Source organism: Hesperophylax consimilis, chromosome 16, assembly GCF_061612785.1.
Source record: "Hesperophylax consimilis isolate HC1 chromosome 16, BYU_Hcon_1.0, whole genome shotgun sequence".
Classification (NCBI taxonomy): Eukaryota; Metazoa; Arthropoda; class Insecta; order Trichoptera; family Limnephilidae; genus Hesperophylax; species Hesperophylax consimilis.
In genome coordinates this window covers 18,225,230-18,513,587 of record NC_142851.1, presented here as the reverse complement: position 1 = coordinate 18,513,587, position 288,358 = coordinate 18,225,230, and the positions used below count along the sequence as shown (strand labels likewise).

General features: G+C 33.7%; 1 protein-coding gene and 1 long non-coding RNA gene across 2 annotated transcripts; one reads left to right on the top strand and one right to left on the bottom strand.

Annotated features, from left to right (window-relative positions):
• Positions 1-89,561: 89,561 nt before the first annotated feature.
• Positions 89,562-90,839, top strand: LOC149416822 (uncharacterized). Its single transcript, XR_016303385.1, has 3 exons — positions 89,562-89,653; positions 90,191-90,370; positions 90,518-90,839. It is a non-coding gene; the product is annotated as an uncharacterized LOC149416822 (long non-coding RNA).
• A 58,631-nt stretch (positions 90,840-149,470) lies between these two features.
• Positions 149,471-285,931, bottom strand: dsx (transcription factor doublesex). The gene is made up of 5 exons (XM_089640995.1): positions 284,263-285,931; positions 284,128-284,178; positions 254,254-254,263; positions 153,832-153,972; positions 149,471-149,562 (listed from the first exon to the last, which is right to left on the bottom strand). The coding sequence occupies exons 1-5, from the start codon at positions 284,668-284,670 to the stop codon at positions 149,471-149,473; spliced, it is 702 nt and encodes a 233-aa protein (XP_089497121.1). The 5' UTR covers positions 284,671-285,931.
• Positions 285,932-288,358: the final 2,427 nt, after the last annotated feature.

Sequence of the window (288,358 nt, the reverse complement as noted above, 5' to 3'; positions counted from 1 at the left end):
CACCTATGCACCGACAGCCTGTTTCATATAGGTGTACATTTGAATTCTTCCATATTTAATTTAATATAAAGCGAGGTGTTTTCTCTTTCTAACACCGTTGAGATTATGGTTCTCACCATGACAGTGAGGGAGACACAACGAATTCTGAGATCATACGAGCTGTTCCGAAAAGCGATCAATTTTGCCTGAGAGGTTAAATATTATGAATGAGTAAATAAAAAAAAAGCATTAACTGACTTTACTGCTGCAATTTTAGTCGTTTGCTAATAAACTGGACCATGGAACACTGGGAGAAAGAATTCAAAAGAGCAATAGTAATTATTTAGAACACGCCAAGATAAATGCCCTTGTCGAATCTTCAAGAGGTACAGAGGAAGCATGTAATTTACTCGGAAATTACCGTTTATTGCCATTTTTCACAAATCAGTAATTTATCCGGCACAGAGCCCTCACTTTAAGAGAATAAACACAGGGATAAATTGACACTGGCTACTGATGATTACAGAAAACTGCAGGCAAAATTGATCGAACAACTTAATCATAAAATTTAAGAATTTTTATCCAGATTTTAGTCACCCGCTTTTGTAAAAAAAGCCTGCAAAAACATAGTTTTTATTACTGTCAACTGCGCTCAAAGCTGAACAAAATCCTCATTGGGTAGGACCGAAATTTATTTCGTATATTAACTGCCGTGAAGTCATTCAATTTGAGAGAAATGCGTGTATGTCTGCTTGCGCATGTGCAATTGCCACCAAATGCAATGCATTGTTATCGATAACGAGTCTATCTGCCGAGTAACAGCTCGATAGGATGTTGCGAAGTGGATTAGTTTCCACTTTCAAGACTTGCGTTCGTTCAGTACCGAAAACTAAAGTGAAATTCAAATAGATTTACTTAAAAAAAAATTTAAAAAACTTACCATGCATAAATCTTAACTTCTTTTCAATATTTTATAATAAGAAATATTCTAAAACTTCCGGTAATTGTTTGGTTTCGGTTGCCTCCTTATTGTACATTTTTAAAATGTCTTCTCAGAAGATTTTCATTTCTGAGCACAAACTGCCCTCTGTTTTATATTATGTTTTAATTTTAATATTCTTGTTTTGTCCTGCTGTTATTGTTATTCTAAGTTTTGTCATCATTTTGTATAAACAGTATATTTGGTGTTTGTAATATTAGATCTGTATTGGGTAAGGCACACTGTAGGAATAATTTTAAGAACATGACCACTAATACTAAATTACCGTTTTTAAGTTTGTTATAGTAAAGCGCACTTGAAGTGAAATAACACTAAACTGCGTTATATAAATGCCATTTTTTATTTATTTTTATTATTAATAAGGAAACGATCTACTTGCAATGGTTGTAGCTCTGGGCAAAAACATAGTTTTAAAAACACACACAGTCCTATCATACACAACAACGCATGCATATTTTTTTTTGCATTTGCATATTGTTGGTTGATTCTCTCTTGGTAAAATTTTTGATTTGAAATAGATAAATATACATTTAATTAAATAATTATTTTTTACGGCTTTTCGGTTGAGACTAATCAAATTCATTTAAATAGTTTTGGTTTTTTATCTATGCTAATGTCAAGGAAACTTGACACCGAAGAAAGGGACAGGTAGGTACCTAGGCGACGTGTAATTATCTCAGAGACAGTTTAAGATACGATTGTACCAGCCTGGAGCACTCTTATCCCGGTGCGACCGGTACACAGAGGGGACTGATTTGTTAGGACTTGGAATAAGGGCTCCGTGGATGGGAACGAGATTGGATCATCAGATGTTATTGATTCAGAAAGGCACATTATCCCCTTTATTATTTTTAATTATTATAAATACGATCTATTTCGTTCCGGTGATTGACAAATTCTGAGAAACCATTTGTTAAGTGCTTTAGAAAAGATGGAAATCTAATTCAACATATATTTTTATTATAATAAATGAGTAAATAAAGCAAATTCAACATCAGTACAATCCACAGGATTTTATAAGGGACATTTTAATGGTTTGAATGTTAGAGCAGAAAGGACAGTCTCAACAGACAAAACCAGTTAAAACCATATATGACCTAGTAAAAGGTTACTCAAAATGGCTTTCGCCGTATGATGGCCAGGTCTGTAAATCATCTGCTTCCAAACCTTCCTATTTCCCATTTCATTTCCAACCCCACTCTCACGCCTCACAACAAACCCCACTAATTGTAGATTCTATGGTAATTGAGTAAGGAGCTTGTCAAGGCAGAGTTGAGTGGTGTTCCATCCAATATCAATTATAAATGCCCATTGAAAATGATGTCAGCATATTCGTGTAAGTGACCTAGTGAATATGTTTTTAATTTGAACTTTAATAGTTTGATTTCATCAGAAGTTTTGTTTTGTTGTAATTTATTTTAATTATTGTCATGTATACATAATACAGGGTTTTCCAATAAGAAATGTTATTTTGAATAGCCCGCTATTTCGGTAGATGTTACTTTTGAAGCTGTCATTTTTTAACATTTGACAAGTAGAAACTACGCCATTAATAAAAATGGAACGATACACGCTTCAACGACGCATTGAAATTATTAAAATTCACTTGAGTGAATCAAATGCAAATCATCTTGAGTGATGAGGCCCATTTCCACCTCGGTGGCTTCGTCAACAAGCAAAATTGTCGCATCTGGGGATCGGAAAACCCTCGAAATTATTGTTAAAAAACGTCTCTCTTCTCAACGTGTGACTGTTTGGTGCGGTTTGTTGTCCGGCGGAGTCATTGGACCTTACTTTTTTGAAAATGAGGCTGGAGTAACAGTTACGGTGAATGGATCGCTATCGAGAGATGATTAATGATTTTTTATGGTCGGAATTGGATGGTATTGATCTGGACAACGTTTATTTTCAACAAGAAGGCGCTACGTGCCACACAAGCAACGAAACCATTGATATTTTACGATTGAATATCAAAACAGCACCTCTTATTGGAAAACCCGTACATATAAACTTATATGTTAGATGCGCGCTGCTGAAAACCAACTGGATTCCAGGGCCGGAATGCACAGCTGAGCGGTGACTTTTTTGACAGCATTGTCAAGTTAAATATTATGATTTGTATGGAACAAGCTTCTGCTGAGAAAATGAAGTTTTTTATTATTATTATTTTACAGGGTGTCAGGGGTTAAAGTGTGCTAATTTGGGGGGGGGGGGTGATTATATATGATGGCACAAGTAAAAAAAAAAAAAAAAATAATCTTTTCGAAATTCCAATGTTTATTTTCCTATAAATTTCAACTATTTTTTACCTAAAAACGTTGAAATTTCGAAAAAAGGTTTTTATCTTGTTTACTTCTAAAATCCTATAGAATCACCCACAGTTTGCGCACTTTACATCCTGTATGTCTACCACAGCGTTGAAATGGCTTGATGGCCAGTTAGTCAGTTTCAATTGCACCAAGCAATGCATGTATTGCGAAACTCTTTCTTCTTGTACAATACCAACCAGGAGTGTGTAAACAAACACGTGAATATACAAACTCTGTCTTCTCGTACAATACCAACCAGGAGTGGGTTAACAAACACGTGAATATACAAACTCTGTCTTGTCGTACAATACCAATCAGGAGTGGGTTAACAAACACGTGAATATACAAACTCTGTCTTCTCGTACAATACCAACCAGGAGTGGGTTAACAAACACGTGAATAAACAAACTCTGTCTTCTCGCACAATACCAACCAGAAGTGGGTAAACAAATATGTTAATATACAAACTCTGTCTTCTCGCACAATACCAACCAGAAGTGGGTAAACAAATATGTTAAGGCGATCCAATACCAAGTAATGCAAAATCGGATGTTTTTGGTTTGAAAATTTGATTGCTTAGAAATACTACAGATGCTTTAATTAAATACTGCAAGTAGAACACATCTTGGGCTTGTCAGCAATCGATCATTTTTTTGATAAGACCTTTTATAAGCCTAGAAAAAAATAAAGTATCAGGCCTAAAAAAAACTGTCTAGTGCAAAATATCCCATTTACAAACCCATTTTCGGATATATTTTTTATTGTATAATGTGGTAAATTCATTTTTTTATTTGATAATCGAAGGAAATTTTCATATTTGTACCAGAACTTCACAAAATAAAACAAAATATGCATTTTCGCGTTGTTCATTTTTACACGAATATTGATCGATTTTCGGGGAGGTAACCATTGAATTTGCCATTGTGAAATAAACTCTATGCCGTCTACGTAAGGGTTACACGCTTTTGTATTTAGTTACCGCCCGGCGCTGACGGGGTAAAGACGTTCTTTATCTTAGTGCCGCTCTGTTCTGTGAAATTATTTCAACTAAAATCAGTTTACGTGTAATCGTTTTTTTTTAAATTCCTAGTTTTATACAATGGGGAGGAAAGATAATAAAAAAACTGGGTACGTTCAGTGGCCTAAAACAAAATACAAAAATATGCTTGAATATTTGGGGTTAGTTCAAATAATTTTTTTCATAATTAGGTACCTAAAAACAATAACGCAAGAAATATTTGTTTATTTTATGTTATTATGTTTAGAAATCAAACAGAAAGGTATATATAATGAATAATAACAAATATACATTGCAAAATAACCGCACAATAAAATAAATTACAATCATTATTTAAATATACAAAAAAATTATTATAAATCGGTCATCATCGATTATAATTATCGAACACGATTAGACTATTAGGTAAAATATACTCATGGAGTAGGAATTAATTTTTAATTTTCGATGCATGCAATGTCTTTTGTAATATACTTATCTAAATGTTTTTTACAGGCCTCTACGCAATCTTTCCTTAAAAAAAGATTAAAAAATACTGCTGTTTCAATAATTCCTAAATATAATTAGGTATTGTAATTTATTTAATTTAGTCGATTTATATGATACTATTTAAAAAACAACCATACAATAATTTATTATTACTTCTTTCTGCCAAAAATATGTAAATAACGCACCTGAACAAAACAAAGAGTAAAGAGTGTAGAGTGTAAAACCAATTTCAAATTTCGCGCGCTTCTGCGTACCGAAGCGACGCACAGTGGTAAAATTTAACGAAATTTGGGACGTATTTAGTCTTAAAAGGTTCCAAGGGTTAAGTTTATTTTTCGAGTGAATTCATTTATAAGGCTTAAAAAAGACCATGAGAGTCCTTAGATACTTTTTTAGGGATCACAATTATCCAGAATAATGATGTAAATCTCCAATAAGACAAACTTTTGATCGATAGATTGATACCATAGTTGATTGCTTTCCAAATAAAATTTTGAGACAATTGGCATTTATTATTGTGATTTACTTCACATCGGCTTTTATTTCATTTTTATGTTTATAATTTGTCTTTGCGTAGCATTTGGTTTATTTTAAATTAAATTTGAGTAAGTATTTCATCCAACAAATTTCCAGGCTTGGAGATTTTTAGTTTATTCCATACGTAGTAATGCAAAATCATGTGTTTTTTGTTTGAAAATTTGGTCGCCTAGAAATGTTTCAGATGCTTTAATTAAATACTGCGAGTAGAATACATCTTGAATTTTGAAATAATTGAGTATTTTTTAGATCAATCTTTTTATAAGCCCAGAAAAAAATAATGTATGAGGCCTATAAAAACTGCTTTAAAGATCAAAATCTCCTACTTACGAACTTATTTTTGTAGATGATTTTATTGTATAATGTGGCAAATGAAGTTATTTATAAAATGATTAAAAAAAATCAAATATTTATGCCTGAACATCCACAAAATAAAATAAAAGGCAAATTTTGGCAATGTTTTTTTCTTGCATAAATCAAAACAGGCAGATGGTGTTAAGCGGGAATTTAAACCTTATCGCCATCTAAGTAAGGGTTGTTATTGGTAGCGGCTCAATTTAAAATATGACACGACGTAGTGCATCTCCTTATATGATAAATGGAAGAGTTATGCATTATGCCGATATTATATTATACCGGATTTTTGACAAATTTTACCAGTGTGCGTTTATGGGCGTAGTTTTTTTTTTTTTTTTTTTTTATTATTGATACATTTTTTTTACAATATTTTATATTTCAATTTAGTAATGTTGGCCTCACTGGGTTGTTTACCCGTGCTGAGGCCCCCATGTTATAATTTAAGAATTTATACATTTAAAAAAAATAAAAGAAAAGAAAAACAACATTAAAATAAAGATAAATTTAAAATAAAAAATAAAGATTAAAAATTAAAATATAATTATAACACTAAAAGAAAAATATCAAAAGAGAATGTAAATCGGCATTTATAATGATATATGTGTTTGTGTGTGTTGTGTGTTTTATATTTTTTTTTGTGTTGCGTGTATATGTTTTATTCTTTTATGTTATAGTATTTTGGTAATAATGTCTTTTTGTTCTTTAATCCATTTTTTTATTTTGTGTTTGAATTTATTTTTATTTTCCTCAATTTTTGTTTCAAGTGGAAGACTGTTGAATGCTTTAATAGCGTGGTATTTATGGTGTCTTTGTCCAAAGGTAGTGTTTACCGTCGGAGTTTTTATGTTTTCTTTGTACGCTTGTCTGACCGGTCTATTAGTGATATTTTGTGTTTGTTGGGGTTTGTTTTTTTGGTCAAAAATGTAGTTTAGTAGTGTTTTAACATATAATTGGCGTATATCAAGTACGTCACAGCTTTTAAATATTTGGTCTGTGTCGGTTAGTTTATGTTTTTTGAGTATTACCTTTAATATCGTTTTCTGTGCAATTTCTATTTGAGCGATAGCTGCGTTTGTCGCTCCTCCCCAAGCAATTATTCCATATTCTATTATTGATTGGCATAGTGCATAATATATTGTTTTCAATTGTTTTATTTTATATATGTTTCTTATGTTTAGGAAAATGTGTATTGTTCTGAGGAGTCTATTTGTGATTTGTTTGATGTGATGTGTCCATCTAAGATTATGGTCAATTAGGATTCCTAGATACTTTATTTGTTCTGTTTTTTCTAGAGGGGGGCAATCGCAGATGTTGGTGTTTATGCATTCATGTATTTTTATGGTGTTTGTATTGTTTTTTGGCTGTCCTGTGTTAGTTATGCTGTACGTTGTGAATTTTGTTTTCGATATGTTTAGTGTGAGTGTATTTGAGTCCAACCATTTTTTCACTTGCGTGATTCCTAGATTCGCTATGTTATAAACCTTATTCCAATCCTTAGATTTAAATAATAAAACTGTGTCGTCTGCGTAACTAATTATTTCTCCATCTATTTCCATGCTGCAAAGTTCATTTATGTAAATTATGAAAAGAACGGGCCCTAGTATGCTTCCTTGTGGAACTCCGTGTGTAATCGGCAGTGGTTTGCTAGTATAGTTATTAATTTTGACTTGTTGTGTTCTGTCGCTCATGTAGCTTTTTAATAGTTGTAGTTCTTTGTCTTTGATACCCATATTTTCTAATTTTTTAAAAAGTGTTTTGTGGGATATTGAATCAAAGGCTTTAGCCAGATCTAAATATATCGCTATGCATTTAAACCCTTGATCTAAGTTGCTATGTATATAATCTATTGTACTTGCTAAAGCTTCTTTTGTGCTTCTTTTTTCTCTAAATCCATATTGTTTGTCCGAGATTAATTTGTTTTCTTCCAGGTATTTTATTATTTGGTTTTTTAATAGTCTTTCGAAAATCTTTGATAGAGAGTTTAACAAAGTAATTGGTCTATAGTTAGTTATTTCCATTTTATCTCCGGATTTATACATAGGGATTACCAGTCCTTTTTTAAGAGTATTAGGAAAGCAGGCATGTGTTATGCTAAGGTTGATTAGGTGTGTTATAGGTTTTAATATTTCATTTTTTATTATTTTAATGCAATCCGTTGTTATCTCATCTAATCCAGGAGCAATCTGGTTTTTTAATGTATTTATTATTTTGTTAATTTCCATTTCCGAACTTGTTTTTAATATAAATCTGTGTTGTGTTGGTTGGGTATCGATGTTTGATCTGTTTGTTTGTGTTAGTGTGTTTGTGCTGTGTTTTTTACGATTCGCTAAAACTTTCCCTATAGTTGCAAAAAAGTTATTTGCGTGGTTTGCCATCATTTCTATATTTGTTTTGGCATCTATTTTTTTCGAGTTAATATTTAGATGTTCGATAGTATTTTTTTGTTTGTATTTTTGTGTGTATGTAACTTCCTTTAATATTTCCTTTAATATTTAATACTTCCTTTAATGTTTCAGTTGGTTAAATATAAGTCTGGGGTTCGGCTTTCTTTTATTGGTTCTCAAGTTTTTTATAACCCATGCCAATAGGCCGCGCCCCTTCCGAATTCGAAGGACATCTGGAATATGAGATCGTCTTAATATACAAACTCTGTCTTCTCGCACAATACCAATCAGAAGTGGGTAAACAAACACGTGAATAAACAAAACTCCATTAAATAACCGAAACACGACGAATCACTGAAAAAAACTTAAACGAAGTTTTTATAACTCGGTAATGGTCTCCTGCGCGTGTAGCCAAATGCACCCATAAACTGCAACTCGTTCCCGTATTTTTAACGACCGCGGCCGACGGAAACTTAAATCCGCGAGAACACGTTTCCACGACAATATAATTCGCTTGTGGAAAAAGCGGAAACACTGTCAAATGAGGACTGTTCAAATGTTTTGTTACCCAGAGATTCAGGTTATTGAGATAATTTTATGCAACTCAACTAATTCCTTTTGAAAACGGGACTGCAGGCCTTTAACAAATACATTGACAGATTTCTTAACAAACTATCAGTAAAACGCGAATGTGTTATGAGGATGTCAGGACACGTATTCTTAAAAATTATAATATTGTCGCATTTCGTCATTATATTTATAAGGAAAAACGCAGCTGCATGAATACGTGTTCCGATATATTCCGAATGGAGTAATTTTTTACTAGAAAATAATTTGAAATCAAGTTTTTATTAAGATTTTAATAAATCAGTCATAATCGTTTTTCTCCGTGTACACTCTTTTTATTTTCAAACACATTTTTGAATTTAATTTTTGTTTTTGGTAATGAATGAACGCAAATCTTGGAAGCGGAAATAACCCACTTCCCGACATCCGATCGAGCTAAAACTCAGATACAATCGATGACAATTAATTCTATCAATTTTGGTGGTGTCACACATATACACGCGGCATACGCGCTTTTCTCTGAAATCGGATGGCATTGCAGCAATTAAGGCGAAGCTTAGTGCCAAATCACTATTTTGGTTAATCTTTACAACGAATTGGTGTACATTATGAATACAAAAAATATGATTTAGATAAATTGAAGGTTTTCCTATCGTTTCGCTTGAATAGAATACAAATAAAAAATAAATTACTCAATAAAAGTCAAACTACTAAAAATTTTTTTTTTTAATAGAAATATATGAATGCATAAAGGAAACAACTTTAAAAAATACAGTATTATAGCTAAGATTATCTGTGACAGTTTCACTTGATTAGCTTTTTGCTTTCTTATAAAATTATTTACAAAATAAATAAAAACAATTTTTGCTTGAAATCGAATGTTTCTAGACTCTGTTTGTCATGCGATTTTAATGCCTACCTATGATATAAGGTACACCAAGAATATACACATTTTTGGCATGTGTAGCTTCCTCTTAATTTACGAAATAAACGTCGGTCCTACACAATCGGCATTTGGCGAGGTTGGTAGAGTTTTTGACTCTAGTTCCTGGGTAGGAGGGTGCAATCCTCAGTCACACATTTTTTAATCGGGTTGAATTTTCATTGAAACTGTTCTCACAAGTATAACCACTTTTCAGCCCGCCACATCTGCAAATATGTAAATACTATTTTTTTCTGTGTTTAATTGTTACATTATTTTGTATGTGTTATTTGCATGATACTTACAGAGTTCTTTTGTTCAAATTTAAAAATAATCTTAAGATTTTATGTCTTATATTTTAAAATATATGAAAAATAATTGCATACGTATTAAGGTTAATTTTTAAGCATCATTCAATAAACTCCGTAGGTGAATTTTAAGTTTCTTGGCCATTCACAAACAGGAAAATGATTTAAAATTTTAAATATGTTTTTGGAATCGCCCTGGTGAGCGACCACCATGCAGAATCGACTTTCTTGTTAAAATGGCTCAAACCTTGTTTACTGACCGGATCTGAAAATCAAGTATCTTGGAATTTTCTCAAGATTCCACCCACCACCCCCACCTTCGTCGCCAACTTGCACTGTAGGTTGTGACTCTTGTACGGAAAGGTATAAAAAAAAGCATTCTTTCCAAGGCTGTAGTTTATTTAACAAAAATTCAGAGAGATTTTCAATTTAAAAAGACATTAACGAGGTCGTTATTTTTATATTACGACGTAATAAATTTCAAATTATGGACCATCTACAAAATTGCTTCTGAACAGATAAAAAGGAAACAATAAAAGGTTAACCAGCAAATTTAAAGATTTGTTTGCGATTTCGCCCGCAGAAACGATATACCCGAAGTACCTACTTCTGTCCATTTATTGAGATGCAGAGGAGGTACCGGGAACAATCAACATTACCAACCTGTACCAGTACATTGCTGAATTCTAAAATTATTGTAGCGTAGGGAATGCAGTTTTAGTGAGTTGCTGTCATAATATATTTGTAGTTTCCATTATATTTTACGTTATTCTTACATGTTTTAATAATATTGAAAGTACACGGAGAAAAATGATTATTGCTGATTTATTCAAATCCGGTTAAAAAACTTTCAATTTTTCGGGTCTCCCGAAACGCACCAAATCTCAGTGTGGTTACCAGTCTAAGTGAGGTCTCAAAAAACCGTTTTTTTTTTCAACCGGTGGCGCTAAATTTTGTATTGAAGTCTAGACAAACAAACGATTTAAAGTTTATTTTCTTGATTATGTTTATCGTATTCAAAATATATAATATTAATATATTCATTCATAATTATTGATTTAAAAACTAATCTAAAACCGCAGATTCCGAAAGTGTTCCAACTGGCCACAACGTCATTATGAAATAGAGAACGCCAATAGCTGGTAAGACGGCGGTTACCAACGTCACCCGGCGTGACGTCAACGTCGCCAAATCCACCATGTCGTTTTGGCGGCAAATCGAAAATGACACATTCAATTTATTCGTCATCAAAAATACCCTCAATATCGATTTTTTTTTTCCTTCATTTTTTCGAGAGTAATAACAGTGTCAATATCCCCATATTCTCGATAAGAGATAATATATTTTAAAAAAATACAGTGTGTGGCAAGCCTACGCACGACGGAAGTGAAACTTTTATTATTCTTCTCTCTCTCTTTTCATTTCATTCTCTCTTTTTTTCTGTCTATTGACATATTTATAAGTAGCAAATGATAAAAAAAAAATTAAAAGTTATAAAAATATGGGATTCGAACCCGGGTCCTGCATAACGAGTGTCGAACGCTCTGCCTCTAGACCACGTGGAGAGATATTTCGCGCGACGCGGCGTTATCGGTAATAGAATGTAATATAATTAGTAATTTTAATGATTCAAAATAAAAATAATTAATCAAAATACCGAGCGACTCTACCGGCTCGATTTGCAAGCTATATTTCGACCAAAATATCATATAGGTACCGTAAATTAAAGTAAAAGTAAATAAACAAATTTATGTAATTTTTTACTACATTATTACAAATCTTTGATAAAAAAATAATTAATCAAAATACCGAGCGACTCTACCGGCTCGATTTGTAAGCTATATTTCGACCACAATATCATATAGGTATCGTAAATTAAAGTAAAGGTAAATTAACAAATTTATGTAATTTTTTAGTACATTATTACAAATCGTTGATAAATAAAAATAATTAATCAAAATACCGAGCGACTCTATCGGCTCCATTTTGTAAGCTATATTTCGACCAAAATATCATATAGGTACCGTAAAGTAAATTAAATTTAAATTAACAAATTTAGCTTATTTTTTACTACATTATTACAAATCGTTAATAAAAAAAAATTAAAAGTTATAAAAATATGGGATTCGAACCCGGGTCTTGCATAACGAGTGTCGAACGCTCTGCCTCTAGACCGCGGTTATTACGTATTCGACCAAAATATCATATAGTCAAAATATCTAAAAGACGCAGCACGAGAGCATTAATTTTATCACTTTAAAAAAAATTATTATTAAAAAAATCACAAAAAGAAAAAAGTTAGAGCGGGGATCGAACCTCGGTTCTTCACGATTACAATCGGGCGCTCTGCCTCTAGACCGCGAAGCTGAGTTTGGAAAGTGACCTAAAGTAGGTATATAATGTTGGCTAGGCTCCTGTAGCGAAATGATCACGGTTTTTCATGACGGTCATGAGTTGGTTTTACTCCGGTCCTCGAAATTGCATAACGCGCGTAAAGAAGTTTCACTATAGTTTCACAATAAATCCAGACAGAAAATCCGTGAAAATTTTCTGACTTCAAAACATAACTGTTCGATGGTTCTTACTGTGTTTTGCAAACACCTTTTTTGCTACTCATAACTTTTTAACCCATCAGTCAATAGTGGAAAATAATGAAGTGTAATGTAGTTGATTAATGAATTAAATAGAATATCTTGACACATTATGATATCTTATTTATTTTAACACACGAGAATTACGCATAGTTTCATATTTCATACTATGAAACAAGCATAAAAAAATTATTTGTCAAAGCTTTTCGACAGTAAATAATGTTAGTCAGAAATTTTCTACGATATTTTTTTCCAACATTTTTAGGAGATGTAGCTCCAGTCGCAAAAATGGATTGCAAAATATTTCTTTACACCTTTCAAGATAACTTTCAAGAGATGTGGAAGAACAACAGGGTATTAAAAATAATGAACCTCAAATGGTTTAGATAAACTTTTGCTTCAAACTATTCTTCCTTGTTTCATCTTAAAAATGAAGAGTTTTTTTATTCGAGAAGTTGCGCGAAGTACCCACAGAAGGCTTAGCTATTTTTTATCGTGACAGACATTCGTGCGATATTTTATAACTCGATGTTCTGTAAAAAAGTTTTTATTATCTTATCTTTAGAAAAATAACTAATAAGTATTATTTTTTATAATAATAATTTACATATCCCTGATTTTGGGTTCACGTAGATGATTTTTGTTTTATTTCAGAAATAAATCTTGGAAAAATTTAAATCAAATCAATTACGATTTTTTAGGAGCTGTAATATTTAAAAAAAAACGTGAATCAACCCCCAACGAAGCGGAGCCAGTGGGACTATGGCATCCCCAATTGTGGGTATGATGTAAGGCTGAAAGGAGTTGGGAAGAAAATGAGATAGGGAAGAATAGTAATAAAAAGTAAAATTTCAATTTGATAAACTCACATGTCAATAATTTTTTACTATATTGCTATTTTTGAATAATCATATTTGAATATTCTTTTAGTCTATTCTCTACGTTTATATTATTTAAAATATATAGTTAGCAACTTCTTGTATCAACCAAGAAAACTTTTCAAATTATTTATAAAGTGCAATAATTAAGTAAAAGTCAATACACTAGACAAAACAAGAATCGCATTTAATAAATCTGCCTATTTCTGACTGTCCTAAAACAGGTTAATCTCCTAGTTGGACAGCCAAAGATCACTGTAATATGTAAAAAAAAATAATAATAAATAAATAAAATTTAATAAAGAAGCTTGGGAAGTACCTTGCTATTCAATTTTCAAACATTGAAATTCTATCATGTAAAGAAAATCATTTAATTGGCCCGAGAGACGAAAGGTCGAAACGTAAGTTTTTGTAATGAATAAGTGTTGATCGTAACGTAATTTTTGGTTGTAACGCAAGTTTTGGTGGTGACGTAAGTTCTGTTCGTAACGTAAGTTTTGGTCGTAAGTTTTCTTACAAATCGGTAGATATAGATCGTACATCGAGGGATTTTCTGTTTGTTCTCAACTGTCACGTTATAACTTGCTTGCCACCACGAGACTAGATAATTATTATGGATGAATTATTCACACCAGACAAATAGCTCATACCACTCAAATGACAGACGGTGATTCAAAGCCACTTTGTTGCTACGTATTTGCAATCGATGCCAACATGTAAAAGTCACAGTACATACCTTCAGGCATACCGCGGACAGCTCCGTTGTTATCTTTTAATAGACAGACATGTTATGCTACGTATACATACGCGAGCCGAACTGCCGAACTGAACCTCAACTTATTGGAAAGGAACGAAGCAACCCCAAATGGCGCGAAACGTCGCTTGCAGTGGCTTTGTTCCTTTCTCGTAATTCGTGGCTCGGTTCGCGGTTTCGGTTCGGAAATTTATACGTACCATTAGGTTAGAAGGTTTAAGCGGCGCGACTCAAACTTGACTATGTCAAACTTTTGTAGCTGTTTTTTTCACATAGGTATAATTTACTATTTTATTATATGCTACTTGAATTTAATTTATTTTTAATTAAATTTATCAAATTGATTAACTATACAATTGTAAATGTTCTCCAAAATGCCCTGGAAAGAATCTCAGAGTTGTGATGTCTCGAAAGAAAACAATCATCTATTCTGAATGCAATTACTATTGTATCCGAATTGACACTGGTAATAAATTACATCTTTGCGATTCTTTCAAGGATAAATAAACCATCCTGTCACTTCGAATGCAATCAACAATGTTCCCAAAATTTGTTTTGACAGCATCGCCATTCCATTGTAAGAATATTATGTACTAAATACACAATTTGGTTGTCCTGAAACGGGAATCCTTCCCAGTTGGACAGCCAAAGGTTCATTTTGTTATGAATTGTTTGTAATTTATATGTTTATAATATAAATAAATAAAAAAATAAAGATTTCTGATTTTTTTAAATAATTTCAATCAAATTTAATTGGTCGTTTTTTCGAAACGTTTTGTCCGGTGGAACATTTAAAAAAAATATCTTATGAACAATAAAGCTTTATTATTGGTGTCATTTTAGTGTCGTTCATAATGGATGTTTATACAGCTTCATTGCTCAAGATTGAAAAAAGACAATGCTTAAAATATCTGACATAGAAATTCCAAAATGAAAGAGTTGTGCAAACTGCATGACTCCAGAACAAACCCAAAACCCTCTAAACCGCTTCCGATTTGAGGGAATCTTATTGGATTAAATAATTTAACTCTGCATACGCCGAAACACATGATATATGTATTAAATATAATGAGAAAGATGTCTGCACGGGCTTGGCCCCGAGCCAAAAGACGGGAGGAGGTCGCAATTTTTCAAGGTTGGATCTGGGTAGGTATACGATCATTAACAGCAGGGTCGGATTAATCATTAGAAGGCCCTCTCTTTTAGGAGAAAACGTATCAAAGTTTTTCTTCTTTCTGTCATACATACCTACCTTTCTTCCACTTCCTTTTAAAATCTAAAGTAATCCTCCGCAAGGAGTGAAATCCTGTCCCAAGTTGCAGTATAGTATATATATATATATATATCATCATATATCATTATAAATGCCGATTTACATTCTCTTTTGATATTTTTCTTTTAGTGTTATAATTATATTTTAATTTTTAATCTTTATTTTTTATTTTAAATTTATCTTTATTTTAATGTTGTTTTTCTTTTATTTTTTTTTAAATGTATAAATTCTTAAATTATAAAATGGGGGCCTCAGCACGGGTAAACAACCCAGTGAGGCCAACATTACTAAATTGAAATATGAAATACTGTAAAAAAATGTATCAACAATAAAAAAAAAAAAGTATTTTAATTTTAAATTTACAAAAAAACACCCCTCAAAAAAATTATTTTCCATGTAAAGCATCTTTAGATAATCCATTTCGTCATTACGTTAGAGTCAGTAAACTTACGTTTAGGAACTCTGAATATAAATAATATCAAAATCTAAATCCACTTCCTTTTCTCTCATCTGCTATTTACTTTTACCTTTGTTTTTTTGTACTTTTTTAGTATTAGGTACTACTCTATAACTTCCTATCTATATTATGTAACTTTTTTTGTTTTATGTATATATTTATGTTTAACAATGCCTATACTAGAGACGAGGTGGCACTCATTTTTTTAGATATAAAGTTTAACATTCACATGCCTTTTTTATCAAGATACTGTTAAAAATGTTACTGCATGACCATTTCTTAATAACGTATTAATCATAAAAAATATATCTGAATATGTGTTCCCGCAGGTGTCCTTTTATAAATACATATATAGGAGGAGATGCGAAAATATTATTGTTTTGAAGAATACGTGTTCCGACTTCCTCTTAACATATCGCTTTACTGATAGTTTGTTGTGAAATTTGTCAAATCATTCGTTATAGGCCTCCAGTCCCGTTTTTAACAGGAAACTCAATAAATTCATAATATTTCATATCAGAAAATTTTCTCCGTGCAACATTCAGTAAATAATTTATCATTGAAGTAACTGAACAAACAAGTCATTATTAAACAAAAAAAAATCCCCTGCGGCACTTTTTCCTATGTATTTAATATGATAACAATTCAGAAAATGAGACAGTTTGCGAGAAGGGCCCTGCAATTTTGTCTGCTTGTGGGCCCCAAACGTACATATTTGTCTTAATATGGCACTGGCAAATCTATCTATAGATCTAGACAGGTCAAAAGCTATTAATACTACTAAATTAATTGTTTCTCGTATTAAGTACCAATCGTTGTGAGTACGAGTATTTTAAGAGGGAATTAGTCGAAAGGTGTAACATCAACGGACGTCTAACACAAGACTGTCTGTGAATTAGTTAAGTACCTGTTCTTTCTCGAAGGAACAGGTACTTAATACAGGTGGCCATTTAAACGGATTTATTACATGTTTATGTTTAAGAAGAGTTTTTTTAACGGGTGATTTTTTTTAATAACGTACAATTAAATTGTTTAATAATAACCCATCATACATTTATTGCATTGTTATATATAAGTGTTAATAATTATTAATAATTGTACACCATTAAACATCATAATAAATAACTTTCTTGGAATTGGCATTAATTGACTTTTATAGTTACAAGTTATTCCTTAAATACCCATTTAAAAATAAATGAGCCTAGGAAATGTGTAGGTGGATAAAATAATATATTATTAAGTCGAGAAAAATAAACAGTTAAAATATATGAATTAAAATTGTTTTACTATTTTCAAATAAAAAGCCTGAACATAAAGTATTAATAGAAAAAAAAAGAAAACAATATTTTTAAATTGATTTTACTTCTAACGCTCACAAAACATGGTTTTATGAGTATAAAAGAAAAATAATTGCTGATTCAAATGCTTTCATTTAAAAATAATAATTATGCTCTAAATAAAACATGGTTTAACCTCTTGTGCGCCAATGTATAATTAACGATATTTTCAAAAAATTGTTTCATGAATATATCTAGCTACTCTGGGGAAATTACTTGTGGTAGGTCATTTACTATATACATATATACTATAAATATATTAACACATTATCTGGTAAGCCGGTACAATTAACAAACATATTATTTTCGAAAACAATAAAGTTATTACGAAAATAGAATCCGCTAGCGCCCTCTTAATAATTAATTACAACACAAAATAAAAACGACTCACGTATACAGGATTTTCCAATAAGAGGTGTTATGTTGATAATCTATCGTAAAAGATAAATGGTTTTGTTGCTTCTGTGGCACGTAGCGCCGTTTTGTTGAAAGTAAATGTTGTCCAGATCAATACCATCCAATTTCGGCCATAAAAAATCATTAATCATCTCTCGATAGCACAATCCATTCACCGTAACTGTTGCTCTAGCCTCATTTTAGAAAAACTAAGGTCCAATGACTCGCCGGACCATAAACCGCACCAAACAGTCACACGTTGAGGATAGAGAGGCTTTTAAACAATAACCCTTAGGTTTTCCGAGCCCCAGATGCGACAATTTTGCTTGTTGACGAAGCCACCACCGAGGTGGAAATGGGACTTATCACTCAAGATGATTTGCATTCGATTCACTCAAGTGAATTTTAATAATTTCAATGCGTTGTTGAAGCGTGTATCGTTCCATTTTTATTAATGGCGTAGTTTCTACTTATCAAATGTCAAAAATTGACAGCTTCAAAAATAACATCTACCGAAATAGCGGGCTATTCAAAATAACACCTCTTATTGGAAAACTCTGTATAACGAATTTAATCATCCGTCTTGTTGTAATTCACAAAAAATCTTGAATGTAAATTTTGATATTGCGCCTTTAGTACTCCTTTTAAAAATGATATAAATGTATTTAATAAAAGATGTACTGGATAATATGAACGGTCCAGGGTGTCCCCAGTCCTGGAGGTGACGCAGCATCCGGAGAACGCATCAAGTCATAAAATACATCTCGGCAATAAACGAGCATTTGCTTTACCTGAAGTGCACACCACATCAATAAATTTTATCACTTCGCTATTCACCGGATTAATGGGAAAATACGATATCGATGCTAATTCTGAATGATATATATATAGATTTACAACGACAACTGAAAATAAGGATTTGGCAACTAAGCAGTTGAGGTTCAAATATTTATGGTCCCATAAGATGAGATTGAGAGAGAATGGAAATGGTGGATAGATTGCTTATCGCATTTAAAAGACAATCTTAACTAATAAAATTTACCTGACAATTATAAATGATAACAGCACGTGCCTTCTGAACGGCCATATCTGTATTCTTGATGTAATACGAAAATTAAAGTTGGCCCGACAATTTTACAAGGGCGCGCAGGCAGGGGACTTTTGTTATTCCGAGAAGCAGAACCAACTTACCATTGGTAATGCCGCTCGGAAAAATGGTTCAACAATTAAATAACTTTGACCCCTGATGTAGAAATATTTTTTTAATTGAATTATTTATCGATGTAGCGACCGGTCAGTAACTAAGTTGACATCGCGTTTGAGTTCCACCCAGACGTCGGGCGTTCAAATCCTTGGCTGGCTAAGTTCTCCTTCACGACACAACCAACATTTTCCGCTTAACTTGGTGGTAGTAGGATATTTTCAAATACAAGATTATTTGTAACCTGAGAATGTTTCATTCTTTTAAAAAAAAAATCATTTGTTATAGTTACTGTAAATGTACACATAAAAATTTTCAATTTTTCAATTAAGTCCTAAATCCTGTATCTAAGTTTCGCCAATAAACAATTAGATAATGTTAATTAAGTGTTAATCTCAAGTGACCTATCAGGTAAGTATTGAACTGTATATTTTCTCCATAAATAGTTAAGTAATAACATAGACCACTGTACAAATGTATTATCAGTTTGTACAGCGCCCTTGAGGTGTTTTTGCACAAAAACGGCGCTATACAAGTTATCCAAGTATTATTATTATTTATTATTATAAAATAAATACAAAACAATGTTGCATTACCGTTTTTGTTATAATGTGGTTCTACTCCGGAATTACACACAACATTATTAAAGGATCAGTGTGGACGAAATAGTGAACAAATTCTTGTATGAAGACAAATTCTTGTATGAACACAAATATTAGGATTCAATCGAAGATCTGAGCTGTAAAACGTTAAAAAATCTAAAATTCACGTCTGTTATCCTAACAATAAATGAATACATTTTTCTGTCGACTTCCATGATTTAATTTCAAATTTTTATTTGTTAAATACGTAAGTCAACAATAATAAGTCACGCAGTGCGCATGTTTTTATGACTCTCTCTAATAATCTCTTTCGCTTTACCATATAAATCTAAAAAGCTAGAAAAATAACATTTATCCTCAATTCTATTGATACTGTTTTTAACGTTTAAAAGAGCACCACTCTTTTAGTGCTTTGGTAAAAAAAACTCAGAGTTTCCAACACGGTTTCGAAATAAAATACCAGAGTTTTCAGTTTGTAATTAACGAGAAGCTTTTCCCGAAGGCTGTTGTGTGGAGGTTTTATTGCCTCAAGTTTTACAGCCGGTCAACTGAACAGAACCCTAGAGGAGAGATGTGATTATATTACTGAATGAATTGTATAAAAAATAGGGGCTGTCATCAATCTATTGCTGATATTTTATAAATTGTGAAACGTAGACTGATTAAATTTTCCTTCGTAATGAGTAAAATTAATCACGTTCAATGAAATTTTAATTATTCAAATTAAGAAAATTCAAGCGTTAAATTAGGTACCTAAATTATTACATTGTAACAATAATTCTGCATTTGAATGGTGCATTTTAGTGTTTATATTTTTGACAGATATCGTTACTTTTACTAAGTTTACTAACATTGTTCATTCGAAGGGTAAATTTATGACGTATCTTTAATTTGTGAAAAATATGAATGCATTTGTTTTTGAAAGGCAATGGTCCCGAGTCCAATATTTTATAAATACTTCAAGCTTCACAAATCCTACAATTAAAATATCCATTTGTCTTCATATCCATATCTACATATTTAAAAGTACAACATTTTACAATAACTATACATGCTTTACTCTGTATAGAGTTATCTATTTTTATAGGTAAATAATTAAACGAGAGAGTAAAGATTTTATACTACTTATAGATGCATTTAACTATCTAACAAAAAAGGTAGATATTCTTTGTATGGCCAAGATCACACTCGATGGGTGAAAGCCAAAACAATATTTAAAAAAGAATTGGGTAACATTAAAATTCAATTTAGAACAGATACGATATGATTGTACCTCCCAGCCAGGGAACTCCTGTTCCTTTTTTCACTTTTTTTATTTCTACGAAAAATTAGTTTTTTTTTCTGAAAATCGGTGCAGTGCACTGCCAAACTGAAATTTCCTGAAAATCTTCATACAAAAAATCAGATTTTCGAAAAAAAACCCAAAACGTTTTGGGTCAAAAGTCACGAGGTACCACTGCTAGGTACCTACCAACTATTCAAAGAATTTTCATAAATCATTAAAAAAAATCCCAATTATTAAAGTATGTACCGGACTTGTTACAGTAGTTATTTATTAATACGCGCAACTCAAAGTTACATCGATGTCCTATTTTTACTGTGTTGCTTTGTAGTTGCTGGTGGAAGCAGTGAATGTTTTATTGAAAATAAAATATTTGTCACCCTGTATATCTTCAATGGCGCCGAATGCACGCCCTCCGATAAAAATCCCTGATATCCGTCCGGGAGATTGGATTAAATTTTATTCAAGTGCGGGTCAGTTTCTATAGCGGCGGGTGGAAAAAACGCTTGCTTATTCATGAGGTATTTATTCTCTGTTTAAATATCTAACCACTTCTTGCGATAGAAAAAATCTAGGTTGAGGCCGCACTTTGGAAATATATTTAATATAATATTATTATAGGAGTTAAACGACCGCAAGGGTAAATGACTAGTTTAGTGGATGTAAATTACAAAATATACACTTGTGATAAAATATGTGTGCTGAATAAATAAATAATACCGAATTTTAATCCAGCAACAACTCTAGAATGGTAAGCTATTGCATTATGAAATCTGGACAACTTTGTCCATTTGGAATGCCAATATCGGCGCGATTTTATATTCCTTTGTAAAGATGTTGAAATTTTAAAGAAGCAGTACATTAAAACTACTATTTTAACATATGGCAGAAATTTGGTGAAATGACATAATATATGTGTAAGAATTTTTGAGATCAACTTTACTATTTTTAGCTCTCAACCTTCTTTCTGTGACTAGAGGAGGCTGACGATATTGTCTGTAATATACAACTGTCAAAAAATATCACTGCACGCAATGTTATTTTATAAGAAGAAAAGGTGTTCAAATATTTAAAACTATTCAACAAAATAAAAATAATTAAGACTACCTGACCAGCTGTAGGACTATACTAGCCCAAATTAGAGATAGTTCTTGCATGTCGTTTTTGCATGTCGTTATTGCATGTCATTCTTCTGTCTTTTTGGTTTTCCAACAAGAAGCGTTAAAAGGAAGAGGACAGACGTCGATGACATCCGCTGGAACTCTCCGGGGACTAGTTTGCTGGGCTTATCAATTTCTATACTAGTCCCAGCGAGAGATCGTTCGTGACGTCATCGTTCTAGTATCTTCTGTCTTTATCGTTTTCATACAAAACGCGTGAGAAGTAAGAGGTCGAACGTACGAGCCCTCACTGGGAGTAATTTACCCTGCTTACTTAACGTTCGAACAACTTGAAACAAACCTGTCTTTACTTTAACACTATCTTTCTTATATAATAGACTAATAGACGATGCCGAAGTAAATGACATTATAAAAATACAAGACACATAATAATAATATTTGGATGATTTATGTAAAATGAAGGGCGCTGTTCAAATATATAATACACTTCTTTAATGATCTACTAACTATTTATTGACATAATATACAGTACCATACTTACCTGGTAGGTCACTTGAGATTAACACTTAATTAACATTAACAAATTGTTTATTAGCAAAATTTAGATACAGGATTTAGAACATAATTGGAAAATTTGATATAATTGGACTTTCTCTCAGAAATGGTATATTTAATTTAAGAGTACGACAGCTTAAAAAGGTAAGTTTTTAGTGTAGACCTGAATTCTGTTGGACTTGTTATGGATCTTAGTTCCGGAGGGAGTTTATTCCAAGCCTTCGGCCTAGATGCTCCGAAAACGCGATCACCAAACATAGTATTTGGCTTGCGCTTAGGTTCTATCAGTCTGCCTACAGCTGATGATGTTGCTGATCTAAGAGTTGACTGCCTCAGACCAGTGTTTTCCAGGAAGCATAGTTCAGAGATGTAGGGTGGGGCCATTTCATTGATGGATTTAAACACCATCCAGCACAATATGTATTAGATTCTTTCAGGGCGATTGAGCCAGTGAAGGTTACGAAGGTGTTCTGAAACGTGCGAATATTTAGAGACCCCGGTTATGTTGAGTACACCCCGAGTCGTGCTGCTGCATTAAACACTGATTGAAGTTTGTCAATTTGATATTTTGGCTGGCATAAATGCCGTTGCAGTAATCAAGACGTGAAACTTCGCAAGAGTTGATAAGTTGTTTTGTTGCTTTAGTAGTAAGGTTTCTTCGGACAGACTTGAGTTGTCTTAGGTAAAAAAACCAGTGCTAACAGTCTTATTTATTTGACTTTTATACGAAAAGTCTGAATCTAAATTGACTTCGAGAAGTTCGACTGTTGTTTTTGGGATGATATCGCTGCCGGAAATAAAAATGGTGAGAGAAAAGGTGAATCGTCTATGAAATGTTAACGATTGTTTGTGGCCGCCCAGAGAAACAAATCTAACAAAAAATGTAGCAACCACTTATGAAAATGATTGAAATGAGCCCTTCAAAGATTATGTGTTTACGAATGACATAGTTTTAAGAACGGCCCGCAAAAGCATGTCAATTGGACCTAGATGCCCGTTGTCTCAGTAATTTATCATCACTCTATTAATTTATTAATCTAAAGCTGAAGTAGACATTTTTATCGATAATTTATACAGATTTAAAAAAATCCTGTTGTTGCTAAAAAATATGAGGCAATAATTTTTAAGCTAATTATACTTATTTCTTTCTGTTCTCCTTAAGGCGATGCACTACGTCGTGTAATATTTTAAATTGAGCCGCTATCAATAACAACCCTTACGGAGATGGCGATAAGGTTTAAATTCCCGCCACCATCCGCCTGTTTTGATTTATGCAAGAAAAAAACATGGCCAAAAAGTGCCTTTTATTTTATTTTTTGGATGTTCAGGCATAAATATTCAAAAATTTTTTGATCATTTTATAAATAACTTAATTTGCCACATTATACAATAAAATTATAACCGAAAATGGGTTCGTAAGTAGGAGATTTTGAACTTTAAACCAGTTTTCATGGGCCTTATACATAATTTTTTTCTCGGCTTATAAAAAGACTTATCTAAAAAATACTCGATTATTTCAAAGGCCAGAATGTATTCTACTCGCAGTATTTAATTAAAGCATCTGAAAATTTTCTAGCCGACAAAATTTTCAAACCAAAAACACATGATTTTGCATTACTACGTATGGCATCGCCTTAAGAAACAACTCAACGACTACATAAAAGACAAAAAAGATAATGAGTCCACATCAATTTGGCTTTAAGGACAATCTCAGCACACAAGACGCAATTGCTAAACTAACATCGACACTACCGCAAAAGTTAGATAATGGCGAAAAGTGTCTTGGTATCTTCATTGACCTCTGCAAGGCATTCGATAGCATATCACATTCCAAACTCATAGAAAAACTAAAGCAAATTAGAATACATATTTGTAATAAGCATTTACTTTGTGGCTCGTCATAATTTACAATAAAAGATATAAATTTGTTTTAGACCACTTTAATTTTAATTGCACTCTACCAATTTCGGAAGCACCCTTCCTTCGTCAGGAGAATATTAAAAATTTGAATATTCTCCTGACGAAGGAAGGGTGCTTCCGAAACCGGTAAAGTACAATTAAAATTAAAGTGGTCTAAAACAAATTTATATCTTTTATTGCAAATTAGAATAGATGGAATAGCGCTATCATAGTTACAAAGTTATTTAAAAGAGAGACTCCAATATGTCAAAATAAATAATACCTTAAGCGAACCCGAAACCGCATCTTTTGGCATACCGCAAGGAACTGTCATCGGTCCAATTATTTTTACTATCTATGTAAATAATATGTTCACACTCCCAATAGTTGGAGATATGTAGAGAAGACTACAAATGTGAGGTACATTTAAGTATAAAAAGGTCATGGGGGGCAGTTTTACCATTTTGTTACGTGTGTCAAAAGACAGATGCTGAACTATCTGTCACTGGAAGTGACGTTGAAATATCAATGGTCAATGCTTTCTTGTTAAGCAGTTGATTGGAGGTGTTCATTGGCAGGTTCTGATAGGCAGAAGTCCTCACTTTCACAACATAACAACGTGAATGGGATCTTCCACGAGTGTAATCGTTAGGCACATATAAGATAACCTCTTTCAAACTAGGTAGATTAAAAACAATTACAGAAATTACAAAAATTTATCTGCAAAAAAATATTTTTCTGCGGGCTTACATACAAATGCGTCTTGAAATCAAGCACTGTTAAGCGAAGCTTAATAATAATGTTTATTTCAGCTGGACAGAGCGGTGTGTGCAATGCTCTGCCTGCCGTAAAAGTTTACATTTAAGTTAATACATAAAAAGAAAATCAATAACGAAATAAATAAAAATAATAAAAAATGAATACATTGATGAGCACATTAGGACTTTACGGCTTGAGTGAAATTCTCCATCTCTGGTGTAGAGGCGCTCCCTGCCACTGGGCAACGGCCTGGACACGAGTTTTGTCCGATCTCTGGTAGCGCTGACTCGTCCCGGCTATTCTGTCGCGCATCAAAGCAGCGAACCCATGCACCCTTCCTTCGGTGAACATCTGTGAGGCGCTGCATCGCCAGGGGAGGCCAAATAGGGCTCTGTATGCGTGGTTGTACTGTACTCGGAGTGTGTTCATGACGCCTTGTGTGTATGTCGTCCATAGCTTGCTAGTGTAGAAGCTCATACAATATGTTTGGAAAAGTTGCTTCTTCACCGGAGGACTGCATTTGTTGAATCTTCTGGCAAGCATGATAGCTCGCACACTCAGTACTCTTCTTTTGCGTTCTATGTCATTTTTATCATTTAGGTTATCGGTGATGACATGCCCCAAATATTTGATTTCGCTGCATATTTTCAGGTTGGCCCCGCCGAGACGTAGATATGGGTGGAATGACAGTGGGACCAGTATTTGCTTTAAATGTCAGCAGGGATGATTAATGCCAAATCACTATTTTGTTTAATCTATATAACGAATTGGTGTACATTATGAACACCAAAAAATATTCTTTAGATAAATTGAAGGTTTTCCTATCGTTTCGCGTAGAATACAAATAAAAAAATAAGTTACTCATAACAATATGAACGCATAAAGGAAACAACTTTGAAAAATACAGTTTCACTTGATTAACTTTTTGGGTTTCTTATAAAATTATTAACAAAATAAATAAAAACCACTTTTATGCTTGAAATTTGTCTCCGTTTGTCAAGCGATTTTAATGCCTATTATACAATAAAAAGAATACCAAGAATATACACATTTTGGGGTTGTAGCTTCCTCTTAAGAAGAAGAACGGATAGTATGTACATTCTCTCATATACAGGTAACGCATTAAGCCCCATTTTCTCCGTATTCCAATTTCAACTGATGTTTCTCTTTAACTATTTAAGTTCCAAAAAAAAAGTTATTTTTTAAGATAATATCGATACATTTGTAATGCCGATATAGTAATTATATGGAATTCCGTCGATAGAAAAAAAATCGCAAAGTAAGATCCGAAAATTATTAAAAAAAACGCTTTGATCTGTTATTCAATATGTTATAGGTATGAAAAAAATCACAGTGCATGTTTGAATGCAACTAAAGCATTTGTCGAGAGATATTTGCTCTATTTCAAACGAGACGTGTTTTATTAAATATTTGCAACATTTTTGCTTAATTGTTATCTTTTTTAATATTAGCGCGTTCCCTCTAACATTCGTATTTGTGTTCTAAGTGCACTCTCAAAAATTGTTGAAGGACTACTAAGAGATCAACTGACTACTTACCTTGACTCTAGTAAAATATTATCAGCAAACCAGTTTGGTTTTCGCAAAAACTTATCAACCTCAGATGCCATCGCCAACGTCACAGACTTCATAATAAGTAATGTAGATAAATGTTTAACAATTTTCCTAGATTTTGCAAAGGCGTTTGACACTGTGAATCATAAAATTTTAGATAAACTTAAGAGGATAGGATTATCAGACTCAGTCCTGCAATTATTCTGTAGTTATCTAACAGATCGAACGCAATGCGTTAAAATAAACAGTACCTATAATAGTCGTCCTCAAAAAACGGTTTGTGGCGTCCAACAAGGTAGCATCTTAGGACCTTTATTATTCTTAATATATATTAATGATCTATGCAACCTACTAATTTGTGGACAAATCACAACTTTTGCCGATGATACTGTTTTGCTATTTTACGTTAAATCTTGGGATGAAGTCTGTAAAATGGCAGAAAATGGCATTCGTACTGTTGAAAATTGACTTGATGCTCACATATTAACCCTGAATACAGAAAAAACAAAAATATTAAAATTTCGAATATCAAATAAGCTCTTACCGTCTCAACAAAGCCTCAAACTGCACAGCTGCAACCCCGTAATAACCCCCATGTACTTGTCCTTATATAAATAGAGTTGATACTATTAAATATCTTGGTACTCAAATGTATATTCTTGAATGATCTTCTTAAATGGAATGTACATGTCACAAACCTAACGACAAAACTGAGGAAACTTATCTATTTCTTTAAAAATGTTAGGGATATTTTAAATAGAAAACAACTGAAACAAGTTTACTGTGCTCTTGTTCAATCGTCTCTTAAATATGGTATTATCAGTTGGGGTAGTGCCACACATACTTGCCTGGAGCCATTAGCAAAGATTCAAAAAATAATTCTGAAGGTTATTCTAAAAGTCCCATTAAGAACAAATACTGATTTTATTTTTAAGACACTATGTTCCAAACCTGAAAAAATTATATTCATAAAATATCCTGCTTCATCAATTTAAAAATACCCACACGTATGAAGAACGAATAAGCACTATAGCCTTGTAAAATCTTTTAACATCCCAGTTTGTCAAACCTCCTATGGACAAAAAAGCTTTAAATACCATGCTATTAAGCTATTCAATTCTCTACCTATTGACATTAGAAACACACGAACCAAAACTTTCTTTAAAAATGAAATCATTGATTACCTCCAGTAAAAATATACATTAGAAGTATTTCTTAACATACTAAAAATTGTGCCTACTGTGTTTGTATGTATAATATGCCTCTTGGTCAAACTGAAACTTTATTAATTAATTACTTAAAATTATTATCGCTTCGCCTTCATCTTCTACATTCATTCTTGAATAGTATAATTTAAAAATAAACAAACAATACTGATTTGATTACTGATACTGATTGTATAATCTAAAACCGGGTTAACAACCACTCTGTAAATTACCATCTCAACACAGGCGTTACACACCTAGTGAGATGGGCAATACGTCACTATTGTAACTAAATGTACCTAATATTAAAATAAAATAAAATAAATAAATTTACATATCTACCTTTCAAACCATCTTTGAAACCTTAATCCGGGGCCTTTACCTCTTTTGTACTTTTTTTATTACTAGGATACGGTTTTGTTTACAAAGAGCCCAAATAATTGAGCTATTTCCCAGGAAACTGCGAAGAAGTGCTTTATAGATTTTCCGTCTTGCGATTCTATTAGTAAATTATCTCGCATTACAGAGAACAAAACTAAGCATTTTGTTGTTTATATTTTGTAACCTTTGTGTTTCTTTTTGCGTCTTTCTATGTGTCTCTATTCTCTATCTCTAATATCTATTTGAAATATATGACTGAGCTTTTATGTAATGTTATAACTTTATGTAATGTATCTTTTGACTTAATAAATTGTAATTTTATGGAGGTACCCATTTGTATAATTACTCACGTGATTTTTCTCACATAAGTGAAAATATCTGTAAGAACTCAGTGTAAACAAATACTTCTCATAAAATGCCTTTCAAATTATGTTTTACATTTTGACGCGTCAAGTTTGTGGGTACTCCTTTTGAAAAGCTTCTTGCAGGGTATAATATTCATAGAGCAATGTCTTAACATCTATCTCATCAGCTGTAAAGCACCGTCAAGGGCGATGCAGTTTGCATGCATCATGTGAAATATGCGCTATGTGATAATATGTGACATGGGTAAATTGCACGTTTCCGAGATTACCAATTTACCACCCTGAAGTCATTTTATCACAATTGGTGAACGGATCACACCTTATTATTTTATTATGCATTTTTATTAGTACGAGAATAAAAATTATATTAAAACGACGTGGAGATTTTTTTTTTACCCTTGTATTAAAAATTTACGTAAAATAAAAGACGAAATGAACTGTTCTTTCACATGGCAACTTTTATTGAAGGACTGGCATGCATTTGATATTTAAATTTGGCAAAATAGTTATAATATTATGGTTCCATGATAACACAACACAGTGAAAATTCAACACACTTTTAAAAAGTGATTTTTTTTTAACCTAACCTAACCTACTTAACCCAGTTTTTGTTTCATCACTTTCCATGACTTTATATAACTTTTTAAAGATGTGATGAATTATCATTGTGATGATTTATCCGGTCACCAATATTATATACTGCTAATGATGTGTGGAGGGTATTTGCGAGGAGAGGAAGGAGTGAACATGTATCTTGAAGAGATCCATGTTGTAGAAGGAAGGAAATAGGATGTAAGATATAAGTACTTTACTCTACCCTTTGTAGTATTTTTGTGCAATAAATATTTTTTTGAATTTTGAATTTGAATTTTGAAACACAGAAGGCAAATCGCTCCACACTCGAGCTGATGAACTCTAGAACGACCCGTTCTCATGTATTAATGTAAACTTCCTGAAAAATATATTTAAATTAAAAATATTTTACAGAGCGTTTTATGCTATCTACACATAGGTGCTTCAGATAAAAGGTGACCATAAAATTCCACAAACTTTCCGAAAAATCGCAAATTTTGTTCAGTTTTGTTCACAACCATAGTCGATCAAGTCGCTATCCCACGGGTCATCGCGGGACACTTTACCTACCCCTACCCACCCTTTAAATAATCCCACCCTATTTGCCTCCCACCGCCCCCGGCATGTATTAGTTTAATAGATTGAAAGATTTTTATCACCGGATCAAAACTTCCGAAGACCGAGCTTCCGAATTGAATTTTCGAAATTGACTACTGGCGCTTTTTTGCTCGTAGAGAGAGAGAGAGAGAGCCATAAAACTACATTTAGTACAGGGGCTAATGTTGGCTATACCGAAAAGTAGAACGGATGTGTTGAATATGGAATAATAAAATCGAGTAACTGGCCAAGCAGTAAGTAGCAAGCATTGTAAGTATCTTTAGGTACTTTGCACAGTACATGCGATAGTGATAGAATGTTGAGAGGCATTAGGTCGTTGTTTATACACAAAGCTTGTTGCTTGAGCAACGGTTTTAATGGAACAATGCATCGCTGCGAAAAAAACGGTGGCAGTGACGGGTCCTTAGTAGTTACTGAGTTACTGGTCCGCCGAGCATTTAGGGAATGTTTTTCTTATTCAAAATTACGTTTTATTTATTAATGCTTATTAAATATAGTTGGGCGCAAAATAACAAAGTTACTTACTGCATATAGTACACATTAATGCAAAGAAAAATGAGTAGTATGACTTTTTTTTACAAAATACTGTTAAAAATGTGACTGCACGACCATTTTCTAGTAAAATATTAGTCATTCAGAATATATTTATGAACACTTGTTTATGCAGGTGGCCTTGTCCGAATGAATATAATGGACGAGATGCGAAAGTATTATTATTTTTAAGAACACGTGATCCAATTCCTCATAACATATTCGTGCTTTACTGATAGTTTGTTATGAAATTTGTCAATTCATTTGTTATAGGCCCCCAGTCCCGTTTTTAACATGAAAAATAATAATTTTATCAGATATTTAATTAATTATAGTGTTCTCATTGTAGATTCCGGCCATTTTTCGTTTTCTATCAGGATACCGTTTTTTGAAGTGAATATCAGTCTCTTTAGATATGTCTAGGAAAGACATGACACTGAGAGCCATGAAAGAACTAATGACAAGTAAGAAACTAGTAACAAGATGAGAGAAAAAGTCAAGTTACTAACAAAGTGGACTTACACGGGGAGTCAGGGAACAACTGATAACACATTGAAATGTGACAACGAAAATCGTGTCTCAGACTGCCAAGAAAGAACAAATGACGTATTTGAATGAAAGGACAGAGAGAAAATTTGTTCTCATTTGCCAGGAAAACAGGAAAGAACTAAAAATACTTTCTTATTTTAAAAGAAATACAAACCTTTCCGGGTTACGATAGTACTGTCATCAAGTGGAAAATGTTGCTTTTGCAATGATGGAGATCTAGCCTGTAGAAGAATTGAAATCAACTCAGCTGCTAACAAGGATTGAAAAGGAATACAGGATAAAAAGACAGGAATGAATATAGCCAGGAGAGAACAAGTATTGAAGTCAACTCAGCTGCTACCAAGGATTGACAAGGAAATAGCACGATAGGATAAAGAAAGACAGGAATGAATAATGCCAAGAAAGAGCTAGTAGTAAAGTTAACTTGGCTGCTAAAAAGATAAGGAAATATAGGAATACATATAGCCAGGAAAGAACTAGTAACGCTTTGCGATAGGACAAAAAATACATGTCCCACATTGCAAGGAAAGAACTAATAACTGATTTACATAGTTGAGATCGACTAAAAGGTGACAAAAAATTCACGATGTTAATGATAACTTCAGAAAATGACATATATAACGGTATATTAACTTAGTGGCGGTCTGCTATATAAAAATCAATATATTAATAGAAGAAACACAATTACGAAAAAGCAATCAATATGACTGCTTGCTTTTATGTGGATGTTTGAATGTATTAGATAAATACAACAGTGCTGAATGCCCTCAAACAAAAACTCTTTTACGATCAAAGACAACATAATAACCGTATAAATAATCCCATGTCAGCAACTTTTCACCTATGACTGATGAAATGAAGGATGAAAAGTAAGAAACCTGTAATAGCACTTACAAACCAATGTAAAATGTGCAATAAATGTTAAGTACCTATTCAACTAACTCTGTTATTAGGGACAATATATATCGTTTCAGTCGTGTAATTACAACGAAGGGATAAAGGTGAAGGCGGGATAGATAATAATAATTGTAATAATGTAGAAATGTGAATAATTTGAATTAACATTCTTGGGACATTTTGGGGTCAGGGGTGTTATTGTTTTATCGCCCATTCATTTTACTAAAGTTTGGATAATAACCTATAATATACCAATAATGACGTTTCGCAAAGTGCGTAATGATAAGCACCTTCGATTTGATGTTTATATTTACAAACAGTAAAAAATTAATCGCAAGGCGCTTTTTGAAAACCACACTTTTGAGAGTGTTCCCATACATACAGTCCGTACAGTTATTCAGTACGGTTTCTAGTAAATAGAAGCGCCTCGTGTGTATTTGCTCTAAACTATGTTATTTTTTTTGTTGCTAAATGTTTCGAGTTTAAGTTTGTTTTAAATTTTTCGGTGACCAAAACTAATTTATATTATAAGATTAATGTTTTATTTTTGCATTTATTTCAATTTAATTTGGTTTTCGCGATCTGATGAATAAATTAAGCGGAAATTAACCCACTTCCCGACAACCGATCTAGCCAAAACTCTGCAGATAGACTCGTTGTTGAGACAATGTCAAGACAATGCATTCTATCAACTTTGGCAATTAATAAACGAAATAAATGTCGGTCAGACCTGATCGGCATTTGGCGAGATTGACAGAGTTATCGACTCCAGTTCGTGGGCAGGAAGGTTTAATCCCGAGTCAAGCCAATTTTTAAAAGACATTTTAAAAAAGGTGTATTGTAGTGAAGAAAACTTTGTTTTTTACGGGTTGATTTTTTTACATCAGCTAAAGCAGTTAATGTTATTTTGTTAAGTTCAATGCAATTTTAAAATGTCATTGTTATTAGATAATAACACTAGTTATTAGATTTTTACATTAAATGCAGTAAATTATGGAAATATTGACAGAAAGCAATTATAACCCGTTATATTATGAGATAGGTAATTGCTTAAGGAATAGTTATTTTTCTTGGCATTGTAAATATAGAAATAGTATTCTAGATAAAATACTACGAGCATTAAACGCTACTCATTATTATTACATATTTAGGATTTCCATCAAAACGATTTTAGAAACTTTTATTCATTCGCTGTGGCTTATTTTCAAACGGCTCAATTTTGCATAAAGCTTATTTTGAAACACGTATTATAGATATTGGCAATTAAAAAAGCATTACGAAAGAGCTTAAGGAAACTGCACTGCAATAATAATTTTAATGCAACATAAACGCTTGCAAAATGCCTGCTGTGTGCGGCCATTTTATTATTTTTTAGCTAAAGCATGCGTTTTCACAGCTTGTATTTGCAATCTACCGCGCCGTTTAGTCGGGTAATATCATATTGTTTTCAGGTATTTATGTTTCTTTAACTGTTGCACTCTGGGAGCGAATGGAATAAACTAATAAACTTTAACGCTAAGCTTCAGTCAAGGATTTAGGAAAAATAACGGACGAAACGGTGACAATCCTGTCACTATATTTCATTGTTTAGAAATAACGGCACAAGTCCCCACCTTACTCTTCCTCGTTACCTTCTCCTCCCCATTACCTTCGGCCTCACAACATACCCCGATTGGGGTTGCCATAGTCTCACTGGCTCCAGACGGTTGAGAGCAGATGGGATGCGGTTTCACATTAAAAAATAACATAAAAAGCAAGTGCCATTTTATTTACATAAATGAAAGATATTGACAGTCTTAGTACAATTGTATTGTATCTTCACCTTTAAATTATTTTAACACTTTTTAATATATTTTTTTTCACATTGTATAATTTGTATGACTACCATAACACGGACATTAGCCTAGTATGGTAGTTAAAAATTGTAATATTTAAAAATCTATAAAAAAAAGAAAAGAAAAAAAATATATATATATGGAAAGAAAGGAAAAAAATATAACATTAAATAAGTTAACAAGAAAAACGAATACAATAATATTATTAAATGAAATAAAGAAGAAACAAAAACAAAAAAACGTGTTATGCAGTGATCTCATTAATATAAGCACTGGTAAAATGTCAATGTAAAGCAAATGTAAACATCAGTACAGATTTATATTTCGATAGAGGCAAATGAAAAACATCAGCTAGCATTGCGTACGAGTTACTAGTGGTATGTAACAGAATTGTACTATGAAACCGTAGTACGATTGTTACAATAATACATACCAGGGACCTTCTTCTAATGGTAGGAACATGAACAGGAAAATCTGCAAAAGCATCAAATATCATACATATTATGATATTATAAAAGCCCGTTTGGCAGTTTTTTACAAAGATATATTGGTTATTAACAACTATCGTGATAATAACATTAATGGATTACGAATTACGACTTTTCATATACGGGCATATGTGCATAGGTTTTTAGTCAATTCAATGAATTAAAAAATGGTTTTATCACTCTCCTAAATATTAAAATGCGATAACTATGTAAGAAGAATGAACTCTGGGTGTGTTTCTGACGAAATTTTGCTAAGAATTTTTAAATTTTTAAAAATCAAAGTGGATGGCAAAATCTAGAATGCCGAAAAGCAATTTTATTTATTGATGTTTTTTAATAAAATAAGCGGTACGAAACATGTAGATTTTTCTTTATTTAATATCAACTTCGGGAATTCGACAATAATTAATTGTGTCAACTACTAAAGGAAATAAAGTCGCCTTTTATTTTTCGTTTATTCAACGTAATGCATTTTAGCAATAGTGATACCGCATAAATAAATAAATATTTAATTATTTTTTGAAGTGAAGCTTCTTTACGCGCGTTATGCATTTTCAAGGACCGGATTAAAACCGACTCATGACCGTCACGAAAAACGGGGATTATTTCGTTATAGGAGCCTAGCTAATATTATATACCTAGTTTAGGTCACTCTCCAAACTCAGCTTTGTGGTCTAGAGGCAGAGCGCCCGATTGTCGTCGTGAAGAACCGAGGTTCGATCCCCGCTTTAACTAATTTTTTCTTCTTTTTATGATTTTTTTAATACGAGGAAAAGTGATAAAATGCTCTCGTGCTGCGACTTTGCCAGGCATACATATAAGAAAATATCTACATTTTTTTAAATAATTTTTTTTTAAATTACATAAATTTGTTAATTTTAACCGATAGTCTCCCGAAACGTCTAAATCCATTTAGTGAGACTCTAGACCGGCAGGTGTTCACTCGAGTAATTGGCTAGAATTAACAGTCGGTACCTATATGATATTTTTATCGAAATATAGCTCAAAAATCGAGCCGGTAGAGTCGCTCGGTATTTTGATTAATTATTTTTATTTTGAATCATTAAAATTACTAATCAAGGCCGATAACGCGATAAATTACTCTCACAGACGTGCGCGACAAGTTTTTTTAGTAAAAAACACATCCATTATTAATTAATATACGGAAAAATATACGGAAATATTTTTAAAAACGACAGATATGACTTTACACTGCCGATATATCTTTTATTCGACCCTATATAAAGCGTTAACGAGAAGTTATGTGATATTATTCATTTTCCGTGTTTGGAAACGAAAATTTACACGTTAAAAGTCAATTGAGGAGTACACGTTATACGCGGTTCTCGTCGCGCGAAATACCTCTCCACGTGGTCTAGAGGCAGAGCGTTCGATACTCGTTATGCAGGACCCGGCTTCGAATCCCATATTTTTATAACTTTTAATTTTTTTTTATCACATGCTACCTATAAATATGTCAATATTAGGAATCTAGTTAAACGTTCATTTGTTAACAGCACGCCTATAAATAAATTTATGCTTTTTAAAACTATAATGTACAGCATTCTGAATAATAATAATATGAAATGAAAAGAGAGAGAGGAGAATACTAAAAGTTTCACTTCCGTCGTGCGTAGGCTTGCCACACACTGTATTTTTTTATATTACTTAATGCTGTGTGAGGAGAGGTTGAGCCTGCGATGGATTGATTCCCCTAAAGTAGCACTCGAAGGGGGCACCTTATCCTAGACTCGAATAATACAAGGGAAAGAAAATTGTGATAATGTAGATATTCACATCAACGCCGACAATTAGAGGAAGTAAGAAGTTAAATATAGCTAAAACGATTGATGTAGGTAATAACAATTATTACATTACATTAAAGAACGAGGAAATATTTTGGTTAACTTTAATTAATCCAGTAAAGATTTTTCCCAAAAAAACTATACACGACATAAATTTCCACTATTAGTGACTTCCTCCGCATTCTGAACTCCATGCGTTGACTGGTATTTATTTAAAGCAAACAATGCAGACTGCGGTCACGATCCCGTGTATGCCATCGACTTAGCTAAGTAGGTACCCAGTGGTACTGGCAGAAGATGTCCACCCTGACCAGTGGCCAGTGGTCATAGGGGTCACCCTGTTTATGTTCCATTATAGATTAAATCAATGCTACCATTGCATTTATCCAATACATCCTTCATTATGCAATTCGAGTTGAATGCTAAAGTAAATATTTGAAAAAGTAAAACCAGTGCTATTCAGAGATACAGAGTTGATGAAAATTATTATTATTATGAACAAATAAATAATTACGCTCAAGAGACGAATATTTTATTTGAATGTGATCGCTTATTAAGTGGCAAGTATAAATTTATTCACAGGGGACAAGGAACAGAATGTTGGAAATTTCAAAGCAAATACCTAGCGAAGATTTCAACGTAAGTTGTAAATCATTATTTTTCACAACTTTATGAGAATTAAAATTCAACAAAGGGATTTATGCAGAGACAACTTCATCTGTCAACATAAAAGTTTATATGACCAATTCAGCTTTTTTGATGACTATTTACTAGAGGAATAAAAATAACAAAGAATGAGTGATAGATTAGGTTAGCTTATTTACCAGTTATCATAATTTTCTACGTAATTGACATAGAAATAGGTAGAGGATGGAAGATATTATAGCTTGCAGGACGAACGTTTATTTGAGGGCATACAATTAGATGGTGGTACAGTGAGGGGGCCAATACCGAAAAGAGAGCCGGAAGTAAAAGCATTTCAAAGAGGCAGTCAGGACTATCGAGGATTGTAGCCCCGATGGTAATGACGATTACTGTTTTCCTAGTTAATTTTTCGACCATTGAAAGATGAATTCAATAAAAAGTGGTGATAAAATAATTAATTTACAGACGACACGCCGCTTGCTGTTTCTGATATAAAATAAATTGTCCAAAGAAGCGAAGTTAGCAGTCCACAATGGAGTGCTGGTACCTACCTTGATGTATGGAAGTGAGGCATGGAACTGGCAAAGAAAGGATGAAAGTAGATTGAATGCTGTTGAAATGAGATCCCTGAGGTAAAATCCCATGTGTGGTAAAACCATGTATGATCGTGTGAGAAATGTGGAGATCCGCAAAGAGTGCAAGCCTGATGTAAGCGTAATGAGTAAGATCAAGAAAGGGACGCTTAGATGGTTTGGGCATGTAGAGCGAATGAGCGAAGAAAGGAGTGTAAGGAGAATATACGATGCAAATGTGAATGGTATCAGAAGTCGGGGACGCCCGAGGAAGACATGGCACGACCAAGTGAATCAGATACTTGAGTCGGGCCGTGTCAAGAGTCAGAACAATAGAACAGTATGTATGAATGTGAATGAGGCAAGGAGTGTGTGCCAAGACCGAGTTGTTTAGCGGTCCGTCCTCTCTGCCCATCCCTGCGGGGAAATGGCGTGATGGTTAGTTAGTTAGTTAATTGAACGAAAGTGGACTATTTTATAAAACAAAAATCAACTCAGTTGTTATAGATACAAAATTTACTTATTTACAATTAGTCCAGTCAGTGGGTAGTTTTACCTTGCAAAAGGTTAGGTAGTAGCGATTTTGATATATGTTGTTAAGATTGGGACTCTAAGGAAAAAAAAAAGTTTTCGACCTTGGGAGGGTCGAGCTCGACCCGCCATCTTGGATTGAAGGTGCCAAAATTTGTTTTTTTCAAAATAATTGTGAAGTGGTCGTTTTTACAACCAAATTGTCGAAAGCAAACTTAAAGACAACTAAATTACCTACATTTTTTGTTGAAAGTTTTTTTTTGTAAGTCTAATAGGTAACGAGTTACAGTGGCGGAAATGTGAATATTTTTCTGAAAAATGATGAAATTCTTAACTTGTAAATTTTTTCGGGTTATTCATTACATAATTATAATAATTTTGTTAATTCATTTCCACACCACCATGAGGTGGGGAACATGGTGCATTTTTTTATTGTGGTATCCCCAGTAGGTCTACTCCACAGATATACCAGCGATGGTAGATTTCGAAATTATATTACATTACTATGAATTATGTTACTATAAATTATGTTACTTAATTACAGTCTTCGTCATCAATGTCATCATCTAACTCATTGCCTGTGATACTGAGATTCTGGGCTTCCATTGACAAAATCTCTTCTTCTTCGTCCTCGACATCGATGTGAACCTCTGGCGAATTTCGGCATGTATGACCATTACAGCACCCACATACAATAGAACACTTCAATCCAGCTTTCATGTAGCTACATGCAACGCCGCATCCTTTTTTACAATAATTGCATGAAATAAATTTTAATAAAGTCTCGGGTGCTGGTTTCTTTGTCATTCGTACTGGAACAAGCCCGTTGGTGTCACGTTTCCAGCCCCAGTTTCTGGATTTTTTTGGATTCCATACCATTTTTGGACTTGATGGTACGTTCTAAATGCATGGTACCGTGCAGCGTCGTTCGTTGGTGGCAAAGAGGCAAGATTGAATTTGCTTTTTGCTGTCGACTTTGCGAAACGTTTGTAGCGGACTTCTTCCAAGGTTTCCTTATCCATGTCACCCCCGTACAAGCAACAAGAAAGCGTGTTCCTGCAACTGCTATGTCTTCTGGTGTTGCATCATGTTGTTTGAAGATTCCTATCATAGCATTGAGTCTTGTGTCGTTTTGCACAAGCGAACAAAATTTTGTTTTTCCTTGGTTGAAGAAGGACGATGTTGTATCGCAGCCGCTAAAGGCATGAAGAAACAGAATATTCTCAGCCGCCTCTTTGTATTTCACACTATTCGCAGAATACAGTCTTTCAAAAGTTTTGCCTCTCCCGGGTTTGCGAAGATATATACTACTTTTAGGTGGTGCTAATGCTGTCAGCAGAACTAGGAGATCAACGTCTTCGCCAATAATGAAAACAGCGTCATATAATGAACACAAGGAAATCGCAGTATTGACAATCAACTCATCAGCATCTTCTTCAGCCTGCTTAACTGTAAAATCATCCTGTATAAATTGCTTTGTAAGCATCGAAATCAGACGGAGTTTTTTATTTTCATTGGCTAAAAATCGTTCTTGTGAAACTTGAACTGGCATTGTTTCACCGAAAAGAACATTTGCAGACATGAGCATCCAGGCAACGTCCTGTAACCAGGACTCAATCAGTGTTGCCAAGTCAGCTGTAGACTAGGATCCCACTATAACAAATCAACGTCATCGAGCACACGGATGATGCTATATAAGTATATTGTAACGTAGAAATACGTTACAATGATATTGTGTAATATGTTCGTACAAAATTTATAAAGAAAACTGGGGTTTTACAATTTTTTGTAAAAATTTTCTTCTTTCAACCGCTGTAACTCGTTATCTATTAGATTTACAAAAAAAAACTCTCCACAAAAAATGTAGGTAATTTAGTTGTCTTTAAGTTTGCCTTCGACAATTTGATTGTAAAATCAACCACTTCATAATTATTTTGAAAAAATCAAATTTTGGCCCCTTCAATCCAAGATGGTGGATCGAGCTCGACCCCCCCAAGGTCGAAAACTTTTTTTTTTCTTTGGAGTCCCAATCTTAACAACATATGTGAAAATCGCTACTACCTAACCTTTTGCAAGGTGGAGCCCTTTTTTATCCCCCACTGACTGGACTAAATTAAATGTTGTCTTTTATTTTGAATGTGAATCTAGTCTCAATAGATAAGATCTTCATGTGCCATTTGTATTTATTCCAAAGCTTCTTCGCGACTTCCAATGATCCTTAACTTGAAAATAATGATCGGGCGAAGTGGAGTTGCACACGTTTTGTTGGTAGCACATATGCCGCAGATAATAGAAACACTATGTTCTTAGATTGGTTGGTAGCTTGGAGCATAGACGTAGTGCAGGACAATGGTGCATTCATACATTGAGATAAATAGTTGGCACAGTGACAATGCAACGGAAGGACATATGGACTTCACGAGCATTATCCACTTAGTTATACCTGAATGACGCTTTCAAACAATTATTAACAATTGACGTAATGATCTACGGTCTAGTATAACAAGTACAAAATATTTATTTTCCAGTATTGAATTAATTCTACTCAAATACTTGAAAAATATGCACTTTCATTCCTAACCAAAACTCTAAACCTTATAACATAACACGACTGAAAGACATGGATACAGCATATTCTAAGTTGAAATTCATGATTTATTCGTGTTTAAATAACCCTATTAATTTTTTTTATGAAACCCTTTTGAATCTTCAGGGTGAAGCGAAACCGGTTGGTTTTATAGTTTAAAAATATATACAATAAAGTGGTATTAAAAGCTTAAACTTAAAAAAATATTATAATAATGTATATCCCACAAAGGGTTCAACTACATGAGAAAATTATTAATAATTTATTCCATAATAGTGACTTAGTGGAGTCCTTTTCTTTTAAAACTTTGGTACTCATAGTATTGCTAAAAGTAATAATTAGTTAACCTAACTATCTTACTCTATCTATGGAATATTATCTTACACCATGGCATCTGGTAAGCTCCTTGACTCTAGAATCTGTCGTTCAAAACCAGGTGTGGCGCAAAAAATATGTATAGTATTTCATTCTTATAGTATATAATGTATTTTTGTATCTATGATTTCCCGAGTCTCTAGAAAAGCTGTGCTTTTGTACAGGTAGGGGTGAATCTGAGCTTTTATATTTAGTGTGACCGCATGTTTGCAGCCTGGTATTGTCTAAGCACTGGTAGAGAATTGATACATTGGCTGTGGGTCTAATAATATGGTTGTGGTATAAATAGTGCAGAACTGGCGACACGCACGTATAGAATTACGTATAGACTCGTACGTATAGAATTAATGACTTATTGTAACTATTTGATTCAATTTCCAAGATTTGTTTTCCAATGGGTAACGAGATATCTTATCTCATCTATAAAATCTGTTTGTCTACTTGCTTGAAACCCAAAACACTCGAATTATAAGTTATCGCGGTTTGGAATTTGCACTTCGTTTTCTTTCTTATATTTCGAGGTTAGATCAACTCTCTTCTCGAAACATCATCTCGATTATCAGATATGGCGCTATGAAATATCAAATATATAACCGTAAATCAGATAACACTCTTTCATTATTAATGATATGTATTTTTTTTAAAATTACGTCTTGTCTTAATTCTTGGAAGCCGGAAAATTTCAAATTAAATTCGCAAGCTGAAAACAGTTGCATGGAGTAAAAGAGATCCTATATTTGTAGTAATAAGTACATGTTTCATGACGCCAGAGGTCATCGTTCGTGAGTTGTTTGTTTGTGAGACATATTAAACAAACAAAAGAAGTTAAATGTTTATAGTTCAGATTATTATTTTATTATTACACCCTTTCATTAATGTTCGCCCGATGTCATATTATAGGATAAATTACACTTTGGCTTTCCTTTCGACCGATATGGTTAAAAGTGGCACTAAGATTGAATTACCGATTTGCAAGTTATAGACCCTGTTACATAAAAAGTGTTTATAATCCGTGAATAATAAACTATTTGATTTACACCACGTCTCAGAGCTGGCAAGTCGTACTTGATAATATTACACTAAACAAAACGTATTAAATTATATCTGTAAAGTAATATTATCAAAATCTATGAATATTCCATAAAATGTGAGTCTTTCGATTAGTTCACTGTGTTATCAATTTTCATGCAAATACTTTCAATTTTAATGCAAATACTTTCAATTTTAGTGCAAATACTTTCAATTTTAGTGCAAATACTCAGCAAGTCGTCTTTAAGAGGTATTCAAATAAATGTTTAACAACTTCTTAATTCATGTTATAAAATATTAAAACCCGTTAAAAAAATATTGTAATTTCCATAGAAAATTATGTACGTAGTAATATAAAGTTCCATATAAAATAATGTATTCAACTTTAAAGGCTGAAAATGCAGACAAAAAGATATGTGCGAAATTTCATGATTGCAGAGCTCACCAAGCATTTTTGCTGTTTAAACGACCAAACAAATTTCTGCTTCTTATTATCTGATTCAAGATGTTCTTCACAGCTTCAGCAGTTGAAATAGTAGGATTAGTCGTATTAGATTAGGTACCTATATGTAAAATTAATGTGTATAATCGTGTATGCTTGATTTATCTTTTATACAAGTAAAATTGTAAACCGATGAAATGCATCGATTCACATTGTTTTCTTTTTGGTGAAAGGTGTAATTTAAGACGAGAAATAAGTATAATTAATAACACATCTGCCCTGATGATGGACACTGCAATGCTGTCCGAAACGTTGGCTAAAGAAGGAGTTAGCGCAACACGGCATAACACCCCAAAAACAAATAACAAAAATAATTAATGTAATGTTGCTAGCAATTTCAAAACATCTTAACCCCTTAGAGTTATTAGAAGAATGATGTGCTATTTTAATATGCTAATAAACCAAAACATTTTAACCCCCTAGAGTTATTAGAATAATGATGTGCTATTTTATTGCTAGAAAACCAAAAAATCAAAAAATCTTAAAGAGTTATTATCCATTTGATAATAATTTTCTTTCACAGTTTTCTCCAAAAAACTAAAGCGTTAAGATGTTTATCATTAATAATTATTATAATATTGCTTGGTCATAAATTACATCTTAAATATACCCTTTCCACGCACTATGCTTACATAATGTGCAAATTATACCTGACTAAAGAAATTTAAAGAAGGCATCTTAAAATACAGTTTATTAATTTCATAAGGTTTTCGTATATATTGGGACTGCGTAATGTGCATGATGAGGGTTTAGGCTGGTATTTATTATTCCTTAAATAGGTGGGTACAAGATACCCAAGCTAAATACAGTGAAAAGGTATACGTTAAAGGTATACGGAAATTAACCCGATCTTTACATTAATGCGTTTGCGTATTCTTCAACCAAAATTATGTTTTAAAAATATTATAAGTTTTACGCGATGTGTGTTTTTAAAAATTACACGCTTTCACTCAAACTGCCGCAGGATTTTAAATTTTAAAATGCCACAACACCAAATAATGATTATAGATTATACCTACAACTATTGAAATATGATATAACTAAAGACTTCGCTTTTCATATTATCGTTTTAATCTAGAATAATGACAGAATTTTTCAGTAGTATTTCATTACTCCGCCTAAGGCCTAAGGGAATTACTCAGATCGATTTATCTTTCTCTTTGACTACCCAATTTAATGTAATAACAATTTATTTTGTGTCAACTATTTATATTATTTTTTTATATATTACTACTGACAGCACTAGACTAGTTTTAAGCCAAAGTTGTAAAATGTCATATTATAGCAGTATTTTGAACGAAGAAAGAAACCTAACAATTCATTCGTTAAGGTCCTGCAATCTCGTTTTTAACCGGATAACGAAAATTTGGAAGAGATTGTTAATAAATATGCAATATTTTTTATCAGTATTTTTTGTCTGTTTGCAAATACTCACTCGATCATAAAAATATTCATAGTTTTAAGTCCCTATTTAACACTTAGTTTTAAATCACCAGCTACTGATATTAGCTATAAGTCACAATAAATCGAAGTTATATGTTAAGTTATTAATTGTTGAGCGTCCTTGAGGTAATTTTCTCACGAAAACGACGATGTAGAAATGATCCAAATATTATAATTACAACCACGTGTCACGAAAATACAGAAGTAAATTATTGTTGGCGCCAACGTTGAAGCGAGATTTAAATTATTGTTGGCACCAACGTTGAAGCGAGATTTAAATAATTATTGTTGGCACCAACGTTGAAGAGAGGTTTAAATCATACCTATCTGTAGATGTATTTAATCAACAGTGTTGATCCTAAATCGTAGATGGCAATTCTAATAAAATAATTTAGAAACGTATTTGCGTGGATTTTAAGACATACGTAAATGCTCTATGACTAGAGACACCCATTCATAGCATTTACGATATTTTCGCGAATTAAAGCAATAAATGGTGTTTTTAGCGATTATAAAAAAGATTTTTTAGTCGCTATAATCTTGTATTGACAGATCGTAGAACTAACATGACACACTCTACTGTAGAAACATGTGCCATGTTGAGTTTCAATCAATAATACAATAAACATGTTTCAAGTGATTTTGCTAATTTAATTGTTTTTCCCCTCTTGCCGACTCCCATTCCTTGACGTTATCCTATTTAGCTATAAAAACGCAAAATTAAAGCTATAAAAGTTAATTTTTCAATAATTAATGCTACATTTCTTAAAAATTTTACTGTTTTTTGTCATTTGTTCAAGTTCGTGTATGAATTATTTACTATGCATGAAATATTTAAAAATAAATATTTCAGTATAATGTGATTGTTGTGGTCCTTAAAAAAATAGAAGAGGGCATAAGTTCCTTACCAAAATCATTAAAAATTAGTTTTGAAATTTCTATATCAGTACAAGATAATATACATTTTTAAAATGTTCTTACTGTCCAACTAGAAGTAATTCCCGTTTTAAAAAAGTCAAACTTTCGATGATTTAGGTATAATTGGTAGGTACATATACTTGTAACTACCTTTGATCCCTATTATTATACTAATAAGGGATCAAAGGTAGGTTAACTTGTCTGTATTTTGCACATTAATTAATTAATTTTTCCCACACAAATATTTTGTAAAAAATAAAATTGTAAAAAGTATCTATTTTGATTTTGTTTCGGTTTTTTTTTGTTTTTTTTATTTTTTCGCTATAGTTTTGTATTTTTACAAATGAGCAAACTATTAGAAAATTCAAAAAACTACCCGACTAGAATTTTTTTGAAATTAAAAAAGTATTTTTTATTAATTCAGGTCGCTTACAGTGGACCTACCCCAACTGCGAGAAAAATCCAGGCGGAATAAAATTTGACAACCGCACTCGCTCGTAAAGATTAACCTACCTCAATAAATTTCGTTAAGGCCGGTCCACACTGGTAAAGATTTATATTTATAGATATTTTATTGAGGATTTTAAAATGTTATATTTAGCACTTACTCCTTTTAAAGTTCCACTCGACTGGCAAATAATAAAATGCGAAAAGGATGTGTTTAAAAAAATATATATATGTTCTTAATTTTTTTATCAGTGGCTAGTTTAAAATTCGTAAAGTGACAGACAAAAAATTGTGTGTAAATGTTTTTTCAATGAAATATTGATTTTTTAGTAAAATGTAAAGTTATTGATCAATCGGATTGAAGATTCTTGGGGTCAATATCTTTCTACAATGTGCTTCGATAATAGAACCTTCACTCTGACGAGATTCCATGATAATATTGATCCTTTCCCTCATTCCTGCCACCCTGGTTCTTATTATTTAGGGCTGTAAATCTGGATCAGAGATCAGAGAACGGAGATCAAATCAAAATGAGAATTACGTTATAATCCATTATTTTATGAGTTTTGTTTATTAGGCAATTTCAGTAAAGTTTTAAAACATTTTGTTTAATTATATTTTTCAAGCCCCGTTTTGTTTTATTTATTTATCATTTTTTCAAACAAATTAATTATATTTAATAGAAAAATGGGAATGATCGAATCAAGCCACGTTTATGATAAGATTGTTATAAGTTTTAATACAGCATTGGAATAGTTATAAAAAAATACATTGCAGTACCTACGTAGTAAATAATACCACAAAGGCAAAGCCTGTGGGTATTATAGTAGATTATAACATCTATATGGTTTAAGTATAAAAATTTAAAAAGAGGTTTTCAAAAATAGAACGATACGCGAAATTTAAACATAAAATATGACATTTTTAAACTAGACATAAAAATATATATAGTACCTACGATTGTTTTAGAAAGAAGAAGTTTTATAAAAATTTTGCAATCAAAAACAAACACAAAACAAAAATAAAAAATATTGTGAAATCAAAAACAAAATTGTTTCATAGATATGAATAAGTAACCAAGTTTGAACATAAATAAATATTAGACAGCGTTTCTTAAACTAACAAAAGGTTGATCGAAAGATACTTTATCAGCGTATCCGTGAAGGTAAACACATTTTATGGGTTTTGCTAGAGACTTAATTCTCCTATCAGGGTCAACTCAATTAATCACTACTTCTTACAAGGTTTTCTTAAAAAGTACATACTTTTTAAAAAAACGGCTGTAAAGTTTAAAAGTATTAATAAACTAAACATATTTTAATATGTTTTCGCGTAGGTAGGTAAGTACATCAGAAGCTTATAAAAATTGTTTTATTTCACGATAAACGATTACATTTTAAAAGCGATGATAAGTGACAACTAATTATGTACGAGCATAAATACTCGTTCATTATTGCTAATGATTTTAATAAAACTAACTTCGGGAAAGACAACATTATGCAATTAAAAGGATTTTTTTACATAAGATTACGATTTTAAATGAGAGTTCAATGAAGAGTTTACATATATTTAAAAATAGACACAGTCAATTGAATAAATATTTTATAAATGCATTAAAAAAAGATATACAAAAGTTACATAGTTCCTAAAAATATTGTTTTACTGGTTAATAAAACTGCCGAGGAAATGTTTTTTAAGAGCTTTTGCCATTTTTTTTGTTACTGGAAGTTTTAGGTTGAGTATTGCGTATCTGCGATGTATATTCTAAGGTGTTAATTAAAAGTGTTTTTGATTTTGTGGTTTCATTACAAAATAACACTTATACTAGCAAGCTCTAATTTATTATTAGGTAAAAAGGTATAAAGGTGCGTTTAAACACGCAAGCCCAACCAAGGCCTCCTAGATCACAAGGCCTCCTAACTTGTATGGGAGCCTTAAATAAATGTTTTTTTTTTTAATGAACTAAAACATTTTAAGATGTTTTAATAAAAAAATAATAAATTTAAAACAATAATTTTTGTAAAATCCCGACGGCCGAGCTTAACCACGACTTTGGGAAAGGCACGAAGAAACTGTAATGGTGCAAAACTCGGCTTGCGGTTGCTTTGCCCCTTTCCCGTAATTCGTGGCTCGGCTCGCGCAATTTTTATTACGTCTGTACGAAACATAATACCACACATAACACAGATGCGGTGCAAAAACCTCGTAAATATAATAAATATATTCTGAAAATAAGCTAACCAAGCAAATGTGCCGGGAATCAACATTTACCAACCGAGTTCTTATATGATAGGGGGCATCCGTCTGTATTTTGGAAAGTTTTCCATCTGGAAATCAATGATTTCTGGGTCATGAATATGACCTAGAAATCTTTATTTTTGTTTGTTAGTGTTTTTATGTATCATTATTTGAATGTTGTGTTCTCCATTAGGTGTAGTGCTAACTGATAATACCTACCTACGGTGAATGAAGTGCGTAGTTTTTGTTGCCACTGGCATGCGAATAAAACGTTCATAATTCAACAAGACATCATTTTGGCAACACATTTGAATTGGTTTTGTTCTTTACATCAGTTTCGGTTTGAGGGTTAAGGAAAAGTGGAAAGGCACTAACAATATTTTTTAAGTAAGTACTATGTATACCTACAAGTAACTATACCTAGAAAAAACTACGTACTGTACGTAGGTACTGCCATGTACTATCACAAATAATCACAAAACTAAACAAAACTTGGTTGCTAGACCGCTAGAGCTAATCGTACATTTAAGTACCTATTCGTTTTTTGAGGCGTGCCTCATACTAAACTACGCACGACCATGTCGGCTATCGTTCGTTTCGATTTTATGTGACTTCTCCTCTCTCCTCCGCCGGCATAAAATCGACGGCTCACTGAGGCGGAACGTATATCTGCGTCACTAGCGCACTATTTTACTGCATTGTGTAGTAACTCGGCGCGGCCAGCGGAAAACCAGATGTGGTCGTCCGCAATACACTGGTGTGATGAGTTAAATAAAATAATACCATTCCTGGTGAAATTCGCAAATATTAATAATTAAATATTTAAATTGAAGCACCTTTAAGGCACACGGAGAAAACTTACAGATATATTTATTATTATAATTTACTAAAAATTTCTTTAAATTATCCGTATTTAACGGGTCTGCATAGACCTTTAACGAATGAATTGAAAGATTTCTTAATAAACTATCAGTAAAACACGAATGTGTTATGGCGATGTCGGAACGGTCGTATGTGTTCAAAATAATGATATTATTTTCGCATTTTGTCATTATATACTAGCAAGATAAACGCAGCTACATGAACGCGTGTTCCAATATATTATAAAAGAACTATTAGTTTATTAGGAAACGGCCTGTTACCAACCTTTGAAAAGGATTTTAATAAATCAGCAATACTCATTTTTCTTCGTGAATATAAAATGAAATGATTTAAATTAAAATTTATACTATATTTTGGATGCATGTATATATTTTCCCCCTATTTTAGAGGATAATGGGAAAAAGAGAAAGAGGAGAAAGGCTGCGCCTTCCCTGCCAAATCGCACGAACCGCCACTGATTTACAGTGTTACCTGCTTATAGGATACCCTTTGTCAATCTTAAAACAGTTTCCCAGTGAACAATTTTGATTCGCAGTGAAATTAATGTCCATATTGGTCATGTTGCAAAACGTTTTCTATTATTAAATGCCACTCCAGCTGGGAGTAAAGTCACTAAACCATTAAATGGCTTCGCTTATTAGCGGACACGGAGGATAGGAATTGCGATTCCTTGAAAATTATGTACAAGTGAAGAGAATGCACAATAATGATTAAATTAATTTCGAAAACAGAAGTAGATGATGATTCAAATACGGCCTTCTTTAAATAAAAAAAATGATTGTTTTTACAATGAAGAATAACATTTTTTTACAACGATTTAAATTGTGTGAATTTTGATTTGCCACAGCGTTATTAAAATCAATAACTTTGTTTATATGAATACCCGTGAGACGCACAGAAATAGAAAAAAATTCTTTAAATATTTCACACGTTTTTTACTTATCCCTCAGTTGTGCAAACACCCCTTAAATAAAACGTATTTTCACCCAGTTTTCTGATGCCACCATTGATAAAAGGGTTCCATGATAACTCAACACACTGAAAATTCAACACACCTTTAAAAAGTGATATAAAGTCATTAGAAACGATGAAAAATTTAAACCTAACATAACCTAACCTACTTAATCCAGTTAATAAAGTTTTTGTTTCATCACTTTCTATGACTTTATATAACTTTTTAAAAATGTGATGATTTATCCGGTCACCGATAAAAGCTACATAATATAATTACTGACCAATGGTAAACAAATAGGCAACGTCTAAGTTTAAAAATTTAAATAAAGACAAAGAGGTAGTTACCTATTTTATTTTTATTTTGATGAAAATGTGTTATATTTAAATGTATTATTTTCGATATCTCCAAAAATGATTATAAGTTAAAAGCTTTATCATTGCTAAAACGTGTGCAATTCATAATTCGAATGTCAGTGATGCAGTACCTACCGTCGCGCATGTCCCGTGACGTCAAAAGCTTTTTGTCCGGGTGCTATTGAGTATTTTTATAATATCTAAAAGTTCTGTCATCAGCATGCTAAACTAAAGAAATCGCGAACCGAGCCACGAATTATGGGATAGGAACGAAGCAACCCCAGGCTCGCGAAACGTGAAACGGAACGCATGCGGTTGCTTCGTTCCTTTCCTATAAAAAATGCGGTAAATTTTTCTAGTTTATACGCTACATTTATAAAAAAATTAAATTGCGTTGTAGGAGACGACCTCTTTCACCATCTTTTGATGCAACACACCTCCTCTTTCTTTTCCCTCGTTAAAAGATATTTATTGTGATCCTTTATACGCAAAGGGTAGTTATGGATTATGCCGAAGAATAGTTAACGGGCGGATTTTAGTAGCGGCAATGGCTGCTGTCGATACAAGCTTCGGTTAAGTTTACGATTAAATAACTTGAAATGAGATACTGCACAATAAAAGCGACTACTAAACCATTTTATGCGCTTTCTAACAGTGTGGGTTTCAGAATATAAATTACTCTGAAGTTTCATATGTAGGTATAATAAAAATAATAATACCTTGAGCTTGACCAACCTTTCGACTACAAATCGTTCAGGTTCAACAACAAACCGAAATAAAGGGAGATATGGCATAGAAGCGCGCCGACTGTTGCTGAACTACGACCAAACTGCGAGGAAAATAAAAGTGGCGCAGCCGGTTTTATAATTCCTACGGCTACGGAACGGCGACCACCACAATTGTGAGGGAGATATATGATAATGATTGCATTTTGTCTTTGGGAGAAACAGAGACAGGTACCTAGATCGTTTGTCTCATTTTCAACAGCTATTTCTTACACAGTATTTATTATTTAGTAGGTATGTAAGAAAGTGATGTAACATTATTGTGATAAAGAACGTAAGTTTTACGCTTTATATGTGCCGTTGCTGTCACGTAACCGTAAGCATTCTAGAAATGCCCATTGAAAATTATTCGTCTGGTATTGATTTTATTTTTTAATGATAAACTAATGAGTCATGTTTTTTATGCATAGTAAAAAGAAAAACAAATTATTATTAACAATAATTTGTTATATATTTTCTCGTGTTCTCCATAAAACGGTTATATACTAATTTATTACGGAGAGGATTACAAATTTGAGGTGCTTGTAAATATAAAAAGGTCATGGGGCAGTTTTACTAATTTGTGACTTACGTCAAAAGATAAATGCGTTCTGATAGGCAAAAGTTCTCACTTAAGAACATAAAAGAGTGCGTGGGATCTCACGCGAGTATTGTATAAACTAACCTCTTTCAAAATAGGTGGATTAAGTGTAGTTCCAGTAATTAACTTTAAAAAAAATGTTTGCCTGAAAATCGTTTTCGGCGGGCTTCAAGGTGTTGAACTCAAGCAGAACGAGAACGGATACAGAAATGGATAGAATGTAAATTCCCTCATATACAAATAAAACATAAAACGCTTTTGTTTTCTTCTTATTTCTAGGAAATGGTTGTGTTCAGAAGGGGCCGAAGGGCGTGGAATGGGCGTGGGCGTGTGGAAACAAAGACAGGACGCCACTGTGCGTTGATGCGTGCAGTAACATAAATGGTTGAGCGGTGTTGTGCGCAAGTTTTCATACTAATGGACCATCTTCCTTATTCGTATCTATGGGTACAATAGTGTAATCTAATCAGGGAATGTTGAATACAAATAAAATATATGTACTATCGGGAATAAAATGAAAACAAAACAAACTATCCAAGGAATACCCCGTTTCACTTGTAAATATAAAATAACCGCCATTAAAATTTTAGAATATTTAAAGAGGTTTTTCAATTTAAAAACGCATTAACAAGCGTGTTTTCAAAAGCTTTTTACGTTACGACCGACGCAATAAAATATAAGTAATTTTCGAAAATTGCTTCCGAACAGATAAAAGCGAAACAATAAAGAGCTAACCATAAGTCGGTGTGTATTTTAGAAGTTGTTTGAGGTTTCGCCCGCAGAACTGAACACAGACAACAGACCAGAAATTGGTCAAATAAGTAGTAATAATAATACCGTGTTCTTCAGGTGCTCCATTACTTGTTGTCGACTAATTCTCTATCTGTCTACGACATAAATGTCAAAGCACAATTATATTTAACGCAGTTTGAATAAATTATGGCTCATCCACATTATGACATTACTTTTGCCCCACCTTGAAGTAAATCAATACTTCACTACCTTGCTATAAATATACTCCATAAAATTTGGTTCTGTGATGGCCGAAGGATATACTTAATATTATCTGCCAGTGACACAATTTTATAGGCGAACAAAACAAACGTTTAAATAGCTCAGGGAAGTTATTATTAGGAATTGTTCAATTTGTTCAAGGAAACGTCACCATCGCAATGACAAATATTTTGTAAAATATTACTCAGGGAGGTAATACCCACTACCCACCATAATATTGAAAAAATGCGAATAAGAAAGTCCAAATAAACATGGCGATTTTAATTTTGAACAAATAATCTTTAATGAACCATTAAAAGGGTCACCATCTTGAACTGGAAACTAAAAGTAAAAACAAATTTACAGACAGACAAAATGCAAAATGGTCTAGTTAAAACAGAATTTCGCTATGCTCAGTCAACTAGTAATTTTCTGACCAGTAGACTTTCTTTAAAATTTCTTCCAAAATCATAACACAAAACATTTTTTAAATGTCAAATAAGGAATTATACGATTTGTCCAAAGAAACGTAATTTTCTCAATGACAGTTAATATTTTTTCAAACTTTCTTCAGATCAGTAAGATATAAATATTATACCTATTATTGAAAAAATGCGAATAAGAAAGTTCAAACAAACACGGCGATTTCACATTTGAAATAAAAACTTTAACCTCTCCAGCATTTTAGGGTCATATATGACCGGGCACCATATTTTATAAAAGTATTTTTATCTTTTTTTCTATCATGCGGAAATACTTAATTTTTTTGACGTTAGAAAGAGAAATGATAAATCTTTCCAGTTTGACTCAAATATTAATACTGTAATCCATTAATAAAATTCTAAAAATAGCCAAAATGAATAATTCATATTTCGCGCCACTATCGCAACAATCGGCTTAACCTTAAAACATATTGTTAATTATATAAACCCGATAAAAGTGAAGATACAGTTTTCTTAAAAATTCCCCAAACAAAATGAATGTGTTTTCGAAATATTGAGTTCTCTTAATTTTTTTATGATTCGAGTAAAAAATTAAGTAAAAATGTGGTTAGCGTTTTTGACAACATTTTTCAAGTTTGCTATTAAAATTTTATTATTTAGAAATAGTAATATTTATTTTAAATGCGTACACCGGAAAGATAATGTTATCTAGTTTCTAAAACTGTATTTATTTGAACGGAAAATTAAAAAATAAGATGTATATAGCGTATCTGAAATACGCAGAAAACATTGCAAACTGTACAAAAGTGATGAAAGTACTACCATTAAAACGGTCACCATCTTGAGATACGGAAACGTAAAGTATTACAAAACCGTCGAGTTAAAACTTCGCTACGCCAGAGGCGGATTTGCAGTCTTGGCCGCCCTAGGCCCCAGACCATGTAGCCGCCCCTTTCTCAGTACCCATCATAGGTGTGGCGAGGGCGGCTGCGGGGCGTGGGGGCGCGCTGTGCGCTGTGTGTGAACACGCTCTTGCATATCGCCATTTAATATTTTGGTACTTAGGAAGTAATTTCTTGTTATCATCTGTGACTTTTATGTCACGATTGGCCGCCCCTAATATCTGGCCGCCCTAGGCCCGGGCCTACATAGGCCTAAGGGCAAATCTGCCTCTGCGCTACGCTCAGTGAATTAAAAACCGATTGTGTAGTTTGTTGAATAAAAGAAATAGGTTCGTACCTCTCTTGCTAGGAGGGCGCTCTGGGCGGGGTGGGCGGGGGCGGGCGGTGAGCGGCCAGAAGGTCCGCGGGCGCGCACAACCCCAGCGTGGGCACGTACGTGTAGCTGTAGCACCGCGAGTAGCACAGCAGATCCTGTCGCTGTGCCTCCAGTTCTAGCGCGCGCAGCCGGGCACGGTACGCGAGATCCTTCACCTGGTCACTGAACTGCCGCCCTGTGGAAAACAAACTATTTATATACAAATATAAACTTTAAAAAAATTATTCTTTAAATCCCATGGAAGTTGAAAATATGTAGGTACGACAAGGTAGGGAACTGCACGGAGAAAAATGAAAATTCCTAATTTATTAAAAATCTCTTCAAATTATTGGCAATTCGGTTACAAACGGGATTGCAGGCCGTTTCCTGATAAACTTTTAGTAAATTCCCAACGTGCTAATACACCTGCTTGATAATATAAAAAAGCGGAAATATTATGGTTTTTATGAACACGTGTTCCGACATCGTTATAAAACTTTTGTATTTTACTAAAAGTTTATTAGGAATTATATATATATATTTTATTTTTTTATTTATTCTTAAATATATTTGTATTACAAATGTATAGTATATTGTCCTCCACGCTAGGAGTTCACCTGTGTTGTGGAGGACTTTTTCAATTGGAAAGTTATATAATACTAAAGCAATACAGTGGAGTTAGTTACACAGAGTAACAATAAAAATTAAAATTAAATTAAATTATTAATTCTTTAACTATAAATTCATTTGTTAAGGATCTGAAATCCCGTTTTTAACCGGATTACGAATAATTTAGGGAAATTCTTAATAAATTAGCAATATTTTTTATCAGTAATTTTTCTCCCTCATTTTTTCGTTTTTCATGAAACATACATCTTTTACGTAATTACTACAACTTTTTCCTTTTCAGTAAAAAGGGGCAGTTTTACATGGCAAATGGACAAATTCACAGTTTAAAAAAAAATTGTAAAAGCTTCAACGCGCATTCATTTTTACAAAGCCAAATTTCCAAATCTTTAGTTACATGGCTTAAAACAGCTATATTTATGAAGAAATTGAAAGTGTAAGACATCACACTTGACTCGAAAGATTCTTTAAAAAATACAGAGCTATAGAAAGATTTTCTTTAAATTTATAAAATCAAATTATTCTGTTGTCCACAACAAAATATTAGTTTTTTAAAGTACCTTAATCTGTAAGGCAGTAATGGAGTAGAAGCATAATGATCGCTTGAGTCCCGATGTAATTTCATGGGGATGATCAGATTCAAAAAAAGCATCGCAAGGATGGTAGGTTTTAAATCGATTTGTAAACACTTTAGTACAATGATCTGAATCAGAAAAGTAAACTTTAAATCTTCCAAACTTTTTTCATTGTATCCATAGTTTGTGAAAATAATCCATTTTTTGATTAGAATGAGATTTCCAGATGAGAGTGACAAAACTCAGACAAAGCTGCTGATAAAGCGAGTATCTTCAATTGTTTCAAATTCAGTACGTGAATGTAGACAAACCGGGCACAAAACAACCCCCTAAGTGGTTGTGACAAAAGTTGTGACCAAAACGCATTCAATATCATAACACTATCGTGAAACTATACCATACACGTGATAAATTGGTGAACCCCCCAATGCACATACTGTCCAATTTGAGCAACAAATAAGCGGTCGACCGCACGACAAGACAGCGTCGTGCGAAGGGCCATGGAGTTCGGCCCGCCACTGACCGCTGGTCGTTGGACAGTTTCAGAGGGAAACTGGAATAAAGTCCTGGTTCTGTGTTTTGTAGTTGTTAACAGACACGTCATGTACGTGACTGACCGCACGAAGTAATCACTGACCGTAAACCGCCTTGTTAAACTTTATTTGTTTATTTGAAGGTGCTACTGTGGAGGATATGTTGTTATTTGGTTCTAGTTGGTTTATTGAATCAATTTAATTTAAAATTTTATCCAAATATGGACGCGAGAAATTAGCGTAAAAGAGTAAGAACATGACAAAACGAACAATGAAGATTTTTTTGAAATAATTATATTGGAATTGTGTTGTATGTACTTCGGACTGAGGTAAAATGGCCGTAAAAAATAACTCTAATGTCATTACTTAAAACTTATATAAAGTGTTTTTGAAGTTGTTGGTGCTAACCGCCTTTTTTAAATTCATTTTGGTGACAGTATTTAATTTCAAGTTTTCTTTAGTATTCCCTCAACCGTATACAACAGCAAAAATATAAATAGAATTCCGAATTATTTGTCCAGGTAAGTGATTAGTATAATCATCAAAATGCATTTCCAGGTCATTGATCCCTTCGGCACCGGTGCGTAGTCGGGATACACGCCAAACGCGCGCCCAACATTTGTACACAGTTGAAACTTGTCACATGAGAACGGGTCGCTTCTACGATTCGTTCTTAAGTTCAACAGCTCGGCTGTGGAACGAACTGCCGGCCTCTGTGTTTCCTCCCTCCTACAACATGGGACTCTTCAAGACCCATGTTCACTCCTTCCTCTCCACAAAAAGACCCTCCACACAGCATCCCCAAAGAGGACATAGGCCCTGAGGGAAATTATTTTCCTCAGGACCTCCTGTGTGGAGTTAATATATAAAAAAAAGGTTTAGCTTACGAGCGAGCATGTCCCAGTCGCGAAAATTCAATTTACACGACATGCTCGCCCGTAAGGGGCTTTTGTTACGGACTCGTCCATTAGAAGTATGTACATCGTTTCTGTTATATATTTTACTTAGAATTTTATCCTCAAATCAAATCAACCGCTTTTGGTAATGATTTTTTTATAAAAGAAATAATTAAACATATACAAACGGAATCCAATTCAAGGTGCAACGAGTTCCTCCTGTATTGTTATATGTGCATGTATAATGATTTTATGTATCTGTACTCTTTTTATAGCCGCTCTTTCAAGAGCTCCTTTATTTTTATTTTCTATATTTGCGATTGCTTGCGTTTATGGACAAGGAGAAAAATGAATATTGCTAATTTATTACGAATCGCTTAAAATTATTGGTAATTCCGGTTAAAACAGGATTGCAGTCCATTCGAATGAATTAACAGGTTTCCTGATAAACTTTTAGTAAATTAAGATTATGTTACCATGAAAATTCAACTATTTTTGCATTACAACGATTTTTTTTATTATATAGTAACGATAAATTATCAAGGCAAATCGATAAAAACATTCTTAAATTGATATATTTTAATTAGGCCTGTTAATTTATCGTGAGGGCGAAAATTTCTCTAAACCTGAACAGACTATGCAATAATTACAATAGCGTATTATTCAAGGGTGATATTTTCAGTTGCGAACTTACCAAATACAAGAAGTCCATAAAAGAATATTTCTCTGATGGTTTGAGAATAATGTTTATGTCTCTATTGTTTATATCTCTATTATGATTTGAGTTATATCTACAACTTCTCTCCATGGCTATAAATGTACTGTTTTGTAAATTTTGCGTTTATTTTTCTCACATATTTAATTTACTTATTCCATATTATGCTGTCTCAGTAGAGGTAAAGTCACAAGGAGGAAATTCATAATTGGTTTTATTTTAGCTATACAATACTTATGTACAAACTGATTAAATGTAAACTGTCGATTTTCCGAAAATGAATAATTGAATATTTTCTTGTAAATGGTGCTGCCTTCTCGAACGCCCTACAATCTAAGTTGGTCAGTTGCAAGACTCAGTTTGGGATTTGTTGAAATGCAAATCGGTAACTACTGGAAACCACAGGTGATAAAAACTTCGCATTCAATAAAAAATCTCATTTAAATCGTGGGTAATAAAAATATGTCTAACAACAAACGCCCTTTTATACATCGTCGACAAAACTTTAGCTAGAAATTAACGAGGCATATCAAGAAAGTAAGTGTACTGAGGCTCTCACGACCGAATGATTTATATTTTCGATATGTTGGCTAAACTTACGTGTAGCCTGACTTTTCCCCTCCGCAACGAGACCTGTTCAAGGTCAGTACGTTGAGAAGTGTCAACGCGACAACACATTTCGTGAAAAATGTCGATCCGATCTCCCGCCAAATGCGAAATACGCGGCTCATTATGGTGATAAAGCTATGAATTGTACGAGTGTGTACAAGTGGTATCGCGAGTTTAAAAACGGTTCTCACCTCTTCACTTCACCCTCCACCAAAAAGTTCAAAACCACAACTTCAGCCAAGAAAATCGTGGCATCCGTGTTTTGGGACTGTCAAGGCATAATTTTGATTGAATATTTGCCTCAAGTGGAGACCATCAACTCTGCAAGATACTGTGAGACCCTAAAAAAATTGCGGAAGGCGATTCATAACAAGAGGAGAGGCATGCTGACAAAGGGAGTCAGCCTGCTGCACGACAATGCCAGACCACACACGGCCAACGCCACGAAGGAACTGCTTGCTTCGTTTAAATGGGATATCCTGAACCACTCCGCGCATTCCCTTAACCTAGCACCTTCAGATTATTATATCTTTACCTCCCTGAAGCTGTACATGGGTGGAAAAAGGTTTTTAACCGACGAGGAGGTAAAGGAGGAGGTGGAAAAGTGGACGAAGGTGTTGGCGGGAAACTACTTCGAGGAAGGCATCAAAAAGTTGATCCCCCGCTTCACCACCTGCATTGAGAGGAATGGCGACTATGTCGAAAAATAGCTTACATATGTACTACGGTAACCATGTAATTTTTTTGTTTCAATAAAAAGATTTGTAACCTACAAAAATTCAGTACACTTACTTTCTGGATACGCCTCGTAGAATGTGATGACCATAATGAGAACTCAATTAATATAATTATTATGCTAAAATACCGGTTGAATTACAGTTCTGAATTTGTCTATTTGTCCCTAAAATGAATTAATATTATCTAGAATCCATCGGTTGAAGTAGGATAGGTCTGAATGCGTCGATAGTTCCAGTCAATGTTAACATACTCATTTGAATATATAGATTGAAGTATAGGTCAGTACATGCCTACAGGTTCCTGAGAGATCAATGTTAATAAGATACAAATACTGTAATATATTGGATGAAGTATATATAGGTCCGTACATCTCTACGAGTCCCTGATATGTCATTGCTAACATACCAATACTACGTAGAATCTATAGGGCTGAAGTATGTGCCTACAGATTCCTGTTAGGTCAATGTTAAGATACCAATACTACGTAGAATCTATAGATTGAAGTATAGGTCTGTATGTGTACATACTTCCCCAGGTAGGTCTGTATTAACGTACTTATTAGAATATAGAGGTTGAAGTATAGGTGCGTACATGTCTACATGCAATGATAGATCTATGTCAATATACCAATACTAGAATCTACAGGTTGACGAATAGGTCCGTTCATGTCTACGGGTTCCTGACAGGTCATATCAATACTTGATCAAATTATCAGTGATCTGGATAGTTTAAAGTTTAAACACTCGCGGAAAAGGCGTTTCCAAAACGAAGTTTTCCGAAATGGCTTATCTGTTGAAACCAGAACCATAAAACCGGTGCATTTCCTTGCCTTGCGATTGAACGGCGATCGGATTGCATTAGAATGCAGCTTGATTATACACGTGCAGATATTTGTGTACTGAGTGCAAACAAATATTTCGCCTATGTACCTACTATGCGTTTCATTACAATCGACACGTAATCAAAATAGAAAAAAAACCCCTCACGAAGAAATCTTTGGTTTTTATACTACAATGCGGAACTATGAATAAATGATAGTAATTATTTTAAGAATGCTTAATCAATTAAATAATGTTTTCTTCATATGAAGCGGTTACTTTGTGATGTGACATTATAATTTAAAATTAAACAATAACTTTGTAAACATCACTTATAGGTAAATACTTAATGCCGACCGGGTTTCGCTACAACCGTAGCTTCATCAGGGCAGTATAATACGGCAGTGTTTTATACTGCCCTGATGAAGCTACGGTTGTAGCGAAACCCGGTTGGCATTAAGTATTTACCTATAAGTGATGTTTACAAAGTTATTGTTTAATTTTAAATTAAAATAAATAATTCCTAAAAAAAAAAAAAACTTGGTTAGCAAAACTTCGAATTAAGTATAATTTTTATTTATTTATTTTATTTTAAATGCACATTTACAGTTATACATAACCAATAATAAATATACATTTTATTTTATTAAGTAATAATCGCGTTTTTGAACTGTTGAATATTTAATTGGAAAATATCTATATCAGTGGACAGGTAATTTAGTAATAGAATATTTTTTCCGAGCGGCATTACTAATGGTAAGTTAGTTCTGCATTTTGGAACGACAAAAGGTTCTGTGCCTGCGCGCTCTTGTGTAATTGTCGGGGACATAAAACTCAATTTTTTCTATTATATAGGGAATACAGATGTTACCGTTTAGAAGTTGCTGTTGTCAGCAAAGCAGTTTTCCTGCTATCGGTGAGGCTATTTATACCCAGCATGCCGGACAAAAGGGCTGATGGAAATAAAAACGGATAATATACGACGTCTCTAAGAATTAAATATCTCAGAAACTTCTTTTTTACTTTCTCTATATTAATTATTGAAGACAATATTTGCGATTCCTAAACGAGAATTTGAAACAATAAAATCAGAAAAAAGAACCCAGACTCTTGCGTTTGCCGGGGCACAGCTCTACCAACTGAGCTAATAGGACCCTATCATACATGAAATATGTAAAAATAAAAAAAAATCTCAAAAGACCAGAAAGAAATATTAACACATTCTTTGCGGGAAACGAGAAAACTCGTCATACGCCTTTTTACAGTAAGACGCGGGAGACGAGTTTACTTATTTTGTTGCGCAAAGCGGTAAGGAGAGGGAAACTGGTAAACAAGGAGTTCTAAATGGGTGCGGGGTCATGTGTTTTCTACTGTTGGCGATCTATCTACCTGTCAATACAATGAGTTTGAAACACAACAAAAAAACAAAAATAATAAAATCGTTGTCGCGTATGTTCCGCTCACAAACTACGCCGTGAAACGCGGTACATGTGCAAGTTTTGCAATATGCCCCTGCATAAAGGAAAGTGTTTCGAACGCTATCACATATTGAAGCACTATTGGGTTATAGTTTTTTTTATATGTATTGAAAATTTCTAAATAATCTTGTGATTTCGATTGCGAAATACTGTTTTTTCTATGATTCCCAAGAAAGTAGAAATTGTTTGTTAATAATAAAAGGAATTACACATACATTGCTAAGTAAATAAATAGAGACATCTTTTAAAGTAAAAATCTGAAAGTTTCATCGAAAAATATCAAATAGATCATAAGATATTAATATTTTGCGGAAAGTCTAATTTTGGCGCTAAAATTAAAAAAAAAAACCCGCGCTTCGCCCCCAATTTGGCGGTAAAATGCCCGACCATATAGTGTTAAGTAGCAGTAGTAAGTTATGATAAATTGTTATTATGCCATTAACGTATATTTTTAAATTTTATTCTTGAATTAAGGCCCCGTAGTAAATTTTCAAAGATGGTTTAAAAGGGAGATATGTAAGTACGAATGTTAGAGCGAACGCGCTAATATTAAAAAAAACTATAATAATTAAGTGAAAATTGTGAAAATATTTAATAAAACACGATTCGTTTGAAATAGATCAAACATCTCTCGACAAATGCTTAGCTGCAGTTAAAGATACACTGTGAATTTTTTCACGCGCATAACATATTAAATAACAGAACAAAACGTGCTTTAAAAAATTTAGGAGCATACTTTGCGATTTTTTTCTATAGAGGGAATTTCATATAATTAACGTTTCGTCATAACAAATGTACAGATATTATCTTCACAAACAACATTTTTTTTAAAACTGATAACTTAAAGAGTTAGAGAAACATCGGTTGAAATTGGAAATGCGGGGCTAAGTGCGTTACCTGTATATGAGGGAATGTACATACTATCCATTGCTATATCTTTTCTTCTACATACATCGGTAGAAATTAGGTATACGGGGGCTTAAAGGGACTGGGACACGGTCAAGCGGCTTGATCGCAAGCACGTAGTTTTTTTGTCTATTGTTGTCTATTGTTGTCTATTATTGTCTATGCTTAGCGGCTTGCCAGCCCGCATCAAGCCTCTCCGTCAAGCATGGCCACGCCTTCCTGTGATTTCGTGGTGGTCAAAATTTTATTGGTTTATTTATGCATCTATGTATATGTACTTCTATGCCTTCCTGTCATTTCGCGACTCCCGACCACTCGCGACTGTCAAAAGTCAATTTTGTGCAAAATGGAATCTGTCAAAGACATAGCGTTCTTGGCTCTTACGTTAGCTTTATGTTTGAATAAAAATAAAAAAAAAGAAACGAATTTGGTGTCAAGAATGGTACAAGTTAAGGTACCGCTTTACCCATGAGCATTTGCAAAGTGTATTACAGGCTACAACACCAAATGATTTCAAACATTTTCTCCGAATGGATGACCATATTTACGAATCATTATTACAGATGGTTGGACCTCTTATTAAAAAAAAAACAGATAAAACACAGGGAAACAAACCAGTCTGGTCTTGTCGCTCTATTCTATTCATGTGTTTTAATAATAAGTATCAATATTTTAGAATGTCAATAGTTTATCAATATTTTAGAATGTCATAGTCTCACTGGCTCCAGATGGGAGCAGTTGATACTCTTGTGCGGTATTCATACAAAAAATATGTTTTCTCCATTGAAAATTCAGAAAATTATTTATTCTACAGTTTGGTTATTAATGACCTTGAAAACCGCTGTCATAATTATTAAAAAATACTAAAACACTTCCAGAATTTTTAAATTAGATGGATTTCTACAAATTGAACACAAAAACAATAACTAAGTACCTATTTTATAATAATTTTATTCAATTTATATCATTGTTTATGATACGTGATATTTATTTGTCTATTTTCGTTTGTCTATTCCCACTAAAATATAAATTCGCATCAAGCCCCGCCGCCAGCACGTAGTATTGCGCAATGCTTGCAAGCCAGCTTTTGTACACGGTCAAAATGCTTGTCACAAAGTGCCATAGACAAAAAACTACGTGCTTGCGATCAAGCCGCTTGACCGTGTCCCAGTCCCTTAAGAAGTATGCGCAGTTGGGACACAGGATTGCATTAGTTTTATCACGGGTACGCACGGTTTAGTAATAAAATAGCTACAAGGCAGCGTGTTATTAAATGGAATGTCGATACGGTACGTGTTAATTTTTCAACCTTTATTGGTTTCACCGGAAAGTAGACAGGAAGATTAGTCACTGCTGCCTTTTAGTGGAAAGGATGTATCGTAGAATATAAAAATAATCACTTAAAAAGTATCGAACCCTTCCGGACCGTACGTCATTTAAAAATTCAAAGATTTTAAGAATTTTCCTCCCCATCTTCAACTAAGTTTTTTTACTACAATACAACTATTTTTAATTAATAGATATATTTAAAATTAAAATTCTAGGTCCCATTTTGTTTATAGTATTGATAAACGAAATTGTTGATGTATTTACTGACATAAACGTTCTTATGTTCGCCGATGACATGAAAGTAAATATAAAAAGATTAACCACATTAATGATTGTATTACACTTCAAACTATCTTGAGATATCTTTTTGAATGGTGCTCAATCAACAAATTGTATGTCATATTAATAATATTATAAACAAGGCCCTAAAGACTCTTGGCTTTGTTTTGAGAGCTGCAAAAGATTTCAATAATTTAGGAACATTTATTATGTTATATAAAGCCCTTGTCAGGTACCAATTTGAGTATAACTCTACGTTATGGTCTCCATTTTTCAATATTCATTCAGATAACATTGAAAAGATTCAACGGAAGTTTCTAAGGTTTATAAACTATAAATTGTATATTTCTATACAAAAAATTGATAACAATTACCTCTTGGAAAAAATGTCTCTACTGAAACTTTCAGAAAGAAGAATAAGCACAGATTTAATACTGTTACAAAGAATACTACATTTTAAAATTGACTGTCCCAAATTACTTCAATTTATCAATTTCCATGTTCCCAAAAAATCATGCAGACATTTCTTACCTTTTTACTTCAATAACACCATGACGGAAGCTTACCAAAATTCTCCGATTACCTAGCCTGATCTGGGTGATATATTTCATCTTAAAACTAATCAGTATAAATATTGTATATTTTATCACTTTTCTTCTAGACACAAATAGACTTATGTACCCATATAACTTCTTTGCTTCTACTATTTTGTTTTGTTGGATCTTTTAAATCAATTATATGCGTAAGGATTCTTAGTTCCTGTTCAGATTTTTAAATATTAATTTTGTTCTGTGTTTTTTTTTGCAACCTTTTTTGTCATTATCTTTAGATTTTTTTTTATTGTATTAATTTTAAAGTGTTTACTTTGATACAAATTGCTTGTAATTTTTTTAAAGAAAAGCCCACCAGGGCGTGTAATAAATAAATAAATAAAATATAATGTAAAAAAAAAACATAAACACATATAAATACATTTTTTTGTTTGACTGAGGACCTGTTGTGAACTTTTAAAAAGTCTTTTAAAATTTTTTTTTTAAACATTTTGATTTGACTGAGGATTGAACATTCCTCCCCAGTAACTGACTAAAATGAGTGAACCGCTTTATCGCTAAAGCCAAAACCTAATTGGATGGCACCGATATTTAATTCGTATTTATCTCCTGTAAATTTTCAACCAATCTCAAAGAAACACATGATCACCATCAAGATGATATAATGCATTGTCACCGACAACGAGTCCATCTGCCGAGTGTCACCTCGATCGAATGTTGGGAAGTGGGTTAGTTTAAATTTCCAAGATTCATTCATTTATTTAGTCATTCGTTCAAGAAAACAAATATCGAAATAGATGCATTTAAAAAATGACGATTTTTACTGCCCAATTTAGTTAGCATCAGGTACTGATTTTGCATGCTACTTTTATCGGATTCTAGTTACTCGTTCAGGAGGAAGCAATGTTTCCATTTTGACAGGTGAACTTTGTGTCAAAGCAGATTAATTTTTTCACTTGAATTTTTATTTTATTTATTTGGGAAAATCAACAGATTATTTACATATATAAGAATAAACTAAATAATAAAGATAAAATCCAATAACAGATTTTCACTTAAAATTATAATAATAAAAAAGAATATTTTATGGATAAAGAGTATATTTAGAGTGAATCACACTTTGAATTTATGGTATATGGAGAGTACTTTGTCATATTAAGTGAAATTTACACCTTCTGGGGTGAAAATGCATTTTCAAATGAACATTGAAAAAAAATAGTTTTCAAATTGGATTATCAAGCATCGATAAATTATCAATTTTAATTCAGATCTTAAAGGGTTAAATTAAATACAATTTAGCTTATCGCAGAAAAGTAACACAAAACAATTAATTAATTATGTTTTATAATAGGAAATTGCTCGAACACCGGTTTATTTCAAATCCTTTTCTCGCAGAGCTAACTAATCTAGATATTTCCAGTTTATCGCAACTTAGTGAGAACTGGTTATTGAGATTAATTAGATGCATGTACGATTTGTGATAAAGATAACAATTGTTTACTGTCAGTACGCCATTGAGTTACACATTGTATTACATTTATTTGATTGATACACCGGTAATCCGGAAAATAATTACCGAAGGTAATTTTTAGAATGGTTGGACGCTTAATGCGCAATTAAAAAAAATAATACTTTGTTTCAGCTCTATTAGTACAAGAAACGACAACTTATGTCGGGGAGATGAAAAAATATACATAAATTAGATGAATAGGTTCTTAGTTTGGATTATTTAAATAATTTTTACAATATGACGGCGTTCGTGGTCGAAGGGTACGACTCCCGAAAATTTGTGTTATTCCACAAGGTATTTATTTAAAATAGTATATAGTATACTTGCGGCACGTTCCAGAGTGGAAAATACTCTCAGTATCGCCCTGGTGTATGACCACCATTCATAATAAAAAAAGTTGCTTGAAATGGCTTTAGCCGTAACAGGTCTGAATAGCGAGGTGCTCCCCCACCTTCCTCTTACATACCCCTATTGGGGATGCCGTTGTCTCACTGGCTCCAGACGGGTGGGAGCAGTTGGGACTCTTGCGCGGTATTCACATAAATTCTTGTAAGATTTCACATACACGAATGCCGGTTACATTTGTTAAATGTGAATACCGCATAAGAGTCCCAGCAGCGGATCTGTAGGATCCAAAGAGAGGTATGTTATATGCAGGTAGTAAGTAATCACCAGGGCGATACTAAGAATATATACTACTCTGAACAATATCTATTAATGACCCAAACATCTAAAAGTATTTTAAAAACTTTATAATGTCATTGTTAAAAAAATGGTTTAAAAAATATGTTGCTCACAATCATTGATAACACATTTTGGGGGGCGGAAAAGGGTACCGCCGCTCCGGGAGCCATTTATTGGATAACCAACACCTCTGCCATAGGTCGCCCCAAGTGAATCGCTACGTTTGGTGACTTAGCAGGGTGCTGAGGTTCACGGCGTGAGGTTTTTCCAGCTCTTGATGGCGAATGCATCTTCCCATCAATTGCATGACAAAACAGCTTTTTAATGATGGAAACATATTTGTTACCTTTTTTAGTGTGGAAAATCACAAAATAATTGGGGAGCTTATTACGATATTTAAATGTGAATAAAGGTTTACATAAAAAATATATTTTTTAAAACCTGCAGTTCGCACTACAGTACTATAATCACAGTTCAATATGTAAAAACATTTAAATTGATAATATTATGGAAGAGTTTACAAACTGACATTGTTGGGTTGCGTGGGGATCGAACATCCACTCCATACTCTTGAGTGAAAAACTTGAACTACTTAGCTAGGGAGGTTACTAAAAAGGTGAAGAAGAAGTAAAAAAAAACATCATTTACAATTTATATTTGGCCCCAAATGCAATTCTTGGGGAACGCCATTAAAATTTTTGTAGTCAATATGTTACAATGCATCTACCTTTAGACCTTCATTAGAACCTTAAAACCTTAAAAAAGTACCCTTTGTTACATTATTAAATCACAAAAAATAATAATTATTAACAGATTGCCAAGCGAGTACACTGGCCTCACAAAATGGGATTTATACAAAATATTGATCAATATTAAAATTTTGTTTACGACACCTTTACGGCCGTAAGTGCCCGGCTATGGTCATAAATTCTGAGAAGCAAACAATTTACATAATCGATACTTCTCGATCCAAATTTCCTACAAAATTATTCAGCGAGATGGAAACATATTATTAAATCACTAGTCTAAAGGTCATATCTGCCGCTGGCGTCCTGTCATTCATGGATTTTTGCATGTACGTTTTGATTAGACATTTTGATTTGTATGTTAAATGATAGACTCTCATCCTTAACTGATATTTTGCTCTATACTTGTTCATACTGTTTGATTGTATTATACTTTTTAATATCACTAAAATTACATTATGTTAAAAAAATGTACGAATAATTTTCATTTACCAAACTTTTTTAAAGTTCTTTGTTGATGACATAATATACAATTAAAGCCTGTGTCGAAATAACTTTATGAAATATTTATTTGTAGAGAGATACTTCATAACAACGTGTCGCATCCGACATGCTCTGATATCGAGCTGTTGACCAGGTGGTAGATTGATTCCCGTTTCCACTCCACTCCCCCAATATTTAAGGCGGTGTCTAGTAATTTATCAATTCGAAATAATGAAAATATTATTACGCAATACGGTAAATATGATGTTCTTAGCCGGAAAAAAAAATATTATTTATTTTTATTATTAATACAGACTTAGCATTTATCAAAATTAAATCAGAAATATGACCTTTTTATGGCCGTCCTTTCGTATTGTTCAAAAAATATTTTAAATTTTGAATATCCTCAAAAAATACCTTGAAGGTTTTTCTTCAAGACTTCGTTCAGAAATAAAAAAAAATAAAAAAAATAAGGTTGTGGTATAATTATTTCCTAGGCACTATCTTTAATGTTTTTGTAAATGCGGTTTACTAAACTTTGGTAAAATTTATTCTAAAAAAAGGAACGAGGAATAGTTTCTATTATTTTTGTCCACTTTTTAAAATTATTTTCACATTTTTAAATTACCATTCAGAAATAAAAAAAAATAAAAAAAATAAGGTTGTGGTATAATTATTTCCTAGGCACTATCTTTAATGTTTTTGTAAATGCGGTTTACTAAACTTTGGTAAAATTTATTCTAAAAAAAGGAACGAGGAATAGTTTCTATTATTTTTGTCCACTTTTTAAAATTATTTTCACATTTTTAAATTACCATTTGTTTAAGAGTTTCGAGTTTATTAAAATAATAAATTATTTTGCCGTAAAGTGGCGACATTAATTCAGCTACCACGGCAGAAATCAGAACTGAAGGCTTATTTTTAAATATGCCAACAGATGGCGTTAATCACGGAACGACCCTTGGAATTTTCAACAAAATCTTGCGTGTCATCAGTCAGCGAAGATAATACCTACTTGTATATACGAAGAAGTTTGCCAGTATTTTTTTATAAATTGACGAACGGTCTTGCTGTGCACGTGTTTATACATGTGTTAGTTTTCAACGTGGACATGCGCACACACACTTGTGTATATTATGTAAATATGTTTTGTCATTGATTTTGAGGACAGGCATCAGAGATGTTCATCGAGTTAGGTTGATACGATTCGTCTTCACATTTTTTTATTGTATAAGTAAAATAATATTACATTTATTGTGAGGTGTGCTTAGCTGATTCTTATTTGGTACATGCTATATACGTTCATAATTTTTATTTCAAATTTAATGTACTTTACATACGATTTTTATATATTGAAGTGAAACTTCTTTACGCGCGTTATGCATTTTCGAGGACCGGAGTAAAACCGACTCATGACCGTCAAGTGACTCAAGGCCGATAACGCGACTAATTACCCTCGCAGACGTGCGTGACAAGTTTTTTTAGTAAAAAACACAGCCGTAAGTGTTCGACACTCGTTATGCAGGACCCGGGTTCGAATCCCATATTTTTATAATTTTTAATTTTTTTATCACATGCTACTTATAAATATGTGAATTTATAAGTAGCAATTTAGTAGTAATTTATTTTTACTTGTGTCATGAAATTGTTTTTAATAAAGCATTACATATTATTTACTTGGGCACCGTTGTTTTCTTCTATGATCCTAACAAAAAGCTAACAAAAAGCATTTTTTTGTTATCCTTCAAAACATGCATTTTTTACTCTTGAATAGTCTTCAAGCACGTTTTTTTTATTACGGTCAGAGCCCATTGATGTACCTACCTATTGTATTTTTTGTATCAGCGCGGAGCCTTCTGCAGTGGGAAAGTGTTTTAAAAAATCAAATAACAACATACAATATAAGTCACTTATAATTAGTGACATCTTACGAATTTCAACAGAACTTTTTTAGTACAGAACTGTCTTTAAATGGCTAGTGAAACCGAGTTCCTCCGCTGGGGGGCATTGTTGTAGTTTCGTTCTGAACAGGGTACCTATTATACTTGGCCTTAATTGAAAATAATATTATTGTTGCTGTTGCTAAGATTTAATGCTGAGTATTTAATCTTTTTGTGAAGGTTATAAATAATGTAATCCAATTTCACAAGGGACAACATCATCGTACTTAAGACACATACACTCTACAAAAGAGTTTTGCAAACATATTTGATTCACCGCTCCATATTCAAAGATACCCCCCCCACCCCTCAAGAACTTGACTTTCTGGAACACTTTTGCCAAAAAATAATTTGGAACTGATTGAGGAGTCTTTATGCCCTGTAGAGGGCGGGCGGGGTGGAAAACACTGATTGGAATACAAATCTACAGTTTTATTCCGCATATTATAACTAACAAAATTAAAGACACTTGATCATCAAAACAAGAGAAAACAGGAAAAAAATTACGAAAATTTTCAAATACTTTGCTAAACGTTTATTGAAAATAATTTCATTAGAATTATTATTCTCGCCACATTGCAGGTCTGTCCGGAAACTCGTAGTGAAAGCTGGAAACTTGTGAATCTACATCAGATTTGAAATTGATTTTGAGGTATAACGTTTTTTGATTTGAACTTAAGTTTTCGAGTAAATCGAATCCAAAGATAGAATTTTTATGTCAAATTTGAAAACAAAATATCGCTAGGGGGCTAATATCAGCTGTAATATTTTTTATCGTGTGTCGAAGCTTAGATCCAGTTCAACAAGTAGTTTTTAACCCTCTAGTTTCCGAAAATAGTGCAGAAAAAGTAAAAAATTATAGCAGCATTTTTACCCTTGATGCCTACTAAATTACTTGTTTTGCCCGTCTGTTCCTCCTGAGAACATAACATATATCTCCTGGACATTTGTAAGAAATATATAACTATATTTCTTACAAACCTCTGTACAATTATATTATATGCATTCAATCATTCTCGCTCCAACGCTATGATACGATTATTTTGAGAAGCGTCACAATACACAATTGACCTCATATTTCACGTAGTGCTAGTGCAGTGGATCAGTGGGGTAGGTCCCGTATATTTAACACCCCTAAACACTGCCTGCACTGTCTGGTTCGCGTCGCTTCTGGGTAATAAAATGTTTACGGCGTGGGGAGGCCCCGCTGCTACCGTCTGCGAGCCTTCACCACCCAACCCCAAACCACCCCCTGTCGACACCCGCACTACCCACATTCCATTTTCTAAAACTACGTTCTCTTTTAAGCTACTGCTTCATTTTAGTCAATTCTTTCAGGAGTGGTAAATGCAGTATTTATTTCTTTTACAATATTCGAGCGAGGATTTTTTTTTAAATATATAAATATTCCCGGGTTACGAATAAACTGACAATATTTGAAAATCTCCTACTACCACCAGTGGAAAATATTGCTTGTGTTGTGATGGAGGAGTCACCCGATGAATTGAACACACTACGCCTAGGTGGGACCCAAATGCGGTGCCAACTCAAATTTATTACTTGATATGGTAATTTTTTGTACTACATGATGCATTTTATTTAAGATCTTGGTAAATTTATTTTAATAGTATTTTTGCATACTATAATGTAAATAAAAATGAATACTGTATAATATCAGTCAAACTCAACTCACACTATTTACACTGATTTGATATTTTCACCGGTGTTCCACAGGGGTCACATTTAGGTCCAGTATTGTTTTCCTTGTTTATCAACGACAAAACTACTGTTTTTGATGGTATTATGATACTCCTATTTGCAGACGATCTTAAAATTTAGAAAACTACTACTAATCTAAAGGCTACAAGAGTGATGCACTCATAATGAACTGTTTCTTAACATCGAAAAATGTCAAACAATAACTTTTGCCCCAATCAAAAATCCCATATTGCATCAATATGGCATTAATAAAATTTTCCTAAAAAGATTAGAGCAAATTAAGGACCTTGGTATTATTTTTGACAGTACATTATCTTTTATTCCTCATATAAATGAAATAACTAACAAGGACATGAAATGTTTAGGGTTTATTTTGAGAACGGTGAAACTCATTTAAATTGCTATTCACTGGTTTGGTGAGAAGTAATCTAGAGTATAATTCAACAATCTGGGCTCAATTTTATAAGATTCACCAACTAAAAATTGATAGAGTACAGCATAAGTTCCCGAGATTCATTAATTTTAAATTAGGAATTCTAACCGAAAATCTTAATTATACTTTTTTAATGAACTTGCTAAACTTAACCGACTTATCATCAAGGCGCACAGTGACTGATATGGTATGTATAAGTATATTCAGACTGGACGCCATAGATTTTTAACAAGCGTTATTTCGTATGCATTGTTAAATCTTATATTATATATAATCTGTATATTCTTATATATTGTGTGAACTCTTTATTTTTATCATTTAAAAAAATAATAATAATTGCATTGTATGTAAAAGCCCTATGGGCGTTTAAATGAAATAAATATTATAAGACATAAGTTTCATTGCGTAAAATCTATAAACACCATTTAAAAAAAAATGGTGTAAAACAGATCACTGTTACTTATTAATGACTGCAATGAGTTTTCGGTCTAAAAAAGTAGTAGATTGTTATAAGTAAGGCATATTCGAAACTTATTTGAACCTACAATAAAAATATAAAAATAAAGAATTTTTGAAAATTTCAGAGAAAAATGTCAAAATAGTCTATAGAAGGCACGATTCCATATATTTCTGCACATCTAATAAAACATATTATGTGCTTATTTATAAAAAAAAACTTTTTCTTAGATTGTGAATAATTTTGTACAGTTATATATGAAGATAAAACAGACAAGATTTACTTTTATTTACTAAAGTTACACCATTCACGTTACGATTACGATTACAGTTACGATTCGTTCTTAAGTTCAACAGCTCGGCTGTGGAACGAACTGCCGGCCTCTGTGTTTCCTCCCTCCTACAACATGGGACTCTTCAAGACCCATGTTCACTCCTTCCTCTCCACAAAAAGACCCTCCACACAGCATCCCCAAAGATGACATAGGCCCTGAGGGAAATTATTTTCTTCAGGGCCTCCTGTGTGGAGTTAATATAAAAAAAAATTCAATTATTTTCCGAAAGGATTGAATTTTGTCGTAACATTATCATGTTTTTTTTCTTTCACATCATAGTAGTGTTACAAGTTCATATAGTTTTAAGAAGCATGTTGTATCTCTGACTTAATATATGTACTATGTTTGCGATTATATCTACATCGAAAATGGCCCAATCCCTGCCTCATTAAACCCTATGATTTAATACGACGAAGGTGTTTACTGAAGCGGAGGCATCAGGTAAAATTGCATTCGTCGTAAACGGGTTCCGCTCCCGTTCACCGCTTAGGAGATCGATTCCTCCGGAGACGCGGAGTGTTCAGTTTTACTTACGCTTTAGTGAGACAATAAAAGAAACAGCTGCATTTACAGGTTTTCTCACGCTAAATAAAATAACTCGAGTGTTTCGCCAGGTCCTAAAACGGGGAGTGTTTTTAAACCATTGACATAAATTCTAACATTGTGATTCCAAAAGTGACCCAATTTACAAGATTTTTTACATACTTAAAACTTATCACGTCAGTATATTGAAATCTTCACAACACCTAACGTATAAAAGCGACGAAAAGCAGCAAGAAGTAATACGGAGAACATGCAAGGACACGGTTAGGTACGTGAAACCAACAGTTCGGTTTGATCTTAACAATACAATATTTCCAGCAGATATTGCATATAAATATGAATACTAACATTGCATTGCACATTACATGGCACCGCACTCCAAGTCCAACAAAATGACTTTCCAAATATTGCAAAATACATAAATTGTTGATCTGTTATCTGTAATATTTTAAACTTCACAAAGAAGGCCCTAAGTTAAAACCCTAGGGCCCTAAGCTATGCAAAAGGTATTTTTGTTGTGAGGGAGGAAAAATTTATTTCTAGAAGAGATCTATTGCAGGAGGGAGGAAACACTATAGCTGGCAACTAGGTCCATAGCCAAGATGTAAGCACAGTAAAGATTTGTAAAAAAATATTCATGCCCACTTAGAAAATGTGAACCGTGTACATCTTGTTGGGAACGCGTTCAGTGGGTCTCGAAAGGAGCAAATATGAAGCGCTATCCCTTGATTCACAGACGGAGAAAATGCAGCATTTCTAGCTTTGCAAAAAAAATAGCCAAATAATCAAAGTAGTTTTTTTTCAAATAATATCGTCAATAAATTATGAAAATTTGCAATATAAGATTTCAGGAAATGTTCAGAACACTGAAATAATCTTTTCCGCGCACGAAAAGCCACGAACTCTAATCCCAGGGAGTAGCATTCTAAACTGCATTTCCAGTTCCACCTTGCGTTTAAATGTCTTGATTTCGCCTTACTCTCCCAGTCCCGGTTCTACATCCCGCTATAAAACCACAATAAAAGCACGGCCAAACTAAAACTGCATGTCTCGTAGATCTTTTATATTTCTGCATTAAATCCTGACTGAAATTTCGGACACAAACAGAATTCACTTAAAACGAGAAACGTCTTTGAAACAAGGTGGAACTGATGAGACAAGTTCGCAGTGTAGAATGTACTACACACACAATTCGTGCTTTTTCAGCTTTTTTAAAAAGCAGCTTTTTTATCTACGAACTACAGTTTTCCTCTATTTTTCAACATAGTCACACTTGTCATAGCATTTCCTAAATTTGCAAATGCCTTCTGCATAAAACTCGGCCGCCTGGAGATTTAATCAATCATTTTGCAGATCTTCATCGTTATCGAATTGCTGGGCCCCAAGGCACTTTTTCATGTGAGTGAACATAATGGAAATCATTATCCGTCCCCCTTCCTCAGTACAGCTGTACGACAAGTGCCCTATATGTAGCGTATAACAAGTGCTTGAACTTAAATGGCGACGGCATCGAAAGATAGTAGAAAACTGTCAATAGTTTTAAGAGGCATGTAATAACATTTTTTATATCTATGCGGGTTTTTTTTATTTAAAGACAAACGGTGGTTACTTTTCGAACATCCCTTGTATTTGCATTATCTATTTATTTTTTTATGATATTTATATCGCTTTGAAAACTAATACGTGTTAATGATATTAAATTATTTTTAATTTCTTGATTGGAGTGACATTCATTCGAGCGATTGGTGTCATAGGTGACCGGATAAATCATCACAATGATAATTCATCACATCTTTAAAAAGTTATATAAAGTCAAGGAAAGTGATGAAATCAAAACTTTATTAACTGGGTTAAGTAGGTTAGGTTAGGTTAAAAAAAAATTCTTCGTTTCTAATGAGTTTATATCACTTTTTAAAAGTGTGTTGAATTGTCACTGTGTTGAGTTATCATGGAACCGGTGTAATATATATACATGTACCATATTTTTGTTATTTGTTTTTGGGGTATTAATAATATGTACCATATTATTTAATTATTACTATTCCTCTAAATATTAATACGGAAATATATGAAAATGAATACTGCGATTTAAAGCTAATGAATTCACCTAGATTTCAAAATTTATCTCATATTTTTAGGTACTATGAATTTGACTCATTATAGCAAGCGATCGCACGAAACATTTTTGCAAAGTTGGCTTGATTTTCCAAAAATCGCAAAGTGGATAATGTAACTTTAGTATTCAAAACAGTAGCTGCAACGTTGAGATACACATGTTTGGTATTAGCTCAGTTTTAGAAGAATTAGAACTAAAAAAGCTGATAGTGAAATAGAAGAATGATTTGGAAATAAACATATTATTCCAGTTTTCCATCAAACCATAAATGAAATTTACGCAATAATTTTGCAATTTGTTATAAATTATGCAACAAAACTCATATACTCAAATAGAAATGTGCAGACTACTGCATTGAAAATACAGTTGGTATAGTAGCAACAACAACAATGGATGCAACCAAAGATATTTGGATGCAACAAAACTCATATACTCAAATAGAAATGTGCAGACTACTGCACTGAAAATACAGTTGGTATAGTACCAACAACAACAATGGATGCAACAAAAAAAGAAGATAAAGACAAAGTGTCGCTAATTAGTACAGGTAAAATAGTAACAAATGCACATAATAAAAGAAAAATTTCATTCATTCGAGAAACTTTGGTCATACATCCTTTTTGAGAGTAGAAATGAAGATATGCAGAGACCGCCCGAAGAAAAGTGGCGGACAACCCCACTGGGGGATCTCGTGTCATCTTATCTTATCAAATAGACAAATAGTAAACGATATCTCACTTGACCTGGTTTCAAAAATTTCCGATTACCACTCCCCCTAGAGGGGTGTTCAATCTCCCTTTTTGGGGCGGTCATTGCAGATCTTCATTATACTGCCAAAAGACATGTGTGACCAAAGATTTTATTTTTGCATTAACCGCACACAGGAGGCCTTGGGAAAATAATTTCTCTGAGGCCATCTTTGAGGATTCTGCGTGGAGGGTAATTTTTAAGGAAAGGGTGAGGAAGTTCTCGCAAGGAAAAATGTAGGAATCTTGGGATTAGTATATCTTGGGGTGACGGGCGTATGAATATATCTCTCCCGCTGCGGCACAAAGCGATGGGTCCGAGAGACCAGTTGGAGAGATCAAAGGGTCTCCCGAAACCAGCCTGTCCCGATCTGGCCCGCCACGCAGCTGGTGGGCAGGCGCATCCTGAATACACCTCTCCCGATGAACCCGAGCACAACTGCTAAATCACTAAACGTAGCGAAACACTTAGGGTGACCTATGGCAAAGCTTGGTTATCCAATAAATGGTTCTCGGAGCTGTTGTACCCAAAACCGCCTTCTAAATTTCAAAGTTTCTGTACAAAATGGTTGCAATTATTATTTTTGCACTATTGTTGAGTAGTAAAAATAAAACGTGATTTTTTCACTCCCAATGTGAACACGATTTTGGTGTGCTTTACGATTTACGATGTCAGAAAACTTATGAAATTAGTAGACTGTGAACATTATTTTAACTACGAAAACTGTGCGGATGTCGTTCCTTGCAGAAAGTTTTTAGTGTTTAAGATTTCTAAATAACTTTCCACGACCATCCGATTTGGATAACTGTGAAAACGGATTTTGTTCTTTTAATGGCCCTATTAAATTGATACTTGGATGGTTCATTCGTCTGGGCGCAACTTCCTTCAGTGCTTCGTGCAATACTGTAATATCTTAGAAATAATTTATTTAAAAAAAACAAACGAAATACGTGCTTAAAATTATTTTACTAAAAAATATTAATTTAAGTTATGTAAATGAATCACTTGACAATATGAACGTAATTTCTAATATTAAAATAAAAAATATATATTTATAAGGTATTTTAAATGTGTTATTTATTTCATCTATTTGAAGATGTTGTAAAAACAAATACTGTTTTTAGAAACTAGATAAAATGACTTTTTAGAATTTTATATTTTGAAATATACGTTAGTATTTACAAATTGAAATATTTTAATTTCAAACATGAAAAACGTTTCGATAATAAAAAAAACATAATGAATTATAATAATAATTCCCAAAAAATAACAAAAAAAGACACTGTGGATTTATTGTTTGCGCAATATAAACGTTGATTTCTCGGATTTATATTTACCCACAGATGCATAAGACATTTATGTTATAAAAAACTTAACTTTCTTGGAATTCTTGTTAAATTCACGCAGTAACAGTCAATTAAAAAATAATTTGTCATAAATAACCTTATTTTTTCAAGACGGGAACCTCATGCGTTAGTTTTTCAAAATGCGACGTTGACAGTTCTTTCGCAGCCAGTTAAAGAGATTTTGTATTAATAATAATTCTAAACTGAGCTTGTAAAACCTTTATTCAATGCGTAACTAAAACACCGTTTAACGGTTGGGAAATGCTTTTTTAAATTAAGACTAAAGTTTAGAATACATTTTTTTAGGGAATTGGCTTAAGTGCTGGGAAAAAGTTTGAATAATATCTACTTTCCATTGTGAATGTTTTTATAAAATAATATTACTGGACACAATAAATTCAGACACCTATTTATAGTCATATTAGAAATTGGAAGGAATTTCTTTTATTGAAATCATCCTAGGTATGTAAGTACCTACTTAAAAGCTTACATTTAAAAAAAAATAGGATAACCCAAATAAAACACGTGATGAAAATAATACGAATGACAGTGATGCAGCAATGCTGCGCATGTACCGTGATGTCAAAAAGGCATGTATCCATAATTATCTGCAAACTAATATTAGTAGGTACCATGAGAATATTCACAATTATCCAACGAGAATTTTTCGAGGTTTTGGCTTCCCAAAACTAAACGTTGTGCAAATAAAACATCGTGTTTTGTATAGGAAAACAACTTTATAATAATCCGCCAAAAGCATTAAACAAATTATGATTTGTAGACGAAGGTACTTACGAAAATTATTTTAGTTTCTGTACCAATATAACTGTGTTCTTAAAATATTATTTTGTATTTTATGTATATTTTCCCACTAGTTTTTTTAAGTACAGGAAAATAACGAATCAAAAACAAAAAAATCGGTATTTTGTGAAAATTCAAAAAATTATGTTCTCCTTGCTCAAACATTTTCAAATACCCGCCAAGAGCCAGGCTACAAAAACTGGTGATTTGAGTTAAGCTTGGTTTCGTAATTCAATAATCATATTTATTAGTGACACAAAGCATACATACAGCCGATTAAAAGATACAGTGGGGCATATCAGTCAGGCATACAGTACAGTAAAAAACTTAACTTTTTACCATTGTGTTTGTTTGGTTAAAACGGTCTTAAACCAGGCTCAATGCCGGCTTTACCACACCAACGTTGAACCGGCGTGTAAGAATCTATTTAGTAAGACGGCTATAGATTGTCCGTTTTGTGCATGTGCTGTAGTCACTTCTATTAATAAAAGTGGGATAAAATATAGTTTTTGAAAATTTTCTCTTTTGAACTTGTTTCTTTATGTGACTACCGAGTTCCACCAAGGGTCCGCCTTGCAAGTAGATTTAGTTAGAAACTGCAGTGTTGAAGTTTTATGAGTCATTTCGGTTCCGTCGCTTTGTTATATTACCTATGTATGTCCCATGGTTTTAAGGCGGGAGATTACATTAAAGGCTTCACGGGGAAGGAAGCGTCAACCCAGATGGCGGTTTCCAGTTATCCGCTTCCGGTTTGACTATAAGGAAGAAATTGAAGGGATTAAACCAATGATTGTAATTGATAATCCTAACAGTTGATGAAATGACAAAAAATTAAATTTCAGATATCTAAAGCTTGTAAATTCTTATTTTTAATTAAATTATGCATCCGGGAAACCATATTTGCAAATTAGCTATAGGTGTTTAAATATATATATATTTATTTATTGTAATAAGGTTTGAAGGTTGATCCCATCAATGTAATGTTTAATCAGTGAAGAAGAAGATAACTAAGTAACTAACCATCACGCCGTTTCCATCAGGGGTAGGCAGAAAAAAACATAAACAACTCGGTCTTGGTACACACTTCTTGCCTCATTCACTTTCATACATACTCTTCTATTATTCTGCTCTTGACATGGCCCGACTCAAGTATCTGATTCACTTGATCGTGCCATGTCTTCCTCGGGTGTCCTCGACTTCTCCTATTATCATTAATACATTTAAACGAAACATGAAACAGAAATAACAGATTTTTCTTTTCTTTTTATTCCTGTATCTTGCTCTGTTTCATGTTTCGTTTAGAATTATTAATATTATCTTTCTCTAAAGGGATTATATTACATTGATGGTTATAACCTTCAAAACGGGAATTAGTTGAGGATTATATTGTTGTCCTCTATTAGACGTTGTCCCGGAAACACAGAGATCCTGGGTTCTTAATTTTTTAAGGTTCTGGATTTTTACTCGTAAATCAATAATGGCGTAGGTAATAAAGTATAAAGTATGATTGACCTGTCGGTGGCTGAGTTGACATCGCGTTTGGGTCCCACCCAGGCGTAGTGAGTTCAATTCCATGGCTGGCAAAGTCCTCCAACACAACACAAGCAACATTGTTAGGTTATTCGAATTAATTCGAAGTTATAACGAATGTTTGTCTTTCTTTAAAAATATATACATATATATTAAGGTAATGCAGTATACTAAATTTAATATGCATCTGAGGGACAAACGACCCAAAGGAGGTTAAGTCATTATTCAATTATATCGCATTGCAATCACAAATGGCCATATAAAACTTGAAATATATGAGTCCCCACAAAGCGGTTGACAATTCGAGATTATTCCAAAGCCAAAAGTAATAAAAACGTATCTAAAGAAAACATCTACTCGCAAAAGCATATTTTTTTTAGCTTTGGTAAATACCAAGATAGTAATATTGGTAAATTTTCTAGAAGATAACAAATTACATTAAAAAAGTAATTAAAAATACACAGGTGATGTTTCAGAAACTTCATAGTGAAAATCAAAGGATACTAACGGGCATTAAGGACAAAGTAAAAAAAATCTTCATCCGCCTTCTGGCGTTGTCCTTTGGACGCATATCTCAAATGAGATTTTCATTTTGTCTTTTATGAATGTTCATCTTTAATTTGACGGCAATTTCTCGTTAAAACGACAGCTTATCGCAATTAAAACTTTACAGAGTTAATAACATACTTCACTCTGACGCCATAAATTAATTGCAAAGAACCGCGCGCGACTTTAAGACGTTCCTATATAAAATAATTTGATGATGAATATGCAATGAGAATTGCGTTATTGTGTAATAATGAAATCAGTTCACCGGATACTTACGGAGAGTCAGTAAGTTTGTAGATAAAATAAGTTAATAGTATACTGTCGCCTATATTACGGAAAATCAAAGAATTGTTAATTTTGAGAGAGTTTACAGAGATTTATTTTTGGGGTATTATGCCGTGTTCCGCTACCTCCTTCTTTCGCCAACGATTCGGACAGCATTATAGTGTCCATCATCAGGGAAGATATGTATAATAATAATAATAATAATTGGATGATTTGTAAGCGCCGTTTTTGTGCAAAATCACCTCAAGGGCGCAATACAAATTTATAATACATTTCTACAAGTTATTAGTTATTACTAACTACATATGGAGATAATATACAGTACAATACTTACCTGGTAGGTCACTTGAGATTAACAATTAATTGACATTAACTAATTGTTTATTAGCGTTATTTAGATACAGGATTAAGGACATAATTAAAAAAATTGGATATTACTGGACATTCTCTCAGAAATGGTATATTTAATTTAGGGGTATGACAGCTTAAAAATGTAAGTTTTTTCAAACTGTGTGATACTGTCAATATGGTGTAAGACCACCATTCAGAAATGAAAGGTTGCTTGAAATGGCTTTTTTATAAGTTTTTAGTTTAGACCTGAATTCTGTTGGACTTGTTATGGATCTTAGTTCCGGAGGGAGTTTATTCCAAGCCTTCGGCCCAGATACTCCAAAAACGCGATCACAAAACTTAGTATTTGGATTGCGCTTAGGTTCCATCTGTCTGCCTACAGATGCTGATGTTGCTGATAGCTGAACCTCTATAAGACTTTTGGCCGTGAAAATCTCAAATCATATTTGACAGAATATACTAAACTCTACATTAATAAAGAATTCAAACATAAATACCAGTATTTTTTTAAAGTTTGTTCAATAGTTAAATTAATTAATTAATAACCCGAGCGGTAAGAGGTAGATGTCATATGTGCTTTGCACGTCTTCCGTGGGTTGTACTGGGTACGCATTTTATATGGAGATTTTCTTTATTCTTTATTGAGGAATTCCAATATTTTTTTGTCAATGTCAACCGTCTAAATAACATAAGGGTATTTTTTTAATATCAAAATTTTTTTAGTAAAATTAATATTTAAAGTTAAAATTTCATATTTGCGCCAAAACATCGCAAGACTTCAAGGATTCAAGCGGTATTATCCTTAAACATATGTAGCTCATAGGCTAAAACGTTACGGCAGTTTGAGGTGTACGCGCCAGCGGGATTAAGCCATTGCTTACGTAAATTTAAAATCAGTTTCTACTTATTCATTTTTACAAAACGTTAATTTTAGGAGTGGGGGATTTTAGTCATATGATTTGTGTTGTCAGCGAATATGTTCAATAAGGCGATGCACTACGTCGTGTAATATTTTAAATTGAGCCGCTATCAATAACAACCCTTACGTAGATGGCGATAACGTTTAAATTCCCGCTTAACACCATCCGCCTGTTTTGATATATGCAAGAAAATCATGGCCAAAAAGTGCCTTTTATTTAATTTTGTGAATGTTCAGGCATAAATATTTAATTTTTTTTCGATCATTTTATAAATAACTTAATTTTCCACACTATACAATAAAATCATAACCGAAAATGGGTTCGTAAGTAAGATTTTGAACTTTAAAGCAGTTTTCATAGGCCTTATACATTATTTTTTTCTAGGCTTATAAAAAGACTTATCTAAAAAATACTCGATTATTTCAAAGGCCAAGATGTATACTACTCGCAGTATTTAATTAAAGCATCTGAAACATTTCTAGGCGACCAAATTTTCAAACCAAAAACACATGATTTTGCATTACTACATATGGCATCGCCCTTTCTGGAGATAATGTTAATTATTATTCGTACCGATGTCTAAGAAATACAAGCGTTACGATGCAATTTACTGATGTTCCAGGAAGTTTTTAAGCAAAAAATGGTAGATGCGATCTGTTCTCTGACATATTATTAAAATGACATTATATTAACGTGTTTTACAACAATTGCGTGTATTAATGGACATTGTACATTAGATTTCGTTCGACCAATAATGGGAAGATCTGTAAAGAATAGCTTTTAAATCACTTTTAAATAACCATTTATTAATTCTGAGAGTAAAAATATAGAATTATATAGGTATGTATACTTATAGGTATGTATAGACTCAGTGTTTTTTGGTCTACATGAACATATTTTCAGTGATTTTTTTTAGTCAACTTCCTTATTATGTGTCCAAATCCCCACTACTGCTAGACTAGACTACCATTATTATGTTGTGTTTTTAAATTTAATTTTGGTTACTTACATTTAAATTTACAAATTACTAATCTTAATAGATATCATAATAACTTTACATTGCACCTTAAAACAATTTTGAAAATTTTAAGTTATCTTTTTTACTTCTAAAATCGTGTAGAAGAACCCCCCGAAGTTAAGGCACTTTACCTCCGCACTTTACCGTCATTACTGATAGTAAAGAGAAGCTTGAAATAGACGAAGAGTTTGTTTACAGAAAATTATGCAAACGAAGCCAGGAAAGTCGAGAAGCATAAGTCATCACATGTTAACAGGAAATCAAATACTAATCCAGATACTACTAGATATCACTAGGCAAAGACAAGTGATAAGATAAATACACACAAATTAATTTATTATTTCTTATAGTGTAAGCGAGTAAGCGTATCTTGTTATCTAAGTCACACCCTTTGTGTAGAATGTACTATTCGGCACAAATACACATGAGAACAGGACAATATTGTTTTGTCCCATCTCCGGACCCATTGGTCACAGTGTGAACAGAAATTTTGAGGACAGGACAATAAATCGAGACATTGCCAGATATCACGGCTTTATGGCTGCCCTGTGCTTCTACATGATTTTAGAAGTAAAAAGCTAACAATTTTTTGAAAAATTATTTTTGGTTAGTTTTTAGGTTAAAAAGTTGAATCGTTTGAATGGGAAAAAAATTATATTTCTGAGGAAAAATATTTTTGTACAGGAAAATTAACATTGGAATTTTGAAAAAAGTTGGTCATGTTTTTAACTTCCACCATCACCTAGAATCACCTCCCGAAGTTAGCGCACTTTACCCCCGGATACTGTTATATTGCGCTGTAGGAAACCATTAAAACTACTATGAGGTATGAACCCCATACCAGAGTAATATTAAAAGCTAAAAAGATATATAATCAATAAAAAAAACTTTATTTCACAAAACGTATAATATATATTGGTAATAAAATTCGCACCGGATGAGGTAGGCGTTTAACATTAATTAAATATTCATTAAAAATTTTACAGTAAAAATAAAACGATATTATCGTTATAAAGTTTATGGTTCCATGATAACTCAACACAGTGACAATTCAACACACCTTTAAAAAGAGATATAAAGTCATTAGAAACGATGAAAAAAAAAAATTAAACCTAACCTAACCTACTTAACCCAGTCAATAAAGTTTTTGTTTCATGACTTTCCATGACTTTATATAACTTTTTAAAGATGTGATGAATTACCATTTTGATGATTTATCCGGTCACCGGTCTGATAATAGCCTCGAAATTCACTTTGCGCGAAAAAATAATCAGTCATAACTCCGTAACGGAAAGGATTACATGAGTTATTCGTGCGTCGTGGTGTAGATCTTGAGGTGCTCTAAAAACTAAGCTAAAGTATTCAAGTTGTCAAAACGTTATAAAATTTGCCTGTTTCAGATAATATCAATTATATTTCACTGCCCTGTACTTAATTCAATGTCATTGTAAGATTCGCCAAAACAAAATGATAATAATTATTATTATTATTTTATTCACATTTAAACCCGCTAAACTACTTATGTAGTTTGTCAGCAGGGACATAGAGACAACATTTATAAAATCATAAGATACAATTTGAACAGTACATAATTACATAAATTGGTTACATTGCAGAAAAGTTTAAATAGCAGCATAAAAAGCCTTATATAATAAGCAAGTAAAAATAAATGTATGAACAAATTAGTATTATCAACAAGTACATCAATAGTTTCATAAATAGAGGTAGGTAGTCAGGTATTACAAAATAATTGTTTTTCCATTTTCTAACAATATGAATTCCATTTCAGGGGCATCAGTATAAATCATTATTATCCAATAACCATTTCCTTAGATTATATTTAACATTAGCAGTATACATGTTATTATTTTTAATTGTCATTGGTAATAGGTTAAAAATTTTGGGTACTATATAGTTTAAAGTTCTTTCACCATATTTATTAGTACATTTCGGAACTACCAGTCCTTCATTTTGAGAGAATCTTGTGTTATGTTTATGGCAAACTCTTTCCCTATACAATGAATCAGACAATATAACATGTTGACTTACAATATTATAAAACAATAATCCTCTGACAGGTAAAATATTCAGACACTTGTATATTAATTTAATGTTACTTCTGTGTTGATTGTCATATTTATGGATTAACAATTTTATAATGGAGTTTTGTCACATTCATAGAAATGTAACTGTCACTTTCTCCATATATTATGCTCAGTTCTCAAGACGTTTTCATGCAAAACAAATAATAGCGGGATTGTAGAGACCCACCCTATTTTTATTTAAATTGTGACAGTGGTGAATCATTTAGGACGGGTTGTTTCGGAGAATTTGAACAATTCATCAAATTTCAACGTTCATTTTCAAGTTCTGTGAAAGATTTTTCAAGTACTGTTTTTATTTCAGTTTTGTCAAGCAACTAGCCTACAATGATATAATAACAGAACTTGAATAGGACTTTCACAGAACCCAAAAATGAACGTTGAAATTTGATGAATTGTTCAAATTCTCCGAAATAACCCGTCCTTAAACTACTAATTTTAAATTTACTGTTCACAATTTTGAACTCATACAGGTGTTCCAAATATTTCCTTGCTAAAGACTACGAGGCCTTCTGTTTTTGAGTAAGGAAAATATTGTTTCTATTTTGATAAGCTAGAACCAGAGCCTGCTATGTAGGTTGCATAGGAATAGTGCATTTTACACGAGACAAATCTCCAATGAATGCTTTCATGGGGTTATTTTACATCATAATTAATTTTATGCAGCAGGAAATACTTTTTCGTGTAATAAGTAGCGTGTAGCATGAACCCCACGTGTAAATGTAATGTCATTAGCAACACTGCCATTTCATTATTATTATCATCCAACACGAAATTAACCAATTAGCTTTTTTATTTCAATGTTCATAATTTTAATAAAACTAGTTTAAAATATTAATGATTGACTATCACGCAAAGATAGAAAATTATAATATATAAGACAAGGTTTTTATGGGTAACACATTTCTATAAGCATTAATTACTAGCCTGAAATATCCATACAAATTGAAAATCTATAATATTTGCAAAATCAAAATATTTCACCAACAAATCTAGATATAAAATATCTCGACGCCATCTAGTGGGAAACTCAGCACTAACAAAGCCTTTCCTACAAAAATAATTTTGGTTGTTTACAGGTGAAAAAATACATAATAAGCAGTAATTGTCGATTGAAGTATTTGTACATTTTGAATTATTTGGCGGAGTGGGAGTAAGCCGACTTACCTCAGTAGTCTGGAGCACCTGAGGACATCAGAGGGTGCGGGTTCAATCCCCGTCGGTGGAATTTATTTTTACTCGGGAGATATTTTCAATTTGTATGGATATTTCAGGCGAGTAATTAATACTTATAATAATATTATATAGATACCGCAAAAAAGAGAACAAATCCATCTTGGCGTAAAAAAATATAATTAATTAAAAAATTGGCCTTACTAATAAAGCGTGTTAATTTAATTAATCAATAATTTAGTAAATTTTACACAACTCACAAACAATCGTGAATGTAGGGTAGATGGTTGATAATCAACTTTTTTAAATGGAAAACACGTTTATTAGTAAGGGGGCAAATTATTTGTGTATTAATTGCTGTTGTAATAAATCATGAATAAAAATATTAACTAAATACCTATTAAGATTTATTTTGACGCTAATTCTTAATCGTTTTATTATTACTCTCCATCACAGGTGTTTTTTGTGGTTAATTTTCTTTTAGCTTTCGTTTTCGAGTAAACCGAGTCCAAAGCTGGAATTTTCGGGACAAAAAGTTAAAAAAAAAATTTAAACGGCTCTATAAATAATCGACCATTATATATAAACAGTACAATAAAATATTTCTCATAACGAGCTAGAAGAGCAACTGCGATTCCGGGTCTAAATAACACTAGTGCTATTACAACGCAACTTTTATGTGAATTTCGCTGTCTGACGTCACTTCGTAGAGTGGAGACAAGTCGGCATCATTCCGACACCGGCAACCAAGCTTCGCTTATGCCGCGCCCAGACGTGTGCAATGCAACATCCAAAGCAAGATGCAATGCATCATGCAATGCGATGCGAATTCTTCTTATGGACGGCAACACGAACACGAAATGCTCGTGCGGCGTTCGCGATGATCCGTAGCCTGTTGCACCTGGTACACGTTGGGCCATCTGTCTCTGCTGAACGCGTATTGCGAACTGAAGACGGGGCCAACGTGTGAACGTTGTTAGTGGGTTGGCGCTAAGATCATTTGATGTGTGCACGATTGGAGGCTAAGAAATGTCACAGCTAAGTGGTACTGTACACGTTGGGCAAAGCAATGTCCCAATGCATTGGGCAAGTGCGAACTAGGCCTACAAAATGTACTAGGGGCATGTCGATTTTTGACGCGAACCCAAAGGCATTCGCATGGCGTTCGCAGTACCTGCAGTGATGGTATGCCTGGGGAGAAGTCCCCAGATCGGCGGGATTTTTAATTTCAAAAGGAGAAAGGGGGTATTTTTGGAAAAAGTAAGAAATCTTAGGGATTAAGAGAATAGAGATTTGTGTAAAAATGCATTTTGTTCAGTGGCCATCCATGAGCGATGTGTTAACGGCTCATGTGAAGAAACGTTCTTTGTCTAAAATGGTTTGTGTTTATGTAAATATGTTGGTAACGGGATTTCCAATGTTTTCAGAAAAGCTGTACCACCAATTGCGACTTGTCTGTTCGGCATTTAGTAAATAACTAATAAAATAAATATTATGCCACTATAAAAACAGGATTCGCATTTCATTCGCCTAAAAATGGATCAATACGAACAACAACAGAATTCGCGTCAAGATAAGTACATTACAAACGATTCGCGTTGCGTTACATGTTGCATAGCAATTTGCATTGTATGCTGCACTATAAGCTTCTGGACTATGGGATGGGGACTTTCGGTCATACAGAGCGCTTCGTTTAGGTCCAGAGCAGTGTTTGCCAAACTTTATTTCCCGTGGCTTGGTTATTTTTATAGGTACTTCTTCTGCGTGACCCACTCAGAATAAGTATGAATATAATGTTAGATACATATCGCAAAAAAAAACGCGCTAGACAAAAAATGGACCACGCATTACAGGTTCATATTTATGTTCCAATGTGTATGTATATATTTATATTCGATTGCACTAACCTCACATTCCAGAAAAAATAAAGTTACAAATAAATTCGGGTAGATTCTTGCAATCAGGTAAAAAAAGCACCCAAAAAACTATGCGAAATGATTATTATGTCGGTAGTTCTTAGTCGAAGTTTGATACAGTTAAATAAATATGACCGAAGTGGGTAGGGTTGGATTGCTCGGTGGTTAGGGTAAAGCTCCGGAGGGTCTGTATTCCTGGGTTTAATTCCTAGACGCGACCGAAATTTTTATGTTTCATTATTTTAGAACGAGAGTAGTTGAATTAATTTAAAAAAGTGTTTCGCCAAATACATTTTCCACGCAAAACAATAACACATGGTACTGTAACTCGAAATATTTTAACGAAATAATTTAGTTATGTTAAAATGTCTTAATAATAATATACGATCCGCTGGCTTTATACCACAGCGCTGCAATTGCAAATTATTTATCGAGCGAGGAAAAGAATGTGCCAAAATACACGCTTCATAAATAATTATAGAGGGATGGGGCATGGGGTGAGAGGGGTTTAAACGGTTGCCTCGGGGAGGTCGCAGGGTTCGAGAGGTTTAACAAGGCGGATGGTAAACTATTCTTCCTGGGCCTCGATTGTCGACGAAGTCATTCCACCCGAACAACGAGTTGTTCGGGTGGAATGACTTTAGTCGTTTTGCTTATGTAAGTATGTAACTTCGACGAGACTCAAGATGTATGTACTTTTGACGGCAATCGCGAGCGGCCTGGATTGGAGAATCGATACCCTGGTCTCTATCGGTTGCACGACCTGCGACCACTCTTGCCAACGATTAACAATATTGCCTGGCAGCAGAAGCAGTAGGTACTCGTACTGTGTGCAGTAATGCTTTTAGTATGGACAAACGCACAAGGATATAAACACTTTAAAAAAGAGTAGCAGCTATCTTGAATAACTCTAAATCTCGTTATCTTGGATAAGCTATACCGAGGTTATGTAGTATTTATTTATTCATAATATTTTTTTATATACACTTTTATACAGTGTATATAAGTGTTGGGAAGTAAGAGCTTCATAGATGCACGCACAGATGGCAGTGCATAGAGCTTGCGTGGAAATCCGCAAGATGGAGCCAGTGGCCAGTAGTCGCCAGGGCCAGTGGGAAGGCTCCCAGAGAAACTTACTGTTTCAGATTCCAATTAGCCAGCTTCTAGGTAGGTCGACTATCGAGTCACTTTTATAACACGCGGAGTATTGATAAATCCCTGATTAATGTAAAAAAACCATTTATTTATAAACTCCTTCCAAGACGAGTTGGAGACCTGTTTGTACACCTCACTAGGAGAACCTGTGTGAGGTGCATCTTTTGGAGAAGTATTATTATGCCGTTATAATTTTTTTTAATTTTTTTTATTTAATATTTGTATGTTTTTTACAATAAATATACAATTATACATATTATACAGTGTTATCAAGGTAAATAATAATAGCTTTTCCTCACCATAAAGAGACGAGGCTCTTGTGTTTGGTGAGTGAATCATAGCTCAATTATATGGAATCATGTAAGTAAGTAAATAATATATTTGCAAAACCAAAGGGATAAGTAAGAAATAGGCAAGATTTATCAATAATACAGTTTCAAGATTTGAAGGAAATAATAATAAGAGTAAGATATGGACTTTTATAGTAGTTTTAGGTAATTTTTTAATTTTATTTTAAATTCCTGAATATCTTCAATATTTTTTAGATATAATGGAAGGATGTTAAAATATGTTATACCTAGATAGAGATAGGTATTTTGTGTGTGCTTTGTATTAAGTTTCGGGATTTTGATAGTTTTTTGATATCTTGCTGATGAATTGAATTGTAAGTTATTTAACTGTATTTCTTTATAAATTTGTAGAATTGAATATTTTTTATATAAATTGTCTATTGTGGGTACATTGAATATTGAAAAGAGAATCTCAGTAGAAAATTTGGATGGTTTTTTCAATATTACTTTAATTATCAATCTTTGAACTATTTTAAGTGGATTTAATATATTGTTATAAGTTCCTCCCCAGCCAATAATACCATATTGTAATATAGATTGTACAATTGTATAGTACACTCTTTTTAGGTTTTCTACTCTAAGAATATTTCTAAGTCTTATAAATATATAAATACATTTTCTAATTCTTTTGACAAGTTCACAAATTTGTTTTTTCCCTTTAAAATGTTGATTTATATATATACCAAGATATTTAATTTCAGAAGTTAGACTAAGGGCGAGTTGTTTCGGAAAAGCTGAACAATTATTCAGATTCCCGAGTTCTATTCAAATGTAAGAAAATCTTCACGTCGATTTTATTCAAATACAAATTGGGTTGTTTCAACTCCGAAAAAGCTTCCGTTATATTTGAATAATCCGTTCCAGTGTTCCCCGCCGAATCGGGCAATTATTGCAGAGAATATTTTTTTTGCGAGACAGGAATTATTTTTACGCTGGCAACACCTCGTATTTTTATCAATCTGTCAAAACTTTTTCCCGCCGTCGCGTTGTTGGACTGCCTGTATTTTGTGATTGTTTATTGTCTCAAATTTTGAAAACTTAAAATGGATCCAAACTTACTGTAAGTATTGTAAATTATACCCTTTTTCCATAATAAATATGAAATTTATGAATAAATAATACACATGTTTGTAACCGTATAGGTACGTGAGGCATTTTGTTTTCCTAAATCCCAATGTAAAGCTAATATTATGTAGAGTTTCGTCTTCTAAACAACATAAACGATCATAATGAAAACATTTGCGATACCTCTATATAATTATCGCTTGTAATATTACCCGGTGTTTCTGTGGAATGAGACAGGTGGAACTCTCTAAAAGCATCGCGTTTTATCCCTTCTGGATTGTTCCGCCATAGAGTGAATTATGGCGGCAAATTTTTTGTTTATTTTTATATATTATGTTGCATTCCGCCACACTTTAATAATGTGTTACCGAGGAATATTATATATAACGTTCAAAAAAATATCCGTAAGAAACGTGAAGATGGATTTGTGTATTTTGACCTATTAAATATAATATTTCAAGTGCATATTTAATTTTATATCACCAATTCCTTGTACGATCTTGTTACTTATAAATATGAAATGTGTTTTCAGGAAACAATGCAATGTTGGTGAGGAAGTATAGCCATATTCTCACCAATAAAAAGACCGACGCAGTCATCTTCAAACAACGAGAGGCGACATGGCTTACTCTTATATCCGATTTCAATGGCGATGGATTCTGTCAAACAGCTCCGAGCTCGGTTTGAAAATATGAAGCGTCGGGCAAGGCAGGTTGGAATATATTTCTTAATTGGTATTAATCTTAACGCCATAATGCTGTTAAATGAACTGTTATATTTAGTAATTGGTTGCCCTGATGCTTTGTTTAATTCATGCAGGTATATATGTTTATTAATTGACTTTTAATAATGCTTCAAGGACGGTAGCAGAGAAATTCAGGAGAGGACTGGCGGTAGACACAAATTTTATGCGGAGCATAGTGGCTACTTCGATTGACGGACTCCCTAGCGTGTTTGACGATGACATCAGCACTTTGGTGCTGCAGGAGCTAGCTGGTGGTGGAAGAAGGTGGGAGTTTGGTTAGCGCCACAGCTGAGGTTTATTATGGTGTTGACTGCAGTTTACTAACCACTACTACAATGTTTCCTAGTTTTATATTAGTTCTTCATTTAAGATAATCTGGTTAATTAATGCATTTTCACATTTTTTTAAGCTTCCAACTCCTACCCCTTTGACAGCAGCGCCCCAGAACCAACAATCTAAAAACCTATTTCCTCTCCTTTTAAATGTAAGCGAATTTGTCGAATGATTTTATATAAGATGTTAGTAGAGTGTAGTGTAAAGCAATTATTTTACATTATCGTTGCTTTATTTAAGAAATTAATCTGATTAATTAATGTATTATTATGTTGTTAATGCATCCAAATCCAACCGTTTTGATAGCAGCGCCCCAGAAACCTCAATCCTAAGAGCAATTTCATCTCCTTTAAATGTAAACGAATTTGTTGACTGACTTAATACAAGTTTTCAAACAAACTATTAGTAGATTTTAGTACAAAATATTTGTATTTCACTATCGTTGCTTTATTTAAGATAACAATCTGATTAGTTAATGTATTCTCATGTTGTTGAAGCATCCAAATCCAACCCTTTTGACAGAAGCGCCCCCTATTATTATTATACATACCGATTTCCGGTTTAAAAAAAAATTGGATTATTGAGACAAGAACGAGTAATATCGGAGTCATGCTAAAACTAAACTGAGATGAAAGCAGTTTATTCCCCTCTGTTCACTACTGGGTGAATTCTTTAATGTACTCATATTAATTTTAATAATTTTTCTCTTTTTTATGTACACAATTCTTATGAAGTATTTTCTGGCTTCATAATTACCTTCATTATATTACATGATAATACTAACAAATGTACATTGTGTACTTACGACGGGGTACTCCAGTAAGACTGCATTTTTCTTTTCTTTCCTTTTAAAACTGTAAATTTAAAAAAATGCATTTTATGCAATATTATGCACGGCATGTCCAGGTTTTTATATTATGCATATTTTTAATGCTGTGTGACCTTTACTTTATGGGCCGTATAATCTTTTGTGTTCTTTCTAATGTTTTTCAATTATTGTCAATTATTGTTAGAACAAGATGAATGAATGCATTCGCACACAATTAACTAGTCCATTATATTATGTTCTTAAATGTTTCTTTCCCATTGTATAAGTATGTATTTTTGCTGTAAATTATTCTTTCTTCCGAGAGAGTATTCTGGTATAATTTTACTCTTTTCAGGGCATTAATAAAAAATAAATAATCACAATCGCTAATCAAGTCGCTACAGCGACCTTGATGTAATTTACTATGTAATACATTTCTAGAATGATCTATGTTATTGCTAAATATATATGGAGATAATATACAGTACCATAGTTACCTGGTAGATAAGTATGGTACTGTAGACGGTATGGTACGGTACACTTAAGATTAATACTTAATTAACATTAACTAATTGTTAATACAGGATTTAGAACATAATTGGAAAATACCATAAATATTATTTTAAACCTTTATTTTCTTATTTTTAACTGAATTTATATTAACAAATTATTATAATCAATAAATATTAGTCTGAAACACCCATACATATTTTAAAATAAATAAACTCTGAGAAAAAATAAATGCCGCTGATGGAAATTGAAGCCGCAACCTTCCGATTTATTCATTTTTTTCTATTTGTCCATTTAACTTTTTTTTTCAATTTCTACAGTGTAGGTAGGTGCCTTACTTATTTTCTCTTTTATTTTAATTTGTTATATTATTTTGATATATTTTGTTCCTCACTTATGTAAAATACAAATAAAAGAATATACTACATCTTGGTACTCTATTTATTTTATGAAATTAGGTAGGAGTATGCAGTTACACTTAAGTTATTCACATTCAATAACGATCCAATGCATATTACATAATATATGTATATGTGAGATAGTTGTTCAAAACATTTCTAATAGTATGTATTCTCTATTATTGAACAAAGTAATTTACTAAGTTTATAAACATTAAAGTATAAAATAAATAGAAGATTTATCGTTACATTAATTATTTTGTACATGTTAACTATCTATCTCTGAATATATGTAAATGGTCGTTTGTTGAAAATCTCTGAAAGTTCTTCATTGATTGCTTTGAAATTTAGACACAATGTTGCATTCAAATATGCATATGTTTTTATATACCTACATTATTTAGATGACACCTGTTACAGGTAAAACAGACTGAACCACAGCAACACGTGGCGGGGTACAGCTATTTTTGAATAAAGACATTATTGTTTTGAAATTCAAAAGACTTTTATTATCTTCGCTCATGTACCAAGAGATTGTACACATGTGTTCCGAGTCTCCAGGCGGAAGATGTTACAGAAAGTGTTGCCCCATGGGTTGGTAAAGAATCAATATAAACCGAGTTCTGCACAGAGAAGTAAAGTAAGAAAACAGTTTATAAGGCGGTCTACTGTGGAACCTCTCTTGCAATGCAGGGTTTTACAGCACTCGGCTTATGTGGATTCCTTACCGACACGTGGGACGACAGGCTTAATGGTACAGAAGGAGGTAAGATAGGGCTTTTTGTGCTGGGTAGTATTTTACTATTTATTAGTCCATCAATCTGGCAAAATATGAGTTAATGAGGGTTTGACGAACGTGGTCATCTCCCCTGTTAAAGATTGGTGCTTGCACCAGTACATCGTTAACCTCGTCCAAGGGGTCTATGAATACAGGTGGTTGATCTTGTTACAATGATCCCTTGTACCTACATGCATTTTAATTTATGAAAAAAGGACTGGAAGCCATCTTTTAACAACTCCAAAAGTTCTTTCAACAACATTTCTGGTCCTGATCTGACTTTCTTTATATAAATGTTGTTCTCGAGAAACGGAATTCCTTAAGGGTGTTAGTAAATATGGCTTTATTCCATAACCACCATCTCCAACAATCACTTCATCTCCAAACTCACCGCATTCCAACCTTACTTTGATGCTGCTACTATTAAAAAGATGGGTATCTCCAGGCCACCTGGCTACTATGTTGGTCATAATTTGTGATATATTGGTCGACAAAAGAAACAAACTTGTAGTTTTTCAATATTTTTACCAGTTTTTTCGTCATTTTAAATCACGGAAACCAACGACATAAAAACGAATTTCGACAATATTTTATGTAGAAAAGGTATCTAAACTTCTTCCCACAAAACCTTTAACTTCATAAATTTTTAATAGTTGGGTTTTCTTTGCGTTATTTGCCAAAATAGTGAGGGTCGTTATCACCAGTAATTGGCACATACGAAATGTCAGATCGCAATTGTGACGTTTGCGCATGCGTCAATCTTTTTCAAAATGGCGGATCGCGTTAACCGGCCGATTTCGGGTGATCACATTTTATGAATATTTCGTTGAATTTTCTCTTGACGGACGATGAAACAACCCAATTTATGGAAAATTGAGTGGATTGACGTTGTGATGACTTTCTCACATGTGATTTTTTCCGAAACAACTCGCCCTAAGTATAGAACATTCTTGATTGCAATTAGTTCTGTTACATTTAAGTTGATGTATTATAATTTTTAATTCTGGTATTGATTTAAATTTGTTGATAGAGAATGGGATACATTTTGTTTTTTCAGTATTTAATGAGAGGAGGTTTTTATCGAACCAATTTTTCAGTATATTAATATCAGTATTTGCTAAGTTATTAACATTATTCCAATCAGTACCTTCAATTATTACGACAGTGTCATCAGCATAAGATATTATTTTTCCATTTAATCTTTGATTGAATATATCATTTACATAAATGATAAAAAGTAACTGTCCCAGGACTGTACCTTGAGGTATGCCGAAGTGACTTGTTTTTTGTTGACTAAGTACATCGTTGATTTTTACGACTTGAGGGCGTTTGAAAAGGTAGCTTTTTATCCATTCTATAGCTGTACCACTTAATCCAATGTTTCTTAATTTACTTATAAGTTTGTCGTGTGATATGCTATCAAAAGCTTTTTTAAGATCTATGAAAATTCCAATGCATTTTAATGATTTATCTAATGAATTATGAACAAGACTAGTTAATTTTGCAATTGCATCCTGAGTGCTTCTACCTTCCATAAAACCGAACTGATTTTCATTAATTAATTTATTACATTTTACAAATTGGTTTATCCTTTTTTTAACTATCTTTTCAAAAATTTTTGCTATGTTCGAGATTACTGATATGGGTCGGTAATTGCTAACTTCTTCTGGGTTACCAGATTTAAATATTGGAGTAATGGTAGTTTGTTTGTAGATTGATGGAAACACTCCGCTTTGGAAACTTACATTTATTATGTGTTTTAACAGTTTAGAAATTTGTATTTTAATATTTTTTAAACTGTTAACTGTTATTCCATCAAAACCCGGGGCAGAACCTCCTTGCATACCGTTTATAATTGATATTATTTCGTTCTCTGTGGTGACTTGGAATGTTGCTATATTATTTTCAGTATCAATACTACAGTCTGGAAATGTTATATTTGGGTCAGTATGAATGAGATTGGCAAGATTTTCCCCTACATTCGCAAAGAAGGTGTTAAATATGTTTGCAGCTTTTGAGGGATTTTCTTTACAACATGTTTTCACGTTGTCATGAAATATAGTAGCGATGTCGTTATTCTTGTTTTTTTTTCTTGTCAATTATTTCATTTATAACTGTCCACACTCTTTTACTATCATTTTCAGCCTGATTCAACTTTTGTTTATAATACTTTTGTTTTGTGTTTTTTATAATATATGAAAGTTTGTTTTTATATGCTTTAAAATGATTTAGTAAATTTTTATTATTTGGTTGTTGAGTAGTTAATTTGTAAAGAGCTTGCTTATGTCGTACAGATACTACTAAACCATGAGTAATCCATGGTTTTATAGGTTTCAAGTTCGACACTTTGGATTTGGTTATTATATTATTATTTGTCGAGTCATTTATGCATTTAGATATTTTTTCTTCAAACATTTTACAACATATATTGACATCATTACATTGTAATAATTTATTCCAATTTTCTGATTCTAATTGGTGTTTTAATGTATCCATATTAAGTACTTTTTTTGAGTAATTATTTTGTTTAAATAATGGCAAATTTGGATTGCTTAATTTATAGTTAAAAATACATGAATAATGATCAGTGATAGTTGCATGAATGACAGCTGATTTTATATTTTGGATATCAGGAATATTTGTAAAAATGTGATCTAAGCATGAGGGGCGTTGACCTTTAACATTTCTAGTATAAGAATTTATGCACGATAAATAATTGAGTTCAGCTAACATATTTAGATATGTGTCTTTATCTTTACTAGAATAGTCGTTTGCGATATTTAAATTCATATCTTCAACAATAATAGTATTTTTATTTCTAAAATTTAATAAAATATTTTTTAATTCATCAATAAATTGAGGTACTGTCGATGTATGCGTACGATAAATAGCAATAATGTTATAGTATTTATTTACGTCTTTAAATTCTATATTTAATATGTTAACATTAATTATTTCTTTAATATTGAGAACATTATACTGGTTAGAAATAAATAATCCGATACCTGAGTTTTTGTTTATTTTGTTTATTGTCGCATGGTATGTGTAGCCTGGAATAGTATAATTGATTTCGCCTGCAGAGTGTGTCTCTGTTAAGACAATCAGGCCCGGGAAAAAATTTAATTATTTTAATGTTATAACTAATTCATCCATGTTTCGTTCTAAACTTCTAATATTTATATGAAATAGGGTAAATCCCTTTTCAGTGCAAATTAAGTTAAAATCTTTCATAGATTGACATAAATTTTCTTCAATATACATTTTTTTATCTAATGCGTTACATAAAAAATCATTCATTTTTTAAGTTTTAGATTAGAGTTTAATGTGATGTTAAATGATCTTTTGTTTTGAACACAGCAATTGTTGCAAGTTGGAGGTTGTTCTTTATTTTCACATTTAGACAGAATGTGCTCCTTTGTGCAATGAGGGCAAATGGGGGGCTGCGTCCTGGCGAGACATCTTTGTGCTGTGTGGCCGAACTTAAGGCAGTGTTAGCATTGAGTAAGCGGGTTACAGACTTCTATGTATACTCTTTGGAATTTGATGTTTATTTTGTTTTTTACCGGTTGTTTCAATAATATAGTTAGTGGTGTCGTTTTCTTTTCCTTCATTGTATTTGTTTTTTAATTCCTTGATAAGCTTTATGTTGTTTTTGTCTTCCAGGGTTAATCCTTCATTTTGTTGTACAATCCCATCTATTATTTCCTCTTCAGTCAATTGGCATTGCAGTCTTTTCAACATTAAACACGGTTTCTTTTTTTTAATTTCTTCGGCCAATATTTCTTTTCCAATTACCTTATTAATTTCTTCGGTTAACTTTTCTGCATCTTCTTTTTTTTGACATGAAATCAGTAATTTTTGTCCTCCGATTTTTTTTACTCCATTTACTCCAACTTTTATTTTAGTTAAATTAATGTTTTTTTGAATTTTTATTTTTATATCTTCGGCCTTCAAGGTGTTTTTAGATGTAATTATGATGGCGTGCTTCTGTTCTGGGATGTGTGCACCTGTATTCACGAAGTTTTTATTGTCACCTAATACATTTGCATATGTCCTTTTGTTATTATGAATTTCTTCTAGTTTCTGTGCGTAGTGATGATTGTTTTTAATATTAGTTTCTTGTAATTCTTTAATCTTTTTTTGTAGGTTTATTAGTTCATCTTGATTTTTTTCTTCCAGTGATATAATGTTCTGTTCCAGTGTTAATTTTATTTTTGAGTCCTTCACTGAAGTGATCTTGTTTATTAATTCTTTAATGTTTTTAATAATTTCTTGAGTTTCCATATTGGATGGAATGGAGCGCCCAGGTGGGCGAGTTATTAATGTAAACTATATTATTTGATTTACTTGTTACAAAATTACGCGACTGTACTCCTTCGATGCGAAACGAGTATTGAATACACTATCTAATAATTGAACACATCATCGTCCTTGAGGTTCTCAAGGATGATACTGTGGTTTCATCCATGCGGCAGTAATATATACATAATAGGTTAATAGTCGTTACGTCATAATGTTTACCCTTAGGTCAGCAACGTCATCAGCTATCGGAAGGTTGAAGGAACCAAAGCGCACACCAGATACTAAGTTCGGTGAGCGTGCAATCGCCGTGTCAGGACCTAAAGCCTGGAATGGACTGCCACATGATTTGAGAATGATCGCAGACTCGACAGAATTTAGGTCTAAACTTAAAACGCACCTTTTCAGACAGTCGTATCCATAATTTCAGAAACCTCCACTTTCACAGTTGACGGCAATTTAAATTAACAAAATGTAAAAAATACTAAAAATAAAATAAAATAAATAAAAATAATACTTAATTAAAAATAAATAAATAAAAATAATACTTAATTAAAAATAAATAAATAAAAATGATAACAACTAACAATATGTAGGCTTTTAAGACAGTTAAAATACATTTAAATTAAAATAAAAACTATAGCAGACTTAAGATCATGCGACGACCAGTGTTTTTTGATATAGTGTCCTCTGCGTGCAGTTCTATCTTTTATAAGCATAAACTTTTTAATATAAGTGTGTTTGTCGGAAGTGACTTGCCAGGTAAGTATGTTTTGGTATCTTTTCTAAATAACAAATGTAGATCCTAGGAAATAAATTGTACAGCGCCCTTGAGGTGATTTTTCACAAAAACGGCGCTTTACAAATTATCCAATTATTATTATTACCAGTTTAATTCAGTATTGTCGCGACAGAAGACCGTATCGCATCGCTATGTCGTGTAACTCATGTAATATAATTATAAACGAGTGTCTTACGTTTATTCAAAACAAGGCAGACACTCTGGATGAGATTGCAATTACACAATTATGCATCTCTACTTACTCCGAAGAGGAAATAAAGGAGGCGAAAACTATCCTGTTTGAAAAGCTTCCGGATAAACGTACTTTGCGGAAAGGAGATGGCAGAATCAGCCGAGACCTCCAGGACATCCTGAGAGCATTGAAGGAGACCGATCCTGATAAGCTAACAGTATTCGCTGCTAAACAATTGCATAAATTACCTCCCATCAACTTCGACAGCATAGATGTGTCCAAACTCCTTAAGGAACTCAATGCACTGAAAACGGAAATAACTCATATAAAAACCGAACTAAAAGATTCATCAACCACAAAAAATGAAGACATAAAACAAGAACTGGCACTAATAAGAGAGCAAATTGCAAATATTCAGGTCCCAAACAAACAAAGTGACTTAACTGGGAATTCGGAAGTAATTATTTACCACTTAACTGAGGGTAAGCCACGATTTCCAAATAGTAAACAAATACCGACGGGCGGCGCATCCTGCTTATCGACTGGTTCTAGCAATGCATTGTCAACCACACACACAAAGACAATGAACGAACACACTCCAAATAGTCCAGTGCAGCCGGGAATGAACTTTGCACATGCTTTAAAACAAAATAATAAACAGGCATCGCGCGACCACGGCCCGCGGCCTCGGCCTCCTGCGGAAGATGAGAGAGGATTTACATTAGTAACTAGAAAACCCAAACGCAACTTGAGAGGAAAAGCAACCTCAACTACACTGAAGTCGGCAGATTTAATTACGTCTATTTATATTTCAAGGTTTACCTTGGAAACTACCGAGGACGACGTAAAGACCTACCTTGTAGATAATGGTTTCGAAAATACTAAGATCGAAAAAATTAAGCCTTACCGTCCCACGCCATTTAACACCTTTAAACTTTCTGTAAAAGCAACTGAGGGACCGAAATACCTGGTGGAAGAACTATGGCCGGAAGGAATTGTATTCCGTAAATATATAGAATTGCGTGCATCAACCAAAGATCAAAATGACAACCGATAAATTAAGAATTATTTCGATTAATTGCAGATCGGTCCGTAGCTCCGAAAAATTTATTCACGATCTCTGCGAATCATATGACATTATACTACTCCAAGAAACATGGCTACTCCCAACCGAGATTGAATTTTTGTCAAATATTCACCCGCACTTCAATAGCTTGGGCACCCTTTGCCGTCAATATAGCTAACGGTCCCCTGCTAGGTAGACCGTACGGCGGAGTTGGAATAATTTACAAGCAAAATTTAAGGGTTACCACAATCCCGATGGACAATTGTCGTATGGCCGGAATCGAGGTGAGTCTGAATACTGAAAATTTAACCATCTTCACAATCTATATGCCGACTTGCTTAACTGACAACTTTGAGGAGTTTACCAACTGCCTGGCCTCCTTACAAACGATCATTGACGACAAAGATTATATCAATTCAATTATTATCGGAGACTTCAACGCTAATCCCGATTCACTCTTTGGAATAAAGCTAAAATCTTTTTGTCAAGAATTCGAATACATTTTTGCCGACACCGAAATTTTACCTGAGAATTCTTACACATACGTCAGTGACGCGCATAGTACTACCAGGTGGTTAGACCACTGTCTAGTTACGAAAAATATTTACAAACAAATTATCGAGATGAAAATACATTACCATGTTGATTGGACTGACCACCGACCCCTCGAACTAACGTTAAATACGAATGGAATAGTAACATCGGAAGTATTTTCATCTACATTAAGGGATCCAGCATTATGGAATCCGAAAAATAGACGTGATATCGGAATTTATAACTCATGTTCGCAAACTTATCTAGCTAAAATCAAACCAAAAAATACATTTCATGAGGACGGTGGCAACCCTGAACGTGCCAAAATAAAACACCTCTACGGATGTATAGTACAAGCATTACGATATAGTGCCGCTTGTATATTTAGAAATACTACTACACCAAAATATAAGCAAGTCTGTGGGTGGAATGAATTTGTTGCAGACAAATACGAAAAATCAAGACAAGCAATGCTCACCTGGATTGATAATGGGAGACCGCACAATGGTCCCATAGCGGAGGATAGAAGGACAAAGCGTGCCGCTTTCAAAACAGCTCTAAAACAATGCCAAAGGAATTCGACACAACTCCAGATGGATAAAATAGCAGCGGACTTAGACATTCGGGACTTCAAATCATTTTGGAATAAATCTAATAAAATGTTGAACATGCGTTCCAAAGTCTCTTGCAACATAAACGGAGAAACGAATCCTGAAGTAATCGCCAATATTTTCAAAAAAAATTTCGCGACTACCACGCCGACCATCTCCTCAAACGAAACGCATTTGAATGCCTATGATGACATTGACCCTATAGTCACTGCAAATATGGTGAAAACCGCCATTAAAAACATGAAATCCGGAACATCAGCAGGACATGACGGCTTAAGTACCGAACACGTCAAACATGCAGGGGTAGCGATTCTGAAACTACTGGCAACATTGTTCACCGATATCATAAAGAGTGGTTATCTACCCAAAGACATGACAAAGACAATCATAATACCGATAGTAAAATCTAAACTGACAGACATAACTTTACAGGAAAATTACAGACCGACATCCATCGCCACCGCCACCGCCAGAATATTTGAACGAGTTCTCTTAGATCAAGTCGGACTCCAATTGAAAACGAAAGACAATCAGATGGGTTTTAAAACAGGATGCTCCACGGACTCAGCCATATTCTGCGTAAAACGGACATTGGAATACTACAGGAAGAGAAAAACAACAACTTACGCATGCTTTCTGGACCTTAGTAAGGCCTTCGACAGAGTCTACCATCCATTATTGTGGACCAAACTAAAAGAAAGAGGTCTACCATGGAAAGTAGTACGAATTCTCGACACATGGCACCGTCAACAAGAAAACTTCGTTAAATGGAAAGATGGTTTCTCAGAACCCTTTTTCTTAAAGAGTGGGGTCAGACAAGGAGGTTGTTTGTCCCCAGTACTGTTCAACATATATATGGATGAATTAACTCACAGGTTAAATAACGCTGGGGTAGACTGCCATATTGGAGGAGAATGCATCAACAACGTGAGCTACGCAGACGATATGGTGCTGATGGCACCGTCAATAAGGGGACTAAGAATTCTCTTGAAGATCTGCGAAGAATACGCACTCGAAACAAACATGTTATATAACGCGAAAAAAACAGCACTGCTGGTCGTCAAATACAGAGAAGGACCAAAAAAGATTCCCCCAGCGTTTTTAAATGGAGAACCTCTCATAATAGTAGAAACAACGAAATATTTAGGGCATATCATCACCAACAACTTAACGGATGACGACGACATCGATAGGCAGAGGCGAGCACTGAGCATAAAAAGTAACATGCTCAGTCGAAGATTTCGACTCTGCAGCCCGCAGGTGAAAAGGACGCTATTCTCAGCTTTCTGCACTACCTTGTATACTTGCGAGCTGTGGGCCAATTTCAAAAAGCGAACCATGGAAAGGCTTCGGATTCAATACAATAATGCCTACCGCATAATGTTCGGACTTCCAAGGCACTGCAGTGCCTCCTCGATGTTCATGGAGGGAAAAGTTCCCGGCTTTGCTGCCCTAATGAGATCCAGGGTAGCCGGAACGAGGGGAAGGATCAATAACTCCAGAAACATCCTCATCATCGAATCCCGCCAGACCTCAGGATCGAGCATCGAAAAACATTGGAGAAAAATATTGACCCCCATAATTATCGCTCCGATGATAAGCTTTCAAGATATTTAAATGTTTTATGTTAACACTCTCCATTCTATATAGTTCCTTTTACTTTTTCTTATATTTTATTTGCTCTATCAAACTTACATTTTAAATTATTTGTACTTAATTGTATCTCTGTATATAACATTGTAGTTATATTTTATGGATTGTGTGGGATTGCACTAACCTCCCCACATTCTGGAATAAACAATTATTTATTTATTATTTATTTATTTATTATTATTATTATAATATTACCTATTACATAGACATAGTTTCGTGAAAAGAAAGGGGTACAACATGAAGTGTACTTAATGATACAGTTATGGTGAAATATAATAAAACAAAACAGAAGTAGATGATTTTTTTAAATATTTTTTTATATTAACTCCACACAGGAGGCCCTGAAGAAAATAATTTCCCTCAGGGCCTATGTCATCTTTGGGGATGCTGTGTGGAGGGTCTTTTTGTGGAGAGGAAGGAGTGAACATGGGTCTTGAAGAGTCCCATGTTGTAGGAGGGAGGAAACACAGAGGCCGGCAGTTCGTTCCACAGCCGAGCTGTTGAACTTAAGAACGAATCGTAGAAGCGACCCGTTCTCATGTGACAAGTGTCAACTGTGTACAAATGTTGGGCGCGCGTTTGGCGTGTATCCCGACAACGCACCGGTGCCGAAGGGATCAATGACGCTAGTTCCTCAGAGCATCTTCCATTGTAATACCGATAGAACAAGGACAGCATACCTACCTGACGCCTGTGCTCTAAAGTTTGCAGTCCGTTTGTTAAGATTGGGGAATCTATCAAACGGACCGCCAGTCCGTTTGATAGATTCGCCGGATGATAAACAATGTAAGTATTTAAAATGCAGGATATTTAAAACCTTACCCAATAATCATACGACAATAATCTATTTAGTAGAACCAAAAACATGCTATAATAATTGTAATAACTTTGTTTTTTAATTTTTAAAGATAATTTTAGCGATTCCTAAACGAAAATCTGAAACAGAAAAATCAGCAAAAAGATACGGTCACATGTCACTTCTAGGACACGAGCCCAGAACCCTTGCCTTGCCGGGGCACCGCTCTACCAACTGAGATAATGGGATTTAGCTCAGTTGGTAGAGCTATTTCATTCGGTCATATTTAACTGTATCATACTTCAAATAAGAACTACCAGCATTGTCTTCATTTTTCTCACCGCACATTTTTATTGGCAACTATCTTTATGTATGATCGCAAGATTCAACCCGAACTAAATGCAATCTAGACAGTGTGTTTATATAAACATATCTTTTAATTTTATTGACTTTGAGACTTGCAGAAAAGTTTTCTGAATTTTCTGTTTCATATTTTAGTTTAAAAATCGCTATTATTGTCTTCAATAATTAAATATTACAATTTGAGGTTTTACTCACAAAGTTTTTCCAAAAACTAAACTTGGCTTTTAATACCACCTTACTGTATACATTTACAATATTAAAAAAAAACAAACCGGTTTCGGTTCACCCTGAACATCAGGGTTAAAAACATGTAGGTATATCCACAAAGTCTTAGTTGCACGAGAAAAAAAAATGCTAATTAAAATGTTTCGTGTTTGGTATGGGGTGAGTATGTTTTCGAAAAATTTTATAGGTTTAGTTTTAATTCATTCCGTGAATCCGCTGAGGAAGGTTGTGAGCAATCATGTATTTCAGAACAAAGATTCGAGGAGGTAGACCTCTTTGTGTTACACTGAATGTAACAAATTTATTTTTTTTTGTATTCAGGGTTAGTCTGTTTTCGTTAAGCCGTTGTTTGATGATAATTTCTCAGCTTTAAGAAATATCTTGAGACATGATCACGATGTTGCTTTCTGTTTAATTAGTAAGAAACAAATATCATTGGTGTAGTAGATAAGAAACAATAGGGGACCTAGAAAACTACCCTGGGGCATCATGTAACTGATCGAGATGGGTTCAATTTTTACGTTGTTGATAATAACTTGTTGAGTTCTCTCCAACATAAAACTTTTCAGTAAGTTGAATTCGTTTCCAGTAGTGCCGAATTTAGTAAGTTTCAAAGAATCTCGTGAGATATTGTGTCGAAAGCTTTACAATAAGTCAAGGTATATATAGAAATTAATTTGTTCTTCTAATCAACTTTAGTATTATTAAAGTCTGTTACGGTCGTTATTGCATGTTGTTTCTAGAGCCACACTGGTTATTCGATAGTAGACAATTTTTTTCTAGGTAATGATTAAGCTGTACTTTTATAGCTTTTAAAAATCGATGTAGTAGACAATACAGCAACCGATGCTATGTAGTATGGTTTACTACGTAGCATTGGTTGAGAAAAGATCTAGTTGCAAGGGGGTATTATATCAGGGGTAGGCGTAAGGGCGGTTGAAGAACCCAGCGGTTTGACATGAGTTTGCACACGTCGGCGGTTATCGTAAGGTTTTGCTGCTCCTCGATTCGTCTATGGAGCTTTCAGTTGACGAAAGGTGCGGTTTTTCGTGAATATTGTATGGATCTCCTTAGCACTCGACACCCGCGCGGTTCAACCGCCCTGTGTGAAAGCTCTGCCAATAAACGTAAGTTCATTTTTCGGCTTGCATATTTAAAATTTTAAAAAAGCTATGTAAAACACAATCGGATTTAGGTGTGGGTAATTGCGATTGAGTCGTTACGTCTTGGTAATGTGTGGTTTATGTCAACAATAAAATAAAAAATATGCAAAAGGATGTCGAGTAATCATACAGAATGACAGGTAAAAATACATTATTTTAGTACTATGTTATAATCTTAAGACAACCACCTCACCCTAGTAATATCGTGTTTCACTTTTTGAACCGGTCTTATTATAATACGCAAAAAAGATTACCATCAGCTTTATCATTCTGTCATGTAAACACGAACACCGGCTAAAAGTGAAATTATTAACACCAATGACTGAAATTACGAATGGTTATAATGGTTATTTAATCACCAGTATAATAAGATCATTGAGTTTTTGGGTTATAATTTATATACTGATAGTTCTTGAACTAACGTTGCGGTCAGTCTTGCAGTGTCCATCTTCAGGCCGAATGTGAGTTGAGCGAACAGAAAATTTATTTGCCTAGAAGTGATGGGGTGAATTGTAGTTTAAATAATTCAAAGCTCTTATTATAAATACACAATATAAAATAAAAACAGTAACACATAATATCTCATCATAAATATTATTCCCCTCAACACAACGTATCTTGCAAGCTTCCCAGATTAACTTCACAGTGTCACGTTGATATCCAGACGAGAACAAATAAAAACCTTTACCCTCAACACAACGTATCTTGCAAGCTTCCCAGATTAACTTCACAGTGTCACGTTGCTATCCAGACGAGAACAAATAAAAACCTTTACCCTCAATACAACGTATCTTGCAAGCTTCACAGATTGACTTCACAGTGTCACGTTGATATCCAGATAAGAACAAATAAAAACCTTTACCCTCAATACAACGTATCTTGCAAGCTTCACAGATTGACTTCACAGTGTCATGTTGATATCCAGATGAGAACAAATAAAAACCTTTACCCTCAATACAACGTATCTTGCAAGCTTCACAGATTGACTTCACAGTGTCATGTTGATATCCAGATGAGAAAAAATAAAAACCTTTACCCTCAACACAACGTATCTTGCAAGCTTCCCAGATTGACTTCACAGTGTCACGTTGATGTGCTTGTTGTCAGTGCTTTTTCTTCACAATTCCACATCTCTTTTAACCTCATAAGATTTGCCATTATTAAGTATGCTAAAATACCACTGGTTCCACGTATTTGGGCTAGGTGCATCACATCCAAACCCCAAAAATTACCTGTATATTTAGGCTTAGACGAAAGATTGTAAATCGTATTTCCACTACAACCATCTCCATCGACCAACTAACTTCAATCAATTAAATTATTCATCCACGTGTATTAAAATGGCATGCTCGCAAAAACATTCTACTTTATTTTATAAAAATGCTCCAAATAAATAAATGATAATTAGCAAAAATCGTCACTATTACAAGTTATCGTACGGTTTATATTTGCTTGTGAATTTCTCGAAGATACGGTGTTTAGTATACTGGCTCAAGATACCCACGTGGACCTGTGTACGGTGACCATGACCTTGTTAAACCATCTCGTATAAACTGCAGTAGTTTGTATGGCGAGAGTGCAGGGATATACTGGTGTGGGTAGTTGCATGCAATGAACACAGAATTACTAAGTCTTCCGTGTGTATATATATATATGGCAGGGTTTCTGTGTGGGTGTGTTCGTATCACAAGTTCATACTCCCATGTTGTATTGAGCTGTGATGTTTGTATTCAATTGTAGACAAGTATTAAAAAGAAAGAATGGACATATAAACGGAAGTATTCATTTTTAAAAGATTTCCGCGAAAGTATTTTATAAAGTAAGTAAAATGAGATATATTTTAGTTTTAAAGTGATTACCTCACAAGAGTCTCAACTTCACGGAGTCCATAAATTATAAAAATATAAAATACCACAATTAAGAATTAACTGTGTTTGGTGACCAAATCTGGATAGCGAGGTATTTCTCAACCTTCACATTTAAATTCTTCATTCACACAATTTTTTTCCCATTTGGGGATTACATAGTCTTCCAAATGAGGTAAGTTGTACTGATAAAGAATTGGGGGAGAGTAAAAAAATAGAAATATGAGGGTTGGGAGGTACATCGCTTTTCAGATTTTGTCACCAAAAACAGCTAAATCCATTTCAAGAAACCAGTTTATTCTGAATGGTGGTCTTTTATAAGCACAATCAAAATATGACTGAATTTTAACACCCAGTCCTAAATCAAACTTAGGAAAATTGGCAAAGTAATCACGGGGTGAAATAAAAATACAAGTCACATAATATCCTGAAATTCTTCGAATATCACCACGCGATTTTCTTACAGGAGAAGGTAGATTGAACTGACCACCAAATAACTCTATCGTGGCACGAAACTATTATTTGTGTACACTTCCATACCGTCTTATCGTCTCATAAATATGAGAAAAGACACGGCCCGATTCAAGTAGGTAATTGAATTGTTTGATCGTGCCATGTCTTTATGGGTGTCTACGACTTTTTCCACCTACTCAGGCGTGTACATTCTACAACTTATCTCAAAACAAGCAAATATCTTGTTTGCACTTGGAACTATTTATTGGATTCAGCCCTTGTTCAGCCTTTTCTTTGTATTGCCTTTCTGCGACCTTCATTACGAGTCGTATATTTATTGCGGTTCCATGATAACTCAACACAGTGACAATTCAACACACTTTTAAAAAGTGATATACAGTCATTAAGATGAAGAATTTTTTTTTAACCTAACCTAACCTACCTAACCCAGATAATAAAGTTTTCGTTTCATCACTTTCCATGACTTTATATGACTTTTTCCGGTCACCATTTATTGCATGTATTATAATGCTGGCCTCACGACCTGTGTGTATATTTGGATTATTGAACCCACAACGCCTGAGTAATAATTTGATACTTTGGATCACAAACAAATGTTACCTCTTTCTCACCTTCCGTAGTACCTATATTTGGAAATAGACAGATATCAGATATTTTTCTGCCTACCTGGAACGAATAAAAATTGGCGGGTTCATTTTCCAATTGCTGGCATTACTGACTTACCGCGCGCTATTGAAGTGAAACTTCTTTAGGCGCGTAATGGATTTTCGATGGACGGAGTAAAACCGAGTCAGGATCGACACGAAAATGCGGGTACCCCCACCACCGCTCACCGTTCACTGTCCCTCTCTCACCATATGCGCTTGTTGAGGTGGGGGAGCCGCTCACGAACGTTCTCTCTCTTCTCTTCTTTCCTCTCTCTCAGACACCAGCGAACTGCGCCACGCCAAGCATCAGCTGCTTGGTTAGTATACTGCGTCGTGAGTGTAATACGAGTGAAATACGTAATTGATTGTGGTTCACACGGTTTAACAAAAGAAGTTTCACTTCTGTCTTGCGTAGGCTTGACACACCCACTTTTTTTTTATTAGTTTTGGGATACTCGTTCAGGTGGTGCGTTTAATCTGGTCCGAATTAATCTCTCTCGATTTGAAAAAATAAGTTGTGGAAGTATTGAGGTTAAAACAGTTGTACTTACAGAGATTCGACACAAATTAACATGTTTATTCACGCTAACTATAAAATATCAAAGAAATAAAGAACCATGTAGTCCGTTAAAAGGGTAAAATGCCGCGAGAAATGGGCTGTCAACAATCTGCTGTGTTTTGCAATGTTAAGTGTTACCACTGATAAAGTATTATACGCAAAAATATTTAAATAATTCGTTATGGTGCCTAGCTACAGTACCTACAGCATTTTATTGTTTTTCTGGTAGGTTATTTTAATTACTAAAATGTTGTAATTAAAACAAATGATGTAAAACAGCGTATAATTTGTCTTTTTAGATAAATTACGCCTAGTGTTGTTTCAAATGAAAATAGCAATAACTTATAAAGTATTGAAATAAAAACTACACCATATTTTCTTATAAATTTTCTGCATCAAATTTATATGTTTTATCCCGCCAGTTTTAGTTTTGGGTCTGAAAGGGTTAAGTGTGCATGGCAAGCTGTATTATACCTACGCACGTGACTCATTGCGCTAGCCGCGAAGAGGTTTTTTTTTTCTTAGCGTCGACTATATGTCTCGAGTTGCGATTAAAAAAGAAAATATATTTAAATATTGAAGACAATATTAGTGATTTCTAAACGAAAATCTGAAACAGAAAAATCAGAAAAGGATACGGTCACATCTAGGACTAGAACCCAGGACCCTTGTCTATCCGGGACACTGCTCTACCAACTGAGCTAATGGGACCCTATCCCCCTCGGTCACTTTTAACTGTATCATACTTCGAATAAGAACTACCAACATTGTCTTCATTTTTTCACCGCACATTTTTATTGGCAACTATCTTTATGTATGATCGCAAGATTCAACCCGAACAATGCAATCTAGACAGCGTCTTTTTTTTAGATAAACCTATCTTATTTAATTTTTTATTTTTAATGTGCGGGGTTCGAGTCCTAGATGTGATCGTATCCTTTTCTGATTTTTCTGTTTCAGATTTTCGTTTAGAAATCACTAATATTGTCTTCAATATTTAAATATTATAATTTGAGGTTTTACTCAATAAAGTTATTCCGAAAAAATAAATAAAAAGAAAATATATTTTCCCCTTAAGGTTTTTTATATGAATACCGCACAAGAGTCCCAACTGCTCATAACCGTCTGGTGCCAATGAGATCATGGCATCCTCAATTGGGGTATGTTGTGACGTTGAAGGTTGTGGGAAGGGGAAGGACATAGGGAAGAGGAAGGTGGGGGAGTATATGGCTATTCAAATCTGGTCACCAAACACTTATGAATAGGAATAAATTTTATCCAAATAAAAACAATTTATTCATATTCATATTGTGTATGTACGGGCGCAAATCAATAATTTGTAATAATACTTTAAAGCATAACTTTCCGAAAGTGTATTTGCATAAAATAATAAAATTAAGGCCATCTATGAAATCTTTTAAGTATATATATATATATATTTTTAGGAGAGCTTGGCCGTGTTTAAAATACATATTTTACAAATTAATATTTTTAATGATATTTTTGATAAAAATACATGAAACAAATAAATACTTAACCTGCGGTAAGATGACTGTCTATACCGTTTTTTTTTTAAAAGTGGTTTTTTTATTTTTATTTTTTTTCTTTCCTTCATTCGTAAAATATATTTGTATACAGTTTTTTACATGCTTTTTCATGGTACATTTTCTGGTTTGAAGAGAACAGCCGTCTTGGAGTTGGAGAAAGCCGCCAAGATTATATGAAACTGGAGGAAGGCGTTCTGTTCAAAGTTATAACTCAAAAGGCTTATAAACGACAATAGTAAAATATTTTCTCGTATTTTATCAATTGCTTCTTTATTAACGGTAATACTAAAAAACGGGGTGAAAATTTTATTCAATTGATAAACGGCTGTGTATGTGAAAAACTTACTAATTGAAACCGACATAGTGTATATAGTCCATGGAAAGATTTGCTTATCCAGCTAAAGAGGGTTGTTTATCTGTTGTATAAATGTTGAAACAATGACATCACATCGAATTTCGTAATTTTTCAAAGGTATTTTAAACTATCGCAAAAATTCGGCATTTATGTCATTAAAAAACATGACATTTATGAAAATCTTATAAAATTCTGGCGATCACTGGTCAATTTTAATTTTAACCTAGCCTTTTCCGATAAAATGAAACTAAACGCACAAAATGACATGGTTGATGGATTAAAGCTGACACAAATAATAGCAAATGCATTGAATTATACTAATACAATAGTGTATTGTTCATTATAATCGAAATTATGCATAAGAAAATGCATTGAATCACACATCTCAAACCATATCTAAGAACTGTCACATTATTCAAATCGACGTGAAAATGCGCCAGTCCGCCAAAATGCGATAATAATAATAATAATAATTGGATTACTTGTACAGCGCCATTTTTGTGAAAGATCATCTCAAGGGCAATTTTTCGAGATTTTGTTTATTAGTAATAATTCGTAATAGAAATTGTACAATTGTAACAATGTGTAACATAAACACCGTTTAACGGTTTTTTAGCGATTAAGTTATTATTATTAAGGCTGTAAGTATCAAGATATACTATTTTTATTTAATATTTCTCTTCCGCCTTCCAACACTGACGTAAACGCTATAAAATATTATCATCGGAAGACGAAAATGTTGTCACCGGTAATCGTTAAATTTAACGAGCGTAATTTTGAATTCCTTAGGATAGACAATATTATCAGTCATATAAACATAATGAAAAATTAAATTTACATCTACCTACCTCAAATTAATTATTTATTTATTTATTGGATAATTTGTATAGCGCCGATTTTGTGAGATATCACCTCAGGGGCGCTTTACAGTTGATGCAGGTATTACAGAAAATATAAATATTACAAAAATAGAGTGAAGTTAAGTTAAGTAAAATTAAGTATAGGAACAGGTGACACGAAGGTAGAAGATGGAGACTCTGCAGCAAGAATCCTAGGTGATGAAGAAACTGGGCCAGCTGCTGCAGCGAAAAAGTCCACCGCGTCCACCAACAGTGCCAGCACGAGGTTCGTCATCCGTCCAGGTATGTGTCTGCTGCTAATAAAGCGCTGACACACTATCCTCTCACAGATACCAGACCTTGGCAGCACCGCTGTGACGTTCTACGAAGATAGACGATGGAGACTCTGCAGCAAGAATCCTAGGTAGTGAAGGAACTGGACCAGCTGCTGCAGCAAGAGAGTCCACCGCGTCCAACAACAGCGTCCAGGTATGTATCTGCTGCTAATAAAACGCTGACACCTCACATAGATAAGAGACCCTGGCAGCACCGCTGTGACGTTCGGCAAGTCCATCATTTATCTCCATCTAATCCTGTTCCTGGTAATTGTTGAAGTGGTGCATTCTGCCCACAATAAAAAGCGACGGTCGGGATAATAAATTACTCTTGGCTTAGTAAAAACCTTGTCAGGGTCCAAACTTGCCCAGTTTCCGAGAATTTCGTTGAAAACATCTGGGGTGCATTTACCGATCGCCGTTCGTTTCGAATGTCCAATATATTTGAGCAAATTTCCGAATATTCACTTTTAAAACACTGCACTCAAATCACATATTTTAAAGTTCTAATAATTATTAAGTTTATTTTTATTTAAGTTCAAATGTTGATTGATTGATTTTAAAAATAATTTCAAAAGTTTTTTTTTATTTTTTATAGTGAATACCTCACAAGAGTCCCAACTGCTCCCGTCTGGAGCCAGTGAGACTATGGCATCCCCAATTGGGGGATGTTGTGAGGCTGAAGGTAAGTGGGGAAGGGAAAGAGGAAGGTGGGGAAGTACCTGGCTATTCAGATCTAGTCACTAAACACGGCTAAAGCCATTTGGAGCAACGTTTCAATTCTGAATGGTGGTCTTACACCAGGGCGATACTGGTAGTATCTTCCACTCTGGAACGTGCCGCAAATATACTATATATTATTTTAATTAATTAATTGTGAAATAACACAAATTAATCAAATAAAATTTATTGCGCACGCCGGGTTCGAACCCGCGACCTTCGGAATGGCAGTCCAATGCGTTACCACTGGACTATACCGGCCGTCAAAAGTGATGTATACATATAATATGTATATTTTTGTGTGAATACCGCAAAGAGTACCAAGTCCCAAATGCTTCCAACCGTCTGGAGCCATTGAGACAAAAATATATCAATAAGAGGTCTTATCATCGTTGCTCAAATGAAAAAACCTCAATTTGTCCTGCAATGAATAGAACAATTATTTAAATGAGAGAATTATGACGCGTACTATTGAAATTCCAACAGAATTGAACTTGATTAAAAAAAAAACAAAAGTGGTTTTTCTTCCGCACGCATTCAAGTCTTAAGAATTTAGTAAGAACTATTTTGGCGTAATTGTAGCGTGCATTCATAGTATGAACTTGTCATGGCGCAAGTAGTCGCACGGATTGGTATGCAATATTCAGAATCACACCGATACAGCAGTGTCATGAATGCATACAACTGCATCTCAGTTTTCATACTACGATAACATCTGTACGTACGTAGTCACTTTTTGTGGTAGTAGAATTCTTGTTTGTGTTGGTTAACCCGTGTAAGTAGGATGCAACGCTCGAGCTGCTGAACGATGGAAAATGCAAATACACGCAAAAAGGTAAAACGTATAACATCTTGAAAGTTTTTCCTTTTTTAGTTCTAGTAAAATTGTTTGTTCCCTATTTGGTAAGTGCCGGAAAATTTATTTTGAGCTGTGTGGTTCGTACGAGGTCATGGAAAAGAGCGGGAAGCACGACACAGTGATAGCTTTTAACCTGTTTTTTTTTTTTTTAACAGAAAAAAATAATCGATTGTGTTCCCGTGTAATCTATGTCAGCGGTAGTGGTATCGTTCTATTGTTTATGTTAGAATTTATAGAAAATGCATCTTTGCAATGGTCAAGTAACATGAATTTTCACTTTCTTAACTTAGTCCCACTTAACGGCCCTCCAAGCTAGCAACCAAATTTGTAAATTTAATTTTTAATTAGTTATTTACTTCACTAAATACTTTTTGTTAAGGCGATGCACTACGTCGTGTAATATTTTAAATTGAGCCGCTATCAATAACAACCCTCACGTAGATGGCGATAAGGTTTAAATTCCCGCTTAACACCATCCGTCTGTTTTGATTTATGCAAGAAAAAAACATGGCCAAAAAGAGCCTTTTATTTTATTTTGTGGATGTTCAGGCATAAATATTTATTTTTTTGATCATCATTTTATAAATAACTTAATATTCCACATTATACAATAAAATCATAACCGAAAATGGGTTCGTAAGTAGGAAATTTTGAACTTTAAAGCAGTTTTCATAGGCCTATACATTATTTTTTTCTGGGCTTATAAATAGATTTATATAAAAAATACTCGATTATTTCAAAGGCCAAAATGTATTCTACTCGCAGTATTTAATTAAAGCATCTGAAACATTTCTAGGCGACCAAATTTTCAAACCAAAAACACATGATTTTGCATTACTACTTATGGCATCGCCTTAAATATCTTTTAGCTGTTGAATTATGTAAATGTTAAGATTTCAATAATACAAATTAAATATTTACGCATGGATATCGATAGAAAAATGGATTAAAAATTAAAGTATTCATGTCAGGGTAACAGCGTTTTATGGATCTACAGATTTCTTCGATTGAATCATTCAATAAACAAAACTTTTACAAGATATTGGTTGCTTAATATATATAATAATAATGTATTTATACCTTTACATAACATGCTCGTAAACAATGCAGTAGATAAGTATAAACTCTGTAATGTAGCAGTGTATAAACAAGCGCCGGAGCTGAAAGTTACATACCCTACCGCCCATGGCACGCGCGGCGAGCACAATAGTAACTGACCATGACCCACGATTATCCGAGGTCCTCGTTTTGGAACGGTAGCTGATTGTGCACCGCGTTTGTAAGCCCTTCGTAGTTTGTAAGCTTTTCGCCATTAAGGAGATTTTCAGTACCAGCTAATCACTTGTACCACTGTATCGCAGGGGTGGATAGGCAGATACCTTTAAAGGCTGTTAAACCGTTTGTGATTAACAGCATTCTCTAAAGAAATGCCCACGTGTGAATTTATTGTAATAATCTTACTGCGTGATGGTACCGCTGAATACCATGGAAGGCGATTTGTAAGTATCCACCCTGCTTTCTTTCCCATGATTTGCATCTAGTTCACAATGTAAATTTTAAGGCGGAGTAAAGCGATCTCCTTTAGAATCAAGTTCAGGGCTATTGTACATGTAATTTCTTGCAATATAATCATGTTAACTGTAGGTAGGTACAGTGTGTTATTTGGGTAGTTTGAGAGATTCCTAATTCCTGACGAAAGTAATACTTGATGATATATAAATCACTAAAATAACACGATTTCTATGATTCTAGAATTCGTCAGTACCTTAACCTTAACTTCAGGAACCCAATTTTGTTTTTCTTAATGCTACATTTATCAAGACGGACCGTATTTTTTTAATCAAAAATACTAAACAGTCCACTAAAACACCTTTCGCCGCGGTAATCCAATTGTTGAACCGAATCAATCCGGATACCGACATATCTTGAATCATTGAAGCTGCTTTTGAAAGGCAAACTTTATTGCTACTAGTAAAGTTGATACCTATGTTTTTATATTTGTGTAATTATGCTTTTTAAATATTTTTAAAACGCTTTAAAATTAACAATGTATTTAAAAAAATACATTGAATTGAATTGAAGATTATTGGTCCTATACAATCTTTGTGGTGGAACATAGAGCTTTTCATTGGTCTCATGATCAATAAAATTAGTTTTCAAATGTAGAAATATGTGTGTAGATACTGAATTATTAAACACAAATAAATTTAGAACAAGGTAAATTACGGGATTTTTATAATCAAATGATGTGTTGGTCCATGTCTCAATATTATTTATTATTCAAGAGACATTATCAAATTGTTTACTTAGTTGCTTGCATTAATGAACGTACCCCTTAGTAGTTTTGGTCCCCTTTGCGTGCTTGCAGAGTTTTGTTACTTGCTTGCATTGTGCGGTAACTTCGTACTGATAACTCCAGAACAGACAACTGGCTCGAATCTGAGTGCAATTGACAATACACACTGCATATTAATTTTGATCAAAGTATTGCAGGTAATGCATCTTAAGTCGATGCGTCTTATTGTCGCGAAACAGAAGTTTGCTGGCAACCCCCTCTGAACCATTTTTTGGTCGGTTCTCAATAAATTAAATATATTTACCACTTCTTTTCTTTCTGATGCCTTCTCTTATCGAAGGTTGGCTGTCAGGGAACTTTGACATTTTATAAATATTAATTATCATATTATTACGTGTTTTGGTTTATTTACTATATAATCATTAACCTTAAACAACCGCTAATCTGCAAAAGCAGTTTGTCAGCAGGTCAATTTCAAAATTTTATTTATAACACTAAAAAGAAAAATAATGAGAAACCGTAATATAAAAAAGAGATGAAGTGACTTCAATACAAAGAAATGAAATACATAGATTGATAGATTTCACAGGCACACACAATCAAAGACACACGAAATACTCAAACAAAATCGTCGGCATATTTATGCTAATTATATATATAAATATATATTATTAAAAAAAAATAATCTCTTAAGGCGACACAACTGACTAACTAACTAACCATCACGCCGTTTCTCCGCAGGGGTAGGCAGAGAAGACGGACCGCCAAACAACTCGGTCTTGACACTCTCCTTGCCTCATTCACATTCATACATCGTCTCATACATACTCTTCTATTATTCTGACTAGTGACATGGTCCGACCCAAGTATCTGATTCACTTAGTCGTGCCATGTCTTCCTCGACTTCTGCTACCATCCATATTTGCGTCACATATTCTCCTTACACTCCTTTCTTCGCTCATTCGCTCAATATGCACAAACCATCTAAGCGTCCCTTTCTTAATCTTACTCATTACGCTTACATCAGCCTTGCTCTCTTTACGGGTTCGCTCGAAGCCCACATGTTAATAAATTCGTAACGATAGTATATATATTTTTAGAACGATACCTACAGATGCCTTCTAACCGTCAGATATTTATATTTAAAATTAATTAAAACAGAACTACTATTAAAATAAAGAAAACGCAAATTTAACTAAAAGTTTGAAAATTTTATAAAACCTTTTTCAGCTGTAAAATTAGCGGCAATCACCAGATTTTATTTTTCAAACCGATAATTTAGTAACAGTTATTTAACAAGCAATAATTATTAGCCTGAAACACTCATCCACATTGAAAAATCTCCTGATAAAAGATACATGATGCCAACGGGACATGAACCCATGTCCTTACATTTTTACATTTTGAACAATATGCTTAATGCAATTCTTGTTACATTTTTGCGCAATATGCTTAATGCAATTCTTAACGTATTCCTAAACTAAAATGTTAATATCAGCTACATAGCTGTCCATTCATTGACCTAATGTGTCACTTGGTAATGCGGTAAACACAATGGCACTTAGTGTATCATCAGTATTTTAAATAAAACTACTTTTCGTTGAAAATGAATTGGACTACAAAGTTATAATTTTAATAAGTTACTATTATGCTGTAGTATAATCTGATCTAAAGATTCAGAGACTGTTTAACATAATTCTGTATGATAATGTACGAGTATGTGTTAGTAATATTGTGGTTTCTGCATAGACATTCAGAATAATAGACCAGTCAATAAAGGAAAGGGGAACAAACCAAGTAGCGCGGAGCAATTCACAATTCTGTGATTTGCCTATAAATGAATCTGTAGTATACAGGCACCTCATATTGTAATTTCACATTTCGGTCCTCGAAAAAATAATGCTTACGAATAATAGTGTTGTAGGTTGTATCGCCCTTCGTGGCAGCCGGACGCGTTCTCGCGTCCTCCAACCGCTTTGTGTTTGTTTAGTATTTTCAAGGGAAATGAGACAAAATCCCTTTGAAATTCTTTTTAAAATCAGTCAATCAACATTTTAAATTCACTTAACAATTAGTCATCCGAACTTTATAGTAATGTGATTAGAGTGCAGTGTGTTGAAAAATGAATATTCGAAGATTCTGCTAAAAAACATTCGAAATTCGCTGAAGTTGAACTTGCGACGATGATCGGTAACTGTCGGTACGCCAGATGTTTTCAATGGAATTCTTGGAAACTCTGAAGGCCCTAAGAAATATTTCGTTAAGCCCAGGGTAATTTATTATCGCGACCGTCGCCTTTTATTGTGGCCACAATGCACCAGTAACACAATCACCAGGAACAAGATTACATGGAGATGAATGATGGAATTGCCGAACGTCGTGAGGATACTGTGTCAGCGCTTAATTAGCAGCAGACACATACCTGGACGGATGACGAACCTCGTGCTGGCACTGTTGATGGACGCGGTAGACTCTCTCGCTGCAGCAGCTGGTCCAGTTTCCTCACCACCTAGGATTCTTGCTGCAGAGTGTCCATCCTCTATCTTTGCCGAACGTCACAGCGGTGCTGCCAAGGTATGTTATCTATGAGAGGATATTGTGTCAGCGCTTAATTAGCAGCAGACACATACCTGGACGGATGACGAACCTCGTGCTGGCACTGTTGGTGGACGCGGTGGACTCTTTCGCTACAGTAGCTGGTCCAGTTTCCTCACCACCTATGATTCTTGCTGCAGAGTCTCCATCTCCATCTTCTATCTTCGTGTCACCTGTTCCTGTACTTCATCACTTGTTCATGTACTTCATTTTGTTCAACTTATTTTCACTTATTTTTGTAATATTTATATTTTTGTAATACCTTCATCAACCGTAAAGCGCCTCTGAGGTGATATCTCACAAAAGCGGCGATATAAAAATTGTCCGATAAATAAATACATAAAATAGATGAGATGGACTGAAGACCTAAAAAGATTTACTACAAACCTTGTATGGATGATAATGAACTGGACTGCAATCGGTAAAACCCAAACATGGTTTTTTGGTGTTGTAAATAAAATTATAATTCTTATGGAATTCCATTACGAATCAAATAAAAAACATGTTTTAGTTATATTAAATTTAATGCTTGTGTATATTTTAATGTAAAATAAATGGAACGATTTTTGTGAAATGTTAGGTACCTACCTACCAGTGGCGGCTCGTGGCTTTTGGGTGTACTAGAGTGCTAATATGACAAAAATGGCATAATTGATGTTTAATAACTGAAAAAAAAAAAAATATTCGGTTTTTTGAATGAAGATTTTCAGGAAATCCGTGCGGCGCACGGTCGAACTGAAATTTTCATACAAAAAATCAAAATTTCGAATAATGTAGAATTTTTCAAACTCAAATCACACCCCACATTATGGAACGAAGTCAGAAAATAATATACTAAGCTGTTCAAATAGATTGAAGCAAGGTGAATTGAATCTACCTTTTCAGATGAACAAGGGTTCAGGTCAGTTTAGATAACAATGATTACTTATAAGACTTATGATGATGATGATCAGAAACAATTTTACTTTACATACTTATTTAATATAAACTTTAAATACATATATACAGGCAAACAGTATCACTTTAATGAAAAGATCAGAACTTTTATAAATTTCTTCAAATGGTGCTTTAAATTACGTTGCTTCCTGAAAACAGTTGCAAAAAAAATTCCAAAAAATAAAATAATGTGTGCATATTTCGTAGCGGCAGAGATCACAAAGTTCGAGAGTTTTTGGTGGAACAAACATTATTTGGATGTTCTGCTTTATTGTTAATGGAATGTGGCTACAGTTATGACAATGTTTATAATAATTGAATTTACTAATAACACTAATAAAATCAGTTATTTATTATAATTAAAAGCAATTATTATTATCGTAATATAGATTCTCCTAAGAAACAGATGCCAATTACGTAGTGTAAGCATAACCTTATTATTTCATCAGCACCAATAAAAAGGTATCCACCAATATACGTGGGAAAGAGGAATTGAGAGGTCAATTATCGATTTTGTAGTAATTGATTCTGGTTGAAACTGACCACTTTTTGGTGGTGTCAAGAGTAAACCTCTTTCGCGGTTGCCGCTCTAAAGTGAAAACGGTACCAACTCCAACAAGGATCAAAATAGAAAAACTACAAAACGATAATGAGAGAAGTAAGTATGTGAATTGTGCAGAGATGAGATTGAATGAGAAGAAAATGGACGGTCTAAGCATAGACGAAACATGGAACCACATAAAAGTGAGTCTTTGTGAATATGCTAGACAGGTTTGTGGAATAATTACGCAAGGTAGGAAGAAAGGTGATGCATGGTGGGATGATGAGATTAAAGCACTGGTCTCAGAGAAGAAGAAAGCATGGTTATGTCTGATTGCGGCTCGCAGTGCTTCCAGCGAAGAGAAGGATCGAGCGAAAGAAGTATATAAGGAATGTAAGAAAAAAGTAAAAGTTGGAGTGAAAGAACGAAAGAAACGCCTGGAAGAGGAAGAAGGAATGAAAATAACAAACCATTTCCAAGAAAACATTAAGTTGTTTTGGAAGGGAGTCAAAAGGTCCCGGTGTGGCCCTGAAACCGGAAGCATGAAAGTGATAAAATCTAAAGATGGAAAAATGTTGACGAATGAGGAAAAAATAAAAGAGAGATGGATACAGTATTTCGAGGAAGTCTTCGAAAGCGAAGTGAGTGACAGTGATTGTAGCGGCGAATCAGATATGAATGATGATGGACTGAATGTTACCGAAATTAGCATGGATGAGATAGAAAGATCAATTAAGTGTATGAAGAATGGTAAGGCTGTCGGTTTCGACAATATTGCTGCTGAATATTTTAAAGGAGGTAGCCGTATAATTCTCACATGGTTATGCAATCTTTTTAACCAATGTTTAAAGGAAGGTTACACGCCTTTAGATTGGAGAAGGGCAGTGATCATGCCATTATACAAAGGTAAAGGGTCACGTTTGGAATGTGGGAATCATAGGGCTATTAGCCTGCTAAGTTCAGTTGGCAAGCTGTATGGTAGAATTTTGATTGAAAGGGTAAGAAAGGAAACAAAGGATAAAATATGGGATGTGCAAGGTGCTTTTATGAGTGGAAGGGGGTGCATGGACCAGATCTTCTCATTGCGTATGCTGACCGAGAAGTTTCTGGCAAAAAACCAGAAACTTTTCTGTGCCTTTGTAGATCTACAAAAAGCATAAGACCGAGTCGACAGGGAAAAGCTATGGAAGGTGTTGTCCAAGTATGGAGTGAATGCGAATCTGACTCAGGCAATTGCGTCTCTATATGAGGGAAGCGTTGCATGTGTTAGGGTGAACGGTGGTTTTACGGGGTGGTTTGATATCACAAAAGGTGTTAAACAAGGCTGCGTAATGTCACCGTGGTTATTCAATCTATACATGGATAATTGTATGCAAGAATTGAAAGAGGTGGGATTGGGCGCGAATTTGAGTAATCTGAAAGTATGTTGTCTGTTGTATGCTGATGATGCGGTGCTGATTGCTAATAGTATGGATGATCTGCAGTCTCTCGTGTCTAGGATGAACGAAGTATGCGTGAAGAATGAGTAAATGATGAATGTAAGTAAGTCTAAAGTAATGGTGTTTGAAAGAGAAATTACGAAAACAGTGTGCAATATAGCTGTGAATGAGGAATACTTGGAGCAGGTGGATGAATTTGTGTATTTAGGAAGCATGTTTACGAGAGATGGGAAGGCTGACAGAGATATTGAAAGAAGGGTAAATGCAGGTAACTCCATTAATGGAGGACTGAACGCAGTTGGCGCTAACAAAAAATTGTCCAAAGAAGCGAAGTTAGCAGTCCACAATGGAGTGCTGGTACCTACCCTGATGTATGGAAGTGAGGCATGGAACTGGCAAAGAAAGGATGAAAGTAGATTGAATTCTGTTGAAATGAGATCCCTGAGGCGTATGTGTGGTAAAACCATGTATGATCGTGTGAGGAATGTGGATATCCGCAAAGAGTGCAAGGCTGATGTAAGCGTAATGAGTAAGATCAAGAAAGGGACGCTTAGATGGTTTGGGCATGTAGAGCGAATGAGCGAAGAAAGGAGTGTAAGGAGAATATACGATGCAAATGTGAATGGTAGCAGAAGTCGAGGACGCCCGAGGATGACATGGCATGACCAAGTGAATCAGATACTTGAGTCGGGCCATGTCAAGAGTCAGAACAATAGAAGAGTATGTATGAGACGATGTATGAATGTGAATGAGGCAAGGAGTGTGTGCCAGGACCGAGTTGTTTGGCGGTCCGTCCTCTCTGCCTACCCCTGCGGGGAAACGGCGTGATGGTTAGTTAGTTAGTTAGTTAGCACCAATAAAAAAATAATACTACATGTTATTTTATTATCTTCCTTTTTTGTTACAAGTAGAGATAATGATATCCTTGAACGCCCTTGAGGTGATTTTGCACAAAAACGGCGCTATACAAATCATAAAAATATTATTATTATTATAGAATTCTACTAGGTGGGGCAAAAGTAATCACTCGATGTTCTTTTGCTGTAATTTTTTTTATGATATTTTTGTTACTGCTTAGAATTTCGCGTTTTTGCTAAGTAAACCGATTCATGTCTTTTCAATTTGTATTCAGTGTTTGTTTACTTCACAAATTTCAAAACCGAATTGACGTTTGGCGCCATTTGCAAAAGTTATAGGGTGATTACTTTTGCTCCAGCCTGTAGTTCTTTCAGGGATGTGTTTTGGGTTTTGAATAGTTAATTTGAAATATTGTCATTTGCACCGTCCTATCCGATAATACAACAATTTTAACAGTATTTGGCAGAGATGTGTATAACTTCATTAAAACTATTATAATGAGGATTTTATTTAGGCTTAAAAAAATCCGCTAGTTTAAAATTGGAAATACACTTTTTACAAGGGGAAATATTTTTTATACGACTAGAAGAGTTTATGAAACAGTTATTAAACAAGTGATATTTTAATGGTTAAAAGTAAAATGCTTTATGTAATTATTTATACGAGTATAAATTGCTATATACATACTTTTTTTTCCACCAGAGGCTCAGAAACTACTAGAACGATTTCACTGAATTTTAAAAGCTTGGTCTTATTATTGAAAGGAGTGTTAAGAGAGTGAGAAGAAAGTTTTTTTGTTGTTTGTTTTTGGGGTGTTATGCCGTGTTGCGCTAACTCCTTCTTTAGCCGACGTTTCGGACAGCGTTGCAGTGTCCAACATCAGGGCAGATCCGGTAGATCCGAAGATGTGTAAAAAAAAGATTTTTTTTTTTTACACATCTTCGGATCTACCGGATCTGCCCTGATGATTGACACTGCAACGTTGTCCGAAACGTCGGCTAAAGAAGGAGTTAGCGCAACACGGCATAACACCCCAAAAACAAACAACAAAAATGCTTTTGGCCGTGAGAATCTAAAAACTTACCCGAGAAGAAAGTTATATATTTTATGACCTGAAAGCTTTTAGCTTTTTTTTTACCAAACAAATAAATAAAAATAATACACAAATTTGTATTAATAAAAAGTTGTGGTTATATGATCTACCTTATGGTGTTTTTTCAGACTTTTTAAAAATAAATCTATGCCTAATAAAAGCTGCAAAGATAGATGGCTAATAGTGGTATTCATAAAAAAGGATCTCTTTCATATGTTCTCATCTTCATTTGGATGATGGCTATCATCAGGCTAAAAGAAAGTAGCTATTTAATATTTCGACAGCTAAATTTTATACATGTATAGGAATGACCGAAATACATTGATTTGTGTGTCAATAAGTCAATGGTTAACCATGATATACGTTTATAATTAAATTCATATGTTACTTTGTTGTAATATTAATTTCTTATAATTAAATTATAATATGTAAATGACATCCTCAGCACGGGAGATCTCAGTGAGGATATCATTATCTCTATATGTTACCAATGAAAAGAAGACTGATTATTTTAACCTCAAATGATTGTTTGTCGCCAAAGAAAACTCGTGTAACTAATCTAAAGTAATCTATGATCAAAAGACACAGTGGTTCAATAAAAACTTATGTTTTAATATTTTAAGGAAAATTAATATAATTAGGTAATTGGACTAGATTTGCAGCAATTCACTAATTAACTATCTAACTATGACGCCGTTTCACGGCAGGGGTAGGCAGGGAGGATGGACCGCCAAACAACTCTGTCTTGGCACACAATCCTTACTGCATTCACATTTATACAGAAGAGTACATACCATTCTTTTGTTCTAACAGTTTTGCATTATTTTCGAATCGCGGTTTTGCCACACATGCGCCCCAGGAATCTCAATTCTACAGCATTCAGTCTACTTTCATCCATTCTCAGTTGTATCTAACGCCTCTCCGTTTCATATTTTGCAAATTATTGTAAACAATAAAATAAAAGGTTATTAATCGTATAATCAAGAATATTTATGTTAATTGATAATATTATTCTTCTGCAGTTTATTATGAGAATTTCTCACGAGTTGTTGCAAGGACCTCCAATGAATAAAAGAAACTAACTGTAAATGGCATATAAAGTAATCGATACTCGACAGAAAATATGAACACCATTTTACGAATGCGTTTGCTCATAATGTGTTATTTTCATTAAGGGAACATGATAGGCGAAATGTTGTCATATTATGGAAAAATGTCTAAAACTGTACCTCGTACGCCATTCCCAGACTAGATATTTTTAATAATAAATGTAACATTTATACACAGTAAACCACATATTTAACTCCAACCTGTAGTTTATCACGTTAATGCTGATTTAAGATAATATTTTTTCAATTAAAATATGTAGATAATACACACATCATAGCCTATTATTATCGTTATGATATTTGTTGAAATTAAATGAATATTGTCACCTAATTAAAACACTTTTCACGGCATTTAACCCTTCAGTACATTTGGTCAGTTTGCAATGTTTTCCGTGTATTTCATTACATCTTTTTTTTTAATTTTAGATAGTAAAATACAATTTTAGAAACTAGATTTTTTAACTTAGACTTTCCGGTGTATGCATTCAAAATAAACATTACGATTTCAAAATACTAAAATTTTATTACCAAACACGAAAAATGTTGTCAAAAACGCTAACCACGTGTTTACTTAATTTATACTTTAATCATAGAAAAATTAAGAAAACTCGATATTTTGGTTTTGTTTGGGGAATTTGTAAGAAAACTGTATCTTCGCTTTTAAATATTAAAAAAAAAAAAAAATTTAAGTTAAACAGATTGCTACAGTAGTGGCGCGAAATGTGAATTATTCATTTTGGCTATTTTTAGAATTTTATTAATGGATTACAGTACAAACAGAATATAATAATAGCAGCGCGAAATATGAATTAATCATTTCATATTTTTTTTATTAATGAATTCCAGTATAAATATTTGAAGCAAACTGGAAAGAATTATCATTTTTCTTTCCAACGTCAAAAAATTAAGTATTACCGCATGATAGAAAAAAAAGATAAAAATAGTTAAATAAAATGTAGACGCCCGGTCATATATGACCCTAAAACGCTGGAGGAGTTTAAAAACGAGTCAAAAAGAAGCACACCGACTCAATTGAAGCATTACAATAATCTAAGAAGTCTAGAAAAAATAGTAAGTAAAACAAATTATCTTCCCTAAATAAGTCGCTTAAAAAATTGTTTTTAAGGACACTTTTGTATATATTTTCAACTTTATAATTTAAAATGTTTGCAACGCGAGCTTGGGACGTGTTATTAGCAAGTATTCAATTTAACTATTATGTTAGATACTTTGTAAATAACAATTTTGGGTAAGTATAATTTTTTTAAATACATATCACGGCTTAACGTAAAATATAGGAATGAATTTGATTTACGCGGTACATTGCACCTATTAAATTTAAACATTTGCATATAATAATTTTAAAAAAATATGTTTTTAAAGAAGAAAATTTTTTTTTTTTTTTTTCTAAGTGAATACCTCACAAGAGTCCCAACTGCTCCCGTCTGGAGCCAGTGAGACTATGGCATCCCCAATTGGGGGATGTTGTGAGGATGAAGGTAAGTGGGGAAGGGAAAGAGGAAGGTGGGGAAGTACCTGGCTATTCAGATCTAGTCACTAAACACGGCTAAAGCCATTTGGAGCAACGTTTCAATTCTGAATGGTGGTCTTACACCAGGGCGATACTGGTAGTATCTTCCACTCTGGAACGTGCCGCAAATATACTATATATTATTTTAATTAATTAATTGTGAAATAACACAAATTAATCAAATAAAATTTATTTGCGCACGCCGGGTTCGAACCCGTGACCTTCGGAATGGCAGTCCAATGCTTTACCACTGGACTATGCCGGCCGTCAATAATAAAAATACTTAATCCTTGTCTGTTTTATTGAATATTAGCTGAATTCTCCGGCATTGCCCGGGATTTGTGCAAAGTTTTTCGAAATCAGATGTGCACAGTACTTTAGCATCAACATTTTATTTTCATGTGCGGAAAAACTTGGTGGGGAGTTTTTTCGAAATCTCACGTAGAAAGTGACCTTCTTAGAGTTTTGAAGGTTAAATTTGCAAAAAATTCATCAGTGTAGGAATAAAAATGTATAAAAGTATACAAAATCAGGTCACCCACCACCGACAATCTTCTTTATATAAACATTTATAAGATAGAAGATTTAATGACCCAAGTTATACCGCAGAGTAGTGGCGAAGAGCAACTGTTTTTGTGGTGGTGGATAAGAAAGATAATAATATAGGTTATATTATGTTATTTATCTAATAAATTGTGAAGATAAGTAACTAGGTATAACAAGTATTAACATAAAACGTTTTTCTTTGTATTTCTAATTTCGGGAACCTAGTTATGAAATGTATATGCGTCTCAAGTATACAAAAGTACATTTTCATTATTTATCGAAAGCAGTCTAATTTTAATGTGTATTTAAAAATATTGTCTGATAAAGAAAGTGACTTCAATAAGATGTGGTTTTGTATATAATATAGAGTAATTTCCTTATTCTATTTGTTCCATGGATGTTAATAATTTAATCTAATACATTAATTTTTGTGGTAAATATGTGTGTTTACATGTTGACATTCGAGCTTATCAATGACTTAAGGTAATTTAGGCAATTTCTTGTGCGGTAATCAAAATTTTGCTTGAATTTTTTTGGTGACAAGATCTAAATGGCTAGGTAGTCCTCATCTTCCTCTGCCCATATATTTTTCCTCCCCAATATCTTAAGCCGTCACGACATGTCCCAATTGGGGATGTCTCACACTAGCTCCGGACTGTGTTTTAGGAGGAGAAGCAGAATTCAAAATATATTTAAAAAAAAAATAATAATTTACTAGTTACTAGCCATTGCAAATAGAAGGAAATAACCTACAAATTTCAGATTGGGAAAACTATCTGGGACACACAAAAACCAAAAGAAAAAAATCCCACTAATGGGTGTATTTGGTAGAATGGGTCATCTTCTACCAACACAAGTAAAGAGGGGATTATACGTTTTATATTATAGTTTAATACGGTCCCATCTAAATTATATAAAGGAAATATGCGGAAACACGTACATATCGTATAAACGACCTATATATAATAACTGAATATAGTCATAAAAAACGTTTTAACTATAACTCAGATACCCCCACTAAAAAAGTATACCATGAAACAAACTTACAGAAAATCAGAAAAACTATACCAATATAACACTAGATATTAATCCACAAAATCCAAAATGGATTTAAACATACGAATACAACATTTATGAAAAAGTCACAAGTACATGAACACTACACAAGATAAAGTAACAACTGTATACAATTTACATAGTGTTAAAAGAAACATAGGTCCATGTTTGTATGGACACATACAATCTCCTTCCTGATAGCTTGACAACAGTAAATAGATTCATTCAAGCCTGTGACAGACCCCGCTATTTCCATTGGCAGTGTATGGCAAGTGATATGCTGAAATACTGCAATAAAATACTGAAATAAATGCTTGATACTTAAAAATAAGCAAGAAGATAAAAAAAGAGGCAAGAAATAACAAAAATAGCTGAGAGGAAGCAAAAAGAGGCAAAAGGAAGTGAAAAGAGTCAAGTGAGTCAGCAATAAGCAAAAATTTCTTCAAGGAGGGGCCAGAAGAGCCAAGACGAGGCAAGTAGAAGCAAGATGAGCAAAAAAGAAGCAGATAAGAAACGGATAAAAAGCTAATAAGAAGCCAGTAGAGTTTATAAGAGGCAAGAAGAACAATAAAAGACTATGAAAGGCAAGAAGAGCCATGAAGAAAAAACAGGAAGAGGCCAAAAAAGCCTATTGGAAGCAAGAAGAAACAAGATGAGACAAGAAGAGACACGGAGAAGTAAGAAGTGGCATGTAGAAACAAAATGCGGTAAAAAAGGGCAAGAAAAGTATAAAAGAGTCAAGGAGAAGCCAGAAGAAGCAAGGAGAGGCCAGAAGAGCCAAGAAGGGGAAAAAGAGCTAAGAAGAGACAAAAAGAAACACGAAGAAGCATGAAGAGCAAGGAATGCGATTGAGCCGGTACTTACTGCTGTTCAGCTACGAGCATAAATCAACTATCAAACAAAATATTATATAATTTTTTTGTGATTGCAGAATTATTGCTGTTTGGAAAACTTAATTAGGATTTTTCTAAAACAATACTTCTGAAATTTTGCGGTACACAGTGTTTATGTACCCTGAAACACGGTGTGTATAATTATTTATTTATAATAATATATTATGGTCCTGCCCTGCCATTGAGAGCCCCATTGCAATCTAACTTTATGTTACGTTACAACTTAATAGGCAAAGGTTACAGCATACAATGGAGATATCAACGGTACACCTAACACTCATCCACATTTAATCGATTCGATACGATGTAAATGTACCACCCCAGCCACGAGCACTCCTGTCCCGGCGCGACCGGTACGTGAGGGCAGTTTTGTTAGGACCTAAAACACGTGCTTGAACGTTGGAGTTTATTCGACCGGTGTACAGGCAACCTTGTGACAACATTGGAATGTAGGACAGAGAGGGATAAGAGAACGGAATAAGCATTTTTGCCATCTTCATGCCTCGTCTTGTTTCGTCTAAGCTCTTCTTTGCTATTTTCACACACATCATCACATTCACTCAATCCAAAATTTCTTAAGGTTTCACAGAACTTGAACAATTTATCATATATAAAACTTAGGATAGGTTGTATCACAGAATTTGAACAATTCATCAAATTTCAACGTTCATTTTCAGGTTCTGTGAATGACCTATGCAAGTTCTGTTATTATATTATTAAAGGACAGTTACTTGAGAAAAATGAGATAATAACAGAACTTGAAAAGAACTTTCACAGAACTTAAAAATTAACTTCATGAAATGAAATGAACAAATCTTCAAATTCTCTGAAAAACACTTCCTAAATATTAATTTTCTGAGAAAGTTCTATTCAATTACCGTGAAAAAACCTGCTCATACTGGCGCAATAACTAAACTTGAATAAAACATTCACAAAACTAAAAATTTTACCTAAAATTCATAAAAAAATCGAAATAATAACAATAATAATATTTGGATAATTTGTATAACGCTAATCTTGTGCAAAAACACATCAAGGTCGGTGTACAAATATTATAATACATTTCTACAATGTTATTTCTTTGTTATTTATTACTAACTATATATGGATGTAATCAAATCATTCATTTGTTAAGCACATGACAGAAATCTCTAATAATAATATCTCTAATATGGCTTCCTCTTTGCCCAAAATACTAATGGAGGGAAAAAATTATACCAAGTCAGTGGACATCTTCAATTTATATTTAAACAAATATAAAATGTTGTTAATGAAGCTATTCAGTTATATACAATAAATAATGTATATTTCGTAATATATATAAAAGCCCCGAAAAAGGGCGTTAATTAATAAATAAATATTCAGTACCAATCATACTTACATGGCTGGTATTAAAGTATTAAAATATTAAATTTCTGCGAAAGTGTTATTTAAATTTAAATGTGTACGTTGGCAATAATTGTTCATTTAGCGACTTAAAACAGCCAGTAATGGGCGATATTCCCAAACTAAAATTTTACCTTAATTGCAAACTTTTTTATTACTATCCAAGTAATGTGAAACAACCCACAATTAAATAATGACAAAATTATAATAAAACTTTTACAGAACTTGAATTTTTACTTTGAAATTTGATGAATTATTCAAATTCTCTGAAACAACTGGCCCTTATTCACTATGCTGTACTCCGTCAATACGCAACGGTTACTAGCGCTAACTGGTGTCTATTATTGCATCCAGATACCGGTATTAGGAATGCACATTTGCCGCTGTTCATTCCAAGTCCGCTTTACGATGCACGTGCTTCCAGAATTACTCTAGCGGAATATGACTGGGACCACCCGATAACATAGTAACGCACGGCTATAACGGCCCCTCACAAAAGCGACCAAATTCTTGCAAAGGTATTACGAAACCTGAAATTCAATCGGAGATCAATGCATCTCATCTGCACACACAAACAGGGGTATAGTAGTGTAATGATGCGAAATTGAAATGGCGAATTTTGTAAATGATTTTATTACCTTGTGAAGGAGGACTCGAAAAATTGAAAATTAATTTATTAAATAATACAAATACACTTCATCATCTTAAAATGCATATCAGAAAGAAGCGGTAACTACGAATCTGAATGGAGAATGTTGCCCGAAACAAATTTTAAGAAGTCGGGTCTGCAACTTCTACACCAGTTAAGTAACCTAACCACAGTTCGAAGATGACTTCGAACGCCGAAACAGCTGTCACAAACGTGAAAGGAATTAACAGCTTTGATGGGACACTGGTGTCCTTCAAACTAAAATAGATGCAATTTTTTATGCGATTTTGAACCTTATTTGAAAAGAAACTGTATGAATAATAAGTTCAGAATCGCTTGCGCTAAGTATTGCTTTAGAGACTGATTTCTTCAATGTATGTCGCTTCTCTGACGGGTTTGGAACAAATGATATATTATTTTTCGGGGTGTCATTTTTCAAGTCACGGACGTTAACACAGTTAACTGGTTACGATTCCCGGATACGAATCCGGAGGTCGCGGGTTCGAATTCCGACGCACTCAAATAAATTTAATTTAATTAACACTTACAGATTTGTTATTTCATATTTAACTGATATAAAATAAAATTAATACAGTCTGCACGTTTTGGAGCGGAAGATACTTTCATTATCGCTCTGATGAAAGACCACTGTTGAGAATCGAATTGTTGCTTGTGAGGCTGTTAACCGTGTTTGGAGATCATATCTGAATACTCTTGGAGATCCTTCCTTATCCCCTACAGCCTCACAATAAACCCTGCTAAAGGATGCCATAGTCCCACTGGCTGTGTGCAATACGGAGCAACTGAAACGCTTGTGTGGTATTCGTATGATTTAATATCGCACGATTCGAGGTTTTACATTACATTAGAACATTTCAAATTCCCTCTTTGATACCATCTTCGTTTCGGTCGAAGTTTAAAATAACCCTAACTTTTCACAATTTTTTTTTCCAAAATACATTATTACACACATTACGTATAATGTACACAATCCCCGGTAATCTCCTCAAAGGGTTCTGCGCGTTAATACTCGCAATTATAGTACCTCTTAAATCACGAGAGTTCCAGTCTAAGTGGAGGCACCCACGAGAAGGTTGCTGATTTTAGCCCCTGACTGATGTTTATCGGAAGATACCATCATTTGAGCAGCCTTGAATGATTTATCTCAAGTAGTTTCAAAGACACCAAAACTTTTATTTAATATGGATAAAACATAGAGGTACACAATTTTTCCAAAATGTACCTACTCACACCAAATCAAACATAACACAATTTAATTAGCAAGTATACCATGTTTTTAGTTTTGCTTTATAGATTATTGCTGTATAATTGTATGGTAATGTTTTAAATATTCTGCATTTAATATACTTGCATTAATTATCATCTACTTCTGTTTTGTTCTATTTTCGTTCTTCTTAACTGTATCTCAGTACATTTTCTTTTCACTAAATTATGTCTATATTGTATATAATAAAGCTGCCATGCGTGTAACCACAGTATCCCCCTTGAGTATCTCAAGGTATTGTATTAATGTATTTTTTACATGTATTTTTACTTATGAGGGCATAATAACACTTTCCTAAAACATGCGAACACACAAAACACAAAACACTTCATAACCAATACAGACACTGATTTTAAAATCCTTGTTTAAATGGTTCTTATTGTGTATAATATATGTAAAATAATAGAAATTAATAAATAAATAAAAAAATAAAATCATTTCTGTAAACCACCACTCCTCCCACCAACAAATTTACTCACACACTTTAAACTACACATGTCACCCGGTAATTATAAAATATACCTACCACGAATATTATTATTATCTACTATAAAATATTTAACAATTTTGTTTCTATAAAATAAAAATAAAAACAAATATTTAATGGAAAATTTTGAGAGCCGCAGCGACTGCTAGAGGTGGTCGATGAAAATAAACACTAAATGATGAACGATCCGTCTATAAGACGACAAAGCCAAACACAGCTCAAGGGCACTTCATAAAAAACCATTACAGTAATCTTAATTTAACGACCGAATGGCTAAGCATTTTTTATTTAAACCCACAAAATTACTTTCTAGAAGGTTCGTTGCTGTTTTTCGGGGCATGTACCTTTTCAAAATATAATTGGAATAAATAACGACGGGAGGGAAAATAGAAGCTCCAAACATTAAACGAGCTTTAAGATTTACGATTAGTTCCTCTTTGCTTTGTTTTGTGCCAAAGTTTATAACACGATAAAAGGAGATATAAGAGTTTTGAAAAAAAATGGGATCCATTCTTTTGGGGGGCAATAAATAAGTTTGTTGACTCTCTGTAATCTGTAATGTCTTCATTATTGGTTGTTCCTCACTTTTAGTATGCTTACAACATCTTGAAGCTTAATTGAAACTTTTGTAAAAGAGATGTTAACACATTTACGAAATCAATCGAAATTTGCAAATTTATTGCAAATATTTGTAGTTTTGGTACTATTTTCCTTTTATAAGTTTAACCTACAAAAAAGTGACTATATATATTTATATTATTTGCAGTTCTGTTACATGGTTTAGAAAAAATATTTTTATAAAAGGCGAAACTTAAGTTATCAGATGTGATAAGGATCAAGAAATTCACAAAAACACAATCCACGCACAACATAAAGGTTAGAAGAAATGGAGTTGGCTTTTAATGGTAACCAGGCAACTCAGGACAGTGGTCATTCAACACACTCTTGAAAATTGATAGAAAAAAATATGATTAATTAGTTACGTTAGGTTAGGTTAGGTTTATATGATTTTTAATGACTTTATATTACTTTGCGAAAGTGTGTTGAATTTCCACTGTCCTGAATTGCCTGGAACCACCTATAATATAGGTACAATTAACTAACTAACCACCACGTCGTTTCCCCGAAGGGGTGGGAAGAGAGACGGACCGTCGAACAAATCGGTCTTGCCTCATTCACATTCATACATCCTTTTCTGTTATTCTAATTTGGCATGGCCCAAATAAAGTATTCGCTTCACTTGGTCGTGCCATGTCTTCCTCGGACGTCCCTGACGTCTTCTACCAGTCAAGTTCGCTTCATATATTCTCCTTACACTCCTTTCTTCGCTCATTCGCTCTACATGCCCAAACCATCTAAGCGTCCCTTTATTAATTTTAATCATTATCAGCCTTGCATTTTTTACGAATCTGCACATTTTCTCAGGTGATCAAACAAGGTTTTACCACACATATGCCTCAGAGATATCATTTCTGCAGCATTCAGTCTACTTTCATCCTTCCTCTGCCAGTTCCATGCCTCTCTGCATACATCGGGGTAGGTACCAGCACTACATTGTGGATTGCTAGCATCGCTTCATTGGACAACTTTTTGTTAGAGCCAGTTCAACCTCGTTCAATCCTACTTTAACGGAGTTTCGGCGACATAAGGCTAATAACGGGGGTTTGCTCGTGCCTCACATTTTAATTAATTCCAACGATTCGTTCCTATAACATCTCTTTTCAGATCGATATTCAGGGATGTAACTTATTTATATTTAAGATTAATAAAATAAAATACCTTACCTTAAAATATTTTTAAGTTAAAAAATTTGTCAACTATAAAATTAGCAGTAAGCGGCACTTAAGTTAGCTCCAGATTTTTTAACGATGAATTAGTCAGTAACTTCGGAGGGATTCAATTTGAAACATCTGAGATTTTAAAAATACGTTTTTTAGAATTAATTAAATTATACCTCAAGTACAACTATACGCCTGCTGGGGCAAATTCGTACGCAGGTCCATCCATTACGCCGGGCGGTGCGTCGCATATTTTTTACACGCCTTCTTGACTTACGTTGTTAAGAGGAAGGTAAATGCTAAATCACTATTTAGATTAATCTTTGCTACGAATCGGTATACATTATGAATACCAAAAAATATACTATGCATAAATTGAAGCTTTTTCGTTCTTTATTATTGATCGGAATTAAAATAAAATTATTGGTTGCGTTACAAAAAATATAAACGTAAACCACTGATAATTTTGTTTTTTCTTGAGGTAACTAAGAACTCATATAAGAAACACCTTTAAAAAAATACCGTTTTGTGGCTAAGATTATTTTTTATAATTATTATTGACTAACTTTTTTTCATTCATATAAAAATATTCAACAAATAAATAAAACTCACTTTGGCGCTTACGTCAAATATATCCAGACTCCGCTGGTCAAGCAATTGTCGCCTCTATTCGTGGTGATATAAGACGCAAACATTCTAGGATCTGTACAGAAGTCCGCGGAACGTGGCACGGAACGGAAGTCGGTTTGTGACAGTTTTTTCGACGGTTTTTTCTTGTCGGCATTATTTTGGTTACGAGTATTATTAGTTCTCAAACGGTGAGGGAGTTTTGTGTGATATTGTTATTATCACCAAAATATTATACTTTTTATCTCAAAATACTTTTGAATGTATAGTTTTATTCATTATTTAACAAAATTAATGACTTACTTCTTTCGGAAAAAAAGCAATCCAATAAGCAATCTTATCAAGGGCTATGCTATGCAGCGGTTGTATCCCACAGCTCTCGAAAACCACTGTATACATTACATAAACAGCTTTTAGGGAAAACTCCTGGAGGCAGACTAAAAAAATCAGAAGAAAACAGACTATCGAAATGTCGTCTTACTTTGCGATATTTTCGGAAGAAAAATCGAATTCAGCGACACATGAATCGAAAAGATGCTGAGTATGGAGAGTTCTGCATAAAACCAGATATTCCTGAATCTATTTTCGAGGCGGAGAAAGAAATACTTTTGGATGAGTTGAGAGAAAAACAAAAAAAATAGGAATAAAATAGTACGGGAAACAATTTTACAGAGTAAATAACTGCAGTAAATGGATGGAGTTGCGGCGTAAAATGATCACAGCATATTCATTTGGAAAAGTTGTACGTAGAAGAGACAATATAAGCAGTGCAGTTCTTGTAAAATTGTTGCTGTACAAAGTCGATATCTCTCATGTATCTTCAATAAGTCACGGAAGAAAATATGAGAAAGAAGCTTTACATCAGGCTAGCGTTGAACACGATATTGAAATTCAACCGTGTGGGCTATTTATTGACAAGAAATTTCCATTTCTAGGAGCTTCTCCGGACGGTCTTAGCGACGATATGCTAGTAGAAGTAAAATGTCCTTTAACCTCCTTCAAACTTGGCTTAGAAAGAGCTATTCAAGAGAAGAAAGTTACTTTTTGGAGGACAAACAAAGATGGAAGTATGAGCATAAATACAAAACATGAATGGTATTTTCAGGTTCAAGGGCAACTTCACATTACGGAAAAAATGTCTGTTTATTTGTTGTATGGAGTGGACGAAAATATCCTTTAAAAACTGAATACATTTATAAAGACGACGATTTCTGGAAAATAAAAATGGAACCCAAATTAGTCCGATTTTATTTACATTGCTAATTGCCTGAAATTATTGATCCAAGAAATAACAGGAATATGCCAATTAGGAATCCTCCTTTTATTGTCGATGCAATCAATGACAAACTAAAAAAAACACTCTCTCAACCTCCTACAAAGCGTAAATTAACATATTCAGAAAAAATACCAGATCCGTGTGATGATGTAGAAGTTACGCCTATAACGCAATCATCATCAATGGAGTTACAAAATGGCATAATTACAGACGATGTGTCAACAATTGTTTCTGATTTCAACTCTTTTGATATTGAGAATGTTATATCATTTGAGAAATTTTAGGTTTATGAATATGCTACATAAATTCACAGTATAAGTATTTTTTTGTTTTTCCAATGTTTTTACATTATAATAAAAGCAGGTATAAGTACATTTTTTTTAATACATGTAAAGCTAATATGTTCTAATTAGTGGTAATAATACCTCCCTAGTTAAGAAATTATCGTGATTAGAGAGGGAGTACTATCACAAGTTGATATTACATTAAATATTTAATAGTTGCTACAATTAACATGCATGTAGAATTATATACTCATGCACTATTTTTAGAAAAAAGAACTTAAGAATTGTTCCTTGATAATTTGTAATACTGGATATTTGTTTGGTAATTTGATTGTTCTTCAAAAATTATTTGTAAATTGAATTTAAAAAATATATTAGCAACATAAATTTGATAAAAGTGTATCTAATTTTTTTTAAATAATATATGTAAGTGACATTTCAATGTAACGTATTATTAACAAATATTTTATATGTATTAATAATGCATACAAATAAAATCAATAAAAAAATATACAGTTATTATTAAACGTAATTATTATATTAATCACTAATATCCCCACAGTTTGAGTCCATCCGGCAGTCATAGCTCTGCCGCTGTTGTCCAAATAAGATTGATAATAATCGTCCACCAGTTAAAAAGGTATTAGTAGGTATACGAAAGCATTGGCGAACGGGGAGGCCTGGTCGGGCGCTTCCTACGTATTGCAGGTACACAGTACGTGGCTACTGCAATTACTTGTCTCGTGCAGATAAGACCAAAAAATGTGCACATTTTATATTCTGATGGAAGGGGTAGAAACCCAAATATGTTTGGCGTTTATATTCGCCTTAAGATCTCGAATTTGATGAATTGTGCGTAATTATTATTATGTTTAATATTTGAATATTTTGCGACGCTTTAGAAATAATGCATTTTAGAACCGTATAAATAAATGTGATTGCGATTTTCACGGCAAACGGTATATTTGTGATTCATTTTTGAATTATTATGCCACGTTGTGCTTCCCACTGCTTTAGCCAACGTTTAAAACCAGTCTACTTGAATATATTCCTGAAGTGCTTCACAGCTACACCGAAACTAAACGCCGAAAACAACATTATTTTAACTAATTATTGTTAAACGAAATATCGGCTCTAAGCGGATTAACACGTGCAACACGGCAGACTTCTGCATTCATAAACACATATTTTCACACAGTATTTTACTTGAATAGGCTGCTCGAAACGTTGGCTAAAGAGGAAGGAAGCGCAACACGGCATAATAACCCCAAAATGAATCACGTTTAATTTGGCGACAAGTAATTTGATAGAGTCGGTTAATTGTGAGTATATAATTGTAAATTATGTGTGTTGATATTTTATAATTACATTTTTTTCGAGTGACTATTTCGATATGACTATAGGCTGAACACCGTGCCCGGAAACTCGTAGTATAATCGAATGATGAACCTATATCACATTTAGAGTCGATTTTGTGGTATATAACAATTTTTTTGAGTATATCGAGTACAATGTAAAAAAACGGTATAGTTGCCAAAAAAAACGTAACAATAATAATTGAAGTGTTCTATAATGTAGATTCGCTTATGTCCATATTGTCTTGCGAGTTTCCGGACACCGTGTTTTATATTACATCATTCGTTTTCAAGTATTTATAAACGAGGGATATTACCAATTAAGTATTTGATAATTTAATGTTGCGTAGCCATGTGCGAGCCCAGCCTCGAATTATGGGAAAGGAACAATTCGAAGCTCGACTTTTAGCTCGCAAATATATTCGCGCCATAACAGCTATTTGAAAATAACTGGTTGTTCCACCTGCCTCGCCCTGATGCAGCAGTTGCAGCACGTGACGTTACAATTGACAGTAAATGCAACTTGACCACCAGTTGGGTAGGTACTATTGGTTAAACCTGTGTATTGCTGTGATTTTCGACTGCAAGTAACAAAATAAAATAAATAATATTATATTCCGTGAACTTATTTATTATTATTATTATTATGTAATGAGCAGGCAGCATTCAGCTGATGCGCTCATATCTGATTTCACAATAAGTTTGTGACAGTAATTGAGTTGTTTTAAGTTTGAACTAATTTCTTTCTTCTCTCCAAATGTGAATCCAATAGAGCTTTGAATTGATTTATATTTGTTGCATCTATGACATGTTGTGGGAGTTTGTTCCAAGCATCCACTACTCTATTTGCAAGAAAGTGTTTTCTAGGATTAGATGCAAAAGGCGTTTCGGTAATTTTTTTTGAGTGTCCACGGAGATTTATATTTTTATTAGTAGTGAAGATTTCTTGGATGCTAGGGCAACTGTAATGTCCAGATAAAATTTTGAAAGTCTCTTTCAAGTCACCCCTTTCTCTTCTTTCTTGTAAGGTTGGTAATCTTAGTTCCTTTATTTACTTTTAACAAATGTGTCGTGAAAAAGATCATCACTGGGGATGTGAGAAGGTGTGTTACACTGGATCTTAAATAGACCCATGTGACATTACCATAGTGGAATTACGTAGGTTGGAAAATTATTCTAACGACAATTTATTAACACAAGAACAAGTCAAAGAAATGAATGAATTTTCTTAACTTAAATTAAAGTCTCAAGTTAAAGATCCACTTATAAGTCTTAGTTGTAAACCAGTAGTAATAAATGTTTTGATCCGGATTTTGTTTTTTCGCGAAAAAATACGGATTTTTTAATGTGAAACCAAATTATCCGGATATGAAAATTTTAAAAATATATTTGGAATGAATCATATTTATGAAATGGCATGCAATAAATACTTCGTATAATGTGGACAGTACATATTTATAAGTTTCAATGGGGAGCCCTCAGGATGTTCTAAAATTCCGGAAAATAACGGATTATGGTGTGTTATTCATATTATTATTTTTGGTCATCGAAATATGGATTATGGTGGGTTATTCATTTTATTATTTTCGGTCATCGAAATATGATTATTTCAACAAAATTTTATTAAGTTACCAGATCTGAATAGCCCGACTTCTCACCTTCCTTTTCTTAACCTTCTTTCCCTAATACTGCCTTCAGCCTTACAACGCACCTAAATGGAGGTGCTATAGACCCACTGACTTTGGACAGTTGGGTCTCCTAAGCGCTCCCAACCGTCTGGAACCAGTGAGACTATGGCATCCCCAATCGGGGTATGTTGTGAGGCTGAAAGTAGTGGGTAGGGGAGGTAGATGGGAGAGAGGAAGGTGGAAAAGCACCAGGCTATTCAAATCTGGTCACCAAACACGGCCAAAGCCATTTAAAGCAACGTTACAATTCTGATTTGTGGTCCTACACCAGGGTGATACTGAGAGTGTCTTCCACTCTGGAACGAGCCTCAAATATACTATATATTATTTTATGTGTAATTTTTGGAATAACAAAACTTAATCAAATACAATTTACTTGCGCACGCCGATATTTGAACCCGCGACTGTCAAATTTACTATAGTTATGTTAAAACATTGATAGATTTACAATTGTAATGAGTAGCTAAGCTATTTTACTTTTATCTTCTTCAGGGCCATAGCCAATATAGTTAAAATTGTTCCTTCAAATTGATTTTCTTTTTAGAAAAAAAAAGTTTTCACTTCGCAAAGCCACCGTTAGAGCAATTTAAACGCGGTTTATATTTTATGACTTCTTACTGGCTATAGTTCCAACCGTCATTAAAGAGTGGGTGAAATAATGTTTCTATTTTCATTTTTACTGTCCCTAATTGCAATATATAAAATAAAATGTGGGGATATCGCGGTGGCAAGGATCGTCCCAGGGCCGCATTAAGCCGAATTAAAATAAAATTAGAATTTAAACGATGTTCGAGAAATGATTTTTGCATATTTGCGAAAAGTGGCACGAATCTGAACATTGTGTTGTTTTAAAAATATAGTTGTTCATAGCAACGTTAATAAATCGTGTTGAATATGTATCTTACTGATTATAATTATTTTTTTTCATAAGTCTATTATCTTTACTTTTATAAAGTAATAAAATATTATAATAACTCAGTCACAGTCAATAAAAACAACGTTTGGCGTAGAATTTTATTCGTTAATTATTTCATCGCGTGTGTTTTAAAATTTCCAACAGAAATTAAAGCCGCTTTTTATACCAATAATAAACCCAGGTAAACTTTTAATTTACTCTAAGGATAAAGAAAATAATTTAAGCCATTCTGGCATCTACAAACTTAAATCTAATGATTGCGAAGCATTTTACATTGGTAAAACTGCAAGAAATGTTCAAACGATGGTAGTTGAGCACTTGAGATGCTTAAACAACATAGGTTTTTCGGAATTTGCAACACATTTAATATATAAAGATTACTCATTTAATAAGTCTTCAGGTATAGATGTATTACATCGAAATAGGTCTACGAAATAGGATAGGTCTACGTCTCGACAATTTAGAAGCACTTGAAATAAATAAAAAAATCCTAAAAGTCAATAAAGTCAATTTATTAAATAAACCATTAGATTTAACAAACAGTCATATTTTAAATATATTTAACTTCACTGCACCTATGTTTACCCTCTCTCTCTTACCAAGTCTTCCACCCCTACCAAAGTTGATGTTCTCTCTCCCTCTTCCAGCTTAACTATAAGTACCCATACACACCTCTGTAATTAATTTAATTTGTTTTTATAAACCCTGATAAACGTTCGGGTTGAACTGAAACCGGTTGGTTAGAAATATATACAATAAAGTGGTATTCAAACAAAGTCATTTTATCTGATAGTATTAATACGCTTGCGTCTGGACGATGTAGGCCCTGTGATTGGTCAAATTCAAATTGTGTTTAAATAAGACGTTAAAAATCAAGACACGATTTCATACTGAAAAAGAATCGCCACATGTAATACGATATTTCTTCAAAAATATCAATACAATTTTTGGATAATATTGAAGAAAATATGTCTTAGAAAGTTCATAATCCATTGGATTAATTACATTACAGTGAAAATTATCCACAATTACGTGATTACGTTTGACGTTTGACGAAAAAAGCACGCGTTAATTCAATATGGCCGATACCCGATACGCACCGCGGCAATAGGTGGCCGACAGAGCGCACCTCTGGCGGTGTAAGAACGAATCAAATGACTGGCGCGTATATTTAAATATGCAAAATTACTTGAACATCAAGCGTTTAATAATAAGATTTCTTCTGGAAGTTTATTTCAACTTTGCAATGGCATTTTTCATTATTATTTATAAATTTTTTTTCTTATTAATTATATCTGATTTTATATTGACATGTTTTCTAATTTCTAAAATTTCAAAATTATTTATTTGCGATGCTTTAATCCTGAGTGAAGTATTTTAAGACCTGAATTTTTATCGAAAGTGTGATTCAAAAGATGATTTGCAAACTCAGATTCACTATTTCCATTTAGAACCCTGAGATGTTTTTTAGTTCTGAATTTAAAGTTTCTATTGGTTCTACCTTTGTAAAATAAATTACAATCCAGCTCAATTGAGTTAATAAACTCACCCTCTCTCTGTGAATGACCTAATATATATCTATTAAATGTAACTGTTGTTAGTATCACTTAAACTGGGCGCAGCCCAACTAAGTGCCGCCCGCAGGGCCTAGCAGCAAAAACCCTGTTTTGTTATCTTCTTTTTTTGTAACAAATAGATATAATGATATCCTTACTGGGATTTCCCATGCTAGGGATTTCATTTACATAATATTCAAGTTTAGTAGTGTGGATAATATAAGGCAATTATAAATATATTGTTCAGTTGAGTGGTTTCAGTTTCAGTCTGTATTTGGTGTCAGTATATTATCTGTTTGTGATCTCCCTATATTTTGTATCAAGCTTTTCATTTGAGATTTAAATATTGTTGCGAGTTTCGAATGAGAGTACAGTGTAATATAATTCAAATTATCTTCAAATGTATCTCTTAGGTTTTTAGTTACAAATTGATCTGAAATTCACAGATTCAGCCTCGGGTCTACAGATCCTAAAGACGGCCCAAGATCATCGACCATAAACTTGTAAGTTTCTACCCTAATTCACGGAGGTCGGGGTCTCTAATAGACTGATACAGTAGGTAATATCGTACACTATGCATATATTATATTGTAATCTTATATGCACGAAAGATTAAAGAAGAATGTTCAAGAATATAAGGTGGCAACATAAAACATTCACGGTCAGTGGTACAACTTGTGTATACGCCTTAAAAATCCTAATCTTAATATTTAATGTCACTGTGTTCGTACACGCTAATCTCCGAAGCCGGTCAACGGTTTTCAATGTTTTTTCTTTAATATGGTTGGTTCCAGCTTGAAAAAAGATTGTTTTCTTCATATTTCTTATCCAAAAATACATAAAACCACAATTTTAACTTCCCTACACTCCTTCTGTCACACTTTTACTTATTTTCTAACAATAATCACAATCTGCTGAAATGATCGATATATGAACCATCAAAACCATATCTACGATGCATGTGACTTCCACATGTATTCTATGTATGTCAAATGCATAAAATATCCGACAACAGCGCCACCAGATAAAAAGCGGCCTACATAAAATGGGGCAGGACAACGTCTGCCCGGGCTTACTAGTAATATATAGTTATTAAATAAACACTTTCGATTTTATCGCAATTTCTGATTTGAATTTCGATTTTACAATATTCACTTGACCGCTGTGTAAATGGAATAATTTAGATATTAATAAAATTTGATAGTAGGTATTCTGAAAAAGCACATATTATTTTAGTATAGGTATACATAAAACTGATGACAGCATCTATAAAAAAGAGTATACAACGCATATACAGACAAAGAAAGTATGAAATCGCCGCAATTTAAAAATCTGAAATCGCACTCACCTCTTTACGGGATGCTGGAACAAGGCAGTTCGCCCAAGTTGTTTTTACGGAATACTGGAAAGAGGCAGCTCGCCCAAGTTGGCTGCTAGGTTGAGAAGATGAACCAAGCTCTCACTCAGTTGGTACAACATGCAGATAAACAGGTTACGTCGCTTCCATCACTTTAATTAGGCAACATTATATTTATCTTCGCCGCATTTTTGCACTTTATGATTCCAACACAGCAATCTACGTCAAGTCGGTATGAAGACAAAAAAAATAAAAATAAAATTATGCGTAAATTTTCAACATTATTTAGATTTTCAATTGCGATTTTCACTACACTGATTTATTTTTAAATTCACTTTTACTCTGTTTTATTCAAGCGTATAAATTTATTTTTGAAATTCACTGTATTTATTAGGTAGATGTAGATATTATTTTAACATTTTATGTATCCATTGATAAATTCATTATGATTCACTTTTTATTATTTTAACAATAAATTTAATGATACTTTTGTGAATTTAAAGTCATGTTCACAGAGTCAACAATTTTCTTGCTTTAGTTGAGACCTAAACAAAAGTTTTTTTTTCAAATTTTGTTTCTATTTAAGCAATCAAATTAAGCGAAAATAAATTAATTCACCATTTTAACAAAAAATATTTAAAATATTTTTTAAATTATTATTTACTTTTTCACAATTATGTGAACACATTTTTACTTTTCTATTTAAGTATTTATTTCAGTCTGAATTATTATATTATTATGTAGATACTTTTCATCGTTTGTTTCATTTAATATGCTCCGTTGATTCTCAATCTATGGGACCAATAAAATTCATAATATTAAATTTATTTATTCTCTTCTCAATTTATTCGAAGACCGCGATATTATTATAGGTATTTTTGAGAACCGAACTCACAATGGGAACCAACATTATTTTTACATATTTATTTCAATTTCGGATGAGGGTTTGGGTACCGCCACCCCCGCTTTTATTGGATAACCAAAACCCCAGCCATAGGTCACCCCAAGTAGTTTGCTACGTTTGGTGATTTGGCAGAGGTGCCCGGGTTCGTCGGGTGAGGTGTGTTCAGGATGCGCTCACCCACCAACTGCATGGCCTGCCAGATCGGGAGAGGCCAGTTGGGGAGACCATTGGACCTCTCCAACTGGTCTCTTTTGACTCATCGCCATCGCCATCGCCGCAGCGGGAGGGATAGATTTATATGTCTGTCACTTCTGAATACACTGATCCCAATATTCCTACCCACCACTCATGCATTTTTCCTAAAAAGAACGTCCTCTCCTTCCTTTCCCAAACTAAAACCCTCCACACAGCATTCTCAAAGATGAAATAGGCCTTGAGGAAATAATTTTCCTCAGGGCGTGTGGGGTTAATGTAAAAAAAGATTATGTATTTGAAAGAGAATAGAATTCTTTAACTTCATTTACCTACGGTAAGTTTTCGAAGCATGAAAATTAGAGAATTATTATTACAACTTAACAATAGATTTCTTAAAATCAATTATCATCACTTTTCAAAATAAAAATAGCAGATTGATATCATTTTGAGTTTGGTTCGAATACGTATGATTTTATTTTTATTTTTTTATAATTATAGTTTCAAAATGCAACATTTATTATATTTAACCATGAAAATATTAAGAAAGTATATTTAAATAATAAAAATCTTGACTTTTTAGCAAAAATACATGTTTAAAAACGCATTTTATTAGCATTTATAATAAGAGATTGACATATTCTACGCATTGGGTATCTTATCCAAAATATTTAGCTTATCCGCAAAGGTTTATAAATTTACCATATTTTGATAAATAAATAATTTATTGGAAATACGTATTTATGCAGAACTTATCATTAAGTTATCAAAAGAGTATCCTTTGTTTTAAGTTTGGCCAAAACAGAAATTAAAAATAAGAAAAAGGCCTATAAAATCTTCAATAATATTATATATTGGTAAAAAATCGTTAATTTTGATTAATTGTTTGAAATAGAAGCGGTTCCTAGTTTTGAAAACACATTGTATGGTATGTATGTATGGTTTAATTATTTACTTTAATAGAAATGATTAAAAAATCGAAAGGGAGTATGTGATTAACAAAAGAGTGTGAAAACAGCGTAAAAAATCACGATGAAAAGAACCATCTAACTTTAATTGAAATTTCGCTGTCCTGAAATCTTGCGATTTGTCAGTTTTTTAGAGTTAAGGCGATGCCATACGTAGTAATGCAAAATCATGTGTTTTTGGTTTGAAAATTTGGTCGCCTAGAAATGTTTTAGATGCTTTAATTAAATACGGCGAGTAGAATACATCCTGACCTTTGAAATAATCGAAAATTTTTTAGATAGGTCTTTTTATGAGCCCAGAAAAAAATAATGTAAAGGCCCATGAAAACTGCTTTAAAGTTCAAAATCTCCTACTTACGAACCCATTTTCGGTTGTGATTTTATTGTATACTGTAGCAAATTAAGTTATTTATAAAATGATCGAAAAAAAATTAAATATTTATGCCTGAACATTCACAAAATAAAATAAAAGGCATTTTTTGGCCATGTTTTTTTGTTGCATAAATCAAAACAGGCGGATAGTGTTAAGCGGGAATTTAAACCTTATCCCCATCTACGTAAGGGTTGTTATTGATAGCGGCTCAATTAAAAATATTACTCGACGTAGTGGATCGCCGTCATCGACAAATCGTACGTCATTTTAATGCTCCTGGCGGCAATGTGTTAAATAAGATAGAGTTCAAATAACATATTAAAGAGTAATATAAATCAATGTTATGAATCTATAAACCTTTGCGGATAAGCCGAAGTTTTGACGTTACCTCCAGCACGGTAATGCTCGGCGTATTGTGGGGACTAGAAAACAAAAAAAAATGTTTGTTTAAAAGACAAGTACCTATATCAAATATAATCAGACGCATCCCAAACATGCAGTACTAATAATACAAATTAAAAAATCTTCATGATCAGTTCTTGACAAAATGCAGTAGCAAACATTACTAAACTCATTTTTATACTGTTAAATAGAAAAACAATGCATCACCAACTAGAACCAAATACACGAATATTCATTATTACCTATTTGTAACCCAAATTATTGACAAGCATAATATATTGCACACCCGCAATCACACAGCCGCAAGTCAAAATTTGTAAAAGTGGTATATTTAATGGACTGGAGAATCTACATAACATTTCGAGTCGATTTTGTTACATCATTTTTTTTTAAGAAGAGCATCTTTTTCGAGTAAATCGAGTCTGAAGATGGAATTTTTAGGTCTAAATTTAAACAAATCGGTTGCTAAGGGGTTCATATTAGATGTTAAATTAATGGGTTGCAAATGCATCGAAGAACAGATTCTGAAAGTTTTTTTTGCTCTTTAGCTGCCAAAAAAAAGAAAACAAATCGAAATATATCATTCACTTTGGAAGTACATTTGTTTTAAATTTTTTTTAGAGATCAAATATCTGTGCACTACCATCAGAATTCAATCCACAATAAATTGTTAAGTCTATTTATCATTGTCCATTTTACCAGTTTGACATATTTTGACTTATGGCTTTGTGGTAGTGAGATATTAGTTCCAAAAACATCCTGATCACCGCCCATTTCCTAATATGGGTTTGGAAACACAAGGTTTCGTACAATGTAATTGCCAACGTATTAGTGAAATGTAATTTTTTCATGCTGGCAAACTTACAATTGAAACATAAAAATGTTAATAAATTATTAGCATGCGAACCGGATAACTCTAAAATCTCAAGCATTAAGAACGATTTTTCTTGCACAAAAAACACTATAATTTTGTCTATTTTCTTCTTCTATCATTTTTAGAATATTTATGCAAAGTTGCGTGTGATTAAGAAATAACATAAATTTGGAGTGTTTTCTGTTTTACTGTTAGAAGTAGATACATTTATAGACATCCAATTTGATAGACTAGCCCATCAGGGAAATGGGAACAAACCATGTCACGCGGAGCGGGGAGGGGGCGTGACAGTCTCCCTTTCTGTCATTTGCCAATAAATAAATCTGCTTATGAATCACTATTCCTTTTTAAAATGTGCGCAAATTTAAGCCTTCGTAAAAAACTTCAAATAAAAAATCGGGTAAACAAAAGTTTGGGCTTGTTTTTTTACACTATTTAGGTAGGCACTTTTTTTAATTTGACTTTCGTCACTAAGTTTTAGCGTCGCCAGGAATCTCATGTGAAGATTGTTTGGTTAATGATGATTAACATTTAGATCCAGCGCAGAAAAATCCCACAATGAACTGTGCTGCAAACCGTTGCCGTTTTCTGCGCAGGGTTTGATTATTTAAATGTGCGCTCTTTGGCGGTCAACCCACAACTGATGTCGTAGTTAAGTCAAAGCAAATTAATACTCCTGATGTAAAAAATTATACCCAGATATCATGTTAGGTCTATCAATTTGGATGTCTATGGGTGCAACGGATTACGTGCATAGATTATATGTATTATCTATTTTCTATTCAGTGATTACGTGCAAAACAGCAAAGTATATTTGTTCGTTTGATGTTATTTTAAAATGACGAAAACTGATCGCAATGGATTTTTTTTTCGATAGTATCATAATAAGGAATTAAGAAAAACTTTTCACCCGTTCGAATGAGACTCGTACTGCCCTAAAACGAGTCTCAGTTATGAATTAAATGAATCTCAATTCCCATAGGTGCGTTATGAATATCAGCACCTATGAAACCTTTCGTCATATTTCTTAAGTTCATACAAAACATCCTAGTGGCGCCAGAGCGGTAGACCTACACACCGTGGAAATCTACTAGCTTCCCGAGAGCGCAGCACCTACGAGATACGTTAACGCCAGTTTTTTCTCCCTTTTTAATCTTCTCCACACCAAAACGAAAATCGTACACATAGATAAATTTACCAGTATCGCTGGTAAATTTATCTATGTGCTTAAATTTAATATGATTGGTTGTAGATAATCATTCCACTCAATTAAAAATTATGTTTTATCCCATGCACATGTTATAATAATATAATATGGTAAATGTATGTCGAATGTTAAAAAGTAAGTTCATGTTTTGAGGTTATTTTCTAAAATGTTTTCAATAACAGCAAGTGTGAAAAAAAAATTGAATACAATGTTTTCCCAAAATGATGAAATGAAAAAATAATAAATTACATATATTTGAATAATACTGAACTAGCTATTAAAAGCATAAAAGGTAATCCAGATTTCAAATATCTTCGAACAACGTTAACATCGAATGCAACAGATATATATTGTATTTGACGTAAGTACCTATCTACATTAGCAGATTGTACAACATTGCTTAATTATGATTTGTTAGTATTGTGTAACATTGCATTAATTATTATAATTCATGGACTATATTGCAGGCATTTGTAGGTAGGTACATTTATGAATCAAATGCCTAATGTTTTAAAAATTTATTTTACATAAAAATTATAATTAAACGCACATTAAATAAATAAAAATAACGGATGATTTTGAGATTAAATAATATAAAAAATACGTTTCCTTCACCGTTTTACAATGAAAGCATTACATTAATATAAGATGAGATTGTGAGTTTTATGTTCGATCAGAGCAGTGATTCCCAAACATTGCGCGCTCTCTTTGTGGCATTGCGAGTTGATGTGTAAAAAAAATCTAATAACGTTGCACTGGCATTTGCGTTATCGTTATGTTTAGTAGACCGTTGAATTATTTATTAAAGAGTTGTCGAAATGAAGAAATAAAATCGGTAAAATTATTTCGTCACCTTAATTAAAAATTTCCATAAGCCCATTATTTCGTGAACCGAGATATGAATGAAATCTTTAGAATTTATATACGTATAACTGTAGATATTATCTACTACAAAAAATAATAACAACATAAAAGTAATAAATTAGAATTAATTTTTTAGTGATTTAAAAAAAGTTCATAAAAATAAAAACACGAACGAACAAACACACTTGCAGTATTTTAATATATACGGATTCAATGCACACAACTGTTGCCACAACTAAATTTACTCGTGTGCGGGCTGCCTTAGATCTTCAATTGATTCATAAAATTATTAATACTTTAAACAAAAGCCGTCCAAAATTATTAAACTAAAATATTTTAATTTTAAGAAAACAAAAATTTACTACACACACATTTATTATATAGATGTGTAAAGTAGATCCAAAAGTTTAAAATTTAATATAATTTAAAAAAAAAAATAACACAAATAATGAACAAAAAAAAAACCTTTTTATTTCTGCTGTAAAGTTGCCAAAATGAATTTATATACTATAATAATTAGTGTGGCAATATTCATCTTCAAGGGCGTATATAAGGGGGTTCAACCCCCACCCCATCGAACTTAGTATTGCGTAGGAAAAAAAAGAAAATAGTGCTCAAAGATTACATTCCCGAAATATATGAATATGAACGGTGGTGATGTGTTAGCAAAAAGGGAGTGTTAGTCCTGAATTGTTTGGGAAACACTGGATTACATATTTTTAAAGTTAGTTAATTAATGTGTTGAAGGAAAATGCTCTGAAAATATTAAAAATTATACATAAGTACATATACTAGGATGACACTGAATCAGTACACCAATACAAAATAAACTGTTGTAGTTTAAAAAGAAAACTCAGCAAGCGCAAAAATTAACCAAAAAATATAAAACAACGCAATCACTGCTAATTTGTACACATTTCTAAAATAATCAATGGTTTCTCCAAATAAATATTTTTTTAATTGTTTTTTTTTTCAATTCAACTGGGAAAATCACGGATTGTTTTTTTTATAAGTGAATTATTAGATTATGCATTATTATCCGTACTGCCGTGTAGAGTTCCGGAGTTCAACGCCGTCGAACATGTTGAGGTTGTTCTGTCTGGCGTATTCGTTGATCACCCATTTTCCTGTGGAAATAAACAGAAAATCGCCGCTTTACACAGTCGCCAAAGATCATTTCACGCAAATGCTGCAAACAAGTGAATTAGTAATGATTCGCATGAAATCACAAATTTGCGCAAAAAAACTTTTGAGAAACACTTCGAAATCACAGTTATTCTTTTACTAAATAAAAAAAACTGAGTGATTTTCACATAACATTTTAGATTCTGAGAAGGTATCTTTATTGTTTCATGTTGTTTAAACAAGATCTTTATGTTTTCTTATAATGGACTGAATTTTATTTGTTTTATATTCCACGTAGAATTAGTATCGGTATTTCGATTGACCAAAAAATAACACATCAATATCGAAAGGAAAATAAAACGTGACAACATTATTTCTAGTAGTGAGACAAACGGAATGAAAGTTTTTTTTCGTAGACCCCTTTGAAAAGTGCTGATTCTATTTTTTCCTACTAAAATTAAAGTACCTACTTGTATTATTATTTACTAGGAATTTCTACGTATGCAGGGTTTTGGACATATTTTTTACTGTGGCTGTCTCAGCTAAGTTTAAAATTTTGAAAGATTATATGATAATCAGGAACAACCTTTTCTGTTTATTGAAGTAGACGATAATACTAACAAATCTAAAACGAAACATGAAACACAACAGAAAAAAAAACGGTCACAACTAGGAATTGAAACCAGGATCTCTTGTCTTACCGGGACAGGCGTCTTTAACCACTCGACCATTGGGACATATTTATAAATAAAAATTGGGTATGTATATCAGAGACACTATCTAGGTCACAAACCAATTTCATTAGAAACTTTGATTCCATTTAACAAGGTAGAATCCAAAAGTATGGTTAAAATGTGTTGCAAGATGATATTGGTAATTATGAATTTGATATATTTTATATTATCTTAATAAATAGGTCCCAATGGTCGAGTGGTTTAAGACGTTTGTCCCGGTAAAAAAAGAGATCCTGGGTGCAATTCCTAGTGGTGACCATTATCTTTGTATTTTTCTGTGTTTTGTTCTGTTTCATGTTTCGTTTAGATTTATTAGTATTATCTTCTTCTTCAACGATTTATTAAATGATACCTCCAAAAATTATTCACTATCATTGGAATAACGTAATTTCGATATAAACTTGCATACCTAAAGTAACGTTTACCTTCGTTAAAATTTCCCCATAGAAACAAAAACTAAATTTGTGATTTCAATGTACAAACATAACAGGTAACAGCATGAACATATTATTGAAAAATAGTCTAACAGTGGGTAGGTACTTATTTATTTTTAACATTTTAGCTTCAATGATAAAATACTTTAATATTTCCTTTTCTTGTGTATGCGGAAAGTGGATGAAGCTTTTAATTTGCGATCAGGTTTTAGTGTCGTAGAAAAGCTCTGGGAATGCAATTTGCTGGCTTAAAGAATTTGTAAGATCGTAAAATCTTTAGATGCCATGACCCGCCATTTTATTGTGATCTTTTATAGTTTTATTGACACTTTTGTATCGGGAGAGTGATACACGATAGCGATTATTACATTTTCATTTCAAATATAAAGTGAAACATTAAAACAATAATTTAGCAAAGTATTGACACGTCGTTTTAAAGAAATTAAAAAAATAGTACCTACGCACTGAAATAAGTAGATTGTTAGTTCATTTCAAAATAATTAGTATAGTCAAACGAATCCAAACATGGCCACGTCGTTTTAGGACATTATTATACAATATTTGTAATTTTTTTTCACCATCTCTCAGAGCAAAAAGACGTAAGAATTTATCAATGTCTCGTTTCCATGAACAGACTGGTTGGAATATATCTATGGTCTTGGGTCATAATACGATAAATGCATATATGGTAACTATGTGACCATTATTTTGCGTAATTATTGAAACTCATTCGTATGAATCAAACACACCGTTGAAATAGATACATTACTGTCGTTTTTTTTATTCGGAATTTGTGAATTTTTCAAACTGTCCTAGTGGAAAAAATTGGGTTCGCACTTATCGTATTTTGAACGTAGATTTGTATTCAGACCGTTTTTCTGATGTAGGTAGGTCCCTTGTAAAGATTACACTACATAAAATTACACACTTCAACCCAAAACTGTACTGGTTCGAGCAGAACATGTAAATTGACGCTGCTAGGTGGGTTAATGTAAAAGGGAGGTTCGTTAGATTTTTTTAGTGGAATTTTTATAAAGGACCTACTCACGTTCTTACAATATTTATCATGTCGCATGAAAATGAATTAAAATCGTCCACTGAAAATGAGAAAAATTATTCACATCGCAATAGAAAGGTATACATTAAAATAAGTGGGTATGTACCTATGCCTAAAAAAACGTTTTCTTAACAAGTCAACACATTATTGAATACAGGATCGTTCCACGACCCAGTAAAATTAAGTTTCAATCACCTGGTTCAGTAAAAAAAACTACTCCTATGCCGCTGAAATAAATTTCAGAGTAAAAATACACACAGGTATAATAATAACTTATTCAATGTAAAATATTTAGTTACCTACTTTAGGGTAGGCATTTGATAAAGTGTTAAGAAAACAGTAGGTACCTAATCAGCAGAAATATTCCCGAAACCTTGAAAAACAATATAAGGTGCGTTTTGCGTTTGTTAAAATAGTGTTACATATTATTTCAAAGACCTTTCGAATTAAAGTACCTTAAATACAAAGCGATCAGGTGCTCTTTCAAATATTCCCACGGATTCAAAGTACAAAAATTATTTTCATTGTAAACCCTAAAAGTATTGTTCAATACAAATTTGTTATTAACTAAATAAATTACCGGTGCAAATTTCAATCGATTGTGCGAATGTTAATTATAAAATTATGTTTGCAGCCAATTTTAAGTATGAGTAGTACTATGTCCCAATTATAATCATGCAACCGTTACAAGTTAATATCGTCCGAATATAATTGATAACCTACGAACAGAATTTGTCGCAAACTCGAGAAAAGAAATTAAGAATGTAGGTAATTAACAAAATTAGTTTCGTGACTCTAATCAAGATAGTATAATATTATAATATTTTTATACGTTTACACATCTCATCATACTTATGTATTACGTAGGTATTCAAAATTAATGTGATTGTTTGGTAGAAAGATAATGTGTCTAATAAACGTTTTGCTTAATGTTAAAAAAGTCTCATTTATTCGATAGGTAATTGTACCTAATACTGAATGTAAGCATTACAATTTGTCGCATTGTTGATTGTTTAACAACTTGTTTATATTTATTTGTCACAATTAAATGTAACAATGATCTAAGATCAAAATTTGACAGGAATGGATCACAGATATACATATCGTATGTATTGCGAAGTACGTAAATAAATAATGAGATGGGTTGCACAGAAGTGACCGTAAACTCAATCAATGAGTGGATGCTCAGTCAAACGTGGAATATGCTATCAAGGCAACAAACAGTCTGAAATGGAAAGGAACTATGCATTTCAACAAGTGACTAAAAGATCGAATGTTAATATTAACATCAGAGATCAAAGGTTGAAGAGAAGATTCTAGTTGACTGAAGATATTGAAGAAAGAAATTATCAAGAAAACAAATTATATTATGCATCGAGAGTATCGAGACACAGACGACAGGACTTCTTGAAAACGTTTTGTGCGTTTTCGCAGTGCTGATCACAATCTTGCCACTTATATATTATCGTTTTATAGGTATGCAACATTCATATAATTTTATTAAAAGACATGCACTTTGCAATGCAATCGAAATGCAACCTCCCTCTAATATAGACCCGTAAAGTACTGGTGTACATGTTGTAGGATTATCATAGAGTCCATATATACCTACATTATTATTATATACCTACCTAAACGCTGTGAACTTCGCGTAGAGCACTTTAAACAAAAACTCTTATTTTTTTATAAAAATATGAAAACTATTATTTTTTTAAGTATCGTTTATATCCTGTTTATAAGTTCGTTTTGCTTTATCACTTAGATACACAATAATATGTGTCAAATTCAAAGTCTTGCAACATTTGACTTTCCATCCTGTAAATCTGGCAGGTCTTCAAAATCGAAAATAATACTTACGGCTAATTTACTTAAAACACAGTGTTGACAGCTGAAAGAAAATCTCCTTAAAAATAATGAATGAATTGATTAGCTACCTTCCGGAAAATACAGCTTTCCCACAGCTGAGGCAGCAACTACAGAAACTGGGTTAGACAGATAATGTACAATATATTATGAATGTTTGTTGCAGAGGATGTTTGGACTTACCCTCGTCTATTCTTCTAGAAGCCTCCTCCAGGTCGCTGTGGGCGTCCTTGAGTATGGCGTACATAAGGGGCATCATTTCCCAAGAGTAGTGAAACTTCTCCAGGAGTTTGTGACAGTTTTCCAGCAGCGTCTCCAGCGAGGCTGTGAAATAAACAAATATATTTGTTAGCAAAATAAAAGAAACATTGATTGTTTTTAAAATGGTTCTCTTCTTTACAAAATCCACGCACAGGTGCCTAATTAAATATAGTTATTTTTGACGACTTACGACTAAATTAAAATTTCTAATTAAAAATTTGATTTTTTGTATGAAGATTTTCAGGAAATCCATGCGGCGCACACCGAAACTGAAATTTCCTGAAAATCTTCATACACAAATCGAATTTTCTAAAAAAAAATAAAAATCGTTTTCAGCTACAACAACATCAATAATCCTTTTTTGTAATGTCAGCACTCCAAAAATCACGAGCCGTCACTGCTTCTAGGCCTTACATTATTTGTACGCGAAAATAAGAGTAGGCAGTTCTGTTAACCCTTGGGTACATACCTAATATACCCGCATTGTTCCGAGGAGCACCAATAAAAGCTCTCCGCTCCTTGCGGCCATTGTTGAATAATTCCCGACTTCTTCTGTTTGAATTCGACATAAAAAGCTACCATTGTTTGCAAACGCCCGTATTGAATTATGTTTTTCTTTTTCTTTGAGTTCGAGTTTCAAATAATCGTTTTTTTATTCAGTCAAAGACATAGAATGTACATACCTATTTATATTTTTTTTTAATAAAAGGTTAATTTGCTGGAGTTAGTAGGTACTTACCTACTAACCTACCTCTAAGATGTACCTGTGTTTTTTTTAAATATTTTTCAACAGAATCCTAAAGATATCTACCAACCAAATAAAAATTTAGAGATACCTATCTAGGTTTTGTAGGAGTAAGATTATACACGACGTCCGGAAAGTCGTAGTTCAAATGGGAAACTTGTGAATCGAAATCTCATGGAGATCCCAAAAAGAACCTTTTGAATTTTAGTGTTTTTTTTATTATTTCTTTTTCGATAAAGAGAGGGTAGAAAAAACTTTTGGAACTTTTGATACTTATATGCATTTTAAAAGACGTTAAACAGCTGTTATTAACCTTCGAAGAGGAATCAGTTTTGAAATTTGACCCAAAGGATTCCAACTTCGGTCTGGACTTATTCTAAAACGATGTCTCAAATAAATAAATAAATACATGCGGGGGGGGGGGGGGGGGTCACCTCTAATAGAAGGGAAGGGGTTCGATCCTGGGGGGGTCAAGGGATAAAGGGAGAACCTTCCCACCCTAGTAAATTTACACATTTAATTACTAGACTGCAAACTGCAATAAGAAGTGGGTAGGTAAAATTGAAAAATACTGAAAAGTCACGTAGGTACCGCCACTGGTAGGTAATGGGTAGGTACACACTTTTGTGAGACTATCTACACAAATAAAATATATTTTTGTTTAGAACACGCTGTTATTGCATGAGTAGGTACTACAAGCTTTTGTTGTTTATAACCGAGTGTGTACAACTTGATACCCACCACAATTTCGAAACGAATAGGAACACCAGTTTTCCTGAAAAATGGATTAATAAACCAACGGTTTCCAATGCAACTGGTATAATCCACATGGATGAATTTATTTCTCAAACAACAAGCGATACTCCTTCCCTCTCTATGCCACAAAAAGCTATGTGGACGACCGAGACCCAGAACGGGGTAAGTACTCACAGGTAAACCTAACAGTTACTGTTGTAATGTAAGCCTAAAAAGGTGTTAGTGGTATGGGATAGGAGTGATGAAATAGACCAATAGCGGCGCGGGGGCGTGGCGTGCGACGTGAAACGCCTTCTCATTGGCCGCGGAGGAGTGGGTCCGGGGTGAAGCACCATGCAACAATTAATATTGTTGTAAAAGCTGGCGCGCCTATCGAACTTTGGCGGGAAATTTACGAAAACGCGGGAAATATTAAATTTGGAATTTCTATGGTAAGTTTTGATTTGAGCGAAATTTTCATTTCAGTGACCGGAATTGTAAAATTTTTTAAACGATTTTTTGGGACCTATCTTTAAATGCAACTTAAATATTTGTCGACAGATTTTTGCACTATTCATATCGTAATAATACTATGTAACTTAACAGATTTCTTGAGCGGTAGATATTTATTATTGATATAAATAAGATAACCGTACAAATCAGAACACTTTAGATAAGTGATATAGTCATTAAAAGTGATGAAAAAAAAAATAGACAGAAAACCTAGTTTTTTAAAGAAAAAAATATACGACACATAAAAGATATTTATTCAAAATTACTAATAAAGGCAAAAGTTTTTTTTTTAATATCCATATATTTTTGTTTATTTTGCGTTGGTACTCTTGTTTTATTAATATTTATTACAAAATATTACAATTCTGCGCTGTTTTATCAAACCATAAATCCAGCTCAAAAACACCTTTTTTAATTTGAAAAATTAATGGCGCGTAGGTACCCCGGGATTTGAACCCATTTGAATCTTTATTTAAATGTATGCAAATTGAATTAATTGTATTTCTGAGCAGATTTTTAGTTATTTTTTATATTTTGGATTTGTAGGCCTTTCTTGAAAGATTGTTATTTGAAATATAAAATAACCATAAGAAACACGAAAATCATTTCAAAGAGGACACATTTGAATGTTTTTATGCATACTGAAAACAAATATCGAAATAAATAAAATAAAAATCAGACACCCGCCCGCAGTCCCCTCTTACCAATAGTTATTAGTGATATAAATTATCATATTTATTAAAAAATATCTATAATGCCAAATTGAACTAAAAATAATTATTTCCACCAAGCCTTAGCAGATAGGTACGTACCTCGTACCTATTTGTCTACTCTCATACCTACACGTTCTGATGGAAATAAATTGTTTAAATTTATCTGTAAGTATCTATATATTTGTCTGTAAATCAAAGTTAAGTGTCTAAATATTCACACTTTGGACCGGTCAGTGGCTGAGTTGGCATCGCGTTTGGGTCCCACCCAGGCTGTGTTCCATTCCTCGGCTGGCTAAGTCGCTCCATCACAACACAAGCAATATTCTCCGCTTAATGTGGTGGTTAGTGGTGGTAGTAGGAGATTTTCAAACACTGTCAGGTTATTCGTAACCTGAGAATGCTTGTCTTTCTTGAATAAAATAAAATAATAATAATGTTCCTATTAACACAGTGTAAGTAGATAGAGTAAGGTTAGGTACGATAGGTGTATGATTATTTTAAGCAAATTGTTTATTGAATTAACTGTACGAAATAGGATGTATCTACCTACATTATATTCCTGTGCTGTACCTACGTAGGTATCTGCGCTTTGTACCTACCTACTTTGTATTTTATATGTAGTTTGTAGGTAGATACGATAAAGATTTTAAAAATTTGAATTTTCAAAAAGTCATATAATTGTTATTTTTTGCAATCCAGAACAACCACTACATAAGCAAAGGCCTCTATAAAGTATCAGTCAAAAGCAGTTTAATGCGGACAGCGGAACACGTGTTCATACAAATACTGATATTGATACTGACATACTTATATTGTAGCACAACGTCATGATATATATTCGGAAAAGAACACGTGTTGTCGATATATTCTGAATGACTAATATTCTAACAGGAACTTAGAATGCTGTCACTTTTTTTAACAGGATCATTTTTCCACCTTCATTATCTTCTAATTCATACACATTATTTTTAACGTTTCTTCCATCTACCGTATCGGTCCCAGCAAGTAATATAATGTCTACCAATGTAATTATTATCGCTTGAGCAATTGAGCGCAGTTATATTAATAGAAGGTATTAAAGTTATGATGGTATGTACCTAGATATGGACTTTTAGTAGATATCGCCTACTGTGCTTACAGAACACTAAACTTTTTTATTATTATTAGATATATTTGTTTACGGACCATAATCCAAGAATTATTAATATAATTTATCAAAGGGGGTTGTTTATCTGTTGTATAAACTTTTTTATTCTTCTTTTGGAAGATGTCGTAAAAAAATACCATTTTAAGAAACTAGATAAAATTACCCTTTAGATTTTGGTATTTGAAATAGACTTTGATATTTATAAATATGGATATTTTAATTTCAAACATAAAAAAATTTAAAAAATATATTTTTACTCCAAACGTCGACAAATTGAGAGAATGCGAATTTTCGAAAACACATTCTTTTTTATTTAGAGAATATGCAAGAAAACCGTCACCTCTGTTAGTAGATACATAGCATCGTATTACCTACACTTTCCTTTGATTTCCTTGATTGAATCTTTGAATGGAATCTTATTGTTGCCCACCTACCCAATTCCTACCTTTCCTATGGCGACTTAGTGTTTCCATTCCTATTGTATTCCGCGTTGCGATGTTGTTTTTCCGTCCCCAACACCTCACTTCTAATCTTGTATAATAAAAAAAAAATGATAATTCCCAGAGGAAAAAAAACAACAACAAGAAATGAGATATTGAATTCATTGCTAGCGCAAAATAAATGTTGATTTATGTTATTAAAAAACAACACTTCCATAGAATGCTTATTAAATTCTTGCGGTAATAGTCAATTAAAGAATAATGTGTATAACTTTTTCAAGACCGGAATTTCACGTGTCAGTCTGCGGAAAATCCAACGTTGCCAGATCTGCGCCCAATTAAAGATATTTTTATTAGCAAAATCTAATAGATATCATGAGGGAATGCGATAATATCAGTATGTCAATATCAATATCAGTACTTGTATCAGCACGTGTTCCGCCGGATTCATTATACATTATTTTCTGAATGATACTTCGTTACGAACTCTTTCAATTCATTCGTTATAGGCCCGCAGTCCCATTTTTAACAGGAAAACGAATAATTTTATCAGATTTTCAATAAATTAACAGTATTTCATATCAGGAAGTTTTCTCAGTGTAGCCCAAATGCCTGGTACCAGTGGTACTTTAGCATAGTCTATAATGGCAAATGTTAATTTAATTTAACCAGATTTTTAGTTTGTCAAATCGCAACTTGTCGCCAAAAAACGACCCGTTCTCATGTGACAAATGATTTCAACTGTGTACAAATGTTGGGCTTACGTTTGGACACAAAACCCTTTGGCCGCCTGCAAAGTTAACAGTGTCCAGCCATAGTTGTTTAGATCTGCACCTGAAGGAAAGTGGCGATTTACCGGTAACTTTTTTATAGTTAACCCTAAAAATTATCCAACTTTCTGAAAACAAATATGAGAATGCATGACTTTACTCTTTATGTATCACGTCTATTCAATGAAACTAATTTTGCGGCCATGCTATGTGTACATTAAAACTGGACAAGGAAAATGAAGAAAAATGAGATATTTTGTCTTATATATATATTTGAAACATTCATGTGTTTGAAAATATGTTAACCAGAATTTTGCACAGAAAACCATGACTACCGGATTCCGCCAACGATATAATAGTGAGATCTTTCATAAAGTTGAACTTATCCATGGGTTTGAAAATATGTTAACCAGGATTTTGAACAGAAAACCATGACTACCGGATTCCGCCAATGATATAATAGTGAGATCTTCCATAAAGTTGAACTTATCCATGTGTAAATATGCTAACCAGAATTTTGCACAGACAAAACTTTATCTACCGGATATGAAATAATAGGGAGAACTTCCATAAAGTTTAAAATCGTTATTCGTACCCCAAACTTATATTTTTGTAAACAAAACGCAAAAAAGTCACAAAAGTTACTACTACATAGTCTCAGCAATCATGTAAAATTTAGATTAGGTATCATTGCGGTAATAACATTGATTGTAGTAAAGTGTTGCAATATGAAAGGGTTTATTGCATATCCACTTTATGCCCGCTAATAACAGCCTCTCGGACTGTTGGAAGGCTAAAGTGGAAATTTCACAAGGGTATTTATAGGTCGCAATGAGGGCTTTATGATTTGATTGTTATTACTTAACGTCCTTTGTAAAATTGCCGATGGCGGTGGTGTGGATTGGATTACCTATAATATATATAAATGGTTTAAGCTTGCAGATTCAAAGTACCTAGGTCTTAATTGGAATTTGTAATTTTGCATTTCCATTATTTAGAATGGGAGATGCGTTCGTTCAACAACGAAAAAAAAAAGACTGCATTTTGACTTTTGCCTTTGCCTGTAATAACACAACACCGCAACTAAACTAGTCCCAGCGAGAGCTCGTATGGACGTCATCGAAGTTCGTCCTCTTCTGCTCACGCGTCTTGTTAGAAAAAGACAAGATCCTAGAACGATGATGTCTGAGACTAGTTTAGTTACAGTGCCATGTCTAAAACAATCGGGTGTTTTGAGATTTTGAGTTAAATACTAAGCCGAAGGTAGCTAATATTGCATTTGAAAGAATACACAGCAAAATTGCTTCAACTCCAACGAACATACTAAACTTACCTTTTAGACGGACTTTTTGTTGTTCGAATTCTGCTAAACTGCCAATTAGGTACCTGCACAGTAGGTACACGTACACGGTTATTTGAAGATCTAAATCTAACCATTAGAGCGCCAAGATATTTACGATAAAATGCGTTGAGCGTTAGAGATTTTCATACGTTTGGTTTTTTATTGCGCTCATCAAAAAAATGATACCTCCAAATATTAATAAGAAAATAGATAAGACAAAAAATTATCCTGAAATGATAAAAATTGAATCAATTTCTTTGTTACACTTTGCACTCCTATTGGATTCACTAATGACCGGTAGTCTACTCTGGGGTTGAAAAAATAAACATACTTTCCTTAGAAGATTAAAAAAATACATTATTTTACTCATTATTTTTGGACAACCTGTTTCTCCTATATGGTGACCATTGCAGCGGGATAATATATTAGAACGACATTATTCGAAGAAAGTCACAAAACACAACTATTTAAAGTCAAGATAATTAGTAAACCATTTAAATTGTGAGTAATATATTTATTACAAAATTGAAGGTACTTATTTCGTAAAAGAGGGTCTTTTTTGTTCGAAATATTTGAAATATATTTGTAAGGATGTTTTCGTGAGCACCCTATTGCTTATCCGGATAAGGTTGTAAATCAATGGTTTATTAGGTTTTTTTTTTTTTTTACAGTATTACCGCACAAGAGTCCCAACTGCTCCCGTCTGGAGCCAGTGAGACTATGGCATCCCCAATTGGGGTATGTTGTGAGGCTGAGGGTATTGGGGAGGGGAGGGAGATGGGGAAGAGGAAGGTGGGGAAGTACCTGGCTATTCAGATCTGGTCACCAAACACGGCTAAAGCCATTTCAAGCAACGTTTCAATTCTGAATGGTGGTCTTACACCAGGGCGATACTGAGAGTATCTTCCACTCTGGAACGTGCCGCAAATATACTATATATTATTTTAAATTAATTAATTGTGTAAAATAACACAAATTAATCAAATAAAATTTATTTGCGCACGCCGGGTTCGAACCCGCGACCTTCGGATCTGTAGTCAAAAGCGTATACCACTAGACCACGCCGGCCGTCTTTGTATTCCGGCAATACCTACCCTCCTAAAGAATTCATTGGCTCTAGTTTTGGATTATTACATGTTAATTACTTGAAAATGGCACCGAAAACAAACGATAGATCGTCCCAGGAGGCGGAGCAGGTAAAATAAGAAGGCGGACCAGTAGGTAGAAGAATCTCAACAGATACACGGTGTTTTTGAAGAGACAAGTATAAACAGTTTTACTCACATTTGAAAAAAATTAAATATATATATAACTTAACACTATAAATGTCTATTGTCATATTAAAATTAATCACTTATAAATTTTTAAGGTATGATATTTTTCATAACACACTCCAACGCACATAGCAGGTTTATTGTCACAAGTTTTCTTTTTTCAAGTGTTTTGTTGTTATCTGTTTCATTGGAATTGAGATATAGCATCCAAAATATTTGTAAAAAACGATCTCTTTTAAAAACACTTCTGAAAAATGGGAAGTAAGCGACAAAAGCAGTCGAGAAGAAATCTTGGAGATTGGAATGTGGTCTCACTCCCATATTTAATATGACTCCCAAGATAGCTCTAAATTCTCCTTCATCCAAATCTCTCCAAGAATGCCAAAGAGAATTTTTACTTAAATTTTGAGTTTTTGAAATAATATTATTTGCGTAATACTGACTATAGATTTTATTAGTTCACCAGTAAAAAACAATTTGAAAAAATCTGGCGGCTCATTACAATTTGATGGGATATTAGGACCAGCGCGTCTGCTACCAATGGAAAAATCATAAATATTTGGTTGAAAAATATTACTTAAAATTTCCCAGTTATCACTGTTTGATTCACTTTCACTTTAAGAAAAAACAGCTCGCCTTCTTTTACTTGGTCGCGCTTCGATATCACTTCCATTATCTGATTCGTTACCGTTTAACATAGAATTATTCACAATAGAGTCAACGTTATCAAATATCAAAAGGAAGTCATCACAGTCAGGTTGGAAGTCTTCAATGTTTTCAAAAGCATTATTCAAGGAAGATTCGATATTATTTACATTTTGATTTATTATTTCACTTTGTTCGTTAATATTACTAAACACATCGTCATCATTACTTTCTTCGAAATATTCATTAAATTGATCCATGGCGATAAGAATATATTTAAAAATATTTAATTGTTATTTCAGTTATGAAACGTTCACAGAATATTGGTCACCACAATAGGAGGAGCTCCGCCGCGAACAATGCACCGATACAGACTGACAAAATAAAACGGCACACAGAAAAATAAAAAGAAGGTCAAAAAAGCCAAAAATTCTAAGAAACACTATATAAGCTAATCCTTTAATGTATTTTGACTATGAATACATTTTAAGGAATATTTAATCCTTTATGTACACCATTGTGAAATAAAATTCACATAATGTTATCGGTAAATGGGGAAAACAGAGCTTCAAAGTTACCGCCTGGGAAAGCCACTATTTTGGCTATCGGAGCTAGCAACCAAATGCTCAGAAGCCAGAATATTGGCTATCGGAGTGCAATACGTTAAATCATTCTAACTGCAATACATGGTGTGTAAAATAAAATTGTCTAAATGTATGGATTAGTAGGAGAGGGTTAGTGGATCATGTGTTCGCTTGTTTTAGGAAAATGTTATTATGCAGTTACAAGTAAAAACACATCATCATCACACATCGAGGATACTGTGGTTTCATTCATGGCGGTAGTAATGTATAAACAATATGTTAATAGTTTTTAGATTTTACATAGACATAGTTTTGTGAAACGAAAAGGATACTACATGAAATGTACTTAAAGATACAGTTAAGACGAAAAAAAAACAGAAACTGATAATATCAATATGCTTTAAATTATTTTTTGTTATTGGTGCCCTTTTTTACTCATTTAAAGTGCGCTCTAGCGTGTTTAAATCGCACTTTATGGAACGCGCGTTTTTTAAAATTACCATGGCAACAGCAACAAATCAACAAAATGTGAAGTCTAAATGTCAATTGTGTTTTTCATTTCCATGACAACAAGATATTGTGATGTTACATCACGAATTCATTAATAGTTCTTATTTCCAAATTTTTAATAATAATATCTTTATTTATGTTTTCAAAGTGTACCAATAAAAAAAATAGCGTAAAGTATTCATGGATAACTGGTCTTTAAAACACTTGCTTTATTTCGAGCACTCGGCTACGCCGTCGTGCTCGAAAAATCGCGCGTGTTTTAAAGACCTGTTTATCCACTTATTTTTTTTTTTTTTTTTTAAAAGAAAGACAAACATTCCCGGGTCACGAATAACCCAACAATGTTTGAAAATCTCCTACTACTACCACAGAAAGCCGAAAATGTTTCTTGTGTTGTGATGAAGGACTTAGCCAGCCGAGGAATCGAACACGCGACGCTCGGGTGAGACCCAAGCGTTATGCCCACTCAACCACTTATACTTTAATATACTACTAGCTTTTTGCCCGTTGCAAGCAACTAATGGGTAAAAATTAAGCAAGGAGTGTGGGTCTACTAAAAAAATAAATGTGTATTTGGAGACAAAAAAGTGCCAAGGAGCTTAATAATCATTTTTTCACCGATCCGTTCGAGTTGTGTAGGTCGAGACGCGTAATTTGATACCCATATCGTATGTACGGTTTTGTCACCGATATTCTTCAAAAGTTGTTATTTTGGAAAAAGAATTGCTCAATTAACACGCAAAATTTAAAAACTTTTAAAAATGTAATATGTATTTTGGCATATAAATGAAACTATGAGTGTGTGACCACAAATATATTAAAATATATGTATGGATGGAAAGAAATGGATATTTTGAGAAAAAAAAGTGCCAAGGAGCTTTCTGATCATTTTTTCACTGAGCCATTCGGATTTTGTAAGTCGAGACGCGTAATTTGATACCCATATCGTGTGTACGGTTTTTGTCACCGACATTCTTCAAAAGTTGTTATTTTGAAAAAAGAATTGCTCAATTAATACGCAAAATTTAAAAACTTTTAAAAATGTTATATGTATTTTGGCATATAAATGAAACTATGAGTGTGTGACCACAAATATATTAAAATATATGTATGGATAGAAAGAAATGGATATTTTGAGAAAAAAAAGTGCCAAGGAGCTTTCTGATAATTTTTTCACTGAGCAATTCGGATTTTGTAAGTCGAGACGCGTAATTTGATACCCATATCGTATGTACGGTTTTTCGTATGACCTCTACCCGGTACCATCTGTGTAGGTACCTGCACCACTACCACCACTACCACTACCACTACCACTACCACTCCTACTACTACTGCTACTGCTACTCCTTCTCCTACTACCACTACCACTACCACTACTACTCCTACTCCTACTCCTACTCCTACTCCTACTCCTACACCTACTCCTACTCCTACTCCTACTCCTACTCCTACTCCTACTCCTACTCCTACTCCTTCTCCTACTCCTACTCCTACTCCTACTCCTACTCCTACTCCTACTCCTACTCCTACTCCTACTCCTACTCCTACTCCTACTCCTACTCCTACTCCTACTCCTACTCCTACTCCTACTCCTACTCCTACTCCTACTCCTACTCCTACTCCTACTCCTACTCCTACTCCTACTCCTACTCCTACTCCTACTCCTACTCCTACTCCTACTCCTACTCCTACTCCTACACCTACTCCTACTCCTACTCCTACTCCTACTCCTACTCCTACTCCTACTCCTACTCCTACTACTACTACTACTCCTACTACTACTCCTACTACTACTACTTCTACTACTACTCCTACTACTACTACTACTACTACTACTCATACTCCTACTCCTACAACTAATACTACTACTCCTCCTACTCCTACTCCTACTCCTACTCCTACTCCTACTCCTACTACTACTACTACTCCTACTCCTACTCCTATTACTACTACTACTCCTACTACTACTGCTACTACTATTGTATATTTTTCGATGGCTCACTAGATATACCTATTCTGTTTTTAAAATCCATGTAAAAGCCCGGTTGGGCGTAAAACAAAATAAAATAAAATGAAAATATTTAAGATGCAGGGTATTTACAACATTGATAATCTACTAGCAGTTAAAAACCCGTTCCGCGGGTTTTTTGCTGCTTGATTTGATATTATTTACGTAAATAATAATTTACGCGAATATTTGCCTACCGACGCACCATCTTGACAGAACACTGATATGAAGTTCGCGCATAATTCGCGTTTGTTTGTATGCAGTGTAGACACTGCCAACGTAACAATAAAAAACACAATCAGAAGCTAGAAACGGCAAGACGGGAAAAAAAAACAAATTTTAAATATGTTTTTGGCACGAAAGTTTTCTTTAAAAAACTTACTTTATTTACTGGCGAACCTGCCGCTTGGAAATATAACTACGGTGTAATTTCTTCGGTGAGTAATGAGAGTTTCCAATTTATATCCCCGTGAGGTCGCAAATAAATTTTGTAACGGTATGTCAGTAAGAAATCGGGTCTGAATTTTTCGGGTCGGTTAAAATTGAGGGGCAGAGTGGTCGTTTTTTTACTTGCAAACCCACGATTTATTTATTTTGCGCGAAGGCTGTGCGAAATTTGCCCGAAACATAAGATTTGAATTTGACCAATCAGATGGCCGAAACCATCCAGACGTTAGCGTACCTACTCATACTATCAGATTTAGTAGAACTAAAAACATAATATACATGCTAATTAAAATGTGTTATGGGGTAAATATGTTTTGGAAAAAAATGTACCTTTAAGCTGGGTCCAGACATGTTCTTTTGTCCGTACCGTACCTCCGTTTCGTACCAGCGTCGCGATCCAAAAACTCTGGACGCATCATCTTTTGTCCGTACCGTACCTCCGTTTCGTATCCGCGTCGCGATCAAGTGCCCGTATCTCCGTAACGTCGCTGCGATCATCGCGTGTTCATTTCCTCCCACCATGTCGTCGACTGCGGAAGTGTTTGAGAATTTGACGATTGCTTGCGCGTCTTTCATTGTTATTCACAATAATATAACGAAAAAAAAACAAAAAAGGCGACGTTGGTGGGAGTTAGAATTGTTCAAAAACAGAGAAAGATGTCGCACGCCGCGAACACGTCCAGACTGGCGCAGACCCGTACCGTATCGCCTTTGAACGGGTCGAAAAACCGACTCGCGATGGATCGGAGCGTACCTCTATCCGTATCGAGACGCCGTACCACCGTACCGTACCGAACGGGCGTCCAAACTAGCGTTCTTGATCGCGACGCTGATACGAAACGGAGGTACGGTACGGAGAAAAGAACATGTCTGGACCCAGCTTTAGATTTCTTTAGATTGTGTACGTGAAAGATCACCTTACATTTGAAAAAATAAATATTATGACTAATAATTTTGAATGCGTTTACGGAACCATTTCAGTAAACAAACATATTCGCTTACATCTTTTAGCAATATATAGACCGCCTAATACAAAAAAAAAATATTTCTTGATGAGCTGGAGACAATATTGGGAAATATTGATATAAAAGAATCCGTATTGGTTCTAGGTGATACGAATATTAACTTATTAAATGTACACGAACCCATAACTATGCAATATGAAAACCTCATGTCTCATTTTGGAATGACCAGATGTATAAATGATGTGACTAGAGAAGCGATATTGACTAACTATGTAACGGCTTCATGTTTAGACCATATCTATGTAAGAGTGAAGGAGACGACCGAAATCAGTTCATGCGTATGCGATTCAATAATAGCTGACCACTACCTAACTTCAGCTAGTATTAACTTCTGTTACTATGATAAATGTACCGTCGACAAATCGCACCAAGAGTATTACACTGCACTATCGGACAAAAGGATTGATTTATTGATCGAAATCACCGATTGGAATGCAATGTTAACATTGTCTGAACCAAACATTATTTATGCAGAATTAAAATCGATTTTTAAAAATATTTATGAAAAAAGTACCTTTACAAAATTAAAAACAAAAAAATTTCGAAATAACTAAAAAACTTGGATGAATGACAGTCTCGCTGAAAGTATTCTAATACGAGATGCCATGTGGAAAAAGTGGAAAAACACGCCTAATAATAAAAAATATGAAATCGCTTTCAAAAAATATAGAAATAAACTTAATAAACAAATATTAAACACAAAAAAGGCATACTATAATAACAAATTTAATCACTGTTTCAAGGACATTAAAAAAACATGGAATGAAATTAATACAATTTTGGGTAGGAAAAATAAATCTGGTTGCGATGAAGTCTTATCTAAATATTTCCTAAAGTCACAATCTTCTGATGCAGTGGCAGAAAATTTTGCTAACTTTTTTGATGAAGGAGTTAATAAGTTGTTACATGAATGTGATTTCCGAGCGTCTAATCACTTGCAAGAATCCCTACCGCATTCAATGTACTTACCTAGAGCTAATGCTAAGCAAATTGAATATATTATCGGAGGTATGAAAAATTCAAAGTCACCGGGCATAGATCTAATTCGTATGTTTGATTTAAAAAAACATGTCAAATTACTTAGCCCTGTTATTGCTCACTTTATCAACAGAATAATCGATACCAGCCTCATCCCCGATGAATTAAAAAATAGCATTGTAAGACCTATTTTCAAAAATGGAGATCACTCCGAAATTAACAATTACAGGCCAATTTCTATTCTCCCGGCACTAGAAAAAATTTTAGAAAAATATATTTCGATAAATTTAGATAAATATTTGAATAATTTGAATATTATAGATGAATGCCAGTACGGGTTCCAGAAAAAAAAAAGTTGTGATAAATTGCTGGAAAAATTTTCTGATTTTATAAATTCTCAACTTAATTCTAAAAAACATGTACTGGTGCTTTTTATTGACTACTCAAAAGCTTTTGACACTCTCAGCCATATACAATTAATTGAGGTTCTTGAAAACATTGGAATCCGGGGTAAACTCCTCTCATTTTTTAAAAACTACTTAACTAATAGAAAAATGAACGTAAAGATTTTAAATGATATGAGTAAAGGAAGACATATTAAATCAGGAGTACCGCAAGGATCAATTTTAGGTCCAAAATTGTACATTATATATGTTATTGTTATGTCAAAACTCTTTAAAAAGGCCTTTAGATTCATTTTTGCTGACGATACTGCACTTGTAGTATCCAATGAAAATCCTATCATAGCTATTCAACAATTGCAAAGTGACTTTAACGAGCTACTTAAATGGGCTCATGATGTTGGTTTAATTATTAATGTTAAAAAAACAAAATGTATGTATGTAAAATCACCAAGCCTGGGAATACGGAATATACCCAAAATAATTGCTCATAATTCTGAATGTATTCATAGAAAAATTGAAAATATTTGCCACTGTGAAACAATTGACTTTACTAACGAATATACTTATCTGGGACTAATAGTAGACAATAAATTTAAATGGGATAAACAAGTGGCTAAAATCTGTAACCAGCTCAGATCTTTTGCAAGTAATTTTTATAAACTGAAATTTGTTTTGCCTCATTGTACTCTTAAAATAATTTATTTTTCTATGGTCGAATCCATACTCAGATATGGCATACGAACTTGGGGGCACTCAAGCAATATTTATATTAAATATATACAAAACTTACAAATTGCTATAATAAAAAAAATTGTACCACCGAATATCTACAGACAAAGAAGTAATCTAAAACTACTGTATGGTTCTGAGGGCCTACTTCCAATAAAGGGTCTTCTTTGGTACATTATTATAATGGATAATGAGGGAGATAGCAAATATAAAAAGCAACCGGTGCATAATCACACAACAAGATTCACTGAAAATAAGGGCCTCATTATTCCAAGAGTAACAAATAAGTATGGAAGCCGAACGCTTAAATATTTAATACCAGAGATTTTCAATAAATTTAATAATTATTTTAAACCTCAGAATAATGAGAGACCCTGCCCCAAAAACACTAAGCGTTGGCTAATAAGCGACGAATCAATGTATCTCTGAACTTTATTATTGATGTATTCCTGAACATCTCAACGTACCTGCCTAAATAATTTGTATATAGGTAGGTACTTTGATATATATTATTTTGTGATATTGTTTATTGTATAATTTTGTGTCATACATGTATTAAAAATGTTTATGTATATTATTTGTAGAACCTACAGACAAGCCGTCATGTGTGACAGCTTTGTGGGACTGCATAAATCTTGTATCTTTAAAAAATTTATAATAAATAAAAAAAAAATAAAAAATAAAAAAAAATCCATGATGTGATCTGTTTTTTTGTATTTGTTAATTATCAGCAGGTTGTTTCAGATTAGGTGGCAAGCAGTTATACAGTTTGATGGAATAGTACTTAAATGATCTTTTTCCGTGAAAGTTTTATTGGGATGATAAGGGTTAGGTTTGTTAAAGACCTGGTTATTATTGAGGACTTAGATTGTAAGGGAGTATGTAGTTTATATTTGAGGTGATAAAGAATCAACGCTCTGGTATAAAGTTGTCTGATTGACAGAATGTTGAGCAGTTTGTAAATTTTCTCAGAGTTTGTGTCGTATGGTACTTGAATAATTAGTTCAATAGTCGACTTTTGAGTTTTTTCTAGCGGATCAAGGAAGTTATTAGTTGCACTTCAAAACATATGTATGTGATTAAAGATTTGGAAAGAGCAAAATAAATCGATCAATATTTATAAATTTTGTGCTTGGGAAGATGTTTTTGATATTGTTTAAGAGGTACATAATTTTTTGAGTTTCGATGTTAATGAGTAAATTTTGTAAGTCCATCGTAGTTTGGATGTTAATGAGTTAATGTTGTCAGTCCATCGTAGTTTGGATGTTAATGGGTAAAAGTTGTCAGTCCATCGTAGTTTGGATGTTAATGAGTAAATGTTGTCAGTCTATCGTAATTTGGATGTTTATGAGTTAATATTGTCAGTTTATCGTAGTTTGGATGTTAATGAGTAAATGTTGTCAGTCCATCTTAGTTTGGATGTTAATGAGTTAATGTTGTCAGTCCATCGTAGTTTGGATGATAATGAATTAATGTTGTCAGTCCATCGTAGTTTCATCGGACTGCCCAATTGCGACCCTGACCATGTTTGTAGTTTGTATGCAGTTCAGCTATAGCTTAGGATGTTATATTTTGTATTGTTTTTATAATTGCTACATCTGCTGATTATTATTGTTATAAACAGAAACCATATTATAAAATTGTCGACAATCAAGCTAATGTAAACTGTCGACTAGTAATAATATAATTATAAGTCATCACATTTATTGTAACTGTTGTATAAACCTACAAACTAACAATTTTCAACCATAAAGCTATTTATTTATAATTATTTGGTTGTCCAATTGAAGTTAAAGTACCTAAATTTATTGGACTCTGATAGCACGCAATCTAACCTAACCTAACCTACCTGTGAGCAGAAGTACCCACCAATCAAAGTAAGTTTTTTTTCAATAAATTTATTGATATATTTTTAAAATCATATATAACTGGTTGAAATCTCCTGCGTTACCCGTTGTGTTGCACTTTGTATTGCTTTACGCAGAGTTTTTCGAAATCAGGCGTAGACCTTTTCTTGTTTTCTTTTATTTTATTCAAAATTTCATCAATCTCGTAATAAAACTGTAGATCTGTATAAAAACCAAGTCCACCCGCCAGATGTCCGCTTGCCCGCCACAGACACTCTTAAAAATATTTTTTGAAATAGATTGATAGATTTATACAAAGTAATAATTCAGGTGTATATTTGTAGCATTCATTCTTAAGGTGATGCACTACGTCGTGTAATATTTTAAATCGAGCCTCTATCAATAACAGCCCTTACGTAGATGGCAATAAAGTTTAAATTCCCGCTTAACACCATCCGCCTGTTTTGATTTATCCAAGAAAAAAACATTTTCAAAAAGTGACTTTTATTTTATTTTGTGGGTGTTCAGGAATAAATATTTATTTTTTTCCGACAATTTTATTAATAACTTAATTTGCCACATTATAATATATAATAAAATCATAACCGAAAATGGGTTCGTAAGTAGGAGATTTTGAACATTAAAGCAGTTTTCATAGGCCTTTTACATTATTTTTTCTGGGCTTATAAAAAGAATTTTCTAAAAAATCCTTCATCTAGTTTTACGTAAAGTGTGCAAAATTTCATCAATTTCGAAATAGAACTCTAGATTTGAAATCAAACAAACGCTTTTAAGTGAAAAAAAAATCCGCCCGAGACTAAAATGGAATGTAAATATATCAAAAAAACAAAGGAAACTGGTAAAAATATATATTATTACTATACAAAGATCATATTATATCATTCTTATCCACAATCATTACGAAGAACGAAGAAGGTGGTTAAGTGTAGACTATTGTCGAAGTGTTGGTAGGACTCTAGAAGAATGCAGTTCATTGGAGCGAAGGTTTTGGTGTTTGAGCGCCATAAATTTTTACTGCCTTCTACTTTTTACGACATCTTATTGGCAACGCGAAGAGACTAACAAAGAACGCACAGTAATTAAATTTTAAATCGCTATTGTAGGAACCTACAACTCCCAATTCCCAATAAAAAAAATTAAGCCAATACCTGCTGAAATTTGTGATTAATGTAGGTAGGTAATTTTTTATATTCATGTATTATTATTTTTTTAATACTTGAAAATATCCTACTACCACCACAGTAAGCGGAAAATGTTGCTCGTATTGTTATGGAGGACTTAGCCAATAGAGGAACTGAACACACTACGCCGGGGTGGGACCCAAACGCGATGCCAACTCAGCCACTGACCGGTCGCCGTAATCACCTTTTGGAGGGTGATTCATTGATGATTTTTCATTATATCCCAAATAAAAAAAGTTACGGTAATTGTGTAAATTTTATGCTTTTTACAAAGCGTTCTATCGTTCTGTTGAAAATAAATTACATTTAATTTTTTTAAACTTTTATATCATAATTGGACACCGCTGTTACCAGACTTGCATCTACCGCGTCTCAGATAATATTAGAACACGTTCATCATGACTAGCAAAATTAAAGCTACGATTACACCAAACATTTTTGATTGCAAGTTTTATTTTGTAATTAGAACATTGTTTTGTTGAAAAAAAATTATTAGGATTTTTTTCTCAGATTTTATATGAAATCAATCACCCACAAAGCTTCGCTTTGCATTTTCGATAGACTGAAACGTCCAATATTATTTTGTGGGGAACCGATTCCTCACATCGGCTGCAACCCCAAACCGGCAAAAGGTTCATCACACCTGATTTAGCACTTGTTTCTGTGTTTTATTTAATAGCAATACAATTTGTACGTTTATCAGATTCCGGACCTACCTATATCAACCATTGTTTATTTTAATGCTCTCTACACCTAACTTTGCTACCGAATACAATATAAAATATTATTACGTCTTTATCGCTTCTCGACAGAAATATATATTTAGTACCACAAATAATCAATAAGTTTCAATAGCAAATTGTTATGGCAATAATAATATTTACCTAGTTAGTGCTTTCATTTTAACTACAGTATTTTTCAAAATCACATCTTGCAAACGTATCAACGAATTCAATCGCTTTTGTTCCGCAGGTATTACAATAGCTAATATATTGCAAACTGCTTCAACCGATTTACGTATCGAATCACAAAACACAACGAATTAATAAATTCCGCTTAAAATATCTATAACAGAAGAAATTTTATTTCCATCGTGTTCCTAAGAAGTGTTTAATTTGTTGGCTGTTGCCGTGGCAACTATTTCTACTTCATGAAGTATAACACATTACAACGTATTCTTACGTCATGAAGTATATATAATACATTACAAAATATTCCTACTTCATGAAGTATTACACATTAAAACGTATTCGTACGTCATGAAGTTTAACACATTATAGTATATTCATACTTCATGAAGTATAACACTTTACAACATATTCCTACATCATGAAGTATAAAATATTGTAACGTATTCCTCATATATAATTATGCAGTTAGGAGTGAAATATGATTGGGTCTAACTAACTGGAAAGCTAGTATATTTACTAATGCTGAAAAATAATAATAAAAAATAAAAAATATAATAAAAAAATTCTTAAAAATAGTATAGTTCTCTCCTGATATATTACAAGAATTGGGCAATCATTAAAAAAGTGAAAATACATAGAAAATAGCAACAGATCTAATCTTATCTGAAAATCATCTGCAAAATAATCAATAAGTCTGTCTGGTTTTGGAATAAAATATAAATAGATATTATTTTCAAGAACATCTTTTTCTTTAACTTATTTTCAAGGTTATACCCATTAATGTAATATATCATTGAAGAAGAAGATGTAACCTATATAGAGTATGGCCGAGTGGTAAGAGGTGTCCCGGTAAGACAGAGATCCTGGGTTCGATTCCCAGTTGAGACTGTTACCATTTTATTTTTCTGTGTCTTATTCTGTTTCATATTTCGTTTAGATTTATTAGTATTATCTTCTTCTTCAATGATATATTATATTAATGATATTATTACATAATATTATTTTAATGGATTATGTGGTTGAGTTAAGTATATATGTAATCGATTTCATTTATAAAAGGGATTACTTTTGTTACATTAGTTTCATCTGTGCAAAATTGCATCACGCCGGAGATAAAATTTAATAACACGTCCAAGTTCATTTTTTTATTTTTTTATTTTTTTTATTTTTTATTCTTTAATATATTTGTTAAACAATGGTATAGTATATTGTAAAAATATAATTAATTTATATTTAAAAGGCCTATATACATCTATAAGTACAAATAGTATTTTTTCTCCAGTCTCCACAAAATAATGTGTTTTCTGTTTATTCTATAAATTAAGCTAGGATGCCAATCCTACCTACCTCCGAGACACTATAGACAGTAGAATCATTTCAAAGTAAATCTTGCTTGTGTAGTGGTGTACTGTATCGTAGGACTACTGCGGAATAAGAGGGGGCGTCCAATAGAGCGGAACGATTTTTTTTAATAATTTTTATAAATAATATCAGACAACGGTAAAAGCCCCCGCCAAGACATCGAACATTTACAAAAACGACAGTTTAGGGGCTATTTGCGAGGCCTACAAAATAGTACAGAATTTATAAAAATAGGTTTATTTTATTTAATAAGATATTCGAATATAGTTAACTAGCTGTTACAATCAAAAATTTCTTTATTTTAATATACTTTCGCGCTGTTACAGAGGAGCAAAGTGCGGGACGAAGGGGGGGGGCGGCACGTGACAATCTACGAAATGCAGTGTTTTGTTTAAACTAGTGTCGATAATTGTCTCAAGATGAAAAGTCGCGCATCAATCATATTTACGAGTACTTATTGATAAACGTTTTTTAAGTGAATTTACATGACTTTGGTGTAAGTGCAGAGTTGAAAGAGAATATCCTACCTACGTATGAAAAAGTGATGAAATTCTAAGAATGGGTTCGACAAGACTTAAAAGTAAGGAATAACACAACAAAAGAACCTACGTTTATGGAAATTGCCGAAATAGTTTGGACAAAAATTGAAGAATTGTGGATAAAATCTTCTATTCCAATTGTCACACACAAAAGAATCTTACAGTTACTAAAAAGTTACCACTGTAAGTGTTATAATTTGAAAAAGTCTTTGAAAAAACTTAAGGAAGAAAAGTTAAAAGAGTTCAGAGCAGTGTTGCCAAGTTAGCACATTATATGCTAAATTTGGCATCATTACTCCATGTTTAGCATAACTATTATGCTTTTAGCATATAGCATATTTATTTGGCTTATTTTTACAGAAACATGAAAATAATAAAAACCAATTTTTTAACTAACAAAAATGATATCGATTGAAAAACTGGTGTCTCAATGGAGAAACATAGTTCAAATTAAATGGAAATCCTTGACTTCCACTGTAGAGTTTTGGAATGAAGTCATGCAATATAAAGATGCAGCTAATAATAACCCCTTCGGTGATTTATGTCAGTTTGCAATGTCTATTTTAACATTGCCGCATTCAAATGCGGACATTGAACGTCTATTTAGCCAAATGAGTCTGGTCAAAACAAAACTCCGAAATCGTTTGGCGGTGAGAAAGCAAGAGCAAGAAAGAGCAGAAAAGTGCTGTTATTCTTACTCTGTTCCTGACGAAGTAATACGCTGCATTGGAACCAAAGAAAGTTACGACTGCGTCTCTCAGCCTTCCACATCAGCTGCTGTTAATGAAGAAGAAGAAGATGAAGATATTGATATTTTATTTCACTGATTTTCTTTTCTAAGTTAAATTTATGTTAGCTTTTTTTTGGTATTTTTTAAAGTAATTTAGCATTTTTCTGGCATATTTTTCCCATCACTCTATTTCTCAACAAATACTAAGTTAAATTTATGTTGGCCTTTTTTTGGCATTTTTAAAGGAATTTAGCATATTTCTGGCATATTTTTCCCATCACTCTAGCATATTTTGAAGTAGTTGAGTTGGCAACGCTGGTTCAGAGTACAAAGTAGAAAGATTTTTGACATAGCTGCAAGTAAATGTAAAGAATTTGTAAGCTGTACTAGTTTGAGAGAAAAAAAAGTGCCAAAAGAGGAACAAATGTTGTTTTTGACTAATGGCTTTAGGAAGAACGGATCTTATCCAGAGTAAAAAAATGCTGAATAGAAGATTACGTACTCTAAAACTAGCAATGAAGCATAATAGATATGATGAAACTAAGAAGAATAAGACAGAAAGTACACGAGCAAATTTTAACCGAAGATAGAGTAACAGAAATTTCTTCATTATATTTCGGTGGAAGGAAAGACAAGACGGCTAATAGTGTTTTAAAAAAGATCGAAGAGGCTTAGAGGCTGATTGTACAAGAGGAACATATTTCGATTATAAAAGAACCCGGTACTGTTTATGTTGGGTATGGGGTTCCAACATCAGGCAGTGCAAGAAATATTAAAAGAGCTATCCACAGCTTTTTAACGACTGAAAAGATATCACTAGATGGTTTAATGGCTGTTGGCTGTGATGGAACAAATAAAAATACAGGGAAAGTGGGAGGCGTGATTCGTCTTTTGGAAAAAAGACCATCTCGACCATTGCAATGGATAATTTGTCTCTTACACGCCAATGAGTTACCATTGAGGCATTTGTTTACCTATTTGGATGGCCCTACTGCAGGACCTAAATCATTTACAGGTCAAATTGGTAAAGCATTAGAGATATGCGAGACGCTGCCGTTGGCCAACTTTGAGAAGATAGAAGGTGAACTACCTCCACAAATATCCACAGATCTCAGTACAGACCAGAAATATTTACAAGAAATTACTACTGCTGTCATAAATGGATCCTGGTCTCCTGATTTATTACAGAGAAGCCCAGGTAAACTACCCCATGCCCGCTGGTTGACAAGAGCTAATCGCATACTGCATTTGTATATTTCTACAGAAAATCCACAACAAAATCTTGCGACTTGTCGTATAATCATACGCTCCTGTCTGGTTTGTTATCAAAACACATTCATCCTACACAGATGGTTGAAATCATTTATAGAAGTTCATTAACAGCATTAGATATTTGACCAACGAATTGTTAGCGATAGTGGACCCTGTTATAATTTGAAACAGTTACTTTGCTCATCCAGAAAACTCGTTGTTGAGTATGATAACAGATTCACATAAGCACATTAGAGAACTCGCTGCAAGACGCATTTTAAAGGCTCGTTAAGTTAATAAAAATTCTGTTTGGCGCATGTTTGAGGTGCCAAAGGTGGACTTAAATGCATGTTCTTACATAGACATGATTGACTGGCAACAAAATATAAAATATAATAAAATAATTTTTTCATATAAAAGTGTTCCACCCTAGCGTCCAAGTGCAAAGTATTTCGAACCAACTATCGGTGCGCACAAACGTGCGTCCATGTGTTATCTTCCATAAAAAAGTTGCACCTACCTACCAACCCATCTTCATAAAAAATATAAATTTGCATGACCAAGTTTTTGAAATCAATAAAAGAAACATATTTACGACATAGTTAAATTGTCCCAAAATTATTATCTAACGTCATCCAACCGTTTAAGGGATGGTAGGGCTAGTAAAACACCCTCCCTTCTATGAATAATTCAATCGTAAACGTGTGGTGGTACCTATAGTGCAATACCATATTATGAAATCATTCAGATATTTTTATTCTTAGGGTAAATTAATGGGGCATGTAAATATCGTGAGGGATGTCCATTTTCCATGTACGGAATTTCTACATAAATTTCTTCGCTCGAATTGCATGCTATTTGAGTGATCTAGAATGAAGGATAATGATGTGAGAATTTATGGTTGTTTTATTGATATTTCCTTTGTGTTGAAGCATTTATTTTATGCAAGTATGGTGCATCATAAAAAGCATCTTAAATTGATGGAGTGGAATTATTACTGTTGTGTAGATATACTCGTATATTACATTCCAAAGAGTCTTATTTAGATATTTTGGGCAATAAACGATGCAAAATTTCACAAAATTTGTTTTTACTTCCAAGTAAATAAGTGTTCCATGAAAAAAAGTCACATTAAAATGGGATTCCACCATGAATTAAATAACTGCATAAAAATGGATGTAAATTTATAAATTAAATATATAAAACATGTGAAAGGTGGAGAGGAGGGGGAGGGGGAGGGGGTGTAGAGTATGTCGAGTAGAACTACTGGTATCCTAAAGTCATCCATCCATGCAACCGAGGAAGACATGGCACGACCAAGTGAATCAGATACTTGAGTCAGAACAATAGAAGAGTATGTATGAGACGATGTATGAATGTGAATGAGGCAAGGAGTGTGTGCCAAGACCGAATTGTTTGGCGGTCCGTCCTCTCTGCCTACCCCTGCGGGGTAACGGCGTGATGGTTACTGAGCAACCGAACTTGTCAAGACATATAATAAGACACTTTCATGTCTGTTAAATAAATATGCCCCGACATCATCAAAAACACGGAAAGTTCGAAAGTCTGACGGCTGGTTTGACGATGAATGTCGAAACCAGAAGAGATTTATGCGGAAATTAGAGAGGACCTATAGGAAAAACTCTTCTGTAACTACAAGAGACGAGTGGATCCTTGCTCAAAAACAGTATGCGAGTAAAATAAATTCCAAAAGAACAGAGTATTGGAAAGAAAAGATTAACTCTGAGCGAACCAACCCGCGACGTCTTTGGAACTCAATAAACACTGTAATTTCCGAAGTCACTGTTCGAACGAAAATAGATATTACCCCGGAAGCCATATCAATTTTTTTTCGGGAAAAAATTGAATCCATTCGTGCTTCCGCATCTCACGCCCCTCCGCCAATATTCACTTTAAATTCTAAAGGAACTTTGTCTTCCTTCAAACCCACAACGCTGGAAGAAGTAATAAAAATTATTTCAAGCTCGCCCAATAAACAGTGCAGTCTTGATTCTATACCGAGATGGTTATTAAAACAATGTTCTAATGTTCTAGCTCCATTCCTAGTTCACGTTTTCAATAAATCACTTAGCACGGGTGACTTTCCTGAACCACTCAAGTCAGCTGTAGTAACACCAATCCTGAAAAATACACAACTAGACGCTGATAACTTAGGTAATTATCGAGCCGTTTCAAACTTACCATTTATTTCAAAAATCCTGGAGAAAATTGCTGCCGCACAAATAACCAGTCACTTGAATTCAAATAAATTATTCGCAAAACGTCAATCTGCGTACAGAAAGTTCCACTCAACTGAAACCGGACTACTTCGTATGCTATCAGACATAACTCTGGCCGTAGAGTCAGGTAAGTTATCACTTATCTCACTCCTAGACATGAGTGCAGCGTTTGACACGATTGATCATGAATTCCTCATTAGGAGATTAGAGGAAACATTTGGTTTGAATTCCGACATAAAAAATTGGCTGGTATCCTATTTATCCAATCGCTTACAAGCCGTGAGGGTTGGAAATAAATTGTCCAACTTCGCAACACTTTCTTCAGGGGTACCCCAGGGATCCGTTTTGGGTCCACTTCTCTTCATCCTTTTTACAAATGATGTCGCCAAAATAATCGAGTCATTTGATCTCTTGTCTCACTGCTACGCTGACGATCAGCAAGTTTATTTTTACTGCGCTCCAAATGAAATCAATAGTCTCAAGATCCGTATAACTGAATGTCTAGAAGCAATAACTCGTTGGATGTCTTCAAACAAGCTGAAGCTCAATCCATCTAAGACTGAGTTTCTTTGGGCAGCCACAAACAAACGTCAACATTTCATAGACAATTCACCTATTACTATTTCTGGCAGCGATATCATCCCAAAAACAACAGTCAAACTTCTCGGTGTCAATTTAGATTCAGACTTTTCGTTTAAAAGTCAAATAAATAGGACTGTAAGCACCGGTTTTTTTCACCTAAGACAACTCAAGTCTGTCCGAAGAAACCTTCCTTCAGAAGCAACAAAACTACTTATCAACTCTTACGTAGTCTCACGTCTCGATTACTGCAACGACATTTATGCCAGCCTTCCAAAATATCAAATTGATAAACTTCAATCAGTGTTTAATGCAGCAGCACGGCTCATAACCGGGGTTTCAAAATATTCGCACATTTCAGAACACCTTCGTAATCTTTACTGGCTCAAGTGCCCTGAAAGAATCCAGTACAAACTGTGCTGGATGGTGTTTAAATCCATCGATGAAATGGCCCCACCCTACATCTCTGAACTATGCTTCCCGGAAAACACTGGTCTGAGGCAGTCAACGCTTAGATCAGCAACATCAGCAGCTGTAGGCAGACTGATAGAACCTATGCGCAAGCCAAATACTAAGTTTGGTGATCGCGCTTTCGGAGTATCTGGGCCGAAGGCTTGGAATAAACTCCCTCCGGAATTAAGATCCATAACAAGTCCAACAGAATTCAGGTCTAAACTAAAAACTTACCTTTTTAAGCTGTCGTACCCTTAAATTAAATATACCAATCCTAAGAGAAAGTCCAGTTATTTTCAATTTTTCAATTAAGTCCTAAATCCTGTATCTAAATTTCGCCTAAAACCAAAAAGATAATGTCAATTAAGTGTTAATCTCAAGTGACCTACCAGCTAAGTATTGTACTGTATATTTTCTCCATAAATAATTAAGTAATAACATAGATCACTGTAGAAATGTATTATAAGTTTGTACAGCGCCCTTGAGGTGTTTTTGCACAAAAACGGCGCTATTCAAGTCATCCAAGTATTATTATTATTATTATTAATCCCTTTCATATATATGTAGAAGTTGAATTGTTTCAATGAATATTGTACGTTGAACCTGAACATATACAAAGTAGCGAGTATCTGTTCCTATTTACACCTAATCCCCTGTAAGGAATCACAGCAAATGCGATATTATAATTTTAAACTGCGAAACACTAAGAATTAACGCGAGCGCAAAGTGTCATGTTTCATAAGGGAGAAGTGGCATGTATGAACCGGGTTTCGAGAGGGCCAATAGCTCCCAAACACGTTGAGCAGTATCGACGGATTCGTATTTTAAACTGCGTAACACTAAGAATTAACGCAAGCGCAAAGTGTCATGATTCATAAGGGAGAAGTGGCATGTATGAACCGGGTTTCGAGAGGGCCAATAGCTCCTAAACACGTTGAGCAGTATCGACGGATTCGTATTTTAAACTGCGAAACACTAAGAATTAACGCGAGCGCAAAGTGTCATGATTCATAAGGGAGAAGTGGCATGTATGAACCGGGTTTCGAGAGGGCCAATAGCTCCCAAACACGTTGAGCAGTATCGACGGATTCGTATTTTAAACTGCGAAACCTAGTTAAACCTAAGTTAGAATGCCCGAAAATACTTTAAAGAATCCAAATGATATCAGACAACTTCGACAAAACCACACATTAAACGTCCCTCAATGCAACACTAACTCAAAACAAAACACATTTATTCACAGCGTTTCATACATGTTTAACACTTCACACAGTTCTATTTATTTGATACCGAACCTCACACTCATAAATAACATTTACACAATAGATACATATTACTCATCACAGACAAGATCTGTTCCCTTTCCCTTTCTCCCCTTTTCCTTCCTCAATTTTTATTAAAATCCTGTTAACGTGATGGCATGTCATTTCCTAACAAACTATCAGCACATTCAAAATACATCTGAACAAGTGTTCAAGCAGCTGCGATTATTCTAATAAATATAAAGACGAAGAACGAAAATACCAGAAATTTTTATGATTTTGTTTTATTTTGTCTTGTATATCGTATAAAAATAAGGTACATCAGTGAAAACCTCTTATTGGTTTTATAATTATCCAATTTTCACTACATATTGTAAAAAAATATAACTTTCTTCTGTGATACGTACACAACCAACTATCAGACACACACACTAACCAATAAATACATGATCTAGAAATCAATTTTGAGGGTATAATTGATATATTTCATGATACCATTTATAGAATTAAGCGTGATATATACCAGCACTTTGTGGAATCCTACAAGTTATTGTAGCGTTATATAATATGTAGTGTTCGTGATTTGTCTTATATGTAGTATTGTTTTAATTTCTATGTTATTTTATGTAACTGTTTCGTTTTACTAATAGTATTTCCATTATATTCTCATTAGACTTGTAATCACAGTTTTATATTTGTGTATCAATAGATCTATTTTGTACCTACTTTATAATGGATTACATCTACATGCTGTTATTACTTCCTATATAATACAGATATTGTCCTTTGTACACTGCATCATTCATGTACAAGCCTTTTCAGGCGTTTAAATAAATAAACTACCATAACTCTTGGTTTTTAAAAATAAAATAAAATTGAGTGTAGAGTGTTCCAATTATACGTTTCTGTATCTACATAGTTAACTGCTTAAACACGTGAAAAAGAAACTGAACAGTTTACAAAAGTATTTTTAATAATAATGCACATCTTTTTCATTGTGTGCCTTCCAAAGCGAAAAATTTAACAAAACAAAGTTAATAAGGAGTAATTAAAATACATCTCAGAAGAATTCGCTTCAAGCTTTTGAAATTCTCCACACAACGAAATGCGTCAATCGATGTTATTATTCCATTTATAAAGACGTGACGGCAGGTTCCGCTCATTACAATGTACGCTCAAAATTGAGGAACACCGATAACAACCAGAAATACTTTGGGATCCACAAGAAACTCTCACCGATTAAAATAAACACGTTACTTACATACTAATTGCAACTAGTTTTCCTCTGTATCCAGTTTTGGACGAGTCTCAACAAGCTGCTTATGGACTCATGTATGAATCGAAAAAACAATATCGGCGTCATGCATTACTTATTATTTGTTTTTCGTTTCACCTTACAAACTATTAAGATACTTTGTACCTATTCATAATACACGGAGAAAACATAAAGTTTTATTAAAAGTTTCTTACCGAATGAATTGATAGGTTTCATGTTAAACTTGTTGTAGAAAAATAATGTTCTGACGTCCAGTTAATACATTATTTTTTTACTAAAAGTTTAGTTTTAGTTTTTTCCACATTTTGTCTTTATATATTAACAGAAGCATGTGTGAAGCAAACGTGTTCCAATATATTCAGGAAAGTACTAAAATTTTATTAGGAAGCAACCTGCAGTCCCGTTTTTAACAGGATTTGAATAAATCAGCAACACTCAATTTTTACCAAATGTTTCTTGCTTTAAGCTTAATTACTCTAAGGCCAATAATTACGAGGGTAAATGTTCGTCCACATAGGCACACACTGCGGCAGCACGGGGGAGTTAAGACGAGAGACGGGATGGACGGATTGTACAAAGATATTAAATTAATTGCAATGGTGTTAGTTACACATAAGCTACTCAATGAGCAAATTTGCAATCCTGATGTTTTTTTTGTATTTTTATTTTTTCATTAGTTATTTTTTATATCAAGAGAGGCATACAAATAAAATGTTCGATTTATAAGGACAAAACTATTTATTCATATTCGTCTTAATATTGTGAAGCATAAATTGCAAAAAGCGTATTTTAATAAAATAATTAAATTAACGCCATCTATGAACACGCAGATTATAACGAACGTAGCGTTTAACTTTAAGTTTCACCTTAATATACGTATCTTCCTCAGTTACACTACTGATTTTGTAAGGCGTTTTGCTAAAAGATTAATAAATTAACACTTCGGAAAGCTTCCTCTGAAATTCAAACATTGCTCGAAACGTACAAGATATTCCTATTCAAAGCAATATTACTGTCTCGTATTGTATATCGCGTATCATTCTCGACTCAATCAAAATTTCCTAAATCGTGACGCGATAACTAAATTATTATGGAATATTCTAACTATTGTACTGAGAATAATTGACCAACTTTATCCATTCCAAGTCCTGCTCCCCGGGGACTAGGACCCCGCGACAGGAATATTGTAATTTTGAATCAGAACGACTAACTGTTGGATTGTATTGCTGATAAAGTTACTGAGTAGGAAGTAGGAACCAGATAAAAATAGAATGAGATTACTTTTGTGTAAATTGCAACCATTAATCAAAAATCATAATATAATCATAAGATTACTAACCTTCCAGGGATCTTTTAGGGATTATTTTATTATCTTGATTCATAAAAGTTTAAATAAGTAAGAAACGAAGATATGCAACAAAAATTTCCTTATTTTTGAGCGGGTCTTGAAGAGGTCCGGATTGTAAAAAGGGGGAAAAACGGGGCTCTTTCCACATGCGAGCCTACTTACACAAAACCGGAGCTCTTTCCACATGCGAGCCTACTTACACAAAACCGGAGCTCTTTCCACATGCGAGCCTACTTACACAAAACCGGAGCTTTTTCCACATGCGAGCCTACTTACACAAAACCGGAGCTCTTTCCACATGCGAGCCTACTTACACAAAACCGGAGCTCTTTCCACATGCGAGCCTACTTACACAAAACCGGAGCTCTTTCCACATGCGAGCCTACTTACACAAAACCGGAGCTTTTTCCACATGCGAGCCTACTTACACAAAACCGGAGCTCTTTCCACATGCGAGCCTACTTACACAAAACCGGAGCTCTTTCCACATGCGAGCCTACTTACACAAAACCGGAGCTCTTTCCACATGCGAGCCTACTTACACAAAACCGGAGCTTTTTCCACATGCGAGCCTACTTACACAAAACCGGAGCTCTTTCCACATGCGAGCCTACTTACACAAAACCGGAGCTCTTTCCACATGCGAGCCTACTTACACAAAACCGGAGCTCTTTCCACATGCGAGCCTACTTACACAAAACCGGAGCTTTTTCCACATGCGAGCCTACTTACACAAAACCGGAGCTCTTTCCACATGTGAGCCTACTTACACAAAAACGGAGCTCTTTCCACGTGCGAGCCTACTTACACAAAAACGAGTCAAAGAAACGAGTCGTAGTCATAAAGCTAAAACCAACTTACTGTGAACGGGTCTTAACACCAACTTAAAATTGACAACCTCAAATATCACACGGAGAAAAATTAGTATTGCTATTTTTTTAAGAATCTCTTCAAAGTATTGGCAATCCGGTTATTACAGCCTTTTACGAATGAATTAACAGGTTTTCTTTTAGTAAATAACGAAAATATTATCCCGATTTCAGAACACATGCGTCAGATTATTCGTTACCTGGTGTCATTATCCAGGGCCGGTCCTGAGCCAAATGGCGCCTAGCGAGAGTAAAATTTTGGCACCCCTTGTCAAAACCAGTATACGCCTAAGTAGGTGATCACAGTAATTAATGATATTTATTTTTTTATGAAAAATAATCTGAAGGGCGATGCAAATCTTTTGGACACCTGACCTTCAAAATAAGAGGAAAGTCACTGTCTACATTTGATTTTGAAAAACTCTCCATAGCCCGGGCAACGCCAGGCAAGCCATTTAAAAATAAGTAACTCTCTCCACAGAATTCCTGCTGCCCGACGGAAAAGTCTCGCTGTTTCTCAGCTGAGGTTTGCCTTTTCGCAATCGTCGCCTTGCGCCGATAAAGGCCGATCCACAATGGGTGATTTGGTTCACAAAGGCGAATAACAAGACGCACTGTTTACATTTCCGCGCTCCGGTCGCCCGAAACGGCCAAGAATTACGGTGGTAAATGTTCGGCCACACAGGCACACACTGGCCCAGCGCGCGCCACAGCACGGGGGAGTTAAGACGAGAGACGGAAATGGACGGATTGTATAAACATATTGAATTAATTGTAATGATGTTAAATGCACATAAGCTTCTCAATGAGCACATTTGCAATCCTGATGTTTTTTAATTTTTAATTTTTTTATTAGTTTTTTTTTTTTTATAACTCGCTACAGAGCAATCCCGATGAGTTATCAACTAGCATTGGGATATATTACAGGAGGAACATTCATGTTCGAATTTATAATATCCAGAAAAAGTATTGCAACAATAAATAAAAGCAGATTTCATCAATAATTATTGTATTTGGTGTCACGATGAGGACTTGATTTTTTTGAAATATATTAGTTCTGCCAATTCAAAAAATAATTAAATACAGATGAAAGAATAGAGGTGATTGCATAAAATTTAAATTTAAATTCAAATTGCTAATAAATTATAATATTATTAATAAAATTTTTCCGTTTAATCTCAAGATTAATTAACATAATTTAAATGTACTTAAATAAGAATAATATGTTACTTAAGTAATAAACAATTATATTATGATATTTTTAATGTGTACTAAGTCAATTATAATATGTTTATTTCTTTAAAATCAATTAAAAAAATCGTATCTCTATTCGTAAGTAATATATTCGCTAAATACTAAGATATTTAGCGTATATATTACGGGTTATATTAAATATATGTATTCAAAACTAATATTATATATATTACGTCTTATACAAAAAATATGTTACTAATAATGAAAGCGTTACTAATAAAATTAATTTAATAATTAAGATATTTAGCGAACTAAAATTAGACACTATAGTTTATATAAAATGGAATTGATAGCTTTTTTTGGTTAGTAGAGTTCGGTCAATTCTAAGGTAACGTCATCTGGTTTAAAATCGTATGAAGCGTTTATCTTCGAACGTGTACAAAACCATCGTCCTCCATTTTTTTCCGAGCTCTGTGACTGATTAACACTTTACACTTGTTGTGAGTGAAAATGAAATATTTTGACGAAATGCTGGTGCCTGGCTATTATTTACACGACTTATGCGAACCGTCATTGAATACCAAAATATATTCATTTTACGAGTAAGTAGGGAGGAAACCGTTGGTGACTGAGTTAGTATCGCATTTGGTTCCCACCCAGGCGTCATGAGTTCAATTCCTAGGATGACTACGTCTTCCATCAAAACACAAGCAACATGTTCCGCTTTCTGTGGTGGTAGTAGGATGTTTTCAAATTTGTTAGATTATTCGTAACTATACATACGTGTGACTCTCTTTAAGAAAAAAAAATAAAAGTAAACATACACAAAAAAAATAAACCTTTAAAGAAAGGTGAAATCTAAAACTTACATGCTTACCACAAAATATGTTGTAGCTTCACCAGTTTCCCGCTTCACCCGCTTGTACCACGAGTTCCATAGGTTATAATGATTTTATTGAACGTTTGTTCAGTTATTGTTGTCACGTCTCAATCGTAAAATATGAAAACTTTATATAAATTACGCAATTGTTGCAAATAACCATCATGATCTCGTGAAAAAATCATCATTAAAATATTAGTGGCGTAATAAAATATTGAAGATTTCTACACGAATTTTCCATTTACGTAAATAGTAAATAGGAGAGGAATAATTTGATAATTCGTCAGGTAATAATAATAATAATTTATGGCTAATTTATATAGTGACGACTTCGTGAAAAATCACCTCAAGGGCGCTGTACAAATATATTTATTAAATAATAAATACTAACACTAACTACTAACTTAAAACTAGTGACTTCCATATAAGACTTATATCTAGTGACTTCCGATTAAGGTTTTTAACTACTCTCTTAATGACAAAAATATCTATATATGTAGAAACTTACAATTAACTTACTTACATTTAAAAACACATCGATAAATACTCTTTCTAATTTTAGCACCGCCAGAAGAAGGAAGTTTTGTAATATTAGGGTGTTTCATAGTTAATTTTAGAACACGGGTGCAAAATGCATCCAATGGGTTAGCTGGATTTATAGAAAAGTATACATATGGATCTTAAATAAATGAAGTGAATGAATGAGGGGAATGAATGAAGTAAATGAATGAAGTGAATGAATGATGTGAATGAATGAAATGAATGAATAAATGAAGTGAATGAATGAAGTGAATGAATTAAGTGAACGAATTAAGTGAACGAATGAAGTGAATGAATGAAGTGAATGAATGAAGTGAATGAATGAAATGAAAGAATGGAGTGAATGAATGAACTGAATGAATGAACTGAATGAATGAATGAAGTGAATTAATGAAGTGAATGAATGAAGTGAATGAATTAAGTGAACGAATGAAGTGAATGAATTACGTGAACGAATGAAATTAATCGTCGATCTTTACGAAGAAAGGTATATTTTTAGTGATGCAAAAGTCGGTCATTTTGAATACACGTAGGATAACGAAAGATTTTTTAAATATTTATGTTGAGGGATCAGTAGGATTTATAGGCACTGTTAGGAGTTCTACCGAGCCAAACCCTCTGATATGAAATTATCCGGAGTCGGTGAATTATTTTCCCATTTGATCTCTGGTGAATTGACGTGTTGTTCTTGTATTATTTTGTATTTATTTTGCTTATATGTATAATGCACTTGCATAATGTTGATTGACTAGATGATCATTTGTGGAAAAGTGTGTGGAAGGGTTTAGTTTTTCTTATGGGGAAGATTTAACCCGGACATAAAATCGGAAGTTTTAATGACAAACTAATGTTTATAAGACGAGGTTTTATGCATAACATAAAAGATAACAAATAATTATGGGCAATTAGTCGCCTGAAATATCAATAAAAATTGAAAATATCTCCCGAGTAAAAATAAATGCCGCCAACGAGAATTGAACCCGTACCTTCTGATGTCCGGTCAGGTGCTCTGAACCACTGAGCTATGTCGACTTATTTCCAACCCCCCAAATAATTCAATATGTACTTGTACCTCAATCAACAATTACTGCTTATTATATTTTTTCACCGGTAAACGGCTTCAATTCCCATTAGCGGCATTTATTTTTACTCGGGAGATATTTTCAACTATTATTGATATTTCAGGTGACTAATTATTGTTTATAATATTTGGAATAACAACATTTATTATCTGAGTATTAATACTCCAACGTCTGGACGGTGTAGGCCCTCTGATTGGTCAAATTTAAATTGTCTGTTTCGGTTAAATTCCGCTAACTTGAAAATTAACACGATTTGAAAATTATGACACGATTTGAATATTAAGACACGATGCTCATATAATTTTTGGATAATATCGAAGAAAATATGTTTTAGAAAGTTCACAATCCATTGGATTAATTACATTACAGTAAAAATTATCCACAATTACGTATTGAAATTTGACGTTTATCATTATTCACGCGAAAGACACATTGTTCAGTGCTGCCAGCGTATATCGATTTCCAATCAATGCAAAAAGCCTTTATAGCCAGTTAGTGTCAAGCAATGTACAATGTCAGTGTAATTTTTTAAAGTTAGATATATATATACAAATATATAATTATAAATATAATATATTTAAATCCACCATTAAAAAGCCGGCTGCTAAAATAACCAGTTCCACTCGATACTTAAATACGTAATTAATTATTTTTTGATATTACAACACCGACCCCATGCGCCACCATGCGCTGTCAATGTTTGATATGTGTCATATGTGATAATTATAGAATTATTGACGTGATAACCAAGAAATTTGTTTACAAACTACCTGTGAATCGCTAAAAAGAAATATTTTGTTTTCAGATTATTATTTCAATTTAATTACTATGGCTAAAAGGAATGTGGACAATATTTTACCAGAATTGTTCGAATTTCGGAATGTTCGAATGAGAGGGAAATTTACCAAGCGAAGCGATAGTAGTGTATTCTTGAAGTGTGCTCAATAATCCTAATTATGTGCTTCTAGAACAGAATTATTTCGGCGTCATATCAAAAGAGTGTCATATAAAAAGGTAAACTGTTACATTCTTGCTGTCATACTGGAAAAATAATACCACAAATTTTAGCTTATTATCCAGCACCGAATTATTGACAGGAGATTGTAGTCAATCTAAAAACTTTAGGAATTTTATTTGTCAATACAAGAGTGCTAATAGATTTGCCTCATTTGAAGCGCAAATAGCTAATATCCCAGGTAATGGTCCATATTGTTTAAAAATTTCTGGTTAGGTTTATCATCTCACTTCCAGAAGTATACAAGTTGCAGGTGAAATACCTTCCTATGCTCAGCTTTATCTATACAATCCTGATGAGGCTGTTAGAGTGCGTATGAGTCATCCATCTAATGCCGATTGCTATAAAAATATAATGCAAATAATTGATAGTGAAATACGCCAAATAAGCCCTCATCAGTATAAGAAACTAAAAGAATCTGTCGAGGAAGAAGAAATACGCATTGCGGCTGAGGGTGGGCAGGTGAGAGATATACGTCTATTATTTACACGTTCATCAGAGGTAAAATGCTCCAACCAGTTCTCACGATATCGCCATGGTATACGTAGCAGACAGACGGGAATTTGCCATCGGGTATAGATATCGCTGCTTAACCTAAAAATGTTAAGGACTTAAAAGGATGGCAACTTTATCAAAGCATTTAGATCCTATGGTTTTCCCACTACTATTTCCATCAGGTGAATGTGGTTGGACCCCCGGCTTTAAGCATCATGCTGATTTCTGTACTGCTCAATGTCATACTGTAACTGCTATGTAGTTTTATGCAAGTAAATTAGCAGTGCGAAGAAACATATTTAATCCAATCCATTATGCGGGTAAACTTTTTCAACAGTATTTAATTCATGCTTACATTATTTATCTATTATCATTATTTATGAATCAAGTCGCCTAGATTACATTAGGAAAAACCAACGACACCTCAGAGTGGAATGCTATCAAGGTTTGCAAAACCATGTAAGAAATTTAGCCACTGATAGAGGAGTATGTGCAGGTAATACAGTCATTCTTCCATCTTCATTTACTGGTGGACCACGCCATGTGAATAAACTTTATCAAGTTTCAATGGCTATGGTACGTAAATTTGGTCGTCCTGTCGTCGTCATAACTTTTACATGCAATCCCAAATGGCCAGAAATACTAACCGAATTGGAACATTATCAATCGGCCGCGGACAGGCCTGATATAGTAGCCAAGGTTTTCCATCTAAAAGTCAAGGAATTTATTCATGATATGACTGAGAAACATGTTTTTGGAAAGGTAATTTGTTGGGTGTATACAATTGAACAGCAAAAAAGAGGACTACCTCATCTACATGGTGTGTTTACACTTTGCAGCGAAGATAAGTTGTATACAGCTTCTGATATTGATAATGCCGTATCTGCAAAACTACCCCATCCGAAGAATTCGGCTTTGTACCGTATTATTTAAAAAAATAACATTCATGGACCATGTGGCGTACTTAATCCAAGGTCAGTCTGCATGGTAGACGGTAAGTGCTCTAAAAAAATCCCCAAATCATTTAAAGATGCTACTGATAATAATTCCGCAGGCTACCCAGATTACAGGAGACGAGATAATTTTTCTGAAAATCGCGTTATTCGGGATATACGTATCGACAATCGATTTGTTGTTCCATATAATGCATTCCTTAGCAAAAAATATGATGCTCATATTAATGTTAAAATTTGTTCCTCTTTGGATAGTATTTATTTATCTATACATGATCAATCTCACTCAATTTTACTTCTGGCTTTACATTTACCCGACAGCCAATCTGTTTATTTTGTCTCTACAAAATAAACCTGTTCCTCCCTCCCCTCTGGGCGGGAGGAACAGGCTCTCAGGGAAGCATCTACAAGGAACACCTCTTTAACAGCGTGGTTCCAATTTAATCTTCAAGATATTGAGGGACGCTCTATTCTCTATCAAGATGTACCAAATAACTATGTCTTTACAGCTGGTAAAAAGTGGACGAGGCGACAGCGGGGAGGCGGAAACATCATTGGATGAATACCTTCAATTTCTCCTAGAAATATAGAACTGTATCATTTACGGCTGATTCTTATAAAGGTGGCTGGAGCTACATCCTTTGAATCTTTGCGAACTGTTGATGGCAATTTACTATGTAGCTACTTTTCATGATGCGGCGCGTGAACTGAAGCTCATTGATGGCATACGAGAATGGTCGCAGTATGACGGAGGCTTCATTGTATTTGACGCCTAAAATTCTTAGACATCTATTTGTTTTAATTTTAATACAATGTATCCCTTCGATCTTCGGCTGAAGATTTTTTTCATCATGGTGTTGCTGAAGAAACAGCTATTAATCTTTGTCTTTTAAACATACAGGATATTCTCATGAAGGAGAATTCATCTTGCAGAATGCAGGGCTTACCTGAACCTGATGAAAGTTGCAGTTTTGGACAAGTATCTGATTTTAATGTAATTTCTGAAAACACTTTAGGTGAATTGATGGCTGCCAAACTCAATGACGTACAACTTCAAGCATATAATTCTATTTTGAATAAGTTTTTTTCACATGAAAATGATGACAATAAATTTTTCTTCATTGATGGCCCAGGCGAAACAGGGAAAACATACCTTTACTAAACTTTAATTCACACTCTAAGACGAAAAGGTAAAAGAGTTTTATCAGTCGCTTGGACAGGCATTGCAGCACTCTTGCTTCCAGGTGGGGTAACGTGTCATACTGCTTTTAATTTACCCCTCAATTTACAGGACAATACAACATGTAAGGTCACATCAAAGAATCGGAAAATTATAACGGAAGCAGATATTATAATATGGGATGAAGCACCGATGACAGGTGTAGCTTTAGAAGTAATTGAGCGTACTATACGTGATATCATGGGAAGTGATTCTGTCTTTGGTAACAAAGTTATTGTTTTGGGCGGAGACTTTCGTCAGATCCTTCCAGTGTGTCGACGTGCTTCACGAGGACAATTAATTGCCGCTTGCATAAAAGCAGCACACTTTGGTACCATTTCAAAACTTTTCAATTAAAAACAAATGTCAGAGCTTTAGAAAGTGAAAATATATTTTCTAAATGGCTTTTGGACTTGGAAGATGGCAAACTTCCTTTTGTAGAAGGAACATTAGAGTCATCTGTGCTTATTCCCAATGTAAATATTTGTCAAGATTCACTATATATACGGTGAGACACATACAACTGCTGATGCCTTAGGGTTGAGTCAACGTACCATATTGTGCCCTAAAAATAGTCATGTTTATGCAATCAATGAGGATGTACTTCAACGGAAAGCGCCCCTGAGGTGATATCTCACTAAAGCGGTGCTATAAAAATTTCAGCTGTAACTTAATTCAAGCCAAAATCATTACGGGGAACAGAAAAGGTACAGTACATTTCATTCCTAGAATTTAAAACACTTTGTCGGATGTTACAATATAATTCAATATGTGCAGGAAACACTTTCCAGTCAAATTAAATTAAATAAATCTCAAGGACAAACTTTTGAACGGGGTGGACTGTTACTTCCGGACCCAGTATTTTCTTATGGACAGTTTGAGCGAAGTCATCGTTATTTATACAAATTCTGACTGATTGGTATACGGATAATATTGTTTATAAAGAGATTTTTTTCTAATGAAAGTGTATAATATTATGTTGTAGATTGTAAAAAATAAAAGTATAATAAATTTTACTTGCTTAAAAAGTTTGGTTTTTTGTGTCCCTTGAAATGAAAATGACTCAATTTATCCCACCTGTAAGGTTTTCGCGAATTAAGAGAGTTTTGGTGTATTTACTTTGACAATCGTTAGGTAAGAGCGTAATATTATTTCACCCAAATATGTAGATTTTTAGGACGTATCCCAATAAAATAATTCTTAATATATTTAAAAAAATGTAATTACTTTGACAGTCTTTTGGTAATAGTATATTATTTTACCAAAGTTATATGTAATATTGTAATATGTTGAAATTTTTTTATTTTCGAATTACATATAAATATTTTGCAATTTAATTTCGATTTAAAAATTAAATCATTTCGGTGGTATGGAAGAGGAAACATTTTTCTCATTGACGAGATTTATGTTGGGGTGAGGGGTGTTTAATGGTGCAGAATGTCTTTCTATTATATATCTACCCAATGATCTAATATCTACCTATTAAATGTAATTGTTAGTATCACATAAACTGGGCGAAGCCCAACCAAGTGCCGCCCGCAGGGCCTAGCAGCAAAAACCCGCGGAGCGGGTTTTTAACTGCTAGTTATTATTATTATAGCTACACTGTCATGGTTTTCAGAAATTATTGGTACTTTCCATGAGATGATTTTAAATTAGATTCAAGGAATATTACATGGAAAGTGTTATTTTGTATTTTTGATTCCTCGCATCATTTTTCCCTCAACCAGTTTCAAAACCATACTTGATGTCCACCTTAATATTACTCTAAGATGTCCACTCAAATGTAAATAAAATAAATGCATTCATTCGCAATGAGTACTTTTCCTAGAAAGCCTATACAGTTCTTTCTCGAAAGCGAAGTGTGAAGACAATAAAAGTATTATGTGACTTCCCGTTGAAATGTCAATGCTAAGAAAAACAATAAACCCCTCATACTCAACAATAATACCCTCAATCTTTATATAAATATAAATAAATAAATGCATTAGTATTATTGCTGCTCGCTCCAGAGCGGTAGACGCCATTCAGAGTTGAAATGTTGCTTGAAATGGCTTGAGCCGTATTTGGTGACTAGATCTGAATAGCCAGGTACTTCCTCTTCCACATTTCCTTCCCCTCCCCACTACCTTCACCCCCACAACGTACCCCAAATGGGGATACCATAGTCACACTGGCTCCAGATAATTGGGAGCAGTTGGAACTCTTGTGCGGTATTCTCCGCCTTAACCTTAACATTTTTTTCGTCGTCTGAGGTGGGTAATTTACTTGCTGAGATACGCAAGCAAACCTTATCACTATGACTTTTCATTTTCTAAAGGTTTATGATAACAATTTTACTAGTTGTCATACATTTCATCATTTACCTAAACAAATTCAAATGACTAATAAAATATGCAACAGAATTAAAATGATGCTGTAATTCTATGTAGATGATTTTTGTCAGTCGTTACTTTTCTTATAAGGTTCAGATTCTATCGCAATCTTATTCAGGTTTTTACTTGACATTATCTTATTTATGCACATTTTTGTCTTACCTTTTTGTCGTTGCTACTCATGCATAATATATGTGTTCTCCTTTTACAGTCTGTTTTTTTTCTTCTATTTTTGTGATTTTATTTTGTTAACCCTCCGATGAGCGTCATCCGGGTAGCGTTAAGTGGTGCAACAAAGTCTGTGCAGACCTCATATATAATTTCGTAAGCATAAAAAATATGATTACTTTATGGTATTTGCGAGATATGTGTGTATATTTTTAATGCGTAATAGCACATTGAAAACAGCCAATGTTTTTTGGTTTGGCGGCCCACTCTTCCATGTGTAGAATTACCGACTGCCAAGCCAGCGCAACTACGAACGAACGTCTCTTGTCAGTCATCCACTCTCTTTGAATCACGAGAACACACACGAACTCTCTGCAAAGAATTTGTAGGTGTGCACAGACCTAGTAGTGTTTATAGATGAAAACGGTTTTGAAAAATAAAAAAACTTTTCGACTTCGTTCGCCGCACCGTCTTTCAGAAAAAAGTTACGAAACTTTTAAGATCGAAAAGGTCTGGCCATACCTTGTCGCTCATTGGAGGCATTAAAGGCTCATTTTCAGTTTGTCAAATGAAAATATGTCCACAAAATTATAAATAAATGAAAAAACATCAATGAAAAAAAAAATTGACAAAAATAATTTTTTAATTAACACTAAAAATGAATCACCTCGTCGAGCGGACCGCATAAAACAGTCACTGATATTAAATATAAGATAAAAATAAACATATTATTTTTGTAATCGCTGATTTTTTCCAACCAGGAGTTTATCTACCGCGCACTACCGATAAAATAGTCATGACATGTATTGCTCAATCACGTTTTCAACAAATCATGCTGTACGACAAATTTACCGATGTCGTCAAGAAACTAGTAGAAAAATGTTGTTTTTTCGTGAACCTAAGAACACGGGTGGCCACATATTTTTAATTTTTAGTAGTAATTTTATTTCAGCAGTATCTCATGTCGGCAATTTTTGGTAATCGTGAATAGTGTACCTAGTACTTGTCAAGCGTGACTTTTCATTGTACTTTGTGGTATCTATTTTACGTGTATTTTTAAATTATTTGCCGATCAATAGGGGCAAACTAGGCTAACAGACTACCACAAATATTCCAATGACCGGTATAAACTGAAGACAACAATTTTTCAGTATTATGTTTATAGGGAAAAAAACGTTGTGTGTAAGGAATTTATTAAATTTGCATCCACGAATAAATTACGATCGTTAGCGCCTGTAAAGTAATCTGTAAGGGCTGTGATAAACTGTGATAAAGTGGACAGTAATAAAAAAATAAATAATCATGTATATATATTTTTTTAATTCCACATATTTCTGATGAAAACTTAATTTTTCATGAATTTTATCAGTAAAACTTTTAAAAATTTTTTTAAATAAAACCTTTTCATTCACCTTAATTCCTATAAAAGGCAAATATCTACATTTGGAAAATTTTATTTTTAACGTTCTAGTTTTCAATTAAGTAAAACGAAAATTCGCTTCCGTTGTATGGGATGACAGCCATAAAAAAACTACAAAAACGAAAAGCGATAGTTTAAATAAATAGATTGCCAAAAATGTATTGTGAAAATAATGGTAAGTTTTTAGATTATCACGGCCAAAAACATTTTTGTTGTTTGTTTTTGGGGTGTTATGCCGTGTTGCGCTAACTCCTTCTTTAGCCGACGTTTCGGACAGCGTTGCAGTGTCCATCATCAGGGCAGATCCGGTAGATCCGAAGATGTGATGCATACATCTTCGGATCTACCGGATCTGCCCTGATGATGGACACTGCAACGCTGTCCGAAACGTCGGCTAAAGAAGGAGTTAGCGCAACACGGCATAACACCCCAAAAACAAACAACAAAAATGTGAAAATAATGTTTGCTAGTAGTACCTACCTACTATTCGGATTCACCCTATATTTATTTTTTATTGGAGAAAAGAAAGATAAAGACAGTAATAAACAAGACAATAAAAAATCATTATTTTGAGATTTTTTCCAACCATTTCTCGCAGATTAATATAGCAGCCTATAAAAAATTATAATAACCTTCGCAAATTTTTTTTACATAAATTAAAGAGAAAAATATAAATACATATATTTTTTATAAATATACATTATAAGAAAATTATTTTACATGAAAAACTGAGAGAAATTGCAAAGTATATTATAAAATAAACGTTCACAAATAATTTTTAGAAACAGAGAAATGATGTATAAAGGAAGTGTGCCGAAGTTGTTTTTGTTTTATTATATGAAACAGCTTTTAATTATGTACTAAAAGTACTGCATGTATCAAGAAACGTAAAAAGATTATTATTATATCAAAAATAAAAAAAAAACTGAAATACTTCCATAACTTAAAAAAAATTTCATTAAATTTGATTAACATTAAATTTCAAAAAATTTAAATGTGTTGGAATCCTTCAGGTTCTGATTTTGGTTAAACAATTCGCACTATATTTTGGTAATTTTCAAAATTTATACCGTCTTTTTCTCTAACAAAATTATGTAAGACTGTACAAGCTTTAATTACTTGAATTGCTGTGTCTACGTTCAGATCTATAGCTCGATGGAGTATTCGCCACTTATTTGCCAGAATACCAAAAGCGCACTCAACATACCTTCTTGCTCGACTTAACACGTCATCTCTCAGACAGTTGCGATGCAGATAACGCCGAGTACAAGTAGTGGCAATATAGCATACATAATGCAGTACCTAATAATAATCATTATAATATTATAAAGGATCGTGTTGTAATGTGACAGTGAGCGAATTGACTGCAACGACCGCACAGGACGAAATAGCAACAGGGCAAACATCTTTCTCAATATCACATTTAATGAATAAATTCAAAATAAAAATTAAAAAACTGCCCAATTTTAAACAAACAGATATAACTAACTAATGACCTGGGTAATTCCCACCCCTCCCCGACCCCACTACCTACTCCGCTGCCCTGATGCTCTCTCCCTCACATTTATATACTTTCTCTTTCTTTATTGTTTACTTAATAATCTTCCTCCGTATTATATTTTAGTTTATATTTGTACTGTCCTGATGAAGGTTGAGTTCAACCGAAACCGGTCGACGTATATAAATTTAATAAAGTGGTTTAAAACAAAGATATTCTTTCATTTGTGTAATAAATTCATATGTATATGTATAAACATCGACGATTGAACCGAAGATTTACAATATAATAAGGAATTCAATTCCGACTTTTATTATTAAAAAAGTGTTGAATTTCTCTTTCGTTATCGTAAATGAATTAATGAAAATCTTGGATGTGGAAATAAACCCACTTCCCGACATCCCATCGAGCTGTAACTCGGCAGATAGACTCGTTGGTGGCAATCAAGCATACACGCGGAGGTATACGCATTTCTCTGAAATTGGATGACATTACAGCAGTTAATACACGAAATAAATGTCGGTCCTACCCAATTAAGAATTGATTTCGTTGTTGGTTCAGTTGTTAGCGCGGTTCACTCCAGTCCCCGAGGAGAAAGGTTCAATCCTCAGTCAAACAAAAAATACATCTATCAATAAAAATACATGTATTGTGGTGAAATTTTTTTCTTTTTTACGGATTGTTTATTTTATTTTATTTTAACAAAATCGTTTAAGGCGATGCACTACGTCGTGTAATATTTTTAATCGAGCCACCATTAATAACACTCCTTACGTAGATGGCGATAAGGCTTTTAAATTCCCGCTTAACACCATCCAGATGTTTTGATTTAGGCAAGAAAAAAACATGGCCAAAAGGTGCCTTTTATTTTATATTGTGGATATTCAGGCATAAATATTTAAATGTTTTTCGATCATTTTATAAATAACTTAATTTGCCACATTATACAATAAAATCATGAACCGAAAATGGGTTTGTAAGTAGGAGATTTTGAACTTTAAAGCAGTTTTAATAGGCCTTATAATTTTTTTTTCTGGGCTTATAAAAAGACTTATGTAAAAAATACTCGATTATTTCGAAGGCCAAGATGTATTATACTCGCGGTATTTATTTAAAGCATTTGAAACATTTCTAGGCGACCAAATTTTTAAACCAAAAACACATGCTTTTGCATTACTACGTAGTGCATCGCCTTAATACCAGTAATACATCAATTTTCAAAATAACGTCCCGATCTCATAAGGAAAAATTTCGTCGTTTGACTCAGTAGGTTCCCAAGGCGATGGGTCGAGGGACCAGCTGGAGAGTTCAATGGGTCTCCCCAAACCAGCCCAAAGTCGAGAATTTTTGGCTGGAGAAGTCAAAAGGTCTTCCTCAACTAGTCTCCAAGACCTAAACCAACCTCACACCGTGAACCTAGGCACCCCAGCTAAGTCACCAAAGGTAGCGATCCACTTGGGATTAACTATGGCAGGGGCGTTGGTTATCCAATAAATGGTTCCGGGGCGGCGGTACAATCAAAATATTGAAGAAGTAAAAGAAATTAAATACTTGGGAATCATAATAGATAACAAGTTAACATTTAACACTAACTTTGTAATTATAAATAAAAAAATTGCGAAAAAGGTTAATTTCTTAAGTAAGTGGGATAAAAGGAAAATTGGACATTAAAACAAGGATATTGGTCTACAATACCACTGTAGCATCCCATCTGAATTATTGTACAAGTGCAATATTTCTAAGTAACAAAACCCAAATTAAGAGAGTGGAAGTAATCCAGACAGAGGCATCAGGTCAATACTGTGTTGTAGCAGGTACACCAGAATAAAAACCATGCAACGTCAACTCAATCTTTTAAGTGTGTGGCAACGATTAGTTTATAATACCTTAGTGTTTATTTATAAGCTAAAAATAAAATGTTACTGCAACGATTTTAGGCTTCCTAAAACACATTTATCGGGAACACAAAACAATATTTATTATAAAGGTTTTAAAATGTTCAATGAACTCCCGGTAATTGTTAAGGAAGCTAAAAGTCTTGCAGTTTTTCGTGGATTATGTCTCAATGTTGTGAAATCTAAATTTTAGTATGTAAGTAGTAAATAATATTGTAGTAGTCATAGAAAATAATATATTAGGTATAAGATGTAAACTCTTATAACTAAATAAAATATACATTAAAAAAAAAAAAAATACCCGCCTCCTAAATTGATTTTCGTGGTATGTGGAAATAAATCAATTCATAGCTGTCAGTTTTTGAATTTATGATTTTATGTAAACAATGTAAGTAATATAGATAATAGACCTCGCGTTCCTGCCCATACAAAAAGGACGCTATAAACGACGATATTTATGTATGTAGCTCAAATTAAGTTTTAATTTCGCCAAAAATGAAAAAGATACTATGCAATATCAAAAATAAAAACGTAAAAATTTCTATACAAATTTAGAATGTATCTACTCGCGAACACTCGATATCGAGTGATGTCAACCAAAGAAAGGGCTTTTAAAGTTATGGTGTTTAATTCATTTTTAAATAACGATTATATATTATTACTAGCAGTTCCCAGTCTGTCTGTCCAGATAGAGAACAAACGGGGCGATAATTTAAAATCAGCTAACGCACGGCGAAAATTTAGACCGACATGGTACAGAAAATATATTTATTTCAAATGTTATTGATCATCGAATCATCATATTTATTAACTAAACAATTTAATATTTAAGTAAATTACAAAGCCTTTCTAGTTCGAAAACTTATGGTTTTGTTATATTAAATAAAATTAAATCAGAAACATCCTTTTTTGGATGCGACGTCTACTGTTCACATATCACATTCTTGTCATATTCAGATTTGGCGTTTGTTGATACAGATCTATTCGCGTAGTCTTATGAGAATACATTTTTTAAGCCATAATATTTTTCACTAGAGATCTTTATTGGCAAAGAATTCAAAAATGCATTTTTGCCATTCCTACCTACCTAAATAAATATATTTATGTATTTCTATGATTAAATTTGAAATTTATATTCGCTTAGTTGGTATTTTGTAGTATTTTTTTAAAAATATTTATTTGTAATTTTGTCGGCTACGATCTTCGATGAATTAAAAGAGAAGATAGGTTGCTTGATTGATACAATGCACGTGGTTGCACCGAACTAGGTCCAATGGACATACTTGAGATGCACTGAGTTCAGATTCGCACTTAAGTCGATGCCATACGTACTAATGCAAAATCATGGGTTTTTGGTTTGAAAATTTGGTCGCCTAGAAATGTTTCAGATGCTTTAATTAAATACTGCGAGTTGAATACATTTTGGCCTTTGAAATAATCGAGTATTTTTTAGATTATAAGCCCAGAAAAAAAATAATGTATAAGGCATATAAACACTGCTTTAAAGTTCAAAATCTCCTACTTACGAACCCATTTTTGGTGATGATTTTATTGTATAATGTGGCAATATTATGTAATGGAAATACATAGTGAAATCTCAACTTGGAAGCACTATAATATTTATTATATCCCGCGATTTTTCACGAGCCTGCACTAGAAATAAATATAATGCTGCAAACAAATTCTAATTCATATTTTTAAAAAGCATTAGCCTTGTGGCTCGCAATAATTTACAATAGAAACACATAAAAATACTAAAGATAGAGATCATAAATTTAGCCACTCGGGCATTTACCAACTATGTTGCAATGATTGTCCATCGGTCTGCGTAGGTAAAACAACTAGAAATATAAATATTAGAATCACGGACTAACACTAACTAACTACCTAACTAACCATCACGCCGTTTCCCGCAGGGGTAGGCAGAGAGGAAGGACCGCCAAACAACTCCGTTTTGTCACACAGTTCTTTCCTCATTCACATTCATACATCGTCTAATACATACTCTTCTATTATTCTGACTCTTGACATGGCCTGACTCGAGTATCTGATTCACTTGATCGTGCCATGTCTTCCTCCGGCGTCCCCGACTTCTGCTACCATTCGCATTTGCATCATACTATATCCTCCTTACACTCCTATCTTCGCTCATTCAATCTATATTCCCAAACCATCTAATCGTCCCTTTCTTAATCTTACTCATTACGCTTACATCAGCCTTGCACTCTTTGCGGATCTCCACATTCCTCACACGATCAAACATGGTTTTACAACACTGTTTTCGTACGCTCTCTTTCAAACACCATTACTTTAGACTTACTTGCATTCATCATTAACTCATTTTTCATACTAAGTTCATCCTAGACACGAGAGACTGTAGATCATCCATACTATTGGCAATCAATCCCACCTGTTTCTATTCTTGCATACAATTATCCATGTTTAGATTGAATAACCACGGTGACATTACGCAGCCTTGTTTAACACCTTTTGTGATATCAAACCACCCCGTAAAACCACCGTTCACCCTAACACATGCAACGCTGCCCTCATACAGAGACGCAATTGCCAGATTCAGATTTGTATTCACTCCATACATGGACAAAACCTTCCAAAGCTTTTCCTATCGATTCGGTCGTATGCTTTTTGTAGATCTACATGAAAAGTTTCTGGTTTTTTGCCAGAAACTTCTCAGTGAGCATACGCAATGAGAAGATCTGGTCCGTGCACCCCCTTCCACTCATAAAAGCACCTAGCACATTCCATATTTTATCCTTTGTTTCCTTTCTTACCTTTTCAATCAAAATTCTACCATACAGCTTGACAACTGAACTTAACAGGCTAATAGTCCTATGATTCCCACATTCCATAAGTGAGCCTTAACCTTTGTATAATGGCATGATCACAGCACTTCTGCAATGTAAATGTAACCCTCCTTTAAACATTGGTTGAAAAGATTGCACAACCATGTGAGAATTATACGGCTACCTCCTTTAAAATATTCAGCAGCAATATTATCGAAACCGACAGCCTTACCATTCTTCATACATTTAATCGATCTTTCTATCTCATCCATGCTAATTCCGGTAACATTCGCTCCATCATTCATATCTGATTCGCCGCTGGAATCACTATCACTCACTTCGCTATCGAAGACTTCCTCGAAATACTTCATGCATCTCTCTTTTATTTTTTCCTCATTCGAAAAAATTTTTTCATCTTTCGATTTTTTTCATGCTTCCGTTTTCTGGGCCACTCCGGGACCTTTTGACTTCCTTCCAAAACAACTTTTACAATCAAAGTTGTTTTGCAATCATAAATACAATCCTAACTATTGCTAAAAATAACGGCTTCAAGGGTAGAGACATTGAAAAAACAATTAATAATAACAAACACAAAAATAACCTTAAATCAATTTACCCAGCGACTGATAATAGGACGAATAATAAATTTGGGTGTTTAGAATTCATCGCACCGACATCTAATAAAATTGCCCAAGTCCTCAAAAAGTGTGGCTTAGATATTGCCTTCCGCACAACTAACAACTTAGGATCATCTCTTAAAAATTCAAAAAGTAAAGTACTCAAATTACAAAATAGCGGCATTTATAAACTCCAGTGTGACGAATGCAACGCTGTTTATGTTGGACAAACTGGCCGGTCCTTTAATACTAGGTCCAAAGAACATATAAGATATTTTAAAAATAATAATAAAATACAATCACAATTTGCCAAACATCTCCTAGATGAAAATCACTCACTTAGTGATAGTAATAAACCAACTCCGTTACACGTAAAAAATAAAGGCCGTAAACTGAATCTTTTAGAGCAGTTAGAAATTAACAAAAACTCTAATAATCTGAAAACTATTCTAAAAAATGAACAAACAAATATAATTCGTTCACCCCTACTAGATATCTTCAAACCTAGTGCAAATATGAGTGCACTATGAACTACTTCATTATGCCATTAAAATAACCCTTTGAGTCATCGTTTAGGAATAACTAACATAAAGACATTCAGTCAAATTTAAACATTACAGTAATTGGGGAAACTTTACTGGGGTAATAACCATTAATAATTTCTAACATTTTACTCAGAAATCAATTAAGAAATCAGTAATTAAAATTAAAATACCTATCTAGAAATAATATAAATGTATCGTCTGTAAGTGGGCTACCCACAGTTTGATAATGCGTTCAGAGGGCGAAACAGCTGTCACGCGTAATAATAATTACACAGCAGAACTTGTTTAAAAATAAACTGTTTTTATAAACCCAATAACAATATTATTGAATATAATATATTAAAAAAAATATAAAAACCTAGAAATATGTATATATATATATTTTTAAATTTATTTATTAGATACAAATAATTACATACATATTAAGGAAGCTTTGGCTGTCCAACTAGGAAATTTTCCCGTTTTAGGACAGCCAAATTGCCTGGTTTAGTTAACATTTGTACACGCTGCTGTTATGAATTATGTTTCCATACTTTACATTAATAGTTACGCTAGTAATATAGTCTATATACATATATATTTATCAAAGTAATCAAAATAAAAACTTTTTCAGACATATTTGTACACCCGAATATTAGTTTTTTTTTAATGAAAACACCTGATAAATTTTATCAAGGTACATCTAATAATATGCAATTAAGGAACACTGTATCAGGGTACATGATAACATATTGGATTAATTCAATTTATAGTTACAATATAAGAAAATATTAGGTGGGTTTCTTAATTTGATCGCTGTTACTGTGCTGTGTATTAATTTACATAATCAAGGTACATATAATATAATATACATAATCAAGAAAAATATAAACAAGGTACATGAAAACATATTGTATAAACATTATCAATCACAAAAATTATCAATCGCATTGTATAAATCAGATGCATGGTAGGAATTTTTTATTTAACTGCCAATAACAATGAATATATATCAGCTTATATATTTAGTTTTAATATTCTCCTAATATAGGGACGGTACTTCTGAAACCGGTTGAGTGTAATTAAAATAAAGTGGTCAAAAACAAATTTATGTGTTTCTATTGTAAAATATAATTCATTGCAAGAACAGTCGATTTATTTATTTTATTTTAATATTACATTTAGTTACAATAGTGACGTATTGCCCATCTCACTAGGTGTGGAACGCCTGTGTTGAGATGGCAATTTACTTAGTGGTTGAACTAGGTTTTAGCTAATACTATATTGTGAAAATGCCAGATAAAATAAAATCAGTTTTTTTTTGTTTTAAATTATAAAATTCAAGAATAAATGTAGAAGGTGAAGACAAAACGATAATAATTTTAAGTAATTAATTAATAAAGTTTCAGTTTGACCAAAAGGCATATTATACATATATATACACAGCAGGCACAATTTTTAGTATGTTATGAAATAGTTCTAATGTATTTTTTTATTGGAGGTAATCAATGATTTTATTTTTAAATAAACTTTTGATTTGTGTGTTTTTAATGTCATAATTAAGAGTAAATTGTTTGGAACCTGATTGACTGACCGTTTGGCCTTATAAATATGTGTATAGATAAGGTGAAAATACAATACATATTATGTAGTTAGTAGGTAAGCACTGTGTTGCATATTTACTTTGACACTATCGCTAAATGTTGACATTTTATGAGCTCTCAAAGGTCATGCGGTAAGGCATTTGCTGATGTTTTGTAATAATCTTAGGTTTACATACGCGTATTATGTTTCTTTTATGCGCATGTGCATTTTGTTCAGAATGTAGGAACATTGCAAGAAATTGGGTCTTGCAAGTATTGTAATTATTAAGAATGTGTAAGAATCATTCGATAAAATAAGACAATTATAAGACAAGAGATCTTGGGTTCGATTCCTAGTTATGACTTCTTTTATATTTTTTATTCTGAATCTTGTTCTGTTTCACGTTTCGTTTACATTTATTATTATCATCTTCTTCTTCAATAATATTCATTCATTGATGGGAAAAACCTTCAAAAATATTAAAGAAAAAATTGTTCCTAAATATCGCTTCAAGATTGCAGGCCGTTTCCTGATAAACTTTTAGTAAATTTCTAATACATAGGAACACGTGTTCATGCACCTGCAATTGCCTTGATAATATATAATGACGAAATACAAAAATATTATGATTTTTATGAACACGTGTTCCGACATCGTGACAATTTATTGGTATTTTACTAATAGTTTATCGGGAAACCCAATTCATTCGGTAATAATTTGAAGAGATTTTAATAAATTGGCAATACTCACTTTTCTCCGTGTCTAAACCCCGTCTATTCCAGGGTGTATCGGGGTCTAAGTGATTAATTCTAGAACTCCATTTTAATTTTAAGTTTTCATTTATGAATTCATAATATTATTACTTAATTTATAAAGCTTTCAGGTGGCGAAATAGCTGTCAAGCGTTATAATAATTACACTGCAAAACTGGATCATAAATTTAATAATTATATTATTGAAAACTTACATCAAAAAATCGTAAATAAAATAAAGATAAATACTAGAAATGTCATCCATCTAGATTTGAATGGTAACCAATTTCGTCAATGACTTCGTACCTTTTGGTTTTAGCCTAGTTAGCACTCGGAGAAAACCTACTGATATGAAATACTCTTAATTTTTTATATTTTATTTATTTATTGACGGGCTTTTAAGTACATAAAAATTACAAATTTCATTTTTAGCAACAGTATAAAACAAACAATACAAAATCGAAATAAAATATAATGATTTCTCATACATTATTTACATTTAAAAAGTGTTGGACTAATTTGGCTTTAAATGTATTGAAGTTTAAATTAAATATGTCAGCGACATCACTTAGTTCATTGACCAACCTATGTATTCTTTCTAACACAGAATTCGTAGCGAAGTTATTGTTGTAGAATAAAATATTCCGTCTAGTATATTTTGGAGGTATATGTAAAGATAGCAAGTTTATAGTGTCAGGGCAGTCTAACCTTGAATGAACAATTTTATATAATAAAAGAAGATCAAATATTTTTCGCCTTTCAGATAATTTCGATAAGTTAAGTTTACTGCGTAAATTGACCTAATTGATTTCAATAATAGGAATACCAATTTTGAAATTATAAAACGTAAAAATTTATTTTGAATTTTTTCAATTTGTAAACAATGAGAGTTGAAATGAGGACACAAAATGGTTGCATTGTATTCAACCTGACTTCTAACCAGAGACGTGTATAGTAATTTTATAGTTTTTATGTTATTAAAGTCTTTAGCGATTCTGAGAATAAATCCAAGCATCCAAGTAATTTATTTAAAATCTGGTAAAATTGTTAGTTTTTTTGTTAAAAATGGAACTGCATGCCTATAACGAATGAATTGAAAGAGTTCCTAACAAAGTATCAGTCAAAAGCGAGTGTTTTATGAGGACGGCGGAACAAATGTTCATAAAAATACTGATATTGATATTGACATACTGATACTGTCGCATTCCGTCATATATGAATATTCTGAATGACTAATATTTTATCAGGAAGTTGGCCTGCTCTCATTTTTTTAACAGGATCATTTTTCTTTGTGTACACACTCTGAATATCTTACACTTACGTACTTACATGGTATATTGCCATCCCAATTTCATCTAAATGAAAATTTCATAATGATGATGACACTCAACAATGGTCTGACTTTTGGATTACAAAACACGCCCGCGTCATATTTATTGTATTCTTCATTGTTCTATGTTCAGCGCGTTCACCATTACATTTTATTTTTCGATCTAATTTGCACATATCTACGGGCCTCACTTACTGATAAACAATTATTTATGCAGGGTAAATGGTTGTTTATTATTATTGTAGAAAGCAATCACTTTGTGGTTTGACATATTTAATAAAATAAAATACTTTTTTGTTTTAAAACCACGATATTTATTAATTTAAGAACCGACCGGTTTCGCTTTACTTAAGCATCATCAGGGTACAAATTAATACAGGACATCAGGGTACAGGATATAATTTGTACCCTGATGATGCTTAAGTAAAGCGAAACCGGTCGGTTCTTAAATTAATAAATATCGTGGTTTTAAAACAAAAAATTATTTTATTTTATTAGGTTGTTTATTAGTTGTGTAAAATTAAAAAAAAAAACATATTTACTAAACAGGGCGTTGCATTTGTTATTTAGCGAAGGTAAATTAGAAAATATGAAGAGCGATGTAATTATAGTATATGGTAGCAGTAGGTACCTAAATTACTTTTTTATGTGACATCTCACAAGAGCGCCCCTGTCTGTACAAAGTAAAAGTAGAGGAGCTATGTCGCCACCCATTTAGGTAGGGTTGTATTAATGCAGGTCTTGAAAAGACCCGGATTATATGAAGGAGAAAAACAGATGCCGGTAGCTCGTTCCACATACGAGGAGTCTTACAAAACGAGTCCTAGAAGCGGTCCGTTCTCCTGAAACCAGTGTTGCCAGGTTCCTCGTACAAATACGAGATTTGTGGCCTTCCGTACGAGGTACGAGGAGACTATCAACCTCGTACAATTATGTACGAGGTTTTGATAATTTGGCTATACGAACATTTTACATCACTATTATATAACAGTAAAAACTAGTGCCATCTATCAGAACTTGTAGGAACTTCTTACACCAAAAATTACATTGCCGTATTTGCGCGATGATTGTCTATGGTAGTTATCCCACCAACCGAGAAATCCCCGAATAATAAAAATATTGAAATCCCTGAATAATAAAACAGTTCGTTCGTTCTTCGCATTAGTCGTCGCTATGACACAGAGCGCAAATTTCTACTATCTCTGTTTTTTACGAGTTCCATTTGTTGCATGCCGGCCGTGTTTACTTGTACTACGTTAGTTCGTGTAGTTAATTGAAGTTTTTGAAAAGAAGAAGATTTTTATTGTTAAATACCTAGTCTTTTCGTTGTTTCGTCCAATTGTTTAGCGGTGTAATAGAAGAATCGCTATGAGTGATAACAACGAAAACAATAAAGATTTTTTTTAAATTTAAAGATTTATTTACCACACAAAGGGATGTTTTATTTAGTAGGAAACTTGCAATACTTTATTTCACTGAGTAAAAAGTCCTAAATCCTACCCCCCCCCCCCCCCCCGAAGCGGGTTTTGTTTGCCAAGATCTTGTTTTGTTCAAGGTTTGCGAAATATAGGGAAATTCTAGGGAAATTTCGCCTCGAAATCTGGGGAAATAATTATTTTGGGTATACCATCTCTGGTACAAGGTTTGAAAGTCAAAGTACGAGATTTTTAGCTGCATCCGTACGAGGGAATTTTTTTTACGGTTGGCAACCCTGCCTGAAACCATCATAAACTGTGAACGGGTATTCCACTCATGTACGTCGAGTTTCACGCACGTGCACCGATGTATCGGGGATCAATGCTTCTAGCTCCTTGGAGCTGGCTCCATTAAGATACACATAGAATGGACTCAGCATGCCCACATTGCGACTGTGAATTAGAGATGGCAATCGGTCTGTTAATAATAGATTGTCAATCGAAAGGACCGCCCTCCTAAAGAAGTATTTTTTTAACGATTCTTTGTTAGTCTTGTCATAATATTCTATACATGACCTTAGTCGATATTTCGGAGGGCCGTTTAACCAATCGAGTGTTCCTGTCAATAACTGGAATTGAGTTGAGTGATTGGCGTTCGAGTTGGAATTTTCTCGCCCTCATTTAGAAAAAAAATCATACCTGTGAAATTTATTACGAAGACATTTAAACTGATTATAGTGCTATTTAGCCAATGAATTCACCTATATTTTACCGCTTATCCTATATTTTTAGGCATCATAAAAAAAATCTTAAAAAATCGTAAATACGCGAATTCTGTGAGTCAAAAATGGAATTTTATGGCGTGCGATCACTCAAGACGATTTGCAAACTCGGCATAATATGCCGGAAAATCACTCGTGTTGTTTTTAAGAATTTTATTACGTTATTTTCATGATGCTTATTCTTTTCACGGAAAAAAAGTCATATCAAACTTAATCTTTATTTATATCATTAATATTTTATTAGGCACGTATATAGATCTATTAAAACCTACCACGATACATAGGTAGGTAGTTGTATGTGCATTTACGACTAAATGCAATCAATATTTTATCTGCACGATCAAAAATAAAATTATTGACCATTTCAATGAACGTAATTATTGGAATCGTAAAATGGCCCATTTAACATGCTTCTACTCGTATTATCTATGATCTCAGTTAGCAGCAATTTACACAAGAAATCATTCATGGATGAATCTCAAGCGTTTATTGAAGATTTTGTTTAATGTATAGAATATATAATGTTGTTAATTCATTTTGAAAAGAAATAGTTTTGGATAATAACGGTCGATTTCGCAACACTTTTAATCGTTGGTATGGATTAAAAAATGAATTCACGAGGGAAGTCGGGTAGTAAAGTTAATAAAACACAAAAAACTTTATTTAAGTAAGTACTTACTACTACTACAACTTTTAATTTTCGCAATAAAATAAAATGAATTACCTGGGACATAAAATATTCCTAATCAATTTTAATTAGAATTCCAGCAACTCTATTACAAACCCGTCTAATAATGACTTCATCAACTTTTATGGTATTATTGAGCGATGGACACTTAGTTTTAGTATCGCCTAAAAAACTACCATTAAAGCCCTCCTTCCGCGGGATACGCAAAAATCCGTAGGCGTATTGGCGAGTACAGCCTTAGATCTGCGTGGAAGTTCTTACACAAGAACACGTTGTCGACAAACGAATTCTCTCTTGCCCATTTCAAACTTCCGATTTCCATGAAAAGGACACGATGCAACCCCATGAAGAGGACGTGATCAACATACTCAGACCGGCGACGATGTATGCCACGTGTAGTGGTGACTACAATTTAAGCTTCGCAGAATGGCTCCAGTGCGAGGTTTGCAGACAATGGTGAAAAAGGTTGCTTGAATTTTTTCTGCAGGAATTGTTTCTAAAAGACTTTGTAAATACCATTATCTTTTTTTCCATAATAAATATTAACAATGTTTCTCGATTTCATTAATTATTTTACTTGACATTACATAATATTTTATATATTTTTCTAGAATCTAAATATAATTCCTAGCAACATATTAATATCATAGCTAATTATGTTCAGAGTTCATAACTGTCTATTTCTTGGAGACCCGTGTCCTATTCAAAATACACAATTTTTTAGAAAATCGGCCTAATAGTCCAGTCAGTGGGGAGTTTTACCTTGCAAAAGGTTAGGTAGTAGCGATTTTCACATATGTTGTTAAGATTGGGACTCTAAAGAAAAAAAAAAGTTTTCGACCTTGGGGGGGTCGAGCTCGACCCGCCATCTTGGATTGAAGGTGCTAAAATTTGGTTTTTTCAAAATAATTATGAAGTGGTTGATTTTACAACCAAATAATTTAAAGCAAACTTAAAGACAACTAAATTACCTACATTTTTGGAAAAGAGTTTTTTTTTGTAAGTCTAATAGGTAACGAGTTACAGCGGTTGAAAGGAGAAAATTTTGACAAAAAATTGTAAAACTCCAGTTTTCTTGATAAATTTTGTTGATAAAAAGCTGTTGGATTGGTTTTCTCAGCATTGTCCCTTCCCCGAAATCAATTCACTTCTTTCTATCAGTACTGCAATTGTCGGGGATGAAAAGATTAATTGTCATTTATCCAGAGAAATAGGTACCGAGAGGATGTCGAACATGGTTACGTCTGAAAATTTTGAATCTATAAAATTTAAACGTAAGGACGAAGTTATTCCATTAGTAGCAGTCAACAGCAGCAAAGGTCGGCGAAACAACTATTTCCATCAACCCGCTAATGTTGTTACAGAGAATGTGTATTGTGAAGAAATCCGACGAAGAATTGAAAGAATTCCTTAAATTCGAACTCGCCCCATTTCCTTTGTCTAAGTCAAAAGTTTTCGACCTTGGGGGGGGTCGAGCTCGACCCGCCATCTTCGATTGAAGGTGCCAAAATTTGTTTTTTTTCAAAATATTTGTGAAGTGGTCATTTTTACAACGAAATTGTTGAACGCAAACATAAAGACAACTAAATTACCTACATTTTTTGTAGAAAGTTTTTTTTGTAAGTCTAATAGGTAACGAGTTACAGTGGCGGAAATGTGAATATTTTTCTAAAAAATGATGAAATTCCGAACTTTGTAATTTTTTCGGGTTATTCATCACATAATTATAATAATTTTGCTAACTCATTTCCACGCCACCATGAGGTAGAGAACATGGCGCATTTTTTTATTGTGGTATCCACAGTATGTCTACTCCACAGATATACCAGGGATGGTAGATTTCGAAATTATGTTACATTACTATGAATTATGTTACTATAAATTATGTTACTTAATAACAGTCTTCGTCATCAATGTCATCATCTAACTCATTGCCTGTGATACTGAGATTCTGGTTTCCAAAAATGTAGGTAATTTAGTTGTCTTTAAGTTTGCCTCCAACAATTTGGTTCTAAAATCAACCACTTCATAATTATTTTGAAAAAACCAAATTTTGGCACCTTTAATCCAAGATGGCGGGTCGAGCTCGACCCCCCCAAGGTCGGAAACATTTTTTTTTCTTTAGAGTCCCAATCTTAACAACATATGTGAGAATCGCTACTACCTAACCTTTTGCAAGGTGGAGCCCTTTTTTATCCCCCACTGACTGGACTATAAACTAAGAATTCCAAAGGATTGCGTGACCTCCAGTATGGATTTTAGGAGAGGAAAAAATAGAAATAGGGTATATCTAGCAACATTCAGTATTTTTTTAATGTGAATACCGCACAAGAGTCCCAACTGCTCCCAACAGTCCAGGGTCAGTTAGACTATGGCATCCACAATTGGGGTATGTTGTGAGGCTGAAGGGTGTAAGGACGGGAAGGAGATGAGGAAGAGGGCGGTGGGGGAGTACATGGCTATTCAGATCTGTTTACCAAACACGTCTAAAGCAATTTCAAGAATGTTTCAATTCTGAATGGTGGTCTTACACCAGGGCGATACTGAGATTATCTTCCAGTCTGGAACATGCCGTAAATACACTATATATATTATTTTAACAGAATAAATTGAGAAATAACACAAAATCAGATAAAATTTACTTACGCACGCCGGGATTTGAACTCCCCAAACCATCGGCTTGCTAATTATACCCCTCGACCAGTTGTTGCAAAGCTGCATAACTTTGCCATTTACAGGATTAAGAATAAAAATTTCTTATTCATGATAGTTCTCCTCTGCCTACTTCCCATAATTCCTGAGTGGAAGACTCCACCCCTTCTTCTTCCCACTTCCCAATTCTCCCAATTCTTCTAAACCTCTCAATTTGGGGATTCTTAGTTCGACTGACTCCGGGAACTAAAAAACTTTTTAAAAACTATGGAGCTGTTTCTCTGTGTTGTTTGAAGGGAAAATATCACTTTCGAACATACATTCAACATTCATTATCATAATTTTTTTACTACATGTATTTTTTGAGAATAAAAATAACATTGAAAATATCTTATTGTGCGACTATCGAACCATAAAACAGGAAGCATTATTGTTCGTTAACAGTGTTTAAATAATTGTTTCATGATAAACATACTGGCAAGATTAATTTTAAGAGGTGTTATGACTGTTGTGGCTAAGTCTGTGACTGACGACAAGCCGTGACTTCAAAATTTAAATAAATATTTAGCGTAATCAAAAACAAATCATAAGTTAAACACCGGTGTTTAGGCGCTGAGGGACGGGGACGATTAAGACTCGAACCCTCAGTTCTCTTGGTAAAATTTGAGACGTCTAGTCCCCGGCCACCATAAAAAATATATTTATATAATAATAATAACTAATAACATACCACAGTAAAGCCGAGAGAATGAAACAATAATCCATTAATCATTCCAAGCGAAATTCAACGGTGTTGTTAAACGTGATTTTGTAAAACAGGTACCTAATTGCCTACCTACTTAAAGAGAGAAACAGAGAACGATTTTGGAGATTTTTAAAAATTATTTTAATAATAACACATGGACGAATGAAGGTGACACGGATATGAAAAATTGTCAAAACAATCATTGTAAAACATCAGAATGAACTGGAAACGCAGTAAACAAAAACGTCGTTAATTTTAAGGTTAAGGACAATTCTACTCTCATCCAAGAGAACTGGAAACGCAGTTGACGTAATATACTTTTAAGGTTAAGGACACATCCTTATCCTTAAGCAGAACCGGATTATTCCCCTCGAAGCTACATTGGCGTAGGTCAAAATACATCTAACTGGGAAACTGGAAATATTAATTATAAAAAAATATAGTAGGTACTGTGAGAAAAAAATGTTTTTTTATATTTTCTTTGTTTTTTATTGTTTTAAGATTTTGGAACATCAGATTTTTGATGTTCTTTTATATTGTTATTACCTACTTACTTCTCAATTAGTTCTATTGTGAGAAAATTTCCATTTTTTTATGTTTATAGGGCATTGGAATTTTAAAATTAAATAAAGTTAATAATTAACAATTAAATATTTTTTTTGAATTATTTCTTTCTTTTTATTTTTATATCATAAATTGATTTATTTCCTTCTTCTAATTTCCATATAATTTATACTATACAATATTATCATTTTTAGATAACAAACGCAACATTTACTGTATTAAAAATTTAACTCTTTTTGTGTGTGGGATATTCGGTCCACACAATTTTTAAGCCAACATCAAGGCATCTGCCTTTCTTTTTTATATACTAATTGGTAATTTCATTCATAAGTGTAACTTTTTCCTCCCACAAACCTCAGATAATAAAAAATTCCTCAGCTTTTTCTAAACTATTTTTTATGTGAGTAGGTACCGCACACCTGGAGCCAGTGAGACTATGACATTCTGACAGGATTATGTTGTGAAAGTGAAGTTAATGAGGGGAATGAGAAGAGGAAGTTGTCGAGGTATGCGGTTATTCTATATATTATCTCCATATATAGTTAGAAATGTATTATATACTTGTACAGCGCTCTTGAGGTGATTTTGCACAAAAACGGCGCTATAAAAATTATCTAAATATTATTATTATTATTATTCAGATCTGGTCACCAAATACGGTTAAAACTATTTCATGCAACATTTCGATTCTGAATGGCGGTATTTCACCGTCGTAATACTAAAAATATCTACCACTCTGGAACTTGCCGCAAATACATTATAATATATATTCTTATTCATTATTATATTATTGTGAAATAACACATAAAATTAAACTGCGTACGTCGGTATTAGAACCCGCGACGTCCGGATTCGTAACAAAAGATCGTAACATCTCAACCATATCCTAACCACGGAGACTGTGGTTCTGCTATATTATCTGATTGACTGTACAGTTTTGATTTTTGTAGACGGAAGTGGTTCCCTCTGTTATTCTCAAAAGGAATCGTTTAAGTTTTTTGAAATCTGCTAGTAATATATTACAATCGTTATTTTGTTCCGACCGCTCGAGTTTGTCGGTTAAAAACTCGCGAACTTCGTTAACTATTATTTCCAACAGCCAGAAACAAATTTATTTTATTGAACCAATCTTTCGAAAAATATGATTTCCAACAAGAATGCGCCTAGCGACATCTGGCCCATTATACTCGGGGACAAGCTTTGAAAGAAACCCTTGTTTAAAAATGTCAAACAATACATTACTTTCCAGAGACCGATAACGTATCGTGCGAAATATTTTGAAGTGTGTTTCGAAATTCTTAATCATTAAGATAAAGAGAAGGCTTGATGCATAATTTCATTTCGTTTATAAACATAAACAAGAACAGCATTTATTCAGGCGACACAGACGACCATTATTTTAGTTTCGAACTCCAACGCTAATATCATGAGTCAAATGAAAAATGTTTTCAAAAAAGAAAAAGGACAATAAGCTTTGGATTTTAAATGTTCACCAGTGAAGTTCATAGTATAAACAAATGCGTTTCAATCACATTCTCCAAATATGTACTAAACGAAATCACTATTAGTTCTGTAAACAGTAATAATAATAATAATAATAATAATTGGATAATTTGTATAGCGCCGTTTTTGTGAAAAATCACCTCAAGGGCGCTGTACAATTTATTTCCTAGGATCTACATTTGTTATTTAGACCAACTGTGCCAGCACGAGGTTCGTCATCCGTTCAGGCATGTGTCTGCCGCCAATATAGCGCTGACATGTATCTGCTGCCAATAAAGAGCTCTGACACAACATCCTCACATAGACAACAAACCTTGGCAGCACCGCTGTGACGCTCGACGAAGACAGAAGATGGAGACTCTGCTGCAAGAGTCCTAGGTAGCGAAGGAACTGTACCAGCTGCTGCAGGGAGAGAGACTATCCCGTCCACCAACTGTGCCAGCACGAGGCTCGTCATCCGTTCAGGCATGTGTCCGCCGCTAATATAGCGCTGACATGTGTCTGCTGCCAATAAAGAGCGCCGACACAATATCCTCACATAGATAACAGACCTTGGCAGCACCGCTGTGCAAAATCACCTCATCCTAGTTTACCTTAGTCTCTCCAGTCACCTCCCAGCCTTTCATGCCACCTAGTGCATCTTCTCGACCCTTTCAGACTCCTTCCTGGCTCCAATACATTCTTTCTATTGTCGTGATCCGACGATTTCACACCTCTGTCTCAGACCCTTAGGGCTCGCTTATCGCAGGCTATCATAAGCAAAATCTTGAACCAAAGTCAAAGTGAAGTTTATGAGTGTCATCTGTAACAAAATACATAAACAAAAACAGAAAATAAAAACAAAGAAAAAAACTTTAAACAAAATATGGCTTATCTGTCCTCCATGCAGACATCCTCGGTTGAAAAGGTCCCGTAAATCCCAACACCACTTGACACTTGAGTCAGGTATAAAATCTTCGACTGCATTGAGAAATCTTCGTTCTAGCTTCACTTTTAAAAATTAATCGGTTTAAAATGCTATAATAATTGCAAATTCCGGCTAAACGGTAGAAGTTACGCACATTTCGTGAAATAAGAAGGTAAGCACTATGACCTTATAAGCATGTTTATAATTTTCTCTTACTTAATAAATCAAACCATAATTTCCTCTGAAATCATTAGATTTGTAAGTAGGTATTTGAAAACCTAGCTACTTAATTATAAACCATATCTATTTAAAGTTTATTTTTAATTTCAAATAAGTAATTACACAATTCGTCCAAAGAAACGTCACTATCATTTTCCTTTCTTCAGGCAGGTGTACGTACACCAAACATAATACTGATCATTCAGATTTGACAGATTACAGAAGGATCCATGCTAGGAGGGTAAAACTCCAATCGAAAATTGTTGCCTAACTATATCCACCAATGAAAAACTCTGAAAATATATGGAATAAACTTTCAGAGTTTTTCATTGGTGTATAGTATAATAAGTAGGCTCCGAATGAGAATTTTACTGTCTATATATTGGGTTATCTATGTTTTTTTAGGACCAACTTGTTTTATACAAAAAGCCCAAAGTGGTGGTTTATTTATGATCCACGCCATAGAACAACACGGTAAGAGCCTTGTGTGCGTGTTTCGAGATCCAAATATTTATATAATCAAGGCTTAATCTGAATACCTATGATGAATTTCCAAATACTTTATGACCCAAAATAATTTCGTGATTATATTTGAGATTTCCCCAGAATTTGACCTCTTCGTCAACATTTCAAAATTTTTGCAGATCATCACAATACTATTGAACTTTGAATTTCTTTCCATATGAAACCACAAATAAGTGACATTCCGAAAAAAATGTAGCCTAAAATTGGCCTAAATGGGATCCATTCTCATAGACTCTGATACCCCGGGGGTCAATATAGACCAATTTGGGAATTACTGATCTGGCATCTTCCATAGCAGGGTGGCCTGCTAATCTAGAAGATTTTTTTTGATAAAATTCGATTCTAGTATCCTCAGCATCCTGCTAAGTCACGAGATTGTGTTTTGAGTACCGTCGAAAAATATTTTTTATCACTTGTACCATAAATCTTTCTATATTACTATCAATATGATGATAAAATTAGCTGTAAAGCCCTAAAAATATTTATGTGGAGTGAAAAGTTGGCGTGTGGATGAAATACTACAAAATTTGGAGACCTCACCAGAAAAACTTTAACCGATGTGAATACATCAAGAAAAGAATAGTTTTTTTCCATTATAATATATAATTATAATAGTTTACAAACTTTGTTCCATTATTTAAAAACAAACAACGCTTTCAAGAGAATTCACAAGAAACATTTATTCGGATATAAGATTAGCGCATACGTTAAGGTTCCGCACGGAGAAAACTTACTGAAACAAAATATTGCTAATTTATTCAACATCTGGCCAAATTATTCATATTCTTGTAAAATAAGGAAAATATAAACTATCAGTAAAATACGGAAGTGTTGGAAACGTTTTCATAACAATTGTAATATTTTCGCATTCCGGTATATTCCGCAGGTCCAATATTTTATTAGGAAATGGACTGCCATCACGCTTTTAACAGGATTTTAATAAATCAGTAATTTTGATTTTTCTCCGCGTGCCTAAATTAATGTGACAAAACATTCCAAAAATGATTTATGTAGTTACGTACTATTGTACGTTTGTTGTTTTCACAAAGGGAGATATTTGAAGGATACGTATTTGAAGGTATTTAAATAATAATGCAAGTGAAGATTACTGTTTTCCAATGCTATTTATTTACTTCTTAGGAAAGGTCTCTTGAAAGAACTTTAATAGTAAATGTGGTGAATTTTAATATCGTGTACAAAGAAGACGATTGGCTGCACGTTTTTCCCCTAGAAAATAGTTTATTGCGTAATGGTACCAAGGGGCGGGGCTCCACCATTTTGTGGTAAGATACACTCCTAGTATTGTATTATTTACAATGTAAAATTATGTCGCGAATTACCCAACTTAAAACGTTAATGGTCGTTTGTCTCCCGCGGACAATAGGTAAATACGTGTACTGCCTCGTGCCGAACGTAAAACAAATATAAACTCTAGTCAAATAATGGTTGTGTAACCAATGAAATAAATGCTTCCATCGTTAAAATATTTATGTTATGTTTTTTTCTTGGTTACCTACTATTTCCAGTAGGTTTTTGCAATGGCCGCAACAAAAGCAGAATGAACACATACAAAATAATGTATGTTTTATAGGCGATTCAAGGACGTTGTGAACATTTCAAATGGAAATATTTTGTGAAAAGCCTATTTTATAAAAATAAGGTGGCCCAAACGAGAGAGGTTACTTAGGTACCTAATCAAAATGGATAAAATCTCACTAATTGTTAACCCTTGGACCTCCATCGTTCTAACACTCCTTAGTGCTACAGAGGTAACTAGTTAACCCTTGGACCTCCATCGTTCTAACACTCCTTAGTGCTACAGAGGTAACTAGTTAACCCTTGGACCTCCATCGTTCTAACACTCCTTAGTGCTACAGAGGTAACTAGTTAACCCTTGGACCTCCATCGTTCTAACACTCCTTAGTGCTACAGAGGTAACTAGTTAACCCTTGGACCTCCATCGTTCTAACACTCCTTAGTGCTACAGAGGTAACTATTTAAAATTATATTTTTATGAATTGTGCCGTCTGACCCATCAATGTATTTTTACATTTATAAAAATTGCATATCCTATCTTAATATAAATCTACGTGGACACTAAAAAAAACACCACACTTTTGCAATCAATAAGGAACTACAGAGAAACATATTATGGCTTTAACCCTAGAAGCCTAATCTATTTTATAGGTACATAAAGCCTTAACATACGTCTCAGAGGCGTGCACATGTAAATGACAGCCTGTTGGCCAAAATATACTTACTTTTGCCTTATTCTTTGATGGAAAGTTAAGGTTGGTATATAAACTAATAATAAATCACAGTTTTATCAATGAAAACTACTATCACGGGTATTTAATACAACGAATCAAATCATTATGCTTATATTCAAACGAAAAAATCATCATCTTCTAAAATCAACTTAAACATATGTTTTTTTTTAATAAATTTATATTTTTTTTAAATTAATTTCTTATTCACAGGGCAAACATTAAAAAGAATCATGCTTTTAATTACTAGCTTTACTTTTAGAGCAATCTACATAGACATCAACTTTGTGCTCAGAAAATACTGACTTTTTGCACTTACAGCACACTAATTTCGATATTCTATTTTTTTAGCAGCAAAAAGCTCAGTATTTATGTTTGTTTGGGCTCTGGTTCTCGTGCCTGAAGTTTATTACCTAAATCAGTAGGTTTTGAGAGAATTTGGCTTATATTTTGTCTTTTTATCTATATAAGTCGGAGTTTCAAGTCTCATCTCCATCCAAGGCTTAACCGAATCTGTGCTGAGTTGTTTAATGAATTCTCTTTTGTTTGATGGTTTATTTGATCATTTTGTAGCGATAAATTACAGCAGAATTGACAAAAGCCATGTTCAAGATGTCATAGAATACAGTCATCGACCATCTATTAGTTTTGCGGCTGCACCACATTGAGGAGCACATTTGATCAAATTTATCTACTCCTCCTTTTGTTTGGTTCTAGAAATGAATCATGTCTGGTTTGCCACTTGAATTATTAATTATTGCATTTTCATCACAAGATAAAAGGTAAACCATATTTGCAGGTGGTTTGTACAATAGAAGTGTCAGAGGGCCATCAAAACAAAACGTAGAATTGCCAACAGGTCGAGATATCGAGTTCTTCAATTTTTTGTGAATTTCCCGCTTATTTGATCGAATATTGCCCAGTAGATTTAATTTGTAATTTGAGCTGGTCCTCGAGAGGTGCGGATTTTATTCATAGCTGAAGTTCTGTGCGATGATTGACCCCTATTTGTTGACCAAACATCTCGCGTCCATTCTTACCGCGAAGAGTATTTCTAGGAACACGATAATTTTGCCCTGAGTTGGCAGATTGCAAAGCATGAGCAGCATCAAATGCTAGGTCAGCTTTTGAAATTTTGAGTTGGCTTCTTCAAAGGGAGCAGATTCTTGTAAAGGGAAAGATTCTTCAGTTACATAGTTATTCTCATCTTCGCTTTGAATGTCCAATCAGGCTGTCCTCGTCTTCAGGAGCTGATTCTCCCAGAGAAATACTATCTTCTTAGTGTAAGATTTTCAAAATATCGTTACTGTTTAATATATTAGACCATGACATATTGGTATCTGAAACAATGCCAAAATAAACATAAAATGGATGAAAAATTAACAAAAGTAAAAACATATAATCTTAGTTAAAAGTTACACAAAGCCTAAACATACGTCTCGCAGGCGTACTATACCTCAAAAACTCAAAAATGGCTGGACTTACCTTAGTGATGCAGGTACCATCGGCGAGCTTCTGTCGGCCACTGAGTTGGTTAAAGACCACGAGGCGCTAACTTCAACCGTTAGAAAGAGAAATAGAATTTAAGATTGTGTGTACGCCTCGCAGGCGTAGATAAGGCTTCTAGGGTTAAAAAAATATTTTCTCATAAATCAACAAACACTGATTATGAATGTGTAAGTTTTATTATTTATAATTAATTACACGTAGAATAAATTGTCATCTAAAAACGATTAAAACCAAGAGACATTTATATAGCCTGTGGTCGGCGAGTTCTGACAGCACTTAAACCGCTACCTCACGGGTTGGCCAGCCGCGTGCATTAACGCGGACAATTTTTTACCAAGTTGCGCTGCATATACTCGCATTCGGGGCAATATTTGAGAAATTATTATTTTTATAGCATGTATTTTGGAAATCTGACAATATTTGAAAATCTCCTACTACATCACAGTAAGTGGAAAATGTTGCTTGTGTTGTGATGGAGGACTTAGCCAGCCGAGGAATTGAACACACTAACAGGACTGGATGGGACCCAAACGCGATGCCAACTCAGCCGCTGACCGGTCAACATTAAATTAGGTTTTTTTTTGTTTTCATACCAACCTTACTGTTAACCGACAAAATCAAGGTACATACGTAACCCGTCAGATTTCGATCATTGTGGCGGTCGTGGCGGGCATTGAAAAATGAATCGATATTTCTAAAAAAATGTTAGAAGGTAAAACATTTATAATAAGAAAAAAATTACTGGATTTCCCTCTCACATTAAAATGACACTACTATTCTCCATATCGTTTCAAGTGAGTAGATGGTTAACATTATTTTTAAATATGCCTGATTGTTTGTACAGAACGTCTGTATAGTCACATTCAAATAGTATTTAAATATGCTGGACTGTTTGTACAGAATATCTATATAGTCACTTGCAAATAGTATTTAAATATGCCGGACTTTTTGTACAGAATGTCTATATAGTCACATTACTCACGTTCAAATAGTATTTAAATATACCGGACTGTTGGTAGAGAATGTCTATACCTATAGTCACATTCGAATAGTATTGTACAAACGACACATTCGAGGTAATCTGATACGCGGGTCACTTGTGGAACTTGGTGACAATGTCAAACCCCACGGCTAAATTCATTAACCGCTTCAATGGCGACGTATTCATAGCGGATATCATCTAAAATTTACCAGTCGAGTGCCGGCGTATCACTAGCAGATACGCTAGCAGCTCAAGACTCTAATAACGGGGGGAAGGCTCGACGCTAACATTTTAATTATTTCTGATGAACGTATTACTAAAATCTCAAATGTTTCTAAAGGGGTTTTCAGATATCTAAGTTATTTATATTTAAAATCAATGAAAACAAGACCCTACCATTAAAACATTTTATGTAAAGCGGTTTGAAAATTTTATAAAACGTTTTTAAACGATAAAATTAGCGTAACTATCCTTCTAGAAACATTTCAGATTTCAGTAACACTTCAAATAAACCCCTCGAAAAGATCGATTTTCTAGGCCTGCCAGGGCAAAATCGTCCGTAGGTCCGTGCATTGCCGGGCCGCTCTCCGAATATTGTTTTTTCACGATTTCATCACTTATGTCGTTAAGATTCCCATTTTATTTTAGAGATTCGATTGATGAGCAAATTCAACGGATACTACACTCATTCATCTAAAACTGACAATCTGATATTTCATTTTGTGAAAACGCTCCACAATTAGGATATAGTAAAAACCAAAACTGTTAGCTAACACACGGCGGAGTGTTAGTTTACCGCCAGTAGATGAGGGAGTTTGTATCTGACGGGAGATCGGTATCATTGTAGGGTAGGTACTGGGACAAGGAAAAAAAGGGTGATCAAAGTGTTAACGAGAGCTATAAATACACTCCTGTGTCACTAATAATGTTAATAAGTAAATCAGAATAAAAGTTTCAATGTCGATGACGGAAGTGATGTGCATCATGTGCGAGTGTACCGATTTGCGTAGTGTTTCAAACACAACCCATCCCTGCGGCGAAATAACCTAAAGGCTACTTTTAATACATATATCATAACTTCGTAAACCACTGAAATAATGCGTGGACATTAAAATGTTGTAGATTTTCTTTATTTCAGAAAACAATATTTTGTTATCATTAGATCATTTACAGTCACTCTCATAGAAAAGATTGGCTAAACCAAACATTGTGCGTCCAGTAAAAAAGCACTTGAATGTTTATAAAATAAAGTCACCCGATATAGCGGTATTTTTTGTTTAGAGAGCGGTGTCTCTTGTATATTTGAGATGATACTTTAAAAAAACACTTGATAATTTTGTTATATTTTAAGACCTAAACATTCCTTCGTAACGACTCAAAATATTTATGTGACATCAGTTTGATCTAGAGATATCATAATTGTTTGTGTTATAAAAATGTTCATGATCAGAGAGTTTAAATAATATCCTAAGTACCTACTATTACGACTTGATGATTATTTTTGTATACATTACAACGGTTTGAAATACCACGGATTAATAAATCACTCAGTAAAGAGTCATTGAATAATTGGTGGCTAATGAACTCGAGGATTGATAATAATCGATCGTCGCCGGAAAGGCAAAAGGGCGTAAGCGACAATTTAGTCGAAAATTAGTTAATGATACAGTTTTGATTAGAATTTTTGTCTGATTAAAACTGTATATTTAACTCATTTTTGACTAAATTGTCGCTTACGCCCTTTTGCCTTTCCAGCGTCGATATTGTTATTTACAAATTTATCAGACTAATTTGAGCATACCAAGGACAGAACTATTAGAATTTTTGGAAAATATCGAATAGTACCAAAAATACAGGTCGTCCACATTTTGATATTTGCAGCCGGCCGATAAACGTGTGATATCACGGTACATATAAACTGGCATTCGAATTACGAATTATAATGAATACTGAATTTTAATAGTCACAATTGTACAGGTACAGTGTTTTCCAAGTTCACTTTGGAAGCTCACAGCTATGTCGTTTTTGGAGATATCGAAAAGCGAATATTACTGTCGTTAGTAGCACTTTAAATATACATTTTCATAAAAAAAATAACACCTTATTGAGAATAACTTTACGGAGAATATTCCCGGGTGCATATTCAGGGGAAAGGAGATAGGGGTAACATGACAATAACCTTCTTGGCATGTATGTATTCTTCACATTCATACAAACTCCAATGCTTTTCAAACTTCTCTAATCAAGCGATTCATTAATTTGTTCTAACTACGTCATCCGTTGACGTCTGCGACTTCTTCGTAAATCCATTCACAAAATTCGTTTGGAAAATAGATACTTGCTGACGTGTACCCGGGGTTGCTCGGAGACTTTTCTCTACTTTCTATATATGTAACTAATATACAAAATATTATATTTAAACCTCCCGGAAGAAATTCTCTAAATGTTAGCGAAAATCCTATCGAAATCAGTTGCGTAGTTTAGAAGAACTAAGTGCACAAACAGACAGACGCGGATAGCGTTTTGTTTTATACTATTTAGAGATGCATTTAATTCCATTAAGGTTGCCTCAATGCTAAGTCACTAGCTATGAAACTTAGTTATAAGTCTACGGTCTTGATGTGATTTTCTCACGAAAACGGCGCTATGCAAATAATCCAATAATAATAATACTAACAACGTGTTTTCGTTTCGTTAGAAACATAGTATACCATAATTTTTGTATGTCGGGAGACATTGTGTAATTATTAGAGATAACTTATCAGCAGTATTATGACAGCGCATTAATATGACCTATCTCAAGTTGTACTTGTACGAGGCACAGGTCATGGAAACACAATGTTGTGCATTTACAATCATATTTTAAAATGATAACTAGTAAGTTTGAGTAAAACCTCAAATTGTAATATTTAATTATTGAAGACAATATTAGCGATATTCATAATATCCTTTTCTGATTTATCTGTTTCAGATTTTCGTTTAGAAATCGCTAATATTGTCTTCAATAATTAAACAAAATATTATCTTCGATTTTTTTGCGTAAATGATAGGAATAAATTTAATTTGACCGGTCGGTGGCCGAGTTGACATCGCGCTTGGGTCCCACTCAGGAGTATTGTGTTCATTGATACAGCAGTTGAAACTTTTTTTATTTAATTTGTTTTAATCAATTTATGTTTCTCATAAAATATTCACCATATATTACACTAAACACTTATAACTTCACTATACACTATTATAAACACTTTTTATACAAAACGCTAATACAAAATGTAATCTTGTTTTTATTTTATATGCCCACAATTTGTTTTATTTCTAGGTACAATAAAATAATAACTTAAATATATTACCCACGCACAGGCTGCGCCTTAGTGGGTTCCCATTATTATTATTGATTTATAAAATATTGTATGTAATTAATGTAAAAATTGGGAAAAATAAAGGAATTAAAAAAAAAAAAAAAATTTAAAAAAAAAATTCCTCGGCTGGCGAAGTCCTCCATCACAACACAAGCAACATTTTCAGCTTACTGTGGTGGTAGTAGGAGATTTTAAAATATTGTCAGGTTATTCGTAACCTGGGAATGTTTGTCTTTCTTTTAAAAAAAAAAAAAAATTAAACACGCACCGCTGCGCCTACAACTGTAAATGATAGGAATAAATTGAATGTAACATTTGAAACACGCACCGCTGCGCCTACTGTAAATGATAGGAATAAATTGAATGTAACATTTGAAACACGCACCGCTGCGCCTACTGTAAATGTTAGGAATAATTTGAATGTAACATTTGAAACACGCACCGCTGCGCCTACTGTAAATGTTAGGAATAATTTGAATGTAACATTTGAAACACGCTCCACTGCGCCTACTGCTAAAACATTTTGCATTTTGTTTTGTGATATGTTTTTTGAAAAATTTTATTTTTGTTAAAATTGTAAACAAGTTGAATATTTGGTCTGTATCAGTAAGTCTATGTTTTTTTGAGCATTACCTTTAAGATGGTTTTCTGTGCGTTTTCCTTATAATAATAATAATAATAAAAATGCAGAAATCAGTCTGTTTAAATACATGTAGGATTACGAAAGATTTTTTAAAATATTTATATTGAGGGATCCGTAAGATTTATAGGTCCAGTTACGAGTTCTACCGAGCCAAACCCTCTGATATGAAAATATCTGGAGTCGGTGAATTATTTTCCTATTTGATCTGTGGTGAGTTCACGTGTTGTTCTTGTATTGTTTTGTATTTATGATGCTTATATAATGCACGTGCATAATGTGGATTGACTGGATGATCATTTGTGGAAAAGTGTGTGGAAAGGTTAAGTTTTTCCTGTGAGGAAGATTAAACCCGGACATAAAGTCGGAAAAAAATTGAATATATGCCAGGGTAGTGCAATGCAATACACTCCATATTTTAAAATAACAGACAAATAATAAGAATACATAGATAGGCACATAAAAATGCCGAATATAAGTAAAAAATGTGTGCAAGCAGCCATTTCAGTGATGAGTATTATTTGACTAGCGTAGTCTGCTCCGTAAGCTTCCCATGTGGTGACGGCGAAGCGCTCTGAAAGAGTGAACTCGTCCCTCCAGAAACAATTCCGTAGCACTGCAGTATCTCGGTAGGCGGAATAGTTAGCGATAAGCATTATTGTAAGCGACTTTTAGCTTATGCCATTGGGATGCAGTGTAATTTACCCACAGTTCTGACGTGTACAGCGAAGTGCAGATCGCGTTGAAAAGTATCCTTTTGACGTTTGTACTGCATAAGTGAAAACGCCTTGACAGCATACCTGCTCTAACGAATATCGCTCTTCTTTGTCTTTCTATATGACCGATAGCTGAGTGTGTTACTCCTCCCCAAACAATGTTTATATTCAGAATGGAAATATTATTAAAACGGTTTCAACTATGTCTAGTAAACATTTCTGAACAATCTTCCATCCAACTGCCTAACCTTCGTTCCGTCACTTGCTTCCCCTACCCACTTTTTTTCAATGTCGTAACATTCTCCAAATCTAAGGCAATGCACCACGCCGTTAAAGAGGAAGCTACAAACCAAAAATGTGTATATTCTTGGTATACCTTATATTGTAGGTAATAGGCATTAAAATTGATTGACAAACGGAGTCTAGAAACGTTAGATTTCAAGCACAAAACTGGTTTTTATTTATTTTGTAAATAATTTTATAAGAAAGCAAAAAAGTTAATCAAGTGAAAATGTCACAGATAATCTTAGCCATAATACTGTATTTTTTTAAGTAGTTTTGTTTACGCGTTCATACATTTCTATTGAAAAAACATTTTTTTTTACTAGTTAACTAAAAAGTTTACTAACTTTAATATTTTTTATTTAGTAATTTTATCAATTATTTTACAAGCAATAATTACTCGCCTGAAACACTCATCCACATTGAAAAATCTCCTGATAAAAGATACATGACGCCAACGGGACTCAAACCCGTGTCCCTTCGATTTCCGGTCTACAGCTCTGACCACTGAGCTATGGCGGCTTATCTCTTATCCGCGAAATAATTCAATATATACTAGTGTTTCATTCAACAATTACTGCTTGTTACATTTTTTCACCCGAGTGTTTCAGGCTAATACAAAAAAATTGCTTGTAAAATAATTGTTACCCTTTGTGCTATGCATAAAAAATCTTGTCTTAAACATTAGTTTACCAAAAAATAATAGTAATTTTATTTGTATTCTACTCAAGCGAAACGATAGGAAAACCTTAAATTTATCTAAAGCATATTTTTTAGTATTCATAATGTACACCAATTCTTTATAAAGATTAATCAAAATAGTGATTTAGCATTCGGATTTACTCGAAAACGAAAGCTCAAATCAAAAAAAAATTATACTGCTAAATCGACTCCAAATGTGATGTAGATTCACCAGTTTCCCGCTTGTACTACGAGTTTACGGACACCGTGTATAAGATACTCTCAATATCGCCCTGGTGACCATCAGTCAGAATTGAAACGTGGCTTGAAATGGCTTTGGTTGTGTTTGGTGACAAGATCTGATTTGCCACTTACTCCTGCACCTTCGTCTTCCATCTCCTTCCCCTCCTCACTACCTTCAGCCTCACAACATACCCCAATCGGGAAAGCCATAGTCTCACTGGCTCCAGATGGTTGGGACTCATATGCGGTATTCCCACAAAAAATAAAAAAAATATATATTTATGCTTATTTCCACTGGCCCCGGGGAGTTGGAGCTGTTTTCATATAATATTTCCTCCAAGCAAACGCGTAACGAAACGCCTGATCGATAAATACCTGTTTAGCTGACGTGCTAAAACATTTAGGTGCTATATAAAAAAAAAACTGTCGCGTTTCATTGTTCCTGCAATTTTATCGTTATGAAATGCATAAACGGCTAATACATGTATAATTATGTATGAATTTCATTATAAATGCTATGTGCGAATCATACACAGCAATAAAAACGGTATGAAATCCACTGAAACTACTGGTCGTAAAATTTAAATCCCGCTGCCGACAACATTTTCAAAATATCCGTACCTCTTTAGTACAATTTTGTTTCTTTTCGGCACTAAACTATTTAAGCTGCGCGAATCGGAACGTTTGTTATTTTGGTTTGGTTTGGATGAATCCATTGCGACCAAACTTGTAATATCAAACTAACGGTAGATTCATTATTCAATTACTTTGAATACTGCCTACGAAAATGTTACAGAAATCGTTCAAAGGGTATTTTCACTGTTTTCTATTCTCAAATAAAATTACGATTGTGAAGGTATTTTTATGATGACGAATACATTTACTAACAAAGTGTTAACATTTTCGATTTACCGCTAAAACGACATGTTCGTTTTTATTAGTGAATTCGGCGGCGTTGACGTCACGAGGGGATCGTTGGTGATGGCTGTCTTACCAGACATTGGCGTATTCTATATCATAATTACGTAACCAGTTGGAACCATTTAAGAATTTGCTGTTTTAGATCGTTTTTAAAATCAATAATTACGAATGAGAAAAATAAAATTACGTATTTTTAGTACGACGATAGTAATCAGAAAAATAAACTTAAAATCTTCTACACACTTTTAACGTAAAAATACCCCATTAAAATGTTATTTTTATTTTGGAATATTTTATACTTTTCTGACACGATCCAGGAACCTAGGCACAACGTATTTTTATAAGCTCTGCGCTCCATTCATGTTATTTCTGGGGATGCTGTGTGTAGTGTATTCTTGGAAAAGGATGAATCAGCATGTGGGTCTTTCTAAAAGGCAATGCTGTAGGATGGGATCAATAATGCACATTTCATTGACATATCGGTAGAACAAACAAAACATTTCCAATTGACTATGTTCAAATATTTGCGATTCGTCAGTTGAATTGCTCGGTGACTGAGTTGGCATATCTTTTCTTCACAGGCGTCGTGAGTTCAATTCCTCGGCAGGCTTAGTCCTTCATCACGACAAAAGCAACATTTCCGATTACTGTGCTGGAGATTGCCAAGTTATTCGTAACCCGAGAGACCTTGTCATTCCTTTTGAAAAAAATAAATTTATCAAATCGAATTATGCATAAAGAAAGGGTTTTTTTCTGCATTTATTTGTCAGACTGTATGTACCTAAACAATTTGTATATTACCGCACGGAAATATTTTTAGCAACTATTAAAGTATACATACTATCGGTTAAAATAACAAATTTCAATAAGACATTCCCAATGGCCCACTTATTGATATACTCGTATATGTATCAAATAATAAATTATTAACTTTATTTGTCAGAAAGGAGTCAAGAGTACCGGTGAAAATTTTGCAAATGCAATGGCTTATTTATAAGTCGGTATAAATACTGTAGCAGTTACTTACATATTTCCAAAATTAAACATGATGTTGCCCAATTCTTCAGGAGTAGCCACAGAGGAAAGATCGACACAAAATTCTGGTTTGGAACACGTTAGCAAAATTATTTTTTAAAAAGTTGTCCACCTGCTAAGATACTTGCAGGTACTACTAGTAGCTTTCCGAAATTAGATGAGTTTTAAAAGGGAGTGATTTATACAATTCACTATACAAAATAAATATATACTTCGTAAAACTTATAATGAATTTTGAAACTCAATTTCGGATTCTTATTGGTTGTACTACCAATTTTATGGACTGAAAGCAGAAAAAACGAAAACAAAACAAGTATTTGGACCAACAATATATGTTGTTGAAACAATGGCCACAAATTACAAGCTGTGCTCTTTTATGTTTCGAAATATTCCGTTTTTAATCGCTTGCTTTCAAGGCTTTGTTGATGATTGCAAAAAAATGATCACGCAAACATGTAACACCGTTTCTCATTAAATCGAATCTATAATTAATTATTATTAAATATGGTGTTAGCGATCAATAATCAATATTTCACATGCTGATTAAAATTTTTTTTATAGCAGGCGTGATGGTTATCATCAATACGCCCCATGAAGCAATACAAAGTAAAAGTTACGCAACATATCAATACATTAATGATGCAAAAATTGCAGAAGGTTACAAGATTAAAAACAATGGATCAAAAGTCATTAATGACACTACGTCGAGTTCTAGTAATAATCAAAATGAATACTATTGTAGTGTTAATGAACTCTTGTTTCATTAACATTTTAGCAATCTTGACATGACTCTATTCAAGTGTATGTTTCAGATGTTCGTTGCTATTATTTAGATGTTTTGTAACCGCACAAGAGTCCCAACAGCTCCCAACCGTCTGGAGTCAGTGAGACAATAATAATAATAATATTTGGCTAATTTATATAGCGCCGTTTTCGTGAGAAATCACCTCAAGGGCGCTGTACAAATATATTTCTTAAATATTTAATACTAGAACTACTGACTTATCTCTAAGACTTATATCTAGTGACTTACGACTAAGGCCTATAACTACTATCTTAACGACATATACACGAGTATTTACATATTTGGCAACTTAAAACTAAAATTAAAATTAACAATTTAATCTTACTAACGCCAGAAGAAGAAGGAAGTTCTATTATATTAGGGTGGATTTATTGTTAGCTGGATATATTATATGTTAAATGAATTAAATTAATGAATAAAATCAATCAATCGCCAATCTTAAACGCATTTAGATGATTCATCTGCCAAAAATTAAACCGATTAACTTGTTATGTTCCCGCTGATATTGTCCATTGTCCACTGGTAGGCAAGTCAATAGCAAAATTGAATGAACGGAATCGCTAGATAATGTAACAATTACGGTATAAAAAAATGAAAAAAAAAAGAAATATTTGGATAGAATGACGGATTTATGGAAATGAGTGTCTGAAAAAGTGAGTTTTTAGTTTGGATCTAAATTCTGTTGGGCTGGTTGGAGACAATGCCATCCCCAATTGTGGTATGTTGTAGTTGTGAGGCTAAAGGTAGTGACGAGGGGGAGGATATGGTGAAGATGGAGGTGGGGAAGTACCTGGCTATTCAGATCTGGTCACCAAACACAGCCAAAGCCATTTCAAGCAAAATTTCAATTACGAATTGTGGTTTTACATCAGGGTGATACTGAGAGTATCTTTCACCCTGGAACGTGCCGGAAATACACTTTTTATTATTATGCAGATTTGGTAACAAAATATAGAGCATTTAAACGGGTATCGAGGGTAGGTATAAGCAAATTTATTAAGCTCGTTAAATCGACGGCGTCCAGGCAGCCATTTGATATATTGAAAAGCCAAACTAAGTCACTCACTGTGCGTCTTGAAGTTAAATCGCTTAGGTTTAGTAATTATTTTATTTATTATTATTATTTTATTTTTTTTAATCTAAATGAGTGGATTAATGAATTGATTGATTAATTAGTTTTGCGACATAAAAGCAAATTAACAAAACACAGTTCATTGGAATTTTTTAATGTTTTAATTTAATCGCATTCAATTACCATCCAAGTTGGGATTAATTCAATTCATTGAGAGATAAACAGGTGATTAACTTTATGTTCGGATTAACTTCTATCAATTACGTTAGTTAATAATTGGTTTAAATTAATTACGCACACCTCACCAACAGATATAACTCCTAATCTGTGATGGAATTAATTGATTTTGTATAGCAATAGAAAATGAAAAAAAATGAAAAATATGTTATGTAAAAATGAGATTTTATGGATATTTAATAAATGCTTGAAAAAAGCACTTGTGTGTGATTTGAAGTCAGCTATGAAACAAGGTTAGGTTAGGATAATTTAGGTAAGAAACAATGAATCAGTTAATATGAAGAATATTAACTGATTCATTGTTTCCATTAGACGTGTATAATTAAGTTCTTCGATTGGTATTCCAAGTTTGTAATTAATAAACCTTAGAAAGTTATGTTGTACTCTTTCGATTTTTTGCTGATGAGTCTTATAAAATGGAGCCCAGATTGTTGAGTTGTACTCCAAATTACTTCTTACCAACGCAGTGTACAGCAATTTGAAGGAATTAATTGTTTTAAATTCTTTTATCGTCCTCAGAATGAACCCCAGGCATTTCATGGCCTTGTTGGTTATTTCATTTATATGAGGAACAAAAGTTAATTTAATGTCAAATATTATACCAAGGTCCTTAATTTGTTTTACTCTTTTTAGGAAATTGTTGTTGATGCTATATTGATATTTAATAGGATTGTTGATTCGGGTAAAAGTTATTGATTGACATTTTTCAATATTGAGAAACAGTTCATTAAGGGTGCACCACTCTTGCAGCCTCACAAGATTTGATTGCAATACGCTACAGTCATTATGATTAGTTATTGTTTTGTAAATTTTTAAATCGTCCGCAAATAAAAGTATCATAACTCCATCAAAGATGGTAGTTATATCATTGATAAACAAGGAAAACAACACTGGGCCCAGATGTGACCCCTGTGGGACTCCGGTGAATATTTCAAACTGAAGGTAGCTTTCGAACCATCTTAAAATATGCCCAGTTATACAAAGGGATCTTAGTTTGTTTATAAGAATTTTATGAGAGACTTTGTCGAAAGCCTTACTAAAGTCTGTATACACTACGTAACTCTCTATATGAACTCTATCCTGTCCCATTGTCACTGGGAAGCAGTAAAATACACGTAATTGATGGAGAATATTTACTAAACAAAGTTGTATGGGGTCGTGCTCAATCTTTTTCAGTAATTTTCTATCAATATGTCAGGTATGTACAAAATCATTATGGATCCAATGCAGTGGAATGACGGCCGACATAGTCCAGTGGTAACGCATTGGACTGCCATTCCGAAGGTCGCGGGTTCGAACCCGGCGTGCGCAAATAAATTTTATTTGATTAATTTGTGTTATTTCACAATTAATTAATTAAAATAATATATAGTATATTTGCGGCACGTTCCAGAGTGGAAGATACTACCAGTATCGCCCTTGTGTAAGACCACCATTCAGAATTGAAACGTTGCTCCAAATGGCTTTAGCCGTGTTTAGTGACTAGATCTGAATAGCCAGGTACTTCCCCACCTTCCTCTTTCCCTTCCCCACTTACCTTCAGCCTCACAACATCCCCCAATTGGGGATGCCATAGTCTCACTGGCTCCAGACGGGAGCAGTTGGGACTCTTGTGAGGTATTCACTATAAAAAAATAAATAAAAAACAGTAGTGGTCTTCGATGGATACCCAGATTCTATAGAAAAGAAAAGCACCACTAAAGGGGTGGAGGATGCTGACATTCTTATAGTAACCACAGTAAAATCGTTGTCATCTCAACATGATGCAATCATAATCGTTGCTCAGGATATTGACCTGCTGGTACGCCTCCCAGCTCTCTCACCTCAAAAAGTTGGTAAAGGTAAATCACCTAACGCGTTGTACTCGAAAAAATATTTTAAACACATTGAAATAGTTGAAAACATTTTATTCCTTCATGCCATTAGTGGTTGCGATACAACTGGAACTCCGTTTGGTCAAGACAAACACTAATTTTGTAATATCCTATTCATAAAAAAGGAGATAAAAGCGATATATCAAACTATAGACCAATTTGTATAATGTCTGCTTTACCGAAAGTTTTCGAGAAATTAGTCCTAGATATTATTGTAAAACCTATAAACAACATTATTGTTCCTAACCAACATGGCTTCATCACAGGTCGCTCTACCTTAAGTAATTTAATGATTTATGAAAATTACATATCTGAATCTCTGGGTCTCAAACAACAAGTGGACAGTATTTACACTGACTTTAGTAAAGCTTTTGATAAGGTTCGACATCACATACTTATTTATAAACTTCGATTGTTGGGCATCAAAGGTAAATTATTGAGTTGGATTGTTAGTTATCTTAGCCATAGGGTGCTTAGTGTAAAGATTAATTCTGTACAATCTTATATATTCGAGGCCACAAGTGGGGTTCCTCAAGGGTCCCACCTCGGCCCAATATTTTTCTTATTATTCATCAATGACATTGTTGACCAATTTAATGATGTAGAAGTTCTGCTATTTGCTGATAAATAAAGTTACTTAAAATATATAAAAGAATACGAAATGTATACGATTGTCAAATTTTACAGAGTAATTTAGAACAACTTCATCAATGGTGTGAACAAAATGCTTTATTTTTGAACATTCAGAAATGTCAAGTAATACGATTTTCTAAAACTCGTTATAATATATTACATGAATATATATTAAATAATATTAAATTAATACCAGTATCACATATTCGTGACTTGGGTGTAATATTCGTTGAAAACTTGTCATTCATTGAACACATCAACTATATAACTAATAAGGCTTTAAAGATGCTTGGCTTCCTTTGCAGAACTTTAACCGATTTTAAGTCCATAGATTGTATGAGAACCCTCTATATTTCATTAATCAGAAGTCAATTGGAGTATAATTCACCTATTTGGTCCCCTTTATATAAAGTTCATTCCAATAATATAGAAAGAGTTCAGCACAAATTTCTTAAGTACGTAAATTTTAATCTCGGAATTCCTATTGATTACATTAATTATGTCAGTTTGATGAATCAATTGCATCTAATAACACTGTCTGACAGGAGAATTATTTCAGACCTGGTTGTGTTACACAGAGTCATTAACAACTTAATTGATAGTCCTGCCATCCTTGCCACTATTAAACTACATGTGCCGACTAGGAATATAAGACAAAATATAACATTCTTCTGTAATACATACTCGACCAACTATCAGACACACTCACTGACCAATAGGATGCATGATCTGGGCAACAAGTATGGGGGTGTTATTGATTTATTTATTGACTCCATACATAGAATGAAGCATAAACTACACCAACACTTTGTTGAATCCTACAAATTAGAGTAGCTTTGGTAAATCAGTTTTAATGATTTGTTTTATATGTAGTGTTGTTATAATTTCTTTTTTACTTTATGTTACTCTTACGTTTTACTAATATTGCTTCATATTTTTTAATATTTTCGCATTATACTTGTAATCACAATTTTACAAGTGTGTATTTTTTACCTTCTTTAGAATGGATTACATCTATTTTCTGTCAATATCTCCTGTATAATACATATTCTCTTATTGTACTGCATCATGTATCACTTCTATGTAAAAGCCTTTTTAGGCGTATATATATATATATATAAATAAATATAAATAAATAAATAAATAAATATTCTTCTCAAGAACCATTCAGTGAATGAACTTGTTGAACGTGTATTTCAAGATCCAAAAGCAAAGCCAGAAACAATCATTTTGGCTGCCGAACAATTATTTTTGCACTTTTGTATGGCGGCAATGAGAAATCAAATTTGGAAAATTTAAGTTACATCATTTTTGATAAGGAGTAAAAAAGAACAAATTCAATTTATCCAGGCTACCACCCACCAAAGATGAAGTCCAGCAACACGCTTCAAGAACATACTTGCACGTGCAGACTTGACTTGGTCACGATAAAGATCCAACTGAATTGGGGGTGGAAAAAGGATGCTGTTGGGTTACTAACTCCAGGATCAATGTTGAAGGAAGCTGCACCTCAGGACTAGCTGAACTTTATATCATGTAAAAAAAGAAAAGAATGTCAATAAATGTTAATTTTACGAAAATACCAATTTGTCTCTTTTTTATGTACCTTATCATCTCAATTATATTAATAATCTTAAATTTGTGTTGTGATTACGTTGATATAGCTGCGAGTATAAATGTAGTGGCTTGGCCTATTTTAGTGGCCTTCCCATTGGGAATGTATGGCGACCGATATACTGAAATAGGCCATCTACTATATTTATAGCTAGGTCTGACACAGTCATGGCGATTGTTGTCAACGTATATGTTCGTACAAATATAATTGTTAAAAAAAATAAAATCAAGGAATGTCAAGTTTAAAACACTTTCCTTTTTTTTTAAAAAGCTTTCTTTCAATTTTTGGCCTGGTTTTGGTGGATTAGAGCTTGGATACGTAATAGAGATAAAAAACAGAAATCATATACCTATTTCTTTTATGAAATTTTATTTTCTACAAAATTAGTTTCAATAAATTTTTCATAAAATTATACTGGAAACTAAAAACTGGTATTTACAAAAAACCAAACCTAGTTGCGCAAAAAACTTGTTTTTTAAAAAAATATACGCACCTTTACGATTTTCTACCTCAGTATCTTTATTAGAAATAGAAGACAATTGTTTTCACAAAACTTGTAGGTAATTGTATGTTCTATAATATTTGTAGAGCTACTTTAACCGAAATTTGCATTGGAAATGAGATATTGGAAAAAACCAGATATTGGCGCGATTTCGGCCGGTTTTTTCAAAATGGCGGCGCGAGCACATGTGCGCCAAGGTCGAAAACTCAGATTTTACATCAAGGGATTAGTTTATAAAACATATAAAAAATTGGGACTGCCGGAATAATTACGATCGCGAATCGCTATTTGCACTGGACTAAGAACTAAATATTACATCACTGCGACAGCAGCTGTCAACTAGCCCCCCCCCCCGATTTTGTACGCCATTTTTAACGTTACCGACATACAAGAAATGACATACGTGTGCAAGAATGTCCCTATATAACAAATAGGTAGACGAGATACCTATTGTAGTATTATAACTCGCATCTGGCGAATCTGAAAATCCATTTAATTTCGGATTCCGCAATGCCAACGGGACAGTAGTTCTTTAGACAGCCTGTAGTTTGCGGTTACCGTCACGTACAAAACATGATATATTATACACAATTTATCACATAAAAAAGAGATGCCAACTGCAATCGAACAATCTATTTGATGGAATGTGAACCACTTTAACAAATGTCACAAAGGGGTTAATATCCATAACATGTGTGGATATTTTAAAATAGTATCTACCTAATACAGTAGGTACACAATAAGAGCTCAATCGGTTTATTTTTGGAAGAAATAGTTTATTTAAAACCCAAAAATGTTGGGTACACCGTACACCTCACAAGAGCCCCGAGTCCGGGAGCCCGGGAGTCTGTACGATGTTAAAACAGGGGGAATAATCGCCACTCAGTTGGCCACTTGCTAGCTTCTAGCAAGCTCTATTGAAATACCGATAGAACATATTCAGCATGCCTACATTGTATTAAAGCTAGCAATCGGTATAACGGAATGCTAGACGAAAGAACAACGCGTTATTATTGTTAAAACAGAATTATTAGTTAGCAAACTTCGTAGAATTTTAGGCCGAAAGATTGGTCCATATATGTCGTCAATTCGAAAATTTATTAAAAACGATTGGGAAGACTGGTTCGATTAAGAACTATGAAATTATATTGTGATCGAATTGACATCCCTAGAATTTCAGTAACACTCTCTGACTGCGGCTATGTTTTTGAGTGAACGCCTCTTACGAGGACGCATAATAAGTGATGGATTGTCCAGAACGAAAGCAGTTTTAGATTTTTTTAAATAAATTTTCAACCTGATTGTGATTCATTTAGACCATTATTTCGACCGAAAATTCCACGAACTAATTTAGTTTTAACAATAATAGCGCGCGTATATGACAGGTGACTATTAAGCAATTTTTTAAAGTAATAAAACAAATGGCTCAAAATTTAAAGCCGAATCTCTTGTTGGAACACTATATATTATAACGAACAGTACCTAGTTATGGTTAGTACGAGATCAAATGATTGTTGGATCTAAAAGAAAAAAAGAGGCACCCAATGAAACATAATATTCCCGGTTCATTTGATTATGTTGACAAATGTCTCAAAGTAGTAAAGTCATAAGATGTAAACACCATCGAATTCTACAATTAAAAAACCCTCTTAGAACAAGTTAATAAATTCGTTCGCGCGGCCTTGAAAATCTTCATAAAGCGTTATCGATTTCCCAGGCATACACTAAACCCAGCGTTGTCAGAACTTGAGAATGCGGTCAAAACAACACGGCGATGTAGACTAATATTGTAGGGGGCGCGAGACACGTTGGGGTCGTCAGGACGGATAGGGGAGACTAGGGGCACTCTGGGGTGGGAGGGTGAGGGCTACTGGGGAGTGATGACTAGGAAACCAGGTGAGAGTCTAGGGAGACCGGGGTATGCTGGTCAAAATTTATAATATATAATATTTCGGGTCTCTAGATTGTGGTGGAGAGAAATGAGAAAGGCTGCGAAGTATGTGTATAGTGCGATCTGATCACTAAATAAAGTTAAAGCCATTTTTCTGTTTGGTTGTCTCTTACCAAGGTGACACTGAAGAATACCTTGTAATTTGTAGATGAGGTGCATATACACATTTTTTTATTTACATTCTTGTTGCAAAACGTTTACAAAATCATCAATGGTTTTGAATCTGCGAATTCTTTATTCATAACTATTGAGTCATCATTATGCCATTAATAGATTAAAATCGACGAAAATGAACGTTTTCATATTGATTAAATTATTGATTTGTCGCCCAAACTGTGTGGCGTTTGCATGGAGGAGTCATCAAGTGATTGCCAGGCGTGATGCCCGCCATCATCTTCAGGAGCTTGCCTCTCACCGTGCTTAACTCTTGTCAAGCTTTTGGATATCTGATCCGCCTTTACGACATGACCACGCTGATTCCATCTCCACGTCAGAGTTGGACGCTCATCTCAACCACGCGTCCCGTGCGAACACAATCCACTAGTTCTACAGGATTCATAAATTTTAACTTCTTTTCACTGTCTTGTTTGGTTTCAGTTTCTTCCTTCTTGTACTTTTTAAGTTTAATGTCTGCTCGGAACATTCTCATTACTGAACATAAACTGCCTCTTGTTTTATATTAGTCACTATTGAAGTTTCTCTTATCATCGCTTTGTGTGTACAGAACATTTTTATGTCCTGTTAGTTATTATTGTTCTGTACTGTGGTATTTTTTGTTCTCTTTTCATTGCTTTGTATATAGTGTACATTTTGTGTTATATCATTTGATCTGTATTAGGAAAGACGTTCTGTAGGAGTAATCTTAAGAACGTGAAAATTGGATGCTGAATTATTATTAAGTTTGTTATAATTAATCGCACTTGACACTTCAAAATAACGAAATAATATAAAACTGCGCTATATAAATGTTATTCTATTATTATTATTACAGAGAATTAGTTGACAACAAGCAATGGAGCGATACAAACCTGAAGAACACGGAATTATTGTTACTGATCAATTAACCATTTTTGTTTTATTTTAAGTATATAAATTACAAACAATACAAAACAAAACGAACCTTTGTATGTCCAATTGGGAAGGATTCCCGTTTCAGGACGCCAAATTGTGTAAATAGTACTTAATATTCTTACAATGAAATAGCAATGCTGTCAAAACAAATTTTGAGAACATTGTTGATTGCATTCGAAGTGACAGGATGGTTTCTTTATCCTTGAAAGAATCGCAAAGATGTAATTTATTACCAGGGTCAATTTGGATAATATTAGTAATTGCATTCAGAACAGATGAATGGTTTCTTTCGGGACATAACAAGTATGAAATTCTTTCCAGGGCATTTTGGAGAACATTTACAATTGTATAGTTAGAATTTCCACATTTATAAATCAGTATAAGATATATGAATCCTATAGTACTTTTTTTAGAATTTCTTAGGTGATAGAAATTACATATTTCTAGACCAGAATATATGCCGTATGACATATGAATTTTAAATTTTCGAATCTTTATTTATTAAATGGCTAGTCATTATTATACAGTAATCGAAATAAAACCGCGCAAAAGATTCGTGAATTTAAATTTAAATAATCACAACAATGAAGATTAATTATTAGGAACAAAAATAACCATTTTTAAACTTGAAATAAAAAGTGACTTTAGATCCTTATCTCTCATAAGTATAAAATAGCTTTTTGGAAGATAAAAAATAAAATTTAACATAATATTATCTTTTTATATAATTTTTTTTTTTTTTAATAAACATTTTTTTAACTGAACACTAATTAGTTCATATTAGATATGTGCGTTTGTGTTAGCATGAGTTCGCTCTCGACTCTCCCCATGTCCAGAAGCCAATTGCTTTTCAATTTCCATGCACCGGGAATGAGGTTGAACACTTTAGGTCCTAAGTAGGAGTATTGTCTTTGTGCATGTGATGTGTTTGTAGTGGGTGGAACTACTGGATTCCTCCTTGCATGACGGGTGTTGCGGAGATGATCAATGGATGAATGTTTTTGTAAATGTAAAATAATTTTTCTTATATACAGTTGCCGCACATCAAGAACTCGTACCTCTTCAAATAATAGGTCACTGGGATACCTAAATGGTTTCATATGAATGACCCTTAGAAGTGATTTTTGTGCTTTTGCTAGAGGGTCAAGTAAAGTTTTGGAACATCCTCCCCATCCCAAGAATGCATATTCCAGCAATGAGTTACACAAGGCATGGTACATTTGTTTAAGATCTTTTATGCAAAGTATATTTCTACATGAATAGATGAGTTAGTTTTCTGATCTTTGTGGAAGTTTCGTCTATATCAAGGCTGCCCAACCTTTTTAATAGTTGGGCGAAATTGACGATTTTGAATCACTAGCGGGCCACTGAATACCTGACGGTTCCTATTTCCATGGGAGTGGGGGGGGTTGTTAGAGAATTTCTATAAAACATAATTCCCCACAAAAAAAATTCAAAATGAGTGCTCCCCACAAAATATTTGAAATCCATGGGGGGGGGGGTGGCTACAAGATTCTATTTCGGACGCAAAAAATATTATATCAAAAAAATTTTTGTTTAAAAAGTAAGTTCAACAGGTGGTTAGATTTTTTCGTCGCTGATTCTCGTTCTGAGTAGCCTAAATAGCGATAAATCGCCTTCGTTGGCAACACTGGTGACCACGCGCAAGCTGCATTGTTTTTTTTACCGCGGGCCCGCGACACTTTTTCAAATTGGCGGGTTTTTTCAAATTGGCGGGTTTTTTGAAAATGGTTCACGCGGGCCACTTATAATTCGTTCGCGGGCCACAATGTGGCCCGCGGGCATGGGGTTGGGCAGCCTTGGTCTATATGTTCGCCCCATCTCAGAGATTTGTCGATGATAACTCCTATCGTGGTAAGTTGTGGTACCTAGTAGCAACTTTTTTTCAACTTGGAATTTGAAAACAAAAAAAAAGTTAAAAATCGATACACCCTAATGGATACGTATACACAATTATTGTTGCAGTCAAACAAAATAGCTGAAGAAATTTTACTACCGCTTAATTGAGAATTTTTTCAAAACATCCCTTACCGCTAACTAACAAATTAAAAGTGTTCCAAGCGGAAAGTACATAAAATATACACATAATTACATAAGAAAAAAAAAATCGTTCACATAACCATATTTTTAACATACTACATTTCCTTCTGTGCAACTCACAGCTTTTTATTGAGTTTGGTTACATGTTGTAAATTATTGGAACGAGGTATTCTAGAGTTCTTTGACCGTATTTATTCAGGTATCTGGGAATTACCTATATAATTAATTAATAAGTCCATCGTTTGCAATTAGTCTTGTATTATGAACATGTGTCACTATTTTATTATGTTCAGATTGAGATGTATGCTGACTCGCAATTTTAAGCCACAATATAGCACGAACAGATAATAAATTTACAGAATTTTATAGTAATGATTTTGGTACGTCGTGTCTTTGTTCGTATTTAGTTTTGTTTAATAATAATTTTACAAAAAAATATTGTACATTTTGGACTGAAAGAAGATTTGTTTTTGTTGAATGTCCCCATGAAGTTATTCCATATCTTTTTAAGGATTCCGCCAATGACAGGTAAACTATTCTAACACTATTTGGTGGAACAAAAAACTTAAATCTATAAAGTTAGCTCACTATAGCTCTAAGCCCTAAGCATGGTTGTATTATAAAGTGATGGATGCAATTAAAATCAAAAGAAATAATTTTAGGACTTATGGTGATGTTATTATGAAGACATCTGATGTGCATAAGCTTCGTTTTTTTAGCATTGATTATTAAACCAACATCATGTGACCATTTTTGAAGAGTGACAAATTCAATTTGCAGTAAAGTACTAGCCATTAATAAATCCTCATGTAAAATAACTAATGCAGTGTCGTCAGCATAAACGTAATGTTTTACATGAGAAAAAATAAATTTCATTGCAGTAACATATATTATATACAAGGTAGGGCCTAGTATGGACCCTTGGGTACGCCTGCGAAAACAATATTTTTTTTGCCAAAACGACCGAAATTTTTTACACAAACCGTTCTATTTTGAAAGTAGTTAACAAATAATTTACGTAGGTTTCCTGTAATTCCAATTGTTTCAAGAGTTTCAAGTAATTTACTATGATCAATCGTATCAAAAACCTTTAAATTATCAATAAATAATACGAGTACCTACATATTTTCTTTTCTTAAGATCGTTATTAATTTTATTTGAAAATTCTTGAAGTAGTAGATCTGTGCTTTTTTTGGAAACCATATTGATGGGTATCAATAAAAGAAAAATTTTCAAGGTACTTTATTAGTTTTATAGATATATATTTTTCTAGGATCTTTTCAATTGCAGGTAAAATACTGATTGGTCTTTGTAGATGGATCGTATTATGCTGCATTTGACATCTTCAGGTATAATTGCCTCCGTTAAAATCATATTAATTAATACAGTCAAAATAGTTCCTACGATATTAAAATGTTTTTTAATATCAGACATTCTAATTTTATCTATCCCCGGCGATTGAATACTTTTTTAAATTTCTGACACTTTTTCGATATCACAAAGTTTTGCTTGTGTTAAGAGCATGCTGTGTGGAAGTCTATCTGTTTGAATATGAAAAGCTTTTTTGTCATATCTATGTAATAGTTTCTTAACATTGTCATTGATATTTGTTCAGTCGTTTGTTCTTTTAAAAAATAGTTTGATATTACTTGGTCGAAATTACTTTTGATCTTTCTTCCTAACAATCTGTTTATTTGGTCCCACCATAGACATATGAATTAATTCCTATGTCTGTGGGTCCCACGTTTTTTTAGAGTCGGCAAAGTAATTTTTAAATTTTGAGTTAAAGAATTTTAATTTGTATATACTGATTAATTTTGTAACTTTGTTTCGATTACATTTGTACTCTATTTCATAAAATTTATTTGTAGGATTATTTTTCCATCTTTTGTAAAGTGTATCTTTTAATTTGATTTTAAATAATAAATCATCATTTATCAATTCATTTATGGCATTAGGTCTGCTTTGAGGTTTATAGAACTTTACAACCGTACTTTTATCGTAGATTTCATTAAAATTATTTTTAATTTTATTATACAGAGTAACGCAATCCAGTTCTTTCAAAGGATATTCCAATTATGTATTTTTATTTCTTTATCAACGCGTTTTTGAGACAGAATTGTGATTTTTTCATTTTGTTCAATATTTTTGACATCATGGTATTGTACGTTTAGTCCCGTTATAAAATGATCAGCAATTCTCGAATCAATTATCCCAATACTATAGTGACCTAATATTTATTTGGACACAGGTTAGGTTAGTATTGCATTTATTAATATTTTGTGCATGAATCCAACATTGAACGGGTAAATCTACATCAGTAGCATTGTCAATATAATTGAAAGCCATATAAAAATATAATATAATAAAATATTATACTCGTAACATTCAGTATAATGGTTGGAAGTTAAAATATAGCATCTATTAATAAGTAATGTCGTTGCAAGGCAATGCACATAAATAGTATAGGTGGAGTAGATGTACGAAATATGCTTGAATATTGTAGGCATGTAAAATATAAATTGAAAAATATATTTTATGATGTGAATATGCTTAATTTGCCAGTTATAGGGATTTTTACTGACTTGGTACTTCTTTATAAAATTTTAAATTATGTATTTGACAGATTTCCTTGCATGAATTCCATTACGTAATACTAGAAGACTAATTACAATAGTAATATTATGTATTCCTTATTGCCCAGAATACCAGAAATAATTATTTATTTATTTATTTATATATAATTTGTACATTTATTTATAACAATTACAGGTAATAAAGCCTAAGACGTTATAATTGTACCATTTATGCAGTGTATATGCAATGCCAAAAATCTCGCAAATGCGCTATAGGACACAAAAAATAAATCTAATTTCTTATCTACCGCATTCAAAAAGCACGTAGCTCTCCCCACAGGTGAGTTCATTAATAAATTAGTGCGGCTTGCTCTACTATATAGAAGATTGTGATGACGTCCTCGAGAGTGAGACTCTGGTACAAAAAAATTTAATTGGGCCAGTATCTCATTATTAGATAAGTGACCGTTTATTAGTTGGAAAAAATATTTAAGCAAAGCAATACCTCTACGTGTCTCTAGGGAGTGGTAATTGGTCATGCCTAATATATAAATCGATGGGTAAAGCCAAGGGTAACGTCCATAGAGCCGCGAGAATAAAAACCTTAAAAAAATTTTATGGACTATTTCAATGCGTAAAGTGTATGTTAATTCATGTGGAGCCCAGATGATCGAGTTTGATTCAAGTACACTTAGGACTAGTGTGTTATATAATAACGTCAGTGTTTTTGTGTTACGAAACGGATATGAGTTTCTAATTACGAAGCCGAGAAGCCTGTATCCTCTGCTTATTAAATCATCGATGTGTTGGTTATGACGAGACAGCGGACATCTTCAATTTATCACAAATTAAATACAAAAGATTGTTGCATTTATCACAAACTAAATACGAAAGATTGTTGAATCACAAATTAAATACAAAAGATTGTTGCATTTATCACAAACTAAATACGAAAGATTGTTGAATCACAAATTAAATACAAAAGATCATTTTTTTATTATTTTTTATTTATTGTACGACAGACAGATAAGTCCAATTATGGTACAATTTTATTATAACTAACAATTCATGTACATAATTATTGCGTTTATCACAAAAGGTAGTTCAGTTATGTATAAAAAGAAGAAATAAAACTGCACGATTGTACTATTCCTATGAAAAAGCCCCCAAAAGGATGTAAATCATTTCCTTGAAAAATAATAGATAAGCCAAATAGGGAAAAGGGGGGGCACAAACCAACTTGCGCGGAGCGTTCTACTTTTGATATCTGTCGATAAATGAATCTGATAGTATACAGGCAACTCGCCATGGTGATATTCATTTGGTCCTCGAAAATAAATTCTGTTTATGAATTACTAGTCCTTTTTACAATGGCGCGCAAATTGCTGGCTGCGTAAAAAACTTAACAACATACCCCAAATCGGGTAAACAAAAGTTCGGGCTTGTTTCCAGAATTTAATATTTTGTTACACTTTAGTTACACTTAGTTAGACACTTTTACCAACATGTTGGTAAATTATGGTTATAATTTACCAACCGCACTCAATTTTTGCGTTGCTTCGCCAGGTAATTCGTTTAAGAACGAACATTCAGAACCTGCGCAGAAAAGTCCCACAAATGGGAATTTCATAGTTTATTCAAAGCATTCTCTAACCCTCCTGGTGCCAAAAATATGGTCACGTGACATACCCAGATTTGAATGAATTAGGAAAACCTACAAGGGCCTGTAATTAAAAGTTGACCATCTCAATTTTCATTAAGGGCAAAAAATAATATCTTATTAACATCGCAATAATGTCTTGTTATTTTTCATGACCGAATTTTCTGGCAAGCGGCAGAATAATTCTTTACGGGTGTTTTGACACATAATATTAAACTATTTAGGTTTATTGGTCAATTGAAAATCAGGAATTCGCTCCGTGTTACGAATAACATTAAGTGTGCGTGTTATTTAAATTTATAGATAGCAGTCAATTGATGTCAGTGTCTAATTATTAAGAATACCTTCACTACAAACCTGTACAATTGCATAAATAAATGTTTAGACTAGATACGTTATATGCAACTTTTTCCAGGGAGGGACAATTATTACAATACCCACTAAAAGGAAGTTACAAGCCAAAACTATGTATATTCTTGGTATGCCTTATATTGTCACGAATGCATATTTTTTAGTATTCATAATGTACACCAATTATAAAGATTAATCAAAATAGTTATTTAGCATTAAGCTTCGCCTTGAGTTAAGTGATTCGCATTAAGTGACGGAAGCTTAAATTTTTAGGTTCAGGTTTCCGAGTTTCATAGTTTAATTTTTAATTTTTTTATTACTTTGAAAATGATGAATTTGGTTTTATTAGCATAAAGTGTAAGTGAATGGTAGTCTAGCCATTTGTTGATTCCGTTTAGTGTGTCATCTGCTTTTATAAATGTTTCTACCCAATTATTCCCATTATTTATAAAAACAGTTTCTCCCGCAAAACTTAAGATTTCGCTTTCTATATGGCATATGTAATTAATGTAAATTAAGAACAGGATTGTACCCAGAATACTTCCTTGAGGTACCCCGAATTTGACATCAATAAACTCGCTGGTTATGTTGTTAAGTTTTACCGTTTTAAGGATAATATATGACACGAATGTGAATGGTTGAACCATGTCAAGTCAGAACAATAGAAGGGTATGTATGCGACGATGTATGAATCACTTAAGCCAAATCCTTATTGGATGGTACTGTAATTTATTTCGTACATTAACTGATTTACATTTTTATAATGTCATCAAATTTCAAAGAAATTCTCTCTGTGCCACCAAAAGCTGATAGAATGCATTGTCATCGACAAAAAGTCTATCTGCCAAGTTTCATCATAGATATCAGGAAGTAGGTTAATTTCTATTTCCAAGATTCCCTTTCATCCATTCATTTAAATTTTCATTCAATCAAGAACAAGAAAATCGAAATTCATTAGGATAAGAATATAAAAAAATAGTTCTAATCGTACTTTAGTTCCTCCTTTAAAGTTAAACGAGTCAAGCTGTACAAGGGTAATCTCAACAGTCTCAACAGAATTGGTTTTGTACCTGTCTCCGGATACCAAGACTTAAATTGATTTTGTACCTATCTCCGATTACCACGACTTAAATTTGGACCGTGGAATTACAATCCAGCGTGCATGACGAAGAGAAGTATTTACGTACAGTCCATCGTCCAGACATTCTTAACAACTGTCTTTGAAAAGCACGATATAATATGTCTATAATTGCGGTACACTGCGGCCGGCATAGTCCAGTGGTAACGCATTGGACTACCATTCCGAAGGTCGCGGGTTCGAACCCGGCGTGCGCAAATAAATTTTATTTGATTAATTTGTGTTATTTCACAATTAATTAATTAAAATAATATAGTACAGGGTGTATCGGCACTAACCCGACAAACTTTAACCAGCTATTCCTTAGCACATTTGGAGTAAAAAATGTTATGTGCACTTTGCTGTCCGGTAACGTTTTTTTTTAATAAAAAATTAATTAAACATATTTTCACCACATGTCACCACTGTTTTATCCTTTGTCAAAATTTGAAAGCAACATCGCAACTCTCGCGTGTTGCTGCGAACGAAGCCCGTATTACATAATCCAGTACCAGAAAAGAAATATTTTATTTAACAATAATGATTATTCACATTTTTCGTATGCGAATCACTGATTGTCTTCTTGTATTGTACACATCAGTTTTATTTTTGTATCTGTTGTTTGTTATATTGTTATATTATAATTGTTTCACCTCTGGAATGCTTTGGTTTCACCTCTTACGCGTTTCACGTATTAAATAGTCTAATTTTGAAACTAAGAAACTAATTAGTAGATTTCCTGAATTTATAATCGAAGTCCAATAATTCTGAGCACTTTTAAAAACAATTTTCCTCACTTAGGTACTTATCAATAATAATAATTGGATTATTTGAACAGCGCCGTTGTTTTTTAAATCACCGTAAGTGCTCTGTCAAAATGTTACTTGCTAGGCTATCCTACAACGTATATTTTTTAATAAATTTAGTTATTTACAACTTCGCGGAATGTGATTTATGAATATTATTGCTTATGTTAAAAGCCTTCCAGAATTACCGGAATATAACGAGCAGCTTGACACACTTAAGTTTATTTCCACTAATTTGAAGGTACAAAGAATGTATAGTTTTAAAAACAATCCCGATGAATCAAAAAACGGTTCATATAAAACTGCTGCGCAACACACTGAGACAAAGGAAAGCACTCACACAAACGTCATGACTGCATTGGATTGACCACCTGCAAATGAATGCTGCCAGATTGCTAATTTATTTAAACAATAATTATTAAATTTTATTTAAAATATCGCAATTTTTTTAAAAAATCGACAATAAATTACAACTATAATTTAAAAAAAATATTCTTAACCCCACGCTTTTTCGTAATTGATTAATTAATTCAGAATTTAAACGTTGCTTGAAATGACTAGCCGTATTTGGTGACCAGATCTGAATATCCAGGTTCAGAATTTAAACGTTGCTTGAAATGACTAGCCGTATTTGGTGACCAGATCTGAATATCCAGGTTTAGAATTTAAACGTTGCTTGAAATGACTAGCCGTATTTGGTGACCAGATCTGAATATCCAGGTTCAGAATTTAAACGTTGCTTGAAATGACTAGCCGTATTTGGTGACCAGATCTGAATATCCAGGTTTAGAATTTAAACGTTGCTTGAAATGACTAGCCGTATTTGGTGACCAGATCTGAATATCCAGGTTCAGAATTTAAACGTTGCTTGAAATGACTAGCCGTATTTGGTGACCAGATCTGAATATCCAGGTTTAGAATTTAAACGTTACTTGAAATGACTAGCCGTATTTGGTGACCAGATCTGAATATCCAGGTTCAGAATTTAAACGTTGCTTGAAATGACTAGCCGTATTTGGTGACCAGATCTGAATATCCAGGTTTAGAATTTAAACGTTACTTGAAATGACTAGCCGTATTTGGTGACCAGATCTGAATATCCAGGTTCAGAATTTAAACGTTGCTTGAAATGACTAGCCGTATTTGGTGACCAGATCTGAATATCCAGGTTTAGAATTTAAACGTTGCTTGAAATGACTAGCCGTATTTGGTGACCAGATCTGAATATCCAGGTACTTCCTCACCTTCCACTCCTTCCCTTAGCCATAAAACTTACCCCAATTCAACATAAAAATTGTTTAAATTATCGGATGTAATGAAATGCATAATAATTAGACCCCAAAATACTTAATTATTCAGGGAAATAAACCCCTGAGTCATCAGTTGGAAATACCAACGACATTAAGTGAAATTAACAATGCAATAATCCTATTATTGCATTGTTTAAAATTTCACTTAATTATTAGCATTAGCAAATAATATTGGGATTAGCAAATAATAATTTACGACAATTTACTCGGAAATCAATAAAGCCAGAATAATAAAAAAAGAAAGTTATCACTTACGTCGTCTGTAAGTGGCTTTACCAAAGTTTGATAATGCCGTCAGAAGGTGAAACAGCTGTCACGCGTAATAATAATTACAACTAGCAGAACTTGTTTATAAACACACTGTTTTTATAAATTTTTTAATAAGACTGTTAAAATAAAAAAAATCTCTAAATTGAAATGGAGTTCTACAAACTAAACTTAAAATCAAATAAATTTATTGCGAAGGTTCAAAGTACTGTACTGTAATATTATATTAAATAATTTTTACGTGTTTAATTATTGTTTAAAGTCAGATTAAAGCGATTAAAAAAAACACCTGGCAATTCTTATTCGAGTTTCGTTGTTTTTACGTATTGGCGCGCTTACAAGCATCAGTCGTCTCATTTTTAACCATTAATATTTAGTGTGTAGGAAAGAGAGAAGACGCTTTTCGACACACTTGTCGAAAAACTTGTTGAATGCCGACGGGCATACTCTTCTACAGATTTTATTAAATATTGATATGTAGGTAATATTGATGTGTAAATGAATGACATTGTGAGAATTTTACCAATAAATAATAAATGAAAATGCGGACATGTAGTTTATGTTAATTTTTTTATTGGAGCATTTGTTCGAAGTGACTACCATTATTTTCGATGCAAGCGTGTAGTCTTGTTATATTTTGATTATTTAAGTTTGCAGGATTTGCTTTAATTTCTGCAGCGGCTTCCATCACTCGTTCGAGCAGTTGCTCTCTTGAGGCTATTGGCTTAGCATACACTTTTTCCTTGAGAGCCCCCCACAGGTAGTAATCCAGGGGGGTCAGGTCGGGTGATCTTGGTGGCCAAGCAATGGCCGGACTTCCACGGCCTATCCAACGACCAGGAAACTCGACATCCAAGTAGTTCCGCACGGCAATCGAATAGTGTGGTGGGGCTCCATCGTGCTGGAACCACATTCTCCGTAGTAATTCGAGGTTCACATCTTCCAGAATCTCGCCCAGTTGCACTTGTAAGAACTCCAAATACATCGGTCCATTTAGTCTGGGAGGCAACTCGATTGGACCGAGTATTTGATTTCCCAGGATTCCTGCCCACATGTTGATGGAAAATCTGTCCTGGCTCGACGACTCCCGAACAAGCTTGGGGTTTTGTTCAGCCCAATGGTGCAAGTTGTGCACATTTAGCACTCCTGTTTTAGTGAACTGTGCTTCGTCGGTAAACAATATGTTTTTCATGAAGTCTGCATCTCTTATGACATTATGCAGCATTCTTCTGCAGTACACGACTCTGGAAAAGTGGTCATTCTCCATGAGGCCTTGGCAGCGCCTATAGTGAAAAGGTTTGAGCCCGTGCTTCTTCAGAACTCTCCATACCGCCATGTGTTCCCTGTGTCCTATCATCAGAGCGACCCGACGCACGGACAGCGTGGGGTCTTCGGTAATTAAGTTCAGGATTCTCTCCTCAACTGCCACAGGAACGATGTTGTGTCCTCCGCCGGCGCCTTCAATCCGTCCGATGCCACAGTCACGCAATTGTTGATACATCTGAAACAAAACAACAAATAACAACTGCTTTTATTATTCAGCTCAGTAATAATGTCAAATAAACAATCGCGGGCTTTTTCACTCATTTTATTTTTAAAGAACACTTATTTTAGGCACATATCAGAAAACTTACGTTTTCTCTTCATTTATTTCATTTTTTTATAGTAAAATGTATAACAAAGTGTTTTAAATTATAATTTTCTTAACTAGGTACGGTTGATATCTTGGATTCACAGGGGTGAAATTGAATTCAAGTAATTTAAATAATCCCATGGTGAGAAAGGGAGTGAATTCAATTGCAGTGAATGATGCATTTATTAGAGATTAAAATTAATTAACTTTTTAAAACGCCGTTTAGTGACCACTGAACACAAATCACCTAAAGTACAATTTACATTTTTAAAGTTGGTGGCCCCTTGTTATGTTTTTAATGTTCCCAGTTTAAATTTCAAAAGCGCTTTTTGGCATTATCAATGAATGTAAATAGTTTCAATAAACAATTGATAGGGTACAAACCTGGACAAAGGTAGCATGGTGTGGGACGCGTCTTCCAGGAAACCTCATGCGATACTCCCTTACGGCTGCTCGTGAATTTCCATTGCAAAATCCATAAACAAAAACAATATCTGCTTGCTCGGCAGGTGGATAATTGAGGGGCATATTTCAACAGTAAAAACTTAGATAACAAAACAAAAACGAAACTAGAAACTTGATGACATGCGAACTCCCAAAACAGCACTGACCACTGATACGAGACGGGGTGGCGGGAACCACACGGGACTTGAGACAGAATATGTGTGAAAGAGATGACAGTAGCGCGGCGTTGCCAATTATTTTACCCCTATACTGTGGGCAGTAGCGGAGTGTGGAAATTTTATTTATTTTTTGTTTTTAAAAGAAAAAAAATGTTACCGGACAGCAAAGTGTACATAACATTTTTTACTCCAAATGTGCTAAGGAATAGCTGGTTAAAGTTTGTCGGGTTAGTGCCGATACACCCTGTATAGTATATTTGCGGCACGTTCCAGAGTGGAAGATACTACCAGTATCGCCCTTGTGTAAGACCACCATTCAGAATTGAAACGTTGCTCCAAATGGCTTTAGCCGTGTTTAGTGACTAGATCTGAATAGCCAGGTACTTCCCCACCTTCCTCTTTCCCTTCCCCACTTACCTTCAGCCTCACAACATCCCCCAATTGGGGATGCCATAGTCTCACTGGCTCCAGACGGGAGCAGTTGGGACCCTTGTGAGGTATTCACTATAAAAAAATTTAAAAAAAAACATTTTAGTCGTACTGATATTTCTCCATAAGACAGCGTGATTTGAGAACATTATAATGTGATATTTAAATGCATCTAATATTCCTACATTATGTTTAGTAAAAGAGTAAGTAGTTGGAGAAGAACTGAAATGTTATGATAGTTCTGTTGCTGGACTAATGATCTTTTTTCTAAATGTATAAAAATAATTTTCGAGCAATATGTTTGTGAAAATCAACTCAAAAGCTCTGTAATATATTTAAAATATGAAAGCGTATGAGAGTGAAGGCATCGGTTAACAATTTTGGAGTCACTAGCAGATGATAATTGTACAGAATTTGGTTTTTTTTAATATTTGATAAAAAATATGTATATATAAATAATAAAATACTTTTTTTGGATTTTTTTTTCTTTTTTTCCTTTTCCCTTACTGTGCTAAAAAATCCACGCATTCCGGTGCTGTGTAGTCAATACACATCTCAAAATAAGCGATTTAATATCGGAAAAATATGAAAATTCATGGCTAATCGCTTATGTTTATTATATTTCATATCAAAAGTGATAATAATTGAAATTTAATTGCTGAAAACATGAAAAACCCATCGACAGATGCTAAAAAAACGTGCGAAGAGTCGACGTCTAACGACGGTCCCCGACTAGGGAATGCAATCCCGGTATACCGGGATCCCGAAATACCGAGATCCCGCAGACATTTTGTGGGACTAATCTCGGTTGAAAATTTCGCGGGATCCCGCTGGACTGGCGGGATTACAGAGAAGCTTCTACAACTGCATCGACGTCCAGTTCTTCCACATCGGCTCATTGTGAACCTCAACCATCAACAAATAAAATCACTGACCATTTTTCAAGCGAAAACAATACCGTCGAAAATAGGGTATCACGAATGGTGTCTAAAGATGGTTTACCATTCCGAGTTTTCTGTACCTCGTCGGATTTGCGAGATTATTTCAAAGCCGGGGGTTTTAACTTACCAACATCGACTAATTCAATCAAATTAATGGTTATGAATTACGGCAAGACACTAAAAATGATGGTTATTCAAGATTTTTTAAAGCTGAAAGAGAGCAACTACAGATTTACCCTCACTTACTCTGAATTACTTCGAGTCCGGTGGATTAAAAGGCACATACCTTCAATTCACTTACAATGCGCTAATGACTATTGTGCCAAACAGCGTGGAAGCTGAACGAGCTTTTTCAGCCGCTGGCTACCTTGTGCCCAATATCAGAAGCCGTTTATCAGATGACACAATTAATACTTTAACTTTTTTACGAAGCTATTTCCAAAATAATGTTTAATTAAACTTATGAAGCTCATTGTACAAGAATATTGTTTATCGTGTGAGCGTTATTATTTAAATATAAGTTTCAGTTCAATTTCAGTTCAGTGCCGGCAATCCGGGCGTTTATTTTATTTTCATTTGTGTACATATATATTTCTTATACCCACCTCACTAGACAAAGTCTGTTCCGAGGCGGGTATGTTATGTTAATGTATGTCTTATCTTATTCTTTGCCAATTTATGACTTTACCTATGCCTAACTAAAGGTATACCTATTAATAAATCATTTAAAATTTCCCAAAGAACTTGTTTTATTATAGGTATAAATTTAAAACTCTAAAAGCAAGGTTGGTAGATCGAGGTATTAGGTCTTATTATACGATTGATTAGATATCTAAGTCCACTCTGCTGGATCCCGCAAATACCTGGATCCAGCGGGACTAAGATTGTTCAGTCCCGCAAATACCTGGATTGACATTTTCTTGCTGGATTGCATTCCCTATCCGCGACCAACTGGCCGGCGGCTAGCAGTGCTAGCACACACACGCTATGCGGTCGTAGGTATCGATGGTCTAAATAAAAATACAACTGCGGACGTGTGGATTTCTCATGTTCCTGCATAGCGAATTAAAGCGGGACATCAATAGCGTGTCATTTCCTCACACACTTTTCGCGTAGCATTGTCACACGGTTGATTATATTGGTGTACCGATTTTTAACAAAAATCTCTGATTTTTAATTGAATTTGAAAACTATGTAAAAATTTAATTTTAATTCAGTGCATAAATGTATAACGGAGAAATACCTAAAATCTGAACCCAGAATTTAATATATTTATAGAGTTATTGAAGTTATTAGAAGCAATGTGTAGTAAATACACACAACAAATAAGGAAAGGTATAACCACGGATTTTTTTTTAAATTTTCATATCTACCGGTTTCGCTTCAGTCAAGCTTCATCAGGATGTTAATTAAAAACTAAAAACTAAGAAAGAGAATAGGCTTATTCATAGGAGGACAGAGGGAGCCAGAATACAACACATTAAGTAATAGTATTTACCCAATAGACAGAGACAAAATACATGAAAGAGAAGACCAAATTGCTAATTGATATGTGCTATAACCGGTACTAGTCTTTTACATAAAAATGGTATAGGTATTAAATTAGTTAATCTAGAATCGTTAGAAATTAGGAAGTCTTTAAATACTCATATGTCTGACCATTTATAAAATAGTCAAATAAACCTTTTTAACCAAAAAAACACACTTTATAGCCCCATATTTAATCTGTTTCCCACAATCATTTCCACTCCATAATATTATAAATGTTACATTATGGTTCTTATGCCCTTAAAATTTATGGTTAAATGTGTAATTCGTGTAAAATTATTATTTTCTGTAATTTGTTATTATGTAAACTGTGGCGTTTTTTCGTTACAACACCCATATATTGCTTTCTCCCTCACACATATCAATTAGCAATTTGGTCTTCTCTTTCATGTATTTTGTCTCTGTCTATTATATACTCCTACTTAATATGTTATATTCTGTCTCCCTCTGTCCTCCTATTTATAAACCAATTCTCTGTCTTAGTTTTTAAATAACATCCTGATGAAGCTTGACTGAAGCGAAACCGGTTGATGTGAAAATTAATAAAAAAAACGTGGTTATTAAACTAAGTATTTTATTTAAATAAATTTTCAAATTTACTCATCTTTTCGATCTGGAACGTCAATTCATTGCATATTCATCATGAGCTATAACATTTTAAAATAAAACTTTAACTGTTTGAAAATCCAAGAAATCATATTCTTTGTTTCGTATTATTAAATCTAAAAGTAGAGTGAAGCCGGGTCGAGTGTAGCAAAGTATAAACCAACTTAATAAGCAGCACATTTAACATCATAGTTTTGTGATGACTGCTCAGTCAATGGCGCAATTTACACTCACCTCTTAAAACGATCCCACCTCATCGAGCTTCAATCTACAATTGAAATTTAGAAATCAGCATTTGACAGAAATACAACAAGAATCTTTTACGAATCAGCTCAATAATTGCGTTTCAATAAAAATAAAAATAGACTCAAAAACCATACAAACCACACCTATGATTTTGGAGCAACAGGTAGGGAGGGGAAGAAAGAGGATTCTCCCCCATATTATAAATCATGTCACCGGGTCTAAAACCCCAATTATGAAACGAAACAACTTTTTCAAAGGTTTGCAAAAACTTTTACAAAGAGGTTTTTTTTTGTATATGGCACTTTTCATTTCGAAAAGTTGATGTTTTCCGGCTGTTTGTTATATGAATGATAACCGTGTGTTTGTTATTTGATTTCCTAAGTAGCATTCATATATATTCTCTGTTTAAATAGAACGTATGTTCTCTAAGATCGGGGGTCGATGGTTATATACACGTAATAAAAAAGGGACTGAGGGCCTATAACGAATGAATTGTAAGAATTCGTAACAAAGCATCAGTGAAAAGCAAATATTTTATGCGGACGACGGAACACGTGTTGATACAAATACTGACATACTTATATTGAAGCATTCCATTATGATATCTATTAGATTAGAGTTTAGCATGCTGTCGCTTTTGTAACAGGATAATTTTTCTCCGTGTAGATGAAGATATTCTAGTAAGATACCTTAAAACAGATAAAATGATAAATTGTTATCAGGAAAAGTGCCTACCTTTAGAAATACTTTATCAAAAACTCACTAAGAATATGTTCTAAGTAAAACCTTTTCTACTTCTTTCTGACCCTTCTGTCTACTAGCTGTGGTAATCGGCCAATGCTCGAATTGGTCAATTGAGCCTAAAATTGCTCCAGTTTTGCAGATTTTTGGCGGCTAGGTCTAGGTTGTCATTTCACATGCCACAATAATGGGCGGAAGTTTATAAAAATTATATTTTTAAAATATTTAAAGCACAATTATTCATACCCTAACTTGAAAACAACTCGCAGCCTTTCTTTGGCCATAGAGCGAAGCAAGATACACAACGTAAGCAAATAGAATTGTGTGTCAATAATTTATTGTGTTATGTGATATCCACTACATTTTTAATGTATATATGTTATTGTCAAAAACCCAATTTTCCAAATAATATGTTGCATGTTAAAATTAGGCACGTAAACCAGTTGGTTAATGTGGACTTGGTGTGGAAGAGATTTTCGGGCTCATTTGTTGTGAATTGAAAAAACCCGGTTAATTAAGGACCACGAGAGGTTTAGGAAGGTTGTCGTCGACATTCTTTTTTTGTTCTTCATTATAAAACCTGCTTAAGCGCCAGAGCAGTTTGTCAGCAGATAAATTTAACAATAATTTTATAGCATACATATAACTAAATATAATAATGTAGAAAATAGAGGCAGATGAAAAATTATAAGTAAATTCAAGACAAAGAAATAACATATATTACGATGGCCATTTTATTACGATGGCAAGTAATATAGTAAACTCTATTAACAGTACCATTATGGATCCATCTAATAAATTTACCAAAGAAGAAATGGCTAAATTAACTCCTGAACTTTCGGAACTTTTGGGGAATATTAGTGTAGTTGGTGCGAAAGTGGGCTTCCTGGAAGGAGAGCTGAAGGCATATACAAACATCTCACAACAGAAGGCGCCCAGGTCCAACCTTTACCTAACACCATCCAAGACCTAACTACCTGCGAAACACTAGCGGAAATGGAGGAGAGAAATTTACGTTCTAAAAGATTATTATTATTAATTACTAACTGAGGAAGGCGGGGATTACCAGGCCATTCAAATCTGGTCACCAAATAAGGCTAAAATAAATTCAAGCAACGTTTAAATTCAGAATGATGGTCTTTCACCAGGGCGACACTAAGAGTATTTTCCTCTCTGGAAACAATATAAGTGAAAACTAAAGGTACGAGTATATCTAAATAAATTAGTTGTGAAACAACACAAACCAAGCCGGGATTTAAATCCGCAACCTCCGGATTCGTAGTCGAAAGTTTTACCCCTCAACCACGGAGGCCGTTAAGATGACAGCCTACTAATAATAATATAGTATTATATATAATGGTAATATTTGCAAAAATAAATTATTTTGGATTTCGCATCAAGCCAAAGGTTTTATCGAGGCTGTCGATAACTGTTACCAAGATTTAAAAAAAAAAAATTATGAATTCCTGCTAGGGGGCTTGGTCTCCAAATTTAACCACAATACACAGAAGCATTGATGAATTCATGCTAGGGGGCTTGGTCTCCAAATTTAACCACAATACATAGAAGCATTGATGAATTCATGCTAGGGGGCTTGGTCTCCAAATTTAACCACAATACACAGAAGCATTGATGAATTCGTGCTAGGGGGCTTGGTCTCCAAATTTAACCACAATACACAGAACCATTGATGAATTCATGCTAGGGGGCTTGGTCTCCAAATTTAACCGCAATACACAGAAGCATTGATGAATCTCTATTCAATAATGAACTTAATTCACTTATAAAAATGACTAACAGAAATAACTTTAACTTTGCAATATTAACTGGTGATATTAATATAAACATTAATGAAAACAACAAAAGAACAAAATGTATAAATGAATACTTAGATTGTTTGTCATATGCAGGATATCAATCATACATAAACTCACCAACGAGAGAAAATCCAAATAATTCCACGACTCTAGATCACATATTTATCAAAACATACAAACACGTTATAACTAAATCTTCAACTCTAAAAACAAACATTACTGACCACTACCCAACATTCTACGGACACAACATCTTAACAACAAATTCAAGAGAATACTCTAACCCTATTGAAATAAATGAAATTAATTACATCACATTGAACAATTTACTTCATTCAGAAAAATGGGACAACATACTATCAATAGCTAACCCAAATTCAGCATTAGAATTATTTTATAAAACTCTAGAAGCTTATATTTCGAAGAGTACAAATAAAATTGTCATCACTGTAGGACTAATAGTCTCAATAAAACAAAGAGATAAATTATACAAAGAGATGTTAAATTATCAAAAAGCCTGTCAAAAAAATAACACAAGAATTATGCCTTTCATGAAAACGAAATATTTAATGTATAGAAATTTACTCAATAGGTTAATAATAAATTGCAAAAAGAAGTATTATTGTTAACAAATTGATAGTGCAAAAAATGATACCAAAAAAACGTGGAATATTATTAACGAAATAACGAACAAAAAAAAAGTATCAACCGATGTCAATGAGATTATAATAAATGAAAATATTATAACTGACAAATCGACTATTGCAGAAAACTTTAACAACTTTTTTACAAATGTAGTAGATCAAGTACTTGAATCTTCTAGTAAAATTGATAATGCAATACCCGTAGACTCATCTTTACACTTGGACTCAACTAACGATTCAATTAACTCCTTAGAATATTTTTCACCCATCACAACAGATGAAATTGATAAACACATTGAGGGTCAAAAAACCAACAAATTCTACAGGAATTGATGGTTTATCAGGTAACACACTAAAAAAAAAAAACATTACATTTTAACTCCATTGCTACATATTTTTAATATATCCTTAAAAGAGGGACATTTTCCCGAACAATTAAAAACCTCTATCATAATACCGATTCACAAATCAGGAGAAACGCACATATTAGACAACTACAGACCTATTTCCTTGGTCTCAAACCTCTTAAAAATATTTGAAAAATGTATCAAAAATAGAATAATGAATTACCTAGAACAAAACAAAATTCTGTCCCAAAATCAATATGGCTTCAGAACAAAACTAAGCACTGAAGACGCAATATCCGATCTGACTAAAAAATTATACACATCTGTTGATCAAAATAAAAAAGAGTTTAGCTTTATTCCTAGACTTAAGAAAAGCTTTTGATACGGTAAATCACAATCTACTTATAAAAAAAATGAATCAAATAGGTTTAAAAAATGATACACTAAAAATTCTTACTAGCTATCTCAAAGACAGAAAACAAAAAAAGGGGATTTTTATAGTACTGAAACAGGAATAAAAAATGGAGTACCACAGGGAACTGTGCTTGGCCCAATTCTCTTTCTAATATACATAAACGATTTATGTGATGTTATAATCCCTGGTAAAATTGTATCTTACGCAGATGATACAGTAATAATAGTGAATGGAAAATCCTGGCCTGAAACTTTTTTGAAGGCAACAAAATGTATTACATATGTCTCATCATGGCTAAAAAGTAATAGACTCTTCTTAAACTATAATAAAACATTTTACCTAACCGTTTCTAAAAATAGTAAAAATAAACCCCCTAATAACCTTAAAATTCGAAAACATAACGTTAACTGTAATCAAGAAATATGCTCATCTTGCTTTGAACTCGGAAAAGTTGAAAAGATTAAATATTTAGGTATTTTTATTGATACAAAATTAAATTGGCAGTCACAAATTAATAATACCGTCTGTAAATTAAGATATCTTACATACACTTTTTACAGACTAAAAGAAGTGCTCAATGTTGAAAAACTGGAAATTATTTATTTTTCTTTGGTGCAATCTTCACTCATATACGGAATAATAGGATGGGGCGGTGCGCTTAATGCACATATCAAACCTTTACAAATAATTCAAAATTATATCATCAAAGTTATGTATAGTCGGAAAAGAACATTTTCAACGGATGAGTTATACAAAGAATCTAAACTATTCTGTCTCCGTAAACTATTTATTTTGCAAACTATGAAATACATCTTTAAAAACAAAAATAAATTCGAAATAAATGAAAACAGAACCTACATTAGAAATAATAATGTATTTTATACCCCCCAAACGAACACAAAACAAATGCAAACACACTGCAGTTTCATTGGACCTCGTACTTTCAATCTTTTACCGAAAAATATTCAAGTGATAACTAAACTTCCTCAATATTTAAAAGAATTAAAATTATGGCTTTTCGATACAGCAGTTGAAACTTTTTTTATTTAATTTGTATCAATTTATGTTTCTCATAAAATATTCACCATATATTACACTAAACACTTATAACTTCACTATACACTATTATAAACACTTTTTATACAAAACGCTTATACAAAATGTAATCTTGTTTTTATTTTATATGCCCACAATTTGTTTATTTCTAGGTACAATAAAATAATAACTTAAATATATTACCCACGCACAGGCTGCGCCTTAGTGGGTTCCCATTATTCTTATTGATTTATATAATATTGGATGTAATTAATGTAAAAATTGGGAAAAATAAAGGAATTTAAAAAATTTAAAAAAATCATGCTGGGGGCTTGGTCTCCAAATTTAACCACAATACACAGAAGCATTGATGAATTCATGCTAGTGGGGCTTGGTCTCCAAATTTAACCACAATACACAGAAGCATTGATGAATTCATGCTAGGGAGCTTGGTCTCCAAATTTAACCACAATACACAGAAGCATTGATGAATTCATGCTAGGGGGCTTGGTCTCCAAATTTAACCACAATTTTTTTTTTTTTATAGTGAATACCTCACAAGAGTCCCAACTGCTCCCGTCTGGAGCCAGTGAGACTATGGCATCCCCAATTGGGGGATGTTGTGAGGCTGAAGATAAGTTGGGAAGGGAAAGAGGAAGGTGGGGAAGTACCTGGCTATTCAGATCTAGTCACTAAACACGGCTAAAGCCATTTGGAGCAACGTTTCAATTCTGAATGGTGGTCTTACACCAGGGCGATACTGGTAGTATCTTCCACTCTGGAAGCACTCACAGAAGCATTGATGAATTCATGCTAGGGGGCTTGGTCTCCAAATTTAACCACAATACACAGAAGCATTGATGAATTCATGCTAGGGGGCTTGGTCTCCAAATTTAACCACAATACACAGAAACATTGATGAATTCATGCTAGGGGGCTTGGTCTCAAAATTTAACCCCAATACACAGAAGCATTGATGAATTCATGCTAGGGGGCTTGGTCTCCAAATTTAAACAAAATACGTAAAAAAATTAATGAATTCATGCTTTTTTTAATTTTAATTGCCGGCAACCCGGGCGTTTATTGCAATAACATAGTCAAAATTACAAAAATGAAAGTAACCCGCCTCAGTAGAAGATTTCTGTTCTGATGCGGGTACATATATATGCTTACACATACACCCACATTTATAGAAATATATTTATCAATATATACATGAAGCAAGATGAATGAGCATAGAATTCATGATAGGGGATTTGGTCTCCAAATTTAACCACAATACGTGAAAGCTTTGATAAAATCATGCTAGGGGGCTTGGTCTGCCAATTTAACCACAATACGTAAAAAGGAACAGTCTCTACGTTTATTTTTAAATCTGTTATTCTTAGGCCCATTCTCCCCAAAAGTGATTAACTACATGTTAATGGAAGCCTTCAAATTGTAATTGGTTTCAATTTTAGCTATAAGTGCAAAATTGTGCATTCAAATAATAATCGTTTGAAAGCACGCCCGAGGAAACTCTGCACAGGGCATGCCATACAAATGATTGATCGCCTTGCGAACTTGAGAAGGTTTAAAAAGGGGGAAAAAACTACAACATTTACTCGGAAATTTGTACTTAACTTAATTTAAACATTCATTCGAAATTTAAGTCTTATTTTAACTCGAACATTTTGCATTTCATCTGCCAAGTTATTTGTACGTTACGTTTTCCTTTCAAGATGGTGGCCATTTAAATGGTTCAGTAAAGGTTTTTATTTTAAATGCGAAATCGTTTTTATTTGGACTTTTTTAATCGCATTTATTCTATTTGTATTGTGATACCTATAAGGAAAAAACTTACTATTGTAAAATACTGGTAATTTCTTAAAAATCTATTATGAGGACGGCGGAACACATGTTCACACAAACACTGATATTGATATTGATATATTGATATTGACGCATACCGTCATGATATTTATTAGGAAAAGAACACATGTTCTCAATATATTCTGTTTCACTAATATTTTATCAGAAAATTCGCATCGCATTTTTAACAATATCAGTTTTCTCCGAGTAACTGCATGAAAAAGTTTTAAATAAATAATTGTCATTGAGATGGTAACGTTTCTTTGAACAAATTGAATAATTCCTTATTTGAATATTTTTAAAAATAATACATCAAAATAATAACTAATTGTTCTAACCGATAACCAAACGTGTTTACATCCACAATAACTCGTTGAATCCGATTGAAGCGATCGATTCGGACTCGGGACCGATTTGTGGCGGGATAATAACTGAATGATTTGTATAGCGCCGTTTTCGTGATAATATTAGGTAGGTTCTGCTATAGGCTCCGGGCCCTTCTACAGACCCCGGGCTCTGTGATCCATTCAAGGGGGTTCATGTGGGGGGCCACCTGAACCCTCCTTTCGGCGGCTCTCCTCACACCAACTTCTGTGCTTCGTGCACCTTGTCAAAATAAAAATCCTATAACATTTTTTATGACCAGATTCACCGGAATCTTTTTTTTTAAATTACTAGTTAAATTGACAGATTGACATCTTTCGACACCAAAGTAGGCGTTACTCGCGAAAAAATTACTTGGCATGTATTTACGTAATTAGTAAATCATTTATAAGATATCTTATTCGGTAAATAACCGTTATTATTACTTTGTAGTTAGGCAGCAGTTAATAATTACAAGTCGTTCATATACACCAATGTGTGAGTTTTTTTGTTTATTTATACAGCGTGTTAACTACTAACTTTAACCAGCATCCCTTGTCTCCGGTGGCAATTTTTGTAGTTGTTTTTTGCCATATTTAAAAAAATTTACTTATAGGTAGTCTCGCAGTCAAAGTCAAATGCAAGCAAATGTGTTATTAATCAATAAGAAAATCCTTGACGATCCCAGTCAGGGGGACAATAACATATTGCCATATTTAAAAAAATCAGATGGGTACTTTTATTAATCAATAAGCAACAGATAGGTGCGTTATTAATCAATACGTAAATCCTTGACGGTCCCAGTCAGTGGGCCGATATATTGCCATATTTAAAAATTTAAGGATAGGTACTTTTGCAGTCGGATGGCTCACATAGAGCGTTATTAATCAATAAATAAATCCTTGACGGTCCCAGTCAGGGGGCCAATAATATATTACCATATTTAAAAATTTAAGGTTAGGAACTCTTGCCATCTAATAGCTTACTTACAGCGTTATTATTCAATAAGTAAGTCCTTGGCGGTCCCAGTCAGGAGTCAGGAGGCCAATAACATATTGCCATATTTAATGGTTTTTTAATAACTCGCTCACCTCTGAGACGTCTTCCCATGCGAGAGGGCAAACCGAAAAGTCGGCGAAAACCACCAACTCGTAATAATAACTAATAACATATATCTTCCATACTGTGGGTACTCCTGAAGGATGGTCGTGTTCATGGGTAATCAATCCATCCTCTGCAGCTAAGTTACTTATAAATGCATTTATCATTCCTGGAAGGCCTGCCTACCCAGAGTGTTAAATATTTTATGGGCAAATACTCATATGTTCGTGCCGCTGATAGCTCCATTGTAACATTCCCTTATGTCGTATAAACGAAGAATGTAAGAGAGAGAGAGAGAGATAACAACGGAGCCCTCAGTGAAATCACCAATACCTACTGTGTTTTATGACTATAGTCTTTGAGATAAATGCATAGCTACATATGTATATGAAAGAGAGATAAGTGCTCTATTGCAGCCAGTGAAAAAAACCTCGCAATTTTTTATTTTTTATTATAAAACAAACAGTACATGATTTACAGAGATGAAACAATAAACTGGAATAAGATATTTCATGTTGGGTACAGTGGCGTAGCTACCTAGGGGCTACGCGGGGCAGTGCCCCGGGGCCCTCAAGCTCAGGGGGCCCTCGAATCCTTACCAGAAATCTCGATCGAACTGAACTTTTGGAAATTTCTCCCATTTTTAAATTCAAAATAAATATGACAGGTTGCAACTTGCAACTCCACTTTAATCATGACAACTCAGTTGAGAGAGATTCAAAAGTTATGTCTAGGGAATTCCCCTAAATTCTTTCTGTAGGTTGGCAGTGTTGTCAATTTGACGGATAGTTATATGTGCCTCATTCCCCAACGACACTTGTAGCGTATTAAAATATAGATAAAAAGAAGAAACCCAGTGGTGCATTTAAACGCAAACAACGCCAAGAAAGAGAAGATAGTAAAAAAAAAATTGCCCAAAATTGACAAGATTTTTAGTCAGCCTTCTGCAAGTACATCTGGCCAAAATATTTCTATTGATAGTGACTCAAATAATGTGGTAACTGCAGTGTTGGTTGAGAAGCTTCTGAAGAAGATTAGACAATTATTGCAGTTGGAGATACCTCCGCCGCCGAACATGTGAACGTGGATGATGTTTGCATGACACACATAAGAGCGGAGGGTTTGGAGGAACCACATTTCATATTTTTATTTGATAATACCTAATCAGTTTACATAGCAGTGGGGCCCCATTTTTTAATTTGCCCCAGGGCCCTTGGTTACCTAGCTACGCCACTGGTTGGGTACCTATGATATGTTTCCTTGTAATGTCTGCTCGTGGTATGTTTATTCCTTAATTACCAGGTGACGTGTGTAGTTTATAGGTGCGAGTGTGACGTGTGTAATGTGTGTGTTAGTGTTTGTGTGAGGGTGTGTATGTATGTGTATGTATGCGCATTGAATAGTTTAAATTATTGATTAATTTGGACAGTGAATCCGAAAAAATGTCGATGTTAGAGTTAAGACAAATATTATTTAGAGCACGAAAAGCTTGGTTAATTGGCGAATAAGATGCTGAATTTGTTTTATAATTAAGCGTGTGGAATAGCACTGTATGTCGTGTACGTCTCAAAGGTATGTTAAAGTTAATAAGGGGCAGAAGTTCAATACAGTCAATGTTATTGTTTAAAATTCTGTGTATAAATATTGCGTCAGCTACTGCTTGTCTTCGCTGCAAAGTTTTAAATGTACACTCAAAGTTATTGTTGAATTTGTCGGTAATATATTTTATAAATTTGTTTTGGATAAGTTCTATACTATTTATGTAAAGCTTATATAAATAGGCGATGCATATTCCAGTGTACTTCTGACTTATGCGAAATATAACATTACAATTGTACGCGGATTACTGAATATTTTACTTACATGTAGCACGAAACCAAGCAATTTATACGACCTATTGACAATCGAGTCAATGTGCTTATTAAATATAAGTTTGTTATCAAGGTAAACGCCGAGGTCTTTACATTCTGTTTTAGAGATGACAGGTTCATTGTTGAGTGAATATGAGTAATTAATTACGTGTTTATTTCTGGTGAATGTCGTAGTGTGACATTTAGAAACATTTATATATCTAGACAGTTATTTTTGCAAGTCTGAATGAATAACTTGGAATATTTTCATGTCATCGGCATAAAGTTCATATTTGGAATTTTGAAAACATGATCCAATGTCATTTATATAAATGTTGAACATTAGCGGACGGTGGGACCCTTGGGGGAAACCTTGAAAAGACACCGTTGATTAAGATTACTTGATTACGGTTACTAATGTAAGATTTGATCCATCTAAACAGGTCACCGTGTATACCAAGTAGGACGAGCTTTTTCAAAAGAATTGAGTGTATTAGTTATAATATCAACCTGCTCTTTATCATCCATCTTGCTATGCAATAAGTTAAAGAAAAGCAGGTTGGATGTCGTAGACCGACCTCTCATGAATCCGTGCTGATTTGGTGTAATGATTGTGGAAATAGCCGAGAATAATTGACAAAAACAATTTTTTCTAGAACTTTGTTTAAAATAGGAAGTTGGGAAATTGGACGGTAGTTTCTAACGTCATGCTTATCAACGGTTTTGTAAATGGGTGTGATAACGGCTGATTTCCACTTGAGGGAAAAAGTTCCTTCTGTTAGTGATTTTCTATAGATGGCGCAAACCGGAAGACAGATTTACTTACTGCAGTTGCGTATAAAAACTCCGGGTATCCTATCAATTCCTGGTCCTTTTTTAATTTCTATGCTTGAAAGGTATTTCAAGGTGATTTCTTTATTTATTCTAATTGAAGATATTAGTGTGTTGTTCAGAGGAACTTTCTTGTTATTAACATTGAGTGTTGGAAACTCATTTCTAAAGAACGTTGAGAAGTAATCAGCGAACAAGTTTGTAACTTCTTTGCTGTCGCGTGCCGTCGTCGAATGATAGATCATATGTTCTGGTATAGTGGGAGATTTTCTTTGCGTTTTAACATAATTCTATATTTGTTTAACATTATTTTGTATATTTGATTCCAATCGAGCAATGTAGGCGTTATGAGTATGACTCGAAATTTTCTTTTGTCTTTTGCGAAGTAGGTATTGAGAAAGATTGGTAATCTAGAGGATTCTTGTATCGTTTCCAGGCACGAAAAAACTTTAATTTTTCTTTAATTATATTAATTAAAGCCGCCGAATATCATGTTGGGAATTTGGTTAGTTTGATTACTTTTTTTGGAACCAGATCATCTATCAGGGCATCAATAATACCATAAAAATGATGTACCGCAGCATCTACGTCCTGTGAATTAACGACAATGGACCATTCACTATTTCTGAGAGCAATCATTTGAATTTCACGACATTTGGATACAAGATTTCCGGTATTGAAAATCGCCTGCAAAAAGTCGAAACACTGGAGGCCGAAGTTACGCTCCTGAGAACGGAAGTACGAACCATTATTGACGAATCTAATAAAAAAGACCGATGGGCAAGGCTTCAAAAAATTGAAATATGGGGGATCCCCGAAAAGAAAGGCGAAAACTTAATAACAATCATGTCCAAAATTGCCAGCCTAAACGACATAAATCTTGTTGAAAGGGACATGGAGTTTGTCACCAGAGTTGCTCTCAGAGGCAGCGAGACTGGGAAGTCAAAACCAAAATCAGTTGTTGTAAAATTAACCAGCCGATACCTGAAAAACCAGCTTCTGCAGGTAAAAGACCGCAAAGGGATCACCTCAACGGAACTAAGATTCACTGGAGCCCCTCACAATGTCTACATAGGTGACCATAGGTGAAGTCTGACGGCTGGTTTGACGATGAATTTCGAAACCAGAAGAGACTTATGCGGAAATTAGAGAGGACCTATAGGAAAAACTGTTCTGTAACTACATGAGAAGAGCTCAAAAATAGTATACGAGTAAAATAAATTCCAAAAGATCAGAGTATTGGAAAGAAAAGATTAACTCTGAGCGAACCAACCCGCGACGTCTCTGGAACTCAATAAAGACTGTAATTTCCGAAGTCACTGTTCCAACAAAAATAGATATTACCCCGGAAGCCTTCTCAATTTTTTTTCGAGAAAAAATTGAATCCATTCGTGCTTCCGCATCTCACGCCCCTCCGCCAATATTCACTGTAAATTCTAAAGGAATTTTGTCTTTCTTCAAATCCACAACGCTGGAAGAAGTAATAAAAAAAATTCCAAGCTCGCCTAATAAGCAGTGCAGTCTTGATCCTATACCGACATGGTTATTAAAACAATGTTCTATTGTTTTAGCTCCATTCCTAGTTCACGTTTTTAATAAATCACTGAGCACGGGTGACTTTCCTGAACCACTCAAGTCAGCTGTAGTTACACCAATACTGACAAATTCACAACTAAACGCGGATAACTTGAGTAATTATCGAACCGTTTCAAACTTACCATTTATTTCAAATATCCTGGAGAAAATTGCTGCCGCACAAATAACCAGTCACTTGAGTTCAAATAAATTATTCGCAAAACGTCAATCTGCAAACAGAAAGTTCCACTCAACTGAAACGGGACTACTTCGTATGCTATCAGACATAACTCGCGCCGTAGAGTCAGGTAAGTTATCATTTATCTCACTCCTAGACATGAGTGCAGCGTTTGACACGATTGATCATGAATTCGTCATTAGGAGATTAGAGGAAATATTTGGTTTGAATTCCGACATGAAAAATTGGCCGGTATCCTATCTATCCAATCGCTTACAAGCCGTGGGGGTTGGAAATAAATTGTCCAACTTCGCAACACTTTCTTCAGGGGTACAATGATCCGTTTTGGGTCCATTTCTATTCACCTTTTTACAAATGATGTCATTTTACAGATTCAGACATTTCGTTTAAAAGTCAAATAAATAGGACTGTAAGCACCGGTTTTTTTCACCTAAGACAAATCAAGTCTTTCCGAAGAAACCTTCCTACAGAAGCAACAAAAGTACTTATCAACTCGTAATCTCACGTCTCAATTACTGTAACGGCATTTATGCTAGCCTTCCAAAATATCAAATGGACAAATTTCAATCAGTGTTTAATGCAACAGCACGGCTTATAACCGGGGTTTCAAAATATTCGCACATTTCAGAACACCTTCGTAATATTCACTGGCTCAAGTGCCCTGAAAGAATCCAGTACAAACTGTGCTGGATGGTGTTTACATCCATCAATGAAATGGCCCCACCCTACATCTCTGAACTATGCGTCCCGGAAAACACTGTTATGAGGCAGTCAACTCATAGATCAGCAACATCATCAGCTGTAGGCAGACTGATAGAACCTATGCGCAAGCCAAATACTAAGTTTGGTGATCGCGCTTTCGGAATATCTGGGCCGAAGGCTTGGAATAAACTCCCTCCGGAACTAAGATCCATAACAAGTCCAACGGAATTCAGGTCTAAACTAAAAACTTACCTTTTTAAGCTGTCATACCCTTAAATCAAATATACCATTCCTAAGAGAAAGCCCAATTATATTCAATTTTCCAATTATGTCCTTAATCCTTTATATAATTTCGCTAATAAACAATTAGATAATGTTAATTAAATATTAATCTCAAGTGACCTACCAGGTAAGTATTGTACTGTATATTATCTCCATAAATAGTTAGTAATAACATAGATAACTGTAGAAATGTATTATAAATTTGTACAGCGCCCTTGAGGTGATTTTGCACAAAAACGGCGCTATAAAAATCATTCAATTATTACTATCATTAACTACCTCATAGTAAAATTTATTGAACATTTTGACTGTCTGGGGCTTTAGGATGGTAGCAGGGAGATGAATATTTAGTTCAACTAGGTATAATAGATTTATTATGCGCATCTTCTATTACTATTGGCGAGTCAGCCGCGGAGACGATGACTGTAGTATCACAAAGCACGAGATCTAAAATTCGTCCGCGAGTATTATAAATTTCGTTATACTGTGTTAAATTGGAGAACGCAAGGCAGCTAAGTCGATATTACGTTGCTGATACGTAGAGTTCCAGCTCACATTTGTCAAATTGTAATCACCTATTACTAGAAAAATGTCATTTGTAAATTCAGTAGTTAAGTCAGGTATGGCAGTTGTATGACTATTGATAATAGAGAAACGCTGTGCATTAGACAACTTAGGACTAACTCCTTGTAATTTAGTCATAATTTATTGTACCTTTGGCATAAAAACATAAATTGGCAATATTAAGAAATTAATACCCTCGTCGTATTGTAATAATATGTTACTTGATCCATCGATAGTACTAGTGCCGGTGGTGATAAGGTTGAAATTATTGCCTTTTGTCGGTTGGCTGTCTCGATTTATGACAAATAATATGACCAAGGCGCATGTTTTATTTTTATTTTATGGAACTCGAGACACCCATAACGAAATGCTTTTTGACCATATCTTATCACTTAATTTACCACATTATACAATAAAACCAAATCATAAAAAACGGTTTGTGATTAGTTGGAAATACTAAGAACGGGTTGTTTCAGAGAATTTGAACAATTTTCAAAGTTAAGTTCTATGAAAGTTCTTTTTCAGTTTTGTTATTATTTCAGTTCTGTCAAGTAACTGGCCTATAATGATATAATAACAGAACGTGAATAGGTCATTCATAGAACACAAAAATGAACGTTGAAATTTGATGAATTGTACAAATTCTATGAAACAACCCATTCTAAGCATTACAATAATAATATTTCTATGGGATTATAAAAGGACATATTTTTAAAGGATTGAATTAAGCGGCTGAGATGTGTAGACGGACTAGACGGGTTGTTTCTGCGACGCAGAAACGTCCCGTCTAGCTCCGGCAAAGAAAACCATTTCTATCCAATTCACTTCAAAAGAAACAAATGATAAGGTAATTAAACAAAAAAAAATTAAAAGAATTTTTACCCCTAAAGAAATGAATTACTCGGAGTCAACAGATAAAATCTTCATCGACGAAAAACTAACGCCAGCAAATAAACAGTTCCTATGGTTAGCCAAGTCTACATAAGTATTTGGATAAAAATATGTATGGACGAAGGACGGACAAATCTTACATAGAAAGAGCGACGTCTCCCCTATAATTCGCATTAAATATGCAAACAACATACCATTACATTAATCATGTTCTGGGACAAGAATAAAGAAGAAATTTTATACTCTCTTTGTGAAAATTGATCTCACTGATGATCTTACATTAGTAGACACAAAGGTATGTGAAAACACTATAGAACTAAATAACTACATAAGTGAAGGAAAAAGGACTTCAACATAATAAATTTAAATATCCGGAGTATTCATAAACATTTTGATGAATTTTGTATTTTCCTCAATTCTCTAGGATTTAAACCAAATGTGATTATACTTAAGGAAACGCAAATGCGTGAATTAATCCCTTACTCCATCTCTGATTATAAGACATACTCACTTCCTTCTAAACTTACTTCGCATGACGGTCTAACGATTTTTTATAGTGCTCACAATATAACTGATGTAATAATGAATATCTCTAAATCTAAGTTTTCAAATGCCATACATTTATCATTCACGCTAAACAATTAAACATACTCTATAATTGCTATATATCTCGCCCCTTCCTTAGATTCTAAAGCTTTTATCACAGAACTAAAATAATTCATAAACGAAAATAATTGCAACCAATTAGATTTCACGTTTATCGTAGGGGATATAAATATTGACAAAGAACATTCTATCCTAAGCCCAATTGCAACTGAATAACTTAATGTTATTTATAGCGAAGGATATCTATCTTATATAAATGGACCCACCAGATACGGTTCTTGTCTTGATCACATATTTCTCAAAACCAATAAAAAATTTATACCCAGGTCAGCTGTCCTTAAAATTGATATATTTTTCATTTTATTTTTATTTCCCAATTTTTATACTTTAAAGTATCATCATACAATTAAAGACCAACAAGTAGGAAAAAAATTATCAAACCCTAAACAATTCTCTAAAAAAAAAACTTGGAATACAGTTTTATCAATGATGGCCCAAACCAATCACTAAACACCTTTTACTCAATATTAAACGATAATATTAATAATAGTCTTGAACTAATACCAACACCTAGAAGAAAACACAAAAAAATTAAACCTTGGATCACGCGTGGATTGATAATTGCAAGCCAACACAAGAACAAACTGTACAAAATTTACAAAAATCATGAGAATAATTGTATGGCAAAAAACATACAACCAAATGGAAATTTAAGATAGCAATACATTATTTATAGAATTTTTTAAATATTCTTATAAAAAAATGTAAACAAGAGTTCTATACTAAACAATTACAAAAAGCTAATAATGATTCTAAAAAAAACTGGCAAGGCATAAATAAAAATACAAATAGAAATCATAAAGTAAAAAGATTCTCTGAATGTTAGGTTCTGATTCTCTGGCGTCCTCTCAATTTTTCTCCATGTAGGCATAGTAACTCAGTAAATATTATTATATTAGCCTGCAGGGCGTCAATAAATAAAGAAATAAGTGTAAATGGTTTCAAGTCGGTAGATCCTTTGCAACATTCTCATTTACGTGATTATATTTTATGTAGGATATATATTTTTAAACGGTGTACATTTTGTGTTTGAAACATTTACAATTATTATTACCTTCATAAAATTAGCATTAGGGTGTGCAATATGTCTAAATATTTATCGACACTCCATTCTATGCTTGTGAATCATATAATATTGTAAATGTTGAAAATGTATGAACCTCATACACGGTTTTTTCGTAGCTTTATTGAGAAACCTCAAAGTTATTAGCTTATTATCTTTGGGACACTTTACTCGTACTCCTTGAACGTCGATTATAACGAGTTTTTTAAAAGATTGGAGGGTCGACGAACCCTGCTAACGTGCACAGAAAGGAGGCAGAATGAGAAGAAACAGCTTGTTCAAACCTTTCATTACAATTTCGCACCGGATTCAAATTTCAACGACTTGAACAGATTTCTTTTCCCTGGGTGGTAATGTAGGTATTTACCTACTTTCGTTTTTTAAATAAATATCTACTTTCAGTCAAACTTTTAATCAAATCAATAATCTCTTGAATAATATGCATTGGGTGTAAAAGCCTTCAAGATGTTACACTTCGTTCATATAACATGCGATGGATTATCAAAATAATGAAAATGAGTTATTTTTCTTATGTATATCTTTTGTTTATTTGCGTATGTATGTCTATCAAGCCTAGAAAATTGGACTCCAAGATACGCTTGCGCACAGGATAGAGACAAAACACTATCATTTCTAACGTCTCACTTCCAAGTCAATGCTACTATTCTGTTAGAAATAATTATCATTGACGGGTTGTTTTACAGAATATGAACATTTTATCAATTTTAAAAGTTAATATTCAAGTTCTGTTTTTATCCATTAACTATTAAACAACCGGAACGCGACGAAATAATAACAGGATTTGAATAGAACTTTCACAGAACTTGAATTTTAAGTATAAACTAATTTTAAATTTGATGAAATGTTCATATTCTGTAAAACAACCCGTCCTAAGAACGGGTTGTTTCGGAGAATTTGAACAATTCATCAAATTTCAACGTTCATTTTCGGGTTCTGTGAAAGTCCTATTCAAGTTCTGTTATTATAGACAAGTTACTAGACAGAATTTAAATAAAACAAAACTTGAAAAAATCTTTTGCTGAACCTGAAAAGTAACTTTGAAATTTGAAGAATTGTTCAAATTCTCCGAAACAACCCGTCCTAAGTGTGTTTGTGGAATGATTTGAACAATTTTAATGATTCACTCATTCCTTTCCTCAAAAAGACCCCTCAAAACATAACGTCAGTTTGATTTCAACAATTTGAATGATTCACTCATTCCTTTCCTCCAAAAAACCCCTCAAAACATAACGTCAGTTTGATTTCAACAATTTGAATGATTCACTTATACCATTTCACTAATTCATTCCCTCATTGCATTTGAATTCAATAATTTGAATGATTCAATCATTCCATTTTACTAATTCATTCACTCATTAATTCACTCATTCCAATGGACTTCAACAATTTGAATGATTCATTCCTTCCTTTGCTCAAAAAGACCCGTCAAAACATAACATCTCCATATTATATGACATAGGCCCCAAGATAAATTATTTTCATCTGTGGAGTTAATGTTAAAAAATATATTTCAACTTATTTAATTCACAACCTATAGAATCCAGGTGTTACGTTAATTTTAGTATTTTTTATGATTTTTTTCTATTTACTTTTCTTTATTATATTGTTTACACTTCCATTGTACAGTTGCTCAACGACACAGGATGGTACTTAATTTGGAGAATAAATAAGTGCTCTACGAAAATACTTGAACGCATTCAAATACCATGGCAGTAACAACCGGCAATCACAAATTCCAAGGTAAATCAACTGAATAATGTATTAAGAATGTTATAAACGCATGTTGAAAATTTCGAACCGAATAAATTTATTTTCAGATTAAAGCTTGTGACAGGCCACGCTATAAGCGCGCTATATTTTCGTAGCTTGGTCACATTACATTGGTAGTCTATGGCGAGAATGCTGAAATATGCTGAGATATGCTGATATATGCTGAAAGAGGCCAACCCATAATGCCTACAGTGCAATGTGTCGCCTACCTTGTATTTTTTACGTGACTTCGGTGCTATGAAAACTTAAGCTTTCTAGCTAAACAAATCTAGGTTTTTCAATGTACATTCTAGGTGGTATTGATATTTAATCAAGATTAATAAAATAAATATTTCTTTTTCAATCCATTTTGAAATTCACTCTCATTTTAATGGATGCAAAACTTGGAAGCGGAAATTAACCCACTTGTGCTGAACCTCGGCAGATGTCGATGACAATGTATCAACTTTTGATGTCAATCATGCACACATTTCTCTGAAACCGGGCGATCGTACAGCAGTTAATATACTAAATAAATGTCGGCCCTACCCGCTCGGCATCTGGCAAGGTCGGTATCGCGGTTAATTCCGGTCCCTGGGAAGGAAGATTCAATCCTCAGCCAAGTAAATAAAAGTGTAAAATAACTTTTAAAATAGATGTATTATAGACAAAAAAAGTTTTTAAAATTTTTAAAGGCCAACAAACTTCTGAATTTATGCGCCAAACTTAAAAAGCATCAACACGATCATGATCATTCAACGAAAAACAAAAATAAGATTTCCTTTCCCAAAGAAGTCAAAATCACAGAAATAATAATATGTACTATTTTAAGTTAAATAAAAAAATAAAAATATTTCGGTCACAACTGAATCAGAAACATTGAAAAGAATATATGTTTTGCGTATAAAGATTAGAATCTAGATGAATAATATATGTTTTGCATATGCAGATTAGAATCTAGATCAGTCATACTCAACCTGCGGCCCGTCGAGCTATTTTGTGCGGCCCTCAATACATTTAATATCAGGAACATGATTTACAAAATCTGGCATTCTATATCACGTTTCACGTTAATTTGAGATTAATTGCGACTTTGACGTACAGACATTGAAACCCGAAGAGGATAGTATAAGTATAATATACTATCTATATAATATAATATGGTATAAGAGTGTTGCTACTGCACACCATAACTGCACACGCTAGATCTATCTCTAAAAAACAAAGATTTGACAGACAAATATACGCGCAAATAATTTTGCTCGTGGCAACACATTTTGACAGTTGCAAATCTAAATGGTTAACAGGGTTACTACCAACGAAGGCGATGATTATATATTATTATTTATTTATTTAACGCCCAGAGGGCTTTTACATGGTTGGTAGTATAATTTTAATTTGACAAATACTTTCAAACATAAAAAATAAGAATAAAATTACATTTGATAAAAGCTATGCAACAAGTCATACAAATTATCATATCTATTTGATATAATTTTTTTGCGGCCGGAAATTTTCTAAAATGGAATTCTCTAGCTACCCCCCCCCCCCCATGGATTTCGAAAAATCGTTGTGGGGAATTACATAAGATGTTTTTGGCTGTGCGGAATTTTTTTCAGCGAATTTCTATAACAACCCCCCCCCATGGATTTTAAATATATTTTGCGGGGAGCACTCATTTTGTATTTTTTTGTGGGGAATTATTATGTTTTTTACAGAAATTCTCTAACAACCCCCCCCCCCCCCCATGGATTTCGAATAATAAAAGGGGGAATCAAGCTCACACCGTTGGCAAAACCGACCAGTATAGTGTTGCGGCCCGCGTAGCTTTACAAACATATGAATGTGGCCCGCAGAAGAAAAAGGTTGAGTATCACTGATCTAGATGAATAATATATGTTTTGCATATACAGATAAGAATCTAGAGGAATAATATTGAATATATCTTGTTTCTCCAGTGTTCATAAAGGGTTCTAAAAATGATGTATGCAATTTTTATTTTTTTATTTTTTTTATTTAATGGCAATACAAAGTAAATTAAAATGATACATTAAGTAAAAAAAGGATATAAAGTGATGTAGTTTGTTCTCAGTCCTCCCCACTAGGTATTCCTGTTCCGAGGCGGACTGTAGTTTGTTGTATTTGTGTTGATCATGATTTCCTCATCTTCTAATTTGTTGGTTCCCACAAAATATAAAATAAATTAAGCAAAAAGTATTTATGTTTGTTGTCTGTAGGTTGCGTTGGGGTTACTTCATAAATTTAATGATTTCCTCAACTTCATGTTTAGTTAGCCATAATTCGATGTCTTTTTTAAACTTTTCTCTATCCTTGGTGTTTTTAATTTCAATAGGAAGGGCATTATATAATTTTGTAGCATGGAAATAGTGGTTCTTCTGGCCGAAAGATGTATTTAATTTTGGAATGTTTAGTAGATTTGAGGATTTCGTTCTTATAGTGTAGGTGTGTTGTTCAGCAAGGTGTTCATATTTTTTCTTTAAAATTGAGTAGTGCATTTTTTGAGTACAGTTTTATAATGCTGAACACGTAAAATTTAAAAAAAATTCTTCTGATGGAGTCCTTATGGGTACTTTCAGGGTTATTTTTATTATTACTTTTTGTGTTTTAACGAGCTCCTTCATGTGAAAGTTTCAGGCAGATCTCCATCCAATAATCCCATATTCTAAGCGTGATTGGCAAAGAGCATAGTAGGCATAGTAGAGCATAGTAGTAAGTTTTTCCTCGACAACCATGTATTTTGAGAGCATAATCCTCAGCTGGTTGTCCTCTGGCCGTTATAGAAAATGTTAAGTATTTCGTTTTGTTGACATTGTTCAGCTTCTTTGTAATCGGTTACCCAATCACTTTCATTAAATAAAATAACGGTGTCGTCGGCAAAACAAATTATTCTCCTTTTGTGTGTAAGTTGCAGATATCGTTAATATAAATCACAAATAATAAATGTCCTAAGATTTTTCCTTGCGGTACACCATATTTTATTGGGAGTGGTTTACGTTTATGCTTTTCAATTTTAACACACTGTGTATGTTCTGACATGTAGCTTATTAGCAGGTTTAAAGTTGTGTTTGACATCCCGATTTTTTTTAGCTTCTTGAAAAGGATTTTATGGTCTATTGTATCAAAGGCCTTTTGTAGGTCTATAAATATCGCCAAAGATTTATTTCCCACGTCTAAACTTTTCGTGGTCGTATTTATGATATCGTCTATGGCGTCGGTAGTACTCAGGTTTTGTCTAAAACCATACTGAGTTTTCGATAATAGGTTATTATCTTCTAGGTATTTTATAAGTTGTATTTTTAGCACTTTTTCCAATATTTTAGAAAAGTTACTTAGAAGACTTATCGGTCGAAAGTTATTGATATAATTTATACATCCTTGACAGACCTGGCAGAGCCTCTATCTTCGTAAAACGTCACAGCGGTGCTGCCAAGGTCTGGTATCTGTGAGAGGATAGTGTGTCAGCGCTTTATTAGCAGCAGACACATACCTGGACGGATGACGAACCTCGTGCTGGCACTGTTGGTGGACGCGGTGGACTCTTTCGCTGCAGCAGCTGGCCCAGTTTCTTCACCACCTAGGATTCTGGCTGCAGAGTCTCCATCTTCTATCTTCGTGTCACCTGTTCCTATACTTCATTTTACTTAACTTAACTTCACTCTATTTTTTTAATATTTATATTTTCTGTAATACCTGCATCAACTGTAAAACGCCCCTGAGGTGATATCTCACAAAAGCGGCGCTATACAAATTATCCAATAATAAATAAATAAATAAATAAAAATCCTTATTTATATATAGGTATGACAGTTGTTACTTTAAGGGACGTGGGAAATATGTTTTTAGTTATAGACAAATTGATTAGATGTGTCAGTGGGAAGGCAATTTCTTCACTGAGATGTTTTATTGTATTTGTTGAGATTACTTCATCCCCGGATGATACATTTGGTTTTAAGGAAGTAATTATGTTGTTGATTTTGTCAACGGTTATTTGTTTGATATTTAGTTCCCTTTCCAGATTGCTAGCTTCATTTGGTTCGACTGCATCATCATAAGGTGTAATTTGTTTTGCTAATTTTTATCCAATGGTTGTGAAAAAATTATTAACGTGATCAAGAATTTTGTCAGGGTTTTCAGCAAGTAGAGTGGGGACCTGGTTTATGTTCAGTTCATCGATTTTTGATGTATTACTGGTGGATATAGAATTGGTCGCTTCATTTAAAATTTGCCACATTTTTCTGGGATTATCGTTTCATGCTTCTATTTTATTTTTATAGTAGGATTCTTTTGTGGTGTTAATGATGTTTTGCAAATGTTTCTATATCTTTTGTAGTATCGTAGTTTGTGTATATCATAAGGATTTTGCTTAAGTTTTTCATGTAATTCGTCTCTTTTTCTTATACAGTTTATAATATTCTGTGAGATCCAAGGCTTGATGTGTATATTCTTATGTGAAATTTTATTTACATTTTTTTTGGTATTGGATACTATGTTATATTTGATAATATCAATAAAGCTATCCCACGCATCATTTGGGTTGTCAATATTATGTAATTTATTCCAATCAGTACATTGCAAGTTTTGTTTAACGGCATTCCAGTTTGTTTCAGATTTTTCTATTGTCGTCGGTCAATTTCTAGTTTTTCTTTCTTTTTTTGGTTTATAGCTAGGATTGTTGTAAAATGATCAGTTATTGTTGATTCGTAAATGACAGATTGGGTATGTTTTTTAGTTTTACTCATAATATGGTCAATACACGTTTTGGAATTGTCAAAATTTTTTGATAATTCCAAAACCTGAAATTTTTTTTATCTAATATTTTTATACAAAATTATAAATTATCAGTTGAATAGCCCTGACATATTAATGTTGATTCAACTTCATGTACCTACCATTAGATCAAGTTCCTCTAGTATGTATTGTTGTGACAATTATTCCACAGTCTCAGGATATAACTCAGTTATAAATAGATTGCACACACTTGGGAACTTTTATGCTAAAATCGCAGATACTTTTAATATTCCCCTTGTAAAGTATAAAGCTGCACTAATAACACATTTTAACGCCACTTATTTTAATGAGGTCACTACTTACCCATTGGATTGCTTTTGATAATATAAATGCGCCAATTTAAATACCTGCGATTGCTTTATTGAAAAAAATTGCAAATTATCTCGTGATTCGGAAAAATATTTATTTTAAAATTTTAGCCATTCCTGCGTCCATTATTTTGCACTATAAAAGAAGCTATTGAAATGTTTAATCCGTTCAAACATAGATGTCGCAAATCCTAGGGTTAATAGGTCTTCTATGGAAATTTCAATTTGTCTTTTTTATTCCAAAATTCACTCAGATTGTGTCGCGTGCGTTTTACAACTGTCAGATATATAAATCATTGAAATATCGTAAGTATATCATTTCAATTTAATATTATTGTACCAGTGTATCTGCTAATAATTTGTATAACTATTTAACGTGTTTTCAACTCTATTTTATAAAAAATATTGTTGTTTTTAATTCATTTCTAAAACTAAATGTGAATTTTTGCGACGCCATTACAGAATGTATTGTTTTTACAAATATCGATTTGATTAATTCACGTGTGCATTGAAAATAAAGTTATTCCATTAAAGTGATTCGTAACAAAGAGAAAAATATAATTTTTTATATAGATTGGGTAATTTTTAAACAAGTTACTTGCATTTGAAATTTGTAGCAATTTAAGAACAAAAATTCGCCATTTTAGGCCATTTATTGAATTAAGGTCCCACTACACAATACGTTTTCGATTATTTCGTTTTATAATTAATTAATTTATTTCAAATTTGAACGAATTCAAGAATCTTCAGGTTTGAATGTATTAAAATATATAATAATTGTAGAAAATATAAGTATTTTGAAAATAAAATATATGGTGGACTGTGGAGTGTCATTATTTTTTAATATTTTTAAAGTCGCTATTTCACTGTGGATCTGTGTTGTGCTATCATATATTTTTTAAATATTTTTTACAGTGATCCAGCTTTACTAATGGTGAGAGAGGATCGCGCCAAGTCCCAAAAGGCAGCAAGGGCCCAGTCTGCTTTCTTCCAACTGGAATTTGAATGCAGAACGTTCCAGAAGCAGGCGGCGCGGATCCTTCTCCCCACTGCGCCCCCAAGAAAAACAAAAAAAGTAAGTGAACGTGTTTAAATATGCATGATACAATATTATTGTTTTCCTGAGTGTTCTGCAACAGTGAGAATGAGTTGGATTAGCGTTGGTTATCTGTGCATTGTACACATGAGCTAGAATCGGATCTGTCCATGACACTGATGTTGATTTTTTATTTATTTTACCTACTGGCTTTTTACAGATTCAGTTCACGCGTGAATGAGAACAATCCGTTAATGTGATTAATGTATATGTTTTCAGAATTCCATCTCCGGAGAGAATAGGGTGTCCTTTTTCACTAGGGACACCAGCAACATTACCTTCGCTAGTTCCCCCAACATGGTTGACATCTCCCGCTACCTTCACTCCCTTACCTGGGACATCACGGGATGAACCGAGCATGTGGGTGGACGTCCCACTCTACCAAGAAGTGTCTGCGTTTGGAAACGGTGAGTTTATTTTTTTAAACATTCTACCGGGTGCGGACCGTAATTGAAAAATAGACGCATTAAATTAATTCGTGATTTCTGTTGTTTCAAAAACGGATAACCGCGCGAGCGACGTGGACGACGAAGCGAGCGAAGTGGACGCAGTAGTCGGCACTTAGGAACCGTGAGTTAAAAAATAAATAACTAACCATCAAATCCACCATACCATTTCCCCGCAGGGGTAGGCAGAAATTATGGACCGCTAAACAACTCCGTCTTGGCAGACATAATCTTTGCTTTATTCACATGCATACATCGTCTCACCATACACTGATGTTATTCTAACCCTTGACATTGCCCGCCTCAAGTGTTTGATTCGTTTGATCGTGCTATTAGTTTATTTTTTAAACGTCGTACCAGAGGCGGTCCGTAATTGAAATACAGACCCATTAAATTAATTTGCGATTTCTGTTGTTTCAGAAACGGACATGGAGGATAGCCGCGTGAGCGACGTGGACGACGAAGCGAGCGACGAGGACGATGAAGCAAGCGACGTCGACCACGGAGTAAGCAACGAGGATACTTTATGCATGTTACCAGAAACATCTCTAATTTTTATCAATGCCGCTTCATCCCGCTTTGGCCATAGAACTTGGGAGACAAGACCAGGATGATATGCAGGCAACGCGATCGATTCTGCCGCCTGATGGTTTTTTGTGTGATAGCATCCCCAATTGGGGGTATGTTGTGAGACTGAAGTTATGGAAGGAGATGGGGAAGAGTAAGGTGGTGAAGTACTTGGCTATTCACTTGTGTTTGGTGACCAGGTCTTTCCGCATTCTTTCCAGGTTCTTTCCGCATATTTACATCCCATTAAAATGTTGTTACGACAAAGCCCCAAACGGTTAACCCCCAAAGGTCCGATTTTGGGGTCCTTTTGGAGAAGGTTTGGTGGACGTTTAATATGTATATTTCAATTCTGATCATTGAAATATACATATTGAAAAATATACATGTATTCTCGTTTTTTTCTGTATATTGTACACATTACTTGTTTTGTTTTTGTCTTTTTATGTATGTTTTTTCAATTTATCTATATCTAGTAAAGTGGCTATTTTAGATCTAGTCACTATACATAATGAAACCATTTCAAGCAATGTTCAATTTTGAAAGGTGGTCTGTCACCAGGGCGATACTGAGAGTATCACTCTGGAACGAGGCATAATGATACTATATATTGATTTGTTTAAATTATATGAAACGAATAAAAATTTAATTATTTTTATTGCAAGCAATAAATAAATAAATTGTTTGTTCTATAATTTATTTCCCTCCCAACTATTTTTTTTCAAAACCCAACTTTTAGGTATAAAAGTTATAAAGATTTCAATAAAATAAAATAAAATACTTTTTGTTTTTAAACCACGAGTTTTTAATAAGTTTTAGAACCGACCGGTTTCGCTTTACTCAAGCATCTTCAGGGTACAAATTATTACTACTTGTGGTTTTAAAACTAAAAGTATTTTATTTTATTTTATTAAATATGTCAAACCACAAAGTGGTTGATTTTTACAATAATATAAAGATTTTAACTACCGTTCTAAGCTCCTACAAGTTTGACATTAAAGGTTTCATAACCATCATCATCAACTTTGCTAGGTTAATTCACCCGGTGTGTACTGAGCTTAAACGCTGTCAATCACGTATTCTGGAGGAAAAATGTCAAAATAACACGGAATTTAAGCAATTTACAAAGTATTTTCTGAAAGATTAGTAATATGTATTGCTATGATATATATCTTATTATAAACCTTTTTTCTTGTTTTACTTAAATTTAACTTACTAAAAATATGGTCATAAATATCCAGTATTAGATCTCAATTATATAAAAAGCGGCGCTTCGATTTTGACATTGAAAAATAGACTGTCTGTATTACACTATTCAATTAGTTAAAAAAGGCAAAATTTTTAATAATTGTTATTGGTAATTGTAGACAATGAAATTATCTTTCTAATTTAATACAATTTCAGTGTGTTAAATGTACTAAATATAGTAATTTAGTTCATTACGTTTGGACAGTCCGTGATCAAATTCTTTAAAATATTTTTTTCACCTACTATTTCTGATATGCTGTTTACGATTAAAATCAAGTCTTTTTTCCACAGACATTTATCTTTCATTATCAAGTAAACCACAGACAACATACAGACATATAAAATATTTAATGTTGACTCGAAAAATTTGCTGTCACGGCAGTTTCAAAGTAACAAACACGCAGGATTCGCAGGATTATAAACTTTACGATTTTTTAATATTTTTTCTATAAATCCTACAAAAATGAAACAAACAGCAAAATACAGATTAACTCATTGGCTATATAGCATCATAACAAATTTGTATGACTTCATGTAAAATTTCTAAGTTATGTTTTTTTTAATGTTGGCGAAAAATTAAAAAAAATATCGTCTGAATATCTCGAGCAATCGAGGCAAAATTATTTATTTCGCGTGGTCGCTCCAGTGGATAACAGGTTATTGTCATTGCTTCTTTCTTTACTGTTATTTTCTTTGTTATGTTTTGACTAAATTTAATTATTTAATTTATTCATCATAATTTAATACAGCACTATGTATATGTAAAAAAAATAAAATAAAAAACTTTGTATGTAAATGGCACTTGTGCCGTAAATTCTAAATAAATAAATAGTTCCGAGAATCTCGTTAGATTATTACAAGGTTCTAAGTTGATGAATTGAATCAGAACTAATTTATTAAGAACCAGATAACAAATAATATATAAAACATTCACATCAGACACATTTAACCGAAAAATTGTATTTTTTAACACTATTTTGCAAGTTTCGTCATATTGTCAAATTCACCTGTGAAAATTCAAACAAATATTATATGACATTTGATTTTGCAATTGTAACTATTAATTCTCGATTCAATTTAGGCACTACCACACCGACTTGCCGATGTATTAGTACCTAATGATCTACGTTGCATTATGCATTAAAAGATTAGTATTCAGATGCTTGTTTAATGAGAATCTAGAAAAGGCAAAGACTGCATAGTGAAGAAGTAAAGGAACTCACCAGGCTGCGGAGCATGCGGAACCTGCGGCAACAGGTGAGGCGGGTGCGGCGGGTGCGGCGGGTGCGGCGGGTGCTGAGGGAGCTGCGGGTGCTGGGGGTGCTGCGCGTGCGGCGGGTGCAGCGCCTGCTGGGCGTGCAACACGTGCGGCTTGAGGGCGGGCGGGGACAGCAGCGCCATGCCGGGCGAGGAGGGCGCCGATTCGGTGCTGAGCGGCGAGTCGGGCGCGCGGGCGGACGGCGGCAGCGGCGCGGTCGAGTCGGGCGGCGACGGTGCCGGGGCGGGGGGCGCCCGCACGTCCGCGCCGCTGACCGTCGCCTGCGCGCGCGCCTCGTCCTGAGCCTGGGCGCGCCTCAGCGCGGTCTGCAGAGCCATCACTCTCTGTCTCTCCGCCGTCAGCCTGCACTTGTCGCAGTTGCAGTAGCGGTATTTGCAGTACCTCTTGTGGCCCTTGAGGGCGATCTTGAGGCGGTGGTTGCGGCACCTCGCACAGTTGGGCGGCGTGCGCGGGCCCGCAGAGGCGCTGCTGCTACCCCCGGAGCCACCATCTCGCCAACCGCCCCCCATCCCCTCGCTGCATGCCGCCTCCACCGCTCCCCCTGGATATTCTACCTTGAGCTGAATCTTTCCGCCGGGACGGGACGGCGGGGAACACTTACGTTCTCCTCGTACACGATCCGATCACGCCACAGAATCTCATCAAACTTACTTCGTTATCTCCCAGATATTGAACCAATTCAAGGGAATGATTAATGATCTGATTCAACCGGCTATCTCAATACCGATTTAGACTATTGAATATCTCGCGTAACTGACCTACGCGCTTATTCAATAGATTACCCGCTTCCCAGAAATTGTGTACGGTGAGTAGCACTGGATATGCGGAGCGCATCAAAACTGGCTTACTTAATCGTCATGTCAATTCAAGATTACGATTTGCACACTACCGCGAGGCAGCATAACGCACGCTCTTATTTCTTGTTTAGGTCGCAAACAACCTGTGTAGTTTATTAACCCACTTGGGTGTGTGTCCTATGACGTGTGGACAGTAGATAATATCAACTCGGTTTTCTAGCTGACATTAATTTAACGCAATTCATGTCCTTAATGCGACAGTGCAACACTATTATGCATTTGAGTCAGCTGAATAATATGCCGATCGGATCCCAGACGGTGTGGCATTCACCACTACACCCGCGAGCGTTTGAATGAGAAAATGTACAAATTTGACAGTATTTCAAATCGAGATACACGCGGCCGGCGCTGATGTTTTGTTTGTAAACAAACCGGCGGGAAACTTTTATCGGAATGAGTTCGGTTTACGCGGCACTTTTCGCGAAAAGTAGTCAATAAAGCACTGTAGCTTTAAAACGAATCGTTACTATTTTATATTATTCAAAAGCATTAGGTAATATTTATAATAATAACAACTGTCACTTTTAACACATAATCATATACGGCGTGTTCACAACTGTACACTCGTATAATTGCACTCGAAGTGATAAAGTTTCTGCGATAGTGCAAGCAACTTCCTCGAGAGTTCCTCACACGCTGTTTGCGGGCAGATTGACAACTGATTATAGCGTTCTGATCGGCGCAGAGCAAATTGGCACGAACACTGGGGCAATTATGTGGATCCCGCGGGGACAGCGATCGCCCGGGAGGAAAGTCACACAGAATGTTAGTTGGATATTATGGAGTGAGAATTTGGCGCGGTTTTACGGGACGGTGTTCTGCACAGACGGGTTTGTTTCGGGTCGGTATACCGAGCGGACGGGTCGGCCGACAGATCGCGACTGACTCGGGCTCGCGGAGACGCGGAGGGAAGGTTCCCAGTTGTCACGCGGCCAGCTCTGTGCTATGCAACTGCACATGCAACCAGCCGCCTGTTTACGTGTGTTGGTTACCTCCACGCAATAAACTCACGCTGCGCTTGTATTGGTAACTGCATCCACACTTGTGGTGGTGTACGGGCTACGGGAACTTTGTTACCGAACTACTTTTGCAATTTTCTTTATTGTTTTACACAGCAAAATATTTTTATAAATTTCTAAGTAAATTGCAATTTCTAGTCTCGATTATGAATACGCTTTGTTTATACAAAATACACATGATAAATTATTCTTGTTAGATAACGCTTATCAGTCATAAAATATGATTTTCATCGGAAACTACGTGCAATATGATGTTAATATGTAATTTAACACTACCCGACATTTGTGTTTAAGATAAATTTGTTTCATAGCAGAGAAACACATTGATTAAATTAGTTAAAACGGTTACGTAGTTATAACATTTCTTGCATTTAAATGTGGATAAATTAAAAACACTCAATATTGAATGAAGATCGATACACATAACTTTACAGTTTGGGGATTCATATTTTGGATAGTTAGGGTGGAGTTATGTTTTTAATAAATTGTATTTTAATAAATATATTTCTCTTGTAGATAAATTTACGCTTTTTTAACATTTCAGCTTTTTGTCTCACCCAAGTTATAATTTTTTTAAAACCGGTTTTCCAGTACGTTATTGAACAGCTGATACCTATCAAGTTGGGATGTGTACAGATACCGCCGCCTCGGAAAACTTCTGCCATAGGTCACCTCGAGTGTTTCGCTTCGTTTGGAAACTTAGCAAGGGCCCCCGGGTTCATGGGGTGAGGTTTGTCTAGGTCTTGGCGGCTGATGCCTTTTCCCATCTACTGTGTGGTGGATTGGATACGGAGAGACTGGTTTACGATGACCTTTTGACCTCTCCAGCCGTACTCTCTCGACCCATCGTGTGGCGCCACACTGGGAGGTATAGATCCAATAGATCTATACCTCCCAGTGCATACATACGTCAGTACCTCATGTAGGTACATATGCATGTTTGTTTGGCAGCATTCAACGTGAAGTTATTGAGACAATACGTTTATATTTTGCTTATGATCCGGATTTCACGTGATTGATTCTCATAAAGTCGGAAATTGTTAACATCGTTTTAAAGTTACGATCTGACAAAACGTTGTCTACATTCTATACCTAGCCTTATAGACATAATAAAAGAAATGTTTTCAGCAAATGAAAGGTAAAGGCAAAATTTGTGTTAAATTGTTTCGGTTGAATTTCCATTGTACGTCACTCCAGGCAATCCAAATAACTGCTACATTTGTTGTGAGCAGTCTTTGTTTGTAATTTCATTGTGTTTTGATTGTAAGATTAGAACTTTTTATTTAACGTAACCAATCATTTTAACGTATTTTATTCATAGTCCAGGTTCCTTTGGTCCAGGGGATTTATATTTCAAAGAAAAAACATATTTCAAAAGCGTGTTTCGATTAAAATTATTATTGGTGGAGTTTTAAAACCACAATATACTTACGTGATTTGTTTCGAGGTGAATAAAGAGGCGAGGTGAGTTTCCGATACCATTCACGTGGCTTTCTATACTGTGATAACTTGAAAACCGTTATTTTTGGTATTTCTGACGGCCTTCCTTGTCGAGGGGTGCAGCTTTTGACTAGCAAGCCGGATAGCGGGTTCTAATTCCAGCGCAACTTCATTTTATTTGGTTAATTTGTGTTTTTTTAAAAATTACTCATTTATAAATAATATATAGTATTTTTGTGGCACGTTCCAGAATGGAAGATACTCTCATTATCGCCCTAGTGGTCTTACCACCATTTAAATCTAAACCTTTGCTTGAAATGGCTTTGGCCGTGTTTGACGACCAGATCTGAATAGCCAGATACTTCCCCACCTTCTTCTTCTCCTCCTGCTTCCTTCAGCCTCACAAGACACCCCAATTGTGGATGCTATAGTCTCACTGTCGCTCCTGACGGTTGGGAGCAGTTGGGACTCTTGTGAGGTTTCACACATTAAAAAAGTAAAAAAAACGTTGTGATGACCGTTACCTGCTACCTGTTAGTTTTCTCCTGCGTTATCAGAAAGTACGTGCCATTTTCCTTCAAATAGGAGTAAAAAGTATTGCATGGCAACACGACTGATAACAAAAATTCATACGAATGTTTCGAGAGTAATTACTTTCTTATCTTGTGTCCAGTAAAATGGCGTGCAATGCATTTAAGATTGTTTCTTATCTCTATATATAGGGTTTTCCAATAAGATTTCCAATAAGTTATTTTATTATCTATAAAAATTCATTTTTTATTTATTTTATATACATAAACACACACTTGCCACAAACGACACATCACTTTTTGTCACTTAACACTTTCTTATCACTTCTTTTACTTTATTATGTATATAAA

Excerpts from the sequence above, each read along its gene's own strand:
- dsx (XM_089640995.1), bottom strand. The coding sequence starts at position 284,670 with ATGGGGGGCGGTTGGCGAGATGGTGGCTCCGGGGGTAGCAGCAGCGCC. Across the intron at positions 284,179-284,262 it reads TGGCGCTGCTGTCCCCGCCC|CACCCGCCGCACCCGCCGCA; the intron begins GCCCTCAAGCCG and ends CAGCTCCCTCAG. Across the intron at positions 149,563-153,831 it reads TTCTAGAAGAATAGACGAGG|GAAAATGGGTGATCAACGAA; the intron begins GTAAGTCCAAAC and ends TTATTTCCACAG.